The sequence below is a fragment of the Aethina tumida genome, chromosome 6, assembly GCF_024364675.1.
Source record: "Aethina tumida isolate Nest 87 chromosome 6, icAetTumi1.1, whole genome shotgun sequence".
NCBI classification, from domain to species: Eukaryota; Metazoa; Arthropoda; class Insecta; order Coleoptera; family Nitidulidae; genus Aethina; species Aethina tumida.
In genome coordinates, this window is record NC_065440.1 from 1 (window position 1) to 288,358 (window position 288,358).

Below are 288,358 nucleotides of genomic sequence, written 5' to 3' on the forward strand. Positions count from 1 at the left end.
CAATAAATTTTCGTCGGTACGTGTGTATCCTCGATTACCTGTTTGCTCAATGAAGCATTCATGCGTAAAAATCTACCTGAAACTGTAACTGCTCACCTATAAATAACGTTCATTACTGCCGTTGATCAGTATATTAGGTATCGTTCAACCATGCCGTTCGTTACGTCGCTATTCCATTACTGCAAAACCATTTTCTTTTTCTATCCGACCGTCTGTGACGATAATGTCGATAACGTCGATAGGAAATCAACTAAACGCACCAGAGAGAATTATAGAGACGACGACGATGTCAATTTTACAAACAGCGGTGTGGTTAAAAAATTAAAATTAACACGAGACATGGGCACATCGACCGAATCGATGTCACCGAACGCTAAAGTAACGACCGTACCTGCTTCAGACGCACCCACTCCGACCTCTGTCTGTTTCCCCGGAACCAGTCATCGCTATAAAATTACAATATCTGAAACATCAACAACAACAACAACAACAACAACAAACACGAGCAACGAAATCGCAATATTCCCTTCGGATTTGACTCCTATTCAGCCGGTTTCTAGCTAAAGGGAAAACAGGCGGTGGAGACGGTAAGAAAAGAGGAAGTACATATTAAAAAGAATGTCGTCGTCTCGATTCTTATCGTCCGACACCTAGAAGAAGAATTTTGAAACCAAGCAGACGCATCGTTAGGAAACTATTCGACGATGTATCCGCCGATCTACCGGTGCCGGTTGAAAAAACAACAACAACAACAACAACAACAACAGTTTCCGTTCCGTTGATAGTGGAACCGACAAAAAGATATTCGTTGGCAGGACGGTATTAAATTTACGGTATTACAGGACTAATATGTACACAAATTTTCAAAGAAAATAAAATAAATAGATTACAGTTACACGTAATAGTTTTAATTTAATTTAAATTAATTTAATTTAATTTAATTTAATTTAATTTAATTTAATTTAATTTAATTTAATTTAATTTAATTTAATTTAATTTAATTTAATTTAATTTAATTTAATTTAATTTAATTTAATTTAATTTAATTTAATTTAATTTAATTTAATTTAATTTAATTTAATTTAATTTAATAATATTAATGAATAATAAATTTTCATATGTAGGTGTCGAATGTGAGCACAGACGGGCGTAAAAGCAAACGCAAACGTACAGGGACAAAATGGGAGATAGTTTATATTTAATAAGAGTCTCTAGCAGTCGACGCTGGGCGGCGGCCGTATGTGGACGTGCGGACGCGCGAGAGATCTGTCTGTCCGTCTACCTACTAACTGAAATCGATATTCGTCGATTTGCAACGGGATGCTTTCGCTTGAAACCCGTTCGGAAACTGACAAAATTAATAATCGATAATTGACAATTGACTGTAATTATAAATAAATAATCTCAAAATGTTGAAATTGAATTAAGAAACGGTCATCCGAGTTCACCCATTCTCTCACTCACTCGCTCACTCACACACTCATTCATTCATACATTCATTCATCCATCCATTCATTCATTGACATACTCACACAAACCATTTGTGTTGTTGTTGTTTAGGTATAAAAACGTGATGGAGACGAATGTAAATGTTATTTAGACGAATTTTTCGACAAAAAATGGAAGTATGACGCGCATCCACCATTTATCGACTTTTTATATTTTTTTTGTTAATAAAATATTTCTAAAAATTACATCAATTAAGAAAAATACAAGGAGAAATCAGCAAAAAGGCAACAGCACGCGGTATTCCCAAGCGGTCACCCATCCAAGTACTAACCGCGCCCGACGTTGCTTGACTTCAGTGATCGGACGAGAACTGGTATTTTCAACGTGGTATGGCCGTTGCCGACAGTTTTTCATTCTCAAATTGTTCAAGAGCAACGCATATTATCGGTTGGACGTCAATTTTAAGGTTATCAGGATGATTTCAGAGGACCATAAAGTGTGCAGGGTTTTAGTCAGTTTGTCGTAAGTATAATAATTAAAATAAATTATTGTTTTCATTATTATTCATATTGTTGTTATTTTTATTGTTCTTCTTCTTTTTACTATTATTATTATTATTTAATTACTATTATTATTATTTAATTATTATAATTATTATTATTTAATTATTATAATTATTATTATTATTATTATTTAATTATTATTATTTCATTATTATTATTATTATTATTATTATTATTATTATTATTATTATTATTATTATTTAATTATTCTTATTACTATTGTTGTTGTTATTATTGTTATTGACATTATTATTAATGACATTAATATTTTCATTATTGTTTTTATTGTTGTTAGTTTCAATAAATTTTCGTCGGTACGTGTGTATCCTCGATTACCTGTTTGCTCAATGAAGCATTCATGCGTAAAAATCTACCTGAAACTGTAACTGCTCACCTATAAATAACGTTCATTACTGCCGTTGATCAGTATATTAGGTATCGTTCAACCATGCCGTTCGTTACGTCGCTATTCCATTACTGCAAAACCATTTTCTTTTTCTATCCGACCGTCTGTGACGATAATGTCGATAACGTCGATAGGAAATCAACTAAACGCACCAGAGAGAATTATAGAGACGACGACGATGTCAATTTTACAAACAGCGGTGTGGTTAAAAAATTAAAATTAACACGAGACATGGGCACATCGACCGAATCGATGTCACCGAACGCTAAAGTAACGACCGTACCTGCTTCAGACGCACCCACTCCGACTCTGTCTGTTTCCCCGGAACCAGTCATCGCTAATAAAATTACAATATCTGAAACATCAACAACAACAACAACAACAACAACAAACACGAGCAACGAAATCGCAATATTCCCTTCGGATTTGACTCCTATTCAGCCGGTTTCTAGCCTAAAGGGAAAACAGGCGGTGGAGACGGTAAGAAAAGAGGAAGTACATATTAAAAAGAATGTCGTCGTTCTCGATTCTTATCGTCCGACACCTAGAAGAAGAATTTTGAAACCAAGCAGACGCATCGTTAGGAAACTATTCGACGATGTATCCGCCGATCTACCGGTGCCGGTTGAAAAAACAACAACAACAACAACAACAACAACAACAACAGTTTCCGTTCCGTTGATAGTGGAACCGACAAAAAGATATTCGTTGGCAGGACCGGTATTAAATTTACGGTATTACAGGACTAATATGTACACAAATTTTCAAAGAAAATAAAATAAATAGATTACAGTTACACGTAATAGTTTTAATTTAATTTAAATTAATTTAATTTAATTTAATTTAATTTAATTTAATTTAATTTAATTTAATTTAATTTAATTTAATTTAATTTAATTTAATTTAATTTAATTTAATTTAATTTAATTTAATTTAATTTAATTTAATTTAATTTAATTTAATTTAATTTAATTTAATTTAATTTAATTTAATTTAATAATATTAATGAATAATAAATTTTCATATGTAGGTGTCGAATGTGAGCACAGACGGGCGTAAAAGCAAACGCAAGCGTACACGGACAAAATGGGAGATAGTTTATATTTAATAAGAGTCTCTAGCAGTCGACGCTGGGCGGCGGCCGTATGTGGACGTGCGGACGCGCGAGAGATCTGTCTGTCCGTCTACCTACTAACTGAAATCGATATTCGTCGATTTGCAACGGGATGCTTTCGCTTGAAACCCGTTCGGAAACTGACAAAATTAATAATCGATAATTGACAATTGACTGTAATTATAAATAAATAATCTCAAAATGTTGAAATTGAATTAAGAAACGGTCATCCGAGTTCACCCATTCTCTCACTCACTCGCTCACTCACACACTCATTCATTCATACATTCATTCATCCATCCATTCATTCATTGACATACTCACACAAACCATTTGTGTTGTTGTTGTTTAGGTATAAAAACGTGATGGAGACGAATGTAAATGTTATTTAGACGAATTTTTCGACAAAAAATGGAAGTATGACGCGCATCCACCATTTATCGACTTTTTATATTTTTTTTGTTAATAAAATATTTCTAAAAATTACATCAATTAAGAAAAATACAAGGAGAAATCAGCAAAAAGGCAACAGCACGCGGTATTCCCAAGCGGTCACCCATCCAAGTACTAACCGCGCCCGACGTTGCTTGACTTCAGTGATCGGACGAGAACTGGTATTTTCAACGTGGTATGGCCGTTGCCGACAGTTTTTCATTCTCAAATTGTTCAAGAGCAACGCATATTATCGGTTGGACGTCAATTTTAAGGTTATCAGGATGATTTCAGAGGACCATAAAGTGTGCAGGGTTTTAGTCAGTTTGTCGTAAGTATAATAATTAAAATAAATTATTGTTTTCATTATTATTCATATTGTTGTTATTTTTATTGTTCTTCTTCTTTTTACTATTATTATTATTATTTAATTACTATTATTATTATTTAATTATTATAATTATTATTATTTAATTATTATAATTATTATTATTATTATTATTTAATTATTATTATTTCATTATTATTATTATTATTATTATTATTATTATTATTATTATTATTATTTAATTATTCTTATTACTATTGTTGTTGTTATTATTGTTATTGACATTATTATTAATGACATTAATATTTTCATTATTGTTTTTATTGTTGTTAGTTTCAATAAATTTTCGTCGGTACGTGTGTATCCTCGATTACCTGTTTGCTCAATGAAGCATTCATGCGTAAAAATCTACCTGAAACTGTAACTGCTCACCTATAAATAACGTTCATTACTGCCGTTGATCAGTATATTAGGTATCGTTCAACCATGCCGTTCGTTACGTCGCTATTCCATTACTGCAAAACCATTTTCTTTTTCTATCCGACCGTCTGTGACGATAATGTCGATAACGTCGATAGGAAATCAACTAAACGCACCAGAGAGAATTATAGAGACGACGACGATGTCAATTTTACAAACAGCGGTGTGGTTAAAAAATTAAAATTAACACGAGACATGGGCACATCGACCGAATCGATGTCACCGAACGCTAAAGTAACGACCGTACCTGCTTCAGACGCACCCACTCCGACTCTGTCTGTTTCCCCGGAACCAGTCATCGCTAATAAAATTACAATATCTGAAACATCAACAACAACAACAACAACAACAACAAACACGAGCAACGAAATCGCAATATTCCCTTCGGATTTGACTCCTATTCAGCCGGTTTCTAGCCTAAAGGGAAAACAGGCGGTGGAGACGGTAAGAAAAGAGGAAGTACATATTAAAAAGAATGTCGTCGTTCTCGATTCTTATCGTCCGACACCTAGAAGAAGAATTTTGAAACCAAGCAGACGCATCGTTAGGAAACTATTCGACGATGTATCCGCCGATCTACCGGTGCCGGTTGAAAAAACAACAACAACAACAACAACAACAACAACAACAACAACAGTTTCCGTTCCGTTGATAGTGGAACCGACAAAAAGATATTCGTTGGCAGGACCGGTATTAAATTTACGGTATTACAGGACTAATATGTACACAAATTTTCAAAGAAAATAAAATAAATAGATTACAGTTACACGTAATAGTTTTAATTTAATTTAAATTAATTTAATTTAATTTAATTTAATTTAATTTAATTTAATTTAATTTAATTTAATTTAATTTAATTTAATTTAATTTAATTTAATTTAATTTAATTTAATTTAATTTAATTTAATTTAATTTAATTTAATTTAATTTAATTTAATTTAATTTAATTTAATTTAATTTAATTTAATTTAATTTAATTTAATTTAATTTAATTTAATTTAATTTAATTTAATTTAATTTAATTTAATTTAATTTAATTTAATTTAATTTAATTTAATTTAATTTAATTTAATTTAATTTAATTTAATTTAATTTAATTTAATTTAATTTAATTTAATTTAATTTAATTTAATTTAATTTAATTTAATAATAATAATATTAATGAATAATAAATTTTCATATGTAGGTGTCGGTCGAATGTGAGCACAGACGGGCGTAAAAGCAAACGCAAACGTACACGGACAAAATGGGAGATAGTTTATATTTAATAAGAGTCTCTAGCAGTCGACGCTGGGCGGCGGCCGTATGTGGACGTGCGGACGCGCGAGAGATCTGTCTGTCCGTCTACCTACTAACTGAAATCGATATTCGTCGATTTGCAACGGGATGCTTTCGCTTGAAACCCGTTCGGAAACTGACAAAATTAATAATCGATAATTGACAATTGACTGTAATTATAAATAAATAATCTCAAAATGTTGAAATTGAATTAAGAAACGGTCATCCGAGTTCACCCATTCTCTCACTCACTCGCTCACTCACACACTCATTCATTCATACATTCATTCATCCATCCATTCATTCATTGACATACTCACACAAACCATTTGTGTTGTTGTTGTTTAGGTATAAAAACGTGATGGAGACGAATGTAAATGTTATTTAGACGAATTTTTCGACAAAAAATGGAAGTATGACGCGCATCCACCATTTATCGACTTTTTATATTTTTTTTGTTAATAAAATATTTCTAAAAATTACATCAATTAAGAAAAATACAAGGAGAAATCAGCAAAAAGGCAACAGCACGCGGTATTCCCAAGCGGTCACCCATCCAAGTACTAACCGCGCCCGACGTTGCTTGACTTCAGTGATCGGACGAGAACTGGTATTTTCAACGTGGTATGGCCGTTGCCGACAGTTTTTCATTCTCAAATTGTTCAAGAGCAACGCATATTATCGGTTGGACGTCAATTTTAAGGTTATCAGGATGATTTCAGAGGACCATAAAGTGTGCAGGGTTTTAGTCAGTTTGTCGTAAGTATAATAATTAAAATAAATTATTGTTTTCATTATTATTCATATTGTTGTTATTTTTATTGTTCTTCTTCTTTTTACTATTATTATTATTATTTAATTACTATTATTATTATTTAATTATTATAATTATTATTATTTAATTATTATAATTATTATTATTATTATTATTTAATTATTATTATTTCATTATTATTATTATTATTATTATTATTATTATTATTATTATTATTATTTAATTATTCTTATTACTATTGTTGTTGTTATTATTGTTATTGACATTATTATTAATGACATTAATATTTTCATTATTGTTTTTATTGTTGTTAGTTTCAATAAATTTTCGTCGGTACGTGTGTATCCTCGATTACCTGTTTGCTCAATGAAGCATTCATGCGTAAAAATCTACCTGAAACTGTAACTGCTCACCTATAAATAACGTTCATTACTGCCGTTGATCAGTATATTAGGTATCGTTCAACCATGCCGTTCGTTACGTCGCTATTCCATTACTGCAAAACCATTTTCTTTTTCTATCCGACCGTCTGTGACGATAATGTCGATAACGTCGATAGGAAATCAACTAAACGCACCAGAGAGAATTATAGAGACGACGACGATGTCAATTTTACAAACAGCGGTGTGGTTAAAAAATTAAAATTAACACGAGACATGGGCACATCGACCGAATCGATGTCACCGAACGCTAAAGTAACGACCGTACCTGCTTCAGACGCACCCACTCCGACTCTGTCTGTTTCCCCGGAACCAGTCATCGCTAATAAAATTACAATATCTGAAACATCAACAACAACAACAACAACAACAACAAACACGAGCAACGAAATCGCAATATTCCCTTCGGATTTGACTCCTATTCAGCCGGTTTCTAGCCTAAAGGGAAAACAGGCGGTGGAGACGGTAAGAAAAGAGGAAGTACATATTAAAAAGAATGTCGTCGTTCTCGATTCTTATCGTCCGACACCTAGAAGAAGAATTTTGAAACCAAGCAGACGCATCGTTAGGAAACTATTCGACGATGTATCCGCCGATCTACCGGTGCCGGTTGAAAAAACAACAACAACAACAACAACAACAACAGTTTCCGTTCCGTTGATAGTGGAACCGACAAAAAGATATTCGTTGGCAGGACCGGTATTAAATTTACGGTATTACAGGACTAATATGTACACAAATTTTCAAAGAAAATAAAATAAATAGATTACAGTTACACGTAATAGTTTTAATTTAATTTAAATTAATTTAATTTAATTTAATTTAATTTAATTTAATTTAATTTAATTTAATTTAATTTAATTTAATTTAATTTAATTTAATTTAATTTAATTTAATTTAATTTAATTTAATTTAATTTAATTTAATTTAATTTAATTTAATTTAATTTAATTTAATTTAATTTAATTTAATTTAATTTAATTTAATTTAATTTAATTTAATTTAATTTAATTTAATTTAATTTAATTTAATTTAATTTAATTTAATTTAATTTAATTTAATTTAATTTAATTTAATTTAATTTAATTTAATTTAATTTAATAATATTAATGAATAATAAATTTTCATATGTAGGTGTCGAATGTGAGCACAGACGGGCGTAAAAGCAAACGCAAACGTACAGGGACAAAATGGGAGATAGTTTATATTTAATAAGAGTCTCTAGCAGTCGACGCTGGGCGGCGGCCGTATGTGGACGTGCGGACGCGCGAGAGATCTGTCTGTCCGTCTACCTACTAACTGAAATCGATATTCGTCGATTTGCAACGGGATGCTTTCGCTTGAAACCCGTTCGGAAACTGACAAAATTAATAATCGATAATTGACAATTGACTGTAATTATAAATAAATAATCTCAAAATGTTGAAATTGAATTAAGAAACGGTCATCCGAGTTCACCCATTCTCTCACTCACTCGCTCACTCACACACTCATTCATTCATACATTCATTCATCCATCCATTCATTCATTGACATACTCACACAAACCATTTGTGTTGTTGTTGTTTAGGTATAAAAACGTGATGGAGACGAATGTAAATGTTATTTAGACGAATTTTTCGACAAAAAATGGAAGTATGACGCGCATCCACCATTTATCGACTTTTTATATTTTTTTTGTTAATAAAATATTTCTAAAAATTACATCAATTAAGAAAAATACAAGGAGAAATCAGCAAAAAGGCAACAGCACGCGGTATTCCCAAGCGGTCACCCATCCAAGTACTAACCGCGCCCGACGTTGCTTGACTTCAGTGATCGGACGAGAACTGGTATTTTCAACGTGGTATGGCCGTTGCCGACAGTTTTTCATTCTCAAATTGTTCAAGAGCAACGCATATTATCGGTTGGACGTCAATTTTAAGGTTATCAGGATGATTTCAGAGGACCATAAAGTGTGCAGGGTTTTAGTCAGTTTGTCGTAAGTATAATAATTAAAATAAATTATTGTTTTCATTATTATTCATATTGTTGTTATTTTTATTGTTCTTCTTCTTTTTACTATTATTATTATTATTTAATTACTATTATTATTATTTAATTATTATAATTATTATTATTTAATTATTATAATTATTATTATTATTATTATTTAATTATTATTATTTCATTATTATTATTATTATTATTATTATTATTATTATTATTATTATTATTATTTAATTATTCTTATTACTATTGTTGTTGTTATTATTGTTATTGACATTATTATTAATGACATTAATATTTTCATTATTGTTTTTATTGTTGTTAGTTTCAATAAATTTTCGTCGGTACGTGTGTATCCTCGATTACCTGTTTGCTCAATGAAGCATTCATGCGTAAAAATCTACCTGAAACTGTAACTGCTCACCTATAAATAACGTTCATTACTGCCGTTGATCAGTATATTAGGTATCGTTCAACCATGCCGTTCGTTACGTCGCTATTCCATTACTGCAAAACCATTTTCTTTTTCTATCCGACCGTCTGTGACGATAATGTCGATAACGTCGATAGGAAATCAACTAAACGCACCAGAGAGAATTATAGAGACGACGACGATGTCAATTTTACAAACAGCGGTGTGGTTAAAAAATTAAAATTAACACGAGACATGGGCACATCGACCGAATCGATGTCACCGAACGCTAAAGTAACGACCGTACCTGCTTCAGACGCACCCACTCCGACTCTGTCTGTTTCCCCGGAACCAGTCATCGCTAATAAAATTACAATATCTGAAACATCAACAACAACAACAACAACAACAACAAACACGAGCAACGAAATCGCAATATTCCCTTCGGATTTGACTCCTATTCAGCCGGTTTCTAGCCTAAAGGGAAAACAGGCGGTGGAGACGGTAAGAAAAGAGGAAGTACATATTAAAAAGAATGTCGTCGTTCTCGATTCTTATCGTCCGACACCTAGAAGAAGAATTTTGAAACCAAGCAGACGCATCGTTAGGAAACTATTCGACGATGTATCCGCCGATCTACCGGTGCCGGTTGAAAAAACAACAACAACAACAACAACAACAACAACAACAGTTTCCGTTCCGTTGATAGTGGAACCGACAAAAAGATATTCGTTGGCAGGACCGGTATTAAATTTACGGTATTACAGGACTAATATGTACACAAATTTTCAAAGAAAATAAAATAAATAGATTACAGTTACACGTAATAGTTTTAATTTAATTTAAATTAATTTAATTTAATTTAATTTAATTTAATTTAATTTAATTTAATTTAATTTAATTTAATTTAATTTAATTTAATTTAATTTAATTTAATTTAATTTAATTTAATTTAATTTAATTTAATTTAATTTAATTTAATTTAATTTAATTTAATTTAATTTAATAATAATAATATTAATGAATAATAAATTTTCATATGTAGGTGTCGGTCGAATGTGAGCACAGACGGGCGTAAAAGCAAACGCAAACGTACACGGACAAAATGGGAGATAGTTTATATTTAATAAGAGTCTCTAGCAGTCGACGCTGGGCGGCGGCCGTATGTGGACGTGCGGACGCGCGAGAGATCTGTCTGTCCGTCTACCTACTAACTGAAATCGATATTCGTCGATTTGCAACGGGATGCTTTCGCTTGAAACCCGTTCGGAAACTGACAAAATTAATAATCGATAATTGACAATTGACTGTAATTATAAATAAATAATCTCAAAATGTTGAAATTGAATTAAGAAACGGTCATCCGAGTTCACCCATTCTCTCACTCACTCGCTCACTCACACACTCATTCATTCATACATTCATTCATCCATCCATTCATTCATTGACATACTCACACAAACCATTTGTGTTGTTGTTGTTTAGGTATAAAAACGTGATGGAGACGAATGTAAATGTTATTTAGACGAATTTTTCGACAAAAAATGGAAGTATGACGCGCATCCACCATTTATCGACTTTTTATATTTTTTTTGTTAATAAAATATTTCTAAAAATTACATCAATTAAGAAAAATACAAGGAGAAATCAGCAAAAAGGCAACAGCACGCGGTATTCCCAAGCGGTCACCCATCCAAGTACTAACCGCGCCCGACGTTGCTTGACTTCAGTGATCGGACGAGAACTGGTATTTTCAACGTGGTATGGCCGTTGCCGACAGTTTTTCATTCTCAAATTGTTCAAGAGCAACGCATATTATCGGTTGGACGTCAATTTTAAGGTTATCAGGATGATTTCAGAGGACCATAAAGTGTGCAGGGTTTTAGTCAGTTTGTCGTAAGTATAATAATTAAAATAAATTATTGTTTTCATTATTATTCATATTGTTGTTATTTTTATTGTTCTTCTTCTTTTTACTATTATTATTATTATTTAATTACTATTATTATTATTTAATTATTATAATTATTATTATTTAATTATTATAATTATTATTATTATTATTATTTAATTATTATTATTTCATTATTATTATTATTATTATTATTATTATTATTATTATTATTATTATTTAATTATTCTTATTACTATTGTTGTTGTTATTATTGTTATTGACATTATTATTAATGACATTAATATTTTCATTATTGTTTTTATTGTTGTTAGTTTCAATAAATTTTCGTCGGTACGTGTGTATCCTCGATTACCTGTTTGCTCAATGAAGCATTCATGCGTAAAAATCTACCTGAAACTGTAACTGCTCACCTATAAATAACGTTCATTACTGCCGTTGATCAGTATATTAGGTATCGTTCAACCATGCCGTTCGTTACGTCGCTATTCCATTACTGCAAAACCATTTTCTTTTTCTATCCGACCGTCTGTGACGATAATGTCGATAACGTCGATAGGAAATCAACTAAACGCACCAGAGAGAATTATAGAGACGACGACGATGTCAATTTTACAAACAGCGGTGTGGTTAAAAAATTAAAATTAACACGAGACATGGGCACATCGACCGAATCGATGTCACCGAACGCTAAAGTAACGACCGTACCTGCTTCAGACGCACCCACTCCGACTCTGTCTGTTTCCCCGGAACCAGTCATCGCTAATAAAATTACAATATCTGAAACATCAACAACAACAACAACAACAACAACAAACACGAGCAACGAAATCGCAATATTCCCTTCGGATTTGACTCCTATTCAGCCGGTTTCTAGCCTAAAGGGAAAACAGGCGGTGGAGACGGTAAGAAAAGAGGAAGTACATATTAAAAAGAATGTCGTCGTTCTCGATTCTTATCGTCCGACACCTAGAAGAAGAATTTTGAAACCAAGCAGACGCATCGTTAGGAAACTATTCGACGATGTATCCGCCGATCTACCGGTGCCGGTTGAAAAAACAACAACAACAACAACAACAACAACAACAGTTTCCGTTCCGTTGATAGTGGAACCGACAAAAAGATATTCGTTGGCAGGACCGGTATTAAATTTACGGTATTACAGGACTAATATGTACACAAATTTTCAAAGAAAATAAAATAAATAGATTACAGTTACACGTAATAGTTTTAATTTAATTTAAATTAATTTAATTTAATTTAATTTAATTTAATTTAATTTAATTTAATTTAATTTAATTTAATTTAATTTAATTTAATTTAATTTAATTTAATTTAATTTAATTTAATTTAATTTAATTTAATTTAATTTAATTTAATTTAATTTAATTTAATTTAATTTAATTTAATTTAATTTAATTTAATTTAATTTAATTTAATTTAATTTAATTTAATTTAATTTAATTTAATTTAATTTAATTTAATTTAATTTAATTTAATTTAATTTAATTTAATTTAATTTAATTTAATTTAATTTAATTTAATTTAATTTAATTTAATTTAATTTAATTTAATTTAATAATAATAATATTAATGAATAATAAATTTTCATATGTAGGTGTCGGTCGAATGTGAGCACAGACGGGCGTAAAAGCAAACGCAAACGTACACGGACAAAATGGGAGATAGTTTATATTTAATAAGAGTCTCTAGCAGTCGACGCTGGGCGGCGGCCGTATGTGGACGTGCGGACGCGCGAGAGATCTGTCTGTCCGTCTACCTACTAACTGAAATCGATATTCGTCGATTTGCAACGGGATGCTTTCGCTTGAAACCCGTTCGGAAACTGACAAAATTAATAATCGATAATTGACAATTGACTGTAATTATAAATAAATAATCTCAAAATGTTGAAATTGAATTAAGAAACGGTCATCCGAGTTCACCCATTCTCTCACTCACTCGCTCACTCACACACTCATTCATTCATACATTCATTCATCCATCCATTCATTCATTGACATACTCACACAAACCATTTGTGTTGTTGTTGTTTAGGTATAAAAACGTGATGGAGACGAATGTAAATGTTATTTAGACGAATTTTTCGACAAAAAATGGAAGTATGACGCGCATCCACCATTTATCGACTTTTTATATTTTTTTTGTTAATAAAATATTTCTAAAAATTACATCAATTAAGAAAAATACAAGGAGAAATCAGCAAAAAGGCAACAGCACGCGGTATTCCCAAGCGGTCACCCATCCAAGTACTAACCGCGCCCGACGTTGCTTGACTTCAGTGATCGGACGAGAACTGGTATTTTCAACGTGGTATGGCCGTTGCCGACAGTTTTTCATTCTCAAATTGTTCAAGAGCAACGCATATTATCGGTTGGACGTCAATTTTAAGGTTATCAGGATGATTTCAGAGGACCATAAAGTGTGCAGGGTTTTAGTCAGTTTGTCGTAAGTATAATAATTAAAATAAATTATTGTTTTCATTATTATTCATATTGTTGTTATTTTTATTGTTCTTCTTCTTTTTACTATTATTATTATTATTTAATTACTATTATTATTATTTAATTATTATAATTATTATTATTTAATTATTATAATTATTATTATTATTATTATTTAATTATTATTATTTCATTATTATTATTATTATTATTATTATTATTATTATTATTATTATTATTATTATTATTTAATTATTCTTATTACTATTGTTGTTGTTATTATTGTTATTGACATTATTATTAATGACATTAATATTTTCATTATTGTTTTTATTGTTGTTAGTTTCAATAAATTTTCGTCGGTACGTGTGTATCCTCGATTACCTGTTTGCTCAATGAAGCATTCATGCGTAAAAATCTACCTGAAACTGTAACTGCTCACCTATAAATAACGTTCATTACTGCCGTTGATCAGTATATTAGGTATCGTTCAACCATGCCGTTCGTTACGTCGCTATTCCATTACTGCAAAACCATTTTCTTTTTCTATCCGACCGTCTGTGACGATAATGTCGATAACGTCGATAGGAAATCAACTAAACGCACCAGAGAGAATTATAGAGACGACGACGATGTCAATTTTACAAACAGCGGTGTGGTTAAAAAATTAAAATTAACACGAGACATGGGCACATCGACCGAATCGATGTCACCGAACGCTAAAGTAACGACCGTACCTGCTTCAGACGCACCCACTCCGACTCTGTCTGTTTCCCCGGAACCAGTCATCGCTAATAAAATTACAATATCTGAAACATCAACAACAACAACAACAACAACAACAAACACGAGCAACGAAATCGCAATATTCCCTTCGGATTTGACTCCTATTCAGCCGGTTTCTAGCCTAAAGGGAAAACAGGCGGTGGAGACGGTAAGAAAAGAGGAAGTACATATTAAAAAGAATGTCGTCGTTCTCGATTCTTATCGTCCGACACCTAGAAGAAGAATTTTGAAACCAAGCAGACGCATCGTTAGGAAACTATTCGACGATGTATCCGCCGATCTACCGGTGCCGGTTGAAAAAACAACAACAACAACAACAACAACAACAGTTTCCGTTCCGTTGATAGTGGAACCGACAAAAAGATATTCGTTGGCAGGACCGGTATTAAATTTACGGTATTACAGGACTAATATGTACACAAATTTTCAAAGAAAATAAAATAAATAGATTACAGTTACACGTAATAGTTTTAATTTAATTTAAATTAATTTAATTTAATTTAATTTAATTTAATTTAATTTAATTTAATTTAATTTAATTTAATTTAATTTAATTTAATTTAATTTAATTTAATTTAATTTAATTTAATTTAATTTAATTTAATTTAATTTAATTTAATTTAATTTAATTTAATTTAATTTAATTTAATTTAATTTAATTTAATTTAATTTAATTTAATTTAATTTAATTTAATTTAATTTAATTTAATTTAATTTAATTTAATTTAATTTAATTTAATTTAATTTAATAATATTAATGAATAATAAATTTTCATATGTAGGTGTCGAATGTGAGCACAGACGGGCGTAAAAGCAAACGCAAACGTACAGGGACAAAATGGGAGATAGTTTATATTTAATAAGAGTCTCTAGCAGTCGACGCTGGGCGGCGGCCGTATGTGGACGTGCGGACGCGCGAGAGATCTGTCTGTCCGTCTACCTACTAACTGAAATCGATATTCGTCGATTTGCAACGGGATGCTTTCGCTTGAAACCCGTTCGGAAACTGACAAAATTAATAATCGATAATTGACAATTGACTGTAATTATAAATAAATAATCTCAAAATGTTGAAATTGAATTAAGAAACGGTCATCCGAGTTCACCCATTCTCTCACTCACTCGCTCACTCACACACTCATTCATTCATACATTCATTCATCCATCCATTCATTCATTGACATACTCACACAAACCATTTGTGTTGTTGTTGTTTAGGTATAAAAACGTGATGGAGACGAATGTAAATGTTATTTAGACGAATTTTTCGACAAAAAATGGAAGTATGACGCGCATCCACCATTTATCGACTTTTTATATTTTTTTTGTTAATAAAATATTTCTAAAAATTACATCAATTAAGAAAAATACAAGGAGAAATCAGCAAAAAGGCAACAGCACGCGGTATTCCCAAGCGGTCACCCATCCAAGTACTAACCGCGCCCGACGTTGCTTGACTTCAGTGATCGGACGAGAACTGGTATTTTCAACGTGGTATGGCCGTTGCCGACAGTTTTTCATTCTCAAATTGTTCAAGAGCAACGCATATTATCGGTTGGACGTCAATTTTAAGGTTATCAGGATGATTTCAGAGGACCATAAAGTGTGCAGGGTTTTAGTCAGTTTGTCGTAAGTATAATAATTAAAATAAATTATTGTTTTCATTATTATTCATATTGTTGTTATTTTTATTGTTCTTCTTCTTTTTACTATTATTATTATTATTTAATTACTATTATTATTATTTAATTATTATAATTATTATTATTTAATTATTATAATTATTATTATTATTATTATTATTTAATTATTATTATTTCATTATTATTATTATTATTATTATTATTATTATTATTATTATTTAATTATTCTTATTACTATTGTTGTTGTTATTATTGTTATTGACATTATTATTAATGACATTAATATTTTCATTATTGTTTTTATTGTTGTTAGTTTCAATAAATTTTCGTCGGTACGTGTGTATCCTCGATTACCTGTTTGCTCAATGAAGCATTCATGCGTAAAAATCTACCTGAAACTGTAACTGCTCACCTATAAATAACGTTCATTACTGCCGTTGATCAGTATATTAGGTATCGTTCAACCATGCCGTTCGTTACGTCGCTATTCCATTACTGCAAAACCATTTTCTTTTTCTATCCGACCGTCTGTGACGATAATGTCGATAACGTCGATAGGAAATCAACTAAACGCACCAGAGAGAATTATAGAGACGACGACGATGTCAATTTTACAAACAGCGGTGTGGTTAAAAAATTAAAATTAACACGAGACATGGGCACATCGACCGAATCGATGTCACCGAACGCTAAAGTAACGACCGTACCTGCTTCAGACGCACCCACTCCGACTCTGTCTGTTTCCCCGGAACCAGTCATCGCTAATAAAATTACAATATCTGAAACATCAACAACAACAACAACAACAACAACAAACACGAGCAACGAAATCGCAATATTCCCTTCGGATTTGACTCCTATTCAGCCGGTTTCTAGCCTAAAGGGAAAACAGGCGGTGGAGACGGTAAGAAAAGAGGAAGTACATATTAAAAAGAATGTCGTCGTTCTCGATTCTTATCGTCCGACACCTAGAAGAAGAATTTTGAAACCAAGCAGACGCATCGTTAGGAAACTATTCGACGATGTATCCGCCGATCTACCGGTGCCGGTTGAAAAAACAACAACAACAACAACAACAGTTTCCGTTCCGTTGATAGTGGAACCGACAAAAAGATATTCGTTGGCAGGACCGGTATTAAATTTACGGTATTACAGGACTAATATGTACACAAATTTTCAAAGAAAATAAAATAAATAGATTACAGTTACACGTAATAGTTTTAATTTAATTTAAATTAATTTAATTTAATTTAATTTAATTTAATTTAATTTAATTTAATTTAATTTAATTTAATTTAATTTAATTTAATTTAATTTAATTTAATTTAATTTAATTTAATTTAATTTAATTTAATTTAATTTAATTTAATTTAATTTAATTTAATTTAATTTAATTTAATTTAATTTAATTTAATTTAATTTAATTTAATTTAATTTAATTTAATTTAATTTAATTTAATTTAATTTAATTTAATTTAATTTAATTTAATTTAATTTAATTTAATAATATTAATGAATAATAAATTTTCATATGTAGGTGTCGAATGTGAGCACAGACGGGCGTAAAAGCAAACGCAAACGTACAGGGACAAAATGGGAGATAGTTTATATTTAATAAGAGTCTCTAGCAGTCGACGCTGGGCGGCGGCCGTATGTGGACGTGCGGACGCGCGAGAGATCTGTCTGTCCGTCTACCTACTAACTGAAATCGATATTCGTCGATTTGCAACGGGATGCTTTCGCTTGAAACCCGTTCGGAAACTGACAAAATTAATAATCGATAATTGACAATTGACTGTAATTATAAATAAATAATCTCAAAATGTTGAAATTGAATTAAGAAACGGTCATCCGAGTTCACCCATTCTCTCACTCACTCGCTCACTCACACACTCATTCATTCATACATTCATTCATCCATCCATTCATTCATTGACATACTCACACAAACCATTTGTGTTGTTGTTGTTTAGGTATAAAAACGTGATGGAGACGAATGTAAATGTTATTTAGACGAATTTTTCGACAAAAAATGGAAGTATGACGCGCATCCACCATTTATCGACTTTTTATATTTTTTTTGTTAATAAAATATTTCTAAAAATTACATCAATTAAGAAAAATACAAGGAGAAATCAGCAAAAAGGCAACAGCACGCGGTATTCCCAAGCGGTCACCCATCCAAGTACTAACCGCGCCCGACGTTGCTTGACTTCAGTGATCGGACGAGAACTGGTATTTTCAACGTGGTATGGCCGTTGCCGACAGTTTTTCATTCTCAAATTGTTCAAGAGCAACGCATATTATCGGTTGGACGTCAATTTTAAGGTTATCAGGATGATTTCAGAGGACCATAAAGTGTGCAGGGTTTTAGTCAGTTTGTCGTAAGTATAATAATTAAAATAAATTATTGTTTTCATTATTATTCATATTGTTGTTATTTTTATTGTTCTTCTTCTTTTTACTATTATTATTATTATTTAATTACTATTATTATTATTTAATTATTATAATTATTATTATTTAATTATTATAATTATTATTATTATTATTATTTAATTATTATTATTTCATTATTATTATTATTATTATTATTATTATTATTATTATTATTATTATTTAATTATTCTTATTACTATTGTTGTTGTTATTATTGTTATTGACATTATTATTAATGACATTAATATTTTCATTATTGTTTTTATTGTTGTTAGTTTCAATAAATTTTCGTCGGTACGTGTGTATCCTCGATTACCTGTTTGCTCAATGAAGCATTCATGCGTAAAAATCTACCTGAAACTGTAACTGCTCACCTATAAATAACGTTCATTACTGCCGTTGATCAGTATATTAGGTATCGTTCAACCATGCCGTTCGTTACGTCGCTATTCCATTACTGCAAAACCATTTTCTTTTTCTATCCGACCGTCTGTGACGATAATGTCGATAACGTCGATAGGAAATCAACTAAACGCACCAGAGAGAATTATAGAGACGACGACGATGTCAATTTTACAAACAGCGGTGTGGTTAAAAAATTAAAATTAACACGAGACATGGGCACATCGACCGAATCGATGTCACCGAACGCTAAAGTAACGACCGTACCTGCTTCAGACGCACCCACTCCGACTCTGTCTGTTTCCCCGGAACCAGTCATCGCTAATAAAATTACAATATCTGAAACATCAACAACAACAACAACAACAACAACAAACACGAGCAACGAAATCGCAATATTCCCTTCGGATTTGACTCCTATTCAGCCGGTTTCTAGCCTAAAGGGAAAACAGGCGGTGGAGACGGTAAGAAAAGAGGAAGTACATATTAAAAAGAATGTCGTCGTTCTCGATTCTTATCGTCCGACACCTAGAAGAAGAATTTTGAAACCAAGCAGACGCATCGTTAGGAAACTATTCGACGATGTATCCGCCGATCTACCGGTGCCGGTTGAAAAAACAACAACAACAACAACAACAACAACAACAACAGTTTCCGTTCCGTTGATAGTGGAACCGACAAAAAGATATTCGTTGGCAGGACCGGTATTAAATTTACGGTATTACAGGACTAATATGTACACAAATTTTCAAAGAAAATAAAATAAATAGATTACAGTTACACGTAATAGTTTTAATTTAATTTAAATTAATTTAATTTAATTTAATTTAATTTAATTTAATTTAATTTAATTTAATTTAATTTAATTTAATTTAATTTAATTTAATTTAATTTAATTTAATTTAATTTAATTTAATTTAATTTAATTTAATTTAATTTAATTTAATTTAATAATATTAATGAATAATAAATTTTCATATGTAGGTGTCGAATGTGAGCACAGACGGGCGTAAAAGCAAACGCAAGCGTACACGGACAAAATGGGAGATAGTTTATATTTAATAAGAGTCTCTAGCAGTCGACGCTGGGCGGCGGCCGTATGTGGACGTGCGGACGCGCGAGAGATCTGTCTGTCCGTCTACCTACTAACTGAAATCGATATTCGTCGATTTGCAACGGGATGCTTTCGCTTGAAACCCGTTCGGAAACTGACAAAATTAATAATCGATAATTGACAATTGACTGTAATTATAAATAAATAATCTCAAAATGTTGAAATTGAATTAAGAAACGGTCATCCGAGTTCACCCATTCTCTCACTCACTCGCTCACTCACACACTCATTCATTCATACATTCATTCATCCATCCATTCATTCATTGACATACTCACACAAACCATTTGTGTTGTTGTTGTTTAGGTATAAAAACGTGATGGAGACGAATGTAAATGTTATTTAGACGAATTTTTCGACAAAAAATGGAAGTATGACGCGCATCCACCATTTATCGACTTTTTATATTTTTTTTGTTAATAAAATATTTCTAAAAATTACATCAATTAAGAAAAATACAAGGAGAAATCAGCAAAAAGGCAACAGCACGCGGTATTCCCAAGCGGTCACCCATCCAAGTACTAACCGCGCCCGACGTTGCTTGACTTCAGTGATCGGACGAGAACTGGTATTTTCAACGTGGTATGGCCGTTGCCGACAGTTTTTCATTCTCAAATTGTTCAAGAGCAACGCATATTATCGGTTGGACGTCAATTTTAAGGTTATCAGGATGATTTCAGAGGACCATAAAGTGTGCAGGGTTTTAGTCAGTTTGTCGTAAGTATAATAATTAAAATAAATTATTGTTTTCATTATTATTCATATTGTTGTTATTTTTATTGTTCTTCTTCTTTTTACTATTATTATTATTATTTAATTACTATTATTATTATTTAATTATTATAATTATTATTATTTAATTATTATAATTATTATTATTATTATTATTTAATTATTATTATTTCATTATTATTATTATTATTATTATTATTATTATTATTATTATTATTATTTAATTATTCTTATTACTATTGTTGTTGTTATTATTGTTATTGACATTATTATTAATGACATTAATATTTTCATTATTGTTTTTATTGTTGTTAGTTTCAATAAATTTTCGTCGGTACGTGTGTATCCTCGATTACCTGTTTGCTCAATGAAGCATTCATGCGTAAAAATCTACCTGAAACTGTAACTGCTCACCTATAAATAACGTTCATTACTGCCGTTGATCAGTATATTAGGTATCGTTCAACCATGCCGTTCGTTACGTCGCTATTCCATTACTGCAAAACCATTTTCTTTTTCTATCCGACCGTCTGTGACGATAATGTCGATAACGTCGATAGGAAATCAACTAAACGCACCAGAGAGAATTATAGAGACGACGACGATGTCAATTTTACAAACAGCGGTGTGGTTAAAAAATTAAAATTAACACGAGACATGGGCACATCGACCGAATCGATGTCACCGAACGCTAAAGTAACGACCGTACCTGCTTCAGACGCACCCACTCCGACTCTGTCTGTTTCCCCGGAACCAGTCATCGCTAATAAAATTACAATATCTGAAACATCAACAACAACAACAACAACAACAACAAACACGAGCAACGAAATCGCAATATTCCCTTCGGATTTGACTCCTATTCAGCCGGTTTCTAGCCTAAAGGGAAAACAGGCGGTGGAGACGGTAAGAAAAGAGGAAGTACATATTAAAAAGAATGTCGTCGTTCTCGATTCTTATCGTCCGACACCTAGAAGAAGAATTTTGAAACCAAGCAGACGCATCGTTAGGAAACTATTCGACGATGTATCCGCCGATCTACCGGTGCCGGTTGAAAAAACAACAACAACAACAACAACAACAACAACAACAACAACAGTTTCCGTTCCGTTGATAGTGGAACCGACAAAAAGATATTCGTTGGCAGGACCGGTATTAAATTTACGGTATTACAGGACTAATATGTACACAAATTTTCAAAGAAAATAAAATAAATAGATTACAGTTACACGTAATAGTTTTAATTTAATTTAAATTAATTTAATTTAATTTAATTTAATTTAATTTAATTTAATTTAATTTAATTTAATTTAATTTAATTTAATTTAATTTAATTTAATTTAATTTAATTTAATTTAATTTAATTTAATTTAATTTAATTTAATTTAATTTAATTTAATTTAATTTAATTTAATTTAATTTAATTTAATTTAATTTAATTTAATTTAATTTAATTTAATTTAATTTAATTTAATTTAATTTAATTTAATTTAATTTAATTTAATTTAATTTAATTTAATTTAATTTAATTTAATTTAATTTAATTTAATTTAATTTAATTTAATTTAATTTAATTTAATTTAATTTAATTTAATTTAATTTAATTTAATTTAATTTAATTTAATTTAATTTAATTTAATTTAATTTAATTTAATTTAATTTAATTTAATTTAATTTAATAATAATAATATTAATGAATAATAAATTTTCATATGTAGGTGTCGGTCGAATGTGAGCACAGACGGGCGTAAAAGCAAACGCAAACGTACACGGACAAAATGGGAGATAGTTTATATTTAATAAGAGTCTCTAGCAGTCGACGCTGGGCGGCGGCCGTATGTGGACGTGCGGACGCGCGAGAGATCTGTCTGTCCGTCTACCTACTAACTGAAATCGATATTCGTCGATTTGCAACGGGATGCTTTCGCTTGAAACCCGTTCGGAAACTGACAAAATTAATAATCGATAATTGACAATTGACTGTAATTATAAATAAATAATCTCAAAATGTTGAAATTGAATTAAGAAACGGTCATCCGAGTTCACCCATTCTCTCACTCACTCGCTCACTCACACACTCATTCATTCATACATTCATTCATCCATCCATTCATTCATTGACATACTCACACAAACCATTTGTGTTGTTGTTGTTTAGGTATAAAAACGTGATGGAGACGAATGTAAATGTTATTTAGACGAATTTTTCGACAAAAAATGGAAGTATGACGCGCATCCACCATTTATCGACTTTTTATATTTTTTTTGTTAATAAAATATTTCTAAAAATTACATCAATTAAGAAAAATACAAGGAGAAATCAGCAAAAAGGCAACAGCACGCGGTATTCCCAAGCGGTCACCCATCCAAGTACTAACCGCGCCCGACGTTGCTTGACTTCAGTGATCGGACGAGAACTGGTATTTTCAACGTGGTATGGCCGTTGCCGACAGTTTTTCATTCTCAAATTGTTCAAGAGCAACGCATATTATCGGTTGGACGTCAATTTTAAGGTTATCAGGATGATTTCAGAGGACCATAAAGTGTGCAGGGTTTTAGTCAGTTTGTCGTAAGTATAATAATTAAAATAAATTATTGTTTTCATTATTATTCATATTGTTGTTATTTTTATTGTTCTTCTTCTTTTTACTATTATTATTATTATTTAATTACTATTATTATTATTTAATTATTATAATTATTATTATTTAATTATTATAATTATTATTATTATTATTATTTAATTATTATTATTTCATTATTATTATTATTATTATTATTATTATTATTATTATTATTATTATTTAATTATTCTTATTACTATTGTTGTTGTTATTATTGTTATTGACATTATTATTAATGACATTAATATTTTCATTATTGTTTTTATTGTTGTTAGTTTCAATAAATTTTCGTCGGTACGTGTGTATCCTCGATTACCTGTTTGCTCAATGAAGCATTCATGCGTAAAAATCTACCTGAAACTGTAACTGCTCACCTATAAATAACGTTCATTACTGCCGTTGATCAGTATATTAGGTATCGTTCAACCATGCCGTTCGTTACGTCGCTATTCCATTACTGCAAAACCATTTTCTTTTTCTATCCGACCGTCTGTGACGATAATGTCGATAACGTCGATAGGAAATCAACTAAACGCACCAGAGAGAATTATAGAGACGACGACGATGTCAATTTTACAAACAGCGGTGTGGTTAAAAAATTAAAATTAACACGAGACATGGGCACATCGACCGAATCGATGTCACCGAACGCTAAAGTAACGACCGTACCTGCTTCAGACGCACCCACTCCGACTCTGTCTGTTTCCCCGGAACCAGTCATCGCTAATAAAATTACAATATCTGAAACATCAACAACAACAACAACAACAACAACAAACACGAGCAACGAAATCGCAATATTCCCTTCGGATTTGACTCCTATTCAGCCGGTTTCTAGCCTAAAGGGAAAACAGGCGGTGGAGACGGTAAGAAAAGAGGAAGTACATATTAAAAAGAATGTCGTCGTTCTCGATTCTTATCGTCCGACACCTAGAAGAAGAATTTTGAAACCAAGCAGACGCATCGTTAGGAAACTATTCGACGATGTATCCGCCGATCTACCGGTGCCGGTTGAAAAAACAACAACAACAACAACAACAACAACAACAACAGTTTCCGTTCCGTTGATAGTGGAACCGACAAAAAGATATTCGTTGGCAGGACCGGTATTAAATTTACGGTATTACAGGACTAATATGTACACAAATTTTCAAAGAAAATAAAATAAATAGATTACAGTTACACGTAATAGTTTTAATTTAATTTAAATTAATTTAATTTAATTTAATTTAATTTAATTTAATTTAATTTAATTTAATTTAATTTAATTTAATTTAATTTAATTTAATTTAATTTAATTTAATTTAATTTAATTTAATTTAATTTAATTTAATTTAATTTAATTTAATTTAATTTAATTTAATTTAATTTAATTTAATTTAATTTAATTTAATTTAATTTAATTTAATTTAATTTAATTTAATTTAATTTAATTTAATTTAATTTAATTTAATTTAATTTAATAATATTAATGAATAATAAATTTTCATATGTAGGTGTCGAATGTGAGCACAGACGGGCGTAAAAGCAAACGCAAACGTACAGGGACAAAATGGGAGATAGTTTATATTTAATAAGAGTCTCTAGCAGTCGACGCTGGGCGGCGGCCGTATGTGGACGTGCGGACGCGCGAGAGATCTGTCTGTCCGTCTACCTACTAACTGAAATCGATATTCGTCGATTTGCAACGGGATGCTTTCGCTTGAAACCCGTTCGGAAACTGACAAAATTAATAATCGATAATTGACAATTGACTGTAATTATAAATAAATAATCTCAAAATGTTGAAATTGAATTAAGAAACGGTCATCCGAGTTCACCCATTCTCTCACTCACTCGCTCACTCACACACTCATTCATTCATACATTCATTCATCCATCCATTCATTCATTGACATACTCACACAAACCATTTGTGTTGTTGTTGTTTAGGTATAAAAACGTGATGGAGACGAATGTAAATGTTATTTAGACGAATTTTTCGACAAAAAATGGAAGTATGACGCGCATCCACCATTTATCGACTTTTTATATTTTTTTTGTTAATAAAATATTTCTAAAAATTACATCAATTAAGAAAAATACAAGGAGAAATCAGCAAAAAGGCAACAGCACGCGGTATTCCCAAGCGGTCACCCATCCAAGTACTAACCGCGCCCGACGTTGCTTGACTTCACTTCAGTGATCGGACGAGAACTGGTATTTTCAACGTGGTATGGCCGTTGCCGACAGTTTTTCATTCTCAAATTGTTCAAGAGCAACGCATATTATCGGTTGGACGTCAATTTTAAGGTTATCAGGATGATTTCAGAGGACCATAAAGTGTGCAGGGTTTTAGTCAGTTTGTCGTAAGTATAATAATTAAAATAAATTATTGTTTTCATTATTATTCATATTGTTGTTATTTTTATTGTTCTTCTTCTTTTTACTATTATTATTATTATTTAATTACTATTATTATTATTTAATTATTATAATTATTATTATTTAATTATTATAATTATTATTATTATTATTATTTAATTATTATTATTTCATTATTATTATTATTATTATTATTATTATTATTATTATTATTATTATTTAATTATTCTTATTACTATTGTTGTTGTTATTATTGTTATTGACATTATTATTAATGACATTAATATTTTCATTATTGTTTTTATTGTTGTTAGTTTCAATAAATTTTCGTCGGTACGTGTGTATCCTCGATTACCTGTTTGCTCAATGAAGCATTCATGCGTAAAAATCTACCTGAAACTGTAACTGCTCACCTATAAATAACGTTCATTACTGCCGTTGATCAGTATATTAGGTATCGTTCAACCATGCCGTTCGTTACGTCGCTATTCCATTACTGCAAAACCATTTTCTTTTTCTATCCGACCGTCTGTGACGATAATGTCGATAACGTCGATAGGAAATCAACTAAACGCACCAGAGAGAATTATAGAGACGACGACGATGTCAATTTTACAAACAGCGGTGTGGTTAAAAAATTAAAATTAACACGAGACATGGGCACATCGACCGAATCGATGTCACCGAACGCTAAAGTAACGACCGTACCTGCTTCAGACGCACCCACTCCGACTCTGTCTGTTTCCCCGGAACCAGTCATCGCTAATAAAATTACAATATCTGAAACATCAACAACAACAACAACAACAACAACAAACACGAGCAACGAAATCGCAATATTCCCTTCGGATTTGACTCCTATTCAGCCGGTTTCTAGCCTAAAGGGAAAACAGGCGGTGGAGACGGTAAGAAAAGAGGAAGTACATATTAAAAAGAATGTCGTCGTTCTCGATTCTTATCGTCCGACACCTAGAAGAAGAATTTTGAAACCAAGCAGACGCATCGTTAGGAAACTATTCGACGATGTATCCGCCGATCTACCGGTGCCGGTTGAAAAAACAACAACAACAACAACAACAACAACAACAGTTTCCGTTCCGTTGATAGTGGAACCGACAAAAAGATATTCGTTGGCAGGACCGGTATTAAATTTACGGTATTACAGGACTAATATGTACACAAATTTTCAAAGAAAATAAAATAAATAGATTACAGTTACACGTAATAGTTTTAATTTAATTTAAATTAATTTAATTTAATTTAATTTAATTTAATTTAATTTAATTTAATTTAATTTAATTTAATTTAATTTAATTTAATTTAATTTAATTTAATTTAATTTAATTTAATTTAATTTAATTTAATTTAATTTAATTTAATAATATTAATGAATAATAAATTTTCATATGTAGGTGTCGAATGTGAGCACAGACGGGCGTAAAAGCAAACGCAAGCGTACACGGACAAAATGGGAGATAGTTTATATTTAATAAGAGTCTCTAGCAGTCGACGCTGGGCGGCGGCCGTATGTGGACGTGCGGACGCGCGAGAGATCTGTCTGTCCGTCTACCTACTAACTGAAATCGATATTCGTCGATTTGCAACGGGATGCTTTCGCTTGAAACCCGTTCGGAAACTGACAAAATTAATAATCGATAATTGACAATTGACTGTAATTATAAATAAATAATCTCAAAATGTTGAAATTGAATTAAGAAACGGTCATCCGAGTTCACCCATTCTCTCACTCACTCGCTCACTCACACACTCATTCATTCATACATTCATTCATCCATCCATTCATTCATTGACATACTCACACAAACCATTTGTGTTGTTGTTGTTTAGGTATAAAAACGTGATGGAGACGAATGTAAATGTTATTTAGACGAATTTTTCGACAAAAAATGGAAGTATGACGCGCATCCACCATTTATCGACTTTTTATATTTTTTTTGTTAATAAAATATTTCTAAAAATTACATCAATTAAGAAAAATACAAGGAGAAATCAGCAAAAAGGCAACAGCACGCGGTATTCCCAAGCGGTCACCCATCCAAGTACTAACCGCGCCCGACGTTGCTTGACTTCAGTGATCGGACGAGAACTGGTATTTTCAACGTGGTATGGCCGTTGCCGACAGTTTTTCATTCTCAAATTGTTCAAGAGCAACGCATATTATCGGTTGGACGTCAATTTTAAGGTTATCAGGATGATTTCAGAGGACCATAAAGTGTGCAGGGTTTTAGTCAGTTTGTCGTAAGTATAATAATTAAAATAAATTATTGTTTTCATTATTATTCATATTGTTGTTATTTTTATTGTTCTTCTTCTTTTTACTATTATTATTATTATTATTTAATTACTATTATTATTATTTAATTATTATAATTATTATTATTTAATTATTATAATTATTATTATTATTATTATTTAATTATTATTATTTCATTATTATTATTATTATTATTATTATTATTATTATTATTATTATTATTTAATTATTCTTATTACTATTGTTGTTGTTATTATTGTTATTGACATTATTATTAATGACATTAATATTTTCATTATTGTTTTTATTGTTGTTAGTTTCAATAAATTTTCGTCGGTACGTGTGTATCCTCGATTACCTGTTTGCTCAATGAAGCATTCATGCGTAAAAATCTACCTGAAACTGTAACTGCTCACCTATAAATAACGTTCATTACTGCCGTTGATCAGTATATTAGGTATCGTTCAACCATGCCGTTCGTTACGTCGCTATTCCATTACTGCAAAACCATTTTCTTTTTCTATCCGACCGTCTGTGACGATAATGTCGATAACGTCGATAGGAAATCAACTAAACGCACCAGAGAGAATTATAGAGACGACGACGATGTCAATTTTACAAACAGCGGTGTGGTTAAAAAATTAAAATTAACACGAGACATGGGCACATCGACCGAATCGATGTCACCGAACGCTAAAGTAACGACCGTACCTGCTTCAGACGCACCCACTCCGACTCTGTCTGTTTCCCCGGAACCAGTCATCGCTAATAAAATTACAATATCTGAAACATCAACAACAACAACAACAACAACAACAAACACGAGCAACGAAATCGCAATATTCCCTTCGGATTTGACTCCTATTCAGCCGGTTTCTAGCCTAAAGGGAAAACAGGCGGTGGAGACGGTAAGAAAAGAGGAAGTACATATTAAAAAGAATGTCGTCGTTCTCGATTCTTATCGTCCGACACCTAGAAGAAGAATTTTGAAACCAAGCAGACGCATCGTTAGGAAACTATTCGACGATGTATCCGCCGATCTACCGGTGCCGGTTGAAAAAACAACAACAACAACAACAACAACAACAACAACAACAACAACAGTTTCCGTTCCGTTGATAGTGGAACCGACAAAAAGATATTCGTTGGCAGGACCGGTATTAAATTTACGGTATTACAGGACTAATATGTACACAAATTTTCAAAGAAAATAAAATAAATAGATTACAGTTACACGTAATAGTTTTAATTTAATTTAAATTAATTTAATTTAATTTAATTTAATTTAATTTAATTTAATTTAATTTAATTTAATTTAATTTAATTTAATTTAATTTAATTTAATTTAATTTAATTTAATTTAATTTAATTTAATTTAATTTAATTTAATTTAATTTAATTTAATTTAATTTAATTTAATTTAATTTAATTTAATTTAATTTAATTTAATTTAATTTAATTTAATTTAATTTAATTTAATTTAATTTAATTTAATTTAATTTAATTTAATTTAATTTAATTTAATTTAATTTAATTTAATTTAATTTAATTTAATTTAATTTAATTTAATTTAATTTAATTTAATTTAATTTAATTTAATTTAATTTAATTTAATTTAATTTAATTTAATTTAATTTAATAATAATAATATTAATGAATAATAAATTTTCATATGTAGGTGTCGGTCGAATGTGAGCACAGACGGGCGTAAAAGCAAACGCAAACGTACACGGACAAAATGGGAGATAGTTTATATTTAATAAGAGTCTCTAGCAGTCGACGCTGGGCGGCGGCCGTATGTGGACGTGCGGACGCGCGAGAGATCTGTCTGTCCGTCTACCTACTAACTGAAATCGATATTCGTCGATTTGCAACGGGATGCTTTCGCTTGAAACCCGTTCGGAAACTGACAAAATTAATAATCGATAATTGACAATTGACTGTAATTATAAATAAATAATCTCAAAATGTTGAAATTGAATTAAGAAACGGTCATCCGAGTTCACCCATTCTCTCACTCACTCGCTCACTCACACACTCATTCATTCATACATTCATTCATCCATCCATTCATTCATTGACATACTCACACAAACCATTTGTGTTGTTGTTGTTTAGGTATAAAAACGTGATGGAGACGAATGTAAATGTTATTTAGACGAATTTTTCGACAAAAAATGGAAGTATGACGCGCATCCACCATTTATCGACTTTTTATATTTTTTTTGTTAATATTTCTAAAAATTACATCAATTAAGAAAAATACAAGGAGAAATCAGCAAAAAGGCAACAGCACGCGGTATTCCCAAGCGGTCACCCATCCAAGTACTAACCGCGCCCGACGTTGCTTGACTTCAGTGATCGGACGAGAACCGGTATTTTCAACGTGGTATGGCCGTTGCCGACAGTTTTTCATTCTCAAATTGTTCAAGAGCAACGCATATTATCGGTTGGACGTCAATTTTAAGGTTATCAGGATGATTTCAGAGGACCATAAAGTGTGCAGGGTTTTAGTCAGTTTGTCGTAAGTATAATAATTAAAATAAATTATTGTTTTCATTATTATTCATATTGTTGTTATTTTTATTGTTCTTCTTCTTTTTACTATTATTATTATTATTTAATTACTATTATTATTATTTAATTATTATAATTATTATTATTTAATTATTATAATTATTATTATTATTATTATTTAATTATTATTATTTCATTATTATTATTATTATTATTATTATTATTATTATTATTATTATTATTTAATTATTCTTATTACTATTGTTGTTGTTATTATTGTTATTGACATTATTATTAATGACATTAATATTTTCATTATTGTTTTTATTGTTGTTAGTTTCAATAAATTTTCGTCGGTACGTGTGTATCCTCGATTACCTGTTTGCTCAATGAAGCATTCATGCGTAAAAATCTACCTGAAACTGTAACTGCTCACCTATAAATAACGTTCATTACTGCCGTTGATCAGTATATTAGGTATCGTTCAACCATGCCGTTCGTTACGTCGCTATTCCATTACTGCAAAACCATTTTCTTTTTCTATCCGACCGTCTGTGACGATAATGTCGATAACGTCGATAGGAAATCAACTAAACGCACCAGAGAGAATTATAGAGACGACGACGATGTCAATTTTACAAACAGCGGTGTGGTTAAAAAATTAAAATTAACACGAGACATGGGCACATCGACCGAATCGATGTCACCGAACGCTAAAGTAACGACCGTACCTGCTTCAGACGCACCCACTCCGACTCTGTCTGTTTCCCCGGAACCAGTCATCGCTAATAAAATTACAATATCTGAAACATCAACAACAACAACAACAACAACAACAAACACGAGCAACGAAATCGCAATATTCCCTTCGGATTTGACTCCTATTCAGCCGGTTTCTAGCCTAAAGGGAAAACAGGCGGTGGAGACGGTAAGAAAAGAGGAAGTACATATTAAAAAGAATGTCGTCGTTCTCGATTCTTATCGTCCGACACCTAGAAGAAGAATTTTGAAACCAAGCAGACGCATCGTTAGGAAACTATTCGACGATGTATCCGCCGATCTACCGGTGCCGGTTGAAAAAACAACAACAACAACAACAACAACAACAGTTTCCGTTCCGTTGATAGTGGAACCGACAAAAAGATATTCGTTGGCAGGACCGGTATTAAATTTACGGTATTACAGGACTAATATGTACACAAATTTTCAAAGAAAATAAAATAAATAGATTACAGTTACACGTAATAGTTTTAATTTAATTTAAATTAATTTAATTTAATTTAATTTAATTTAATTTAATTTAATTTAATTTAATTTAATTTAATTTAATTTAATTTAATTTAATTTAATTTAATTTAATTTAATTTAATTTAATTTAATTTAATTTAATTTAATTTAATTTAATTTAATTTAATTTAATTTAATTTAATTTAATTTAATTTAATTTAATTTAATTTAATTTAATTTAATTTAATTTAATTTAATTTAATTTAATTTAATTTAATTTAATTTAATTTAATTTAATTTAATTTAATTTAATTTAATTTAATTTAATAATATTAATGAATAATAAATTTTCATATGTAGGTGTCGAATGTGAGCACAGACGGGCGTAAAAGCAAACGCAAACGTACAGGGACAAAATGGGAGATAGTTTATATTTAATAAGAGTCTCTAGCAGTCGACGCTGGGCGGCGGCCGTATGTGGACGTGCGGACGCGCGAGAGATCTGTCTGTCCGTCTACCTACTAACTGAAATCGATATTCGTCGATTTGCAACGGGATGCTTTCGCTTGAAACCCGTTCGGAAACTGACAAAATTAATAATCGATAATTGACAATTGACTGTAATTATAAATAAATAATCTCAAAATGTTGAAATTGAATTAAGAAACGGTCATCCGAGTTCACCCATTCTCTCACTCACTCGCTCACTCACACACTCATTCATTCATACATTCATTCATCCATCCATTCATTCATTGACATACTCACACAAACCATTTGTGTTGTTGTTGTTTAGGTATAAAAACGTGATGGAGACGAATGTAAATGTTATTTAGACGAATTTTTCGACAAAAAATGGAAGTATGACGCGCATCCACCATTTATCGACTTTTTATATTTTTTTTGTTAATAAAATATTTCTAAAAATTACATCAATTAAGAAAAATACAAGGAGAAATCAGCAAAAAGGCAACAGCACGCGGTATTCCCAAGCGGTCACCCATCCAAGTACTAACCGCGCCCGACGTTGCTTGACTTCAGTGATCGGACGAGAACTGGTATTTTCAACGTGGTATGGCCGTTGCCGACAGTTTTTCATTCTCAAATTGTTCAAGAGCAACGCATATTATCGGTTGGACGTCAATTTTAAGGTTATCAGGATGATTTCAGAGGACCATAAAGTGTGCAGGGTTTTAGTCAGTTTGTCGTAAGTATAATAATTAAAATAAATTATTGTTTTCATTATTATTCATATTGTTGTTATTTTTATTGTTCTTCTTCTTTTTACTATTATTATTATTATTTAATTACTATTATTATTATTTAATTATTATAATTATTATTATTTAATTATTATAATTATTATTATTATTATTATTATTTAATTATTATTATTTCATTATTATTATTATTATTATTATTATTATTATTATTATTATTATTATTTAATTATTCTTATTACTATTGTTGTTGTTATTATTGTTATTGACATTATTATTAATGACATTAATATTTTCATTATTGTTTTTATTGTTGTTAGTTTCAATAAATTTTCGTCGGTACGTGTGTATCCTCGATTACCTGTTTGCTCAATGAAGCATTCATGCGTAAAAATCTACCTGAAACTGTAACTGCTCACCTATAAATAACGTTCATTACTGCCGTTGATCAGTATATTAGGTATCGTTCAACCATGCCGTTCGTTACGTCGCTATTCCATTACTGCAAAACCATTTTCTTTTTCTATCCGACCGTCTGTGACGATAATGTCGATAACGTCGATAGGAAATCAACTAAACGCACCAGAGAGAATTATAGAGACGACGACGATGTCAATTTTACAAACAGCGGTGTGGTTAAAAAATTAAAATTAACACGAGACATGGGCACATCGACCGAATCGATGTCACCGAACGCTAAAGTAACGACCGTACCTGCTTCAGACGCACCCACTCCGACTCTGTCTGTTTCCCCGGAACCAGTCATCGCTAATAAAATTACAATATCTGAAACATCAACAACAACAACAACAACAACAACAAACACGAGCAACGAAATCGCAATATTCCCTTCGGATTTGACTCCTATTCAGCCGGTTTCTAGCCTAAAGGGAAAACAGGCGGTGGAGACGGTAAGAAAAGAGGAAGTACATATTAAAAAGAATGTCGTCGTTCTCGATTCTTATCGTCCGACACCTAGAAGAAGAATTTTGAAACCAAGCAGACGCATCGTTAGGAAACTATTCGACGATGTATCCGCCGATCTACCGGTGCCGGTTGAAAAAACAACAACAACAACAACAACAACAACAACAACAGTTTCCGTTCCGTTGATAGTGGAACCGACAAAAAGATATTCGTTGGCAGGACCGGTATTAAATTTACGGTATTACAGGACTAATATGTACACAAATTTTCAAAGAAAATAAAATAAATAGATTACAGTTACACGTAATAGTTTTAATTTAATTTAAATTAATTTAATTTAATTTAATTTAATTTAATTTAATTTAATTTAATTTAATTTAATTTAATTTAATTTAATTTAATTTAATTTAATTTAATTTAATTTAATTTAATTTAATTTAATTTAATTTAATTTAATTTAATTTAATTTAATTTAATTTAATTTAATTTAATTTAATTTAATTTAATTTAATTTAATTTAATAATATTAATGAATAATAAATTTTCATATGTAGGTGTCGAATGTGAGCACAGACGGGCGTAAAAGCAAACGCAAGCGTACACGGACAAAATGGGAGATAGTTTATATTTAATAAGAGTCTCTAGCAGTCGACGCTGGGCGGCGGCCGTATGTGGACGTGCGGACGCGCGAGAGATCTGTCTGTCCGTCTACCTACTAACTGAAATCGATATTCGTCGATTTGCAACGGGATGCTTTCGCTTGAAACCCGTTCGGAAACTGACAAAATTAATAATCGATAATTGACAATTGACTGTAATTATAAATAAATAATCTCAAAATGTTGAAATTGAATTAAGAAACGGTCATCCGAGTTCACCCATTCTCTCACTCACTCGCTCACTCACACACTCATTCATTCATACATTCATTCATCCATCCATTCATTCATTGACATACTCACACAAACCATTTGTGTTGTTGTTGTTTAGGTATAAAAACGTGATGGAGACGAATGTAAATGTTATTTAGACGAATTTTTCGACAAAAAATGGAAGTATGACGCGCATCCACCATTTATCGACTTTTTATATTTTTTTTGTTAATAAAATATTTCTAAAAATTACATCAATTAAGAAAAATACAAGGAGAAATCAGCAAAAAGGCAACAGCACGCGGTATTCCCAAGCGGTCACCCATCCAAGTACTAACCGCGCCCGACGTTGCTTGACTTCAGTGATCGGACGAGAACTGGTATTTTCAACGTGGTATGGCCGTTGCCGACAGTTTTTCATTCTCAAATTGTTCAAGAGCAACGCATATTATCGGTTGGACGTCAATTTTAAGGTTATCAGGATGATTTCAGAGGACCATAAAGTGTGCAGGGTTTTAGTCAGTTTGTCGTAAGTATAATAATTAAAATAAATTATTGTTTTCATTATTATTCATATTGTTGTTATTTTTATTGTTCTTCTTCTTTTTACTATTATTATTATTATTTAATTACTATTATTATTATTTAATTATTATAATTATTATTATTTAATTATTATAATTATTATTATTATTATTATTTAATTATTATTATTTCATTATTATTATTATTATTATTATTATTATTATTATTATTATTATTATTATTATTTAATTATTCTTATTACTATTGTTGTTGTTATTATTGTTATTGACATTATTATTAATGACATTAATATTTTCATTATTGTTTTTATTGTTGTTAGTTTCAATAAATTTTCGTCGGTACGTGTGTATCCTCGATTACCTGTTTGCTCAATGAAGCATTCATGCGTAAAAATCTACCTGAAACTGTAACTGCTCACCTATAAATAACGTTCATTACTGCCGTTGATCAGTATATTAGGTATCGTTCAACCATGCCGTTCGTTACGTCGCTATTCCATTACTGCAAAACCATTTTCTTTTTCTATCCGACCGTCTGTGACGATAATGTCGATAACGTCGATAGGAAATCAACTAAACGCACCAGAGAGAATTATAGAGACGACGACGATGTCAATTTTACAAACAGCGGTGTGGTTAAAAAATTAAAATTAACACGAGACATGGGCACATCGACCGAATCGATGTCACCGAACGCTAAAGTAACGACCGTACCTGCTTCAGACGCACCCACTCCGACTCTGTCTGTTTCCCCGGAACCAGTCATCGCTAATAAAATTACAATATCTGAAACATCAACAACAACAACAACAACAACAACAAACACGAGCAACGAAATCGCAATATTCCCTTCGGATTTGACTCCTATTCAGCCGGTTTCTAGCCTAAAGGGAAAACAGGCGGTGGAGACGGTAAGAAAAGAGGAAGTACATATTAAAAAGAATGTCGTCGTTCTCGATTCTTATCGTCCGACACCTAGAAGAAGAATTTTGAAACCAAGCAGACGCATCGTTAGGAAACTATTCGACGATGTATCCGCCGATCTACCGGTGCCGGTTGAAAAAACAACAACAACAACAACAACAACAACAACAACAACAACAACAGTTTCCGTTCCGTTGATAGTGGAACCGACAAAAAGATATTCGTTGGCAGGACCGGTATTAAATTTACGGTATTACAGGACTAATATGTACACAAATTTTCAAAGAAAATAAAATAAATAGATTACAGTTACACGTAATAGTTTTAATTTAATTTAAATTAATTTAATTTAATTTAATTTAATTTAATTTAATTTAATTTAATTTAATTTAATTTAATTTAATTTAATTTAATTTAATTTAATTTAATTTAATTTAATTTAATTTAATTTAATTTAATTTAATTTAATTTAATTTAATTTAATTTAATTTAATTTAATTTAATTTAATTTAATTTAATTTAATTTAATTTAATTTAATTTAATTTAATTTAATTTAATTTAATTTAATTTAATTTAATTTAATTTAATTTAATTTAATTTAATTTAATTTAATTTAATTTAATTTAATTTAATTTAATTTAATTTAATTTAATTTAATTTAATTTAATTTAATTTAATTTAATTTAATTTAATTTAATTTAATTTAATTTAATAATAATAATATTAATGAATAATAAATTTTCATATGTAGGTGTCGGTCGAATGTGAGCACAGACGGGCGTAAAAGCAAACGCAAACGTACACGGACAAAATGGGAGATAGTTTATATTTAATAAGAGTCTCTAGCAGTCGACGCTGGGCGGCGGCCGTATGTGGACGTGCGGACGCGCGAGAGATCTGTCTGTCCGTCTACCTACTAACTGAAATCGATATTCGTCGATTTGCAACGGGATGCTTTCGCTTGAAACCCGTTCGGAAACTGACAAAATTAATAATCGATAATTGACAATTGACTGTAATTATAAATAAATAATCTCAAAATGTTGAAATTGAATTAAGAAACGGTCATCCGAGTTCACCCATTCTCTCACTCACTCGCTCACTCACACACTCATTCATTCATACATTCATTCATCCATCCATTCATTCATTGACATACTCACACAAACCATTTGTGTTGTTGTTGTTTAGGTATAAAAACGTGATGGAGACGAATGTAAATGTTATTTAGACGAATTTTTCGACAAAAAATGGAAGTATGACGCGCATCCACCATTTATCGACTTTTTATATTTTTTTTGTTAATAAAATATTTCTAAAAATTACATCAATTAAGAAAAATACAAGGAGAAATCAGCAAAAAGGCAACAGCACGCGGTATTCCCAAGCGGTCACCCATCCAAGTACTAACCGCGCCCGACGTTGCTTGACTTCAGTGATCGGACGAGAACTGGTATTTTCAACGTGGTATGGCCGTTGCCGACAGTTTTTCATTCTCAAATTGTTCAAGAGCAACGCATATTATCGGTTGGACGTCAATTTTAAGGTTATCAGGATGATTTCAGAGGACCATAAAGTGTGCAGGGTTTTAGTCAGTTTGTCGTAAGTATAATAATTAAAATAAATTATTGTTTTCATTATTATTCATATTGTTGTTATTTTTATTGTTCTTCTTCTTTTTACTATTATTATTATTATTTAATTACTATTATTATTATTTAATTATTATAATTATTATTATTTAATTATTATAATTATTATTATTATTATTATTTAATTATTATTATTTCATTATTATTATTATTATTATTATTATTATTATTATTATTATTATTATTTAATTATTCTTATTACTATTGTTGTTGTTATTATTGTTATTGACATTATTATTAATGACATTAATATTTTCATTATTGTTTTTATTGTTGTTAGTTTCAATAAATTTTCGTCGGTACGTGTGTATCCTCGATTACCTGTTTGCTCAATGAAGCATTCATGCGTAAAAATCTACCTGAAACTGTAACTGCTCACCTATAAATAACGTTCATTACTGCCGTTGATCAGTATATTAGGTATCGTTCAACCATGCCGTTCGTTACGTCGCTATTCCATTACTGCAAAACCATTTTCTTTTTCTATCCGACCGTCTGTGACGATAATGTCGATAACGTCGATAGGAAATCAACTAAACGCACCAGAGAGAATTATAGAGACGACGACGATGTCAATTTTACAAACAGCGGTGTGGTTAAAAAATTAAAATTAACACGAGACATGGGCACATCGACCGAATCGATGTCACCGAACGCTAAAGTAACGACCGTACCTGCTTCAGACGCACCCACTCCGACTCTGTCTGTTTCCCCGGAACCAGTCATCGCTAATAAAATTACAATATCTGAAACATCAACAACAACAACAACAACAACAACAAACACGAGCAACGAAATCGCAATATTCCCTTCGGATTTGACTCCTATTCAGCCGGTTTCTAGCCTAAAGGGAAAACAGGCGGTGGAGACGGTAAGAAAAGAGGAAGTACATATTAAAAAGAATGTCGTCGTTCTCGATTCTTATCGTCCGACACCTAGAAGAAGAATTTTGAAACCAAGCAGACGCATCGTTAGGAAACTATTCGACGATGTATCCGCCGATCTACCGGTGCCGGTTGAAAAAACAACAACAACAACAACAACAACAACAGTTTCCGTTCCGTTGATAGTGGAACCGACAAAAAGATATTCGTTGGCAGGACCGGTATTAAATTTACGGTATTACAGGACTAATATGTACACAAATTTTCAAAGAAAATAAAATAAATAGATTACAGTTACACGTAATAGTTTTAATTTAATTTAAATTAATTTAATTTAATTTAATTTAATTTAATTTAATTTAATTTAATTTAATTTAATTTAATTTAATTTAATTTAATTTAATTTAATTTAATTTAATTTAATTTAATTTAATTTAATTTAATTTAATTTAATTTAATTTAATTTAATTTAATTTAATTTAATTTAATTTAATTTAATTTAATTTAATTTAATTTAATTTAATTTAATTTAATTTAATTTAATTTAATTTAATTTAATTTAATTTAATTTAATTTAATTTAATTTAATTTAATTTAATTTAATTTAATTTAATTTAATTTAATTTAATTTAATTTAATTTAATTTAATTTAATTTAATAATATTAATGAATAATAAATTTTCATATGTAGGTGTCGAATGTGAGCACAGACGGGCGTAAAAGCAAACGCAAACGTACAGGGACAAAATGGGAGATAGTTTATATTTAATAAGAGTCTCTAGCAGTCGACGCTGGGCGGCGGCCGTATGTGGACGTGCGGACGCGCGAGAGATCTGTCTGTCCGTCTACCTACTAACTGAAATCGATATTCGTCGATTTGCAACGGGATGCTTTCGCTTGAAACCCGTTCGGAAACTGACAAAATTAATAATCGATAATTGACAATTGACTGTAATTATAAATAAATAATCTCAAAATGTTGAAATTGAATTAAGAAACGGTCATCCGAGTTCACCCATTCTCTCACTCACTCGCTCACTCACACACTCATTCATTCATACATTCATTCATCCATCCATTCATTCATTGACATACTCACACAAACCATTTGTGTTGTTGTTGTTTAGGTATAAAAACGTGATGGAGACGAATGTAAATGTTATTTAGACGAATTTTTCGACAAAAAATGGAAGTATGACGCGCATCCACCATTTATCGACTTTTTATATTTTTTTTGTTAATAAAATATTTCTAAAAATTACATCAATTAAGAAAAATACAAGGAGAAATCAGCAAAAAGGCAACAGCACGCGGTATTCCCAAGCGGTCACCCATCCAAGTACTAACCGCGCCCGACGTTGCTTGACTTCAGTGATCGGACGAGAACTGGTATTTTCAACGTGGTATGGCCGTTGCCGACAGTTTTTCATTCTCAAATTGTTCAAGAGCAACGCATATTATCGGTTGGACGTCAATTTTAAGGTTATCAGGATGATTTCAGAGGACCATAAAGTGTGCAGGGTTTTAGTCAGTTTGTCGTAAGTATAATAATTAAAATAAATTATTGTTTTCATTATTATTCATATTGTTGTTATTTTTATTGTTCTTCTTCTTTTTACTATTATTATTATTATTTAATTACTATTATTATTATTTAATTATTATAATTATTATTATTTAATTATTATAATTATTATTATTATTATTATTTAATTATTATTATTTCATTATTATTATTATTATTATTATTATTATTATTATTATTATTATTATTTAATTATTCTTATTACTATTGTTGTTGTTATTATTGTTATTGACATTATTATTAATGACATTAATATTTTCATTATTGTTTTTATTGTTGTTAGTTTCAATAAATTTTCGTCGGTACGTGTGTATCCTCGATTACCTGTTTGCTCAATGAAGCATTCATGCGTAAAAATCTACCTGAAACTGTAACTGCTCACCTATAAATAACGTTCATTACTGCCGTTGATCAGTATATTAGGTATCGTTCAACCATGCCGTTCGTTACGTCGCTATTCCATTACTGCAAAACCATTTTCTTTTTCTATCCGACCGTCTGTGACGATAATGTCGATAACGTCGATAGGAAATCAACTAAACGCACCAGAGAGAATTATAGAGACGACGACGATGTCAATTTTACAAACAGCGGTGTGGTTAAAAAATTAAAATTAACACGAGACATGGGCACATCGACCGAATCGATGTCACCGAACGCTAAAGTAACGACCGTACCTGCTTCAGACGCACCCACTCCGACTCTGTCTGTTTCCCCGGAACCAGTCATCGCTAATAAAATTACAATATCTGAAACATCAACAACAACAACAACAACAACAACAAACACGAGCAACGAAATCGCAATATTCCCTTCGGATTTGACTCCTATTCAGCCGGTTTCTAGCCTAAAGGGAAAACAGGCGGTGGAGACGGTAAGAAAAGAGGAAGTACATATTAAAAAGAATGTCGTCGTTCTCGATTCTTATCGTCCGACACCTAGAAGAAGAATTTTGAAACCAAGCAGACGCATCGTTAGGAAACTATTCGACGATGTATCCGCCGATCTACCGGTGCCGGTTGAAAAAACAACAACAACAACAACAACAACAACAACAACAGTTTCCGTTCCGTTGATAGTGGAACCGACAAAAAGATATTCGTTGGCAGGACCGGTATTAAATTTACGGTATTACAGGACTAATATGTACACAAATTTTCAAAGAAAATAAAATAAATAGATTACAGTTACACGTAATAGTTTTAATTTAATTTAATTAATTAATTTAATTTAATTTAATTTAATTTAATTTAATTTAATTTAATTTAATTTAATTTAATTTAATTTAATTTAATTTAATTTAATTTAATTTAATTTAATTTAATTTAATTTAATTTAATTTAATTTAATTTAATTTAATTTAATTTAATTTAATTTAATTTAATTTAATTTAATTTAATTTAATAATATTAATGAATAATAAATTTTCATATGTAGGTGTCGAATGTGAGCACAGACGGGCGTAAAAGCAAACGCAAGCGTACACGGACAAAATGGGAGATAGTTTATATTTAATAAGAGTCTCTAGCAGTCGACGCTGGGCGGCGGCCGTATGTGGACGTGCGGACGCGCGAGAGATCTGTCTGTCCGTCTACCTACTAACTGAAATCGATATTCGTCGATTTGCAACGGGATGCTTTCGCTTGAAACCCGTTCGGAAACTGACAAAATTAATAATCGATAATTGACAATTGACTGTAATTATAAATAAATAATCTCAAAATGTTGAAATATTGAATTAAGAAACGGTCATCCGAGTTCACCCATTCTCTCACTCACTCGCTCACTCACACACTCATTCATTCATACATTCATTCATCCATCCATTCATTCATTGACATACTCACACAAACCATTTGTGTTGTTGTTGTTTAGGTATAAAAACGTGATGGAGACGAATGTAAATGTTATTTAGACGAATTTTTCGACAAAAAATGGAAGTATGACGCGCATCCACCATTTATCGACTTTTTATATTTTTTTTGTTAATAAAATATTTCTAAAAATTACATCAATTAAGAAAAATACAAGGAGAAATCAGCAAAAAGGCAACAGCACGCGGTATTCCCAAGCGGTCACCCATCCAAGTACTAACCGCGCCCGACGTTGCTTGACTTCAGTGATCGGACGAGAACTGGTATTTTCAACGTGGTATGGCCGTTGCCGACAGTTTTTCATTCTCAAATTGTTCAAGAGCAACGCATATTATCGGTTGGACGTCAATTTTAAGGTTATCAGGATGATTTCAGAGGACCATAAAGTGTGCAGGGTTTTAGTCAGTTTGTCGTAAGTATAATAATTAAAATAAATTATTGTTTTCATTATTATTCATATTGTTGTTATTTTTATTGTTCTTCTTCTTTTTACTATTATTATTATTATTTAATTACTATTATTATTATTTAATTATTATAATTATTATTATTTAATTATTATAATTATTATTATTATTATTATTTAATTATTATTATTTCATTATTATTATTATTATTATTATTATTATTATTATTATTATTATTATTATTATTTAATTATTCTTATTACTATTGTTGTTGTTATTATTGTTATTGACATTATTATTAATGACATTAATATTTTCATTATTGTTTTTATTGTTGTTAGTTTCAATAAATTTTCGTCGGTACGTGTGTATCCTCGATTACCTGTTTGCTCAATGAAGCATTCATGCGTAAAAATCTACCTGAAACTGTAACTGCTCACCTATAAATAACGTTCATTACTGCCGTTGATCAGTATATTAGGTATCGTTCAACCATGCCGTTCGTTACGTCGCTATTCCATTACTGCAAAACCATTTTCTTTTTCTATCCGACCGTCTGTGACGATAATGTCGATAACGTCGATAGGAAATCAACTAAACGCACCAGAGAGAATTATAGAGACGACGACGATGTCAATTTTACAAACAGCGGTGTGGTTAAAAAATTGAAATTAACACGAGACATGGGCACATCGACCGAATCGATGTCACCGAACGCTAAAGTAACGACCGTACCTGCTTCAGACGCACCCACTCCGACTCTGTCTGTTTCCCCGGAACCAGTCATCGCTAATAAAATTACAATATCTGAAACATCAACAACAACAACAACAACAACAACAAACACGAGCAACGAAATCGCAATATTCCCTTCGGATTTGACTCCTATTCAGCCGGTTTCTAGCCTAAAGGGAAAACAGGCGGTGGAGACGGTAAGAAAAGAGGAAGTACATATTAAAAAGAATGTCGTCGTTCTCGATTCTTATCGTCCGACACCTAGAAGAAGAATTTTGAAACCAAGCAGACGCATCGTTAGAAAACTATTCGACGATGTATCCGCCGATCTACCGGTGCCGGTTGAAAAAACAACAACAACAACAACAACAACAACAACAGTTTCCGTTCCGTTGATAGTGGAACCGACAAAAAGATATTCGTTGGCAGGACCGGTATTAAATTTACGGTATTACAGGACTAATATGTACACAAATTTTCAAAGAAAATAAAATAAATAGATTACAGTTACACGTAATAGTTTTAATTTAATTTAAATTAATTTAATTTAATTTAATTTAATTTAATTTAATTTAATTTAATTTAATTTAATTTAATTTAATTTAATTTAATTTAATTTAATTTAATTTAATTTAATTTAATTTAATTTAATTTAATTTAATTTAATTTAATTTAATTTAATTTAATTTAATTTAATTTAATTTAATTAATTTAATTTAATTTAATTTAATTTAATTTAATTTAATTTAATTTAATTTAATTTAATTTAATTTAATTTAATTTAATTTAATTTAATTTAATTTAATTTAATTTAATTTAATTTAATTTAATTTAATTTAATTTAATTTAATTTAATTTAATTTAATTTAATTTAATTTAATTTAATTTAATTTAATTTAATTTAATTTAATTTAATTTAATTTAATTTAATAATAATAATATTAATGAATAATAAATTTTCATATGTAGGTGTCGGTCGAATGTGAGCACAGACGGGCGTAAAAGCAAACGCAAACGTACACGGACAAAATGGGAGATAGTTTATATTTAATAAGAGTCTCTAGCAGTCGACGCTGGGCGGCGGCCGTATGTGGACGTGCGGACGCGCGAGAGATCTGTCTGTCCGTCTACCTACTAACTGAAATCGATATTCGTCGATTTGCAACGGGATGCTTTCGCTTGAAACCCGTTCGGAAACTGACAAAATTAATAATCGATAATTGACAATTGACTGTAATTATAAATAAATAATCTCAAAATGTTGAAATTGAATTAAGAAACGGTCATCCGAGTTCACCCATTCTCTCACTCACTCGCTCACTCACACACTCATTCATTCATACATTCATTCATCCATCCATTCATTCATTGACATACTCACACAAACCATTTGTGTTGTTGTTGTTTAGGTATAAAAACGTGATGGAGACGAATGTAAATGTTATTTAGACGAATTTTTCGACAAAAAATGGAAGTATGACGCGCATCCACCATTTATCGACTTTTTATATTTTTTTTGTTAATAAAATATTTCTAAAAATTACATCAATTAAGAAAAATACAAGGAGAAATCAGCAAAAAGGCAACAGCACGCGGTATTCCCAAGCGGTCACCCATCCAAGTACTAACCGCGCCCGACGTTGCTTGACTTCAGTGATCGGACGAGAACTGGTATTTTCAACGTGGTATGGCCGTTGCCGACAGTTTTTCATTCTCAAATTGTTCAAGAGCAACGCATATTATCGGTTGGACGTCAATTTTAAGGTTATCAGGATGATTTCAGAGGACCATAAAGTGTGCAGGGTTTTAGTCAGTTTGTCGTAAGTATAATAATTAAAATAAATTATTGTTTTCATTATTATTCATATTGTTGTTATTTTTATTGTTCTTCTTCTTTTTACTATTATTATTATTATTTAATTACTATTATTATTATTTAATTATTATAATTATTATTATTTAATTATTATAATTATTATTATTATTATTATTTAATTATTATTATTTCATTATTATTATTATTATTATTATTATTATTATTATTATTATTATTATTATTATTTAATTATTCTTATTACTATTGTTGTTGTTATTATTGTTATTGACATTATTATTAATGACATTAATATTTTCATTATTGTTTTTATTGTTGTTAGTTTCAATAAATTTTCGTCGGTACGTGTGTATCCTCGATTACCTGTTTGCTCAATGAAGCATTCATGCGTAAAAATCTACCTGAAACTGTAACTGCTCACCTATAAATAACGTTCATTACTGCCGTTGATCAGTATATTAGGTATCGTTCAACCATGCCGTTCGTTACGTCGCTATTCCATTACTGCAAAACCATTTTCTTTTTCTATCCGACCGTCTGTGACGATAATGTCGATAACGTCGATAGGAAATCAACTAAACGCACCAGAGAGAATTATAGAGACGACGACGATGTCAATTTTACAAACAGCGGTGTGGTTAAAAAATTAAAATTAACACGAGACATGGGCACATCGACCGAATCGATGTCACCGAACGCTAAAGTAACGACCGTACCTGCTTCAGACGCACCCACTCCGACTCTGTCTGTTTCCCCGGAACCAGTCATCGCTAATAAAATTACAATATCTGAAACATCAACAACAACAACAACAACAACAACAAACACGAGCAACGAAATCGCAATATTCCCTTCGGATTTGACTCCTATTCAGCCGGTTTCTAGCCTAAAGGGAAAACAGGCGGTGGAGACGGTAAGAAAAGAGGAAGTACATATTAAAAAGAATGTCGTCGTTCTCGATTCTTATCGTCCGACACCTAGAAGAAGAATTTTGAAACCAAGCAGACGCATCGTTAGGAAACTATTCGACGATGTATCCGCCGATCTACCGGTGCCGGTTGAAAAAACAACAACAACAACAACAACAACAACAGTTTCCGTTCCGTTGATAGTGGAACCGACAAAAAGATATTCGTTGGCAGGACCGGTATTAAATTTACGGTATTACAGGACTAATATGTACACAAATTTTCAAAGAAAATAAAATAAATAGATTACAGTTACACGTAATAGTTTTAATTTAATTTAAATTAATTTAATTTAATTTAATTTAATTTAATTTAATTTAATTTAATTTAATTTAATTTAATTTAATTTAATTTAATTTAATTTAATTTAATTTAATTTAATTTAATTTAATTTAATTTAATTTAATTTAATTTAATTTAATTTAATTTAATTTAATTTAATTTAATTTAATTTAATTTAATTTAATTTAATTTAATTTAATTTAATAATATTAATGAATAATAAATTTTCATATGTAGGTGTCGAATGTGAGCACAGACGGGCGTAAAAGCAAACGCAAACGTACAGGGACAAAATGGGAGATAGTTTATATTTAATAAGAGTCTCTAGCAGTCGACGCTGGGCGGCGGCCGTATGTGGACGTGCGGACGCGCGAGAGATCTGTCTGTCCGTCTACCTACTAACTGAAATCGATATTCGTCGATTTGCAACGGGATGCTTTCGCTTGAAACCCGTTCGGAAACTGACAAAATTAATAATCGATAATTGACAATTGACTGTAATTATAAATAAATAATCTCAAAATGTTGAAATTGAATTAAGAAACGGTCATCCGAGTTCACCCATTCTCTCACTCACTCGCTCACTCACACACTCATTCATTCATACATTCATTCATCCATCCATTCATTCATTGACATACTCACACAAACCATTTGTGTTGTTGTTGTTTAGGTATAAAAACGTGATGGAGACGAATGTAAATGTTATTTAGACGAATTTTTCGACAAAAAATGGAAGTATGACGCGCATCCACCATTTATCGACTTTTTATATTTTTTTTGTTAATAAAATATTTCTAAAAATTACATCAATTAAGAAAAATACAAGGAGAAATCAGCAAAAAGGCAACAGCACGCGGTATTCCCAAGCGGTCACCCATCCAAGTACTAACCGCGCCCGACGTTGCTTGACTTCAGTGATCGGACGAGAACTGGTATTTTCAACGTGGTATGGCCGTTGCCGACAGTTTTTCATTCTCAAATTGTTCAAGAGCAACGCATATTATCGGTTGGACGTCAATTTTAAGGTTATCAGGATGATTTCAGAGGACCATAAAGTGTGCAGGGTTTTAGTCAGTTTGTCGTAAGTATAATAATTAAAATAAATTATTGTTTTCATTATTATTCATATTGTTGTTATTTTTATTGTTCTTCTTCTTTTTACTATTATTATTATTATTTAATTACTATTATTATTATTTAATTATTATAATTATTATTATTTAATTATTATAATTATTATTATTATTATTATTATTTAATTATTATTATTTCATTATTATTATTATTATTATTATTATTATTATTATTATTATTTAATTATTCTTATTACTATTGTTGTTGTTATTATTGTTATTGACATTATTATTAATGACATTAATATTTTCATTATTGTTTTTATTGTTGTTAGTTTCAATAAATTTTCGTCGGTACGTGTGTATCCTCGATTACCTGTTTGCTCAATGAAGCATTCATGCGTAAAAATCTACCTGAAACTGTAACTGCTCACCTATAAATAACGTTCATTACTGCCGTTGATCAGTATATTAGGTATCGTTCAACCATGCCGTTCGTTACGTCGCTATTCCATTACTGAAAAACCATTTTCTTTTTCTATCCGACCGTCTGTGACGATAATGTCGATAACGTCGATAGGAAATCAACTAAACGCACCAGAGAGAATTATAGAGACGACGACGATGTCAATTTTACAAACAGCGGTGTGGTTAAAAAATTAAAATTAACACGAGACATGGGCACATCGACCGAATCGATGTCACCGAACGCTAAAGTAACGACCGTACCTGCTTCAGACGCACCCACTCCGACTCTGTCTGTTTCCCCGGAACCAGTCATCGCTAATAAAATTACAATATCTGAAACATCAACAACAACAACAACAACAACAACAAACACGAGCAACGAAATCGCAATATTCCCTTCGGATTTGACTCCTATTCAGCCGGTTTCTAGCCTAAAGGGAAAACAGGCGGTGGAGACGGTAAGAAAAGAGGAAGTACATATTAAAAAGAATGTCGTCGTTCTCGATTCTTATCGTCCGACACCTAGAAGAAGAATTTTGAAACCAAGCAGACGCATCGTTAGGAAACTATTCGACGATGTATCCGCCGATCTACCGGTGCCGGTTGAAAAAACAACAACAACAACAACAACAACAACAACAACAGTTTCCGTTCCGTTGATAGTGGAACCGACAAAAAGATATTCGTTGGCAGGACCGGTATTAAATTTACGGTATTACAGGACTAATATGTACACAAATTTTCAAAGAAAATAAAATAAATAGATTACAGTTACACGTAATAGTTTTAATTTAATTTAAATTAATTTAATTTAATTTAATTTAATTTAATTTAATTTAATTTAATTTAATTTAATTTAATTTAATTTAATTTAATTTAATTTAATTTAATTTAATTTAATTTAATTTAATTTAATTTAATTTAATTTAATTTAATTTAATTTAATTTAATTTAATTTAATTTAATTTAATTTAATTTAATTTAATTTAATTTAATTTAATTTAATTTAATTTAATAATATTAATGAATAATAAATTTTCATATGTAGGTGTCGAATGTGAGCACAGACGGGCGTAAAAGCAAACGCAAACGTACACGGACAAAATGGGAGATAGTTTATATTTAATAAGAGTCTCTAGCAGTCGACGCTGGGCGGCGGCCGTATGTGGACGTGCGGACGCGCGAGAGATCTGTCTGTCCGTCTACCTACTAACTGAAATCGATATTCGTCGATTTGCAACGGGATGCTTTCGCTTGAAACCCGTTCGGAAACTGACAAAATTAATAATCGATAATTGACAATTGACTGTAATTATAAATAAATAATCTCAAAATGTTGAAATTGAATTAAGAAACGGTCATCCGAGTTCACCCATTCTCTCACTCACTCGCTCACTCACACACTCATTCATTCATACATTCATTCATCCATCCATTCATTCATTGACATACTCACACAAACCATTTGTGTTGTTGTTGTTTAGGTATAAAAACGTGATGGAGACGAATGTAAATGTTATTTAGACGAATTTTTCGACAAAAAATGGAAGTATGACGCGCATCCACCATTTATCGACTTTTTATATTTTTTTTGTTAATAAAATATTTCTAAAAATTACATCAATTAAGAAAAATACAAGGAGAAATCAGCAAAAAGGCAACAGCACGCGGTATTCCCAAGCGGTCACCCATCCAAGTACTAACCGCGCCCGACGTTGCTTGACTTCAGTGATCGGACGAGAACTGGTATTTTCAACGTGGTATGGCCGTTGCCGACAGTTTTTCATTCTCAAATTGTTCAAGAGCAACGCATATTATCGGTTGGACGTCAATTTTAAGGTTATCAGGATGATTTCAGAGGACCATAAAGTGTGCAGGGTTTTAGTCAGTTTGTCGTAAGTATAATAATTAAAATAAATTATTGTTTTCATTATTATTCATATTGTTGTTATTTTTATTGTTCTTCTTCTTTTTACTATTATTATTATTATTTAATTACTATTATTATTATTTAATTATTATAATTATTATTATTTAATTATTATAATTATTATTATTATTATTATTTAATTATTATTATTTCATTATTATTATTATTATTATTATTATTATTATTATTATTATTATTATTTAATTATTCTTATTACTATTGTTGTTGTTATTATTGTTATTGACATTATTATTAATGACATTAATATTTTCATTATTGTTTTTATTGTTGTTAGTTTCAATAAATTTTCGTCGGTACGTGTGTATCCTCGATTACCTGTTTGCTCAATGAAGCATTCATGCGTAAAAATCTACCTGAAACTGTAACTGCTCACCTATAAATAACGTTCATTACTGCCGTTGATCAGTATATTAGGTATCGTTCAACCATGCCGTTCGTTACGTCGCTATTCCATTACTGCAAAACCATTTTCTTTTTCTATCCGACCGTCTGTGACGATAATGTCGATAACGTCGATAGGAAATCAACTAAACGCACCAGAGAGAATTATAGAGACGACGACGATGTCAATTTTACAAACAGCGGTGTGGTTAAAAAATTAAAATTAACACGAGACATGGGCACATCGACCGAATCGATGTCACCGAACGCTAAAGTAACGACCGTACCTGCTTCAGACGCACCCACTCCGACTCTGTCTGTTTCCCCGGAACCAGTCATCGCTAATAAAATTACAATATCTGAAACATCAACAACAACAACAACAACAACAACAAACACGAGCAACGAAATCGCAATATTCCCTTCGGATTTGACTCCTATTCAGCCGGTTTCTAGCCTAAAGGGAAAACAGGCGGTGGAGACGGTAAGAAAAGAGGAAGTACATATTAAAAAGAATGTCGTCGTTCTCGATTCTTATCGTCCGACACCTAGAAGAAGAATTTTGAAACCAAGCAGACGCATCGTTAGGAAACTATTCGACGATGTATCCGCCGATCTACCGGTGCCGGTTGAAAAAACAACAACAACAACAACAACAACAACAGTTTCCGTTCCGTTGATAGTGGAACCGACAAAAAGATATTCGTTGGCAGGACCGGTATTAAATTTACGGTATTACAGGACTAATATGTACACAAATTTTCAAAGAAAATAAAATAAATAGATTACAGTTACACGTAATAGTTTTAATTTAATTTAAATTAATTTAATTTAATTTAATTTAATTTAATTTAATTTAATTTAATTTAATTTAATTTAATTTAATTTAATTTAATTTAATTTAATTTAATTTAATTTAATTTAATTTAATTTAATTTAATTTAATTTAATTTAATTTAATTTAATAATATTAATGAATAATAAATTTTCATATGTAGGTGTCGAATGTGAGCACAGACGGGCGTAAAAGCAAACGCAAACGTACAGGGACAAAATGGGAGATAGTTTATATTTAATAAGAGTCTCTAGCAGTCGACGCTGGGCGGCGGCCGTATGTGGACGTGCGGACGCGCGAGAGATCTGTCTGTCCGTCTACCTACTAACTGAAATCGATATTCGTCGATTTGCAACGGGATGCTTTCGCTTGAAACCCGTTCGGAAACTGACAAAATTAATAATCGATAATTGACAATTGACTGTAATTATAAATAAATAATCTCAAAATGTTGAAATTGAATTAAGAAACGGTCATCCGAGTTCACCCATTCTCTCACTCACTCGCTCACTCACACACTCATTCATTCATACATTCATTCATCCATCCATTCATTCATTGACATACTCACACAAACCATTTGTGTTGTTGTTGTTTAGGTATAAAAACGTGATGGAGACGAATGTAAATGTTATTTAGACGAATTTTTCGACAAAAAATGGAAGTATGACGCGCATCCACCATTTATCGACTTTTTATATTTTTTTTGTTAATAAAATATTTCTAAAAATTACATCAATTAAGAAAAATACAAGGAGAAATCAGCAAAAAGGCAACAGCACGCGGTATTCCCAAGCGGTCACCCATCCAAGTACTAACCGCGCCCGACGTTGCTTGACTTCAGTGATCGGACGAGAACTGGTATTTTCAACGTGGTATGGCCGTTGCCGACAGTTTTTCATTCTCAAATTGTTCAAGAGCAACGCATATTATCGGTTGGACGTCAATTTTAAGGTTATCAGGATGATTTCAGAGGACCATAAAGTGTGCAGGGTTTTAGTCAGTTTGTCGTAAGTATAATAATTAAAATAAATTATTGTTTTCATTATTATTCATATTGTTGTTATTTTTATTGTTCTTCTTCTTTTTACTATTATTATTATTATTTAATTACTATTATTATTATTTAATTATTATAATTATTATTATTTAATTATTATAATTATTATTATTATTATTATTTAATTATTATTATTTCATTATTATTATTATTATTATTATTATTATTATTATTATTATTATTATTATTATTATTATTATTTAATTATTCTTATTACTATTGTTGTTGTTATTATTGTTATTGACATTATTATTAATGACATTAATATTTTCATTATTGTTTTTATTGTTGTTAGTTTCAATAAATTTTCGTCGGTACGTGTGTATCCTCGATTACCTGTTTGCTCAATGAAGCATTCATGCGTAAAAATCTACCTGAAACTGTAACTGCTCACCTATAAATAACGTTCATTACTGCCGTTGATCAGTATATTAGGTATCGTTCAACCATGCCGTTCGTTACGTCGCTATTCCATTACTGCAAAACCATTTTCTTTTTCTATCCGACCGTCTGTGACGATAATGTCGATAACGTCGATAGGAAATCAACTAAACGCACCAGAGAGAATTATAGAGACGACGACGATGTCAATTTTACAAACAGCGGTGTGGTTAAAAAATTAAAATTAACACGAGACATGGGCACATCGACCGAATCGATGTCACCGAACGCTAAAGTAACGACCGTACCTGCTTCAGACGCACCCACTCCGACTCTGTCTGTTTCCCCGGAACCAGTCATCGCTAATAAAATTACAATATCTGAAACATCAACAACAACAACAACAACAACAACAAACACGAGCAACGAAATCGCAATATTCCCTTCGGATTTGACTCCTATTCAGCCGGTTTCTAGCCTAAAGGGAAAACAGGCGGTGGAGACGGTAAGAAAAGAGGAAGTACATATTAAAAAGAATGTCGTCGTTCTCGATTCTTATCGTCCGACACCTAGAAGAAGAATTTTGAAACCAAGCAGACGCATCGTTAGGAAACTATTCGACGATGTATCCGCCGATCTACCGGTGCCGGTTGAAAAAACAACAACAACAACAACAACAACAACAACAGTTTCCGTTCCGTTGATAGTGGAACCGACAAAAAGATATTCGTTGGCAGGACCGGTATTAAATTTACGGTATTACAGGACTAATATGTACACAAATTTTCAAAGAAAATAAAATAAATAGATTACAGTTACACGTAATAGTTTTAATTTAATTTAAATTAATTTAATTTAATTTAATTTAATTTAATTTAATTTAATTTAATTTAATTTAATTTAATTTAATTTAATTTAATTTAATTTAATTTAATTTAATTTAATTTAATTTAATTTAATTTAATTTAATTTAATTTAATTTAATTTAATTTAATTTAATTTAATTTAATTTAATTTAATTTAATTTAATTTAATTTAATAATATTAATGAATAATAAATTTTCATATGTAGGTGTCGAATGTGAGCACAGACGGGCGTAAAAGCAAACGCAAGCGTACACGGACAAAATGGGAGATAGTTTATATTTAATAAGAGTCTCTAGCAGTCGACGCTGGGCGGCGGCCGTATGTGGACGTGCGGACGCGCGAGAGATCTGTCTGTCCGTCTACCTACTAACTGAAATCGATATTCGTCGATTTGCAACGGGATGCTTTCGCTTGAAACCCGTTCGGAAACTGACAAAATTAATAATCGATAATTGACAATTGACTGTAATTATAAATAAATAATCTCAAAATGTTGAAATTGAATTAAGAAACGGTCATCCGAGTTCACCCATTCTCTCACTCACTCGCTCACTCACACACTCATTCATTCATACATTCATTCATCCATCCATTCATTCATTGACATACTCACACAAACCATTTGTGTTGTTGTTGTTTAGGTATAAAAACGTGATGGAGACGAATGTAAATGTTATTTAGACGAATTTTTCGACAAAAAATGGAAGTATGACGCGCATCCACCATTTATCGACTTTTTATATTTTTTTTGTTAATAAAATATTTCTAAAAATTACATCAATTAAGAAAAATACAAGGAGAAATCAGCAAAAAGGCAACAGCACGCGGTATTCCCAAGCGGTCACCCATCCAAGTACTAACCGCGCCCGACGTTGCTTGACTTCAGTGATCGGACGAGAACTGGTATTTTCAACGTGGTATGGCCGTTGCCGACAGTTTTTCATTCTCAAATTGTTCAAGAGCAACGCATATTATCGGTTGGACGTCAATTTTAAGGTTATCAGGATGATTTCAGAGGACCATAAAGTGTGCAGGGTTTTAGTCAGTTTGTCGTAAGTATAATAATTAAAATAAATTATTGTTTTCATTATTATTCATATTGTTGTTATTTTTATTGTTCTTCTTCTTTTTACTATTATTATTATTATTTAATTACTATTATTATTATTTAATTATTATAATTATTATTATTTAATTATTATAATTATTATTATTATTATTATTTAATTATTATTATTTCATTATTATTATTATTATTATTATTATTATTATTATTATTATTATTTAATTATTCTTATTACTATTGTTGTTGTTATTATTGTTATTGACATTATTATTAATGACATTAATATTTTCATTATTGTTTTTATTGTTGTTAGTTTCAATAAATTTTCGTCGGTACGTGTGTATCCTCGATTACCTGTTTGCTCAATGAAGCATTCATGCGTAAAAATCTACCTGAAACTGTAACTGCTCACCTATAAATAACGTTCATTACTGCCGTTGATCAGTATATTAGGTATCGTTCAACCATGCCGTTCGTTACGTCGCTATTCCATTACTGCAAAACCATTTTCTTTTTCTATCCGACCGTCTGTGACGATAATGTCGATAACGTCGATAGGAAATCAACTAAACGCACCAGAGAGAATTATAGAGACGACGACGATGTCAATTTTACAAACAGCGGTGTGGTTAAAAAATTAAAATTAACACGAGACATGGGCACATCGACCGAATCGATGTCACCGAACGCTAAAGTAACGACCGTACCTGCTTCAGACGCACCCACTCCGACTCTGTCTGTTTCCCCGGAACCAGTCATCGCTAATAAAATTACAATATCTGAAACATCAACAACAACAACAACAACAACAACAAACACGAGCAACGAAATCGCAATATTCCCTTCGGATTTGACTCCTATTCAGCCGGTTTCTAGCCTAAAGGGAAAACAGGCGGTGGAGACGGTAAGAAAAGAGGAAGTACATATTAAAAAGAATGTCGTCGTTCTCGATTCTTATCGTCCGACACCTAGAAGAAGAATTTTGAAACCAAGCAGACGCATCGTTAGGAAACTATTCGACGATGTATCCGCCGATCTACCGGTGCCGGTTGAAAAAACAACAACAACAACAACAACAACAACAGTTTCCGTTCCGTTGATAGTGGAACCGACAAAAAGATATTCGTTGGCAGGACCGGTATTAAATTTACGGTATTACAGGACTAATATGTACACAAATTTTCAAAGAAAATAAAATAAATAGATTACAGTTACACGTAATAGTTTTAATTTAATTTAAATTAATTTAATTTAATTTAATTTAATTTAATTTAATTTAATTTAATTTAATTTAATTTAATTTAATTTAATTTAATTTAATTTAATTTAATTTAATTTAATTTAATTTAATTTAATTTAATTTAATTTAATTTAATTTAATTTAATTTAATAATATTAATGAATAATAAATTTTCATATGTAGGTGTCGAATGTGAGCACAGACGGGCGTAAAAGCAAACGCAAACGTACAGGGACAAAATGGGAGATAGTTTATATTTAATAAGAGTCTCTAGCAGTCGACGCTGGGCGGCGGCCGTATGTGGACGTGCGGACGCGCGAGAGATCTGTCTGTCCGTCTACCTACTAACTGAAATCGATATTCGTCGATTTGCAACGGGATGCTTTCGCTTGAAACCCGTTCGGAAACTGACAAAATTAATAATCGATAATTGACAATTGACTGTAATTATAAATAAATAATCTCAAAATGTTGAAATTGAATTAAGAAACGGTCATCCGAGTTCACCCATTCTCTCACTCACTCGCTCACTCACACACTCATTCATTCATACATTCATTCATCCATCCATTCATTCATTGACATACTCACACAAACCATTTGTGTTGTTGTTGTTTAGGTATAAAAACGTGATGGAGACGAATGTAAATGTTATTTAGACGAATTTTTCGACAAAAAATGGAAGTATGACGCGCATCCACCATTTATCGACTTTTTATATTTTTTTTGTTAATAAAATATTTCTAAAAATTACATCAATTAAGAAAAATACAAGGAGAAATCAGCAAAAAGGCAACAGCACGCGGTATTCCCAAGCGGTCACCCATCCAAGTACTAACCGCGCCCGACGTTGCTTGACTTCAGTGATCGGACGAGAACTGGTATTTTCAACGTGGTATGGCCGTTGCCGACAGTTTTTCATTCTCAAATTGTTCAAGAGCAACGCATATTATCGGTTGGACGTCAATTTTAAGGTTATCAGGATGATTTCAGAGGACCATAAAGTGTGCAGGGTTTTAGTCAGTTTGTCGTAAGTATAATAATTAAAATAAATTATTGTTTTCATTATTATTCATATTGTTGTTATTTTTATTGTTCTTCTTCTTTTTACTATTATTATTATTATTTAATTACTATTATTATTATTTAATTATTATAATTATTATTATTTAATTATTATAATTATTATTATTATTATTATTTAATTATTATTATTTCATTATTATTATTATTATTATTATTATTATTATTATTATTATTATTATTATTATTATTATTATTATTTAATTATTCTTATTACTATTGTTGTTGTTATTATTGTTATTGACATTATTATTAATGACATTAATATTTTCATTATTGTTTTTATTGTTGTTAGTTTCAATAAATTTTCGTCGGTACGTGTGTATCCTCGATTACCTGTTTGCTCAATGAAGCATTCATGCGTAAAAATCTACCTGAAACTGTAACTGCTCACCTATAAATAACGTTCATTACTGCCGTTGATCAGTATATTAGGTATCGTTCAACCATGCCGTTCGTTACGTCGCTATTCCATTACTGCAAAACCATTTTCTTTTTCTATCCGACCGTCTGTGACGATAATGTCGATAACGTCGATAGGAAATCAACTAAACGCACCAGAGAGAATTATAGAGACGACGACGATGTCAATTTTACAAACAGCGGTGTGGTTAAAAAATTAAAATTAACACGAGACATGGGCACATCGACCGAATCGATGTCACCGAACGCTAAAGTAACGACCGTACCTGCTTCAGACGCACCCACTCCGACTCTGTCTGTTTCCCCGGAACCAGTCATCGCTAATAAAATTACAATATCTGAAACATCAACAACAACAACAACAACAACAACAAACACGAGCAACGAAATCGCAATATTCCCTTCGGATTTGACTCCTATTCAGCCGGTTTCTAGCCTAAAGGGAAAACAGGCGGTGGAGACGGTAAGAAAAGAGGAAGTACATATTAAAAAGAATGTCGTCGTTCTCGATTCTTATCGTCCGACACCTAGAAGAAGAATTTTGAAACCAAGCAGACGCATCGTTAGGAAACTATTCGACGATGTATCCGCCGATCTACCGGTGCCGGTTGAAAAAACAACAACAACAACAACAACAACAACAACAGTTTCCGTTCCGTTGATAGTGGAACCGACAAAAAGATATTCGTTGGCAGGACCGGTATTAAATTTACGGTATTACAGGACTAATATGTACACAAATTTTCAAAGAAAATAAAATAAATAGATTACAGTTACACGTAATAGTTTTAATTTAATTTAAATTAATTTAATTTAATTTAATTTAATTTAATTTAATTTAATTTAATTTAATTTAATTTAATTTAATTTAATTTAATTTAATTTAATTTAATTTAATTTAATTTAATTTAATTTAATTTAATTTAATTTAATTTAATTTAATTTAATTTAATTTAATTTAATTTAATTTAATTTAATTTAATTTAATTTAATTTAATAATATTAATGAATAATAAATTTTCATATGTAGGTGTCGAATGTGAGCACAGACGGGCGTAAAAGCAAACGCAAGCGTACACGGACAAAATGGGAGATAGTTTATATTTAATAAGAGTCTCTAGCAGTCGACGCTGGGCGGCGGCCGTATGTGGACGTGCGGACGCGCGAGAGATCTGTCTGTCCGTCTACCTACTAACTGAAATCGATATTCGTCGATTTGCAACGGGATGCTTTCGCTTGAAACCCGTTCGGAAACTGACAAAATTAATAATCGATAATTGACAATTGACTGTAATTATAAATAAATAATCTCAAAATGTTGAAATTGAATTAAGAAACGGTCATCCGAGTTCACCCATTCTCTCACTCACTCGCTCACTCACACACTCATTCATTCATACATTCATTCATCCATCCATTCATTCATTGACATACTCACACAAACCATTTGTGTTGTTGTTGTTTAGGTATAAAAACGTGATGGAGACGAATGTAAATGTTATTTAGACGAATTTTTCGACAAAAAATGGAAGTATGACGCGCATCCACCATTTATCGACTTTTTATATTTTTTTTGTTAATAAAATATTTCTAAAAATTACATCAATTAAGAAAAATACAAGGAGAAATCAGCAAAAAGGCAACAGCACGCGGTATTCCCAAGCGGTCACCCATCCAAGTACTAACCGCGCCCGACGTTGCTTGACTTCAGTGATCGGACGAGAACTGGTATTTTCAACGTGGTATGGCCGTTGCCGACAGTTTTTCATTCTCAAATTGTTCAAGAGCAACGCATATTATCGGTTGGACGTCAATTTTAAGGTTATCAGGATGATTTCAGAGGACCATAAAGTGTGCAGGGTTTTAGTCAGTTTGTCGTAAGTATAATAATTAAAATAAATTATTGTTTTCATTATTATTCATATTGTTGTTATTTTTATTGTTCTTCTTCTTTTTACTATTATTATTATTATTTAATTACTATTATTATTATTTAATTATTATAATTATTATTATTTAATTATTATAATTATTATTATTATTATTATTTAATTATTATTATTTCATTATTATTATTATTATTATTATTATTATTATTATTATTATTATTATTTAATTATTCTTATTACTATTGTTGTTGTTATTATTGTTATTGACATTATTATTAATGACATTAATATTTTCATTATTGTTTTTATTGTTGTTAGTTTCAATAAATTTTCGTCGGTACGTGTGTATCCTCGATTACCTGTTTGCTCAATGAAGCATTCATGCGTAAAAATCTACCTGAAACTGTAACTGCTCACCTATAAATAACGTTCATTACTGCCGTTGATCAGTATATTAGGTATCGTTCAACCATGCCGTTCGTTACGTCGCTATTCCATTACTGCAAAACCATTTTCTTTTTCTATCCGACCGTCTGTGACGATAATGTCGATAACGTCGATAGGAAATCAACTAAACGCACCAGAGAGAATTATAGAGACGACGACGATGTCAATTTTACAAACAGCGGTGTGGTTAAAAAATTAAAATTAACACGAGACATGGGCACATCGACCGAATCGATGTCACCGAACGCTAAAGTAACGACCGTACCTGCTTCAGACGCACCCACTCCGACTCTGTCTGTTTCCCCGGAACCAGTCATCGCTAATAAAATTACAATATCTGAAACATCAACAACAACAACAACAACAACAACAAACACGAGCAACGAAATCGCAATATTCCCTTCGGATTTGACTCCTATTCAGCCGGTTTCTAGCCTAAAGGGAAAACAGGCGGTGGAGACGGTAAGAAAAGAGGAAGTACATATTAAAAAGAATGTCGTCGTTCTCGATTCTTATCGTCCGACACCTAGAAGAAGAATTTTGAAACCAAGCAGACGCATCGTTAGGAAACTATTCGACGATGTATCCGCCGATCTACCGGTGCCGGTTGAAAAAACAACAACAACAACAACAACAACAACAGTTTCCGTTCCGTTGATAGTGGAACCGACAAAAAGATATTCGTTGGCAGGACCGGTATTAAATTTACGGTATTACAGGACTAATATGTACACAAATTTTCAAAGAAAATAAAATAAATAGATTACAGTTACACGTAATAGTTTTAATTTAATTTAAATTAATTTAATTTAATTTAATTTAATTTAATTTAATTTAATTTAATTTAATTTAATTTAATTTAATTTAATTTAATTTAATTTAATTTAATTTAATTTAATTTAATTTAATTTAATTTAATTTAATTTAATTTAATTTAATTTAATTTAATAATATTAATGAATAATAAATTTTCATATGTAGGTGTCGAATGTGAGCACAGACGGGCGTAAAAGCAAACGCAAGCGTACACGGACAAAATGGGAGATAGTTTATATTTAATAAGAGTCTCTAGCAGTCGACGCTGGGCGGCGGCCGTATGTGGACGTGCGGACGCGCGAGAGATCTGTCTGTCCGTCTACCTACTAACTGAAATCGATATTCGTCGATTTGCAACGGGATGCTTTCGCTTGAAACCCGTTCGGAAACTGACAAAATTAATAATCGATAATTGACAATTGACTGTAATTATAAATAAATAATCTCAAAATGTTGAAATTGAATTAAGAAACGGTCATCCGAGTTCACCCATTCTCTCACTCACTCGCTCACTCACACACTCATTCATTCATACATTCATTCATCCATCCATTCATTCATTGACATACTCACACAAACCATTTGTGTTGTTGTTGTTTAGGTATAAAAACGTGATGGAGACGAATGTAAATGTTATTTAGACGAATTTTTCGACAAAAAATGGAAGTATGACGCGCATCCACCATTTATCGACTTTTTATATTTTTTTTGTTAATAAAATATTTCTAAAAATTACATCAATTAAGAAAAATACAAGGAGAAATCAGCAAAAAGGCAACAGCACGCGGTATTCCCAAGCGGTCACCCATCCAAGTACTAACCGCGCCCGACGTTGCTTGACTTCAGTGATCGGACGAGAACTAACTAAACTAAAACTAAAATATATTTTATTTGTCTTTTTGTTAAAATACACATCATTGGCTCGTACAGCTCGAGACTCCTGTGGGCACTATATATAGTAGGCTCCGTTCTTGTGGGGGTGGGTTACCGAATGGAGTCCGGGGTTGTCCACCTTCTTGGAGATTGGCACGGCCAATTGCCGGTGTCGTGGCATCTCCGAGCGTCAGCAACGATGTTGAAAGCAAAATGGGTCCAAGGCCCCCCTCACATGGTCGTTGCATTTCTGGGGGCATTTTGTCTCAATATGATTTAGATAATGGAACCTGTAGATGAAATTAGCGGAAACTGTTGCTGGATGGCCAGCTTTGCAATTTAGTGCGCTCGGGAAAAACTTAGTCAAAAAACCCGTTGAAGCATTTTTGGGGGAGGTTTCGCGTTGTTCGGATAATGTTTTATGGTTTAGTGGGCGTCTTTACGTTTTGCGTTTTAAGTGGAAAGTTTTGAGTGCGCGGCAGACATTATGGTGGGAGTTTGTGAAAAATTGGAAGTTTATGGTAGAGGGGTTTGTGTCTGTGATTAGGGTCAATGTTGTGGATTCTGACGTCAGCCATGTGTTTTGTGAGTATCGAGTGGTGTATTTGTTTTTCGTAGAATTTATTAGCCTCTTGGATGATGTAATCCTGTACATATGGCACTCCAGTTGTGTCGTGTATGTGTCGGGTTCTGCTTCTCTGGGGTGCGCTGATTGCCATTCTCAGTATTTTGTTTTGCAGTCGTTGTAGTATGTTAATGGCGGTTATTGAGGCTCCACACCAGATGGGGCATGCGTATGTCATGATGGGTCGGAGGATTGTGGTGTATAAGTTAATTTTGTTATCTCTACTCATGGGGCTGTTTGCAGAGATTAGGGGATATAGTGGCTTGATTGCACCAAATATCTTTGGTCTAATTTTGTCTATATGAGGTCTAAAGGTCAGCCGATTGTCCAGATAGGTGCCTAAGTATTTCACGACTTTTTTGCATGGAATGATGGTTCCGTCTATAGTGGGTGGAGATACTATCCTTGTGTTAGTGTATTTTTTTGTAAAGTTGATCAATTCTGTTTTTTCAGGATTTATTTTAATTTTCCATCTCTCAAAAAACGCAGTGAGCATGCCCAGATGGATTTTAATCTGTTGGGTGGCGACCTGTGAGCTAAAGGACGAGCTGTAGATGGCAGTGTCATCAGCGTATAGTGCCAAGTTAGTGTGGGAAAACTTAGGGATGTCGGAGGTATAGAAGTTGTAGAGTTTTGGTGCGAGCACCGTTCCCTGTGGTACTCCTGCCGAAGTGTTTCGTGTTTCGGATAATTCCCCGCTGATTTTTACCTGGAAGGTCCTTCCTCGCAGATACGAGTCGATTAGTTTGACCAGACATTTAGGCAGTTTTAGCTGGTCCAGTTTATACACTAGTCCATCCAACCATACGGTATCGAAGGCTTTCTGCATATCTAAAAAGAGTGCAACTGTGTTTCTCCCGAAGTTCCAGTGCTTCTTAGTGTGTTCAGCAATTCGCGCCACCTGCAGGACTGTGCCATGTTTGGGGCGGAATCCGAACTGCTCGTGTGGTGTTATGTGTAGGTGTGAGTCGGCTGTTTCCAGGCGTCGCAGTATAACTCTTTCGGCTACCTTGGAAATAGAGCTTAGTAGCGATATTGGCCTGTATGAGTTGGGGTTATGTGGCGGTTTACCGGGCTTTAGTACGGGGATAACCACAGCGTGTTTCCATTGTTCTGGGAAGTATTGCAGCCTAATAATACCATTGATAATATAGGTTAGATGGACCAGTGTCTTCCTTGGTATGTTTTTTAAAAGGATGTATTGGATACCGTCTGGTCCTGGAGCTTTGTTATTTGGCAGCTTTCGCAGAATTTGCTGCACTTCACTCGGCCTTGTGAGTAGTTTAGCAAGTTCATTGTTTTGAATTACCTCTGGTTGAGCTTTGTGTATATTCTGAGCCATTTGCTGTATGTAGTTTTGTTCCGGTGTGAGGTTTGTCGTATCAGTTTTATGAATTTCTGCAAAGTGTGTGGAGATGGCTGTAGCTTTAGATTTGTTGGACATGTGCTCGATGTTGTTGTAGAGGATGGTCGGGTATATAGGACGTTCCCCTTTTAGTTTCTTTACGTATCTCCATAAGGAGCAATCCGTGGCTTGGAGCCTGCCCAGAAGGTCCCGCCACACGTTATTTCTGTGTTGCCCGATTTTATATGTAATTTCGTTTTTGAGCCGGTTCATTATTTGTTTGTCATTGTCGAGTTTGTATTTGTGCCAACGTTTTTTGTGGTAGTTTTTTGTTTTGATAGCTTCTGTTATATCATCTGGAAGATCATCTGCTGGTGGTTTGGTTTTTGTTACCTTAGTAGTTTTGTTCCTGGCTATTTTTAGATTGAGTGTGAATGAATCCACTTCTCTCTTTAGTGATTCCAAATCCGTGATGTGACCTCTTAGGACCGTCAGAGTGTTTAGCTCGTGCCTGTACATGTCCCAGTTCGTTTCTCGGAAACAGAATTTGGTTTGTTGGAGGACATTTGTTCTTTTTTGTTGGATATTAATTAGCACTGGGGCATGGTCGGAGTCTAGTTCATGGAGTACAGTTGGTTCAGTCACTCTGCGTACTCCATTGCTTATGACTAGGTCTATTGTTGATGGAGTGCCCCCGTTATTGGGATAGTGCGTGGCTTCTTCAGGGAAAAGGAGGTCAACGTCCGAGTTGAGTATATAATTGTACAGGGTGGCTCCGTTGGTATTATTTCTGTGGCAGTTCCAGGCTGTGTGGCGAGAGTTAAGGTCCCCTAAGATTATGGTTTTGTTATACTTTTTGCAGAGTTGGTCTATTTGTGGTGTAGAAAAATTGTTGGATGGAGGGTTGTATGCGCACATTATTACGGTTCCGTCGGCTAGTTTGATTGATATATTCTCTATATGACTAGGTATACTATCTATTTTGGAGTGTGGGATGGAGTTTTTAACAAGGATTGCAACTCCTCCGTGTGTGTGGCGGGTGTGACCCGGGTTGTATTGCCTGTCTTCTCTGTAAGTTAGATAGTTTTTAATTTTGAAATTATGTCTGCTGGACAGTTTTGTTTCTGTTATGCACATTATGTCTATTTTGTGTGTGTGCAGAAAATTAATTAAACATGGTATTTTGTTATTAACACTGTTAGCGTTCCAAGTGCAGATCTTCAGCCTAGATGTCATAGTTGTTTACGTCAAAGATGCAGAATTGTAGGAAAGCCTGGAATCTTTCCTGCTTGGTGCCAGCGTTGGACATTCTTGCGGTTAGGTCGCGGAGAGCTTGCACCATCTCCTTCATGTTAACTGCGTTTTGCAAGTCCCTGGCCACCGAGAACAGAGCTCCCATGTCCTCAGGGCCATCAGTGTCATCCTGTTGGTGCCCAGTTGCTCGTTGGGCGTTGTGTGCGGAGCTGGTAGCTATACTTTTTTGGGCCCTCTGTATCCAAATGTTGCTAGCTGGTGCTGATAGCTTCGGTTTTGGGTTGTTTACTTCGATTGTTGTCCGTTCCAGGGGTGGGTATTCTTGTAGGTTGGTTGGGTTAATTACTCCATTGGTTCCCCTGTTATCGCGTCTGGGCAGGTCAGTTAATGTTTTTGGGCCGGTTAATCGTTGAGCTTTTGGGTTGAATTTGTTGTGTTTACGGCGCTCCTCTAATTGTTGTAGTTTGTATATATATACAGGGCATTTGACACTGTTTGCGGTATGTGCCTCCTGGCAGTTAGCGCATTTGGGGGGTTCTTCCCTCGGCTTGGCACAGGTCTTCGTCTCATGTTGGTTGCCGCACTTCAGACACTTAGGATCCCTATTGCAGTTACTAGTGGCATGGCCCCACAGTTGGCATCGATGACACTGTATAATTTGCTTTTCATTTTTCCTTCTCTCCCAGAAAACTCTGGTGTGAAGGATATATCTGCAAGTTGTGTTCAGCCAATCGCAGGTAACTGTAGAATCTGTGACGACCATGAAGAGTGGTCTTTTCGTGGACCTGAGACGATATACCTGGTGTACTATGATGTCGTGGTTTGTTTTTATGTCATTTACTATGGTGTCTGTGTCTGGCTCACCATCCAGCCCCCTTACTACGAACGCGTGTGTTTTTTCGTTGGTATGGGTGTAAGTGTGGAATGCGACTTTCTCTTTTTGTATTTCGTGTAAGTATAATTTGTATTCGAGGTAGTCGTTGATGTATATGTGGGTATTGTTTTTGGTATATTTGATATTATATCCCTTCTTAATAAAGTCATTCAGTTGTGTTTGTAGTGCTTCGTGTTTTGAGGGTTTCCCATCAAGAACTATTGGCGGCGGGGTGGACTTCTTAGATGATTTTCTTGTGTTTGTCTTAGTTTTGTGGGTTTGCGGGTTGTTCTCAGTTGCACTGTCTTCTGTGTCAGTATAATCGGAGTTTCTATTTTTGTGTTTTTTGGTTATGTCGTGCAAAAGTGGAGACAGTCTTTTTCTTTTGTTGAGTAGTACTCCCGTTTCATTTTCGGGTTTGTTCAGTGATTCTAGTTTCTCAAAACGATTATTCAGCATCAGTTTCTCTTCTATGGCGATGCGCTTTGTCATAATCGTTTTTAATGACGTTGTTTTTCTCGGTTTGAGGAATTTATCATTGATGGTGTTTTCTCTAATTTCAGTTTGCGACGGTTCTAGTGGCTTTGTTTGGGTGGTTTCTACTGTTTCAATTGTATCGTAGTCCATAGTAACAGGTGTTTTACTTTTTTGTTCCCCATCGTATTTTGATTTTTGCTTTGGTGGAATTGTTGTGTTGTCATTTATTACTTGTATTTTGTTATTGTTTACATTGTTGATGCGGGATTCCCTAGTTTCTAGTGATCCGTAATTGTTGTGTGTGTTGTTATCGGGGCTGGGACTCGACCTGGTTGCAGGGCGGTGTACCAGAGCCTCAACCTGCATTAGGCACTGGGGTGTGGGTGGTGACATTTGTTTGCTGTTGGAATCCAGACTTGGTTGTACAGATGTGTCAACAGCCTCGGTAGTCACAGATACTGACTCTGAGGAGTTATTCCCCAGGCTTGGGAGGAGGAAGCTTTCTGGTTTGTTGTGTAGGGGCCCTTCAGGGAAAATTTTACTTTTTACCACATTGATAAGGTATTCTCTTTTTGCCACTTGATCCCTCTCATAGTCTGACATATATAGGTCAGACTGGGAAATATTTAATTTTGGGGTTTGTTTGTTTATGTTTGAGCTATCATTCATTTTGCATGGGGACGTGGCGGATGATAAAGATACATTGGTGGACGAAAGTTGGGGGTCGTCTGGTGTTACGCTTTCAGTACAATTGTCTTCCTTACTAAGGGGTGTACTTACGGATTTTGTTTTATTTTTTGAGTAGTATCGTTTTGCTACACCTGTACCTAGGTTTGCGTCATTCCTTCTGCCGCGCCCGGCAATTGTTCGTTTTATTTTGGGCGGCACTATGCAGTCCAACAAAAACACTGAGTGTTCACAGGGGATGAGTCAAGTTTCTCACATCATTAGAACTAAAACTAATTATAACGGCACACACTAAACTAAAGTAACAATTAACTGAGTCTATTTCTCTATATGTACGTTGAATCTCATTTGGTAGAATTCGACGGTTTTATGCACTTAAAAATCGGTAATTTACAGAGGTCGTCGTTAATGATGTCAACGCTATCGTGGCACGAGACTTACCTACGAGACGAGAACTGGTATTTTCAACGTGGTATGGCCGTTGCCGACAGTTTTTCATTCTCAAATTGTTCAAGAGCAACGCATATTATCGGTTGGACGTCAATTTTAAGGTTATCAGGATGATTTCAGAGGACCATAAAGTGTGCAGGGTTTTAGTCAGTTTGTCGTAAGTATAATAATTAAAATAAATTATTGTTTTCATTATTATTCATATTGTTGTTATTTTTATTGTTCTTCTTCTTTTTACTATTATTATTATTATTTAATTACTATTATTATTATTTAATTATTATAATTATTATTATTTAATTATTATAATTATTATTATTATTATTTAATTATTATTATTTCATTATTATTATTATTATTATTATTATTATTATTATTATTATTATTATTATTATTATTATTATTATTATTTAATTATTCTTATTACTATTGTTGTTGTTATTATTGTTATTGACATTATTATTAATGACATTAATATTTTCATTATTGTTTTTATTGTTGTTAGTTTCAATAAATTTTCGTCGGTACGTGTGTATCCTCGATTACCTGTTTGCTCAATGAAGCATTCATGCGTAAAAATCTACCTGAAACTGTAACTGCTCACCTATAAATAACGTTCATTACTGCCGTTGATCAGTATATTAGGTATCGTTCAACCATGCCGTTCGTTACGTCGCTATTCCATTACTGCAAAACCATTTTCTTTTTCTATCCGACCGTCTGTGACGATAATGTCGATAACGTCGATAGGAAATCAACTAAACGCACCAGAGAGAATTATAGAGACGACGACGATGTCAATTTTACAAACAGCGGTGTGGTTAAAAAATTAAAATTAACACGAGACATGGGCACATCGACCGAATCGATGTCACCGAACGCTAAAGTAACGACCGTACCTGCTTCAGACGCACCCACTCCGACTCTGTCTGTTTCCCCGGAACCAGTCATCGCTAATAAAATTACAATATCTGAAACATCAACAACAACAACAACAACAACAACAAACACGAGCAACGAAATCGCAATATTCCCTTCGGATTTGACTCCTATTCAGCCGGTTTCTAGCCTAAAGGGAAAACAGGCGGTGGAGACGGTAAGAAAAGAGGAAGTACATATTAAAAAGAATGTCGTCGTTCTCGATTCTTATCGTCCGACACCTAGAAGAAGAATTTTGAAACCAAGCAGACGCATCGTTAGGAAACTATTCGACGATGTATCCGCCGATCTACCGGTGCCGGTTGAAAAAACAACAACAACAACAACAACAACAACAACAGTTTCCGTTCCGTTGATAGTGGAACCGACAAAAAGATATTCGTTGGCAGGACCGGTATTAAATTTACGGTATTACAGGACTAATATGTACACAAATTTTCAAAGAAAATAAAATAAATAGATTACAGTTACACGTAATAGTTTTAATTTAATTTAAATTAATTTAATTTAATTTAATTTAATTTAATTTAATTTAATTTAATTTAATTTAATTTAATTTAATTTAATTTAATTTAATTTAATTTAATTTAATTTAATTTAATTTAATTTAATTTAATTTAATTTAATTTAATAATAATATTAATGAATAATAAATTTTCATATGTAGGTGTCGAATGTGAGCACAGACGGGCGTAAAAGCAAACGCAAGCGTACACGGACAAAATGGGAGATAGTTTATATTTAATAAGAGTCTCTAGCAGTCGACGCTGGGCGGCGGCCGTATGTGGACGTGCGGACGCGCGAGAGATCTGTCTGTCCGTCTACCTACTAACTGAAATCGATATTCGTCGATTTGCAACGGGATGCTTTCGCTTGAAACCCGTTCGGAAACTGACAAAATTAATAATCGATAATTGACAATTGACTGTAATTATAAATAAATAATCTCAAAATGTTGAAATTGAATTAAGAAACGGTCATCCGAGTTCACCCATTCTCTCACTCACTCGCTCACTCACACACTCATTCATTCATACATTCATTCATCCATCCATTCATTCATTGACATACTCACACAAACCATTTGTGTTGTTGTTGTTTAGGTATAAAAACGTGATGGAGACGAATGTAAATGTTATTTAGACGAATTTTTCGACAAAAAATGGAAGTATGACGCGCATCCACCATTTATCGACTTTTTATATTTTTTTTGTTAATAAAATATTTCTAAAAATTACATCAATTAAGAAAAATACAAGGAGAAATCAGCAAAAAGGCAACAGCACGCGGTATTCCCAAGCGGTCACCCATCCAAGTACTAACCGCGCCCGACGTTGCTTGACTTCAGTGATCGGACGAGAACTGGTATTTTCAACGTGGTATGGCCGTTGCCGACAGTTTTTCATTCTCAAATTGTTCAAGAGCAACGCATATTATCGGTTGGACGTCAATTTTAAGGTTATCAGGATGATTTCAGAGGACCATAAAGTGTGCAGGGTTTTAGTCAGTTTGTCGTAAGTATAATAATTAAAATAAATTATTGTTTTCATTATTATTCATATTGTTGTTATTTTTATTGTTCTTCTTCTTTTTACTATTATTATTATTATTTAATTACTATTATTATTATTTAATTATTATAATTATTATTATTTAATTATTATAATTATTATTATTATTATTTAATTATTATTATTTCATTATTATTATTATTATTATTATTATTATTATTATTATTATTATTATTATTATTATTATTATTATTATTTAATTATTCTTATTACTATTGTTGTTGTTATTATTGTTATTGACATTATTATTAATGACATTAATATTTTCATTATTGTTTTTATTGTTGTTAGTTTCAATAAATTTTCGTCGGTACGTGTGTATCCTCGATTACCTGTTTGCTCAATGAAGCATTCATGCGTAAAAATCTACCTGAAACTGTAACTGCTCACCTATAAATAACGTTCATTACTGCCGTTGATCAGTATATTAGGTATCGTTCAACCATGCCGTTCGTTACGTCGCTATTCCATTACTGCAAAACCATTTTCTTTTTCTATCCGACCGTCTGTGACGATAATGTCGATAACGTCGATAGGAAATCAACTAAACGCACCAGAGAGAATTATAGAGACGACGACGATGTCAATTTTACAAACAGCGGTGTGGTTAAAAAATTAAAATTAACACGAGACATGGGCACATCGACCGAATCGATGTCACCGAACGCTAAAGTAACGACCGTACCTGCTTCAGACGCACCCACTCCGACTCTGTCTGTTTCCCCGGAACCAGTCATCGCTAATAAAATTACAATATCTGAAACATCAACAACAACAACAACAACAACAACAAACACGAGCAACGAAATCGCAATATTCCCTTCGGATTTGACTCCTATTCAGCCGGTTTCTAGCCTAAAGGGAAAACAGGCGGTGGAGACGGTAAGAAAAGAGGAAGTACATATTAAAAAGAATGTCGTCGTTCTCGATTCTTATCGTCCGACACCTAGAAGAAGAATTTTGAAACCAAGCAGACGCATCGTTAGGAAACTATTCGACGATGTATCCGCCGATCTACCGGTGCCGGTTGAAAAAACAACAACAACAACAACAACAACAACAACAACAGTTTCCGTTCCGTTGATAGTGGAACCGACAAAAAGATATTCGTTGGCAGGACCGGTATTAAATTTACGGTATTACAGGACTAATATGTACACAAATTTTCAAAGAAAATAAAATAAATAGATTACAGTTACACGTAATAGTTTTAATTTAATTTAAATTAATTTAATTTAATTTAATTTAATTTAATTTAATTTAATTTAATTTAATTTAATTTAATTTAATTTAATTTAATTTAATTTAATTTAATTTAATTTAATTTAATTTAATTTAATTTAATTTAATTTAATTTAATTTAATTTAATTTAATTTAATTTAATAATATTAATGAATAATAAATTTTCATATGTAGGTGTCGAATGTGAGCACAGACGGGCGTAAAAGCAAACGCAAGCGTACACGGACAAAATGGGAGATAGTTTATATTTAATAAGAGTCTCTAGCAGTCGACGCTGGGCGGCGGCCGTATGTGGACGTGCGGACGCGCGAGAGATCTGTCTGTCCGTCTACCTACTAACTGAAATCGATATTCGTCGATTTGCAACGGGATGCTTTCGCTTGAAACCCGTTCGGAAACTGACAAAATTAATAATCGATAATTGACAATTGACTGTAATTATAAATAAATAATCTCAAAATGTTGAAATTGAATTAAGAAACGGTCATCCGAGTTCACCCATTCTCTCACTCACTCGCTCACTCACACACTCATTCATTCATACATTCATTCATCCATCCATTCATTCATTGACATACTCACACAAACCATTTGTGTTGTTGTTGTTTAGGTATAAAAACGTGATGGAGACGAATGTAAATGTTATTTAGACGAATTTTTCGACAAAAAATGGAAGTATGACGCGCATCCACCATTTATCGACTTTTTATATTTTTTTTGTTAATAAAATATTTCTAAAAATTACATCAATTAAGAAAAATACAAGGAGAAATCAGCAAAAAGGCAACAGCACGCGGTATTCCCAAGCGGTCACCCATCCAAGTACTAACCGCGCCCGACGTTGCTTGACTTCAGTGATCGGACGAGAACTGGTATTTTCAACGTGGTATGGCCGTTGCCGACAGTTTTTCATTCTCAAATTGTTCAAGAGCAACGCATATTATCGGTTGGACGTCAATTTTAAGGTTATCAGGATGATTTCAGAGGACCATAAAGTGTGCAGGGTTTTAGTCAGTTTGTCGTAAGTATAATAATTAAAATAAATTATTGTTTTCATTATTATTCATATTGTTGTTATTTTTATTGTTCTTCTTCTTTTTACTATTATTATTATTATTTAATTACTATTATTATTATTTAATTATTATAATTATTATTATTTAATTATTATAATTATTATTATTATTATTATTTAATTATTATTATTTCATTATTATTATTATTATTATTATTATTATTATTATTATTATTATTATTATTATTTAATTATTCTTATTACTATTGTTGTTGTTATTATTGTTATTGACATTATTATTAATGACATTAATATTTTCATTATTGTTTTTATTGTTGTTAGTTTCAATAAATTTTCGTCGGTACGTGTGTATCCTCGATTACCTGTTTGCTCAATGAAGCATTCATGCGTAAAAATCTACCTGAAACTGTAACTGCTCACCTATAAATAACGTTCATTACTGCCGTTGATCAGTATATTAGGTATCGTTCAACCATGCCGTTCGTTACGTCGCTATTCCATTACTGCAAAACCATTTTCTTTTTCTATCCGACCGTCTGTGACGATAATGTCGATAACGTCGATAGGAAATCAACTAAACGCACCAGAGAGAATTATAGAGACGACGACGATGTCAATTTTACAAACAGCGGTGTGGTTAAAAAATTAAAATTAACACGAGACATGGGCACATCGACCGAATCGATGTCACCGAACGCTAAAGTAACGACCGTACCTGCTTCAGACGCACCCACTCCGACTCTGTCTGTTTCCCCGGAACCAGTCATCGCTAATAAAATTACAATATCTGAAACATCAACAACAACAACAACAACAACAACAAACACGAGCAACGAAATCGCAATATTCCCTTCGGATTTGACTCCTATTCAGCCGGTTTCTAGCCTAAAGGGAAAACAGGCGGTGGAGACGGTAAGAAAAGAGGAAGTACATATTAAAAAGAATGTCGTCGTTCTCGATTCTTATCGTCCGACACCTAGAAGAAGAATTTTGAAACCAAGCAGACGCATCGTTAGGAAACTATTCGACGATGTATCCGCCGATCTACCGGTGCCGGTTGAAAAAACAACAACAACAACAACAACAACAACAACAACAGTTTCCGTTCCGTTGATAGTGGAACCGACAAAAAGATATTCGTTGGCAGGACCGGTATTAAATTTACGGTATTACAGGACTAATATGTACACAAATTTTCAAAGAAAATAAAATAAATAGATTACAGTTACACGTAATAGTTTTAATTTAATTTAATTTAATTTAATTTAATTTAATTTAATTTAATTTAATTTAATTTAATTTAATTTAATTTAATTTAATTTAATTTAATTTAATTTAATTTAATTTAATTTAATTTAATTTAATTTAATTTAATTTAATTTAATTTAATAATATTAATGAATAATAAATTTTCATATGTAGGTGTCGAATGTGAGCACAGACGGGCGTAAAAGCAAACGCAAACGTACACGGACAAAATGGGAGATAGTTTATATTTAATAAGAGTCTCTAGCAGTCGACGCTGGGCGGCGGCCGTATGTGGACGTGCGGACGCGCGAGAGATCTGTCTGTCCGTCTACCTACTAACTGAAATCGATATTCGTCGATTTGCAACGGGATGCTTTCGCTTGAAACCCGTTCGGAAACTGACAAAATTAATAATCGATAATTGACAATTGACTGTAATTATAAATAAATAATCTCAAAATGTTGAAATTGAATTAAGAAACGGTCATCCGAGTTCACCCATTCTCTCACTCACTCGCTCACTCACACACTCATTCATTCATACATTCATTCATCCATCCATTCATTCATTGACATACTCACACAAACCATTTGTGTTGTTGTTGTTTAGGTATAAAAACGTGATGGAGACGAATGTAAATGTTATTTAGACGAATTTTTCGACAAAAAATGGAAGTATGACGCGCATCCACCATTTATCGACTTTTTATATTTTTTTTGTTAATAAAATATTTCTAAAAATTACATCAATTAAGAAAAATACAAGGAGAAATCAGCAAAAAGGCAACAGCACGCGGTATTCCCAAGCGGTCACCCATCCAAGTACTAACCGCGCCCGACGTTGCTTGACTTCAGTGATCGGACGAGAACTGGTATTTTCAACGTGGTATGGCCGTTGCCGACAGTTTTTCATTCTCAAATTGTTCAAGAGCAACGCATATTATCGGTTGGACGTCAATTTTAAGGTTATCAGGATGATTTCAGAGGACCATAAAGTGTGCAGGGTTTTAGTCAGTTTGTCGTAAGTATAATAATTAAAATAAATTATTGTTTTCATTATTATTCATATTGTTGTTATTTTTATTGTTCTTCTTCTTTTTACTATTATTATTATTATTTAATTACTATTATTATTATTTAATTATTATAATTATTATTATTTAATTATTATAATTATTATTATTATTATTATTTAATTATTATTATTTCATTATTATTATTATTATTATTATTATTATTATTATTATTATTATTATTATTTAATTATTCTTATTACTATTGTTGTTGTTATTATTGTTATTGACATTATTATTAATGACATTAATATTTTCATTATTGTTTTTATTGTTGTTAGTTTCAATAAATTTTCGTCGGTACGTGTGTATCCTCGATTACCTGTTTGCTCAATGAAGCATTCATGCGTAAAAATCTACCTGAAACTGTAACTGCTCACCTATAAATAACGTTCATTACTGCCGTTGATCAGTATATTAGGTATCGTTCAACCATGCCGTTCGTTACGTCGCTATTCCATTACTGCAAAACCATTTTCTTTTTCTATCCGACCGTCTGTGACGATAATGTCGATAACGTCGATAGGAAATCAACTAAACGCACCAGAGAGAATTATAGAGACGACGACGATGTCAATTTTACAAACAGCGGTGTGGTTAAAAAATTAAAATTAACACGAGACATGGGCACATCGACCGAATCGATGTCACCGAACGCTAAAGTAACGACCGTACCTGCTTCAGACGCACCCACTCCGACTCTGTCTGTTTCCCCGGAACCAGTCATCGCTAATAAAATTACAATATCTGAAACATCAACAACAACAACAACAACAACAACAAACACGAGCAACGAAATCGCAATATTCCCTTCGGATTTGACTCCTATTCAGCCGGTTTCTAGCCTAAAGGGAAAACAGGCGGTGGAGACGGTAAGAAAAGAGGAAGTACATATTAAAAAGAATGTCGTCGTTCTCGATTCTTATCGTCCGACACCTAGAAGAAGAATTTTGAAACCAAGCAGACGCATCGTTAGGAAACTATTCGACGATGTATCCGCCGATCTACCGGTGCCGGTTGAAAAAACAACAACAACAACAACAACAACAACAACAACAGTTTCCGTTCCGTTGATAGTGGAACCGACAAAAAGATATTCGTTGGCAGGACCGGTATTAAATTTACGGTATTACAGGACTAATATGTACACAAATTTTCAAAGAAAATAAAATAAATAGATTACAGTTACACGTAATAGTTTTAATTTAATTTAAATTAATTTAATTTAATTTAATTTAATTTAATTTAATTTAATTTAATTTAATTTAATTTAATTTAATTTAATTTAATTTAATTTAATTTAATTTAATTTAATTTAATTTAATTTAATTTAATTTAATTTAATTTAATTTAATTTAATTTAATTTAATAATAATAATATTAATGAATAATAAATTTTCATATGTAGGTGTCGGTCGAATGTGAGCACAGACGGGCGTAAAAGCAAACGCAAACGTACAGGGACAAAATGGGAGATAGTTTATATTTAATAAGAGTCTCTAGCAGTCGACGCTGGGCGGCGGCCGTATGTGGACGTGCGGACGCGCGAGAGATCTGTCTGTCCGTCTACCTACTAACTGAAATCGATATTCGTCGATTTGCAACGGGATGCTTTCGCTTGAAACCCGTTCGGAAACTGACAAAATTAATAATCGATAATTGACAATTGACTGTAATTATAAATAAATAATCTCAAAATGTTGAAATTGAATTAAGAAACGGTCATCCGAGTTCACCCATTCTCTCACTCACTCGCTCACTCACACACTCATTCATTCATACATTCATTCATCCATCCATTCATTCATTGACATACTCACACAAACCATTTGTGTTGTTGTTGTTTAGGTATAAAAACGTGATGGAGACGAATGTAAATGTTATTTAGACGAATTTTTCGACAAAAAATGGAAGTATGACGCGCATCCACCATTTATCGACTTTTTATATTTTTTTTGTTAATAAAATATTTCTAAAAATTACATCAATTAAGAAAAATACAAGGAGAAATCAGCAAAAAGGCAACAGCACGCGGTATTCCCAAGCGGTCACCCATCCAAGTACTAACCGCGCCCGACGTTGCTTGACTTCAGTGATCGGACGAGAACTGGTATTTTCAACGTGGTATGGCCGTTGCCGACAGTTTTTCATTCTCAAATTGTTCAAGAGCAACGCATATTATCGGTTGGACGTCAATTTTAAGGTTATCAGGATGATTTCAGAGGACCATAAAGTGTGCAGGGTTTTAGTCAGTTTGTCGTAAGTATAATAATTAAAATAAATTATTGTTTTCATTATTATTCATATTGTTGTTATTTTTATTGTTCTTCTTCTTTTTACTATTATTATTATTATTATTTAATTACTATTATTATTATTTAATTATTATAATTATTATTATTTAATTATTATAATTATTATTATTATTATTATTTAATTATTATTATTTCATTATTATTATTATTATTATTATTATTATTATTATTATTATTATTATTATTTAATTATTCTTATTACTATTGTTGTTGTTATTATTGTTATTGACATTATTATTAATGACATTAATATTTTCATTATTGTTTTTATTGTTGTTAGTTTCAATAAATTTTCGTCGGTACGTGTGTATCCTCGATTACCTGTTTGCTCAATGAAGCATTCATGCGTAAAAATCTACCTGAAACTGTAACTGCTCACCTATAAATAACGTTCATTACTGCCGTTGATCAGTATATTAGGTATCGTTCAACCATGCCGTTCGTTACGTCGCTATTCCATTACTGCAAAACCATTTTCTTTTTCTATCCGACCGTCTGTGACGATAATGTCGATAACGTCGATAGGAAATCAACTAAACGCACCAGAGAGAATTATAGAGACGACGACGATGTCAATTTTACAAACAGCGGTGTGGTTAAAAAATTAAAATTAACACGAGACATGGGCACATCGACCGAATCGATGTCACCGAACGCTAAAGTAACGACCGTACCTGCTTCAGACGCACCCACTCCGACTCTGTCTGTTTCCCCGGAACCAGTCATCGCTAATAAAATTACAATATCTGAAACATCAACAACAACAACAACAACAACAACAAACACGAGCAACGAAATCGCAATATTCCCTTCGGATTTGACTCCTATTCAGCCGGTTTCTAGCCTAAAGGGAAAACAGGCGGTGGAGACGGTAAGAAAAGAGGAAGTACATATTAAAAAGAATGTTGTCGTTCTCGATTCTTATCGTCCGACACCTAGAAGAAGAATTTTGAAACCAAGCAGACGCATCGTTAGGAAACTATTCGACGATGTATCCGCCGATCTACCGGTGCCGGTTGAAAAAACAACAACAACAACAACAACAACAACAACAGTTTCCGTTCCGTTGATAGTGGAACCGACAAAAAGATATTCGTTGGCAGGACCGGTATTAAATTTACGGTATTACAGGACTAATATGTACACAAATTTTCAAAGAAAATAAAATAAATAGATTACAGTTACACGTAATAGTTTTAATTTAATTTAAATTAATTTAATTTAATTTAATTTAATTTAATTTAATTTAATTTAATTTAATTTAATTTAATTTAATTTAATTTAATTTAATTTAATTTAATTTAATTTAATTTAATTTAATTTAATTTAATTTAATTTAATTTAATTTAATTTAATTTAATTTAATTTAATTTAATTTAATTTAATTTAATTTAATTTAATTTAATTTAATTTAATTTAATTTAATTTAATTTAATTTAATTTAATTTAATTTAATTTAATTTAATTTAATTTAATTTAATTTAATTTAATAATAATAATATTAATGAATAATAAATTTTCATATGTAGGTGTCGGTCGAATGTGAGCACAGACGGGCGTAAAAGCAAACGCAAACGTACAGGGACAAAATGGGAGATAGTTTATATTTAATAAGAGTCTCTAGCAGTCGACGCTGGGCGGCGGCCGTATGTGGACGTGCGGACGCGCGAGAGATCTGTCTGTCCGTCTACCTACTAACTGAAATCGATATTCGTCGATTTGCAACGGGATGCTTTCGCTTGAAACCCGTTCGGAAACTGACAAAATTAATAATCGATAATTGACAATTGACTGTAATTATAAATAAATAATCTCAAAATGTTGAAATTGAATTAAGAAACGGTCATCCGAGTTCACCCATTCTCTCACTCACTCGCTCACTCACACACTCATTCATTCATACATTCATTCATCCATCCATTCATTCATTGACATACTCACACAAACCATTTGTGTTGTTGTTGTTTAGGTATAAAAACGTGATGGAGACGAATGTAAATGTTATTTAGACGAATTTTTCGACAAAAAATGGAAGTATGACGCGCATCCACCATTTATCGACTTTTTATATTTTTTTTGTTAATAAAATATTTCTAAAAATTACATCAATTAAGAAAAATACAAGGAGAAATCAGCAAAAAGGCAACAGCACGCGGTATTCCCAAGCGGTCACCCATCCAAGTACTAACCGCGCCCGACGTTGCTTGACTTCAGTGATCGGACGAGAACTGGTATTTTCAACGTGGTATGGCCGTTGCCGACAGTTTTTCATTCTCAAATTGTTCAAGAGCAACGCATATTATCGGTTGGACGTCAATTTTAAGGTTATCAGGATGATTTCAGAGGACCATAAAGTGTGCAGGGTTTTAGTCAGTTTGTCGTAAGTATAATAATTAAAATAAATTATTGTTTTCATTATTATTCATATTGTTGTTATTTTTATTGTTCTTCTTCTTTTTACTATTATTATTATTATTATTTAATTACTATTATTATTATTTAATTATTATAATTATTATTATTTAATTATTATAATTATTATTATTATTATTATTTAATTATTATTATTTCATTATTATTATTATTATTATTATTATTATTATTATTATTATTATTATTTAATTATTCTTATTACTATTGTTGTTGTTATTATTGTTATTGACATTATTATTAATGACATTAATATTTTCATTATTGTTTTTATTGTTGTTAGTTTCAATAAATTTTCGTCGGTACGTGTGTATCCTCGATTACCTGTTTGCTCAATGAAGCATTCATGCGTAAAAATCTACCTGAAACTGTAACTGCTCACCTATAAATAACGTTCATTACTGCCGTTGATCAGTATATTAGGTATCGTTCAACCATGCCGTTCGTTACGTCGCTATTCCATTACTGCAAAACCATTTTCTTTTTCTATCCGACCGTCTGTGACGATAATGTCGATAACGTCGATAGGAAATCAACTAAACGCACCAGAGAGAATTATAGAGACGACGACGATGTCAATTTTACAAACAGCGGTGTGGTTAAAAAATTAAAATTAACACGAGACATGGGCACATCGACCGAATCGATGTCACCGAACGCTAAAGTAACGACCGTACCTGCTTCAGACGCACCCACTCCGACTCTGTCTGTTTCCCCGGAACCAGTCATCGCTAATAAAATTACAATATCTGAAACATCAACAACAACAACAACAACAACAACAAACACGAGCAACGAAATCGCAATATTCCCTTCGGATTTGACTCCTATTCAGCCGGTTTCTAGCCTAAAGGGAAAACAGGCGGTGGAGACGGTAAGAAAAGAGGAAGTACATATTAAAAAGAATGTCGTCGTTCTCGATTCTTATCGTCCGACACCTAGAAGAAGAATTTTGAAACCAAGCAGACGCATCGTTAGGAAACTATTCGACGATGTATCCGCCGATCTACCGGTGCCGGTTGAAAAAACAACAACAACAACAACAACAACAACAACAGTTTCCGTTCCGTTGATAGTGGAACCGACAAAAAGATATTCGTTGGCAGGACCGGTATTAAATTTACGGTATTACAGGACTAATATGTACACAAATTTTCAAAGAAAATAAAATAAATAGATTACAGTTACACGTAATAGTTTTAATTTAAATTAATTTAATTTAATTTAATTTAATTTAATTTAATTTAATTTAATTTAATTTAATTTAATTTAATTTAATTTAATTTAATTTAATTTAATTTAATTTAATTTAATTTAATTTAATTTAATTTAATTTAATTTAATTTAATTTAATTTAATTTAATTTAATTTAATTTAATAATATTAATGAATAATAAATTTTCATATGTAGGTGTCGAATGTGAGCACAGACGGGCGTAAAAGCAAACGCAAGCGTACACGGACAAAATGGGAGATAGTTTATATTTAATAAGAGTCTCTAGCAGTCGACGCTGGGCGGCGGCCGTATGTGGACGTGCGGACGCGCGAGAGATCTGTCTGTCCGTCTACCTACTAACTGAAATCGATATTCGTCGATTTGCAACGGGATGCTTTCGCTTGAAACCCGTTCGGAAACTGACAAAATTAATAATCGATAATTGACAATTGACTGTAATTATAAATAAATAATCTCAAAATGTTGAAATTGAATTAAGAAACGGTCATCCGAGTTCACCCATTCTCTCACTCACTCGCTCACTCACACACTCATTCATTCATACATTCATTCATCCATCCATTCATTCATTGACATACTCACACAAACCATTTGTGTTGTTGTTGTTTAGGTATAAAAACGTGATGGAGACGAATGTAAATGTTATTTAGACGAATTTTTCGACAAAAAATGGAAGTATGACGCGCATCCACCATTTATCGACTTTTTATATTTTTTTTGTTAATAAAATATTTCTAAAAATTACATCAATTAAGAAAAATACAAGGAGAAATCAGCAAAAAGGCAACAGCACGCGGTATTCCCAAGCGGTCACCCATCCAAGTACTAACCGCGCCCGACGTTGCTTGACTTCAGTGATCGGACGAGAACTGGTATTTTCAACGTGGTATGGCCGTTGCCGACAGTTTTTCATTCTCAAATTGTTCAAGAGCAACGCATATTATCGGTTGGACGTCAATTTTAAGGTTATCAGGATGATTTCAGAGGACCATAAAGTGTGCAGGGTTTTAGTCAGTTTGTCGTAAGTATAATAATTAAAATAAATTATTGTTTTCATTATTATTCATATTGTTGTTATTTTTATTGTTCTTCTTCTTTTTACTATTATTATTATTATTTAATTACTATTATTATTATTTAATTATTATAATTATTATTATTTAATTATTATAATTATTATTATTATTATTTAATTATTATTATTTCATTATTATTATTATTATTATTATTATTATTATTATTATTATTATTATTATTATTATTATTATTATTATTTAATTATTCTTATTACTATTGTTGTTGTTATTATTGTTATTGACATTATTATTAATGACATTAATATTTTCATTATTGTTTTTATTGTTGTTAGTTTCAATAAATTTTCGTCGGTACGTGTGTATCCTCGATTACCTGTTTGCTCAATGAAGCATTCATGCGTAAAAATCTACCTGAAACTGTAACTGCTCACCTATAAATAACGTTCATTACTGCCGTTGATCAGTATATTAGGTATCGTTCAACCATGCCGTTCGTTACGTCGCTATTCCATTACTGCAAAACCATTTTCTTTTTCTATCCGACCGTCTGTGACGATAATGTCGATAACGTCGATAGGAAATCAACTAAACGCACCAGAGAGAATTATAGAGACGACGACGATGTCAATTTTACAAACAGCGGTGTGGTTAAAAAATTAAAATTAACACGAGACATGGGCACATCGACCGAATCGATGTCACCGAACGCTAAAGTAACGACCGTACCTGCTTCAGACGCACCCACTCCGACTCTGTCTGTTTCCCCGGAACCAGTCATCGCTAATAAAATTACAATATCTGAAACATCAACAACAACAACAACAACAACAACAAACACGAGCAACGAAATCGCAATATTCCCTTCGGATTTGACTCCTATTCAGCCGGTTTCTAGCCTAAAGGGAAAACAGGCGGTGGAGACGGTAAGAAAAGAGGAAGTACATATTAAAAAGAATGTCGTCGTTCTCGATTCTTATCGTCCGACACCTAGAAGAAGAATTTTGAAACCAAGCAGACGCATCGTTAGGAAACTATTCGACGATGTATCCGCCGATCTACCGGTGCCGGTTGAAAAAACAACAACAACAACAACAACAACAACAACAGTTTCCGTTCCGTTGATAGTGGAACCGACAAAAAGATATTCGTTGGCAGGACCGGTATTAAATTTACGGTATTACAGGACTAATATGTACACAAATTTTCAAAGAAAATAAAATAAATAGATTACAGTTACACGTAATAGTTTTAATTTAATTTAAATTAATTTAATTTAATTTAATTTAATTTAATTTAATTTAATTTAATTTAATTTAATTTAATTTAATTTAATTTAATTTAATTTAATTTAATTTAATTTAATTTAATTTAATTTAATTTAATTTAATTTAATTTAATTTAATTTAATTTAATTTAATTTAATAATAATATTAATGAATAATAAATTTTCATATGTAGGTGTCGAATGTGAGCACAGACGGGCGTAAAAGCAAACGCAAGCGTACACGGACAAAATGGGAGATAGTTTATATTTAATAAGAGTCTCTAGCAGTCGACGCTGGGCGGCGGCCGTATGTGGACGTGCGGACGCGCGAGAGATCTGTCTGTCCGTCTACCTACTAACTGAAATCGATATTCGTCGATTTGCAACGGGATGCTTTCGCTTGAAACCCGTTCGGAAACTGACAAAATTAATAATCGATAATTGACAATTGACTGTAATTATAAATAAATAATCTCAAAATGTTGAAATTGAATTAAGAAACGGTCATCCGAGTTCACCCATTCTCTCACTCACTCGCTCACTCACACACTCATTCATTCATACATTCATTCATCCATCCATTCATTCATTGACATACTCACACAAACCATTTGTGTTGTTGTTGTTTAGGTATAAAAACGTGATGGAGACGAATGTAAATGTTATTTAGACGAATTTTTCGACAAAAAATGGAAGTATGACGCGCATCCACCATTTATCGACTTTTTATATTTTTTTTGTTAATAAAATATTTCTAAAAATTACATCAATTAAGAAAAATACAAGGAGAAATCAGCAAAAAGGCAACAGCACGCGGTATTCCCAAGCGGTCACCCATCCAAGTACTAACCGCGCCCGACGTTGCTTGACTTCAGTGATCGGACGAGAACTGGTATTTTCAACGTGGTATGGCCGTTGCCGACAGTTTTTCATTCTCAAATTGTTCAAGAGCAACGCATATTATCGGTTGGACGTCAATTTTAAGGTTATCAGGATGATTTCAGAGGACCATAAAGTGTGCAGGGTTTTAGTCAGTTTGTCGTAAGTATAATAATTAAAATAAATTATTGTTTTCATTATTATTCATATTGTTGTTATTTTTATTGTTCTTCTTCTTTTTACTATTATTATTATTATTTAATTACTATTATTATTATTTAATTATTATAATTATTATTATTTAATTATTATAATTATTATTATTATTATTATTTAATTATTATTATTTCATTATTATTATTATTATTATTATTATTATTATTATTATTATTATTATTATTATTATTATTATTATTATTATTATTATTTAATTATTCTTATTACTATTGTTGTTGTTATTATTGTTATTGACATTATTATTAATGACATTAATATTTTCATTATTGTTTTTATTGTTGTTAGTTTCAATAAATTTTCGTCGGTACGTGTGTATCCTCGATTACCTGTTTGCTCAATGAAGCATTCATGCGTAAAAATCTACCTGAAACTGTAACTGCTCACCTATAAATAACGTTCATTACTGCCGTTGATCAGTATATTAGGTATCGTTCAACCATGCCGTTCGTTACGTCGCTATTCCATTACTGCAAAACCATTTTCTTTTTCTATCCGACCGTCTGTGACGATAATGTCGATAACGTCGATAGGAAATCAACTAAACGCACCAGAGAGAATTATAGAGACGACGACGATGTCAATTTTACAAACAGCGGTGTGGTTAAAAAATTAAAATTAACACGAGACATGGGCACATCGACCGAATCGATGTCACCGAACGCTAAAGTAACGACCGTACCTGCTTCAGACGCACCCACTCCGACTCTGTCTGTTTCCCCGGAACCAGTCATCGCTAATAAAATTACAATATCTGAAACATCAACAACAACAACAACAACAACAACAAACACGAGCAACGAAATCGCAATATTCCCTTCGGATTTGACTCCTATTCAGCCGGTTTCTAGCCTAAAGGGAAAACAGGCGGTGGAGACGGTAAGAAAAGAGGAAGTACATATTAAAAAGAATGTCGTCGTTCTCGATTCTTATCGTCCGACACCTAGAAGAAGAATTTTGAAACCAAGCAGACGCATCGTTAGGAAACTATTCGACGATGTATCCGCCGATCTACCGGTGCCGGTTGAAAAAACAACAACAACAACAACAACAACAACAACAGTTTCCGTTCCGTTGATAGTGGAACCGACAAAAAGATATTCGTTGGCAGGACCGGTATTAAATTTACGGTATTACAGGACTAATATGTACACAAATTTTCAAAGAAAATAAAATAAATAGATTACAGTTACACGTAATAGTTTTAATTTAATTTAAATTAATTTAATTTAATTTAATTTAATTTAATTTAATTTAATTTAATTTAATTTAATTTAATTTAATTTAATTTAATTTAATTTAATTTAATTTAATTTAATTTAATTTAATTTAATTTAATTTAATTTAATTTAATTTAATTTAATTTAATTTAATTTAATTTAATTTAATTTAATTTAATTTAATTTAATTTAATAATATTAATGAATAATAAATTTTCATATGTAGGTGTCGAATGTGAGCACAGACGGGCGTAAAAGCAAACGCAAGCGTACACGGACAAAATGGGAGATAGTTTATATTTAATAAGAGTCTCTAGCAGTCGACGCTGGGCGGCGGCCGTATGTGGACGTGCGGACGCGCGAGAGATCTGTCTGTCCGTCTACCTACTAACTGAAATCGATATTCGTCGATTTGCAACGGGATGCTTTCGCTTGAAACCCGTTCGGAAACTGACAAAATTAATAATCGATAATTGACAATTGACTGTAATTATAAATAAATAATCTCAAAATGTTGAAATTGAATTAAGAAACGGTCATCCGAGTTCACCCATTCTCTCACTCACTCGCTCACTCACACACTCATTCATTCATACATTCATTCATCCATCCATTCATTCATTGACATACTCACACAAACCATTTGTGTTGTTGTTGTTTAGGTATAAAAACGTGATGGAGACGAATGTAAATGTTATTTAGACGAATTTTTCGACAAAAAATGGAAGTATGACGCGCATCCACCATTTATCGACTTTTTATATTTTTTTTGTTAATAAAATATTTCTAAAAATTACATCAATTAAGAAAAATACAAGGAGAAATCAGCAAAAAGGCAACAGCACGCGGTATTCCCAAGCGGTCACCCATCCAAGTACTAACCGCGCCCGACGTTGCTTGACTTCAGTGATCGGACGAGAACTGGTATTTTCAACGTGGTATGGCCGTTGCCGACAGTTTTTCATTCTCAAATTGTTCAAGAGCAACGCATATTATCGGTTGGACGTCAATTTTAAGGTTATCAGGATGATTTCAGAGGACCATAAAGTGTGCAGGGTTTTAGTCAGTTTGTCGTAAGTATAATAATTAAAATAAATTATTGTTTTCATTATTATTCATATTGTTGTTATTTTTATTGTTCTTCTTCTTTTTACTATTATTATTATTATTTAATTACTATTATTATTATTTAATTATTATAATTATTATTATTTAATTATTATAATTATTATTATTATTATTTAATTATTATTATTTCATTATTATTATTATTATTATTATTATTATTATTATTATTATTATTATTATTATTTAATTATTCTTATTACTATTGTTGTTGTTATTATTGTTATTGACATTATTATTAATGACATTAATATTTTCATTATTGTTTTTATTGTTGTTAGTTTCAATAAATTTTCGTCGGTACGTGTGTATCCTCGATTACCTGTTTGCTCAATGAAGCATTCATGCGTAAAAATCTACCTGAAACTGTAACTGCTCACCTATAAATAACGTTCATTACTGCCGTTGATCAGTATATTAGGTATCGTTCAACCATGCCGTTCGTTACGTCGCTATTCCATTACTGCAAAACCATTTTCTTTTTCTATCCGACCGTCTGTGACGATAATGTCGATAACGTCGATAGGAAATCAACTAAACGCACCAGAGAGAATTATAGAGACGACGACGATGTCAATTTTACAAACAGCGGTGTGGTTAAAAAATTAAAATTAACACGAGACATGGGCACATCGACCGAATCGATGTCACCGAACGCTAAAGTAACGACCGTACCTGCTTCAGACGCACCCACTCCGACTCTGTCTGTTTCCCCGGAACCAGTCATCGCTAATAAAATTACAATATCTGAAACATCAACAACAACAACAACAACAACAACAAACACGAGCAACGAAATCGCAATATTCCCTTCGGATTTGACTCCTATTCAGCCGGTTTCTAGCCTAAAGGGAAAACAGGCGGTGGAGACGGTAAGAAAAGAGGAAGTACATATTAAAAAGAATGTCGTCGTTCTCGATTCTTATCGTCCGACACCTAGAAGAAGAATTTTGAAACCAAGCAGACGCATCGTTAGGAAACTATTCGACGATGTATCCGCCGATCTACCGGTGCCGGTTGAAAAAACAACAACAACAACAACAACAACAACAACAGTTTCCGTTCCGTTGATAGTGGAACCGACAAAAAGATATTCGTTGGCAGGACCGGTATTAAATTTACGGTATTACAGGACTAATATGTACACAAATTTTCAAAGAAAATAAAATAAATAGATTACAGTTACACGTAATAGTTTTAATTTAATTTAAATTAATTTAATTTAATTTAATTTAATTTAATTTAATTTAATTTAATTTAATTTAATTTAATTTAATTTAATTTAATTTAATTTAATTTAATTTAATTTAATTTAATTTAATTTAATTTAATTTAATTTAATTTAATTTAATTTAATTTAATTTAATTTAATTTAATTTAATTTAATTTAATTTAATTTAATTTAATTTAATTTAATTTAATTTAATAATAATATTAATGAATAATAAATTTTCATATGTAGGTGTCGAATGTGAGCACAGACGGGCGTAAAAGCAAACGCAAGCGTACACGGACAAAATGGGAGATAGTTTATATTTAATAAGAGTCTCTAGCAGTCGACGCTGGGCGGCGGCCGTATGTGGACGTGCGGACGCGCGAGAGATCTGTCTGTCCGTCTACCTACTAACTGAAATCGATATTCGTCGATTTGCAACGGGATGCTTTCGCTTGAAACCCGTTCGGAAACTGACAAAATTAATAATCGATAATTGACAATTGACTGTAATTATAAATAAATAATCTCAAAATGTTGAAATTGAATTAAGAAACGGTCATCCGAGTTCACCCATTCTCTCACTCACTCGCTCACTCACACACTCATTCATTCATACATTCATTCATCCATCCATTCATTCATTGACATACTCACACAAACCATTTGTGTTGTTGTTGTTTAGGTATAAAAACGTGATGGAGACGAATGTAAATGTTATTTAGACGAATTTTTCGACAAAAAATGGAAGTATGACGCGCATCCACCATTTATCGACTTTTTATATTTTTTTTGTTAATAAAATATTTCTAAAAATTACATCAATTAAGAAAAATACAAGGAGAAATCAGCAAAAAGGCAACAGCACGCGGTATTCCCAAGCGGTCACCCATCCAAGTACTAACCGCGCCTGACGTTGCTTGACTTCAGTGATTGGACGAGAACTGGTATTTTCAACGTGGTATGGCCGTTGCCGACAGTTTTTCATTCTCAAATTGTTCAAGAGCAACGCATATTATCGGTTGGACGTCAATTTTAAGGTTATCAGGATGATTTCAGAGGACCATAAAGTGTGCAGGGTTTTAGTCAGTTTGTCGTAAGTATAATAATTAAAATAAATTATTGTTTTCATTATTATTCATATTGTTGTTATTTTTATTGTTCTTCTTCTTTTTACTATTATTATTATTATTTAATTACTATTATTATTATTTAATTATTATAATTATTATTATTATTATTATTTAATTATTATTATTTCATTATTATTATTATTATTATTATTATTATTATTATTATTATTATTATTATTATTATTATTATTATTATTATTATTATTATTATTATTATTATTATTATTATTATTATTATTATTTAATTATTCTTATTACTATTGTTGTTGTTATTATTGTTATTGACATTATTATTAATGACATTAATATTTTCATTATTGTTTTTATTGTTGTTAGTTTCAATAAATTTTCGTCGGTACGTGTGTATCCTCGATTACCTGTTTGCTCAATGAAGCATTCATGCGTAAAAATCTACCTGAAACTGTAACTGCTCACCTATAAATAACGTTCATTACTGCCGTTGATCAGTATATTAGGTATCGTTCAACCATGCCGTTCGTTACGTCGCTATTCCATTACTGCAAAACCATTTTCTTTTTCTATCCGACCGTCTGTGACGATAATGTCGATAACGTCGATAGGAAATCAACTAAACGCACCAGAGAGAATTATAGAGACGACGACGATGTCAATTTTACAAACAGCGGTGTGGTTAAAAAATTAAAATTAACACGAGACATGGGCACATCGACCGAATCGATGTCACCGAACGCTAAAGTAACGACCGTACCTGCTTCAGACGCACCCACTCCGACTCTGTCTGTTTCCCCGGAACCAGTCATCGCTAATAAAATTACGATATCTGAAACAACAACAACAACAACAACAACAACAACAACAAACACGAGCAACGAAATCGCAATATTCCCTTCGGATTTGACTCCTATTCAGCCGGTTTCTAGCCTAAAGGGAAAACAGGCGGTGGAGACGGTAAGAAAAGAGGAAGTACATATTAAAAAGATTGTCGTCGTTCTCGATTCTTATCGTCCGACACCTAGAAGAAGAATTTTGAAACCAAGCAGACGCATCGTTAGGAAACTATTCGACGATGTATCCGCCGATCTACCGGTGCCGGTTGAAAAAACAACAACAACAACAACAACAACAACAACAACAGTTTCCGTTCCGTTGATAGTGGAACCGACAAAAAGATATTCGTTGGCAGGACCGGTATTAAATTTACGGTATTACAGGACTAATATGTACACAAATTTTCAAAGAAAATAAAATAAATAGATTACAGTTACACGTAATAGTTTTAATTTAATTTAATTTAATTTAATTTAATTTAATTTAATTTAATTTAATTTAATTTAATTTAATTTAATAATAATAATATTAATGAATAATAAATTTTCATATGTAGGTGTCGGTCGAATGTGAGCACAGACGGGCGTAAAAGCAAACGCAAACGTACAGGGACAAAATGGGAGATAGTTTATATTTAATAAGAGTCTCTAGCAGTCGACGCTGGGCGGCGGCCGTATGTGGACGTGCGGACGCGCGAGAGATCTGTCTGTCCGTCTACCTACTAACTGAAATCGATATTCGTCGATTTGCAACGGGATGCTTTCGCTTGAAACCCGTTCGGAAACTGACAAAATTAATAATCGATAATTGACAATTGACTGTAATTATAAATAAATAATCTCAAAATGTTGAAATTGAATTAAGAAACGGTCATCCGAGTTCACCCATTCTCTCACTCACTCGCTCACTCACACACTCATTCATTCATACATTCATTCATCCATCCATTCATTCATTGACATACTCACACAAACCATTTGTGTTGTTGTTGTTTAGGTATAAAAACGTGATGGAGACGAATGTAAATGTTATTTAGACGAATTTTTCGACAAAAAATGGAAGTATGACGCGCATCCACCATTTATCGACTTTTTATATTTTTTTTGTTAATAAAATATTTCTAAAAATTACATCAATTAAGAAAAATACAAGGAGAAATCAGCAAAAAGGCAACAGCACGCGGTATTCCCAAGCGGTCACCCATCCAAGTACTAACCGCGCCCGACGTTGCTTGACTTCAGTGATCGGACGAGAACTGGTATTTTCAACGTGGTATGGCCGTTGCCGACAGTTTTTCATTCTCAAATTGTTCAAGAGCAACGCATATTATCGGTTGGACGTCAATTTTAAGGTTATCAGGATGATTTCAGAGGACCATAAAGTGTGCAGGGTTTTAGTCAGTTTGTCGTAAGTATAATAATTAAAATAAATTATTGTTTTCATTATTATTCATATTGTTGTTATTTTTATTGTTCTTCTTCTTTTTACTATTATTATTATTATTTAATTACTATTATTATTATTTAATTATTATAATTATTATTATTTAATTATTATAATTATTATTATTATTATTTAATTATTATTATTTCATTATTATTATTATTATTATTATTATTATTATTATTATTATTATTATTATTATTTAATTATTCTTATTACTATTGTTGTTGTTATTATTGTTATTGACATTATTATTAATGACATTAATATTTTCATTATTGTTTTTATTGTTGTTAGTTTCAATAAATTTTCGTCGGTACGTGTGTATCCTCGATTACCTGTTTGCTCAATGAAGCATTCATGCGTAAAAATCTACCTGAAACTGTAACTGCTCACCTATAAATAACGTTCATTACTGCCGTTGATCAGTATATTAGGTATCGTTCAACCATGCCGTTCGTTACGTCGCTATTCCATTACTGCAAAACCATTTTCTTTTTCTATCCGACCGTCTGTGACGATAATGTCGATAACGTCGATAGGAAATCAACTAAACGCACCAGAGAGAATTATAGAGACGACGACGATGTCAATTTTACAAACAGCGGTGTGGTTAAAAAATTAAAATTAACACGAGACATGGGCACATCGACCGAATCGATGTCACCGAACGCTAAAGTAACGACCGTACCTGCTTCAGACGCACCCACTCCGACTCTGTCTGTTTCCCCGGAACCAGTCATCGCTAATAAAATTACAATATCTGAAACATCAACAACAACAACAACAACAACAACAAACACGAGCAACGAAATCGCAATATTCCCTTCGGATTTGACTCCTATTCAGCCGGTTTCTAGCCTAAAGGGAAAACAGGCGGTGGAGACGGTAAGAAAAGAGGAAGTACATATTAAAAAGAATGTCGTCGTTCTCGATTCTTATCGTCCGACACCTAGAAGAAGAATTTTGAAACCAAGCAGACGCATCGTTAGGAAACTATTCGACGATGTATCCGCCGATCTACCGGTGCCGGTTGAAAAAACAACAACAACAACAACAACAACAACAACAGTTTCCGTTCCGTTGATAGTGGAACCGACAAAAAGATATTCGTTGGCAGGACCGGTATTAAATTTACGGTATTACAGGACTAATATGTACACAAATTTTCAAAGAAAATAAAATAAATAGATTACAGTTACACGTAATAGTTTTAATTTAATTTAAATTAATTTAATTTAATTTAATTTAATTTAATTTAATTTAATTTAATTTAATTTAATTTAATTTAATTTAATTTAATTTAATTTAATTTAATTTAATTTAATTTAATTTAATTTAATTTAATTTAATTTAATTTAATTTAATTTAATTTAATTTAATTTAATTTAATTTAATTTAATTTAATTTAATTTAATTTAATTTAATTTAATTTAATAATAATATTAATGAATAATAAATTTTCATATGTAGGTGTCGAATGTGAGCACAGACGGGCGTAAAAGCAAACGCAAGCGTACACGGACAAAATGGGAGATAGTTTATATTTAATAAGAGTCTCTAGCAGTCGACGCTGGGCGGCGGCCGTATGTGGACGTGCGGACGCGCGAGAGATCTGTCTGTCCGTCTACCTACTAACTGAAATCGATATTCGTCGATTTGCAACGGGATGCTTTCGCTTGAAACCCGTTCGGAAACTGACAAAATTAATAATCGATAATTGACAATTGACTGTAATTATAAATAAATAATCTCAAAATGTTGAAATTGAATTAAGAAACGGTCATCCGAGTTCACCCATTCTCTCACTCACTCGCTCACTCACACACTCATTCATTCATACATTCATTCATCCATCCATTCATTCATTGACATACTCACACAAACCATTTGTGTTGTTGTTGTTTAGGTATAAAAACGTGATGGAGACGAATGTAAATGTTATTTAGACGAATTTTTCGACAAAAAATGGAAGTATGACGCGCATCCACCATTTATCGACTTTTTATATTTTTTTTGTTAATAAAATATTTCTAAAAATTACATCAATTAAGAAAAATACAAGGAGAAATCAGCAAAAAGGCAACAGCACGCGGTATTCCCAAGCGGTCACCCATCCAAGTACTAACCGCGCCTGACGTTGCTTGACTTCAGTGATTGGACGAGAACTGGTATTTTCAACGTGGTATGGCCGTTGCCGACAGTTTTTCATTCTCAAATTGTTCAAGAGCAACGCATATTATCGGTTGGACGTCAATTTTAAGGTTATCAGGATGATTTCAGAGGACCATAAAGTGTGCAGGGTTTTAGTCAGTTTGTCGTAAGTATAATAATTAAAATAAATTATTGTTTTCATTATTATTCATATTGTTGTTATTTTTATTGTTCTTCTTCTTTTTACTATTATTATTATTATTTAATTACTATTATTATTATTTAATTATTATAATTATTATTATTATTATTATTTAATTATTATTATTTCATTATTATTATTATTATTATTATTATTATTATTATTATTATTATTATTATTATTATTATTATTATTATTATTATTATTATTATTATTATTATTATTATTATTATTATTTAATTATTCTTATTACTATTGTTGTTGTTATTATTGTTATTGACATTATTATTAATGACATTAATATTTTCATTATTGTTTTTATTGTTGTTAGTTTCAATAAATTTTCGTCGGTACGTGTGTATCCTCGATTACCTGTTTGCTCAATGAAGCATTCATGCGTAAAAATCTACCTGAAACTGTAACTGCTCACCTATAAATAACGTTCATTACTGCCGTTGATCAGTATATTAGGTATCGTTCAACCATGCCGTTCGTTACGTCGCTATTCCATTACTGCAAAACCATTTTCTTTTTCTATCCGACCGTCTGTGACGATAATGTCGATAACGTCGATAGGAAATCAACTAAACGCACCAGAGAGAATTATAGAGACGACGACGATGTCAATTTTACAAACAGCGGTGTGGTTAAAAAATTAAAATTAACACGAGACATGGGCACATCGACCGAATCGATGTCACCGAACGCTAAAGTAACGACCGTACCTGCTTCAGACGCACCCACTCCGACTCTGTCTGTTTCCCCGGAACCAGTCATCGCTAATAAAATTACGATATCTGAAACAACAACAACAACAACAACAACAACAACAACAAACACGAGCAACGAAATCGCAATATTCCCTTCGGATTTGACTCCTATTCAGCCGGTTTCTAGCCTAAAGGGAAAACAGGCGGTGGAGACGGTAAGAAAAGAGGAAGTACATATTAAAAAGATTGTCGTCGTTCTCGATTCTTATCGTCCGACACCTAGAAGAAGAATTTTGAAACCAAGCAGACGCATCGTTAGGAAACTATTCGACGATGTATCCGCCGATCTACCGGTGCCGGTTGAAAAAACAACAACAACAACAACAACAACAACAACAACAGTTTCCGTTCCGTTGATAGTGGAACCGACAAAAAGATATTCGTTGGCAGGACCGGTATTAAATTTACGGTATTACAGGACTAATATGTACACAAATTTTCAAAGAAAATAAAATAAATAGATTACAGTTACACGTAATAGTTTTAATTTAATTTAATTTAATTTAATTTAATTTAATTTAATTTAATTTAATTTAATTTAATTTAATTTAATAATAATAATATTAATGAATAATAAATTTTCATATGTAGGTGTCGGTCGAATGTGAGCACAGACGGGCGTAAAAGCAAACGCAAACGTACAGGGACAAAATGGGAGATAGTTTATATTTAATAAGAGTCTCTAGCAGTCGACGCTGGGCGGCGGCCGTATGTGGACGTGCGGACGCGCGAGAGATCTGTCTGTCCGTCTACCTACTAACTGAAATCGATATTCGTCGATTTGCAACGGGATGCTTTCGCTTGAAACCCGTTCGGAAACTGACAAAATTAATAATCGATAATTGACAATTGACTGTAATTATAAATAAATAATCTCAAAATGTTGAAATTGAATTAAGAAACGGTCATCCGAGTTCACCCATTCTCTCACTCACTCGCTCACTCACACACTCATTCATTCATACATTCATTCATCCATCCATTCATTCATTGACATACTCACACAAACCATTTGTGTTGTTGTTGTTTAGGTATAAAAACGTGATGGAGACGAATGTAAATGTTATTTAGACGAATTTTTCGACAAAAAATGGAAGTATGACGCGCATCCACCATTTATCGACTTTTTATATTTTTTTTGTTAATAAAATATTTCTAAAAATTACATCAATTAAGAAAAATACAAGGAGAAATCAGCAAAAAGGCAACAGCACGCGGTATTCCCAAGCGGTCACCCATCCAAGTACTAACCGCGCCCGACGTTGCTTGACTTCAGTGATCGGACGAGAACTGGTATTTTCAACGTGGTATGGCCGTTGCCGACAGTTTTTCATTCTCAAATTGTTCAAGAGCAACGCATATTATCGGTTGGACGTCAATTTTAAGGTTATCAGGATGATTTCAGAGGACCATAAAGTGTGCAGGGTTTTAGTCAGTTTGTCGTAAGTATAATAATTAAAATAAATTATTGTTTTCATTATTATTCATATTGTTGTTATTTTTATTGTTCTTCTTCTTTTTACTATTATTATTATTATTTAATTACTATTATTATTATTTAATTATTATAATTATTATTATTTAATTATTATAATTATTATTATTATTATTATTTAATTATTATTATTTCATTATTATTATTATTATTATTATTATTATTATTATTATTATTATTATTATTATTATTATTATTATTTAATTATTCTTATTACTATTGTTGTTGTTATTATTGTTATTGACATTATTATTAATGACATTAATATTTTCATTATTGTTTTTATTGTTGTTAGTTTCAATAAATTTTCGTCGGTACGTGTGTATCCTCGATTACCTGTTTGCTCAATGAAGCATTCATGCGTAAAAATCTACCTGAAACTGTAACTGCTCACCTATAAATAACGTTCATTACTGCCGTTGATCAGTATATTAGGTATCGTTCAACCATGCCGTTCGTTACGTCGCTATTCCATTACTGCAAAACCATTTTCTTTTTCTATCCGACCGTCTGTGACGATAATGTCGATAACGTCGATAGGAAATCAACTAAACGCACCAGAGAGAATTATAGAGACGACGACGATGTCAATTTTACAAACAGCGGTGTGGTTAAAAAATTAAAATTAACACGAGACATGGGCACATCGACCGAATCGATGTCACCGAACGCTAAAGTAACGACCGTACCTGCTTCAGACGCACCCACTCCGACTCTGTCTGTTTCCCCGGAACCAGTCATCGCTAATAAAATTACAATATCTGAAACATCAACAACAACAACAACAACAACAACAAACACGAGCAACGAAATCGCAATATTCCCTTCGGATTTGACTCCTATTCAGCCGGTTTCTAGCCTAAAGGGAAAACAGGCGGTGGAGACGGTAAGAAAAGAGGAAGTACATATTAAAAAGAATGTCGTCGTTCTCGATTCTTATCGTCCGACACCTAGAAGAAGAATTTTGAAACCAAGCAGACGCATCGTTAGGAAACTATTCGACGATGTATCCGCCGATCTACCGGTGCCGGTTGAAAAAACAACAACAACAACAACAACAACAACAACAGTTTCCGTTCCGTTGATAGTGGAACCGACAAAAAGATATTCGTTGGCAGGACCGGTATTAAATTTACGGTATTACAGGACTAATATGTACACAAATTTTCAAAGAAAATAAAATAAATAGATTACAGTTACACGTAATAGTTTTAATTTAATTTAAATTAATTTAATTTAATTTAATTTAATTTAATTTAATTTAATTTAATTTAATTTAATTTAATTTAATTTAATTTAATTTAATTTAATTTAATTTAATTTAATTTAATTTAATTTAATTTAATTTAATTTAATTTAATTTAATTTAATTTAATTTAATTTAATTTAATTTAATTTAATTTAATTTAATTTAATAATATTAATGAATAATAAATTTTCATATGTAGGTGTCGAATGTGAGCACAGACGGGCGTAAAAGCAAACGCAAGCGTACACGGACAAAATGGGAGATAGTTTATATTTAATAAGAGTCTCTAGCAGTCGACGCTGGGCGGCGGCCGTATGTGGACGTGCGGACGCGCGAGAGATCTGTCTGTCCGTCTACCTACTAACTGAAATCGATATTCGTCGATTTGCAACGGGATGCTTTCGCTTGAAACCCGTTCGGAAACTGACAAAATTAATAATCGATAATTGACAATTGACTGTAATTATAAATAAATAATCTCAAAATGTTGAAATTGAATTAAGAAACGGTCATCCGAGTTCACCCATTCTCTCACTCACTCGCTCACTCACACACTCATTCATTCATACATTCATTCATCCATCCATTCATTCATTGACATACTCACACAAACCATTTGTGTTGTTGTTGTTTAGGTATAAAAACGTGATGGAGACGAATGTAAATGTTATTTAGACGAATTTTTCGACAAAAAATGGAAGTATGACGCGCATCCACCATTTATCGACTTTTTATATTTTTTTTGTTAATAAAATATTTCTAAAAATTACATCAATTAAGAAAAATACAAGGAGAAATCAGCAAAAAGGCAACAGCACGCGGTATTCCCAAGCGGTCACCCATCCAAGTACTAACCGCGCCCGACGTTGCTTGACTTCAGTGATCGGACGAGAACTGGTATTTTCAACGTGGTATGGCCGTTGCCGACAGTTTTTCATTCTCAAATTGTTCAAGAGCAACGCATATTATCGGTTGGACGTCAATTTTAAGGTTATCAGGATGATTTCAGAGGACCATAAAGTGTGCAGGGTTTTAGTCAGTTTGTCGTAAGTATAATAATTAAAATAAATTATTGTTTTCATTATTATTCATATTGTTGTTATTTTTATTGTTCTTCTTCTTTTTACTATTATTATTATTATTTAATTACTATTATTATTATTTAATTATTATAATTATTATTATTATTATTTAATTATTATTATTTCATTATTATTATTATTATTATTATTATTATTATTATTATTATTATTATTATTATTTAATTATTCTTATTACTATTGTTGTTGTTATTATTGTTATTGACATTATTATTAATGACATTAATATTTTCATTATTGTTTTTATTGTTGTTAGTTTCAATAAATTTTCGTCGGTACGTGTGTATCCTCGATTACCTGTTTGCTCAATGAAGCATTCATGCGTAAAAATCTACCTGAAACTGTAACTGCTCACCTATAAATAACGTTCATTACTGCCGTTGATCAGTATATTAGGTATCGTTCAACCATGCCGTTCGTTACGTCGCTATTCCATTACTGCAAAACCATTTTCTTTTTCTATCCGACCGTCTGTGACGATAATGTCGATAACGTCGATAGGAAATCAACTAAACGCACCAGAGAGAATTATAGAGACGACGACGATGTCAATTTTACAAACAGCGGTGTGGTTAAAAAATTAAAATTAACACGAGACATGGGCACATCGACCGAATCGATGTCACCGAACGCTAAAGTAACGACCGTACCTGCTTCAGACGCACCCACTCCGACTCTGTCTGTTTCCCCGGAACCAGTCATCGCTAATAAAATTACAATATCTGAAACATCAACAACAACAACAACAACAACAACAAACACGAGCAACGAAATCGCAATATTCCCTTCGGATTTGACTCCTATTCAGCCGGTTTCTAGCCTAAAGGGAAAACAGGCGGTGGAGACGGTAAGAAAAGAGGAAGTACATATTAAAAAGAATGTCGTCGTTCTCGATTCTTATCGTCCGACACCTAGAAGAAGAATTTTGAAACCAAGCAGACGCATCGTTAGGAAACTATTCGACGATGTATCCGCCGATCTACCGGTGCCGGTTGAAAAAACAACAACAACAACAACAACAACAACAACAGTTTCCGTTCCGTTGATAGTGGAACCGACAAAAAGATATTCGTTGGCAGGACCGGTATTAAATTTACGGTATTACAGGACTAATATGTACACAAATTTTCAAAGAAAATAAAATAAATAGATTACAGTTACACGTAATAGTTTTAATTTAATTTAAATTAATTTAATTTAATTTAATTTAATTTAATTTAATTTAATTTAATTTAATTTAATTTAATTTAATTTAATTTAATTTAATTTAATTTAATTTAATTTAATTTAATTTAATTTAATTTAATTTAATTTAATTTAATTTAATTTAATTTAATTTAATTTAATTTAATTTAATTTAATTTAATTTAATTTAATTTAATTTAATAATAATATTAATGAATAATAAATTTTCATATGTAGGTGTCGAATGTGAGCACAGACGGGCGTAAAAGCAAACGCAAGCGTACACGGACAAAATGGGAGATAGTTTATATTTAATAAGAGTCTCTAGCAGTCGACGCTGGGCGGCGGCCGTATGTGGACGTGCGGACGCGCGAGAGATCTGTCTGTCCGTCTACCTACTAACTGAAATCGATATTCGTCGATTTGCAACGGGATGCTTTCGCTTGAAACCCGTTCGGAAACTGACAAAATTAATAATCGATAATTGACAATTGACTGTAATTATAAATAAATAATCTCAAAATGTTGAAATTGAATTAAGAAACGGTCATCCGAGTTCACCCATTCTCTCACTCACTCGCTCACTCACACACTCATTCATTCATACATTCATTCATCCATCCATTCATTCATTGACATACTCACACAAACCATTAACACGAGACATGGGCACATCGACCGAATCGATGTCACCGAACGCTAAAGTAACGACCGTACCTGCTTCAGACGCACCCACTCCGACTCTGTCTGTTTCCCCGGAACCAGTCATCGCTAATAAAATTACGATATCTGAAACAACAACAACAACAACAACAACAACAACAACAAACACGAGCAACGAAATCGCAATATTCCCTTCGGATTTGACTCCTATTCAGCCGGTTTCTAGCCTAAAGGGAAAACAGGCGGTGGAGACGGTAAGAAAAGAGGAAGTACATATTAAAAAGATTGTCGTCGTTCTCGATTCTTATCGTTATAACTATTCGACGATGTATCCGCCGATCTACCGGTGCCGGTTGAAAAAACAACAACAACAACAACAACAACAACAACAACAGTTTCCGTTCCGTTGATAGTGGAACCGACAAAAAGATATTCGTTGGCAGGACCGGTATTAAATTTACGGTATTACAGGACTAATATGTACACAAATTTTCAAAGAAAATAAAATAAATAGATTACAGTTACACGTAATAGTTTTAATTTAATTTAATTTAATTTAATTTAATTTAATTTAATTTAATTTAATTTAATTTAATTTAATTTAATAATAATAATATTAATGAATAATAAATTTTCATATGTAGGTGTCGGTCGAATGTGAGCACAGACGGGCGTAAAAGCAAACGCAAACGTACAGGGACAAAATGGGAGATAGTTTATATTTAATAAGAGTCTCTAGCAGTCGACGCTGGGCGGCGGCCGTATGTGGACGTGCGGACGCGCGAGAGATCTGTCTGTCCGTCTACCTACTAACTGAAATCGATATTCGTCGATTTGCAACGGGATGCTTTCGCTTGAAACCCGTTCGGAAACTGACAAAATTAATAATCGATAATTGACAATTGACTGTAATTATAAATAAATAATCTCAAAATGTTGAAATTGAATTAAGAAACGGTCATCCGAGTTCACCCATTCTCTCACTCACTCGCTCACTCACACACTCATTCATTCATACATTCATTCATCCATCCATTCATTCATTGACATACTCACACAAACCATTTGTGTTGTTGTTGTTTAGGTATAAAAACGTGATGGAGACGAATGTAAATGTTATTTAGACGAATTTTTCGACAAAAAATGGAAGTATGACGCGCATCCACCATTTATCGACTTTTTATATTTTTTTTGTTAATAAAATATTTCTAAAAATTACATCAATTAAGAAAAATACAAGGAGAAATCAGCAAAAAGGCAACAGCACGCGGTATTCCCAAGCGGTCACCCATCCAAGTACTAACCGCGCCCGACGTTGCTTGACTTCAGTGATCGGACGAGAACTGGTATTTTCAACGTGGTATGACCGTTGCCGACAGTTTTTCATTCTCAAATTGTTCAAGAGCAACGCATATTATCGGTTGGACGTCAATTTTAAGGTTATCAGGATGATTTCAGAGGACCATAAAGTGTGCAGGGTTTTAGTCAGTTTGTCGTAAGTATAATAATTAAAATAAATTATTGTTTTCATTATTATTCATATTGTTGTTATTTTTATTGTTCTTCTTCTTTTTACTATTATTATTATTATTTAATTACTATTATTATTATTTAATTATTATAATTATTATTATTATTATTATTTAATTATTATTATTTCATTATTATTATTATTATTATTATTATTATTATTATTATTATTATTATTATTATTATTATTATTATTATTATTATTATTATTATTATTATTATTTAATTATTCTTATTACTATTGTTGTTGTTATTATTGTTATTGACATTATTATTAATGACATTAATATTTTCATTATTGTTTTTATTGTTGTTAGTTTCAATAAATTTTCGTCGGTACGTGTGTATCCTCGATTACCTGTTTGCTCAATGAAGCATTCATGCGTAAAAATCTACCTGAAACTGTAACTGCTCACCTATAAATAACGTTCATTACTGCCGTTGATCAGTATATTAGGTATCGTTCAACCATGCCGTTCGTTACGTCGCTATTCCATTACTGCAAAACCATTTTCTTTTTCTATCCGACCGTCTGTGACGATAATGTCGATAACGTCGATAGGAAATCAACTAAACGCACCAGAGAGAATTATAGAGACGACGACGATGTCAATTTTACAAACAGCGGTGTGGTTAAAAAATTAAAATTAACACGAGACATGGGCACATCGACCGAATCGATGTCACCGAACGCTAAAGTAACGACCGTACCTGCTTCAGACGCACCCACTCCGACTCTGTCTGTTTCCCCGGAACCAGTCATCGCTAATAAAATTACGATATCTGAAACAACAACAACAACAACAACAACAACAACAACAAACACGAGCAACGAAATCGCAATATTCCCTTCGGATTTGACTCCTATTCAGCCGGTTTCTAGCCTAAAGGGAAAACAGGCGGTGGAGACGGTAAGAAAAGAGGAAGTACATATTAAAAAGATTGTCGTCGTTCTCGATTCTTATCGTCCGACACCTAGAAGAAGAATTTTGAAACCAAGCAGACGCATCGTTAGGAAACTATTCGACGATGTATCCGCCGATCTACCGGTGCCGGTTGAAAAAACAACAACAACAACAACAACAACAACAACAACAGTTTCCGTTCCGTTGATAGTGGAACCGACAAAAAGATATTCGTTGGCAGGACCGGTATTAAATTTACGGTATTACAGGACTAATATGTACACAAATTTTCAAAGAAAATAAAATAAATAGATTACAGTTACACGTAATAGTTTTAATTTAATTTAATTTAATTTAATTTAATTTAATTTAATTTAATTTAATTTAATTTAATTTAATTTAATTTAATTTAATTTAATTTAATTTAATTTAATTTAATTTAATTTAATAATAATAATATTAATGAATAATAAATTTTCATATGTAGGTGTCGGTCGAATGTGAGCACAGACGGGCGTAAAAGCAAACGCAAACGTACAGGGACAAAATGGGAGATAGTTTATATTTAATAAGAGTCTCTAGCAGTCGACGCTGGGCGGCGGCCGTATGTGGACGTGCGGACGCGCGAGAGATCTGTCTGTCCGTCTACCTACTAACTGAAATCGATATTCGTCGATTTGCAACGGGATGCTTTCGCTTGAAACCCGTTCGGAAACTGACAAAATTAATAATCGATAATTGACAATTGACTGTAATTATAAATAAATAATCTCAAAATGTTGAAATTGAATTAAGAAACGGTCATCCGAGTTCACCCATTCTCTCACTCACTCGCTCACTCACACACTCATTCATTCATACATTCATTCATCCATCCATTCATTCATTGACATACTCACACAAACCATTTGTGTTGTTGTTGTTTAGGTATAAAAACGTGATGGAGACGAATGTAAATGTTATTTAGACGAATTTTTCGACAAAAAATGGAAGTATGACGCGCATCCACCATTTATCGACTTTTTATATTTTTTTTGTTAATAAAATATTTCTAAAAATTACATCAATTAAGAAAAATACAAGGAGAAATCAGCAAAAAGGCAACAGCACGCGGTATTCCCAAGCGGTCACCCATCCAAGTACTAACCGCGCCCGACGTTGCTTGACTTCAGTGATCGGACGAGAACTGGTATTTTCAACGTGGTATGACCGTTGCCGACAGTTTTTCATTCTCAAATTGTTCAAGAGCAACGCATATTATCGGTTGGACGTCAATTTTAAGGTTATCAGGATGATTTCAGAGGACCATAAAGTGTGCAGGGTTTTAGTCAGTTTGTCGTAAGTATAATAATTAAAATAAATTATTGTTTTCATTATTATTCATATTGTTGTTATTTTTATTGTTCTTCTTCTTTTTACTATTATTATTATTATTTAATTACTATTATTATTATTTAATTATTATAATTATTATTATTATTATTATTTAATTATTATTATTTCATTATTATTATTATTATTATTATTATTATTATTATTATTATTATTTAATTATTCTTATTACTATTGTTGTTGTTATTATTGTTATTGACATTATTATTAATGACATTAATATTTTCATTATTGTTTTTATTGTTGTTAGTTTCAATAAATTTTCGTCGGTACGTGTGTATCCTCGATTACCTGTTTGCTCAATGAAGCATTCATGCGTAAAAATCTACCTGAAACTGTAACTGCTCACCTATAAATAACGTTCATTACTGCCGTTGATCAGTATATTAGGTATCGTTCAACCATGCCGTTCGTTACGTCGCTATTCCATTACTGCAAAACCATTTTCTTTTTCTATCCGACCGTCTGTGACGATAATGTCGATAACGTCGATAGGAAATCAACTAAACGCACCAGAGAGAATTATAGAGATGACGACGATGTCAATTTTACAAACAGCGGTGTGGTTAAAAAATTAAAATTAACACGAGACATGGGCACATCGACCGAATCGATGTCACCGAACGCTAAAGTAACGACCGTACCTGCTTCAGACGCACCCACTCCGACTCTGTCTGTTTCCCCGGAACCAGTCATCGCTAATAAAATTACAATATCTGAAACATCAACAACAACAACAACAACAACAACAAACACGAGCAACGAAATCGCAATATTCCCTTCGGATTTGACTCCTATTCAGCCGGTTTCTAGCCTAAAGGGAAAACAGGCGGTGGAGACGGTAAGAAAAGAGGAAGTACATATTAAAAAGAATGTCGTCGTTCTCGATTCTTATCGTCCGACACCTAGAAGAAGAATTTTGAAACCAAGCAGACGCATCGTTAGGAAACTATTCGACGATGTATCCGCCGATCTACCGGTGCCGGTTGAAAAAACAACAACAACAACAACAACAACAACAACAGTTTCCGTTCCGTTGATAGTGGAACCGACAAAAAGATATTCGTTGGCAGGACCGGTATTAAATTTACGGTATTACAGGACTAATATGTACACAAATTTTCAAAGAAAATAAAATAAATAGATTACAGTTACACGTAATAGTTTTAATTTAATTTAAATTAATTTAATTTAATTTAATTTAATTTAATTTAATTTAATTTAATTTAATTTAATTTAATTTAATTTAATTTAATTTAATTTAATTTAATTTAATTTAATTTAATTTAATTTAATTTAATTTAATTTAATTTAATTTAATTTAATTTAATTTAATTTAATTTAATTTAATAATAATAATATTAATGAATAATAAATTTTCATATGTAGGTGTCGGTCGAATGTGAGCACAGACGGGCGTAAAAGCAAACGCAAACGTACAGGGACAAAATGGGAGATAGTTTATATTTAATAAGAGTCTCTAGCAGTCGACGCTGGGCGGCGGCCGTATGTGGACGTGCGGACGCGCGAGAGATCTGTCTGTCCGTCTACCTACTAACTGAAATCGATATTCGTCGATTTGCAACGGGATGCTTTCGCTTGAAACCCGTTCGGAAACTGACAAAATTAATAATCGATAATTGACAATTGACTGTAATTATAAATAAATAATCTCAAAATGTTGAAATTGAATTAAGAAACGGTCATCCGAGTTCACCCATTCTCTCACTCACTCGCTCACTCACACACTCATTCATTCATACATTCATTCATCCATCCATTCATTCATTGACATACTCACACAAACCATTTGTGTTGTTGTTGTTTAGGTATAAAAACGTGATGGAGACGAATGTAAATGTTATTTAGACGAATTTTTCGACAAAAAATGGAAGTATGACGCGCATCCACCATTTATCGACTTTTTATATTTTTTTTGTTAATAAAATATTTCTAAAAATTACATCAATTAAGAAAAATACAAGGAGAAATCAGCAAAAAGGCAACAGCACGCGGTATTCCCAAGCGGTCACCCATCCAAGTACTAACCGCGCCCGACGTTGCTTGACTTCAGTGATTGGACGAGAACTGGTATTTTCAACGTGGTATGGCCGTTGCCGACAGTTTTTCATTCTCAAATTGTTCAAGAGCAACGCATATTATCGGTTGGACGTCAATTTTAAGGTTATCAGGATGATTTCAGAGGACCATAAAGTGTGCAGGGTTTTAGTCAGTTTGTCGTAAGTATAATAATTAAAATAAATTATTGTTTTCATTATTATTCATATTGTTGTTATTTTTATTGTTCTTCTTCTTTTTACTATTATTATTATTATTTAATTACTATTATTATTATTTAATTATTATAATTATTATTATTTAATTATTATTATTTCATTATTATTATTATTATTATTATTATTATTATTATTATTATTATTATTATTATTATTATTATTATTATTATTATTATTATTATTATTATTATTATTATTATTATTATTATTTAATTATTCTTATTACTATTGTTGTTGTTATTATTGTTATTGACATTATTATTAATGACATTAATATTTTCATTATTGTTTTTATTGTTGTTAGTTTCAATAAATTTTCGTCGGTACGTGTGTATCCTCGATTACCTGTTTGCTCAATGAAGCATTCATGCGTAAAAATCTACCTGAAACTGTAACTGCTCACCTATAAATAACGTTCATTACTGCCGTTGATCAGTATATTAGGTATCGTTCAACCATGCCGTTCGTTACGTCGCTATTCCATTACTGCAAAACCATTTTCTTTTTCTATCCGACCGTCTGTGACGATAATGTCGATAACGTCGATAGGAAATCAACTAAACGCACCAGAGAGAATTATAGAGACGACGACGATGTCAATTTTACAAACAGCGGTGTGGTTAAAAAATTAAAATTAACACGAGACATGGGCACATCGACCGAATCGATGTCACCGAACGCTAAAGTAACGACCGTACCTGCTTCAGACGCACCCACTCCGACTCTGTCTGTTTCCCCGGAACCAGTCATCGCTAATAAAATTACGATATCTGAAACAACAACAACAACAACAACAACAACAACAACAAACACGAGCAACGAAATCGCAATATTCCCTTCGGATTTGACTCCTATTCAGCCGGTTTCTAGCCTAAAGGGAAAACAGGCGGTGGAGACGGTAAGAAAAGAGGAAGTACATATTAAAAAGATTGTCGTCGTTCTCGATTCTTATCGTCCGACACCTAGAAGAAGAATTTTGAAACCAAGCAGACGCATCGTTAGGAAACTATTCGACGATGTATCCGCCGATCTACCGGTGCCGGTTGAAAAAACAACAACAACAACAACAACAACAACAACAACAGTTTCCGTTCCGTTGATAGTGGAACCGACAAAAAGATATTCGTTGGCAGGACCGGTATTAAATTTACGGTATTACAGGACTAATATGTACACAAATTTTCAAAGAAAATAAAATAAATAGATTACAGTTACACGTAATAGTTTTAATTTAATTTAATTTAATTTAATTTAATTTAATTTAATTTAATTTAATTTAATTTAATTTAATTTAATTTAATAATAATAATATTAATGAATAATAAATTTTCATATGTAGGTGTCGGTCGAATGTGAGCACAGACGGGCGTAAAAGCAAACGCAAACGTACAGGGACAAAATGGGAGATAGTTTATATTTAATAAGAGTCTCTAGCAGTCGACGCTGGGCGGCGGCCGTATGTGGACGTGCGGACGCGCGAGAGATCTGTCTGTCCGTCTACCTACTAACTGAAATCGATATTCGTCGATTTGCAACGGGATGCTTTCGCTTGAAACCCGTTCGGAAACTGACAAAATTAATAATCGATAATTGACAATTGACTGTAATTATAAATAAATAATCTCAAAATGTTGAAATTGAATTAAGAAACGGTCATCCGAGTTCACCCATTCTCTCACTCACTCGCTCACTCACACACTCATTCATTCATACATTCATTCATCCATCCATTCATTCATTGACATACTCACACAAACCATTTGTGTTGTTGTTGTTTAGGTATAAAAACGTGATGGAGACGAATGTAAATGTTATTTAGACGAATTTTTCGACAAAAAATGGAAGTATGACGCGCATCCACCATTTATCGACTTTTTATATTTTTTTTGTTAATAAAATATTTCTAAAAATTACATCAATTAAGAAAAATACAAGGAGAAATCAGCAAAAAGGCAACAGCACGCGGTATTCCCAAGCGGTCACCCATCCAAGTACTAACCGCGCCCGACGTTGCTTGACTTCAGTGATTGGACGAGAACTGGTATTTTCAACGTGGTATGGCCGTTGCCGACAGTTTTTCATTCTCAAATTGTTCAAGAGCAACGCATATTATCGGTTGGACGTCAATTTTAAGGTTATCAGGATGATTTCAGAGGACCATAAAGTGTGCAGGGTTTTAGTCAGTTTGTCGTAAGTATAATAATTAAAATAAATTATTGTTTTCATTATTATTCATATTGTTGTTATTTTTATTGTTCTTCTTCTTTTTACTATTATTATTATTATTTAATTACTATTATTATTATTTAATTATTATAATTATTATTATTTAATTATTATTATTTCATTATTATTATTATTATTATTATTATTATTATTATTATTATTATTATTATTATTATTATTATTATTATTATTATTATTATTATTATTATTATTATTTAATTATTCTTATTACTATTGTTGTTGTTATTATTGTTATTGACATTATTATTAATGACATTAATATTTTCATTATTGTTTTTATTGTTGTTAGTTTCAATAAATTTTCGTCGGTACGTGTGTATCCTCGATTACCTGTTTGCTCAATGAAGCATTCATGCGTAAAAATCTACCTGAAACTGTAACTGCTCACCTATAAATAACGTTCATTACTGCCGTTGATCAGTATATTAGGTATCGTTCAACCATGCCGTTCGTTACGTCGCTATTCCATTACTGCAAAACCATTTTCTTTTTCTATCCGACCGTCTGTGACGATAATGTCGATAACGTCGATAGGAAATCAACTAAACGCACCAGAGAGAATTATAGAGACGACGACGATGTCAATTTTACAAACAGCGGTGTGGTTAAAAAATTAAAATTAACACGAGACATGGGCACATCGACCGAATCGATGTCACCGAACGCTAAAGTAACGACCGTACCTGCTTCAGACGCACCCACTCCGACTCTGTCTGTTTCCCCGGAACCAGTCATCGCTAATAAAATTACGATATCTGAAACAACAACAACAACAACAACAACAACAACAACAAACACGAGCAACGAAATCGCAATATTCCCTTCGGATTTGACTCCTATTCAGCCGGTTTCTAGCCTAAAGGGAAAACAGGCGGTGGAGACGGTAAGAAAAGAGGAAGTACATATTAAAAAGATTGTCGTCGTTCTCGATTCTTATCGTCCGACACCTAGAAGAAGAATTTTGAAACCAAGCAGACGCATCGTTAGGAAACTATTCGACGATGTATCCGCCGATCTACCGGTGCCGGTTGAAAAAACAACAACAACAACAACAACAACAACAACAACAGTTTCCGTTCCGTTGATAGTGGAACCGACAAAAAGATATTCGTTGGCAGGACCGGTATTAAATTTACGGTATTACAGGACTAATATGTACACAAATTTTCAAAGAAAATAAAATAAATAGATTACAGTTACACGTAATAGTTTTAATTTAATTTAATTTAATTTAATTTAATTTAATTTAATTTAATTTAATTTAATTTAATTTAATTTAATTTAATAATAATAATATTAATGAATAATAAATTTTCATATGTAGGTGTCGGTCGAATGTGAGCACAGACGGGCGTAAAAGCAAACGCAAACGTACAGGGACAAAATGGGAGATAGTTTATATTTAATAAGAGTCTCTAGCAGTCGACGCTGGGCGGCGGCCGTATGTGGACGTGCGGACGCGCGAGAGATCTGTCTGTCCGTCTACCTACTAACTGAAATCGATATTCGTCGATTTGCAACGGGATGCTTTCGCTTGAAACCCGTTCGGAAACTGACAAAATTAATAATCGATAATTGACAATTGACTGTAATTATAAATAAATAATCTCAAAATGTTGAAATTGAATTAAGAAACGGTCATCCGAGTTCACCCATTCTCTCACTCACTCGCTCACTCACACACTCATTCATTCATACATTCATTCATCCATCCATTCATTCATTGACATACTCACACAAACCATTTGTGTTGTTGTTGTTTAGGTATAAAAACGTGATGGAGACGAATGTAAATGTTATTTAGACGAATTTTTCGACAAAAAATGGAAGTATGACGCGCATCCACCATTTATCGACTTTTTATATTTTTTTTGTTAATAAAATATTTCTAAAAATTACATCAATTAAGAAAAATACAAGGAGAAATCAGCAAAAAGGCAACAGCACGCGGTATTCCCAAGCGGTCACCCATCCAAGTACTAACCGCGCCCGACGTTGCTTGACTTCAGTGATCGGACGAGAACTGGTATTTTCAACGTGGTATGACCGTTGCCGACAGTTTTTCATTCTCAAATTGTTCAAGAGCAACGCATATTATCGGTTGGACGTCAATTTTAAGGTTATCAGGATGATTTCAGAGGACCATAAAGTGTGCAGGGTTTTAGTCAGTTTGTCGTAAGTATAATAATTAAAATAAATTATTGTTTTCATTATTATTCATATTGTTGTTATTTTTATTGTTCTTCTTCTTTTTACTATTATTATTATTATTTAATTACTATTATTATTATTTAATTATTATAATTATTATTATTATTATTATTTAATTATTATTATTTCATTATTATTATTATTATTATTATTATTATTATTATTATTATTATTATTATTATTATTATTATTATTATTATTATTATTATTATTATTATTTAATTATTCTTATTACTATTGTTGTTGTTATTATTGTTATTGACATTATTATTAATGACATTAATATTTTCATTATTGTTTTTATTGTTGTTAGTTTCAATAAATTTTCGTCGGTACGTGTGTATCCTCGATTACCTGTTTGCTCAATGAAGCATTCATGCGTAAAAATCTACCTGAAACTGTAACTGCTCACCTATAAATAACGTTCATTACTGCCGTTGATCAGTATATTAGGTATCGTTCAACCATGCCGTTCGTTACGTCGCTATTCCATTACTGCAAAACCATTTTCTTTTTCTATCCGACCGTCTGTGACGATAATGTCGATAACGTCGATAGGAAATCAACTAAACGCACCAGAGAGAATTATAGAGACGACGACGATGTCAATTTTACAAACAGCGGTGTGGTTAAAAAATTAAAATTAACACGAGACATGGGCACATCGACCGAATCGATGTCACCGAACGCTAAAGTAACGACCGTACCTGCTTCAGACGCACCCACTCCGACTCTGTCTGTTTCCCCGGAACCAGTCATCGCTAATAAAATTACGATATCTGAAACAACAACAACAACAACAACAACAACAACAACAAACACGAGCAACGAAATCGCAATATTCCCTTCGGATTTGACTCCTATTCAGCCGGTTTCTAGCCTAAAGGGAAAACAGGCGGTGGAGACGGTAAGAAAAGAGGAAGTACATATTAAAAAGATTGTCGTCGTTCTCGATTCTTATCGTCCGACACCTAGAAGAAGAATTTTGAAACCAAGCAGACGCATCGTTAGGAAACTATTCGACGATGTATCCGCCGATCTACCGGTGCCGGTTGAAAAAACAACAACAACAACAACAACAACAACAACAACAGTTTCCGTTCCGTTGATAGTGGAACCGACAAAAAGATATTCGTTGGCAGGACCGGTATTAAATTTACGGTATTACAGGACTAATATGTACACAAATTTTCAAAGAAAATAAAATAAATAGATTACAGTTACACGTAATAGTTTTAATTTAATTTAATTTAATTTAATTTAATTTAATTTAATTTAATTTAATTTAATTTAATTTAATTTAATTTAATTTAATTTAATTTAATTTAATTTAATAATAATAATATTAATGAATAATAAATTTTCATATGTAGGTGTCGGTCGAATGTGAGCACAGACGGGCGTAAAAGCAAACGCAAACGTACAGGGACAAAATGGGAGATAGTTTATATTTAATAAGAGTCTCTAGCAGTCGACGCTGGGCGGCGGCCGTATGTGGACGTGCGGACGCGCGAGAGATCTGTCTGTCCGTCTACCTACTAACTGAAATCGATATTCGTCGATTTGCAACGGGATGCTTTCGCTTGAAACCCGTTCGGAAACTGACAAAATTAATAATCGATAATTGACAATTGACTGTAATTATAAATAAATAATCTCAAAATGTTGAAATTGAATTAAGAAACGGTCATCCGAGTTCACCCATTCTCTCACTCACTCGCTCACTCACACACTCATTCATTCATACATTCATTCATCCATCCATTCATTCATTGACATACTCACACAAACCATTTGTGTTGTTGTTGTTTAGGTATAAAAACGTGATGGAGACGAATGTAAATGTTATTTAGACGAATTTTTCGACAAAAAATGGAAGTATGACGCGCATCCACCATTTATCGACTTTTTATATTTTTTTTGTTAATAAAATATTTCTAAAAATTACATCAATTAAGAAAAATACAAGGAGAAATCAGCAAAAAGGCAACAGCACGCGGTATTCCCAAGCGGTCACCCATCCAAGTACTAACCGCGCCCGACGTTGCTTGACTTCAGTGATCGGACGAGAACTGGTATTTTCAACGTGGTATGACCGTTGCCGACAGTTTTTCATTCTCAAATTGTTCAAGAGCAACGCATATTATCGGTTGGACGTCAATTTTAAGGTTATCAGGATGATTTCAGAGGACCATAAAGTGTGCAGGGTTTTAGTCAGTTTGTCGTAAGTATAATAATTAAAATAAATTATTGTTTTCATTATTATTCATATTGTTGTTATTTTTATTGTTCTTCTTCTTTTTACTATTATTATTATTATTTAATTACTATTATTATTATTTAATTATTATAATTATTATTATTATTATTATTTAATTATTATTATTTCATTATTATTATTATTATTATTATTATTATTATTATTATTATTATTATTATTTAATTATTCTTATTACTATTGTTGTTGTTATTATTGTTATTGACATTATTATTAATGACATTAATATTTTCATTATTGTTTTTATTGTTGTTAGTTTCAATAAATTTTCGTCGGTACGTGTGTATCCTCGATTACCTGTTTGCTCAATGAAGCATTCATGCGTAAAAATCTACCTGAAACTGTAACTGCTCACCTATAAATAACGTTCATTACTGCCGTTGATCAGTATATTAGGTATCGTTCAACCATGCCGTTCGTTACGTCGCTATTCCATTACTGCAAAACCATTTTCTTTTTCTATCCGACCGTCTGTGACGATAATGTCGATAACGTCGATAGGAAATCAACTAAACGCACCAGAGAGAATTATAGAGATGACGACGATGTCAATTTTACAAACAGCGGTGTGGTTAAAAAATTAAAATTAACACGAGACATGGGCACATCGACCGAATCGATGTCACCGAACGCTAAAGTAACGACCGTACCTGCTTCAGACGCACCCACTCCGACTCTGTCTGTTTCCCCGGAACCAGTCATCGCTAATAAAATTACAATATCTGAAACATCAACAACAACAACAACAACAACAACAAACACGAGCAACGAAATCGCAATATTCCCTTCGGATTTGACTCCTATTCAGCCGGTTTCTAGCCTAAAGGGAAAACAGGCGGTGGAGACGGTAAGAAAAGAGGAAGTACATATTAAAAAGAATGTCGTCGTTCTCGATTCTTATCGTCCGACACCTAGAAGAAGAATTTTGAAACCAAGCAGACGCATCGTTAGGAAACTATTCGACGATGTATCCGCCGATCTACCGGTGCCGGTTGAAAAAACAACAACAACAACAACAACAACAACAACAGTTTCCGTTCCGTTGATAGTGGAACCGACAAAAAGATATTCGTTGGCAGGACCGGTATTAAATTTACGGTATTACAGGACTAATATGTACACAAATTTTCAAAGAAAATAAAATAAATAGATTACAGTTACACGTAATAGTTTTAATTTAATTTAAATTAATTTAATTTAATTTAATTTAATTTAATTTAATTTAATTTAATTTAATTTAATTTAATTTAATTTAATTTAATTTAATTTAATTTAATTTAATTTAATTTAATTTAATTTAATTTAATTTAATTTAATTTAATTTAATTTAATTTAATTTAATTTAATAATAATAATATTAATGAATAATAAATTTTCATATGTAGGTGTCGGTCGAATGTGAGCACAGACGGGCGTAAAAGCAAACGCAAACGTACAGGGACAAAATGGGAGATAGTTTATATTTAATAAGAGTCTCTAGCAGTCGACGCTGGGCGGCGGCCGTATGTGGACGTGCGGACGCGCGAGAGATCTGTCTGTCCGTCTACCTACTAACTGAAATCGATATTCGTCGATTTGCAACGGGATGCTTTCGCTTGAAACCCGTTCGGAAACTGACAAAATTAATAATCGATAATTGACAATTGACTGTAATTATAAATAAATAATCTCAAAATGTTGAAATTGAATTAAGAAACGGTCATCCGAGTTCACCCATTCTCTCACTCACTCGCTCACTCACACACTCATTCATTCATACATTCATTCATCCATCCATTCATTCATTGACATACTCACACAAACCATTTGTGTTGTTGTTGTTTAGGTATAAAAACGTGATGGAGACGAATGTAAATGTTATTTAGACGAATTTTTCGACAAAAAATGGAAGTATGACGCGCATCCACCATTTATCGACTTTTTATATTTTTTTTGTTAATAAAATATTTCTAAAAATTACATCAATTAAGAAAAATACAAGGAGAAATCAGCAAAAAGGCAACAGCACGCGGTATTCCCAAGCGGTCACCCATCCAAGTACTAACCGCGCCCGACGTTGCTTGACTTCAGTGATCGGACGAGAACTGGTATTTTCAACGTGGTATGACCGTTGCCGACAGTTTTTCATTCTCAAATTGTTCAAGAGCAACGCATATTATCGGTTGGACGTCAATTTTAAGGTTATCAGGATGATTTCAGAGGACCATAAAGTGTGCAGGGTTTTAGTCAGTTTGTCGTAAGTATAATAATTAAAATAAATTATTGTTTTCATTATTATTCATATTGTTGTTATTTTTATTGTTCTTCTTCTTTTTACTATTATTATTATTATTTAATTACTATTATTATTATTTAATTATTATAATTATTATTATTATTATTATTTAATTATTATTATTTCATTATTATTATTATTATTATTATTATTATTATTATTATTATTTAATTATTCTTATTACTATTGTTGTTGTTATTATTGTTATTGACATTATTATTAATGACATTAATATTTTCATTATTGTTTTTATTGTTGTTAGTTTCAATAAATGTTCGTCGGTACGTGTGTATCCTCGATTACCTGTTTGCTCAATGAAGCATTCATGCGTAAAAATCTACCTGAAACTGTAACTGCTCACCTATAAATAACGTTCATTACTGCCGTTGATCAGTATATTAGGTATCGTTCAACCATGCCGTTCGTTACGTCGCTATTCCATTACTGCAAAACCATTTTCTTTTTCTATCCGACCGTCTGTGACGATAATGTCGATAACGTCGATAGGAAATCAACTAAACGCACCAGAGAGAATTATAGAGACGACGACGATGTCAATTTTACAAACAGCGGTGTGGTTAAAAAATTAAAATTAACACGAGACATGGGCACATCGACCGAATCGATGTCACCGAACGCTAAAGTAACGACCGTACCTGCTTCAGACGCACCCACTCCGACTCTGTCTGTTTCCCCGGAACCAGTCATCGCTAATAAAATTACAATATCTGAAACATCAACAACAACAACAACAACAACAACAAACACGAGCAACGAAATCGCAATATTCCCTTCGGATTTGACTCCTATTCAGCCGGTTTCTAGCCTAAAGGGAAAACAGGCGGTGGAGACGGTAAGAAAAGAGGAAGTACATATTAAAAAGATTGTCGTCGTTCTCGATTCTTATCGTCCGACACCTAGAAGAAGAATTTTGAAACCAAGCAGACGCATCGTTAGGAAACTATTCGACGATGTATCCGCCGATCTACCGGTGCCGGTTGAAAAAACAACAACAACAACAACAACAACAACAACAGTTTCCGTTCCGTTGATAGTGGAACCGACAAAAAGATATTCGTTGGCAGGACCGGTATTAAATTTACGGTATTACAGGACTAATATGTACACAAATTTTCAAAGAAAATAAAATAAATAGATTACAGTTACACGTAATAGTTTTAATTTAATTTAATTTAATTTAATTTAATTTAATTTAATTTAATTTAATTTAATTTAATTTAATTTAATTTAATAATAATATTAATGAATAATAAATTTTCATATGTAGGTGTCGGTCGAATGTGAGCACAGACGGGCGTAAAAGCAAACGCAAACGTACACGGACAAAATGGGAGATAGTTTATATTTAATAAGAGTCTCTAGCAGTCGACGCTGGGCGGCGGCCGTATGTGGACGTGCGGACGCGCGAGAGATCTGTCTGTCCGTCTACCTACTAACTGAAATCGATATTCGTCGATTTGCAACGGGATGCTTTCGCTTGAAACCCGTTCGGAAACTGACAAAATTAATAATCGATAATTGACAATTGACTGTAATTATAAATAAATAATCTCAAAATGTTGAAATTGAATTAAGAAACGGTCATCCGAGTTCACCCATTCTCTCACTCACTCGCTCACTCACACACTCATTCATTCATACATTCATTCATCCATCCATTCATTCATTGACATACTCACACAAACCATTTGTGTTGTTGTTGTTTAGGTATAAAAACGTGATGGAGACGAATGTAAATGTTATTTAGACGAATTTTTCGACAAAAAATGGAAGTATGACGCGCATCCACCATTTATCGACTTTTTATATTTTTTTTGTTAATAAAATATTTCTAAAAATTACATCAATTAAGAAAAATACAAGGAGAAATCAGCAAAAAGGCAACAGCACGCGGTATTCCCAAGCGGTCACCCATCCAAGTACTAACCGCGCCCGACGTTGCTTGACTTCAGTGATTGGACGAGAACTGGTATTTTCAACGTGGTATGGCCGTTGCCGACAGTTTTTCATTCTCAAATTGTTCAAGAGCAACGCATATTATCGGTTGGACGTCAATTTTAAGGTTATCAGGATGATTTCAGAGGACCATAAAGTGTGCAGGGTTTTAGTCAGTTTGTCGTAAGTATAATAATTAAAATAAATTATTGTTTTCATTATTATTCATATTGTTGTTATTTTTATTGTTCTTCTTCTTTTTACTATTATTATTATTATTTAATTACTATTATTATTATTTAATTATTATAATTATTATTATTTAATTATTATTATTTCATTATTATTATTATTATTATTATTATTATTATTATTATTATTATTATTATTATTATTATTATTATTATTATTATTATTATTATTATTATTATTATTATTATTTAATTATTCTTATTACTATTGTTGTTGTTATTATTGTTATTGACATTATTATTAATGACATTAATATTTTCATTATTGTTTTTATTGTTGTTAGTTTCAATAAATTTTCGTCGGTACGTGTGTATCCTCGATTACCTGTTTGCTCAATGAAGCATTCATGCGTAAAAATCTACCTGAAACTGTAACTGCTCACCTATAAATAACGTTCATTACTGCCGTTGATCAGTATATTAGGTATCGTTCAACCATGCCGTTCGTTACGTCGCTATTCCATTACTGCAAAACCATTTTCTTTTTCTATCCGACCGTCTGTGACGATAATGTCGATAACGTCGATAGGAAATCAACTAAACGCACCAGAGAGAATTATAGAGACGACGACGATGTCAATTTTACAAACAGCGGTGTGGTTAAAAAATTAAAATTAACACGAGACATGGGCACATCGACCGAATCGATGTCACCGAACGCTAAAGTAACGACCGTACCTGCTTCAGACGCACCCACTCCGACTCTGTCTGTTTCCCCGGAACCAGTCATCGCTAATAAAATTACGATATCTGAAACAACAACAACAACAACAACAACAACAACAACAAACACGAGCAACGAAATCGCAATATTCCCTTCGGATTTGACTCCTATTCAGCCGGTTTCTAGCCTAAAGGGAAAACAGGCGGTGGAGACGGTAAGAAAAGAGGAAGTACATATTAAAAAGATTGTCGTCGTTCTCGATTCTTATCGTCCGACACCTAGAAGAAGAATTTTGAAACCAAGCAGACGCATCGTTAGGAAACTATTCGACGATGTATCCGCCGATCTACCGGTGCCGGTTGAAAAAACAACAACAACAACAACAACAACAACAACAACAGTTTCCGTTCCGTTGATAGTGGAACCGACAAAAAGATATTCGTTGGCAGGACCGGTATTAAATTTACGGTATTACAGGACTAATATGTACACAAATTTTCAAAGAAAATAAAATAAATAGATTACAGTTACACGTAATAGTTTTAATTTAATTTAATTTAATTTAATTTAATTTAATTTAATTTAATTTAATTTAATTTAATTTAATTTAATTTAATAATAATAATATTAATGAATAATAAATTTTCATATGTAGGTGTCGGTCGAATGTGAGCACAGACGGGCGTAAAAGCAAACGCAAACGTACAGGGACAAAATGGGAGATAGTTTATATTTAATAAGAGTCTCTAGCAGTCGACGCTGGGCGGCGGCCGTATGTGGACGTGCGGACGCGCGAGAGATCTGTCTGTCCGTCTACCTACTAACTGAAATCGATATTCGTCGATTTGCAACGGGATGCTTTCGCTTGAAACCCGTTCGGAAACTGACAAAATTAATAATCGATAATTGACAATTGACTGTAATTATAAATAAATAATCTCAAAATGTTGAAATTGAATTAAGAAACGGTCATCCGAGTTCACCCATTCTCTCACTCACTCGCTCACTCACACACTCATTCATTCATACATTCATTCATCCATCCATTCATTCATTGACATACTCACACAAACCATTTGTGTTGTTGTTGTTTAGGTATAAAAACGTGATGGAGACGAATGTAAATGTTATTTAGACGAATTTTTCGACAAAAAATGGAAGTATGACGCGCATCCACCATTTATCGACTTTTTATATTTTTTTTGTTAATAAAATATTTCTAAAAATTACATCAATTAAGAAAAATACAAGGAGAAATCAGCAAAAAGGCAACAGCACGCGGTATTCCCAAGCGGTCACCCATCCAAGTACTAACCGCGCCCGACGTTGCTTGACTTCAGTGATCGGACGAGAACTGGTATTTTCAACGTGGTATGACCGTTGCCGACAGTTTTTCATTCTCAAATTGTTCAAGAGCAACGCATATTATCGGTTGGACGTCAATTTTAAGGTTATCAGGATGATTTCAGAGGACCATAAAGTGTGCAGGGTTTTAGTCAGTTTGTCGTAAGTATAATAATTAAAATAAATTATTGTTTTCATTATTATTCATATTGTTGTTATTTTTATTGTTCTTCTTCTTTTTACTATTATTATTATTATTTAATTACTATTATTATTATTTAATTATTATAATTATTATTATTATTATTATTTAATTATTATTATTTCATTATTATTATTATTATTATTATTATTATTATTATTATTATTATTATTATTATTTAATTATTCTTATTACTATTGTTGTTGTTATTATTGTTATTGCCATTATTATTAATGACATTAATATTTTCATTATTGTTTTTATTGTTGTTAGTTTCAATAAATTTTCGTCGGTACGTGTGTATCCTCGATTACCTGTTTGCTCAATGAAGCATTCATGCGTAAAAATCTACCTGAAACTGTAACTGCTCACCTATAAATAACGTTCATTACTGCCGTTGATCAGTATATTAGGTATCGTTCAACCATGCCGTTCGTTACGTCGCTATTCCATTACTGCAAAACCATTTTCTTTTTCTATCCGACCGTCTGTGACGATAATGTCGATAACGTCGATAGGAAATCAACTAAACGCACCAGAGAGAATTATAGAGATGACGACGATGTCAATTTTACAAACAGCGGTGTGGTTAAAAAATTAAAATTAACACGAGACATGGGCACATCGACCGAATCGATGTCACCGAACGCTAAAGTAACGACCGTACCTGCTTCAGACGCACCCACTCCGACTCTGTCTGTTTCCCCGGAACCAGTCATCGCTAATAAAATTACAATATCTGAAACATCAACAACAACAACAACAACAACAACAAACACGAGCAACGAAATCGCAATATTCCCTTCGGATTTGACTCCTATTCAGCCGGTTTCTAGCCTAAAGGGAAAGCAGGCGGTGGAGACGGTAAGAAAAGAGGAAGTACATATTAAAAAGAATGTCGTCGTTCTCGATTCTTATCGTCCGACACCTAGAAGAAGAATTTTGAAACCAAGCAGACGCATCGTTAGGAAACTATTCGACGATGTATCCGCCGATCTACCGGTGCCGGTTGAAAAAACAACAACAACAACAACAACAACAACAACAGTTTCCGTTCCGTTGATAGTGGAACCGACAAAAAGATATTCGTTGGCAGGACCGGTATTAAATTTACGGTATTACAGGACTAATATGTACACAAATTTTCAAAGAAAATAAAATAAATAGATTACAGTTACACGTAATAGTTTTAATTTAATTTAAATTAATTTAATTTAATTTAATTTAATTTAATTTAATTTAATTTAATTTAATTTAATTTAATTTAATTTAATTTAATTTAATTTAATTTAATTTAATTTAATTTAATTTAATTTAATTTAATTTAATTTAATTTAATTTAATTTAATTTAATTTAATTTAATTTAATTTAATAATAATAATATTAATGAATAATAAATTTTCATATGTAGGTGTCGGTCGAATGTGAGCACAGACGGGCGTAAAAGCAAACGCAAACGTACAGGGACAAAATGGGAGATAGTTTATATTTAATAAGAGTCTCTAGCAGTCGACGCTGGGCGGCGGCCGTATGTGGACGTGCGGACGCGCGAGAGATCTGTCTGTCCGTCTACCTACTAACTGAAATCGATATTCGTCGATTTGCAACGGGATGCTTTCGCTTGAAACCCGTTCGGAAACTGACAAAATTAATAATCGATAATTGACAATTGACTGTAATTATAAATAAATAATCTCAAAATGTTGAAATTGAATTAAGAAACGGTCATCCGAGTTCACCCATTCTCTCACTCACTCGCTCACTCACACACTCATTCATTCATACATTCATTCATCCATCCATTCATTCATTGACATACTCACACAAACCATTTGTGTTGTTGTTGTTTAGGTATAAAAACGTGATGGAGACGAATGTAAATGTTATTTAGACGAATTTTTCGACAAAAAATGGAAGTATGACGCGCATCCACCATTTATCGACTTTTTATATTTTTTTTGTTAATAAAATATTTCTAAAAATTACATCAATTAAGAAAAATACAAGGAGAAATCAGCAAAAAGGCAACAGCACGCGGTATTCCCAAGCGGTCACCCATCCAAGTACTAACCGCGCCCGACGTTGCTTGACTTCAGTGATTGGACGAGAACTGGTATTTTCAACGTGGTATGGCCGTTGCCGACAGTTTTTCATTCTCAAATTGTTCAAGAGCAACGCATATTATCGGTTGGACGTCAATTTTAAGGTTATCAGGATGATTTCAGAGGACCATAAAGTGTGCAGGGTTTTAGTCAGTTTGTCGTAAGTATAATAATTAAAATAAATTATTGTTTTCATTATTATTCATATTGTTGTTATTTTTATTGTTCTTCTTCTTTTTACTATTATTATTATTATTTAATTACTATTATTATTATTTAATTATTATAATTATTATTATTATTATTATTTAATTATTATTATTTCATTATTATTATTATTATTATTATTATTATTATTATTATTATTATTATTATTATTATTATTATTATTATTATTATTATTATTATTTAATTATTCTTATTACTATTGTTGTTGTTATTATTGTTATTGACATTATTATTAATGACATTAATATTTTCATTATTGTTTTTATTGTTGTTAGTTTCAATAAATTTTCGTCGGTACGTGTGTATCCTCGATTACCTGTTTGCTCAATGAAGCATTCATGCGTAAAAATCTACCTGAAACTGTAACTGCTCACCTATAAATAACGTTCATTACTGCCGTTGATCAGTATATTAGGTATCGTTCAACCATGCCGTTCGTTACGTCGCTATTCCATTACTGCAAAACCATTTTCTTTTTCTATCCGACCGTCTGTGACGATAATGTCGATAACGTCGATAGGAAATCAACTAAACGCACCAGAGAGAATTATAGAGACGACGACGATGTCAATTTTACAAACAGCGGTGTGGTTAAAAAATTAAAATTAACACGAGACATGGGCACATCGACCGAATCGATGTCACCGAACGCTAAAGTAACGACCGTACCTGCTTCAGACGCACCCACTCCGACTCTGTCTGTTTCCCCGGAACCAGTCATCGCTAATAAAATTACGATATCTGAAACAACAACAACAACAACAACAACAACAACAAACACGAGCAACGAAATCGCAATATTCCCTTCGGATTTGACTCCTATTCAGCCGGTTTCTAGCCTAAAGGGAAAACAGGCGGTGGAGACGGTAAGAAAAGAGGAAGTACATATTAAAAAGATTGTCGTCGTTCTCGATTCTTATCGTCCGACACCTAGAAGAAGAATTTTGAAACCAAGCAGACGCATCGTTAGGAAACTATTCGACGATGTATCCGCCGATCTACCGGTGCCGGTTGAAAAAACAACAACAACAACAACAACAACAACAACAACAGTTTCCGTTCCGTTGATAGTGGAACCGACAAAAAGATATTCGTTGGCAGGACCGGTATTAAATTTACGGTATTACAGGACTAATATGTACACAAATTTTCAAAGAAAATAAAATAAATAGATTACAGTTACACGTAATAGTTTTAATTTAATTTAATTTAATTTAATTTAATTTAATTTAATTTAATTTAATTTAATTTAATTTAATTTAATTTAATAATAATAATATTAATGAATAATAAATTTTCATATGTAGGTGTCGGTCGAATGTGAGCACAGACGGGCGTAAAAGCAAACGCAAACGTACAGGGACAAAATGGGAGATAGTTTATATTTAATAAGAGTCTCTAGCAGTCGACGCTGGGCGGCGGCCGTATGTGGACGTGCGGACGCGCGAGAGATCTGTCTGTCCGTCTACCTACTAACTGAAATCGATATTCGTCGATTTGCAACGGGATGCTTTCGCTTGAAACCCGTTCGGAAACTGACAAAATTAATAATCGATAATTGACAATTGACTGTAATTATAAATAAATAATCTCAAAATGTTGAAATTGAATTAAGAAACGGTCATCCGAGTTCACCCATTCTCTCACTCACTCGCTCACTCACACACTCATTCATTCATACATTCATTCATCCATCCATTCATTCATTGACATACTCACACAAACCATTTGTGTTGTTGTTGTTTAGGTATAAAAACGTGATGGAGACGAATGTAAATGTTATTTAGACGAATTTTTCGACAAAAAATGGAAGTATGACGCGCATCCACCATTTATCGACTTTTTATATTTTTTTTGTTAATAAAATATTTCTAAAAATTACATCAATTAAGAAAAATACAAGGAGAAATCAGCAAAAAGGCAACAGCACGCGGTATTCCCAAGCGGTCACCCATCCAAGTACTAACCGCGCCCGACGTTGCTTGACTTCAGTGATCGGACGAGAACTGGTATTTTCAACGTGGTATGACCGTTGCCGACAGTTTTTCATTCTCAAATTGTTCAAGAGCAACGCATATTATCGGTTGGACGTCAATTTTAAGGTTATCAGGATGATTTCAGAGGACCATAAAGTGTGCAGGGTTTTAGTCAGTTTGTCGTAAGTATAATAATTAAAATAAATTATTGTTTTCATTATTATTCATATTGTTGTTATTTTTATTGTTCTTCTTCTTTTTACTATTATTATTATTATTTAATTACTATTATTATTATTTAATTATTATAATTATTATTATTATTATTATTTAATTATTATTATTTCATTATTATTATTATTATTATTATTATTATTATTATTATTATTATTATTATTATTATTATTTAATTATTCTTATTACTATTGTTGTTGTTATTATTGTTATTGACATTATTATTAATGACATTAATATTTTCATTATTGTTTTTATTGTTGTTAGTTTCAATAAATTTTCGTCGGTACGTGTGTATCCTCGATTACCTGTTTGCTCAATGAAGCATTCATGCGTAAAAATCTACCTGAAACTGTAACTGCTCACCTATAAATAACGTTCATTACTGCCGTTGATCAGTATATTAGGTATCGTTCAACCATGCCGTTCGTTACGTCGCTATTCCATTACTGCAAAACCATTTTCTTTTTCTATCCGACCGTCTGTGACGATAATGTCGATAACGTCGATAGGAAATCAACTAAACGCACCAGAGAGAATTATAGAGACGACGACGATGTCAATTTTACAAACAGCGGTGTGGTTAAAAAATTAAAATTAACACGAGACATGGGCACATCGACCGAATCGATGTCACCGAACGCTAAAGTAACGACCGTACCTGCTTCAGACGCACCCACTCCGACTCTGTCTGTTTCCCCGGAACCAGTCATCGCTAATAAAATTACGATATCTGAAACAACAACAACAACAACAACAACAACAACAACAAACACGAGCAACGAAATCGCAATATTCCCTTCGGATTTGACTCCTATTCAGCCGGTTTCTAGCCTAAAGGGAAAACAGGCGGTGGAGACGGTAAGAAAAGAGGAAGTACATATTAAAAAGATTGTCGTCGTTCTCGATTCTTATCGTCCGACACCTAGAAGAAGAATTTTGAAACCAAGCAGACGCATCGTTAGGAAACTATTCGACGATGTATCCGCCGATCTACCGGTGCCGGTTGAAAAAACAACAACAACAACAACAACAACAACAACAACAGTTTCCGTTCCGTTGATAGTGGAACCGACAAAAAGATATTCGTTGGCAGGACCGGTATTAAATTTACGGTATTACAGGACTAATATGTACACAAATTTTCAAAGAAAATAAAATAAATAGATTACAGTTACACGTAATAGTTTTAATTTAATTTAATTTAATTTAATTTAATTTAATTTAATTTAATTTAATTTAATTTAATTTAATTTAATTTAATTTAATAATAATAATATTAATGAATAATAAATTTTCATATGTAGGTGTCGGTCGAATGTGAGCACAGACGGGCGTAAAAGCAAACGCAAACGTACAGGGACAAAATGGGAGATAGTTTATATTTAATAAGAGTCTCTAGCAGTCGACGCTGGGCGGCGGCCGTATGTGGACGTGCGGACGCGCGAGAGATCTGTCTGTCCGTCTACCTACTAACTGAAATCGATATTCGTCGATTTGCAACGGGATGCTTTCGCTTGAAACCCGTTCGGAAACTGACAAAATTAATAATCGATAATTGACAATTGACTGTAATTATAAATAAATAATCTCAAAATGTTGAAATTGAATTAAGAAACGGTCATCCGAGTTCACCCATTCTCTCACTCACTCGCTCACTCACACACTCATTCATTCATACATTCATTCATCCATCCATTCATTCATTGACATACTCACACAAACCATTTGTGTTGTTGTTGTTTAGGTATAAAAACGTGATGGAGACGAATGTAAATGTTATTTAGACGAATTTTTCGACAAAAAATGGAAGTATGACGCGCATCCACCATTTATCGACTTTTTATATTTTTTTTGTTAATAAAATATTTCTAAAAATTACATCAATTAAGAAAAATACAAGGAGAAATCAGCAAAAAGGCAACAGCACGCGGTATTCCCAAGCGGTCACCCATCCAAGTACTAACCGCGCCCGACGTTGCTTGACTTCAGTGATCGGACGAGAACTGGTATTTTCAACGTGGTATGACCGTTGCCGACAGTTTTTCATTCTCAAATTGTTCAAGAGCAACGCATATTATCGGTTGGACGTCAATTTTAAGGTTATCAGGATGATTTCAGAGGACCATAAAGTGTGCAGGGTTTTAGTCAGTTTGTCGTAAGTATAATAATTAAAATAAATTATTGTTTTCATTATTATTCATATTGTTGTTATTTTTATTGTTCTTCTTCTTTTTACTATTATTATTATTATTTAATTACTATTATTATTATTTAATTATTATAATTATTATTATTATTATTATTTAATTATTATTATTTCATTATTATTATTATTATTATTATTATTATTATTATTATTATTATTATTATTTAATTATTCTTATTACTATTGTTGTTGTTATTATTGTTATTGACATTATTATTAATGACATTAATATTTTCATTATTGTTTTTATTGTTGTTAGTTTCAATAAATTTTCGTCGGTACGTGTGTATCCTCGATTACCTGTTTGCTCAATGAAGCATTCATGCGTAAAAATCTACCTGAAACTGTAACTGCTCACCTATAAATAACGTTCATTACTGCCGTTGATCAGTATATTAGGTATCGTTCAACCATGCCGTTCGTTACGTCGCTATTCCATTACTGCAAAACCATTTTCTTTTTCTATCCGACCGTCTGTGACGATAATGTCGATAACGTCGATAGGAAATCAACTAAACGCACCAGAGAGAATTATAGAGATGACGACGATGTCAATTTTACAAACAGCGGTGTGGTTAAAAAATTAAAATTAACACGAGACATGGGCACATCGACCGAATCGATGTCACCGAACGCTAAAGTAACGACCGTACCTGCTTCAGACGCACCCACTCCGACTCTGTCTGTTTCCCCGGAACCAGTCATCGCTAATAAAATTACAATATCTGAAACATCAACAACAACAACAACAACAACAACAAACACGAGCAACGAAATCGCAATATTCCCTTCGGATTTGACTCCTATTCAGCCGGTTTCTAGCCTAAAGGGAAAACAGGCGGTGGAGACGGTAAGAAAAGAGGAAGTACATATTAAAAAGAATGTCGTCGTTCTCGATTCTTATCGTCCGACACCTAGAAGAAGAATTTTGAAACCAAGCAGACGCATCGTTAGGAAACTATTCGACGATGTATCCGCCGATCTACCGGTGCCGGTTGAAAAAACAACAACAACAACAACAACAACAACAACAGTTTCCGTTCCGTTGATAGTGCAACCGACAAAAAGATATTCGTTGGCAGGACCGGTATTAAATTTACGGTATTACAGGACTAATATGTACACAAATTTTCAAAGAAAATAAAATAAATAGATTACAGTTACACGTAATAGTTTTAATTTAATTTAAATTAATTTAATTTAATTTAATTTAATTTAATTTAATTTAATTTAATTTAATTTAATTTAATTTAATTTAATTTAATTTAATTTAATTTAATTTAATTTAATTTAATTTAATTTAATTTAATTTAATTTAATTTAATTTAATTTAATTTAATTTAATTTAATTTAATAATATTAATGAATAATAAATTTTCATATGTAGGTGTCGAATGTGAGCACAGACGGGCGTAAAAGCAAACGCAAGCGTACACGGACAAAATGGGAGATAGTTTATATTTAATAAGAGTCTCTAGCAGTCGACGCTGGGCGGCGGCCGTATGTGGACGTGCGGACGCGCGAGAGATCTGTCTGTCCGTCTACCTACTAACTGAAATCGATATTCGTCGATTTGCAACGGGATGCTTTCGCTTGAAACCCGTTCGGAAACTGACAAAATTAATAATCGATAATTGACAATTGACTGTAATTATAAATAAATAATCTCAAAATGTTGAAATTGAATTAAGAAACGGTCATCCGAGTTCACCCATTCTCTCACTCACTCGCTCACTCACACACTCATTCATTCATACATTCATTCATCCATCCATTCATTCATTGACATACTCACACAAACCATTTGTGTTGTTGTTGTTTAGGTATAAAAACGTGATGGAGACGAATGTAAATGTTATTTAGACGAATTTTTCGACAAAAAATGGAAGTATGACGCGCATCCACCATTTATCGACTTTTTATATTTTTTTTGTTAATAAAATATTTCTAAAAATTACATCAATTAAGAAAAATACAAGGAGAAATCAGCAAAAAGGCAACAGCACGCGGTATTCCCAAGCGGTCACCCATCCAAGTACTAACCGCGCCCGACGTTGCTTGACTTCAGTGATTGGACGAGAACTGGTATTTTCAACGTGGTATGGCCGTTGCCGACAGTTTTTCATTCTCAAATTGTTCAAGAGCAACGCATATTATCGGTTGGACGTCAATTTTAAGGTTATCAGGATGATTTCAGAGGACCATAAAGTGTGCAGGGTTTTAGTCAGTTTGTCGTAAGTATAATAATTAAAATAAATTATTGTTTTCATTATTATTCATATTGTTGTTATTTTTATTGTTCTTCTTCTTTTTACTATTATTATTATTATTTAATTACTATTATTATTATTTAATTATTATAATTATTATTATTATTATTATTTAATTATTATTATTTCATTATTATTATTATTATTATTATTATTATTATTATTATTATTATTATTATTATTATTATTATTATTATTATTATTATTATTATTATTATTATTATTATTATTATTATTATTATTTAATTATTCTTATTACTATTGTTGTTGTTATTATTGTTATTGACATTATTATTAATGACATTAATATTTTCATTATTGTTTTTATTGTTGTTAGTTTCAATAAATTTTCGTCGGTACGTGTGTATCCTCGATTACCTGTTTGCTCAATGAAGCATTCATGCGTAAAAATCTACCTGAAACTGTAACTGCTCACCTATAAATAACGTTCATTACTGCCGTTGATCAGTATATTAGGTATCGTTCAACCATGCCGTTCGTTACGTCGCTATTCCATTACTGCAAAACCATTTTCTTTTTCTATCCGACCGTCTGTGACGATAATGTCGATAACGTCGATAGGAAATCAACTAAACGCACCAGAGAGAATTATAGAGACGACGACGATGTCAATTTTACAAACAGCGGTGTGGTTAAAAAATTAAAATTAACACGAGACATGGGCACATCGACCGAATCGATGTCACCGAACGCTAAAGTAACGACCGTACCTGCTTCAGACGCACCCACTCCGACTCTGTCTGTTTCCCCGGAACCAGTCATCGCTAATAAAATTACGATATCTGAAACAACAACAACAACAACAACAACAACAACAACAAACACGAGCAACGAAATCGCAATATTCCCTTCGGATTTGACTCCTATTCAGCCGGTTTCTAGCCTAAAGGGAAAACAGGCGGTGGAGACGGTAAGAAAAGAGGAAGTACATATTAAAAAGATTGTCGTCGTTCTCGATTCTTATCGTCCGACACCTAGAAGAAGAATTTTGAAACCAAGCAGACGCATCGTTAGGAAACTATTCGACGATGTATCCGCCGATCTACCGGTGCCGGTTGAAAAAACAACAACAACAACAACAACAACAACAACAACAGTTTCCGTTCCGTTGATAGTGGAACCGACAAAAAGATATTCGTTGGCAGGACCGGTATTAAATTTACGGTATTACAGGACTAATATGTACACAAATTTTCAAAGAAAATAAAATAAATAGATTACAGTTACACGTAATAGTTTTAATTTAATTTAATTTAATTTAATTTAATTTAATTTAATTTAATTTAATTTAATTTAATTTAATTTAATAATAATAATATTAATGAATAATAAATTTTCATATGTAGGTGTCGGTCGAATGTGAGCACAGACGGGCGTAAAAGCAAACGCAAACGTACAGGGACAAAATGGGAGATAGTTTATATTTAATAAGAGTCTCTAGCAGTCGACGCTGGGCGGCGGCCGTATGTGGACGTGCGGACGCGCGAGAGATCTGTCTGTCCGTCTACCTACTAACTGAAATCGATATTCGTCGATTTGCAACGGGATGCTTTCGCTTGAAACCCGTTCGGAAACTGACAAAATTAATAATCGATAATTGACAATTGACTGTAATTATAAATAAATAATCTCAAAATGTTGAAATTGAATTAAGAAACGGTCATCCGAGTTCACCCATTCTCTCACTCACTCGCTCACTCACACACTCATTCATTCATCCATCCATTCATTCATTGACATACTCACACAAACCATTTGTGTTGTTGTTGTTTAGGTATAAAAACGTGATGGAGACGAATGTAAATGTTATTTAGACGAATTTTTCGACAAAAAATGGAAGTATGACGCGCATCCACCATTTATCGACTTTTTATATTTTTTTTGTTAATAAAATATTTCTAAAAATTACATCAATTAAGAAAAATACAAGGAGAAATCAGCAAAAAGGCAACAGCACGCGGTATTCCCAAGCGGTCACCCATCCAAGTACTAACCGCGCCCGACGTTGCTTGACTTCAGTGATCGGACGAGAACTGGTATTTTCAACGTGGTATGACCGTTGCCGACAGTTTTTCATTCTCAAATTGTTCAAGAGCAACGCATATTATCGGTTGGACGTCAATTTTAAGGTTATCAGGATGATTTCAGAGGACCATAAAGTGTGCAGGGTTTTAGTCAGTTTGTCGTAAGTATAATAATTAAAATAAATTATTGTTTTCATTATTATTCATATTGTTGTTATTTTTATTGTTCTTCTTCTTTTTACTATTATTATTATTATTTAATTACTATTATTATTATTTAATTATTATAATTATTATTATTATTATTATTTAATTATTATTATTTCATTATTATTATTATTATTATTATTATTATTATTATTATTATTATTATTATTATTATTATTATTATTATTATTATTATTATTATTATTATTATTATTATTATTATTTAATTATTCTTATTACTATTGTTGTTGTTATTATTGTTATTGACATTATTATTAATGACATTAATATTTTCATTATTGTTTTTATTGTTGTTAGTTTCAATAAATTTTCGTCGGTACGTGTGTATCCTCGATTACCTGTTTGCTCAATGAAGCATTCATGCGTAAAAATCTACCTGAAACTGTAACTGCTCACCTATAAATAACGTTCATTACTGCCGTTGATCAGTATATTAGGTATCGTTCAACCATGCCGTTCGTTACGTCGCTATTCCATTACTGCAAAACCATTTTCTTTTTCTATCCGACCGTCTGTGACGATAATGTCGATAACGTCGATAGGAAATCAACTAAACGCACCAGAGAGAATTATAGAGACGACGACGATGTCAATTTTACAAACAGCGGTGTGGTTAAAAAATTAAAATTAACACGAGACATGGGCACATCGACCGAATCGATGTCACCGAACGCTAAAGTAACGACCGTACCTGCTTCAGACGCACCCACTCCGACTCTGTCTGTTTCCCCGGAACCAGTCATCGCTAATAAAATTACGATATCTGAAACAACAACAACAACAACAACAACAACAACAACAAACACGAGCAACGAAATCGCAATATTCCCTTCGGATTTGACTCCTATTCAGCCGGTTTCTAGCCTAAAGGGAAAACAGGCGGTGGAGACGGTAAGAAAAGAGGAAGTACATATTAAAAAGATTGTCGTCGTTCTCGATTCTTATCGTCCGACACCTAGAAGAAGAATTTTGAAACCAAGCAGACGCATCGTTAGGAAACTATTCGACGATGTATCCGCCGATCTACCGGTGCCGGTTGAAAAAACAACAACAACAACAACAACAACAACAACAACAGTTTCCGTTCCGTTGATAGTGGAACCGACAAAAAGATATTCGTTGGCAGGACCGGTATTAAATTTACGGTATTACAGGACTAATATGTACACAAATTTTCAAAGAAAATAAAATAAATAGATTACAGTTACACGTAATAGTTTTAATTTAATTTAATTTAATTTAATTTAATTTAATTTAATTTAATTTAATTTAATTTAATTTAATAATAATAATATTAATGAATAATAAATTTTCATATGTAGGTGTCGGTCGAATGTGAGCACAGACGGGCGTAAAAGCAAACGCAAACGTACAGGGACAAAATGGGAGATAGTTTATATTTAATAAGAGTCTCTAGCAGTCGACGCTGGGCGGCGGCCGTATGTGGACGTGCGGACGCGCGAGAGATCTGTCTGTCCGTCTACCTACTAACTGAAATCGATATTCGTCGATTTGCAACGGGATGCTTTCGCTTGAAACCCGTTCGGAAACTGACAAAATTAATAATCGATAATTGACAATTGACTGTAATTATAAATAAATAATCTCAAAATGTTGAAATTGAATTAAGAAACGGTCATCCGAGTTCACCCATTCTCTCACTCACTCGCTCACTCACACACTCATTCATTCATACATTCATTCATCCATCCATTCATTCATTGACATACTCACACAAACCATTTGTGTTGTTGTTGTTTAGGTATAAAAACGTGATGGAGACGAATGTAAATGTTATTTAGACGAATTTTTCGACAAAAAATGGAAGTATGACGCGCATCCACCATTTATCGACTTTTTATATTTTTTTTGTTAATAAAATATTTCTAAAAATTACATCAATTAAGAAAAATACAAGGAGAAATCAGCAAAAAGGCAACAGCACGCGGTATTCCCAAGCGGTCACCCATCCAAGTACTAACCGCGCCCGACGTTGCTTGACTTCAGTGATCGGACGAGAACTGGTATTTTCAACGTGGTATGACCGTTGCCGACAGTTTTTCATTCTCAAATTGTTCAAGAGCAACGCATATTATCGGTTGGACGTCAATTTTAAGGTTATCAGGATGATTTCAGAGGACCATAAAGTGTGCAGGGTTTTAGTCAGTTTGTCGTAAGTATAATAATTAAAATAAATTATTGTTTTCATTATTATTCATATTGTTGTTATTTTTATTGTTCTTCTTCTTTTTACTATTATTATTATTATTTAATTACTATTATTATTATTTAATTATTATAATTATTATTATTATTATTATTTAATTATTATTATTTCATTATTATTATTATTATTATTATTATTATTATTATTATTATTATTATTATTATTATTATTATTATTATTATTATTATTATTATTATTTAATTATTCTTATTACTATTGTTGTTGTTATTATTGTTATTGACATTATTATTAATGACATTAATATTTTCATTATTGTTTTTATTGTTGTTAGTTTCAATAAATTTTCGTCGGTACGTGTGTATCCTCGATTACCTGTTTGCTCAATGAAGCATTCATGCGTAAAAATCTACCTGAAACTGTAACTGCTCACCTATAAATAACGTTCATTACTGCCGTTGATCAGTATATTAGGTATCGTTCAACCATGCCGTTCGTTACGTCGCTATTCCATTACTGCAAAACCATTTTCTTTTTCTATCCGACCGTCTGTGACGATAATGTCGATAACGTCGATAGGAAATCAACTAAACGCACCAGAGAGAATTATAGAGACGACGACGATGTCAATTTTACAAACAGCGGTGTGGTTAAAAAATTAAAATTAACACGAGACATGGGCACATCGACCGAATCGATGTCACCGAACGCTAAAGTAACGACCGTACCTGCTTCAGACGCACCCACTCCGACTCTGTCTGTTTCCCCGGAACCAGTCATCGCTAATAAAATTACGATATCTGAAACAACAACAACAACAACAACAACAACAACAACAAACACGAGCAACGAAATCGCAATATTCCCTTCGGATTTGACTCCTATTCAGCCGGTTTCTAGCCTAAAGGGAAAACAGGCGGTGGAGACGGTAAGAAAAGAGGAAGTACATATTAAAAAGATTGTCGTCGTTCTCGATTCTTATCGTCCGACACCTAGAAGAAGAATTTTGAAACCAAGCAGACGCATCGTTAGGAAACTATTCGACGATGTATCCGCCGATCTACCGGTGCCGGTTGAAAAAACAACAACAACAACAACAACAACAACAACAACAGTTTCCGTTCCGTTGATAGTGGAACCGACAAAAAGATATTCGTTGGCAGGACCGGTATTAAATTTACGGTATTACAGGACTAATATGTACACAAATTTTCAAAGAAAATAAAATAAATAGATTACAGTTACACGTAATAGTTTTAATTTAATTTAATTTAATTTAATTTAATTTAATTTAATTTAATTTAATAATAATAATATTAATGAATAATAAATTTTCATATGTAGGTGTCGGTCGAATGTGAGCACAGACGGGCGTAAAAGCAAACGCAAACGTACAGGGACAAAATGGGAGATAGTTTATATTTAATAAGAGTCTCTAGCAGTCGACGCTGGGCGGCGGCCGTATGTGGACGTGCGGACGCGCGAGAGATCTGTCTGTCCGTCTACCTACTAACTGAAATCGATATTCGTCGATTTGCAACGGGATGCTTTCGCTTGAAACCCGTTCGGAAACTGACAAAATTAATAATCGATAATTGACAATTGACTGTAATTATAAATAAATAATCTCAAAATGTTGAAATTGAATTAAGAAACGGTCATCCGAGTTCACCCATTCTCTCACTCACTCGCTCACTCACACACTCATTCATTCATACATTCATTCATCCATCCATTCATTCATTGACATACTCACACAAACCATTTGTGTTGTTGTTGTTTAGGTATAAAAACGTGATGGAGACGAATGTAAATGTTATTTAGACGAATTTTTCGACAAAAAATGGAAGTATGACGCGCATCCACCATTTATCGACTTTTTATATTTTTTTTGTTAATAAAATATTTCTAAAAATTACATCAATTAAGAAAAATACAAGGAGAAATCAGCAAAAAGGCAACAGCACGCGGTATTCCCAAGCGGTCACCCATCCAAGTACTAACCGCGCCCGACGTTGCTTGACTTCAGTGATCGGACGAGAACTGGTATTTTCAACGTGGTATGACCGTTGCCGACAGTTTTTCATTCTCAAATTGTTCAAGAGCAACGCATATTATCGGTTGGACGTCAATTTTAAGGTTATCAGGATGATTTCAGAGGACCATAAAGTGTGCAGGGTTTTAGTCAGTTTGTCGTAAGTATAATAATTAAAATAAATTATTGTTTTCATTATTATTCATATTGTTGTTATTTTTATTGTTCTTCTTCTTTTTACTATTATTATTATTATTTAATTACTATTATTATTATTTAATTATTATAATTATTATTATTATTATTATTTAATTATTATTATTTCATTATTATTATTATTATTATTATTATTATTATTATTATTATTATTATTATTATTATTATTATTTAATTATTCTTATTACTATTGTTGTTGTTATTATTGTTATTGACATTATTATTAATGACATTAATATTTTCATTATTGTTTTTATTGTTGTTAGTTTCAATAAATTTTCGTCGGTACGTGTGTATCCTCGATTACCTGTTTGCTCAATGAAGCATTCATGCGTAAAAATCTACCTGAAACTGTAACTGCTCACCTATAAATAACGTTCATTACTGCCGTTGATCAGTATATTAGGTATCGTTCAACCATGCCGTTCGTTACGTCGCTATTCCATTACTGCAAAACCATTTTCTTTTTCTATCCGACCGTCTGTGACGATAATGTCGATAACGTCGATAGGAAATCAACTAAACGCACCAGAGAGAATTATAGAGATGACGACGATGTCAATTTTACAAACAGCGGTGTGGTTAAAAAATTAAAATTAACACGAGACATGGGCACATCGACCGAATCGATGTCACCGAACGCTAAAGTAACGACCGTACCTGCTTCAGACGCACCCACTCCGACTCTGTCTGTTTCCCCGGAACCAGTCATCGCTAATAAAATTACAATATCTGAAACATCAACAACAACAACAACAACAACAACAAACACGAGCAACGAAATCGCAATATTCCCTTCGGATTTGACTCCTATTCAGCCGGTTTCTAGCCTAAAGGGAAAACAGGCGGTGGAGACGGTAAGAAAAGAGGAAGTACATATTAAAAAGAATGTCGTCGTTCTCGATTCTTATCGTCCGACACCTAGAAGAAGAATTTTGAAACCAAGCAGACGCATCGTTAGGAAACTATTCGACGATGTATCCGCCGATCTACCGGTGCCGGTTGAAAAAACAACAACAACAACAACAACAACAACAACAACAACAGTTTCCGTTCCGTTGATAGTGGAACCGACAAAAAGATATTCGTTGGCAGGACCGGTATTAAATTTACGGTATTACAGGACTAATATGTACACAAATTTTCAAAGAAAATAAAATAAATAGATTACAGTTACACGTAATAGTTTTAATTTAATTTAAATTAATTTAATTTAATTTAATTTAATTTAATTTAATTTAATTTAATTTAATTTAATTTAATTTAATTTAATTTAATTTAATTTAATTTAATTTAATAATAATAATATTAATGAATAATAAATTTTCATATGTAGGTGTCGGTCGAATGTGAGCACAGACGGGCGTAAAAGCAAACGCAAACGTACAGGGACAAAATGGGAGATGGTTTATATTTAATAAGAGTCTCTAGCAGTCGACGCTGGGCGGCGGCCGTATGTGGACGTGCGGACGCGCGAGAGATCTGTCTGTCCGTCTACCTACTAACTGAAATCGATATTCGTCGATTTGCAACGGGATGCTTTCGCTTGAAACCCGTTCGGAAACTGACAAAATTAATAATCGATAATTGACAATTGACTGTAATTATAAATAAATAATCTCAAAATGTTGAAATTGAATTAAGAAACGGTCATCCGAGTTCACCCATTCTCTCACTCACTCGCTCACTCACACACTCATTCATTCATACATTCATTCATCCATCCATTCATTCATTGACATACTCACACAAACCATTTGTGTTGTTGTTGTTTAGGTATAAAAACGTGATGGAGACGAATGTAAATGTTATTTAGACGAATTTTTCGACAAAAAATGGAAGTATGACGCGCATCCACCATTTATCGACTTTTTATATTTTTTTTGTTAATAAAATATTTCTAAAAATTACATCAATTAAGAAAAATACAAGGAGAAATCAGCAAAAAGGCAACAGCACGCGGTATTCCCAAGCGGTCACCCATCCAAGTACTAACCGCGCCCGACGTTGCTTGACTTCAGTGATTGGACGAGAACTGGTATTTTCAACGTGGTATGGCCGTTGCCGACAGTTTTTCATTCTCAAATTGTTCAAGAGCAACGCATATTATCGGTTGGACGTCAATTTTAAGGTTATCAGGATGATTTCAGAGGACCATAAAGTGTGCAGGGTTTTAGTCAGTTTGTCGTAAGTATAATAATTAAAATAAATTATTGTTTTCATTATTATTCATATTGTTGTTATTTTTATTGTTCTTCTTCTTTTTACTATTATTATTATTATTTAATTACTATTATTATTATTTAATTATTATAATTATTATTATTATTATTATTTAATTATTATTATTTCATTATTATTATTATTATTATTATTATTATTATTATTATTATTATTATTATTATTATTATTATTATTATTATTATTATTATTATTATTATTATTATTATTATTATTATTTAATTATTCTTATTACTATTGTTGTTGTTATTATTGTTATTGACATTATTATTAATGACATTAATATTTTCATTATTGTTTTTATTGTTGTTAGTTTCAATAAATTTTCGTCGGTACGTGTGTATCCTCGATTACCTGTTTGCTCAATGAAGCATTCATGCGTAAAAATCTACCTGAAACTGTAACTGCTCACCTATAAATAACGTTCATTACTGCCGTTGATCAGTATATTAGGTATCGTTCAACCATGCCGTTCGTTACGTCGCTATTCCATTACTGCAAAACCATTTTCTTTTTCTATCCGACCGTCTGTGACGATAATGTCGATAACGTCGATAGGAAATCAACTAAACGCACCAGAGAGAATTATAGAGACGACGACGATGTCAATTTTACAAACAGCGGTGTGGTTAAAAAATTAAAATTAACACGAGACATGGGCACATCGACCGAATCGATGTCACCGAACGCTAAAGTAACGACCGTACCTGCTTCAGACGCACCCACTCCGACTCTGTCTGTTTCCCCGGAACCAGTCATCGCTAATAAAATTACGATATCTGAAACAACAACAACAACAACAACAACAACAACAAACACGAGCAACGAAATCGCAATATTCCCTTCGGATTTGACTCCTATTCAGCCGGTTTCTAGCCTAAAGGGAAAACAGGCGGTGGAGACGGTAAGAAAAGAGGAAGTACATATTAAAAAGATTGTCGTCGTTCTCGATTCTTATCGTCCGACACCTAGAAGAAGAATTTTGAAACCAAGCAGACGCATCGTTAGGAAACTATTCGACGATGTATCCGCCGATCTACCGGTGCCGGTTGAAAAAACAACAACAACAACAACAACAACAACAACAACAACAGTTTCCGTTCCGTTGATAGTGGAACCGACAAAAAGATATTCGTTGGCAGGACCGGTATTAAATTTACGGTATTACAGGACTAATATGTACACAAATTTTCAAAGAAAATAAAATAAATAGATTACAGTTACACGTAATAGTTTTAATTTAATTTAATTTAATTTAATTTAATTTAATTTAATTTAATTTAATTTAATTTAATTTAATTTAATTTAATTTAATTTAATTTAATAATAATAATATTAATGAATAATAAATTTTCATATGTAGGTGTCGGTCGAATGTGAGCACAGACGGGCGTAAAAGCAAACGCAAACGTACAGGGACAAAATGGGAGATAGTTTATATTTAATAAGAGTCTCTAGCAGTCGACGCTGGGCGGCGGCCGTATGTGGACGTGCGGACGCGCGAGAGATCTGTCTGTCCGTCTACCTACTAACTGAAATCGATATTCGTCGATTTGCAACGGGATGCTTTCGCTTGAAACCCGTTCGGAAACTGACAAAATTAATAATCGATAATTGACAATTGACTGTAATTATAAATAAATAATCTCAAAATGTTGAAATTGAATTAAGAAACGGTCATCCGAGTTCACCCATTCTCTCACTCACTCGCTCACTCACACACTCATTCATTCATACATTCATTCATCCATCCATTCATTCATTGACATACTCACACAAACCATTTGTGTTGTTGTTGTTTAGGTATAAAAACGTGATGGAGACGAATGTAAATGTTATTTAGACGAATTTTTCGACAAAAAATGGAAGTATGACGCGCATCCACCATTTATCGACTTTTTATATTTTTTTTGTTAATAAAATATTTCTAAAAATTACATCAATTAAGAAAAATACAAGGAGAAATCAGCAAAAAGGCAACAGCACGCGGTATTCCCAAGCGGTCACCCATCCAAGTACTAACCGCGCCCGACGTTGCTTGACTTCAGTGATTGGACGAGAACTGGTATTTTCAACGTGGTATGGCCGTTGCCGACAGTTTTTCATTCTCAAATTGTTCAAGAGCAACGCATATTATCGGTTGGACGTCAATTTTAAGGTTATCAGGATGATTTCAGAGGACCATAAAGTGTGCAGGGTTTTAGTCAGTTTGTCGTAAGTATAATAATTAAAATAAATTATTGTTTTCATTATTATTCATATTGTTGTTATTTTTATTGTTCTTCTTCTTTTTACTATTATTATTATTATTTAATTACTATTATTATTATTTAATTATTATAATTATTATTATTATTATTATTTAATTATTATTATTTCATTATTATTATTATTATTATTATTATTATTATTATTATTATTATTATTATTATTATTATTATTATTATTATTATTATTATTATTATTATTATTTAATTATTCTTATTACTATTGTTGTTGTTATTATTGTTATTGACATTATTATTAATGACATTAATATTTTCATTATTGTTTTTATTGTTGTTAGTTTCAATAAATTTTCGTCGGTACGTGTGTATCCTCGATTACCTGTTTGCTCAATGAAGCATTCATGCGTAAAAATCTACCTGAAACTGTAACTGCTCACCTATAAATAACGTTCATTACTGCCGTTGATCAGTATATTAGGTATCGTTCAACCATGCCGTTCGTTACGTCGCTATTCCATTACTGCAAAACCATTTTCTTTTTCTATCCGACCGTCTGTGACGATAATGTCGATAACGTCGATAGGAAATCAACTAAACGCACCAGAGAGAATTATAGAGACGACGACGATGTCAATTTTACAAACAGCGGTGTGGTTAAAAAATTAAAATTAACACGAGACATGGGCACATCGACCGAATCGATGTCACCGAACGCTAAAGTAACGACCGTACCTGCTTCAGACGCACCCACTCCGACTCTGTCTGTTTCCCCGGAACCAGTCATCGCTAATAAAATTACGATATCTGAAACAACAACAACAACAACAACAACAACAACAAACACGAGCAACGAAATCGCAATATTCCCTTCGGATTTGTCTCCTATTCAGCCGGTTTCTAGCCTAAAGGGAAAACAGGCGGTGGAGACGGTAAGAAAAGAGGAAGTACATATTAAAAAGATTGTCGTCGTTCTCGATTCTTATCGTCCGACACCTAGAAGAAGAATTTTGAAACCAAGCAGACGCATCGTTAGGAAACTATTCGACGATGTATCCGCCGATCTACCGGTGCCGGTTGAAAAAACAACAACAACAACAACAACAACAACAACAACAGTTTCCGTTCCGTTGATAGTGGAACCGACAAAAAGATATTCGTTGGCAGGACCGGTATTAAATTTACGGTATTACAGGACTAATATGTACACAAATTTTCAAAGAAAATAAAATAAATAGATTACAGTTACACGTAATAGTTTTAATTTAATTTAATTTAATTTAATTTAATTTAATTTAATTTAATTTAATTTAATAATAATAATATTAATGAATAATAAATTTTCATATGTAGGTGTCGGTCGAATGTGAGCACAGACGGGCGTAAAAGCAAACGCAAACGTACAGGGACAAAATGGGAGATAGTTTATATTTAATAAGAGTCTCTAGCAGTCGACGCTGGGCGGCGGCCGTATGTGGACGTGCGGACGCGCGAGAGATCTGTCTGTCCGTCTACCTACTAACTGAAATCGATATTCGTCGATTTGCAACGGGATGCTTTCGCTTGAAACCCGTTCGGAAACTGACAAAATTAATAATCGATAATTGACAATTGACTGTAATTATAAATAAATAATCTCAAAATGTTGAAATTGAATTAAGAAACGGTCATCCGAGTTCACCCATTCTCTCACTCACTCGCTCACTCACACACTCATTCATTCATACATTCATTCATCCATCCATTCATTCATTGACATACTCACACAAACCATTTGTGTTGTTGTTGTTTAGGTATAAAAACGTGATGGAGACGAATGTAAATGTTATTTAGACGAATTTTTCGACAAAAAATGGAAGTATGACGCGCATCCACCATTTATCGACTTTTTATATTTTTTTTGTTAATAAAATATTTCTAAAAATTACATCAATTAAGAAAAATACAAGGAGAAATCAGCAAAAAGGCAACAGCACGCGGTATTCCCAAGCGGTCACCCATCCAAGTACTAACCGCGCCCGACGTTGCTTGACTTCAGTGATCGGACGAGAACTGGTATTTTCAACGTGGTATGGCCGTTGCCGACAGTTTTTCATTCTCAAATTGTTCAAGAGCAACGCATATTATCGGTTGGACGTCAATTTTAAGGTTATCAGGATGATTTCAGAGGACCATAAAGTGTGCAGGGTTTTAGTCAGTTTGTCGTAAGTATAATAATTAAAATAAATTATTGTTTTCATTATTATTCATATTGTTGTTATTTTTATTGTTCTTCTTCTTTTTACTATTATTATTATTTAATTATTTTAATTATTATTATTATTATTATTTAATTATTATTATTTCATTATTATTATTATTATTATTATTATTATTATTATTATTATTATTATTATTATTATTATTATTATTATTATTATTATTTAATTATTCTTATTACTATTGTTGTTGTTATTATTGTTATTGACATTATTATTAATGACATTAATATTTTCATTATTGTTTTTATTGTTGTTAGTTTCAATAAATTTTCGTCGGTACGTGTGTATCCTCGATTACCTGTTTGCTCAATGAAGCATTCATGCGTAAAAATCTACCTGAAACTGTAACTGCTCACCTATAAATAACGTTCATTACTGCCGTTGATCAGTATATTAGGTATCGTTCAACCATGCCGTTCGTTACGTCGCTATTCCATTACTGCAAAACCATTTTCTTTTTCTATCCGACCGTCTGTGACGATAATGTCGATAACGTCGATAGGAAATCAACTAAACGCACCAGAGAGAATTATAGAGACGACGACGATGTCAATTTTACAAACAGCGGTGTGGTTAAAAAATTAAAATTAACACGAGACATGGGCACATCGACCGAATCGATGTCACCGAACGCTAAAGTAACGACCGTACCTGCTTCAGACGCACCCACTCCGACTCTGTCTGTTTCCCCGGAACCAGTCATCGCTAATAAAATTACGATATCTGAAACAACAACAACAACAACAACAACAACAACAACAAACACGAGCAACGAAATCGCAATATTCCCTTCGGATTTGACTCCTATTCAGCCGGTTTCTAGCCTAAAGGGAAAACAGGCGGTGGAGACGGTAAGAAAAGAGGAAGTACATATTAAAAAGATTGTCGTCGTTCTCGATTCTTATCGTCCGACACCTAGAAGAAGAATTTTGAAACCAAGCAGACGCATCGTTAGGAAACTATTCGACGATGTATCCGCCGATCTACCGGTGCCGGTTGAAAAAACAACAACAACAACAACAACAACAACAACAACAACAACAACAACAACAACAGTTTCCGTTCCGTTGATAGTGGAACCGACAAAAAGATATTCGTTGGCAGGACCGGTATTAAATTTACGGTATTACAGGACTAATATGTACACAAATTTTCAAAGAAAATAAAATAAATAGATTACAGTTACACGTAATAGTTTTAATTTAATTTAAATTAATTTAATTTAATTTAATTTAATTTAATTTAATTTAATTTAATTTAATTTAATTTAATTTAATTTAATTTAATTTAATTTAATTTAATTTAATTTAATTTAATTTAATTTAATTTAATTTAATTTAATTTAATTTAATTTAATTTAATTTAATTTAATTTAATTTAATTTAATTTAATTTAATTTAATTTAATTTAATTTAATTTAATTTAATTTAATTTAATAATAATAATATTAATGAATAATAAATTTTCATATGTAGGTGTCGGTCGAATGTGAGCACAGACGGGCGTAAAAGCAAACGCAAACGTACAGGGACAAAATGGGAGATAGTTTATATTTAATAAGAGTCTCTAGCAGTCGACGCTGGGCGGCGGCCGTATGTGGACGTGCGGACGCGCGAGAGATCTGTCTGTCCGTCTACCTACTAACTGAAATCGATATTCGTCGATTTGCAACGGGATGCTTTCGCTTGAAACCCGTTCGGAAACTGACAAAATTAATAATCGATAATTGACAATTGACTGTAATTATAAATAAATAATCTCAAAATGTTGAAATTGAATTAAGAAACGGTCATCCGAGTTCACCCATTCTCTCACTCACTCGCTCACTCACACACTCATTCATTCATACATTCATTCATCCATCCATTCATTCATTGACATACTCACACAAACCATTTGTGTTGTTGTTGTTTAGGTATAAAAACGTGATGGAGACGAATGTAAATGTTATTTAGACGAATTTTTCGACAAAAAATGGAAGTATGACGCGCATCCACCATTTATCGACTTTTTATATTTTTTTTGTTAATAAAATATTTCTAAAAATTACATCAATTAAGAAAAATACAAGGAGAAATCAGCAAAAAGGCAACAGCACGCGGTATTCCCAAGCGGTCACCCATCCAAGTACTAACCGCGCCCGACGTTGCTTGACTTCAGTGATTGGACGAGAACTGGTATTTTCAACGTGGTATGGCCGTTGCCGACAGTTTTTCATTCTCAAATTGTTCAAGAGCAACGCATATTATCGGTTGGACGTCAATTTTAAGGTTATCAGGATGATTTCAGAGGACCATAAAGTGTGCAGGGTTTTAGTCAGTTTGTCGTAAGTATAATAATTAAAATAAATTATTGTTTTCATTATTATTCATATTGTTGTTATTTTTATTGTTCTTCTTCTTTTTACTATTATTATTATTATTTAATTACTATTATTATTATTTAATTATTATAATTATTATTATTATTATTATTTAATTATTATTATTTCATTATTATTATTATTATTATTATTATTATTATTATTATTATTATTATTATTATTATTATTATTATTATTATTATTATTATTATTTAATTATTCTTATTACTATTGTTGTTGTTATTATTGTTATTGACATTATTATTAATGACATTAATATTTTCATTATTGTTTTTATTGTTGTTAGTTTCAATAAATTTTCGTCGGTACGTGTGTATCCTCGATTACCTGTTTGCTCAATGAAGCATTCATGCGTAAAAATCTACCTGAAACTGTAACTGCTCACCTATAAATAACGTTCATTACTGCCGTTGATCAGTATATTAGGTATCGTTCAACCATGCCGTTCGTTACGTCGCTATTCCATTACTGCAAAACCATTTTCTTTTTCTATCCGACCGTCTGTGACGATAATGTCGATAACGTCGATAGGAAATCAACTAAACGCACCAGAGAGAATTATAGAGACGACGACGATGTCAATTTTACAAACAGCGGTGTGGTTAAAAAATTAAAATTAACACGAGACATGGGCACATCGACCGAATCGATGTCACCGAACGCTAAAGTAACGACCGTACCTGCTTCAGACGCACCCACTCCGACTCTGTCTGTTTCCCCGGAACCAGTCATCGCTAATAAAATTACGATATCTGAAACAACAACAACAACAACAACAACAACAACAACAAACACGAGCAACGAAATCGCAATATTCCCTTCGGATTTGACTCCTATTCAGCCGGTTTCTAGCCTAAAGGGAAAACAGGCGGTGGAGACGGTAAGAAAAGAGGAAGTACATATTAAAAAGATTGTCGTCGTTCTCGATTCTTATCGTCCGACACCTAGAAGAAGAATTTTGAAACCAAGCAGACGCATCGTTAGGAAACTATTCGACGATGTATCCGCCGATCTACCGGTGCCGGTTGAAAAAACAACAACAACAACAACAACAACAACAACAACAGTTTCCGTTCCGTTGATAGTGGAACCGACAAAAAGATATTCGTTGGCAGGACCGGTATTAAATTTACGGTATTACAGGACTAATATGTACACAAATTTTCAAAGAAAATAAAATAAATAGATTACAGTTACACGTAATAGTTTTAATTTAATTTAATTTAATTTAATTTAATTTAATTTAATTTAATTTAATTTAATAATAATAATATTAATGAATAATAAATTTTCATATGTAGGTGTCGGTCGAATGTGAGCACAGACGGGCGTAAAAGCAAACGCAAACGTACAGGGACAAAATGGGAGATAGTTTATATTTAATAAGAGTCTCTAGCAGTCGACGCTGGGCGGCGGCCGTATGTGGACGTGCGGACGCGCGAGAGATCTGTCTGTCCGTCTACCTACTAACTGAAATCGATATTCGTCGATTTGCAACGGGATGCTTTCGCTTGAAACCCGTTCGGAAACTGACAAAATTAATAATCGATAATTGACAATTGACTGTAATTATAAATAAATAATCTCAAAATGTTGAAATTGAATTAAGAAACGGTCATCCGAGTTCACCCATTCTCTCACTCACTCGCTCACTCACACACTCATTCATTCATACATTCATTCATCCATCCATTCATTCATTGACATACTCACACAAACCATTTGTGTTGTTGTTGTTTAGGTATAAAAACGTGATGGAGACGAATGTAAATGTTATTTAGACGAATTTTTCGACAAAAAATGGAAGTATGACGCGCATCCACCATTTATCGACTTTTTATATTTTTTTTGTTAATAAAATATTTCTAAAAATTACATCAATTAAGAAAAATACAAGGAGAAATCAGCAAAAAGGCAACAGCACGCGGTATTCCCAAGCGGTCACCCATCCAAGTACTAACCGCGCCCGACGTTGCTTGACTTCAGTGATCGGACGAGAACTGGTATTTTCAACGTGGTATGGCCGTTGCCGACAGTTTTTCATTCTCAAATTGTTCAAGAGCAACGCATATTATCGGTTGGACGTCAATTTTAAGGTTATCAGGATGATTTCAGAGGACCATAAAGTGTGCAGGGTTTTAGTCAGTTTGTCGTAAGTATAATAATTAAAATAAATTATTGTTTTCATTATTATTCATATTGTTGTTATTTTTATTGTTCTTCTTCTTTTTACTATTATTATTATTATTTAATTACTATTATTATTATTTAATTATTATAATTATTATTATTATTATTATTTAATTATTATTATTTCATTATTATTATTATTATTATTATTATTATTATTATTATTATTATTATTATTATTTAATTATTCTTATTACTATTGTTGTTGTTATTATTGTTATTGACATTATTATTAATGACATTAATATTTTCATTATTGTTTTTATTGTTGTTAGTTTCAATAAATTTTCGTCGGTACGTGTGTATCCTCGATTACCTGTTTGCTCAATGAAGCATTCATGCGTAAAAATCTACCTGAAACTGTAACTGCTCACCTATAAATAACGTTCATTACTGCCGTTGATCAGTATATTAGGTATCGTTCAACCATGCCGTTCGTTACGTCGCTATTCCATTACTGCAAAACCATTTTCTTTTTCTATCCGACCGTCTGTGACGATAATGTCGATAACGTCGATAGGAAATCAACTAAACGCACCAGAGAGAATTATAGAGACGACGACGATGTCAATTTTACAAACAGCGGTGTGGTTAAAAAATTAAAATTAACACGAGACATGGGCACATCGACCGAATCGATGTCACCGAACGCTAAAGTAACGACCGCACCTGCTTCAGACGCACCCACTCCGACTCTGTCTGTTTCCCCGGAACCAGTCATCGCTAATAAAATTACAATATCTGAAACATCAACAACAACAACAACAACAACAACAAACACGAGCAACGAAATCGCAATATTCCCTTCGGATTTGACTCCTATTCAGCCGGTTTCTAGCCTAAAGGGAAAACAGGCGGTGGAGACGGTAAGAAAAGAGGAAGTACATATTAAAAAGAATGTTGTCGTTCTCGATTCTTATCGTCCGACACCTAGAAGAAGAATTTTGAAACCAAGCAGACGCATCGTTAGGAAACTATTCGACGATGTATCCGCCGATCTACCGGTGCCGGTTGAAAAAACAACAACAACAACAACAACAACAACAACAGTTTCCGTTCCGTTGATAGTGGAACCGACAAAAAGATATTCGTTGGCAGGACCGGTATTAAATTTACGGTATTACAGGACTAATATGTACACAAATTTTCAAAGAAAATAAAATAAATAGATTACAGTTACACGTAATAGTTTTAATTTAATTTAAATTAATTTAATTTAATTTAATTTAATTTAATTTAATTTAATTTAATTTAATTTAATTTAATTTAATTTAATTTAATTTAATTTAATTTAATTTAATTTAATTTAATTTAATTTAATTTAATTTAATTTAATTTAATTTAATTTAATTTAATTTAATTTAATTTAATTTAATTTAATTTAATTTAATTTAATTTAATTTAATTTAATTTAATTTAATTTAATTTAATTTAATTTAATTTAATTTAATTTAATTTAATTTAATTTAATTTAATTTAATTTAATTTAATTTAATTTAATTTAATTTAATTTAATTTAATTTAATTTAATTTAATTTAATTTAATTTAATTTAATTTAATTTAATTTAATTTAATTTAATAATAATAATATTAATGAATAATAAATTTTCATATGTAGGTGTCGGTCGAATGTGAGCACAGACGGGCGTAAAAGCAAACGCAAACGTACACGGACAAAATGGGAGATAGTTTATATTTAATAAGAGTCTCTAGCAGTCGACGCTGGGCGGCGGCCGTATGTGGACGTGCGGACGCGCGAGAGATCTGTCTGTCCGTCTACCTACTAACTGAAATCGATATTCGTCGATTTGCAACGGGATGCTTTCGCTTGAAACCCGTTCGGAAACTGACAAAATTAATAATCGATAATTGACAATTGACTGTAATTATAAATAAATAATCTCAAAATGTTGAAATTGAATTAAGAAACGGTCATCCGAGTTCACCCATTCTCTCACTCACTCGCTCACTCACACACTCATTCATTCATACATTCATTCATCCATCCATTCATTCATTGACATACTCACACAAACCATTTGTGTTGTTGTTGTTTAGGTATAAAAACGTGACGGAGACGAATGTAAATGTTATTTAGACGAATTTTTCGACAAAAAATGGAAGTATGACGCGCATCCACCATTTATCGACTTTTTATATTTTTTTTGTTAATAAAATATTTCTAAAAATTACATCAACTAAGAAAAATACAAGGAGAAATCAGCAAAAAGGCAACAGCACGCGGTATTCCCAAGCGGTCACCCATCCAAGTACTAACCGCGCCCGACGTTGCTTGACTTCAGTGATCGGACGAGAACTGGTATTTTCAACGTGGTATGGCCGTTGCCGACAGTTTTTCGTTCTCAAATTGTTCAAGAGCAACGCATATTATCGGTTGGACGTCAATTTTAAGGTTATCAGGATGATTTCAGAGGACCATAAAGTGTGCAGGATTTTAGTCAGTTTGTCGTAAGTATAATAATTAAAATAAATTATTGTTTTCATTATTATTCATATTGTTGTTATTTTTATTGTTCTTCTTCTTTTTACTATTATTATTATTATTTAATTACTATTATTATTATTTAATTATTATTATTTCATTATTATTATTATTATTATTATTATTATTATTATTTAATTATTCTTATTACTATTGTTGTTGTTATTATTGTTATTGACATTATTATTAATGACATTAATATTTTCATTATTGTTTTTATTGTTGTTAGTTTCAATAAATGTTCGTCGGTACGTGTGTATCCTCGATTACCTGTTTGCTCAATGAAGCATTCATGCGTAAAAATCTACCTGAAACTGTAACTGCTCACCTATAAATAACGTTCATTACTGCCGTTGATCAGTATATTAGGTATCGTTCAACCATGCCGTTCGTTACGTCGCTATTCCATTACTGCAAAACCATTTTCTTTTTCTATCCGACCGTCTGTGACGATAATGTCGATAACGTCGATAGGAAATCAACTAAACGCACCAGAGAGAATTATAGAGACGACGACGATGTCAATTTTACAAACAGCGGTGTGGTTAAAAAATTAAAATTAACACGAGACATGGGCACATCGACCGAATCGATGTCACCGAACGCTAAAGTAACGACCGTACCTGCTTCAGACGCACCCACTCCGACTCTGTCTGTTTCCCCGGAACCAGTCATCGCTAATAAAATTACAATATCTGAAACATCAACAACAACAACAACAACAACAACAAACACGAGCAACGAAATCGCAATATTCCCTTCGGATTTGACTCCTATTCAGCCGGTTTCTAGCCTAAAGGGAAAACAGGCGGTGGAGACGGTAAGAAAAGAGGAAGTACATATTAAAAAGATTGTCGTCGTTCTCGATTCTTATCGTCCGACACCTAGAAGAAGAATTTTGAAACCAAGCAGACGCATCGTTAGGAAACTATTCGACGATGTATCCGCCGATCTACCGGTGCCGGTTGAAAAAACAACAACAACAACAACAACAACAACAACAGTTTCCGTTCCGTTGATAGTGGAACCGACAAAAAGATATTCGTTGGCAGGACCGGTATTAAATTTACGGTATTACAGGACTAATATGTACACAAATTTTCAAAGAAAATAAAATAAATAGATTACAGTTACACGTAATAGTTTTAATTTAATTTAATTTAATTTAATTTAATTTAATTTAATTTAATTTAATTTAATTTAATTTAATTTAATTTAATTTAATAATAATAATATTAATGAATAATAAATTTTCATATGTAGGTGTCGGTCGAATGTGAGCACAGACGGGCGTAAAAGCAAACGCAAACGTACAGGGACAAAATGGGAGATAGTTTATATTTAATAAGAGTCTCTAGCAGTCGACGCTGGGCGGCGGCCGTATGTGGACGTGCGGACGCGCGAGAGATCTGTCTGTCCGTCTACCTACTAACTGAAATCGATATTCGTCGATTTGCAACGGGATGCTTTCGCTTGAAACCCGTTCGGAAACTGACAAAATTAATAATCGATAATTGACAATTGACTGTAATTATAAATAAATAATCTCAAAATGTTGAAATTGAATTAAGAAACGGTCATCCGAGTTCACCCATTCTCTCACTCACTCGCTCACTCACACACTCATTCATTCATACATTCATTCATCCATCCATTCATTCATTGACATACTCACACAAACCATTTGTGTTGTTGTTGTTTAGGTATAAAAACGTGATGGAGACGAATGTAAATGTTATTTAGACGAATTTTTCGACAAAAAATGGAAGTATGACGCGCATCCACCATTTATCGACTTTTTATATTTTTTTTGTTAATAAAATATTTCTAAAAATTACATCAATTAAGAAAAATACAAGGAGAAATCAGCAAAAAGGCAACAGCACGCGGTATTCCCAAGCGGTCACCCATCCAAGTACTAACCGCGCCCGACGTTGCTTGACTTCAGTGATTGGACGAGAACTGGTATTTTCAACGTGGTATGGCCGTTGCCGACAGTTTTTCATTCTCAAATTGTTCAAGAGCAACGCATATTATCGGTTGGACGTCAATTTTAAGGTTATCAGGATGATTTCAGAGGACCATAAAGTGTGCAGGGTTTTAGTCAGTTTGTCGTAAGTATAATAATTAAAATAAATTATTGTTTTCATTATTATTCATATTGTTGTTATTTTTATTGTTCTTCTTCTTTTTACTATTATTATTATTATTTAATTACTATTATTATTATTTAATTATTATAATTATTATTATTATTATTATTTAATTATTATTATTTCATTATTATTATTATTATTATTATTATTATTATTATTATTATTATTATTATTATTATTATTATTATTATTATTATTATTATTATTTAATTATTCTTATTACTATTGTTGTTGTTATTATTGTTATTGACATTATTATTAATGACATTAATATTTTCATTATTGTTTTTATTGTTGTTAGTTTCAATAAATTTTCGTCGGTACGTGTGTATCCTCGATTACCTGTTTGCTCAATGAAGCATTCATGCGTAAAAATCTACCTGAAACTGTAACTGCTCACCTATAAATAACGTTCATTACTGCCGTTGATCAGTATATTAGGTATCGTTCAACCATGCCGTTCGTTACGTCGCTATTCCATTACTGCAAAACCATTTTCTTTTTCTATCCGACCGTCTGTGACGATAATGTCGATAACGTCGATAGGAAATCAACTAAACGCACCAGAGAGAATTATAGAGACGACGACGATGTCAATTTTACAAACAGCGGTGTGGTTAAAAAATTAAAATTAACACGAGACATGGGCACATCGACCGAATCGATGTCACCGAACGCTAAAGTAACGACCGTACCTGCTTCAGACGCACCCACTCCGACTCTGTCTGTTTCCCCGGAACCAGTCATCGCTAATAAAATTACGATATCTGAAACAACAACAACAACAACAACAACAACAACAAACACGAGCAACGAAATCGCAATATTCCCTTCGGATTTGACTCCTATTCAGCCGGTTTCTAGCCTAAAGGGAAAACAGGCGGTGGAGACGGTAAGAAAAGAGGAAGTACATATTAAAAAGATTGTCGTCGTTCTCGATTCTTATCGTCCGACACCTAGAAGAAGAATTTTGAAACCAAGCAGACGCATCGTTAGGAAACTATTCGACGATGTATCCGCCGATCTACCGGTGCCGGTTGAAAAAACAACAACAACAACAACAACAACAACAACAACAGTTTCCGTTCCGTTGATAGTGGAACCGACAAAAAGATATTCGTTGGCAGGACCGGTATTAAATTTACGGTATTACAGGACTAATATGTACACAAATTTTCAAAGAAAATAAAATAAATAGATTACAGTTACACGTAATAGTTTTAATTTAATTTAATTTAATTTAATTTAATTTAATTTAATTTAATTTAATTTAATAATAATAATATTAATGAATAATAAATTTTCATATGTAGGTGTCGGTCGAATGTGAGCACAGACGGGCGTAAAAGCAAACGCAAACGTACAGGGACAAAATGGGAGATAGTTTATATTTAATAAGAGTCTCTAGCAGTCGACGCTGGGCGGCGGCCGTATGTGGACGTGCGGACGCGCGAGAGATCTGTCTGTCCGTCTACCTACTAACTGAAATCGATATTCGTCGATTTGCAACGGGATGCTTTCGCTTGAAACCCGTTCGGAAACTGACAAAATTAATAATCGATAATTGACAATTGACTGTAATTATAAATAAATAATCTCAAAATGTTGAAATTGAATTAAGAAACGGTCATCCGAGTTCACCCATTCTCTCACTCACTCGCTCACTCACACACTCATTCATTCATACATTCATTCATCCATCCATTCATTCATTGACATACTCACACAAACCATTTGTGTTGTTGTTGTTTAGGTATAAAAACGTGATGGAGACGAATGTAAATGTTATTTAGACGAATTTTTCGACAAAAAATGGAAGTATGACGCGCATCCACCATTTATCGACTTTTTATATTTTTTTTGTTAATAAAATATTTCTAAAAATTACATCAATTAAGAAAAATACAAGGAGAAATCAGCAAAAAGGCAACAGCACGCGGTATTCCCAAGCGGTCACCCATCCAAGTACTAACCGCGCCCGACGTTGCTTGACTTCAGTGATCGGACGAGAACTGGTATTTTCAACGTGGTATGGCCGTTGCCGACAGTTTTTCATTCTCAAATTGTTCAAGAGCAACGCATATTATCGGTTGGACGTCAATTTTAAGGTTATCAGGATGATTTCAGAGGACCATAAAGTGTGCAGGGTTTTAGTCAGTTTGTCGTAAGTATAATAATTAAAATAAATTATTGTTTTCATTATTATTCATATTGTTGTTATTTTTATTGTTCTTCTTCTTTTTACTATTATTATTATTTAATTATTATAATTATTATTATTATTATTATTTAATTATTATTATTTCATTATTATTATTATTATTATTATTATTATTATTATTATTATTATTATTATTATTATTATTATTATTATTATTATTATTATTTAATTATTCTTATTACTATTGTTGTTGTTATTATTGTTATTGACATTATTATTAATGACATTAATATTTTCATTATTGTTTTTATTGTTGTTAGTTTCAATAAATTTTCGTCGGTACGTGTGTATCCTCGATTACCTGTTTGCTCAATGAAGCATTCATGCGTAAAAATCTACCTGAAACTGTAACTGCTCACCTATAAATAACGTTCATTACTGCCGTTGATCAGTATATTAGGTATCGTTCAACCATGCCGTTCGTTACGTCGCTATTCCATTACTGCAAAACCATTTTCTTTTTCTATCCGACCGTCTGTGACGATAATGTCGATAACGTCGATAGGAAATCAACTAAACGCACCAGAGAGAATTATAGAGACGACGACGATGTCAATTTTACAAACAGCGGTGTGGTTAAAAAATTAAAATTAACACGAGACATGGGCACATCGACCGAATCGATGTCACCGAACGCTAAAGTAACGACCGTACCTGCTTCAGACGCACCCACTCCGACTCTGTCTGTTTCCCCGGAACCAGTCATCGCTAATAAAATTACAATATCTGAAACATCAACAACAACAACAACAACAACAACAAACACGAGCAACGAAATCGCAATATTCCCTTCGGATTTGACTCCTATTCAGCCGGTTTCTAGCCTAAAGGGAAAACAGGCGGTGGAGACGGTAAGAAAAGAGGAAGTACATATTAAAAAGAATGTCGTCGTTCTCGATTCTTATCGTCCGACACCTAGAAGAAGAATTTTGAAACCAAGCAGACGCATCGTTAGGAAACTATTCGACGATGTATCCGCCGATCTACCGGTGCCGGTTGAAAAAACAACAACAACAACAACAACAACAACAACAACAACAACAACAACAACAACAGTTTCCGTTCCGTTGATAGTGGAACCGACAAAAAGATATTCGTTGGCAGGACCGGTATTAAATTTACGGTATTACAGGACTAATATGTACACAAATTTTCAAAGAAAATAAAATAAATAGATTACAGTTACACGTAATAGTTTTAATTTAATTTAAATTAATTTAATTTAATTTAATTTAATTTAATTTAATTTAATTTAATTTAATTTAATTTAATTTAATTTAATTTAATTTAATTTAATTTAATTTAATTTAATTTAATTTAATTTAATTTAATTTAATTTAATTTAATTTAATTTAATTTAATTTAATTTAATTTAATTTAATTTAATTTAATTTAATTTAATTTAATTTAATTTAATTTAATTTAATAATAATAATATTAATGAATAATAAATTTTCATATGTAGGTGTCGGTCGAATGTGAGCACAGACGGGCGTAAAAGCAAACGCAAACGTACAGGGACAAAATGGGAGATAGTTTATATTTAATAAGAGTCTCTAGCAGTCGACGCTGGGCGGCGGCCGTATGTGGACGTGCGGACGCGCGAGAGATCTGTCTGTCCGTCTACCTACTAACTGAAATCGATATTCGTCGATTTGCAACGGGATGCTTTCGCTTGAAACCCGTTCGGAAACTGACAAAATTAATAATCGATAATTGACAATTGACTGTAATTATAAATAAATAATCTCAAAATGTTGAAATTGAATTAAGAAACGGTCATCCGAGTTCACCCATTCTCTCACTCACTCGCTCACTCACACACTCATTCATTCATACATTCATTCATCCATCCATTCATTCATTGACATACTCACACAAACCATTTGTGTTGTTGTTGTTTAGGTATAAAAACGTGATGGAGACGAATGTAAATGTTATTTAGACGAATTTTTCGACAAAAAATGGAAGTATGACGCGCATCCACCATTTATCGACTTTTTATATTTTTTTTGTTAATAAAATATTTCTAAAAATTACATCAATTAAGAAAAATACAAGGAGAAATCAGCAAAAAGGCAACAGCACGCGGTATTCCCAAGCGGTCACCCATCCAAGTACTAACCGCGCCCGACGTTGCTTGACTTCAGTGATTGGACGAGAACTGGTATTTTCAACGTGGTATGGCCGTTGCCGACAGTTTTTCATTCTCAAATTGTTCAAGAGCAACGCATATTATCGGTTGGACGTCAATTTTAAGGTTATCAGGATGATTTCAGAGGACCATAAAGTGTGCAGGGTTTTAGTCAGTTTGTCGTAAGTATAATAATTAAAATAAATTATTGTTTTCATTATTATTCATATTGTTGTTATTTTTATTGTTCTTCTTCTTTTTACTATTATTATTATTATTTAATTACTATTATTATTATTTAATTATTATAATTATTATTATTATTATTATTTAATTATTATTATTTCATTATTATTATTATTATTATTATTATTATTATTATTATTATTATTATTATTATTATTATTATTATTATTATTATTATTATTATTATTTAATTATTCTTATTACTATTGTTGTTGTTATTATTGTTATTGACATTATTATTAATGACATTAATATTTTCATTATTGTTTTTATTGTTGTTAGTTTCAATAAATTTTCGTCGGTACGTGTGTATCCTCGATTACCTGTTTGCTCAATGAAGCATTCATGCGTAAAAATCTACCTGAAACTGTAACTGCTCACCTATAAATAACGTTCATTACTGCCGTTGATCAGTATATTAGGTATCGTTCAACCATGCCGTTCGTTACGTCGCTATTCCATTACTGCAAAACCATTTTCTTTTTCTATCCGACCGTCTGTGACGATAATGTCGATAACGTCGATAGGAAATCAACTAAACGCACCAGAGAGAATTATAGAGACGACGACGATGTCAATTTTACAAACAGCGGTGTGGTTAAAAAATTAAAATTAACACGAGACATGGGCACATCGACCGAATCGATGTCACCGAACGCTAAAGTAACGACCGTACCTGCTTCAGACGCACCCACTCCGACTCTGTCTGTTTCCCCGGAACCAGTCATCGCTAATAAAATTACGATATCTGAAACAACAACAACAACAACAACAACAACAACAACAAACACGAGCAACGAAATCGCAATATTCCCTTCGGATTTGACTCCTATTCAGCCGGTTTCTAGCCTAAAGGGAAAACAGGCGGTGGAGACGGTAAGAAAAGAGGAAGTACATATTAAAAAGATTGTCGTCGTTCTCGATTCTTATCGTCCGACACCTAGAAGAAGAATTTTGAAACCAAGCAGACGCATCGTTAGGAAACTATTCGACGATGTATCCGCCGATCTACCGGTGCCGGTTGAAAAAACAACAACAACAACAACAACAACAACAACAACAGTTTCCGTTCCGTTGATAGTGGAACCGACAAAAAGATATTCGTTGGCAGGACCGGTATTAAATTTACGGTATTACAGGACTAATATGTACACAAATTTTCAAAGAAAATAAAATAAATAGATTACAGTTACACGTAATAGTTTTAATTTAATTTAATTTAATTTAATTTAATTTAATTTAATTTAATTTAATTTAATTTAATTTAATTTAATAATAATAATATTAATGAATAATAAATTTTCATATGTAGGTGTCGGTCGAATGTGAGCACAGACGGGCGTAAAAGCAAACGCAAACGTACAGGGACAAAATGGGAGATAGTTTATATTTAATAAGAGTCTCTAGCAGTCGACGCTGGGCGGCGGCCGTATGTGGACGTGCGGACGCGCGAGAGATCTGTCTGTCCGTCTACCTACTAACTGAAATCGATATTCGTCGATTTGCAACGGGATGCTTTCGCTTGAAACCCGTTCGGAAACTGACAAAATTAATAATCGATAATTGACAATTGACTGTAATTATAAATAAATAATCTCAAAATGTTGAAATTGAATTAAGAAACGGTCATCCGAGTTCACCCATTCTCTCACTCACTCGCTCACTCACACACTCATTCATTCATACATTCATTCATCCATCCATTCATTCATTGACATACTCACACAAACCATTTGTGTTGTTGTTGTTTAGGTATAAAAACGTGATGGAGACGAATGTAAATGTTATTTAGACGAATTTTTCGACAAAAAATGGAAGTATGACGCGCATCCACCATTTATCGACTTTTTATATTTTTTTTGTTAATAAAATATTTCTAAAAATTACATCAATTAAGAAAAATACAAGGAGAAATCAGCAAAAAGGCAACAGCACGCGGTATTCCCAAGCGGTCACCCATCCAAGTACTAACCGCGCCCGACGTTGCTTGACTTCAGTGATCGGACGAGAACTGGTATTTTCAACGTGGTATGGCCGTTGCCGACAGTTTTTCATTCTCAAATTGTTCAAGAGCAACGCATATTATCGGTTGGACGTCAATTTTAAGGTTATCAGGATGATTTCAGAGGACCATAAAGTGTGCAGGGTTTTAGTCAGTTTGTCGTAAGTATAATAATTAAAATAAATTATTGTTTTCATTATTATTCATATTGTTGTTATTTTTATTGTTCTTCTTCTTTTTACTATTATTATTATTATTTAATTACTATTATTATTATTTAATTATTATAATTATTATTATTATTATTATTTAATTATTATTATTTCATTATTATTATTATTATTATTATTATTATTATTATTATTATTATTATTATTATTATTATTTAATTATTCTTATTACTATTGTTGTTGTTATTATTGTTATTGACATTATTATTAATGACATTAATATTTTCATTATTGTTTTTATTGTTGTTAGTTTCAATAAATTTTCGTCGGTACGTGTGTATCCTCGATTACCTGTTTGCTCAATGAAGCATTCATGCGTAAAAATCTACCTGAAACTGTAACTGCTCACCTATAAATAACGTTCATTACTGCCGTTGATCAGTATATTAGGTATCGTTCAACCATGCCGTTCGTTACGTCGCTATTCCATTACTGCAAAACCATTTTCTTTTTCTATCCGACCGTCTGTGACGATAATGTCGATAACGTCGATAGGAAATCAACTAAACGCACCAGAGAGAATTATAGAGACGACGACGATGTCAATTTTACAAACAGCGGTGTGGTTAAAAAATTAAAATTAACACGAGACATGGGCACATCGACCGAATCGATGTCACCGAACGCTAAAGTAACGACCGCACCTGCTTCAGACGCACCCACTCCGACTCTGTCTGTTTCCCCGGAACCAGTCATCGCTAATAAAATTACAATATCTGAAACATCAACAACAACAACAACAACAACAACAAACACGAGCAACGAAATCGCAATATTCCCTTCGGATTTGACTCCTATTCAGCCGGTTTCTAGCCTAAAGGGAAAACAGGCGGTGGAGACGGTAAGAAAAGAGGAAGTACATATTAAAAAGAATGTTGTCGTTCTCGATTCTTATCGTCCGACACCTAGAAGAAGAATTTTGAAACCAAGCAGACGCATCGTTAGGAAACTATTCGACGATGTATCCGCCGATCTACCGGTGCCGGTTGAAAAAACAACAACAACAACAACAACAACAACAACAGTTTCCGTTCCGTTGATAGTGGAACCGACAAAAAGATATTCGTTGGCAGGACCGGTATTAAATTTACGGTATTACAGGACTAATATGTACACAAATTTTCAAAGAAAATAAAATAAATAGATTACAGTTACACGTAATAGTTTTAATTTAATTTAAATTAATTTAATTTAATTTAATTTAATTTAATTTAATTTAATTTAATTTAATTTAATTTAATTTAATTTAATTTAATTTAATTTAATTTAATTTAATTTAATTTAATTTAATTTAATTTAATTTAATTTAATTTAATTTAATTTAATTTAATTTAATTTAATTTAATTTAATTTAATTTAATTTAATTTAATTTAATTTAATTTAATTTAATTTAATTTAATTTAATTTAATTTAATTTAATTTAATTTAATTTAATTTAATTTAATTTAATTTAATTTAATTTAATTTAATTTAATTTAATTTAATTTAATTTAATTTAATTTAATTTAATTTAATTTAATTTAATTTAATTTAATAATAATAATATTAATGAATAATAAATTTTCATATGTAGGTGTCGGTCGAATGTGAGCACAGACGGGCGTAAAAGCAAACGCAAACGTACACGGACAAAATGGGAGATAGTTTATATTTAATAAGAGTCTCTAGCAGTCGACGCTGGGCGGCGGCCGTATGTGGACGTGCGGACGCGCGAGAGATCTGTCTGTCCGTCTACCTACTAACTGAAATCGATATTCGTCGATTTGCAACGGGATGCTTTCGCTTGAAACCCGTTCGGAAACTGACAAAATTAATAATCGATAATTGACAATTGACTGTAATTATAAATAAATAATCTCAAAATGTTGAAATTGAATTAAGAAACGGTCATCCGAGTTCACCCATTCTCTCACTCACTCGCTCACTCACACACTCATTCATTCATACATTCATTCATCCATCCATTCATTCATTGACATACTCACACAAACCATTTGTGTTGTTGTTGTTTAGGTATAAAAACGTGACGGAGACGAATGTAAATGTTATTTAGACGAATTTTTCGACAAAAAATGGAAGTATGACGCGCATCCACCATTTATCGACTTTTTATATTTTTTTTGTTAATAAAATATTTCTAAAAATTACATCAACTAAGAAAAATACAAGGAGAAATCAGCAAAAAGGCAACAGCACGCGGTATTCCCAAGCGGTCACCCATCCAAGTACTAACCGCGCCCGACGTTGCTTGACTTCAGTGATCGGACGAGAACTGGTATTTTCAACGTGGTATGGCCGTTGCCGACAGTTTTTCGTTCTCAAATTGTTCAAGAGCAACGCATATTATCGGTTGGACGTCAATTTTAAGGTTATCAGGATGATTTCAGAGGACCATAAAGTGTGCAGGATTTTAGTCAGTTTGTCGTAAGTATAATAATTAAAATAAATTATTGTTTTCATTATTATTCATATTGTTGTTATTTTTATTGTTCTTCTTCTTTTTACTATTATTATTATTATTTAATTACTATTATTATTATTTAATTATTATTATTTCATTATTATTATTATTATTATTATTATTATTATTATTTAATTATTCTTATTACTATTGTTGTTGTTATTATTGTTATTGACATTATTATTAATGACATTAATATTTTCATTATTGTTTTTATTGTTGTTAGTTTCAATAAATGTTCGTCGGTACGTGTGTATCCTCGATTACCTGTTTGCTCAATGAAGCATTCATGCGTAAAAATCTACCTGAAACTGTAACTGCTCACCTATAAATAACGTTCATTACTGCCGTTGATCAGTATATTAGGTATCGTTCAACCATGCCGTTCGTTACGTCGCTATTCCATTACTGCAAAACCATTTTCTTTTTCTATCCGACCGTCTGTGACGATAATGTCGATAACGTCGATAGGAAATCAACTAAACGCACCAGAGAGAATTATAGAGACGACGACGATGTCAATTTTACAAACAGCGGTGTGGTTAAAAAATTAAAATTAACACGAGACATGGGCACATCGACCGAATCGATGTCACCGAACGCTAAAGTAACGACCGTACCTGCTTCAGACGCACCCACTCCGACTCTGTCTGTTTCCCCGGAACCAGTCATCGCTAATAAAATTACAATATCTGAAACATCAACAACAACAACAACAACAACAACAAACACGAGCAACGAAATCGCAATATTCCCTTCGGATTTGACTCCTATTCAGCCGGTTTCTAGCCTAAAGGGAAAACAGGCGGTGGAGACGGTAAGAAAAGAGGAAGTACATATTAAAAAGATTGTCGTCGTTCTCGATTCTTATCGTCCGACACCTAGAAGAAGAATTTTGAAACCAAGCAGACGCATCGTTAGGAAACTATTCGACGATGTATCCGCCGATCTACCGGTGCCGGTTGAAAAAACAACAACAACAACAACAACAACAACAACAGTTTCCGTTCCGTTGATAGTGGAACCGACAAAAAGATATTCGTTGGCAGGACCGGTATTAAATTTACGGTATTACAGGACTAATATGTACACAAATTTTCAAAGAAAATAAAATAAATAGATTACAGTTACACGTAATAGTTTTAATTTAATTTAATTTAATTTAATTTAATTTAATTTAATTTAATTTAATTTAATTTAATTTAATTTAATTTAATAATAATATTAATGAATAATAAATTTTCATATGTAGGTGTCGGTCGAATGTGAGCACAGACGGGCGTAAAAGCAAACGCAAACGTACACGGACAAAATGGGAGATAGTTTATATTTAATAAGAGTCTCTAGCAGTCGACGCTGGGCGGCGGCCGTATGTGGACGTGCGGACGCGCGAGAGATCTGTCTGTCCGTCTACCTACTAACTGAAATCGATATTCGTCGATTTGCAACGGGATGCTTTCGCTTGAAACCCGTTCGGAAACTGACAAAATTAATAATCGATAATTGACAATTGACTGTAATTATAAATAAATAATCTCAAAATGTTGAAATTGAATTAAGAAACGGTCATCCGAGTTCACCCATTCTCTCACTCACTCGCTCACTCACACACTCATTCATTCATACATTCATTCATCCATCCATTCATTCATTGACATACTCACACAAACCATTTGTGTTGTTGTTGTTTAGGTATAAAAACGTGATGGAGACGAATGTAAATGTTATTTAGACGAATTTTTCGACAAAAAATGGAAGTATGACGCGCATCCACCATTTATCGACTTTTTATATTTTTTTTGTTAATAAAATATTTCTAAAAATTACATCAATTAAGAAAAATACAAGGAGAAATCAGCAAAAAGGCAACAGCACGCGGTATTCCCAAGCGGTCACCCATCCAAGTACTAACCGCGCCCGACGTTGCTTGACTTCAGTGATCGGACGAGAACTGGTATTTTCAACGTGGTATGGCCGTTGCCGACAGTTTTTCATTCTCAAATTGTTCAAGAGCAACGCATATTATCGGTTGGACGTCAATTTTAAGGTTATCAGGATGATTTCAGAGGACCATAAAGTGTGCAGGGTTTTAGTCAGTTTGTCGTAAGTATAATAATTAAAATAAATTATTGTTTTCATTATTATTCATATTGTTGTTATTTTTATTGTTCTTCTTCTTTTTACTATTATTATTATTATTTAATTACTATTATTATTATTTAATTATTATAATTATTATTATTATTATTATTTAATTATTATTATTTCATTATTATTATTATTATTATTATTATTATTATTATTATTATTATTATTATTATTATTATTATTTAATTATTCTTATTACTATTGTTGTTGTTATTATTGTTATTGACATTATTATTAATGACATTAATATTTTCATTATTGTTTTTATTGTTGTTAGTTTCAATAAATTTTCGTCGGTACGTGTGTATCCTCGATTACCTGTTTGCTCAATGAAGCATTCATGCGTAAAAATCTACCTGAAACTGTAACTGCTCACCTATAAATAACGTTCATTACTGCCGTTGATCAGTATATTAGGTATCGTTCAACCATGCCGTTCGTTACGTCGCTATTCCATTACTGCAAAACCATTTTCTTTTTCTATCCGACCGTCTGTGACGATAATGTCGATAACGTCGATAGGAAATCAACTAAACGCACCAGAGAGAATTATAGAGACGACGACGATGTCAATTTTACAAACAGCGGTGTGGTTAAAAAATTAAAATTAACACGAGACATGGGCACATCGACCGAATCGATGTCACCGAACGCTAAAGTAACGACCGTACCTGCTTCAGACGCACCCACTCCGACTCTGTCTGTTTCCCCGGAACCAGTCATCGCTAATAAAATTACGATATCTGAAACAACAACAACAACAACAACAACAACAACAAACACGAGCAACGAAATCGCAATATTCCCTTCGGATTTGACTCCTATTCAGCCGGTTTCTAGCCTAAAGGGAAAACAGGCGGTGGAGACGGTAAGAAAAGAGGAAGTACATATTAAAAAGATTGTCGTCGTTCTCGATTCTTATCGTCCGACACCTAGAAGAAGAATTTTGAAACCAAGCAGACGCATCGTTAGGAAACTATTCGACGATGTATCCGCCGATCTACCGGTGCCGGTTGAAAAAACAACAACAACAACAACAACAACAACAACAGTTTCCGTTCCGTTGATAGTGGAACCGACAAAAAGATATTCGTTGGCAGGACCGGTATTAAATTTACGGTATTACAGGACTAATATGTACACAAATTTTCAAAGAAAATAAAATAAATAGATTACAGTTACACGTAATAGTTTTAATTTAATTTAATTTAATTTAATTTAATTTAATTTAATTTAATTTAATTTAATTTAATTTAATTTAATTTAATAATAATAATATTAATGAATAATAAATTTTCATATGTAGGTGTCGGTCGAATGTGAGCACAGACGGGCGTAAAAGCAAACGCAAACGTACACGGACAAAATGGGAGATAGTTTATATTTAATAAGAGTCTCTAGCAGTCGACGCTGGGCGGCGGCCGTATGTGGACGTGCGGACGCGCGAGAGATCTGTCTGTCCGTCTACCTACTAACTGAAATCGATATTCGTCGATTTGCAACGGGATGCTTTCGCTTGAAACCCGTTCGGAAACTGACAAAATTAATAATCGATAATTGACAATTGACTGTAATTATAAATAAATAATCTCAAAATGTTGAAATTGAATTAAGAAACGGTCATCCGAGTTCACCCATTCTCTCACTCACTCGCTCACTCACACACTCATTCATTCATACATTCATTCATCCATCCATTCATTCATTGACATACTCACACAAACCATTTGTGTTGTTGTTGTTTAGGTATAAAAACGTGACGGAGACGAATGTAAATGTTATTTAGACGAATTTTTCGACAAAAAATGGAAGTATGACGCGCATCCACCATTTATCGACTTTTTATATTTTTTTTGTTAATAAAATATTTCTAAAAATTACATCAACTAAGAAAAATACAAGGAGAAATCAGCAAAAAGGCAACAGCACGCGGTATTCCCAAGCGGTCACCCATCCAAGTACTAACCGCGCCCGACGTTGCTTGACTTCAGTGATCGGACGAGAACTGGTATTTTCAACGTGGTATGGCCGTTGCCGACAGTTTTTCGTTCTCAAATTGTTCAAGAGCAACGCATATTATCGGTTGGACGTCAATTTTAAGGTTATCAGGATGATTTCAGAGGACCATAAAGTGTGCAGGATTTTAGTCAGTTTGTCGTAAGTATAATAATTAAAATAAATTATTGTTTTCATTATTATTCATATTGTTGTTATTTTTATTGTTCTTCTTCTTTTTACTATTATTATTATTATTTAATTACTATTATTATTATTTAATTATTATTATTTCATTATTATTATTATTATTATTATTATTATTATTATTATTTAATTATTCTTATTACTATTGTTGTTGTTATTATTGTTATTGACATTATTATTAATGACATTAATATTTTCATTATTGTTTTTATTGTTGTTAGTTTCAATAAATTTTCGTCGGTACGTGTGTATCCTCGATTACCTGTTTGCTCAATGAAGCATTCATGCGTAAAAATCTACCTGAAACTGTAACTGCTCACCTATAAATAACGTTCATTACTGCCGTTGATCAGTATATTAGGTATCGTTCAACCATGCCGTTCGTTACGTCGCTATTCCATTACTGCAAAACCATTTTCTTTTTCTATCCGACCGTCTGTGACGATAATGTCGATAACGTCGATAGGAAATCAACTAAACGCACCAGAGAGAATTATAGAGACGACGACGATGTCAATTTTACAAACAGCGGTGTGGTTAAAAAATTAAAATTAACACGAGACATGGGCACATCGACCGAATCGATGTCACCGAACGCTAAAGTAACGACCGTACCTGCTTCAGACGCACCCACTCCGACTCTGTCTGTTTCCCCGGAACCAGTCATCGCTAATAAAATTACGATATCTGAAACAACAACAACAACAACAACAACAACAACAAACACGAGCAACGAAATCGCAATATTCCCTTCGGATTTGACTCCTATTCAGCCGGTTTCTAGCCTAAAGGGAAAACAGGCGGTGGAGACGGTAAGAAAAGAGGAAGTACATATTAAAAAGATTGTCGTCGTTCTCGATTCTTATCGTCCGACACCTAGAAGAAGAATTTTGAAACCAAGCAGACGCATCGTTAGGAAACTATTCGACGATGTATCCGCCGATCTACCGGTGCCGGTTGAAAAAACAACAACAACAACAACAACAACAACAACAACAGTTTCCGTTCCGTTGATAGTGGAACCGACAAAAAGATATTCGTTGGCAGGACCGGTATTAAATTTACGGTATTACAGGACTAATATGTACACAAATTTTCAAAGAAAATAAAATAAATAGATTACAGTTACACGTAATAGTTTTAATTTAATTTAATTTAATTTAATTTAATTTAATTTAATTTAATTTAATTTAATTTAATTTAATTTAATTTAATTTAATTTAATTTAATTTAATTTAATTTAATTTAATTTAATAATAATAATATTAATGAATAATAAATTTTCATATGTAGGTGTCGGTCGAATGTGAGCACAGACGGGCGTAAAAGCAAACGCAAACGTACAGGGACAAAATGGGAGATAGTTTATATTTAATAAGAGTCTCTAGCAGTCGACGCTGGGCGGCGGCCGTATGTGGACGTGCGGACGCGCGAGAGATCTGTCTGTCCGTCTACCTACTAACTGAAATCGATATTCGTCGATTTGCAACGGGATGCTTTCGCTTGAAACCCGTTCGGAAACTGACAAAATTAATAATCGATAATTGACAATTGACTGTAATTATAAATAAATAATCTCAAAATGTTGAAATTGAATTAAGAAACGGTCATCCGAGTTCACCCATTCTCTCACTCACTCGCTCACTCACACACTCATTCATTCATACATTCATTCATCCATCCATTCATTCATTGACATACTCACACAAACCATTTGTGTTGTTGTTGTTTAGGTATAAAAACGTGATGGAGACGAATGTAAATGTTATTTAGACGAATTTTTCGACAAAAAATGGAAGTATGACGCGCATCCACCATTTATCGACTTTTTATATTTTTTTTGTTAATAAAATATTTCTAAAAATTACATCAATTAAGAAAAATACAAGGAGAAATCAGCAAAAAGGCAACAGCACGCGGTATTCCCAAGCGGTCACCCATCCAAGTACTAACCGCGCCCGACGTTGCTTGACTTCAGTGATCGGACGAGAACTGGTATTTTCAACGTGGTATGGCCGTTGCCGACAGTTTTTCATTCTCAAATTGTTCAAGAGCAACGCATATTATCGGTTGGACGTCAATTTTAAGGTTATCAGGATGATTTCAGAGGACCATAAAGTGTGCAGGGTTTTAGTCAGTTTGTCGTAAGTATAATAATTAAAATAAATTATTGTTTTCATTATTATTCATATTGTTGTTATTTTTATTGTTCTTCTTCTTTTTACTATTATTATTATTATTTAATTACTATTATTATTATTTAATTATTATAATTATTATTATTATTATTATTTAATTATTATTATTTCATTATTATTATTATTATTATTATTATTATTATTATTATTATTATTATTTAATTATTCTTATTACTATTGTTGTTGTTATTATTGTTATTGACATTATTATTAATGACATTAATATTTTCATTATTGTTTTTATTGTTGTTAGTTTCAATAAATTTTCGTCGGTACGTGTGTATCCTCGATTACCTGTTTGCTCAATGAAGCATTCATGCGTAAAAATCTACCTGAAACTGTAACTGCTCACCTATAAATAACGTTCATTACTGCCGTTGATCAGTATATTAGGTATCGTTCAACCATGCCGTTCGTTACGTCGCTATTCCATTACTGCAAAACCATTTTCTTTTTCTATCCGACCGTCTGTGACGATAATGTCGATAACGTCGATAGGAAATCAACTAAACGCACCAGAGAGAATTATAGAGACGACGACGATGTCAATTTTACAAACAGCGGTGTGGTTAAAAAATTAAAATTAACACGAGACATGGGCACATCGACCGAATCGATGTCACCGAACGCTAAAGTAACGACCGTACCTGCTTCAGACGCACCCACTCCGACTCTGTCTGTTTCCCCGGAACCAGTCATCGCTAATAAAATTACGATATCTGAAACAACAACAACAACAACAACAACAACAACAACAAACACGAGCAACGAAATCGCAATATTCCCTTCGGATTTGACTCCTATTCAGCCGGTTTCTAGCCTAAAGGGAAAACAGGCGGTGGAGACGGTAAGAAAAGAGGAAGTACATATTAAAAAGATTGTCGTCGTTCTCGATTCTTATCGTCCGACACCTAGAAGAAGAATTTTGAAACCAAGCAGACGCATCGTTAGGAAACTATTCGACGATGTATCCGCCGATCTACCGGTGCCGGTTGAAAAAACAACAACAACAACAACAACAACAACAACAACAGTTTCCGTTCCGTTGATAGTGGAACCGACAAAAAGATATTCGTTGGCAGGACCGGTATTAAATTTACGGTATTACAGGACTAATATGTACACAAATTTTCAAAGAAAATAAAATAAATAGATTACAGTTACACGTAATAGTTTTAATTTAATTTAATTTAATTTAATTTAATTTAATTTAATTTAATTTAATTTAATTTAATTTAATTTAATTTAATTTAATTTAATTTAATCTAATTTAATTTAATTTAATTTAATTTAATTTAATAATAATATTAATGAATAATAAATTTTCATATGTAGGTGTCGGTCGAATGTGAGCACAGACGGGCGTAAAAGCAAACGCAAACGTACAGGGACAAAATGGGAGATAGTTTATATTTAATAAGAGTCTCTAGCAGTCGACGCTGGGCGGCGGCCGTATGTGGACGTGCGGACGCGCGAGAGATCTGTCTGTCCGTCTACCTACTAACTGAAATCGATATTCGTCGATTTGCAACGGGATGCTTTCGCTTGAAACCCGTTCGGAAACTGACAAAATTAATAATCGATAATTGACAATTGACTGTAATTATAAATAAATAATCTCAAAATGTTGAAATTGAATTAAGAAACGGTCATCCGAGTTCACCCATTCTCTCACTCACTCGCTCACTCACACACTCATTCATTCATACATTCATTCATCCATCCATTCATTCATTGACATACTCACACAAACCATTTGTGTTGTTGTTGTTTAGGTATAAAAACGTGATGGAGACGAATGTAAATGTTATTTAGACGAATTTTTCGACAAAAAATGGAAGTATGACGCGCATCCACCATTTATCGACTTTTTATATTTTTTTTGTTAATAAAATATTTCTAAAAATTACATCAATTAAGAAAAATACAAGGAGAAATCAGCAAAAAGGCAACAGCACGCGGTATTCCCAAGCGGTCACCCATCCAAGTACTAACCGCGCCCGACGTTGCTTGACTTCAGTGATTGGACGAGAACTGGTATTTTCAACGTGGTATGGCCGTTGCCGACAGTTTTTCATTCTCAAATTGTTCAAGAGCAACGCATATTATCGGTTGGACGTCAATTTTAAGGTTATCAGGATGATTTCAGAGGACCATAAAGTGTGCAGGGTTTTAGTCAGTTTGTCGTAAGTATAATAATTAAAATAAATTATTGTTTTCATTATTATTCATATTGTTGTTATTTTTATTGTTCTTCTTCTTTTTACTATTATTATTATTATTTAATTACTATTATTATTATTTAATTATTATAATTATTATTATTATTATTATTTAATTATTATTATTTCATTATTATTATTATTATTATTATTATTATTATTATTATTATTATTATTATTATTATTATTATTATTATTATTATTATTATTATTATTATTATTATTATTTAATTATTCTTATTACTATTGTTGTTGTTATTATTGTTATTGACATTATTATTAATGACATTAATATTTTCATTATTGTTTTTATTGTTGTTAGTTTCAATAAATTTTCGTCGGTACGTGTGTATCCTCGATTACCTGTTTGCTCAATGAAGCATTCATGCGTAAAAATCTACCTGAAACTGTAACTGCTCACCTATAAATAACGTTCATTACTGCCGTTGATCAGTATATTAGGTATCGTTCAACCATGCCGTTCGTTACGTCGCTATTCCATTACTGCAAAACCATTTTCTTTTTCTATCCGACCGTCTGTGACGATAATGTCGATAACGTCGATAGGAAATCAACTAAACGCACCAGAGAGAATTATAGAGACGACGACGATGTCAATTTTACAAACAGCGGTGTGGTTAAAAAATTAAAATTAACACGAGACATGGGCACATCGACCGAATCGATGTCACCGAACGCTAAAGTAACGACCGTACCTGCTTCAGACGCACCCACTCCGACTCTGTCTGTTTCCCCGGAACCAGTCATCGCTAATAAAATTACGATATCTGAAACAACAACAACAACAACAACAACAACAACAACAAACACGAGCAACGAAATCGCAATATTCCCTTCGGATTTGACTCCTATTCAGCCGGTTTCTAGCCTAAAGGGAAAACAGGCGGTGGAGACGGTAAGAAAAGAGGAAGTACATATTAAAAAGATTGTCGTCGTTCTCGATTCTTATCGTCCGACATCTAGAAGAAGAATTTTGAAACCAAGCAGACGCATCGTTAGGAAACTATTCGACGATGTATCCGCCGATCTACCGGTGCCGGTTGAAAAAACAACAACAACAACAACAACAACAACAACAACAGTTTCCGTTCCGTTGATAGTGGAACCGACAAAAAGATATTCGTTGGCAGGACCGGTATTAAATTTACGGTATTACAGGACTAATATGTACACAAATTTTCAAAGAAAATAAAATAAATAGATTACAGTTACACGTAATAGTTTTAATTTAATTTAATTTAATTTAATTTAATTTAATTTAATTTAATTTAATTTAATTTAATAATAATAATATTAATGAATAATAAATTTTCATATGTAGGTGTCGGTCGAATGTGAGCACAGACGGGCGTAAAAGCAAACGCAAACGTACAGGGACAAAATGGGAGATAGTTTATATTTAATAAGAGTCTCTAGCAGTCGACGCTGGGCGGCGGCCGTATGTGGACGTGCGGACGCGCGAGAGATCTGTCTGTCCGTCTACCTACTAACTGAAATCGATATTCGTCGATTTGCAACGGGATGCTTTCGCTTGAAACCCGTTCGGAAACTGACAAAATTAATAATCGATAATTGACAATTGACTGTAATTATAAATAAATAATCTCAAAATGTTGAAATTGAATTAAGAAACGGTCATCCGAGTTCACCCATTCTCTCACTCACTCGCTCACTCACACACTCATTCATTCATACATTCATTCATCCATCCATTCATTCATTGACATACTCACACAAACCATTTGTGTTGTTGTTGTTTAGGTATAAAAACGTGACGGAGACGAATGTAAATGTTATTTAGACGAATTTTTCGACAAAAAATGGAAGTATGACGCGCATCCACCATTTATCGACTTTTTATATTTTTTTTGTTAATAAAATATTTCTAAAAATTACATCAACTAAGAAAAATACAAGGAGAAATCAGCAACAGCACGCGGTATTCCCAAGCGGTCACCCATCCAAGTACTAACCGCGCCCGACGTTGCTTGACTTCAGTGATCGGACGAGAACTGGTATTTTCAACGTGGTATGGCCGTTGCCGACAGTTTTTCATTCTCAAATTGTTCAAGAGCAACGCATATTATCGGTTGGACGTCAATTTTAAGGTTATCAGGATGATTTCAGAGGACCATAAAGTGTGCAGGGTTTTAGTCAGTTTGTCGTAAGTATAATAATTAAAATAAATTATTGTTTTCATTATTATTCATATTGTTGTTATTTTTATTGTTCTTCTTCTTTTTACTATTATTATTATTATTTAATTACTATTATTATTATTTAATTATTATAATTATTATTATTATTATTATTTAATTATTATTATTTCATTATTATTATTATTATTATTATTATTATTATTATTATTATTATTATTATTATTTAATTATTCTTATTACTATTGTTGTTGTTATTATTGTTATTGCCATTATTATTAATGACATTAATATTTTCATTATTGTTTTTATTGTTGTTAGTTTCAATAAATTTTCGTCGGTACGTGTGTATCCTCGATTACCTGTTTGCTCAATGAAGCATTCATGCGTAAAAATCTACCTGAAACTGTAACTGCTCACCTATAAATAACGTTCATTACTGCCGTTGATCAGTATATTAGGTATCGTTCAACCATGCCGTTCGTTACGTCGCTATTCCATTACTGCAAAACCATTTTCTTTTTCTATCCGACCGTCTGTGACGATAATGTCGATAACGTCGATAGGAAATCAACTAAACGCACCAGAGAGAATTATAGAGACGACGACGATGTCAATTTTACAAACAGCGGTGTGGTTAAAAAATTAAAATTAACACGAGACATGGGCACATCGACCGAATCGATGTCACCGAACGCTAAAGTAACGACCGTACCTGCTTCAGACGCACCCACTCCGACTCTGTCTGTTTCCCCGGAACCAGTCATCGCTAATAAAATTACAATATCTGAAACATCAACAACAACAACAACAACAACAACAAACACGAGCAACGAAATCGCAATATTCCCTTCGGATTTGACTCCTATTCAGCCGGTTTCTAGCCTAAAGGGAAAACAGGCGGTGGAGACGGTAAGAAAAGAGGAAGTACATATTAAAAAGATTGTCGTCGTTCTCGATTCTTATCGTCCGACACCTAGAAGAAGAATTTTGAAACCAAGCAGACGCATCGTTAGGAAACTATTCGACGATGTATCCGCCGATCTACCGGTGCCGGTTGAAAAAACAACAACAACAACAACAACAACAACAACAACAGTTTCCGTTCCGTTGATAGTGGAACCGACAAAAAGATATTCGTTGGCAGGACCGGTATTAAATTTACGGTATTACAGGACTAATATGTACACAAATTTTCAAAGAAAATAAAATAAATAGATTACAGTTACACGTAATAGTTTTAATTTAATTTAATTTAATTTAATTTAATTTAATTTAATTTAATAATAATAATATTAATGAATAATAAATTTTCATATGTAGGTGTCGGTCGAATGTGAGCACAGACGGGCGTAAAAGCAAACGCAAACGTACACGGACAAAATGGGAGATAGTTTATATTTAATAAGAGTCTCTAGCAGTCGACGCTGGGCGGCGGCCGTATGTGGACGTGCGGACGCGCGAGAGATCTGTCTGTCCGTCTACCTACTAACTGAAATCGATATTCGTCGATTTGCAACGGGATGCTTTCGCTTGAAACCCGTTCGGAAACTGACAAAATTAATAATCGATAATTGACAATTGACTGTAATTATAAATAAATAATCTCAAAATGTTGAAATTGAATTAAGAAACGGTCATCCGAGTTCACCCATTCTCTCACTCACTCGCTCACTCACACACTCATTCATTCATACATTCATTCATCCATCCATTCATTCATTGACATACTCACACAAACCATTTGTGTTGTTGTTGTTTAGGTATAAAAACGTGACGGAGACGAATGTAAATGTTATTTAGACGAATTTTTCGACAAAAAATGGAAGTATGACGCGCATCCACCATTTATCGACTTTTTATATTTTTTTTGTTAATAAAATATTTCTAAAAATTACATCAACTAAGAAAAATACAAGGAGAAATCAGCAAAAAGGCAACAGCACGCGGTATTCCCAAGCGGTCACCCATCCAAGTACTAACCGCGCCCGACGTTGCTTGACTTCAGTGATCGGACGAGAACTGGTATTTTCAACGTGGTATGGCCGTTGCCGACAGTTTTTCGTTCTCAAATTGTTCAAGAGCAACGCATATTATCGGTTGGACGTCAATTTTAAGGTTATCAGGATGATTTCAGAGGACCATAAAGTGTGCAGGATTTTAGTCAGTTTGTCGTAAGAATAATAATTAAAATAAATTATTGTTTTCATTATTATTCATATTGTTGTTATTTTTATTGTTCTTCTTCTTTTTACTATTATTATTATTATTTAATTACTATTATTATTATTTAATTATTATTATTTCATTATTATTATTATTATTATTATTATTATTATTATTATTATTTAATTATTCTTATTACTATTGTTGTTGTTATTATTGTTATTGACATTATTATTAATGACATTAATATTTTCATTATTGTTTTTATTGTTGTTAGTTTCAATAAATTTTCGTCGGTACGTGTGTATCCTCGATTACCTGTTTGCTCAATGAAGCATTCATGCGTAAAAATCTACCTGAAACTGTAACTGCTCACCTATAAATAACGTTCATTACTGCCGTTGATCAGTATATTAGGTATCGTTCAACCATGCCGTTCGTTACGTCGCTATTCCATTACTGCAAAACCATTTTCTTTTTCTATCCGACCGTCTGTGACGATAATGTCGATAACGTCGATAGGAAATCAACTAAACGCACCAGAGAGAATTATAGAGACGACGACGATGTCAATTTTACAAACAGCGGTGTGGTTAAAAAATTAAAATTAACACGAGACATGGGCACATCGACCGAATCGATGTCACCGAACGCTAAAGTAACGACCGTACCTGCTTCAGACGCACCCACTCCGACTCTGTCTGTTTCCCCGGAACCAGTCATCGCTAATAAAATTACGATATCTGAAACAACAACAACAACAACAACAACAACAACAAACACGAGCAACGAAATCGCAATATTCCCTTCGGATTTGACTCCTATTCAGCCGGTTTCTAGCCTAAAGGGAAAACAGGCGGTGGAGACGGTAAGAAAAGAGGAAGTACATATTAAAAAGATTGTCGTCGTTCTCGATTCTTATCGTCCGACACCTAGAAGAAGAATTTTGAAACCAAGCAGACGCATCGTTAGGAAACTATTCGACGATGTATCCGCCGATCTACCGGTGCCGGTTGAAAAAACAACAACAACAACAACAACAACAACAGTTTCCGTTCCGTTGATAGTGGAACCGACAAAAAGATATTCGTTGGCAGGACCGGTATTAAATTTACGGTATTACAGGACTAATATGTACACAAATTTTCAAAGAAAATAAAATAAATAGATTACAGTTACACGTAATAGTTTTAATTTAATTTAATTTAATTTAATTTAATTTAATTTAATTTAATTTAATTTAATTTAATTTAATTTAATTTAATTTAATTTAATAATAATAATATTAATGAATAATAAATTTTCATATGTAGGTGTCGGTCGAATGTGAGCACAGACGGGCGTAAAAGCAAACGCAAACGTACAGGGACAAAATGGGAGATAGTTTATATTTAATAAGAGTCTCTAGCAGTCGACGCTGGGCGGCGGCCGTATGTGGACGTGCGGACGCGCGAGAGATCTGTCTGTCCGTCTACCTACTAACTGAAATCGATATTCGTCGATTTGCAACGGGATGCTTTCGCTTGAAACCCGTTCGGAAACTGACAAAATTAATAATCGATAATTGACAATTGACTGTAATTATAAATAAATAATCTCAAAATGTTGAAATTGAATTAAGAAACGGTCATCCGAGTTCACCCATTCTCTCACTCACTCGCTCACTCACACACTCATTCATTCATACATTCATTCATCCATCCATTCATTCATTGACATACTCACACAAACCATTTGTGTTGTTGTTGTTTAGGTATAAAAACGTGATGGAGACGAATGTAAATGTTATTTAGACGAATTTTTCGACAAAAAATGGAAGTATGACGCGCATCCACCATTTATCGACTTTTTATATTTTTTTTGTTAATAAAATATTTCTAAAAATTACATCAATTAAGAAAAATACAAGGAGAAATCAGCAAAAAGGCAACAGCACGCGGTATTCCCAAGCGGTCACCCATCCAAGTACTAACCGCGCCCGACGTTGCTTGACTTCAGTGATCGGACGAGAACTGGTATTTTCAACGTGGTATGGCCGTTGCCGACAGTTTTTCATTCTCAAATTGTTCAAGAGCAACGCATATTATCGGTTGGACGTCAATTTTAAGGTTATCAGGATGATTTCAGAGGACCATAAAGTGTGCAGGGTTTTAGTCAGTTTGTCGTAAGTATAATAATTAAAATAAATTATTGTTTTCATTATTATTCATATTGTTGTTATTTTTATTGTTCTTCTTCTTTTTACTATTATTATTATTATTTAATTACTATTATTATTATTTAATTATTATAATTATTATTATTATTATTATTTAATTATTATTATTTCATTATTATTATTATTATTATTATTATTATTATTATTATTATTATTATTATTATTATTATTATTTAATTATTCTTATTACTATTGTTGTTGTTATTATTGTTATTGACATTATTATTAATGACATTAATATTTTCATTATTGTTTTTATTGTTGTTAGTTTCAATAAATTTTCGTCGGTACGTGTGTATCCTCGATTACCTGTTTGCTCAATGAAGCATTCATGCGTAAAAATCTACCTGAAACTGTAACTGCTCACCTATAAATAACGTTCATTACTGCCGTTGATCAGTATATTAGGTATCGTTCAACCATGACGTTCGTTACGTCGCTATTCCATTACTGCAAAACCATTTTCTTTTTCTATCCGACCGTCTGTGACGATAATGTCGATAACGTCGATAGGAAATCAACTAAACGCACCAGAGAGAATTATAGAGACGACGACGATGTCAATTTTACAAACAGCGGTGTGGTTAAAAAATTAAAATTAACACGAGACATGGGCACATCGACCGAATCGATGTCACCGAACGCTAAAGTAACGACCGCACCTGCTTCAGACGCACCCACTCCGACTCTGTCTGTTTCCCCGGAACCAGTCATCGCTAATAAAATTACAATATCTGAAACATCAACAACAACAACAACAACAACAACAAACACGAGCAACGAAATCGCAATATTCCCTTCGGATTTGACTCCTATTCAGCCGGTTTCTAGCCTAAAGGGAAAACAGGCGGTGGAGACGGTAAGAAAAGAGGAAGTACATATTAAAAAGAATGTTGTCGTTCTCGATTCTTATCGTCCGACACCTAGAAGAAGAATTTTGAAACCAAGCAGACGCATCGTTAGGAAACTATTCGACGATGTATCCGCCGATCTACCGGTGCCGGTTGAAAAAACAACAACAACAACAACAACAACAACAACAGTTTCCGTTCCGTTGATAGTGGAACCGACAAAAAGATATTCGTTGGCAGGACCGGTATTAAATTTACGGTATTACAGGACTAATATGTACACAAATTTTCAAAGAAAATAAAATAAATAGATTACAGTTACACGTAATAGTTTTAATTTAATTTAAATTAATTTAATTTAATTTAATTTAATTTAATTTAATTTAATTTAATTTAATTTAATTTAATTTAATTTAATTTAATTTAATTTAATTTAATTTAATTTAATTTAATTTAATTTAATTTAATTTAATTTAATTTAATTTAATTTAATTTAATTTAATTTAATTTAATTTAATTTAATTTAATTTAATTTAATTTAATTTAATTTAATTTAATTTAATTTAATTTAATTTAATTTAATTTAATTTAATTTAATTTAATTTAATTTAATTTAATTTAATTTAATTTAATTTAATTTAATTTAATTTAATTTAATTTAATTTAATTTAATTTAATTTAATTTAATTTAATTTAATTTAATAATAATAATATTAATGAATAATAAATTTTCATATGTAGGTGTCGGTCGAATGTGAGCACAGACGGGCGTAAAAGCAAACGCAAACGTACACGGACAAAATGGGAGATAGTTTATATTTAATAAGAGTCTCTAGCAGTCGACGCTGGGCGGCGGCCGTATGTGGACGTGCGGACGCGCGAGAGATCTGTCTGTCCGTCTACCTACTAACTGAAATCGATATTCGTCGATTTGCAACGGGATGCTTTCGCTTGAAACCCGTTCGGAAACTGACAAAATTAATAATCGATAATTGACAATTGACTGTAATTATAAATAAATAATCTCAAAATGTTGAAATTGAATTAAGAAACGGTCATCCGAGTTCACCCATTCTCTCACTCACTCGCTCACTCACACACTCATTCATTCATACATTCATTCATCCATCCATTCATTCATTGACATACTCACACAAACCATTTGTGTTGTTGTTGTTTAGGTATAAAAACGTGATGGAGACGAATGTAAATGTTATTTAGACGAATTTTTCGACAAAAAATGGAAGTATGACGCGCATCCACCATTTATCGACTTTTTATATTTTTTTTGTTAATAAAATATTTCTAAAAATTACATCAATTAAGAAAAATACAAGGAGAAATCAGCAAAAAGGCAACAGCACGCGGTATTCCCAAGCGGTCACCCATCCAAGTACTAACCGCGCCCGACGTTGCTTGACTTCAGTGATCGGACGAGAACTGGTATTTTCAACGTGGTATGGCCGTTGCCGACAGTTTTTCATTCTCAAATTGTTCAAGAGCAACGCATATTATCGGTTGGACGTCAATTTTAAGGTTATCAGGATGATTTCAGAGGACCATAAAGTGTGCAGGGTTTTAGTCAGTTTGTCGTAAGTATAATAATTAAAATAAATTATTGTTTTCATTATTATTCATATTGTTGTTATTTTTATTGTTCTTCTTCTTTTTACTATTATTATTATTATTTAATTACTATTATTATTATTTAATTATTATAATTATTATTATTTAATTATTATAATTATTATTATTATTATTATTTAATTATTATTATTTCATTATTATTATTATTATTATTATTATTATTATTATTATTATTATTATTATTTAATTATTCTTATTACTATTGTTGTTGTTATTATTGTTATTGACATTATTATTAATGACATTAATATTTTCATTATTGTTTTTATTGTTGTTAGTTTCAATAAATTTTCGTCGGTACGTGTGTATCCTCGATTACCTGTTTGCTCAATGAAGCATTCATGCGTAAAAATCTACCTGAAACTGTAACTGCTCACCTATAAATAACGTTCATTACTGCCGTTGATCAGTATATTAGGTATCGTTCAACCATGCCGTTCGTTACGTCGCTATTCCATTACTGCAAAACCATTTTCTTTTTCTATCCGACCGTCTGTGACGATAATGTCGATAACGTCGATAGGAAATCAACTAAACGCACCAGAGAGAATTATAGAGACGACGACGATGTCAATTTTACAAACAGCGGTGTGGTTAAAAAATTAAAATTAACACGAGACATGGGCACATCGACCGAATCGATGTCACCGAACGCTAAAGTAACGACCGTACCTGCTTCAGACGCACCCACTCCGACTCTGTCTGTTTCCCCGGAACCAGTCATCGCTAATAAAATTACGATATCTGAAACAACAACAACAACAACAACAACAACAACAAACACGAGCAACGAAATCGCAATATTCCCTTCGGATTTGACTCCTATTCAGCCGGTTTCTAGCCTAAAGGGAAAACAGGCGGTGGAGACGGTAAGAAAAGAGGAAGTACATATTAAAAAGATTGTCGTCGTTCTCGATTCTTATCGTCCGACACCTAGAAGAAGAATTTTGAAACCAAGCAGACGCATCGTTAGGAAACTATTCGACGATGTATCCGCCGATCTACCGGTGCCGGTTGAAAAAACAACAACAACAACAACAACAACAACAACAACAGTTTCCGTTCCGTTGATAGTGGAACCGACAAAAAGATATTCGTTGGCAGGACCGGTATTAAATTTACGGTATTACAGGACTAATATGTACACAAATTTTCAAAGAAAATAAAATAAATAGATTACAGTTACACGTAATAGTTTTAATTTAATTTAATTTAATTTAATTTAATTTAATTTAATTTAATTTAATTTAATTTAATTTAATTTAATTTAATAATAATAATATTAATGAATAATAAATTTTCATATGTAGGTGTCGGTCGAATGTGAGCACAGACGGGCGTAAAAGCAAACGCAAACGTACAGGGACAAAATGGGAGATAGTTTATATTTAATAAGAGTCTCTAGCAGTCGACGCTGGGCGGCGGCCGTATGTGGACGTGCGGACGCGCGAGAGATCTGTCTGTCCGTCTACCTACTAACTGAAATCGATATTCGTCGATTTGCAACGGGATGCTTTCGCTTGAAACCCGTTCGGAAACTGACAAAATTAATAATCGATAATTGACAATTGACTGTAATTATAAATAAATAATCTCAAAATGTTGAAATTGAATTAAGAAACGGTCATCCGAGTTCACCCATTCTCTCACTCACTCGCTCACTCACACACTCATTCATTCATACATTCATTCATCCATCCATTCATTCATTGACATACTCACACAAACCATTTGTGTTGTTGTTGTTTAGGTATAAAAACGTGACGGAGACGAATGTAAATGTTATTTAGACGAATTTTTCGACAAAAAATGGAAGTATGACGCGCATCCACCATTTATCGACTTTTTATATTTTTTTTGTTAATAAAATATTTCTAAAAATTACATCAACTAAGAAAAATACAAGGAGAAATCAGCAAAAAGGCAACAGCACGCGGTATTCCCAAGCGGTCACCCATCCAAGTACTAACCGCGCCCGACGTTGCTTGACTTCAGTGATCGGACGAGAACTGGTATTTTCAACGTGGTATGGCCGTTGCCGACAGTTTTTCGTTCTCAAATTGTTCAAGAGCAACGCATATTATCGGTTGGACGTCAATTTTAAGGTTATCAGGATGATTTCAGAGGACCATAAAGTGTGCAGGATTTTAGTCAGTTTGTCGTAAGTATAATAATTAAAATAAATTATTGTTTTCATTATTATTCATATTGTTGTTATTTTTATTGTTCTTCTTCTTTTTACTATTATTATTATTATTTAATTACTATTATTATTATTTAATTATTATAATTATTATTATTATTATTATTTAATTATTATTATTTCATTATTATTATTATTATTATTATTATTATTATTATTATTATTATTATTATTATTATTATTATTATTATTATTATTATTATTATTATTATTATTATTATTATTATTATTATTATTATTTAATTATTCTTATTACTATTGTTGTTGTTATTATTGTTATTGACATTATTATTAATGACATTAATATTTTCATTATTGTTTTTATTGTTGTTAGTTTCAATAAATTTTCGTCGGTACGTGTGTATCCTCGATTACCTGTTTGCTCAATGAAGCATTCATGCGTAAAAATCTACCTGAAACTGTAACTGCTCACCTATAAATAACGTTCATTACTGCCGTTGATCAGTATATTAGGTATCGTTCAACCATGCCGTTCGTTACGTCGCTATTCCATTACTGCAAAACCATTTTCTTTTTCTATCCGACCGTCTGTGACGATAATGTCGATAACGTCGATAGGAAATCAACTAAACGCACCAGAGAGAATTATAGAGACGACGACGATGTCAATTTTACAAACAGCGGTGTGGTTAAAAAATTAAAATTAACACGAGACATGGGCACATCGACCGAATCGATGTCACCGAACGCTAAAGTAACGACCGTACCTGCTTCAGACGCACCCACTCCGACTCTGTCTGTTTCCCCGGAACCAGTCATCGCTAATAAAATTACGATATCTGAAACAACAACAACAACAACAACAACAACAACAAACACGAGCAACGAAATCGCAATATTCCCTTCGGATTTGACTCCTATTCAGCCGGTTTCTAGCCTAAAGGGAAAACAGGCGGTGGAGACGGTAAGAAAAGAGGAAGTACATATTAAAAAGATTGTCGTCGTTCTCGATTCTTATCGTCCGACACCTAGAAGAAGAATTTTGAAACCAAGCAGACGCATCGTTAGGAAACTATTCGACGATGTATCCGCCGATCTACCGGTGCCGGTTGAAAAAACAACAACAACAACAACAACAACAACAACAACAACAGTTTCCGTTCCGTTGATAGTGGAACCGACAAAAAGATATTCGTTGGCAGGACCGGTATTAAATTTACGGTATTACAGGACTAATATGTACACAAATTTTCAAAGAAAATAAAATAAATAGATTACAGTTACACGTAATAGTTTTAATTTAATTTAATTTAATTTAATTTAATTTAATTTAATTTAATTTAATTTAATTTAATTTAATAATAATAATATTAATGAATAATAAATTTTCATATGTAGGTGTCGGTCGAATGTGAGCACAGACGGGCGTAAAAGCAAACGCAAACGTACAGGGACAAAATGGGAGATAGTTTATATTTAATAAGAGTCTCTAGCAGTCGACGCTGGGCGGCGGCCGTATGTGGACGTGCGGACGCGCGAGAGATCTGTCTGTCCGTCTACCTACTAACTGAAATCGATATTCGTCGATTTGCAACGGGATGCTTTCGCTTGAAACCCGTTCGGAAACTGACAAAATTAATAATCGATAATTGACAATTGACTGTAATTATAAATAAATAATCTCAAAATGTTGAAATTGAATTAAGAAACGGTCATCCGAGTTCACCCATTCTCTCACTCACTCGCTCACTCACACACTCATTCATTCATACATTCATTCATCCATCCATTCATTCATTGACATACTCACACAAACCATTTGTGTTGTTGTTGTTTAGGTATAAAAACGTGACGGAGACGAATGTAAATGTTATTTAGACGAATTTTTCGACAAAAAATGGAAGTATGACGCGCATCCACCATTTATCGACTTTTTATATTTTTTTTGTTAATAAAATATTTCTAAAAATTACATCAACTAAGAAAAATACAAGGAGAAATCAGCAAAAAGGCAACAGCACGCGGTATTCCCAAGCGGTCACCCATCCAAGTACTAACCGCGCCCGACGTTGCTTGACTTCAGTGATCGGACGAGAACTGGTATTTTCAACGTGGTATGGCCGTTGCCGACAGTTTTTCGTTCTCAAATTGTTCAAGAGCAACGCATATTATCGGTTGGACGTCAATTTTAAGGTTATCAGGATGATTTCAGAGGACCATAAAGTGTGCAGGGTTTTAGTCAGTTTGTCGTAAGTATAATAATTAAAATAAATTATTGTTTTCATTATTATTCATATTGTTGTTATTTTTATTGTTCTTCTTCTTTTTACTATTATTATTATTATTTAATTACTATTATTATTATTTAATTATTATTATTTCATTATTATTATTATTATTATTATTATTATTATTATTATTATTATTTAATTATTCTTATTACTATTGTTGTTGTTATTATTGTTATTGACATTATTATTAATGACATTAATATTTTCATTATTGTTTTTATTGTTGTTAGTTTCAATAAATTTTCGTCGGTACGTGTGTATCCTCGATTACCTGTTTGCTCAATGAAGCATTCATGCGTAAAAATCTACCTGAAACTGTAACTGCTCACCTATAAATAACGTTCATTACTGCCGTTGATCAGTATATTAGGTATCGTTCAACCATGCCGTTCGTTACGTCGCTATTCCATTACTGCAAAACCATTTTCTTTTTCTATCCGACCGTCTGTGACGATAATGTCGATAACGTCGATAGGAAATCAACTAAACGCACCAGAGAGAATTATAGAGACGACGACGATGTCAATTTTACAAACAGCGGTGTGGTTAAAAAATTAAAATTAACACGAGACATGGGCACATCGACCGAATCGATGTCACCGAACGCTAAAGTAACGACCGTACCTGCTTCAGACGCACCCACTCCGACTCTGTCTGTTTCCCCGGAACCAGTCATCGCTAATAAAATTACGATATCTGAAACAACAACAACAACAACAACAACAACAAACACGAGCAACGAAATCGCAATATTCCCTTCGGATTTGACTCCTATTCAGCCGGTTTCTAGCCTAAAGGGAAAACAGGCGGTGGAGACGGTAAGAAAAGAGGAAGTACATATTAAAAAGAATGTCGTCGTTCTCGTTTCTTATCGTCCGACACCTAGAAGAAGAATTTTGAAACCAAGCAGACGCATCGTTAGGAAACTATTCGACGATGTATCCGCCGATCTACCGGTGCCGGTTGAAAAAACAACAACAACAACAACAACAACAACAACAGTTTCCGTTCCGTTGATAGTGGAACCGACAAAAAGATATTCGTTGGCAGGACCGGTATTAAATTTACGGTATTACAGGACTAATATGTACACAAATTTTCAAAGAAAATAAAATAAATAGATTACAGTTACACGTAATAGTTTTAATTTAATTTAATTTAATTTAATTTAATTTAATTTAATTTAATGTAATAATAATTTTCATATGTAGGTGTCGGTCGAATGTGAGCACAGACGGGCGTAAAAGCAAACGCAAACGTACACGGACAAAATGGGAGATAGTTTATATTTAATAAGAGTCTCTAGCAGTCGACGCTGGGCGGCGGCCGTATGTGGACGTGCGGACGCGCGAGAGATCTGTCTGTCCGTCTACCTACTAACTGAAATCGATATTCGTCGATTTGCAACGGGATGCTTTCGCTTGAAACCCGTTCGGAAACTGACAAAATTAATAATCGATAATTGACAATTGACTGTAATTATAAATAAATAATCTCAAAATGTTGAAATTGAATTAAGAAACGGTCATCCGAGTTCACCCATTCTCTCACTCACTCGCTCACTCACATACTCATTCATTCATACATTCATTCATCCATCCATTCATTCATTGACATACTCACACAAACCATTTGTGTTGTTGTTGTTTAGGTATAAAAACGTGACGGAGACGAATGTAAATGTTATTTAGACGAATTTTTCGACAAAAAATGGAAGTATGACGCGCATCCACCATTTATCGACTTTTTATATTTTTTTTGTTAATAAAATATTTCTAAAAATTACATCAACTAAGAAAAATACAAGGAGAAATCAGCAAAAAGGCAACAGCACGCGGTATTCCCAAGCGGTCACCCATCCAAGTACTAACCGCGCCCGACGTTGCTTGACTTCAGTGATCGGACGAGAACTGGTATTTTCAACGTGGTATGGCCGTTGCCGACAGTTTTTCGTTCTCAAATTGTTCAAGAGCAACGCATATTATCGGTTGGACGTCAATTTTAAGGTTATCAGGATGATTTCAGAGGACCATAAAGTGTGCAGGATTTTAGTCAGTTTGTCGTAAGTATAATAATTAAAATAAATTATTGTTTTCATTATTATTCATATTGTTGTTATTTTTATTGTTCTTCTTCTTTTTACTATTATTATTATTATTTAATTACTATTATTATTATTTAATTATTATTATTTCATTATTATTATTATTATTATTATTATTATTATTATTATTATTTAATTATTCTTATTACTATTGTTGTTGTTATTATTGTTATTGACATTATTATTAATGACATTAATATTTTCATTATTGTTTTTATTGTTGTTAGTTTCAATAAATTTTCGTCGGTACGTGTGTATCCTCGATTACCTGTTTGCTCAATGAAGCATTCATGCGTAAAAATCTACCTGAAACTGTAACTGCTCACCTATAAATAACGTTCATTACTGCCGTTGATCAGTATATTAGGTATCGTTCAACCATGCCGTTCGTTACGTCGCTATTCCATTACTGCAAAACCATTTTCTTTTTCTATCCGACCGTCTGTGACGATAATGTCGATAACGTCGATAGGAAATCAACTAAACGCACCAGAGAGAATTATAGAGACGACGACGATGTCAATTTTACAAACAGCGGTGTGGTTAAAAAATTAAAATTAACACGAGACATGGGCACATCGACCGAATCGATGTCACCGAACGCTAAAGTAACGACCGTACCTGCTTCAGACGCACCCACTCCGACTCTGTCTGTTTCCCCGGAACCAGTCATCGCTAATAAAATTACGATATCTGAAACAACAACAACAACAACAACAACAACAAACACGAGCAACGAAATCGCAATATTCCCTTCGGATTTGACTCCTATTCAGCCGGTTTCTAGCCTAAAGGGAAAACAGGCGGTGGAGACGGTAAGAAAAGAGGAAGTACATATTAAAAAGAATGTCGTCGTTCTCGATTCTTATCGTCCGACACCTAGAAGAAGAATTTTGAAACCAAGCAGACGCATCGTTAGGAAACTATTCGACGATGTATCCGCCGATCTACCGGTGCCGGTTGAAAAAACAACAACAACAACAACAACAGTTTCCGTTCCGTTGATAGTGGAACCGACAAAAAGATATTCGTTGGCAGGACCGGTATTAAATTTACGGTATTACAGGACTAATATGTACACAAATTTTCAAAGAAAATAAAATAAATAGATTACAGTTACACGTAATAGTTTTAATTTAATTTAATTTAATTTAATTTAATTTAATTTAATTTAATAATAATAATATTAATGAATAATAAATTTTCATATGTAGGTGTCGGTCGAATGTGAGCACAGACGGGCGTAAAAGCAAACGCAAACGTACACGGACAAAATGGGAGATAGTTTATATTTAATAAGAGTCTCTAGCAGTCGACGCTGGGCGGCGGCCGTATGTGGACGTGCGGACGCGCGAGAGATCTGTCTGTCCGTCTACCTACTAACTGAAATCGATATTCGTCGATTTGCAACGGGATGCTTTCGCTTGAAACCCGTTCGGAAACTGACAAAATTAATAATCGATAATTGACAATTGACTGTAATTATAAATAAATAATCTCAAAATGTTGAAATTGAATTAAGAAACGGTCATCCGAGTTCACCCATTCTCTCACTCACTCGCTCACTCACACACTCATTCATTCATACATTCATTCATCCATCCATTCATTCATTGACATACTCACACAAACCATTTGTGTTGTTGTTGTTTAGGTATAAAAACGTGACGGAGACGAATGTAAATGTTATTTAGACGAATTTTTCGACAAAAAATGGAAGTATGACGCGCATCCACCATTTATCGACTTTTTATATTTTTTTTGTTAATAAAATATTTCTAAAAATTACATCAACTAAGAAAAATACAAGGAGAAATCAGCAAAAAGGCAACAGCACGCGGTATTCCCAAGCGGTCACCCATCCAAGTACTAACCGCGCCCGACGTTGCTTGACTTCAGTGATCGGACGAGAACTGGTATTTTCAACGTGGTATGGCCGTTGCCGACAGTTTTTCGTTCTCAAATTGTTCAAGAGCAACGCATATTATCGGTTGGACGTCAATTTTAAGGTTATCAGGATGATTTCAGAGGACCATAAAGTGTGCAGGATTTTAGTCAGTTTGTCGTAAGTATAATAATTAAAATAAATTATTGTTTTCATTATTATTCATATTGTTGTTATTTTTATTGTTCTTCTTCTTTTTACTATTATTATTATTATTTAATTACTATTATTATTATTTAATTATTATTATTTCATTATTATTATTATTATTATTATTATTATTATTATTTAATTATTCTTATTACTATTGTTGTTGTTATTATTGTTATTGACATTATTATTAATGACATTAATATTTTCATTATTGTTTTTATTGTTGTTAGTTTCAATAAATTTTCGTCGGTACGTGTGTATCCTCGATTACCTGTTTGCTCAATGAAGCATTCATGCGTAAAAATCTACCTGAAACTGTAACTGCTCACCTATAAATAACGTTCATTACTGCCGTTGATCAGTATATTAGGTATCGTTCAACCATGCCGTTCGTTACGTCGCTATTCCATTACTGCAAAACCATTTTCTTTTTCTATCCGACCGTCTGTGACGATAATGTCGATAACGTCGATAGGAAATCAACTAAACGCACCAGAGAGAATTATAGAGACGACGACGATGTCAATTTTACAAACAGCGGTGTGGTTAAAAAATTAAAATTAACACGAGACATGGGCACATCGACCGAATCGATGTCACCGAACGCTAAAGTAACGACCGTACCTGCTTCAGACGCACCCACTCCGACTCTGTCTGTTTCCCCGGAACCAGTCATCGCTAATAAAATTACGATATCTGAAACAACAACAACAACAACAACAACAACAAACACGAGCAACGAAATCGCAATATTCCCTTCGGATTTGACTCCTATTCAGCCGGTTTCTAGCCTAAAGGGAAAACAGGCGGTGGAGACGGTAAGAAAAGAGGAAGTACATATTAAAAAGAATGTCGTCGTTCTCGATTCTTATCGTCCGACACCTAGAAGAAGAATTTTGAAACCAAGCAGACGCATCGTTAGGAAACTATTCGACGATGTATCCGCCGATCTACCGGTGCCGGTTGAAAAAACAACAACAACAACAACAACAACAACAACAACAACAACAACAGTTTCCGTTCCGTTGATAGTGGAACCGACAAAAAGATATTCGTTGGCAGGACCGGTATTAAATTTACGGTATTACAGGACTAATATGTACACAAATTTTCAAAGAAAATAAAATAAATAGATTACAGTTACACGTAATAGTTTTAATTTAATTTAATTTAATTTAATTTAATTTAATTTAATTTAATTTAATTTAATTTAATTTAATTTAATTTAATAATAATAATATTAATGAATAATAAATTTTCATATGTAGGTGTCGGTCGAATGTGAGCACAGACGGGCGTAAAAGCAAACGCAAACGTACACGGACAAAATGGGAGATAGTTTATATTTAATAAGAGTCTCTAGCAGTCGACGCTGGGCGGCGGCCGTATGTGGACGTGCGGACGCGCGAGAGATCTGTCTGTCCGTCTACCTACTAACTGAAATCGATATTCGTCGATTTGCAACGGGATGCTTTCGCTTGAAACCCGTTCGGAAACTGACAAAATTAATAATCGATAATTGACAATTGACTGTAATTATAAATAAATAATCTCAAAATGTTGAAATTGAATTAAGAAACGGTCATCCGAGTTCACCCATTCTCTCACTCACTCGCTCACTCACACACTCATTCATTCATACATTCATTCATCCATCCATTCATTCATTGACATACTCACACAAACCATTTGTGTTGTTGTTGTTTAGGTATAAAAACGTGACGGAGACGAATGTAAATGTTATTTAGACGAATTTTTCGACAAAAAATGGAAGTATGACGCGCATCCACCATTTATCGACTTTTTATATTTTTTTTGTTAATAAAATATTTCTAAAAATTACATCAACTAAGAAAAATACAAGGAGAAATCAGCAAAAAGGCAACAGCACGCGGTATTCCCAAGCGGTCACCCATCCAAGTACTAACCGCGCCCGACGTTGCTTGACTTCAGTGATCGGACGAGAACTTAAATTAAATTAAATTAAATTCGAGATGTTTATTGTCATAATCTTTAAAATCTTACAACACATTCAGTATAACAAATTTTCAGATTTAAGAAGTGGGTCCTCCAAGTGCCGTTTTGGTTGCAGCCATCGGGGACGGGGATCCAGAGCTTCGCCTTAGCCAACTCTGCTGTCGATCTTATGACATTTGTCCTACGGTGTATTGTGTATCCTGATCAAAGCTCGGCCATCGTCGCGCTGGGCGCATTCTCGAAGGTCTTCCGGTTGTCCGTGCGAAACTCGCATTCCTGTCTGTCCGTGGATCTTCTGGGTCTACTTTGCAGGGCAACTATGGCATCAGTCGACAGGGGAAAACAATCTGTAAAAAACCCCCTTTCAGTAGTTGGACTGGTGTGATCTGGGTTGCGTTTTTGTTTGGTGGGTGTGGGTTTATTATTGTTTGGTCAGGTCATTGACCCGAGGCCTGTATACAGTCTGTTAATTTTGCCAAATGTCGTTGTCTACGTTAATTAGTCATGGGGGCTCCCAGAAAATGGGTAGGGCTTCATGGATAAGTTGGTGGCGGTGGGTTGGGTTTTTGTTGAGGTGATGTGTGTCTAGTAGTTGTCTTGTCAAGGGGTTGTTTTTGACTCGGGAATGGAAGTATTTATTTGCGATCTCGCTTATTTGTGTGTCTATTTTTGTGATGCCGGTGTTTTCGTGGAGGGTGTCGATGTTAGTGGTGTTGGGTAGGTTTTTGGCGTGTCTTAGCATTTTGTTTTGTATGCGTTGAAGTGCCAGCATGTTCGTCTTTGTTATTGTCGACCAGACAGGGCAGCCGTAAGTTATGATGGGTCGGATCAGGGTTTTGTATAGGAGAATCTTGCTCTGCACGCCGAGTGGGCTCTTTCGGTTGATGAGCGGGTAAACGGTCTTAAGTGCGCCAAATATCTTACGCCTCGTTTGGTTGGTGTGTTCCTGGAAAAATAATCGTTTGTCTAAATGTATTCCTAGATACTTGACGCACTTTTTCTCCCGGATGCTGACCCCACCCACGACAGGTGGTCGGGTAATTCTGGTGTTGGTGAATTTTTTGGTGAAGTTGATCAACTCCGTTTTTGACGGGTTGATTTTGATTTTCCACCTGTCGTAGTATGTGGTCAGCATGTTCAGATGGAGTTTAATTTGTTCCACTGCTACCTGAGAGTGGAAACTGTGGGCATAGATTGCAGTGTCGTCGGCGTACAAGGCAAGGTTTGTTTTGGGAAAGGTAGGGATGTCTGAGGTGTAGAGGGTGTACAGCTTGGGAGCTAGGACAGTGCCTTGCGGAACGCCGGCGGAGATGTGGTGCAGGTTAGACATATCGTTGCCGATTCTGACTTTGAAGGTTCTTTCTCTGAGGTACGAGTTTATGAGTTTCACCCAGTATGCGGGGAAACCGAGCAGTGTTAATTTATGCAGGACACCGTCCGTCCAGACCGTGTCGAAAGCCTTCTCCATGTCGAGAAGAAGCATGACCGTCGAGTGTCCACGGTTAAATGCCTCCCTGACAGATCCGACTATACGCACTGCCTGGAGAACGGTGTCGTGTTTCGGGCGAAAGCCGAATTGTTCCGGTGGGGTCAGGTTGAGCTGTTTGTCGACTCGGTTTATCCTAGAGAGAATTACCCTCTCTGTCAGTTTCGACAGGGAGTCGAGAAGGCTTATGGGTCGGTAGGAGTTTGGAGAGTGGGTGTTTTTGCCTGGTTTGTGGATCGGGATGACTATGGAGGATTTCCATTTGGTGGGGAAGTATTGGTGGCGTAATATAGCGTTGATTATGTAATGAAGTTGAACTATTGTTTTATTGGGAAGGTTTTTTAGTAAGATGTTGTCTATGGTATCGGGGCCTGGGGATTTGTTGGTTGGAAGGGTTTTTATTTGTCGCTTGATTTCGGTTGGGTTAGTGAGGACTTTGTGCAGGATGTTTCGCGGTATGGGTGAGGGACTGTTACGGTTTATTTGCTGCCCTGTCTTTACCGTGGTGTGTTGGTCTTGTGTCATGTTTGTCGTGTCTGTTTCGTGTACTGATGCAAAATGTGCTGCGAATACCTCAGCTTTTTCTTTGTTTGTTACGTGTTCGGTGCCGTTGTGCAAAAGTGTGGGGTAATCTGTGCTTTTGTTTTTTAGTTTTCTTAAGAAATTCCAGATGGAGTTGTCTCTTGCATTTAACTTGGTTAGTTTGTTTGTCCATGTCTGTTGTCTGTAGGTGGCAATCTCGTGCTTAATTTCTTGTCTGAGTTTGTTGTATTCGTTTTTGTCTTGCTCGCTTCTGAGTTTATTCCACCTCTTTTTGTGTCTGTTTTTGGTATTAATCTTATCGCGCACAGACTGGGGAATATCGTCCGACGGTGTGCTAATTTTTATAATTTTCGTTGTTCTGTTCCTTGCTTTGATTATGTTGTTAACGAGGACCTTTATTTGTTCATCTATCGTATGCTCCGAGCGAATGTCACTCTCTATTTGCGTGAGGTCGTTGAGTATCTGCCTGAATTTGCCCCAGTCTGTGTGTTTGTAGTTATACGTTGTTCTGACTGGTTGTGTGTGGTTTCTGCTGGCAATTTCAACGCATACTGGAGGACGAGAACTGGTATTTTCAACGTGGTATGGCCGTTGCCGACAGTTTTTCGTTCTCAAATTGTTCAAGAGCAACGCATATTATCGGTTGGACGTCAATTTTAAGGTTATCAGGATGATTTCAGAGGACCATAAAGTGTGCAGGATTTTAGTCAGTTTGTCGTAAGTATAATAATTAAAATAAATTATTGTTTTCATTATTATTCATATTGTTGTTATTTTTATTGTTCTTCTTCTTTTTACTATTATTATTATTATTTAATTACTATTATTATTATTTAATTATTATTATTTCATTATTATTATTATTATTATTATTATTATTATTATTTAATTATTCTTATTACTATTGTTGTTGTTATTATTGTTATTGACATTATTATTAATGACATTAATATTTTCATTATTGTTTTTATTGTTGTTAGTTTCAATAAATTTTCGTCGGTACGTGTGTATCCTCGATTACCTGTTTGCTCAATGAAGCATTCATGCGTAAAAATCTACCTGAAACTGTAACTGCTCACCTATAAATAACGTTCATTACTGCCGTTGATCAGTATATTAGGTATCGTTCAACCATGCCGTTCGTTACGTCGCTATTCCATTACTGCAAAACCATTTTCTTTTTCTATCCGACCGTCTGTGACGATAATGTCGATAACGTCGATAGGAAATCAACTAAACGCACCAGAGAGAATTATAGAGACGACGACGATGTCAATTTTACAAACAGCGGTGTGGTTAAAAAATTAAAATTAACACGAGACATGGGCACATCGACCGAATCGATGTCACCGAACGCTAAAGTAACGACCGTACCTACTTCAGACGCACCCACTCCGACTCTGTCTGTTTCCCCGGAACCAGTCATCGCTAATAAAATTACGATATCTGAAACAACAACAACAACAACAACAACAACAACAAACACGAGCAACGAAATCGCAATATTCCCTTCGGATTTGACTCCTATTCAGCCGGTTTCTAGCCTAAAGGGAAAACAGGCGGTGGAGACGGTAAGAAAAGAGGAAGTACATATTAAAAAGAATGTCGTCGTTCTCGATTCTTATCGTCCGACACCTAGAAGAAGAATTTTGAAACCAAGCAGACGCATCGTTAGGAAACTATTCGACGATGTATCCGCCGATCTACCGGTGCCGGTTGAAAAAACAACAACAACAACAACAACAACAACAACAACAACAACAGTTTCCGTTCCGTTGATAGTGGAACCGACAAAAAGATATTCGTTGGCAGGACCGGTATTAAATTTACGGTATTACAGGACTAATATGTACACAAATTTTCAAAGAAAATAAAATAAATAGATTACAGTTACACGTAATAGTTTTAATTTAATTTAATTTAATTTAATTTAATTTAATTTAATTTAATTTAATTTAATTTAATTTAATTTAATTTAATTTAATTTAATTTAATAATAATAATATTAATGAATAATAAATTTTCATATGTAGGTGTCGGTCGAATGTGAGCACAGACGGGCGTAAAAGCAAACGCAAACGTACACGGACAAAATGGGAGATAGTTTATATTTAATAAGAGTCTCTAGCAGTCGACGCTGGGCGGCGGCCGTATGTGGACGTGCGGACGCGCGAGAGATCTGTCTGTCCGTCTACCTACTAACTGAAATCGATATTCGTCGATTTGCAACGGGATGCTTTCGCTTGAAACCCGTTCGGAAACTGACAAAATTAATAATCGATAATTGACAATTGACTGTAATTATAAATAAATAATCTCAAAATGTTGAAATTGAATTAAGAAACGGTCATCCGAGTTCACCCATTCTCTCACTCACTCGCTCACTCACACACTCATTCATTCATACATTCATTCATCCATCCATTCATTCATTGACATACTCACACAAACCATTTGTGTTGTTGTTGTTTAGGTATAAAAACGTGACGGAGACGAATGTAAATGTTATTTAGACGAATTTTTCGACAAAAAATGGAAGTATGACGCGCATCCACCATTTATCGACTTTTTATATTTTTTTTGTTAATAAAATATTTCTAAAAATTACATCAACTAAGAAAAATACAAGGAGAAATCAGCAAAAAGGCAACAGCACGCGGTATTCCCAAGCGGTCACCCATCCAAGTACTAACCGCGCCCGACGTTGCTTGACTTCAGTGATCGGACGAGAACTTAAATTAAATTAAATTAAATTCGAGATGTTTATTGTCATAATCTTTAAAATCTTACAACACATTCAGTATAACAAATTTTCAGATTTAAGAAGTGGGTCCTCCAAGTGCCGTTTTGGTTGCAGCCATCGGGGACGGGGATCCAGAGCTTCGCCTTAGCCAACTCTGCTGTCGATCTTATGACATTTGTCCTACGGTGTATTGTGTATCCTGATCAAAGCTCGGCCATCGTCGCGCTGGGCGCATTCTCGAAGGTCTTCCGGTTGTCCGTGCGAAACTCGCATTCCTGTCTGTCCGTGGATCTTCTGGGTCTACTTTGCAGGGCAACTATGGCATCAGTCGACAGGGGAAAACAATCTGTAAAAAACCCCCTTTCAGTAGTTGGACTGGTGTGATCTGGGTTGCGTTTTTGTTTGGTGGGTGTGGGTTTATTATTGTTTGGTCAGGTCATTGACCCGAGGCCTGTATACAGTCTGTTAATTTTGCCAAATGTCGTTGTCTACGTTAATTAGTCATGGGGGCTCCCAGAAAATGGGTAGGGCTTCATGGATAAGTTGGTGGCGGTGGGTTGGGTTTTTGTTGAGGTGATGTGTGTCTAGTAGTTGTCTTGTCAAGGGGTTGTTTTTGACTCGGGAATGGAAGTATTTATTTGCGATCTCGCTTATTTGTGTGTCTATTTTTGTGATGCCGGTGTTTTCGTGGAGGGTGTCGATGTTAGTGGTGTTGGGTAGGTTTTTGGCGTGTCTTAGCATTTTGTTTTGTATGCGTTGAAGTGCCAGCATGTTCGTCTTTGTTATTGTCGACCAGACAGGGCAGCCGTAAGTTATGATGGGTCGGATCAGGGTTTTGTATAGGAGAATCTTGCTCTGCACGCCGAGTGGGCTCTTTCGGTTGATGAGCGGGTAAACGGTCTTAAGTGCGCCAAATATCTTACGCCTCGTTTGGTTGGTGTGTTCCTGGAAAAATAATCGTTTGTCTAAATGTATTCCTAGATACTTGACGCACTTTTTCTCCCGGATGCTGACCCCACCCACGACAGGTGGTCGGGTAATTCTGGTGTTGGTGAATTTTTTGGTGAAGTTGATCAACTCCGTTTTTGACGGGTTGATTTTGATTTTCCACCTGTCGTAGTATGTGGTCAGCATGTTCAGATGGAGTTTAATTTGTTCCACTGCTACCTGAGAGTGGAAACTGTGGGCATAGATTGCAGTGTCGTCGGCGTACAAGGCAAGGTTTGTTTTGGGAAAGGTAGGGATGTCTGAGGTGTAGAGGGTGTACAGCTTGGGAGCTAGGACAGTGCCTTGCGGAACGCCGGCGGAGATGTGGTGCAGGTTAGACATATCGTTGCCGATTCTGACTTTGAAGGTTCTTTCTCTGAGGTACGAGTTTATGAGTTTCACCCAGTATGCGGGGAAACCGAGCAGTGTTAATTTATGCAGGACACCGTCCGTCCAGACCGTGTCGAAAGCCTTCTCCATGTCGAGAAGAAGCATGACCGTCGAGTGTCCACGGTTAAATGCCTCCCTGACAGATCCGACTATACGCACTGCCTGGAGAACGGTGTCGTGTTTCGGGCGAAAGCCGAATTGTTCCGGTGGGGTCAGGTTGAGCTGTTTGTCGACTCGGTTTATCCTAGAGAGAATTACCCTCTCTGTCAGTTTCGACAGGGAGTCGAGAAGGCTTATGGGTCGGTAGGAGTTTGGAGAGTGGGTGTTTTTGCCTGGTTTGTGGATCGGGATGACTATGGAGGATTTCCATTTGGTGGGGAAGTATTGGTGGCGTAATATAGCGTTGATTATGTAATGAAGTTGAACTATTGTTTTATTGGGAAGGTTTTTTAGTAAGATGTTGTCTATGGTATCGGGGCCTGGGGATTTGTTGGTTGGAAGGGTTTTTATTTGTCGCTTGATTTCGGTTGGGTTAGTGAGGACTTTGTGCAGGATGTTTCGCGGTATGGGTGAGGGACTGTTACGGTTTATTTGCTGCCCTGTCTTTACCGTGGTGTGTTGGTCTTGTGTCATGTTTGTCGTGTCTGTTTCGTGTACTGATGCAAAATGTGCTGCGAATACCTCAGCTTTTTCTTTGTTTGTTACGTGTTCGGTGCCGTTGTGCAAAAGTGTGGGGTAATCTGTGCTTTTGTTTTTTAGTTTTCTTAAGAAATTCCAGATGGAGTTGTCTCTTGCATTTAACTTGGTTAGTTTGTTTGTCCATGTCTGTTGTCTGTAGGTGGCAATCTCGTGCTTAATTTCTTGTCTGAGTTTGTTGTATTCGTTTTTGTCTTGCTCGCTTCTGAGTTTATTCCACCTCTTTTTGTGTCTGTTTTTGGTATTAATCTTATCGCGCACAGACTGGGGAATATCGTCCGACGGTGTGCTAATTTTTATAATTTTCGTTGTTCTGTTCCTTGCTTTGATTATGTTGTTAACGAGGACCTTTATTTGTTCATCTATCGTATGCTCCGAGCGAATGTCACTCTCTATTTGCGTGAGGTCGTTGAGTATCTGCCTGAATTTGCCCCAGTCTGTGTGTTTGTAGTTATACGTTGTTCTGACTGGTTGTGTGTGGTTTCTGCTGGCAATTTCAACGCATACTGGAGGACGAGAACTGGTATTTTCAACGTGGTATGGCCGTTGCCGACAGTTTTTCGTTCTCAAATTGTTCAAGAGCAACGCATATTATCGGTTGGACGTCAATTTTAAGGTTATCAGGATGATTTCAGAGGACCATAAAGTGTGCAGGATTTTAGTCAGTTTGTCGTAAGTATAATAATTAAAATAAATTATTGTTTTCATTATTATTCATATTGTTGTTATTTTTATTGTTCTTCTTCTTTTTACTATTATTATTATTATTTAATTACTATTATTATTATTTAATTATTATTATTTCATTATTATTATTATTATTATTATTATTATTATTTAATTATTCTTATTACTATTGTTGTTGTTATTATTGTTATTGACATTATTATTAATGACATTAATATTTTCATTATTGTTTTTATTGTTGTTAGTTTCAATAAATTTTCGTCGGTACGTGTGTATCCTCGATTACCTGTTTGCTCAATGAAGCATTCATGCGTAAAAATCTACCTGAAACTGTAACTGCTCACCTATAAATAACGTTCATTACTGCCGTTGATCAGTATATTAGGTATCGTTCAACCATGCCGTTCGTTACGTCGCTATTCCATTACTGCAAAACCATTTTCTTTTTCTATCCGACCGTCTGTGACGATAATGTCGATAACGTCGATAGGAAATCAACTAAACGCACCAGAGAGAATTATAGAGACGACGACGATGTCAATTTTACAAACAGCGGTGTGGTTAAAAAATTAAAATTAACACGAGACATGGGCACATCGACCGAATCGATGTCACCGAACGCTAAAGTAACGACCGTACCTACTTCAGACGCACCCACTCCGACTCTGTCTGTTTCCCCGGAACCAGTCATCGCTAATAAAATTACGATATCTGAAACAACAACAACAACAACAACAACAACAACAACAAACACGAGCAACGAAATCGCAATATTCCCTTCGGATTTGACTCCTATTCAGCCGGTTTCTAGCCTAAAGGGAAAACAGGCGGTGGAGACGGTAAGAAAAGAGGAAGTACATATTAAAAAGAATGTCGTCGTTCTCGATTCTTATCGTCCGACACCTAGAAGAAGAATTTTGAAACCAAGCAGACGCATCGTTAGGAAACTATTCGACGATGTATCCGCCGATCTACCGGTGCCGGTTGAAAAAACAACAACAACAACAACAACAACAACAACAACAACAACAACAGTTTCCGTTCCGTTGATAGTGGAACCGACAAAAAGATATTCGTTGGCAGGACCGGTATTAAATTTACGGTATTACAGGACTAATATGTACACAAATTTTCAAAGAAAATAAAATAAATAGATTACAGTTACACGTAATAGTTTTAATTTAATTTAATTTAATTTAATTTAATTTAATTTAATTTAATTTAATTTAATTTAATTTAATTTAATTTAATAATAATAATATTAATGAATAATAAATTTTCATATGTAGGTGTCGGTCGAATGTGAGCACAGACGGGCGTAAAAGCAAACGCAAACGTACACGGACAAAATGGGAGATAGTTTATATTTAATAAGAGTCTCTAGCAGTCGACGCTGGGCGGCGGCCGTATGTGGACGTGCGGACGCGCGAGAGATCTGTCTGTCCGTCTACCTACTAACTGAAATCGATATTCGTCGATTTGCAACGGGATGCTTTCGCTTGAAACCCGTTCGGAAACTGACAAAATTAATAATCGATAATTGACAATTGACTGTAATTATAAATAAATAATCTCAAAATGTTGAAATTGAATTAAGAAACGGTCATCCGAGTTCACCCATTCTCTCACTCACTCGCTCACTCACACACTCATTCATTCATACATTCATTCATCCATCCATTCATTCATTGACATACTCACACAAACCATTTGTGTTGTTGTTGTTTAGGTATAAAAACGTGACGGAGACGAATGTAAATGTTATTTAGACGAATTTTTCGACAAAAAATGGAAGTATGACGCGCATCCACCATTTATCGACTTTTTATATTTTTTTTGTTAATAAAATATTTCTAAAAATTACATCAACTAAGAAAAATACAAGGAGAAATCAGCAAAAAGGCAACAGCACGCGGTATTCCCAAGCGGTCACCCATCCAAGTACTAACCGCGCCCGACGTTGCTTGACTTCAGTGATCGGACGAGAACTTAAATTAAATTAAATTAAATTCGAGATGTTTATTGTCATAATCTTTAAAATCTTACAACACATTCAGTATAACAAATTTTCAGATTTAAGAAGTGGGTCCCCCAAGTGCCGTTTTGGTTGCAGCCATCGGGGACGGGGATCCAGAGCTTCGCCTTAGCCAACTCTGCTGTCGATCTTATGACATTTGTCCTACGGTGTATTGTGTATCCTGATCAAAGCTCGGCCATCGTCGCGCTGGGCGCATTCTCGAAGGTCTTCCGGTTGTCCGTGCGAAACTCGCATTCCTGTCTGTCCGTGGATCTTCTGGGTCTACTTTGCAGGGCAACTATGGCATCAGTCGACAGGGGAAAACAATCTGTAAAAAACCCCCTTTCAGTAGTTGGACTGGTGTGATCTGGGTTGCGTTTTTGTTTGGTGGGTGTGGGTTTATTATTGTTTGGTCAGGTCATTGACCCGAGGCCTGTATACAGTCTGTTAATTTTGCCAAATGTCGTTGTCTACGTTAATTAGTCATGGGGGCTCCCAGAAAATGGGTAGGGCTTCATGGATAAGTTGGTGGCGGTGGGTTGGGTTTTTGTTGAGGTGATGTGTGTCTAGTAGTTGTCTTGTCAAGGGGTTGTTTTTGACTCGGGAATGGAAGTATTTATTTGCGATCTCGCTTATTTGTGTGTCTATTTTTGTGATGCCGGTGTTTTCGTGGAGGGTGTCGATGTTAGTGGTGTTGGGTAGGTTTTTGGCGTGTCTTAGCATTTTGTTTTGTATGCGTTGAAGTGCCAGCATGTTCGTCTTTGTTATTGTCGACCAGACAGGGCAGCCGTAAGTTATGATGGGTCGGATCAGGGTTTTGTATAGGAGAATCTTGCTCTGCACGCCGAGTGGGCTCTTTCGGTTGATGAGCGGGTAAACGGTCTTAAGTGCGCCAAATATCTTACGCCTCGTTTGGTTGGTGTGTTCCTGGAAAAATAATCGTTTGTCTAAATGTATTCCTAGATACTTGACGCACTTTTTCTCCCGGATGCTGACCCCACCCACGACAGGTGGTCGGGTAATTCTGGTGTTGGTGAATTTTTTGGTGAAGTTGATCAACTCCGTTTTTGACGGGTTGATTTTGATTTTCCACCTGTCGTAGTATGTGGTCAGCATGTTCAGATGGAGTTTAATTTGTTCCACTGCTACCTGAGAGTGGAAACTGTGGGCATAGATTGCAGTGTCGTCGGCGTACAAGGCAAGGTTTGTTTTGGGAAAGGTAGGGATGTCTGAGGTGTAGAGGGTGTACAGCTTGGGAGCTAGGACAGTGCCTTGCGGAACGCCGGCGGAGATGTGGTGCAGGTTAGACATATCGTTGCCGATTCTGACTTTGAAGGTTCTTTCTCTGAGGTACGAGTTTATGAGTTTCACCCAGTATGCGGGGAAACCGAGCAGTGTTAATTTATGCAGGACACCGTCCGTCCAGACCGTGTCGAAAGCCTTCTCCATGTCGAGAAGAAGCATGACCGTCGAGTGTCCACGGTTAAATGCCTCCCTGACAGATCCGACTATACGCACTGCCTGGAGAACGGTGTCGTGTTTCGGGCGAAAGCCGAATTGTTCCGGTGGGGTCAGGTTGAGCTGTTTGTCGACTCGGTTTATCCTAGAGAGAATTACCCTCTCTGTCAGTTTCGACAGGGAGTCGAGAAGGCTTATGGGTCGGTAGGAGTTTGGAGAGTGGGTGTTTTTGCCTGGTTTGTGGATCGGGATGACTATGGAGGATTTCCATTTGGTGGGGAAGTATTGGTGGCGTAATATAGCGTTGATTATGTAATGAAGTTGAACTATTGTTTTATTGGGAAGGTTTTTTAGTAAGATGTTGTCTATGGTATCGGGGCCTGGGGATTTGTTGGTTGGAAGGGTTTTTATTTGTCGCTTGATTTCGGTTGGGTTAGTGAGGACTTTGTGCAGGATGTTTCGCGGTATGGGTGAGGGACTGTTACGGTTTATTTGCTGCCCTGTCTTTACCGTGGTGTGTTGGTCTTGTGTCATGTTTGTCGTGTCTGTTTCGTGTACTGATGCAAAATGTGCTGCGAATACCTCAGCTTTTTCTTTGTTTGTTACGTGTTCGGTGCCGTTGTGCAAAAGTGTGGGGTAATCTGTGCTTTTGTTTTTTAGTTTTCTTAAGAAATTCCAGATGGAGTTGTCTCTTGCATTTAACTTGGTTAGTTTGTTTGTCCATGTCTGTTGTCTGTAGGTGGCAATCTCGTGCTTAATTTCTTGTCTGAGTTTGTTGTATTCGTTTTTGTCTTGCTCGCTTCTGAGTTTATTCCACCTCTTTTTGTGTCTGTTTTTGGTATTAATCTTATCGCGCACAGACTGGGGAATATCGTCCGACGGTGTGCTAATTTTTATAATTTTCGTTGTTCTGTTCCTTGCTTTGATTATGTTGTTAACGAGGACCTTTATTTGTTCATCTATCGTATGCTCCGAGCGAATGTCACTCTCTATTTGCGTGAGGTCGTTGAGTATCTGCCTGAATTTGCCCCAGTCTGTGTGTTTGTAGTTATACGTTGTTCTGACTGGTTGTGTGTGGTTTCTGCTGGCAATTTCAACGCATACTGGAGGACGAGAACTGGTATTTTCAACGTGGTATGGCCGTTGCCGACAGTTTTTCGTTCTCAAATTGTTCAAGAGCAACGCATATTATCGGTTGGACGTCAATTTTAAGGTTATCAGGATGATTTCAGAGGACCATAAAGTGTGCAGGATTTTAGTCAGTTTGTCGTAAGTATAATAATTAAAATAAATTATTGTTTTCATTATTATTCATATTGTTGTTATTTTTATTGTTCTTCTTCTTTTTACTATTATTATTATTATTTAATTACTATTATTATTATTTAATTATTATTATTTCATTATTATTATTATTATTATTATTATTATTATTATTATTATTTAATTATTCTTATTACTATTGTTGTTGTTATTATTGTTATTGACATTATTATTAATGACATTAATATTTTCATTATTGTTTTTATTGTTGTTAGTTTCAATAAATTTTCGTCGGTACGTGTGTATCCTCGATTACCTGTTTGCTCAATGAAGCATTCATGCGTAAAAATCTACCTGAAACTGTAACTGCTCACCTATAAATAACGTTCATTACTGCCGTTGATCAGTATATTAGGTATCGTTCAACCATGCCGTTCGTTACGTCGCTATTCCATTACTGCAAAACCATTTTCTTTTTCTATCCGACCGTCTGTGACGATAATGTCGATAACGTCGATAGGAAATCAACTAAACGCACCAGAGAGAATTATAGAGACGACGACGATGTCAATTTTACAAACAGCGGTGTGGTTAAAAAATTAAAATTAACACGAGACATGGGCACATCGACCGAATCGATGTCACCGAACGCTAAAGTAACGACCGTACCTACTTCAGACGCACCCACTCCGACTCTGTCTGTTTCCCCGGAACCAGTCATCGCTAATAAAATTACGATATCTGAAACAACAACAACAACAACAACAACAACAACAAACACGAGCAACGAAATCGCAATATTCCCTTCGGATTTGACTCCTATTCAGCCGGTTTCTAGCCTAAAGGGAAAACAGGCGGTGGAGACGGTAAGAAAAGAGGAAGTACATATTAAAAAGAATGTCGTCGTTCTCGATTCTTATCGTCCGACACCTAGAAGAAGAATTTTGAAACCAAGCAGACGCATCGTTAGGAAACTATTCGACGATGTATCCGCCGATCTACCGGTGCCGGTTGAAAAAACAACAACAACAACAACAACAACAACAACAACAACAACAACAGTTTCCGTTCCGTTGATAGTGGAACCGACAAAAAGATATTCGTTGGCAGGACCGGTATTAAATTTACGGTATTACAGGACTAATATGTACACAAATTTTCAAAGAAAATAAAATAAATAGATTACAGTTACACGTAATAGTTTTAATTTAATTTAATTTAATTTAATTTAATTTAATTTAATTTAATTTAATTTAATTTAATTTAATTTAATTTAATTTAATTTAATTTAATAATAATAATATTAATGAATAATAAATTTTCATATGTAGGTGTCGGTCGAATGTGAGCACAGACGGGCGTAAAAGCAAACGCAAACGTACACGGACAAAATGGGAGATAGTTTATATTTAATAAGAGTCTCTAGCAGTCGACGCTGGGCGGCGGCCGTATGTGGACGTGCGGACGCGCGAGAGATCTGTCTGTCCGTCTACCTACTAACTGAAATCGATATTCGTCGATTTGCAACGGGATGCTTTCGCTTGAAACCCGTTCGGAAACTGACAAAATTAATAATCGATAATTGACAATTGACTGTAATTATAAATAAATAATCTCAAAATGTTGAAATTGAATTAAGAAACGGTCATCCGAGTTCACCCATTCTCTCACTCACTCGCTCACTCACACACTCATTCATTCATACATTCATTCATCCATCCATTCATTCATTGACATACTCACACAAACCATTTGTGTTGTTGTTGTTTAGGTATAAAAACGTGACGGAGACGAATGTAAATGTTATTTAGACGAATTTTTCGACAAAAAATGGAAGTATGACGCGCATCCACCATTTATCGACTTTTTATATTTTTTTTGTTAATAAAATATTTCTAAAAATTACATCAACTAAGAAAAATACAAGGAGAAATCAGCAAAAAGGCAACAGCACGCGGTATTCCCAAGCGGTCACCCATCCAAGTACTAACCGCGCCCGACGTTGCTTGACTTCAGTGATCGGACGAGAACTTAAATTAAATTAAATTAAATTCGAGATGTTTATTGTCATAATCTTTAAAATCTTACAACACATTCAGTATAACAAATTTTCAGATTTAAGAAGTGGGTCCTCCAAGTGCCGTTTTGGTTGCAGCCATCGGGGACGGGGATCCAGAGCTTCGCCTTAGCCAACTCTGCTGTCGATCTTATGACATTTGTCCTACGGTGTATTGTGTATCCTGATCAAAGCTCGGCCATCGTCGCGCTGGGCGCATTCTCGAAGGTCTTCCGGTTGTCCGTGCGAAACTCGCATTCCTGTCTGTCCGTGGATCTTCTGGGTCTACTTTGCAGGGCAACTATGGCATCAGTCGACAGGGGAAAACAATCTGTAAAAAACCCCCTTTCAGTAGTTGGACTGGTGTGATCTGGGTTGCGTTTTTGTTTGGTGGGTGTGGGTTTATTATTGTTTGGTCAGGTCATTGACCCGAGGCCTGTATACAGTCTGTTAATTTTGCCAAATGTCGTTGTCTACGTTAATTAGTCATGGGGGCTCCCAGAAAATGGGTAGGGCTTCATGGATAAGTTGGTGGCGGTGGGTTGGGTTTTTGTTGAGGTGATGTGTGTCTAGTAGTTGTCTTGTCAAGGGGTTGTTTTTGACTCGGGAATGGAAGTATTTATTTGCGATCTCGCTTATTTGTGTGTCTATTTTTGTGATGCCGGTGTTTTCGTGGAGGGTGTCGATGTTAGTGGTGTTGGGTAGGTTTTTGGCGTGTCTTAGCATTTTGTTTTGTATGCGTTGAAGTGCCAGCATGTTCGTCTTTGTTATTGTCGACCAGACAGGGCAGCCGTAAGTTATGATGGGTCGGATCAGGGTTTTGTATAGGAGAATCTTGCTCTGCACGCCGAGTGGGCTCTTTCGGTTGATGAGCGGGTAAACGGTCTTAAGTGCGCCAAATATCTTACGCCTCGTTTGGTTGGTGTGTTCCTGGAAAAATAATCGTTTGTCTAAATGTATTCCTAGATACTTGACGCACTTTTTCTCCCGGATGCTGACCCCACCCACGACAGGTGGTCGGGTAATTCTGGTGTTGGTGAATTTTTTGGTGAAGTTGATCAACTCCGTTTTTGACGGGTTGATTTTGATTTTCCACCTGTCGTAGTATGTGGTCAGCATGTTCAGATGGAGTTTAATTTGTTCCACTGCTACCTGAGAGTGGAAACTGTGGGCATAGATTGCAGTGTCGTCGGCGTACAAGGCAAGGTTTGTTTTGGGAAAGGTAGGGATGTCTGAGGTGTAGAGGGTGTACAGCTTGGGAGCTAGGACAGTGCCTTGCGGAACGCCGGCGGAGATGTGGTGCAGGTTAGACATATCGTTGCCGATTCTGACTTTGAAGGTTCTTTCTCTGAGGTACGAGTTTATGAGTTTCACCCAGTATGCGGGGAAACCGAGCAGTGTTAATTTATGCAGGACACCGTCCGTCCAGACCGTGTCGAAAGCCTTCTCCATGTCGAGAAGAAGCATGACCGTCGAGTGTCCACGGTTAAATGCCTCCCTGACAGATCCGACTATACGCACTGCCTGGAGAACGGTGTCGTGTTTCGGGCGAAAGCCGAATTGTTCCGGTGGGGTCAGGTTGAGCTGTTTGTCGACTCGGTTTATCCTAGAGAGAATTACCCTCTCTGTCAGTTTCGACAGGGAGTCGAGAAGGCTTATGGGTCGGTAGGAGTTTGGAGAGTGGGTGTTTTTGCCTGGTTTGTGGATCGGGATGACTATGGAGGATTTCCATTTGGTGGGGAAGTATTGGTGGCGTAATATAGCGTTGATTATGTAATGAAGTTGAACTATTGTTTTATTGGGAAGGTTTTTTAGTAAGATGTTGTCTATGGTATCGGGGCCTGGGGATTTGTTGGTTGGAAGGGTTTTTATTTGTCGCTTGATTTCGGTTGGGTTAGTGAGGACTTTGTGCAGGATGTTTCGCGGTATGGGTGAGGGACTGTTACGGTTTATTTGCTGCCCTGTCTTTACCGTGGTGTGTTGGTCTTGTGTCATGTTTGTCGTGTCTGTTTCGTGTACTGATGCAAAATGTGCTGCGAATACCTCAGCTTTTTCTTTGTTTGTTACGTGTTCGGTGCCGTTGTGCAAAAGTGTGGGGTAATCTGTGCTTTTGTTTTTTAGTTTTCTTAAGAAATTCCAGATGGAGTTGTCTCTTGCATTTAACTTGGTTAGTTTGTTTGTCCATGTCTGTTGTCTGTAGGTGGCAATCTCGTGCTTAATTTCTTGTCTGAGTTTGTTGTATTCGTTTTTGTCTTGCTCGCTTCTGAGTTTATTCCACCTCTTTTTGTGTCTGTTTTTGGTATTAATCTTATCGCGCACAGACTGGGGAATATCGTCCGACGGTGTGCTAATTTTTATAATTTTCGTTGTTCTGTTCCTTGCTTTGATTATGTTGTTAACGAGGACCTTTATTTGTTCATCTATCGTATGCTCCGAGCGAATGTCACTCTCTATTTGCGTGAGGTCGTTGAGTATCTGCCTGAATTTGCCCCAGTCTGTGTGTTTGTAGTTATACGTTGTTCTGACTGGTTGTGTGTGGTTTCTGCTGGCAATTTCAACGCATACTGGAGGACGAGAACTGGTATTTTCAACGTGGTATGGCCGTTGCCGACAGTTTTTCGTTCTCAAATTGTTCAAGAGCAACGCATATTATCGGTTGGACGTCAATTTTAAGGTTATCAGGATGATTTCAGAGGACCATAAAGTGTGCAGGATTTTAGTCAGTTTGTCGTAAGTATAATAATTAAAATAAATTATTGTTTTCATTATTATTCATATTGTTGTTATTTTTATTGTTCTTCTTCTTTTTACTATTATTATTATTATTTAATTACTATTATTATTATTTAATTATTATTATTTCATTATTATTATTATTATTATTATTATTATTATTTAATTATTCTTATTACTATTGTTGTTGTTATTATTGTTATTGACATTATTATTAATGACATTAATATTTTCATTATTGTTTTTATTGTTGTTAGTTTCAATAAATTTTCGTCGGTACGTGTGTATCCTCGATTACCTGTTTGCTCAATGAAGCATTCATGCGTAAAAATCTACCTGAAACTGTAACTGCTCACCTATAAATAACGTTCATTACTGCCGTTGATCAGTATATTAGGTATCGTTCAACCATGCCGTTCGTTACGTCGCTATTCCATTACTGCAAAACCATTTTCTTTTTCTATCCGACCGTCTGTGACGATAATGTCGATAACGTCGATAGGAAATCAACTAAACGCACCAGAGAGAATTATAGAGACGACGACGATGTCAATTTTACAAACAGCGGTGTGGTTAAAAAATTAAAATTAACACGAGACATGGGCACATCGACCGAATCGATGTCACCGAACGCTAAAGTAACGACCGTACCTACTTCAGACGCACCCACTCCGACTCTGTCTGTTTCCCCGGAACCAGTCATCGCTAATAAAATTACGATATCTGAAACAACAACAACAACAACAACAACAACAACAACAAACACGAGCAACGAAATCGCAATATTCCCTTCGGATTTGACTCCTATTCAGCCGGTTTCTAGCCTAAAGGGAAAACAGGCGGTGGAGACGGTAAGAAAAGAGGAAGTACATATTAAAAAGAATGTCGTCGTTCTCGATTCTTATCGTCCGACACCTAGAAGAAGAATTTTGAAACCAAGCAGACGCATCGTTAGGAAACTATTCGACGATGTATCCGCCGATCTACCGGTGCCGGTTGAAAAAACAACAACAACAACAACAACAACAACAACAACAACAACAACAGTTTCCGTTCCGTTGATAGTGGAACCGACAAAAAGATATTCGTTGGCAGGACCGGTATTAAATTTACGGTATTACAGGACTAATATGTACACAAATTTTCAAAGAAAATAAAATAAATAGATTACAGTTACACGTAATAGTTTTAATTTAATTTAATTTAATTTAATTTAATTTAATTTAATTTAATTTAATTTAATTTAATTTAATTTAATTTAATAATAATAATATTAATGAATAATAAATTTTCATATGTAGGTGTCGGTCGAATGTGAGCACAGACGGGCGTAAAAGCAAACGCAAACGTACACGGACAAAATGGGAGATAGTTTATATTTAATAAGAGTCTCTAGCAGTCGACGCTGGGCGGCGGCCGTATGTGGACGTGCGGACGCGCGAGAGATCTGTCTGTCCGTCTACCTACTAACTGAAATCGATATTCGTCGATTTGCAACGGGATGCTTTCGCTTGAAACCCGTTCGGAAACTGACAAAATTAATAATCGATAATTGACAATTGACTGTAATTATAAATAAATAATCTCAAAATGTTGAAATTGAATTAAGAAACGGTCATCCGAGTTCACCCATTCTCTCACTCACTCGCTCACTCACACACTCATTCATTCATACATTCATTCATCCATCCATTCATTCATTGACATACTCACACAAACCATTTGTGTTGTTGTTGTTTAGGTATAAAAACGTGACGGAGACGAATGTAAATGTTATTTAGACGAATTTTTCGACAAAAAATGGAAGTATGACGCGCATCCACCATTTATCGACTTTTTATATTTTTTTTGTTAATAAAATATTTCTAAAAATTACATCAACTAAGAAAAATACAAGGAGAAATCAGCAAAAAGGCAACAGCACGCGGTATTCCCAAGCGGTCACCCATCCAAGTACTAACCGCGCCCGACGTTGCTTGACTTCAGTGATCGGACGAGAACTTAAATTAAATTAAATTAAATTCGAGATGTTTATTGTCATAATCTTTAAAATCTTACAACACATTCAGTATAACAAATTTTCAGATTTAAGAAGTGGGTCCCCCAAGTGCCGTTTTGGTTGCAGCCATCGGGGACGGGGATCCAGAGCTTCGCCTTAGCCAACTCTGCTGTCGATCTTATGACATTTGTCCTACGGTGTATTGTGTATCCTGATCAAAGCTCGGCCATCGTCGCGCTGGGCGCATTCTCGAAGGTCTTCCGGTTGTCCGTGCGAAACTCGCATTCCTGTCTGTCCGTGGATCTTCTGGGTCTACTTTGCAGGGCAACTATGGCATCAGTCGACAGGGGAAAACAATCTGTAAAAAACCCCCTTTCAGTAGTTGGACTGGTGTGATCTGGGTTGCGTTTTTGTTTGGTGGGTGTGGGTTTATTATTGTTTGGTCAGGTCATTGACCCGAGGCCTGTATACAGTCTGTTAATTTTGCCAAATGTCGTTGTCTACGTTAATTAGTCATGGGGGCTCCCAGAAAATGGGTAGGGCTTCATGGATAAGTTGGTGGCGGTGGGTTGGGTTTTTGTTGAGGTGATGTGTGTCTAGTAGTTGTCTTGTCAAGGGGTTGTTTTTGACTCGGGAATGGAAGTATTTATTTGCGATCTCGCTTATTTGTGTGTCTATTTTTGTGATGCCGGTGTTTTCGTGGAGGGTGTCGATGTTAGTGGTGTTGGGTAGGTTTTTGGCGTGTCTTAGCATTTTGTTTTGTATGCGTTGAAGTGCCAGCATGTTCGTCTTTGTTATTGTCGACCAGACAGGGCAGCCGTAAGTTATGATGGGTCGGATCAGGGTTTTGTATAGGAGAATCTTGCTCTGCACGCCGAGTGGGCTCTTTCGGTTGATGAGCGGGTAAACGGTCTTAAGTGCGCCAAATATCTTACGCCTCGTTTGGTTGGTGTGTTCCTGGAAAAATAATCGTTTGTCTAAATGTATTCCTAGATACTTGACGCACTTTTTCTCCCGGATGCTGACCCCACCCACGACAGGTGGTCGGGTAATTCTGGTGTTGGTGAATTTTTTGGTGAAGTTGATCAACTCCGTTTTTGACGGGTTGATTTTGATTTTCCACCTGTCGTAGTATGTGGTCAGCATGTTCAGATGGAGTTTAATTTGTTCCACTGCTACCTGAGAGTGGAAACTGTGGGCATAGATTGCAGTGTCGTCGGCGTACAAGGCAAGGTTTGTTTTGGGAAAGGTAGGGATGTCTGAGGTGTAGAGGGTGTACAGCTTGGGAGCTAGGACAGTGCCTTGCGGAACGCCGGCGGAGATGTGGTGCAGGTTAGACATATCGTTGCCGATTCTGACTTTGAAGGTTCTTTCTCTGAGGTACGAGTTTATGAGTTTCACCCAGTATGCGGGGAAACCGAGCAGTGTTAATTTATGCAGGACACCGTCCGTCCAGACCGTGTCGAAAGCCTTCTCCATGTCGAGAAGAAGCATGACCGTCGAGTGTCCACGGTTAAATGCCTCCCTGACAGATCCGACTATACGCACTGCCTGGAGAACGGTGTCGTGTTTCGGGCGAAAGCCGAATTGTTCCGGTGGGGTCAGGTTGAGCTGTTTGTCGACTCGGTTTATCCTAGAGAGAATTACCCTCTCTGTCAGTTTCGACAGGGAGTCGAGAAGGCTTATGGGTCGGTAGGAGTTTGGAGAGTGGGTGTTTTTGCCTGGTTTGTGGATCGGGATGACTATGGAGGATTTCCATTTGGTGGGGAAGTATTGGTGGCGTAATATAGCGTTGATTATGTAATGAAGTTGAACTATTGTTTTATTGGGAAGGTTTTTTAGTAAGATGTTGTCTATGGTATCGGGGCCTGGGGATTTGTTGGTTGGAAGGGTTTTTATTTGTCGCTTGATTTCGGTTGGGTTAGTGAGGACTTTGTGCAGGATGTTTCGCGGTATGGGTGAGGGACTGTTACGGTTTATTTGCTGCCCTGTCTTTACCGTGGTGTGTTGGTCTTGTGTCATGTTTGTCGTGTCTGTTTCGTGTACTGATGCAAAATGTGCTGCGAATACCTCAGCTTTTTCTTTGTTTGTTACGTGTTCGGTGCCGTTGTGCAAAAGTGTGGGGTAATCTGTGCTTTTGTTTTTTAGTTTTCTTAAGAAATTCCAGATGGAGTTGTCTCTTGCATTTAACTTGGTTAGTTTGTTTGTCCATGTCTGTTGTCTGTAGGTGGCAATCTCGTGCTTAATTTCTTGTCTGAGTTTGTTGTATTCGTTTTTGTCTTGCTCGCTTCTGAGTTTATTCCACCTCTTTTTGTGTCTGTTTTTGGTATTAATCTTATCGCGCACAGACTGGGGAATATCGTCCGACGGTGTGCTAATTTTTATAATTTTCGTTGTTCTGTTCCTTGCTTTGATTATGTTGTTAACGAGGACCTTTATTTGTTCATCTATCGTATGCTCCGAGCGAATGTCACTCTCTATTTGCGTGAGGTCGTTGAGTATCTGCCTGAATTTGCCCCAGTCTGTGTGTTTGTAGTTATACGTTGTTCTGACTGGTTGTGTGTGGTTTCTGCTGGCAATTTCAACGCATACTGGAGGACGAGAACTGGTATTTTCAACGTGGTATGGCCGTTGCCGACAGTTTTTCGTTCTCAAATTGTTCAAGAGCAACGCATATTATCGGTTGGACGTCAATTTTAAGGTTATCAGGATGATTTCAGAGGACCATAAAGTGTGCAGGATTTTAGTCAGTTTGTCGTAAGTATAATAATTAAAATAAATTATTGTTTTCATTATTATTCATATTGTTGTTATTTTTATTGTTCTTCTTCTTTTTACTATTATTATTATTATTTAATTACTATTATTATTATTTAATTATTATTATTTCATTATTATTATTATTATTATTATTATTATTTAATTATTCTTATTACTATTGTTGTTGTTATTATTGTTATTGACATTATTATTAATGACATTAATATTTTCATTATTGTTTTTATTGTTGTTAGTTTCAATAAATTTTCGTCGGTACGTGTGTATCCTCGATTACCTGTTTGCTCAATGAAGCATTCATGCGTAAAAATCTACCTGAAACTGTAACTGCTCACCTATAAATAACGTTCATTACTGCCGTTGATCAGTATATTAGGTATCGTTCAACCATGCCGTTCGTTACGTCGCTATTCCATTACTGCAAAACCATTTTCTTTTTCTATCCGACCGTCTGTGACGATAATGTCGATAACGTCGATAGGAAATCAACTAAACGCACCAGAGAGAATTATAGAGACGACGACGATGTCAATTTTACAAACAGCGGTGTGGTTAAAAAATTAAAATTAACACGAGACATGGGCACATCGACCGAATCGATGTCACCGAACGCTAAAGTAACGACCGTACCTACTTCAGACGCACCCACTCCGACTCTGTCTGTTTCCCCGGAACCAGTCATCGCTAATAAAATTACGATATCTGAAACAACAACAACAACAACAACAACAACAACAAACACGAGCAACGAAATCGCAATATTCCCTTCGGATTTGACTCCTATTCAGCCGGTTTCTAGCCTAAAGGGAAAACAGGCGGTGGAGACGGTAAGAAAAGAGGAAGTACATATTAAAAAGAATGTCGTCGTTCTCGATTCTTATCGTCCGACACCTAGAAGAAGAATTTTGAAACCAAGCAGACGCATCGTTAGGAAACTATTCGACGATGTATCCGCCGATCTACCGGTGCCGGTTGAAAAAACAACAACAACAACAACAACAACAACAACAACAACAACAGTTTCCGTTCCGTTGATAGTGGAACCGACAAAAAGATATTCGTTGGCAGGACCGGTATTAAATTTACGGTATTACAGGACTAATATGTACACAAATTTTCAAAGAAAATAAAATAAATAGATTACAGTTACACGTAATAGTTTTAATTTAATTTAATTTAATTTAATTTAATTTAATTTAATTTAATTTAATTTAATTTAATTTAATTTAATTTAATAATAATAATATTAATGAATAATAAATTTTCATATGTAGGTGTCGGTCGAATGTGAGCACAGACGGGCGTAAAAGCAAACGCAAACGTACACGGACAAAATGGGAGATAGTTTATATTTAATAAGAGTCTCTAGCAGTCGACGCTGGGCGGCGGCCGTATGTGGACGTGCGGACGCGCGAGAGATCTGTCTGTCCGTCTACCTACTAACTGAAATCGATATTCGTCGATTTGCAACGGGATGCTTTCGCTTGAAACCCGTTCGGAAACTGACAAAATTAATAATCGATAATTGACAATTGACTGTAATTATAAATAAATAATCTCAAAATGTTGAAATTGAATTAAGAAACGGTCATCCGAGTTCACCCATTCTCTCACTCACTCGCTCACTCACACACTCATTCATTCATACATTCATTCATCCATCCATTCATTCATTGACATACTCACACAAACCATTTGTGTTGTTGTTGTTTAGGTATAAAAACGTGACGGAGACGAATGTAAATGTTATTTAGACGAATTTTTCGACAAAAAATGGAAGTATGACGCGCATCCACCATTTATCGACTTTTTATATTTTTTTTGTTAATAAAATATTTCTAAAAATTACATCAACTAAGAAAAATACAAGGAGAAATCAGCAAAAAGGCAACAGCACGCGGTATTCCCAAGCGGTCACCCATCCAAGTACTAACCGCGCCCGACGTTGCTTGACTTCAGTGATCGGACGAGAACTTAAATTAAATTAAATTAAATTCGAGATGTTTATTGTCATAATCTTTAAAATCTTACAACACATTCAGTATAACAAATTTTCAGATTTAAGAAGTGGGTCCCCCAAGTGCCGTTTTGGTTGCAGCCATCGGGGACGGGGATCCAGAGCTTCGCCTTAGCCAACTCTGCTGTCGATCTTATGACATTTGTCCTACGGTGTATTGTGTATCCTGATCAAAGCTCGGCCATCGTCGCGCTGGGCGCATTCTCGAAGGTCTTCCGGTTGTCCGTGCGAAACTCGCATTCCTGTCTGTCCGTGGATCTTCTGGGTCTACTTTGCAGGGCAACTATGGCATCAGTCGACAGGGGAAAACAATCTGTAAAAAACCCCCTTTCAGTAGTTGGACTGGTGTGATCTGGGTTGCGTTTTTGTTTGGTGGGTGTGGGTTTATTATTGTTTGGTCAGGTCATTGACCCGAGGCCTGTATACAGTCTGTTAATTTTGCCAAATGTCGTTGTCTACGTTAATTAGTCATGGGGGCTCCCAGAAAATGGGTAGGGCTTCATGGATAAGTTGGTGGCGGTGGGTTGGGTTTTTGTTGAGGTGATGTGTGTCTAGTAGTTGTCTTGTCAAGGGGTTGTTTTTGACTCGGGAATGGAAGTATTTATTTGCGATCTCGCTTATTTGTGTGTCTATTTTTGTGATGCCGGTGTTTTCGTGGAGGGTGTCGATGTTAGTGGTGTTGGGTAGGTTTTTGGCGTGTCTTAGCATTTTGTTTTGTATGCGTTGAAGTGCCAGCATGTTCGTCTTTGTTATTGTCGACCAGACAGGGCAGCCGTAAGTTATGATGGGTCGGATCAGGGTTTTGTATAGGAGAATCTTGCTCTGCACGCCGAGTGGGCTCTTTCGGTTGATGAGCGGGTAAACGGTCTTAAGTGCGCCAAATATCTTACGCCTCGTTTGGTTGGTGTGTTCCTGGAAAAATAATCGTTTGTCTAAATGTATTCCTAGATACTTGACGCACTTTTTCTCCCGGATGCTGACCCCACCCACGACAGGTGGTCGGGTAATTCTGGTGTTGGTGAATTTTTTGGTGAAGTTGATCAACTCCGTTTTTGACGGGTTGATTTTGATTTTCCACCTGTCGTAGTATGTGGTCAGCATGTTCAGATGGAGTTTAATTTGTTCCACTGCTACCTGAGAGTGGAAACTGTGGGCATAGATTGCAGTGTCGTCGGCGTACAAGGCAAGGTTTGTTTTGGGAAAGGTAGGGATGTCTGAGGTGTAGAGGGTGTACAGCTTGGGAGCTAGGACAGTGCCTTGCGGAACGCCGGCGGAGATGTGGTGCAGGTTAGACATATCGTTGCCGATTCTGACTTTGAAGGTTCTTTCTCTGAGGTACGAGTTTATGAGTTTCACCCAGTATGCGGGGAAACCGAGCAGTGTTAATTTATGCAGGACACCGTCCGTCCAGACCGTGTCGAAAGCCTTCTCCATGTCGAGAAGAAGCATGACCGTCGAGTGTCCACGGTTAAATGCCTCCCTGACAGATCCGACTATACGCACTGCCTGGAGAACGGTGTCGTGTTTCGGGCGAAAGCCGAATTGTTCCGGTGGGGTCAGGTTGAGCTGTTTGTCGACTCGGTTTATCCTAGAGAGAATTACCCTCTCTGTCAGTTTCGACAGGGAGTCGAGAAGGCTTATGGGTCGGTAGGAGTTTGGAGAGTGGGTGTTTTTGCCTGGTTTGTGGATCGGGATGACTATGGAGGATTTCCATTTGGTGGGGAAGTATTGGTGGCGTAATATAGCGTTGATTATGTAATGAAGTTGAACTATTGTTTTATTGGGAAGGTTTTTTAGTAAGATGTTGTCTATGGTATCGGGGCCTGGGGATTTGTTGGTTGGAAGGGTTTTTATTTGTCGCTTGATTTCGGTTGGGTTAGTGAGGACTTTGTGCAGGATGTTTCGCGGTATGGGTGAGGGACTGTTACGGTTTATTTGCTGCCCTGTCTTTACCGTGGTGTGTTGGTCTTGTGTCATGTTTGTCGTGTCTGTTTCGTGTACTGATGCAAAATGTGCTGCGAATACCTCAGCTTTTTCTTTGTTTGTTACGTGTTCGGTGCCGTTGTGCAAAAGTGTGGGGTAATCTGTGCTTTTGTTTTTTAGTTTTCTTAAGAAATTCCAGATGGAGTTGTCTCTTGCATTTAACTTGGTTAGTTTGTTTGTCCATGTCTGTTGTCTGTAGGTGGCAATCTCGTGCTTAATTTCTTGTCTGAGTTTGTTGTATTCGTTTTTGTCTTGCTCGCTTCTGAGTTTATTCCACCTCTTTTTGTGTCTGTTTTTGGTATTAATCTTATCGCGCACAGACTGGGGAATATCGTCCGACGGTGTGCTAATTTTTATAATTTTCGTTGTTCTGTTCCTTGCTTTGATTATGTTGTTAACGAGGACCTTTATTTGTTCATCTATCGTATGCTCCGAGCGAATGTCACTCTCTATTTGCGTGAGGTCGTTGAGTATCTGCCTGAATTTGCCCCAGTCTGTGTGTTTGTAGTTATACGTTGTTCTGACTGGTTGTGTGTGGTTTCTGCTGGCAATTTCAACGCATACTGGAGGACGAGAACTGGTATTTTCAACGTGGTATGGCCGTTGCCGACAGTTTTTCGTTCTCAAATTGTTCAAGAGCAACGCATATTATCGGTTGGACGTCAATTTTAAGGTTATCAGGATGATTTCAGAGGACCATAAAGTGTGCAGGATTTTAGTCAGTTTGTCGTAAGTATAATAATTAAAATAAATTATTGTTTTCATTATTATTCATATTGTTGTTATTTTTATTGTTCTTCTTCTTTTTACTATTATTATTATTATTTAATTACTATTATTATTATTTAATTATTATTATTTCATTATTATTATTATTATTATTATTATTATTTAATTATTCTTATTACTATTGTTGTTGTTATTATTGTTATTGACATTATTATTAATGACATTAATATTTTCATTATTGTTTTTATTGTTGTTAGTTTCAATAAATTTTCGTCGGTACGTGTGTATCCTCGATTACCTGTTTGCTCAATGAAGCATTCATGCGTAAAAATCTACCTGAAACTGTAACTGCTCACCTATAAATAACGTTCATTACTGCCGTTGATCAGTATATTAGGTATCGTTCAACCATGCCGTTCGTTACGTCGCTATTCCATTACTGCAAAACCATTTTCTTTTTCTATCCGACCGTCTGTGACGATAATGTCGATAACGTCGATAGGAAATCAACTAAACGCACCAGAGAGAATTATAGAGACGACGACGATGTCAATTTTACAAACAGCGGTGTGGTTAAAAAATTAAAATTAACACGAGACATGGGCACATCGACCGAATCGATGTCACCGAACGCTAAAGTAACGACCGTACCTACTTCAGACGCACCCACTCCGACTCTGTCTGTTTCCCCGGAACCAGTCATCGCTAATAAAATTACGATATCTGAAACAACAACAACAACAACAACAACAACAACAAACACGAGCAACGAAATCGCAATATTCCCTTCGGATTTGACTCCTATTCAGCCGGTTTCTAGCCTAAAGGGAAAACAGGCGGTGGAGACGGTAAGAAAAGAGGAAGTACATATTAAAAAGAATGTCGTCGTTCTCGATTCTTATCGTCCGACACCTAGAAGAAGAATTTTGAAACCAAGCAGACGCATCGTTAGGAAACTATTCGACGATGTATCCGCCGATCTACCGGTGCCGGTTGAAAAAACAACAACAACAACAACAACAACAACAACAACAACAACAGTTTCCGTTCCGTTGATAGTGGAACCGACAAAAAGATATTCGTTGGCAGGACCGGTATTAAATTTACGGTATTACAGGACTAATATGTACACAAATTTTCAAAGAAAATAAAATAAATAGATTACAGTTACACGTAATAGTTTTAATTTAATTTAATTTAATTTAATTTAATTTAATTTAATTTAATTTAATTTAATTTAATTTAATTTAATTTAATTTAATTTAATTTAATTTAATAATAATAATATTAATGAATAATAAATTTTCATATGTAGGTGTCGGTCGAATGTGAGCACAGACGGGCGTAAAAGCAAACGCAAACGTACACGGACAAAATGGGAGATAGTTTATATTTAATAAGAGTCTCTAGCAGTCGACGCTGGGCGGCGGCCGTATGTGGACGTGCGGACGCGCGAGAGATCTGTCTGTCCGTCTACCTACTAACTGAAATCGATATTCGTCGATTTGCAACGGGATGCTTTCGCTTGAAACCCGTTCGGAAACTGACAAAATTAATAATCGATAATTGACAATTGACTGTAATTATAAATAAATAATCTCAAAATGTTGAAATTGAATTAAGAAACGGTCATCCGAGTTCACCCATTCTCTCACTCACTCGCTCACTCACACACTCATTCATTCATACATTCATTCATCCATCCATTCATTCATTGACATACTCACACAAACCATTTGTGTTGTTGTTGTTTAGGTATAAAAACGTGACGGAGACGAATGTAAATGTTATTTAGACGAATTTTTCGACAAAAAATGGAAGTATGACGCGCATCCACCATTTATCGACTTTTTATATTTTTTTTGTTAATAAAATATTTCTAAAAATTACATCAACTAAGAAAAATACAAGGAGAAATCAGCAAAAAGGCAACAGCACGCGGTATTCCCAAGCGGTCACCCATCCAAGTACTAACCGCGCCCGACGTTGCTTGACTTCAGTGATCGGACGAGAACTTAAATTAAATTAAATTAAATTCGAGATGTTTATTGTCATAATCTTTAAAATCTTACAACACATTCAGTATAACAAATTTTCAGATTTAAGAAGTGGGTCCTCCAAGTGCCGTTTTGGTTGCAGCCATCGGGGACGGGGATCCAGAGCTTCGCCTTAGCCAACTCTGCTGTCGATCTTATGACATTTGTCCTACGGTGTATTGTGTATCCTGATCAAAGCTCGGCCATCGTCGCGCTGGGCGCATTCTCGAAGGTCTTCCGGTTGTCCGTGCGAAACTCGCATTCCTGTCTGTCCGTGGATCTTCTGGGTCTACTTTGCAGGGCAACTATGGCATCAGTCGACAGGGGAAAACAATCTGTAAAAAACCCCCTTTCAGTAGTTGGACTGGTGTGATCTGGGTTGCGTTTTTGTTTGGTGGGTGTGGGTTTATTATTGTTTGGTCAGGTCATTGACCCGAGGCCTGTATACAGTCTGTTAATTTTGCCAAATGTCGTTGTCTACGTTAATTAGTCATGGGGGCTCCCAGAAAATGGGTAGGGCTTCATGGATAAGTTGGTGGCGGTGGGTTGGGTTTTTGTTGAGGTGATGTGTGTCTAGTAGTTGTCTTGTCAAGGGGTTGTTTTTGACTCGGGAATGGAAGTATTTATTTGCGATCTCGCTTATTTGTGTGTCTATTTTTGTGATGCCGGTGTTTTCGTGGAGGGTGTCGATGTTAGTGGTGTTGGGTAGGTTTTTGGCGTGTCTTAGCATTTTGTTTTGTATGCGTTGAAGTGCCAGCATGTTCGTCTTTGTTATTGTCGACCAGACAGGGCAGCCGTAAGTTATGATGGGTCGGATCAGGGTTTTGTATAGGAGAATCTTGCTCTGCACGCCGAGTGGGCTCTTTCGGTTGATGAGCGGGTAAACGGTCTTAAGTGCGCCAAATATCTTACGCCTCGTTTGGTTGGTGTGTTCCTGGAAAAATAATCGTTTGTCTAAATGTATTCCTAGATACTTGACGCACTTTTTCTCCCGGATGCTGACCCCACCCACGACAGGTGGTCGGGTAATTCTGGTGTTGGTGAATTTTTTGGTGAAGTTGATCAACTCCGTTTTTGACGGGTTGATTTTGATTTTCCACCTGTCGTAGTATGTGGTCAGCATGTTCAGATGGAGTTTAATTTGTTCCACTGCTAGAGTGGAAACTGTGGGCATAGATTGCAGTGTCGTCGGCGTACAAGGCAAGGTTTGTTTTGGGAAAGGTAGGGATGTCTGAGGTGTAGAGGGTGTACAGCTTGGGAGCTAGGACAGTGCCTTGCGGAACGCCGGCGGAGATGTGGTGCAGGTTAGACATATCGTTGCCGATTCTGACTTTGAAGGTTCTTTCTCTGAGGTACGAGTTTATGAGTTTCACCCAGTATGCGGGGAAACCGAGCAGTGTTAATTTATGCAGGACACCGTCCGTCCAGACCGTGTCGAAAGCCTTCTCCATGTCGAGAAGAAGCATGACCGTCGAGTGTCCACGGTTAAATGCCTCCCTGACAGATCCGACTATACGCACTGCCTGGAGAACGGTGTCGTGTTTCGGGCGAAAGCCGAATTGTTCCGGTGGGGTCAGGTTGAGCTGTTTGTCGACTCGGTTTATCCTAGAGAGAATTACCCTCTCTGTCAGTTTCGACAGGGAGTCGAGAAGGCTTATGGGTCGGTAGGAGTTTGGAGAGTGGGTGTTTTTGCCTGGTTTGTGGATCGGGATGACTATGGAGGATTTCCATTTGGTGGGGAAGTATTGGTGGCGTAATATAGCGTTGATTATGTAATGAAGTTGAACTATTGTTTTATTGGGAAGGTTTTTTAGTAAGATGTTGTCTATGGTATCGGGGCCTGGGGATTTGTTGGTTGGAAGGGTTTTTATTTGTCGCTTGATTTCGGTTGGGTTAGTGAGGACTTTGTGCAGGATGTTTCGCGGTATGGGTGAGGGACTGTTACGGTTTATTTGCTGCCCTGTCTTTACCGTGGTGTGTTGGTCTTGTGTCATGTTTGTCGTGTCTGTTTCGTGTACTGATGCAAAATGTGCTGCGAATACCTCAGCTTTTTCTTTGTTTGTTACGTGTTCGGTGCCGTTGTGCAAAAGTGTGGGGTAATCTGTGCTTTTGTTTTTTAGTTTTCTTAAGAAATTCCAGATGGAGTTGTCTCTTGCATTTAACTTGGTTAGTTTGTTTGTCCATGTCTGTTGTCTGTAGGTGGCAATCTCGTGCTTAATTTCTTGTCTGAGTTTGTTGTATTCGTTTTTGTCTTGCTCGCTTCTGAGTTTATTCCACCTCTTTTTGTGTCTGTTTTTGGTATTAATCTTATCGCGCACAGACTGGGGAATATCGTCCGACGGTGTGCTAATTTTTATAATTTTCGTTGTTCTGTTCCTTGCTTTGATTATGTTGTTAACGAGGACCTTTATTTGTTCATCTATCGTATGCTCCGAGCGAATGTCACTCTCTATTTGCGTGAGGTCGTTGAGTATCTGCCTGAATTTGCCCCAGTCTGTGTGTTTGTAGTTATACGTTGTTCTGACTGGTTGTGTGTGGTTTCTGCTGGCAATTTCAACGCATACTGGAGGACGAGAACTGGTATTTTCAACGTGGTATGGCCGTTGCCGACAGTTTTTCGTTCTCAAATTGTTCAAGAGCAACGCATATTATCGGTTGGACGTCAATTTTAAGGTTATCAGGATGATTTCAGAGGACCATAAAGTGTGCAGGATTTTAGTCAGTTTGTCGTAAGTATAATAATTAAAATAAATTATTGTTTTCATTATTATTCATATTGTTGTTATTTTTATTGTTCTTCTTCTTTTTACTATTATTATTATTATTTAATTACTATTATTATTATTTAATTATTATTATTTCATTATTATTATTATTATTATTATTATTATTATTTAATTATTCTTATTACTATTGTTGTTGTTATTATTGTTATTGACATTATTATTAATGACATTAATATTTTCATTATTGTTTTTATTGTTGTTAGTTTCAATAAATTTTCGTCGGTACGTGTGTATCCTCGATTACCTGTTTGCTCAATGAAGCATTCATGCGTAAAAATCTACCTGAAACTGTAACTGCTCACCTATAAATAACGTTCATTACTGCCGTTGATCAGTATATTAGGTATCGTTCAACCATGCCGTTCGTTACGTCGCTATTCCATTACTGCAAAACCATTTTCTTTTTCTATCCGACCGTCTGTGACGATAATGTCGATAACGTCGATAGGAAATCAACTAAACGCACCAGAGAGAATTATAGAGACGACGACGATGTCAATTTTACAAACAGCGGTGTGGTTAAAAAATTAAAATTAACACGAGACATGGGCACATCGACCGAATCGATGTCACCGAACGCTAAAGTAACGACCGTACCTACTTCAGACGCACCCACTCCGACTCTGTCTGTTTCCCCGGAACCAGTCATCGCTAATAAAATTACGATATCTGAAACAACAACAACAACAACAACAACAACAACAACAAACACGAGCAACGAAATCGCAATATTCCCTTCGGATTTGACTCCTATTCAGCCGGTTTCTAGCCTAAAGGGAAAACAGGCGGTGGAGACGGTAAGAAAAGAGGAAGTACATATTAAAAAGAATGTCGTCGTTCTCGATTCTTATCGTCCGACACCTAGAAGAAGAATTTTGAAACCAAGCAGACGCATCGTTAGGAAACTATTCGACGATGTATCCGCCGATCTACCGGTGCCGGTTGAAAAAACAACAACAACAACAACAACAACAACAACAACAACAACAACAGTTTCCGTTCCGTTGATAGTGGAACCGACAAAAAGATATTCGTTGGCAGGACCGGTATTAAATTTACGGTATTACAGGACTAATATGTACACAAATTTTCAAAGAAAATAAAATAAATAGATTACAGTTACACGTAATAGTTTTAATTTAATTTAATTTAATTTAATTTAATTTAATTTAATTTAATTTAATTTAATTTAATTTAATTTAATTTAATAATAATAATATTAATGAATAATAAATTTTCATATGTAGGTGTCGGTCGAATGTGAGCACAGACGGGCGTAAAAGCAAACGCAAACGTACACGGACAAAATGGGAGATAGTTTATATTTAATAAGAGTCTCTAGCAGTCGACGCTGGGCGGCGGCCGTATGTGGACGTGCGGACGCGCGAGAGATCTGTCTGTCCGTCTACCTACTAACTGAAATCGATATTCGTCGATTTGCAACGGGATGCTTTCGCTTGAAACCCGTTCGGAAACTGACAAAATTAATAATCGATAATTGACAATTGACTGTAATTATAAATAAATAATCTCAAAATGTTGAAATTGAATTAAGAAACGGTCATCCGAGTTCACCCATTCTCTCACTCACTCGCTCACTCACACACTCATTCATTCATACATTCATTCATCCATCCATTCATTCATTGACATACTCACACAAACCATTTGTGTTGTTGTTGTTTAGGTATAAAAACGTGACGGAGACGAATGTAAATGTTATTTAGACGAATTTTTCGACAAAAAATGGAAGTATGACGCGCATCCACCATTTATCGACTTTTTATATTTTTTTTGTTAATAAAATATTTCTAAAAATTACATCAACTAAGAAAAATACAAGGAGAAATCAGCAAAAAGGCAACAGCACGCGGTATTCCCAAGCGGTCACCCATCCAAGTACTAACCGCGCCCGACGTTGCTTGACTTCAGTGATCGGACGAGAACTTAAATTAAATTAAATTAAATTCGAGATGTTTATTGTCATAATCTTTAAAATCTTACAACACATTCAGTATAACAAATTTTCAGATTTAAGAAGTGGGTCCCCCAAGTGCCGTTTTGGTTGCAGCCATCGGGGACGGGGATCCAGAGCTTCGCCTTAGCCAACTCTGCTGTCGATCTTATGACATTTGTCCTACGGTGTATTGTGTATCCTGATCAAAGCTCGGCCATCGTCGCGCTGGGCGCATTCTCGAAGGTCTTCCGGTTGTCCGTGCGAAACTCGCATTCCTGTCTGTCCGTGGATCTTCTGGGTCTACTTTGCAGGGCAACTATGGCATCAGTCGACAGGGGAAAACAATCTGTAAAAAACCCCCTTTCAGTAGTTGGACTGGTGTGATCTGGGTTGCGTTTTTGTTTGGTGGGTGTGGGTTTATTATTGTTTGGTCAGGTCATTGACCCGAGGCCTGTATACAGTCTGTTAATTTTGCCAAATGTCGTTGTCTACGTTAATTAGTCATGGGGGCTCCCAGAAAATGGGTAGGGCTTCATGGATAAGTTGGTGGCGGTGGGTTGGGTTTTTGTTGAGGTGATGTGTGTCTAGTAGTTGTCTTGTCAAGGGGTTGTTTTTGACTCGGGAATGGAAGTATTTATTTGCGATCTCGCTTATTTGTGTGTCTATTTTTGTGATGCCGGTGTTTTCGTGGAGGGTGTCGATGTTAGTGGTGTTGGGTAGGTTTTTGGCGTGTCTTAGCATTTTGTTTTGTATGCGTTGAAGTGCCAGCATGTTCGTCTTTGTTATTGTCGACCAGACAGGGCAGCCGTAAGTTATGATGGGTCGGATCAGGGTTTTGTATAGGAGAATCTTGCTCTGCACGCCGAGTGGGCTCTTTCGGTTGATGAGCGGGTAAACGGTCTTAAGTGCGCCAAATATCTTACGCCTCGTTTGGTTGGTGTGTTCCTGGAAAAATAATCGTTTGTCTAAATGTATTCCTAGATACTTGACGCACTTTTTCTCCCGGATGCTGACCCCACCCACGACAGGTGGTCGGGTAATTCTGGTGTTGGTGAATTTTTTGGTGAAGTTGATCAACTCCGTTTTTGACGGGTTGATTTTGATTTTCCACCTGTCGTAGTATGTGGTCAGCATGTTCAGATGGAGTTTAATTTGTTCCACTGCTACCTGAGAGTGGAAACTGTGGGCATAGATTGCAGTGTCGTCGGCGTACAAGGCAAGGTTTGTTTTGGGAAAGGTAGGGATGTCTGAGGTGTAGAGGGTGTACAGCTTGGGAGCTAGGACAGTGCCTTGCGGAACGCCGGCGGAGATGTGGTGCAGGTTAGACATATCGTTGCCGATTCTGACTTTGAAGGTTCTTTCTCTGAGGTACGAGTTTATGAGTTTCACCCAGTATGCGGGGAAACCGAGCAGTGTTAATTTATGCAGGACACCGTCCGTCCAGACCGTGTCGAAAGCCTTCTCCATGTCGAGAAGAAGCATGACCGTCGAGTGTCCACGGTTAAATGCCTCCCTGACAGATCCGACTATACGCACTGCCTGGAGAACGGTGTCGTGTTTCGGGCGAAAGCCGAATTGTTCCGGTGGGGTCAGGTTGAGCTGTTTGTCGACTCGGTTTATCCTAGAGAGAATTACCCTCTCTGTCAGTTTCGACAGGGAGTCGAGAAGGCTTATGGGTCGGTAGGAGTTTGGAGAGTGGGTGTTTTTGCCTGGTTTGTGGATCGGGATGACTATGGAGGATTTCCATTTGGTGGGGAAGTATTGGTGGCGTAATATAGCGTTGATTATGTAATGAAGTTGAACTATTGTTTTATTGGGAAGGTTTTTTAGTAAGATGTTGTCTATGGTATCGGGGCCTGGGGATTTGTTGGTTGGAAGGGTTTTTATTTGTCGCTTGATTTCGGTTGGGTTAGTGAGGACTTTGTGCAGGATGTTTCGCGGTATGGGTGAGGGACTGTTACGGTTTATTTGCTGCCCTGTCTTTACCGTGGTGTGTTGGTCTTGTGTCATGTTTGTCGTGTCTGTTTCGTGTACTGATGCAAAATGTGCTGCGAATACCTCAGCTTTTTCTTTGTTTGTTACGTGTTCGGTGCCGTTGTGCAAAAGTGTGGGGTAATCTGTGCTTTTGTTTTTTAGTTTTCTTAAGAAATTCCAGATGGAGTTGTCTCTTGCATTTAACTTGGTTAGTTTGTTTGTCCATGTCTGTTGTCTGTAGGTGGCAATCTCGTGCTTAATTTCTTGTCTGAGTTTGTTGTATTCGTTTTTGTCTTGCTCGCTTCTGAGTTTATTCCACCTCTTTTTGTGTCTGTTTTTGGTATTAATCTTATCGCGCACAGACTGGGGAATATCGTCCGACGGTGTGCTAATTTTTATAATTTTCGTTGTTCTGTTCCTTGCTTTGATTATGTTGTTAACGAGGACCTTTATTTGTTCATCTATCGTATGCTCCGAGCGAATGTCACTCTCTATTTGCGTGAGGTCGTTGAGTATCTGCCTGAATTTGCCCCAGTCTGTGTGTTTGTAGTTATACGTTGTTCTGACTGGTTGTGTGTGGTTTCTGCTGGCAATTTCAACGCATACTGGAGGACGAGAACTGGTATTTTCAACGTGGTATGGCCGTTGCCGACAGTTTTTCGTTCTCAAATTGTTCAAGAGCAACGCATATTATCGGTTGGACGTCAATTTTAAGGTTATCAGGATGATTTCAGAGGACCATAAAGTGTGCAGGATTTTAGTCAGTTTGTCGTAAGTATAATAATTAAAATAAATTATTGTTTTCATTATTATTCATATTGTTGTTATTTTTATTGTTCTTCTTCTTTTTACTATTATTATTATTATTTAATTACTATTATTATTATTTAATTATTATTATTTCATTATTATTATTATTATTATTATTATTATTATTATTATTATTTAATTATTCTTATTACTATTGTTGTTGTTATTATTGTTATTGACATTATTATTAATGACATTAATATTTTCATTATTGTTTTTATTGTTGTTAGTTTCAATAAATTTTCGTCGGTACGTGTGTATCCTCGATTACCTGTTTGCTCAATGAAGCATTCATGCGTAAAAATCTACCTGAAACTGTAACTGCTCACCTATAAATAACGTTCATTACTGCCGTTGATCAGTATATTAGGTATCGTTCAACCATGCCGTTCGTTACGTCGCTATTCCATTACTGCAAAACCATTTTCTTTTTCTATCCGACCGTCTGTGACGATAATGTCGATAACGTCGATAGGAAATCAACTAAACGCACCAGAGAGAATTATAGAGACGACGACGATGTCAATTTTACAAACAGCGGTGTGGTTAAAAAATTAAAATTAACACGAGACATGGGCACATCGACCGAATCGATGTCACCGAACGCTAAAGTAACGACCGTACCTACTTCAGACGCACCCACTCCGACTCTGTCTGTTTCCCCGGAACCAGTCATCGCTAATAAAATTACGATATCTGAAACAACAACAACAACAACAACAACAACAACAAACACGAGCAACGAAATCGCAATATTCCCTTCGGATTTGACTCCTATTCAGCCGGTTTCTAGCCTAAAGGGAAAACAGGCGGTGGAGACGGTAAGAAAAGAGGAAGTACATATTAAAAAGAATGTCGTCGTTCTCGATTCTTATCGTCCGACACCTAGAAGAAGAATTTTGAAACCAAGCAGACGCATCGTTAGGAAACTATTCGACGATGTATCCGCCGATCTACCGGTGCCGGTTGAAAAAACAACAACAACAACAACAACAACAACAACAACAACAACAACAGTTTCCGTTCCGTTGATAGTGGAACCGACAAAAAGATATTCGTTGGCAGGACCGGTATTAAATTTACGGTATTACAGGACTAATATGTACACAAATTTTCAAAGAAAATAAAATAAATAGATTACAGTTACACGTAATAGTTTTAATTTAATTTAATTTAATTTAATTTAATTTAATTTAATTTAATTTAATTTAATTTAATTTAATTTAATTTAATTTAATTTAATTTAATAATAATAATATTAATGAATAATAAATTTTCATATGTAGGTGTCGGTCGAATGTGAGCACAGACGGGCGTAAAAGCAAACGCAAACGTACACGGACAAAATGGGAGATAGTTTATATTTAATAAGAGTCTCTAGCAGTCGACGCTGGGCGGCGGCCGTATGTGGACGTGCGGACGCGCGAGAGATCTGTCTGTCCGTCTACCTACTAACTGAAATCGATATTCGTCGATTTGCAACGGGATGCTTTCGCTTGAAACCCGTTCGGAAACTGACAAAATTAATAATCGATAATTGACAATTGACTGTAATTATAAATAAATAATCTCAAAATGTTGAAATTGAATTAAGAAACGGTCATCCGAGTTCACCCATTCTCTCACTCACTCGCTCACTCACACACTCATTCATTCATACATTCATTCATCCATCCATTCATTCATTGACATACTCACACAAACCATTTGTGTTGTTGTTGTTTAGGTATAAAAACGTGACGGAGACGAATGTAAATGTTATTTAGACGAATTTTTCGACAAAAAATGGAAGTATGACGCGCATCCACCATTTATCGACTTTTTATATTTTTTTTGTTAATAAAATATTTCTAAAAATTACATCAACTAAGAAAAATACAAGGAGAAATCAGCAAAAAGGCAACAGCACGCGGTATTCCCAAGCGGTCACCCATCCAAGTACTAACCGCGCCCGACGTTGCTTGACTTCAGTGATCGGACGAGAACTTAAATTAAATTAAATTAAATTCGAGATGTTTATTGTCATAATCTTTAAAATCTTACAACACATTCAGTATAACAAATTTTCAGATTTAAGAAGTGGGTCCTCCAAGTGCCGTTTTGGTTGCAGCCATCGGGGACGGGGATCCAGAGCTTCGCCTTAGCCAACTCTGCTGTCGATCTTATGACATTTGTCCTACGGTGTATTGTGTATCCTGATCAAAGCTCGGCCATCGTCGCGCTGGGCGCATTCTCGAAGGTCTTCCGGTTGTCCGTGCGAAACTCGCATTCCTGTCTGTCCGTGGATCTTCTGGGTCTACTTTGCAGGGCAACTATGGCATCAGTCGACAGGGGAAAACAATCTGTAAAAAACCCCCTTTCAGTAGTTGGACTGGTGTGATCTGGGTTGCGTTTTTGTTTGGTGGGTGTGGGTTTATTATTGTTTGGTCAGGTCATTGACCCGAGGCCTGTATACAGTCTGTTAATTTTGCCAAATGTCGTTGTCTACGTTAATTAGTCATGGGGGCTCCCAGAAAATGGGTAGGGCTTCATGGATAAGTTGGTGGCGGTGGGTTGGGTTTTTGTTGAGGTGATGTGTGTCTAGTAGTTGTCTTGTCAAGGGGTTGTTTTTGACTCGGGAATGGAAGTATTTATTTGCGATCTCGCTTATTTGTGTGTCTATTTTTGTGATGCCGGTGTTTTCGTGGAGGGTGTCGATGTTAGTGGTGTTGGGTAGGTTTTTGGCGTGTCTTAGCATTTTGTTTTGTATGCGTTGAAGTGCCAGCATGTTCGTCTTTGTTATTGTCGACCAGACAGGGCAGCCGTAAGTTATGATGGGTCGGATCAGGGTTTTGTATAGGAGAATCTTGCTCTGCACGCCGAGTGGGCTCTTTCGGTTGATGAGCGGGTAAACGGTCTTAAGTGCGCCAAATATCTTACGCCTCGTTTGGTTGGTGTGTTCCTGGAAAAATAATCGTTTGTCTAAATGTATTCCTAGATACTTGACGCACTTTTTCTCCCGGATGCTGACCCCACCCACGACAGGTGGTCGGGTAATTCTGGTGTTGGTGAATTTTTTGGTGAAGTTGATCAACTCCGTTTTTGACGGGTTGATTTTGATTTTCCACCTGTCGTAGTATGTGGTCAGCATGTTCAGATGGAGTTTAATTTGTTCCACTGCTACCTGAGAGTGGAAACTGTGGGCATAGATTGCAGTGTCGTCGGCGTACAAGGCAAGGTTTGTTTTGGGAAAGGTAGGGATGTCTGAGGTGTAGAGGGTGTACAGCTTGGGAGCTAGGACAGTGCCTTGCGGAACGCCGGCGGAGATGTGGTGCAGGTTAGACATATCGTTGCCGATTCTGACTTTGAAGGTTCTTTCTCTGAGGTACGAGTTTATGAGTTTCACCCAGTATGCGGGGAAACCGAGCAGTGTTAATTTATGCAGGACACCGTCCGTCCAGACCGTGTCGAAAGCCTTCTCCATGTCGAGAAGAAGCATGACCGTCGAGTGTCCACGGTTAAATGCCTCCCTGACAGATCCGACTATACGCACTGCCTGGAGAACGGTGTCGTGTTTCGGGCGAAAGCCGAATTGTTCCGGTGGGGTCAGGTTGAGCTGTTTGTCGACTCGGTTTATCCTAGAGAGAATTACCCTCTCTGTCAGTTTCGACAGGGAGTCGAGAAGGCTTATGGGTCGGTAGGAGTTTGGAGAGTGGGTGTTTTTGCCTGGTTTGTGGATCGGGATGACTATGGAGGATTTCCATTTGGTGGGGAAGTATTGGTGGCGTAATATAGCGTTGATTATGTAATGAAGTTGAACTATTGTTTTATTGGGAAGGTTTTTTAGTAAGATGTTGTCTATGGTATCGGGGCCTGGGGATTTGTTGGTTGGAAGGGTTTTTATTTGTCGCTTGATTTCGGTTGGGTTAGTGAGGACTTTGTGCAGGATGTTTCGCGGTATGGGTGAGGGACTGTTACGGTTTATTTGCTGCCCTGTCTTTACCGTGGTGTGTTGGTCTTGTGTCATGTTTGTCGTGTCTGTTTCGTGTACTGATGCAAAATGTGCTGCGAATACCTCAGCTTTTTCTTTGTTTGTTACGTGTTCGGTGCCGTTGTGCAAAAGTGTGGGGTAATCTGTGCTTTTGTTTTTTAGTTTTCTTAAGAAATTCCAGATGGAGTTGTCTCTTGCATTTAACTTGGTTAGTTTGTTTGTCCATGTCTGTTGTCTGTAGGTGGCAATCTCGTGCTTAATTTCTTGTCTGAGTTTGTTGTATTCGTTTTTGTCTTGCTCGCTTCTGAGTTTATTCCACCTCTTTTTGTGTCTGTTTTTGGTATTAATCTTATCGCGCACAGACTGGGGAATATCGTCCGACGGTGTGCTAATTTTTATAATTTTCGTTGTTCTGTTCCTTGCTTTGATTATGTTGTTAACGAGGACCTTTATTTGTTCATCTATCGTATGCTCCGAGCGAATGTCACTCTCTATTTGCGTGAGGTCGTTGAGTATCTGCCTGAATTTGCCCCAGTCTGTGTGTTTGTAGTTATACGTTGTTCTGACTGGTTGTGTGTGGTTTCTGCTGGCAATTTCAACGCATACTGGAGGACGAGAACTGGTATTTTCAACGTGGTATGGCCGTTGCCGACAGTTTTTCGTTCTCAAATTGTTCAAGAGCAACGCATATTATCGGTTGGACGTCAATTTTAAGGTTATCAGGATGATTTCAGAGGACCATAAAGTGTGCAGGATTTTAGTCAGTTTGTCGTAAGTATAATAATTAAAATAAATTATTGTTTTCATTATTATTCATATTGTTGTTATTTTTATTGTTCTTCTTCTTTTTACTATTATTATTATTATTTAATTACTATTATTATTATTTAATTATTATTATTTCATTATTATTATTATTATTATTATTATTATTATTTAATTATTCTTATTACTATTGTTGTTGTTATTATTGTTATTGACATTATTATTAATGACATTAATATTTTCATTATTGTTTTTATTGTTGTTAGTTTCAATAAATTTTCGTCGGTACGTGTGTATCCTCGATTACCTGTTTGCTCAATGAAGCATTCATGCGTAAAAATCTACCTGAAACTGTAACTGCTCACCTATAAATAACGTTCATTACTGCCGTTGATCAGTATATTAGGTATCGTTCAACCATGCCGTTCGTTACGTCGCTATTCCATTACTGCAAAACCATTTTCTTTTTCTATCCGACCGTCTGTGACGATAATGTCGATAACGTCGATAGGAAATCAACTAAACGCACCAGAGAGAATTATAGAGACGACGACGATGTCAATTTTACAAACAGCGGTGTGGTTAAAAAATTAAAATTAACACGAGACATGGGCACATCGACCGAATCGATGTCACCGAACGCTAAAGTAACGACCGTACCTACTTCAGACGCACCCACTCCGACTCTGTCTGTTTCCCCGGAACCAGTCATCGCTAATAAAATTACGATATCTGAAACAACAACAACAACAACAACAACAACAACAACAAACACGAGCAACGAAATCGCAATATTCCCTTCGGATTTGACTCCTATTCAGCCGGTTTCTAGCCTAAAGGGAAAACAGGCGGTGGAGACGGTAAGAAAAGAGGAAGTACATATTAAAAAGAATGTCGTCGTTCTCGATTCTTATCGTCCGACACCTAGAAGAAGAATTTTGAAACCAAGCAGACGCATCGTTAGGAAACTATTCGACGATGTATCCGCCGATCTACCGGTGCCGGTTGAAAAAACAACAACAACAACAACAACAACAACAACAACAACAACAACAGTTTCCGTTCCGTTGATAGTGGAACCGACAAAAAGATATTCGTTGGCAGGACCGGTATTAAATTTACGGTATTACAGGACTAATATGTACACAAATTTTCAAAGAAAATAAAATAAATAGATTACAGTTACACGTAATAGTTTTAATTTAATTTAATTTAATTTAATTTAATTTAATTTAATTTAATTTAATTTAATTTAATTTAATTTAATTTAATAATAATAATATTAATGAATAATAAATTTTCATATGTAGGTGTCGGTCGAATGTGAGCACAGACGGGCGTAAAAGCAAACGCAAACGTACACGGACAAAATGGGAGATAGTTTATATTTAATAAGAGTCTCTAGCAGTCGACGCTGGGCGGCGGCCGTATGTGGACGTGCGGACGCGCGAGAGATCTGTCTGTCCGTCTACCTACTAACTGAAATCGATATTGCGCGAGAGATCTGTCTGTCCGTCTACCTACTAACTGAAATCGATATTCGTCGATTTGCAACGGGATGCTTTCGCTTGAAACCCGTTCGGAAACTGACAAAATTAATAATCGATAATTGACAATTGACTGTAATTATAAATAAATAATCTCAAAATGTTGAAATTGAATTAAGAAACGGTCATCCGAGTTCACCCATTCTCTCACTCACTCGCTCACTCACACACTCATTCATTCATACATTCATTCATCCATCCATTCATTCATTGACATACTCACACAAACCATTTGTGTTGTTGTTGTTTAGGTATAAAAACGTGATGGAGACGAATGTAAATGTTATTTAGACGAATTTTTCGACAAAAAATGGAAGTATGACGCGCATCCACCATTTATCGACTTTTTATATTTTTTTTGTTAATAAAATATTTCTAAAAATTACATCAATTAAGAAAAATACAAGGAGAAATCAGCAAAAAGGCAACAGCACGCGGTATTCCCAAGCGGTCACCCATCCAAGTACTAACCGCGCCCGACGTTGCTTGACTTCAGTGATCGGACGAGAACTGGTATTTTCAACGTGGTATGGCCGTTGCCGACAGTTTTTCATTCTCAAATTGTTCAAGAGCAACGCATATTATCGGTTGGACGTCAATTTTAAGGTTATCAGGATGATTTCAGAGGACCATAAAGTGTGCAGGGTTTTAGTCAGTTTGTCGTAAGTATAATAATTAAAATAAATTATTGTTTTCATTATTATTCATATTGTTGTTATTTTTATTGTTCTTCTTCTTTTTACTATTATTATTATTATTTAATTACTATTATTATTATTTAATTATTATAATTATTATTATTTAATTATTATAATTATTATTATTATTATTATTTAATTATTATTATTTCATTATTATTATTATTATTATTATTATTATTATTATTATTATTATTATTATTATTATTTAATTATTCTTATTACTATTGTTGTTGTTATTATTGTTATTGACATTATTATTAATGACATTAATATTTTCATTATTGTTTTTATTGTTGTTAGTTTCAATAAATTTTCGTCGGTACGTGTGTATCCTCGATTACCTGTTTGCTCAATGAAGCATTCATGCGTAAAAATCTACCTGAAACTGTAACTGCTCACCTATAAATAACGTTCATTACTGCCGTTGATCAGTATATTAGGTATCGTTCAACCATGCCGTTCGTTACGTCGCTATTCCATTACTGCAAAACCATTTTCTTTTTCTATCCGACCGTCTGTGACGATAATGTCGATAACGTCGATAGGAAATCAACTAAACGCACCAGAGAGAATTATAGAGACGACGACGATGTCAATTTTACAAACAGCGGTGTGGTTAAAAAATTAAAATTAACACGAGACATGGGCACATCGACCGAATCGATGTCACCGAACGCTAAAGTAACGACCGTACCTGCTTCAGACGCACCCACTCCGACTCTGTCTGTTTCCCCGGAACCAGTCATCGCTAATAAAATTACAATATCTGAAACATCAACAACAACAACAACAACAACAACAAACACGAGCAACGAAATCGCAATATTCCCTTCGGATTTGACTCCTATTCAGCCGGTTTCTAGCCTAAAGGGAAAACAGGCGGTGGAGACGGTAAGAAAAGAGGAAGTACATATTAAAAAGAATGTCGTCGTTCTCGATTCTTATCGTCCGACACCTAGAAGAAGAATTTTGAAACCAAGCAGACGCATCGTTAGGAAACTATTCGACGATGTATCCGCCGATCTACCGGTGCCGGTTGAAAAAACAACAACAACAACAACAACAACAACAACAGTTTCCGTTCCGTTGATAGTGGAACCGACAAAAAGATATTCGTTGGCAGGACCGGTATTAAATTTACGGTATTACAGGACTAATATGTACACAAATTTTCAAAGAAAATAAAATAAATAGATTACAGTTACACGTAATAGTTTTAATTTAATTTAAATTAATTTAATTTAATTTAATTTAATTTAATTTAATTTAATTTAATTTAATTTAATTTAATTTAATTTAATTTAATTTAATTTAATTTAATTTAATTTAATTTAATTTAATTTAATTTAATAATATTAATGAATAATAAATTTTCATATGTAGGTGTCGAATGTGAGCACAGACGGGCGTAAAAGCAAACGCAAACGTACACGGACAAAATGGGAGATAGTTTATATTTAATAAGAGTCTCTAGCAGTCGACGCTGGGCGGCGGCCGTATGTGGACGTGCGGACGCGCGAGAGATCTGTCTGTCCGTCTACCTACTAACTGAAATCGATATTCGTCGATTTGCAACGGGATGCTTTCGCTTGAAACCCGTTCGGAAACTGACAAAATTAATAATCGATAATTGACAATTGACTGTAATTATAAATAAATAATCTCAAAATGTTGAAATTGAATTAAGAAACGGTCATCCGAGTTCACCCATTCTCTCACTCACTCGCTCACTCACACACTCATTCATTCATACATTCATTCATCCATCCATTCATTCATTGACATACTCACACAAACCATTTGTGTTGTTGTTGTTTAGGTATAAAAACGTGATGGAGACGAATGTAAATGTTATTTAGACGAATTTTTCGACAAAAAATGGAAGTATGACGCGCATCCACCATTTATCGACTTTTTATATTTTTTTTGTTAATAAAATATTTCTAAAAATTACATCAATTAAGAAAAATACAAGGAGAAATCAGCAAAAAGGCAACAGCACGCGGTATTCCCAAGCGGTCACCCATCCAAGTACTAACCGCGCCCGACGTTGCTTGACTTCAGTGATCGGACGAGAACTGGTATTTTCAACGTGGTATGGCCGTTGCCGACAGTTTTTCATTCTCAAATTGTTCAAGAGCAACGCATATTATCGGTTGGACGTCAATTTTAAGGTTATCAGGATGATTTCAGAGGACCATAAAGTGTGCAGGGTTTTAGTCAGTTTGTCGTAAGTATAATAATTAAAATAAATTATTGTTTTCATTATTATTCATATTGTTGTTATTTTTATTGTTCTTCTTCTTTTTACTATTATTATTATTATTTAATTACTATTATTATTATTTAATTATTATAATTATTATTATTTAATTATTATAATTATTATTATTATTATTATTTAATTATTATTATTTCATTATTATTATTATTATTATTATTATTATTATTATTATTATTATTATTATTTAATTATTCTTATTACTATTGTTGTTGTTATTATTGTTATTGACATTATTATTAATGACATTAATATTTTCATTATTGTTTTTATTGTTGTTAGTTTCAATAAATTTTCGTCGGTACGTGTGTATCCTCGATTACCTGTTTGCTCAATGAAGCATTCATGCGTAAAAATCTACCTGAAACTGTAACTGCTCACCTATAAATAACGTTCATTACTGCCGTTGATCAGTATATTAGGTATCGTTCAACCATGCCGTTCGTTACGTCGCTATTCCATTACTGCAAAACCATTTTCTTTTTCTATCCGACCGTCTGTGACGATAATGTCGATAACGTCGATAGGAAATCAACTAAACGCACCAGAGAGAATTATAGAGACGACGACGATGTCAATTTTACAAACAGCGGTGTGGTTAAAAAATTAAAATTAACACGAGACATGGGCACATCGACCGAATCGATGTCACCGAACGCTAAAGTAACGACCGTACCTGCTTCAGACGCACCCACTCCGACTCTGTCTGTTTCCCCGGAACCAGTCATCGCTAATAAAATTACAATATCTGAAACATCAACAACAACAACAACAACAACAACAAACACGAGCAACGAAATCGCAATATTCCCTTCGGATTTGACTCCTATTCAGCCGGTTTCTAGCCTAAAGGGAAAACAGGCGGTGGAGACGGTAAGAAAAGAGGAAGTACATATTAAAAAGAATGTCGTCGTTCTCGATTCTTATCGTCCGACACCTAGAAGAAGAATTTTGAAACCAAGCAGACGCATCGTTAGGAAACTATTCGACGATGTATCCGCCGATCTACCGGTGCCGGTTGAAAAAACAACAACAACAACAACAACAACAACAGTTTCCGTTCCGTTGATAGTGGAACCGACAAAAAGATATTCGTTGGCAGGACCGGTATTAAATTTACGGTATTACAGGACTAATATGTACACAAATTTTCAAAGAAAATAAAATAAATAGATTACAGTTACACGTAATAGTTTTAATTTAATTTAAATTAATTTAATTTAATTTAATTTAATTTAATTTAATTTAATTTAATTTAATTTAATTTAATTTAATTTAATTTAATTTAATTTAATTTAATTTAATTTAATTTAATTTAATTTAATTTAATTTAATTTAATTTAATTTAATTTAATTTAATTTAATTTAATTTAATTTAATTTAATAATATTAATGAATAATAAATTTTCATATGTAGGTGTCGAATGTGAGCACAGACGGGCGTAAAAGCAAACGCAAGCGTACACGGACAAAATGGGAGATAGTTTATATTTAATAAGAGTCTCTAGCAGTCGACGCTGGGCGGCGGCCGTATGTGGACGTGCGGACGCGCGAGAGATCTGTCTGTCCGTCTACCTACTAACTGAAATCGATATTCGTCGATTTGCAACGGGATGCTTTCGCTTGAAACCCGTTCGGAAACTGACAAAATTAATAATCGATAATTGACAATTGACTGTAATTATAAATAAATAATCTCAAAATGTTGAAATTGAATTAAGAAACGGTCATCCGAGTTCACCCATTCTCTCACTCACTCGCTCACTCACACACTCATTCATTCATACATTCATTCATCCATCCATTCATTCATTGACATACTCACACAAACCATTTGTGTTGTTGTTGTTTAGGTATAAAAACGTGATGGAGACGAATGTAAATGTTATTTAGACGAATTTTTCGACAAAAAATGGAAGTATGACGCGCATCCACCATTTATCGACTTTTTATATTTTTTTTGTTAATAAAATATTTCTAAAAATTACATCAATTAAGAAAAATACAAGGAGAAATCAGCAAAAAGGCAACAGCACGCGGTATTCCCAAGCGGTCACCCATCCAAGTACTAACCGCGCCCGACGTTGCTTGACTTCAGTGATCGGACGAGAACTAACTAAACTAAAACTAAAATATATTTTATTTGTCTTTTTGTTAAAATACACATCATTGGCTCGTACAGCTCGAGACTCCTGTGGGCACTATATATAGTAGGCTCCGTTCTTGTGGGGGTGGGTTACCGAATGGAGTCCGGGGTTGTCCACCTTCTTGGAGATTGGCACGGCCAATTGCCGGTGTCGTGGCATCTCCGAGCGTCAGCAACGATGTTGAAAGCAAAATGGGTCCAAGGCCCCCCTCACATGGTCGTTGCATTTCTGGGGGCATTTTGTCTCAATATGATTTAGATAATGGAACCTGTAGATGAAATTAGCGGAAACTGTTGCTGGATGGCCAGCTTTGCAATTTAGTGCGCTCGGGAAAAACTTAGTCAAAAAACCCGTTGAAGCATTTTTGGGGGAGGTTTCGCGTTGTTCGGATAATGTTTTATGGTTTAGTGGGCGTCTTTACGTTTTGCGTTTTAAGTGGAAAGTTTTGAGTGCGCGGCAGACATTATGGTGGGAGTTTGTGAAAAATTGGAAGTTTATGGTAGAGGGGTTTGTGTCTGTGATTAGGGTCAATGTTGTGGATTCTGACGTCAGCCATGTGTTTTGTGAGTATCGAGTGGTGTATTTGTTTTTCGTAGAATTTATTAGCCTCTTGGATGATGTAATCCTGTACATATGGCACTCCAGTTGTGTCGTGTATGTGTCGGGTTCTGCTTCTCTGGGGTGCGCTGATTGCCATTCTCAGTATTTTGTTTTGCAGTCGTTGTAGTATGTTAATGGCGGTTATTGAGGCTCCACACCAGATGGGGCATGCGTATGTCATGATGGGTCGGAGGATTGTGGTGTATAAGTTAATTTTGTTATCTCTACTCATGGGGCTGTTTGCAGAGATTAGGGGATATAGTGGCTTGATTGCACCAAATATCTTTGGTCTAATTTTGTCTATATGAGGTCTAAAGGTCAGCCGATTGTCCAGATAGGTGCCTAAGTATTTCACGACTTTTTTGCATGGAATGATGGTTCCGTCTATAGTGGGTGGAGATACTATCCTTGTGTTAGTGTATTTTTTTGTAAAGTTGATCAATTCTGTTTTTTCAGGATTTATTTTAATTTTCCATCTCTCAAAAAACGCAGTGAGCATGCCCAGATGGATTTTAATCTGTTGGGTGGCGACCTGTGAGCTAAAGGACGAGCTGTAGATGGCAGTGTCATCAGCGTATAGTGCCAAGTTAGTGTGGGAAAACTTAGGGATGTCGGAGGTATAGAAGTTGTAGAGTTTTGGTGCGAGCACCGTTCCCTGTGGTACTCCTGCCGAAGTGTTTCGTGTTTCGGATAATTCCCCGCTGATTTTTACCTGGAAGGTCCTTCCTCGCAGATACGAGTCGATTAGTTTGACCAGACATTTAGGCAGTTTTAGCTGGTCCAGTTTATACACTAGTCCATCCAACCATACGGTATCGAAGGCTTTCTGCATATCTAAAAAGAGTGCAACTGTGTTTCTCCCGAAGTTCCAGTGCTTCTTAGTGTGTTCAGCAATTCGCGCCACCTGCAGGACTGTGCCATGTTTGGGGCGGAATCCGAACTGCTCGTGTGGTGTTATGTGTAGGTGTGAGTCGGCTGTTTCCAGGCGTCGCAGTATAACTCTTTCGGCTACCTTGGAAATAGAGCTTAGTAGCGATATTGGCCTGTATGAGTTGGGGTTATGTGGCGGTTTACCGGGCTTTAGTACGGGGATAACCACAGCGTGTTTCCATTGTTCTGGGAAGTATTGCAGCCTAATAATACCATTGATAATATAGGTTAGATGGACCAGTGTCTTCCTTGGTATGTTTTTTAAAAGGATGTATTGGATACCGTCTGGTCCTGGAGCTTTGTTATTTGGCAGCTTTCGCAGAATTTGCTGCACTTCACTCGGCCTTGTGAGTAGTTTAGCAAGTTCATTGTTTTGAATTACCTCTGGTTGAGCTTTGTGTATATTCTGAGCCATTTGCTGTATGTAGTTTTGTTCCGGTGTGAGGTTTGTCGTATCAGTTTTATGAATTTCTGCAAAGTGTGTGGAGATGGCTGTAGCTTTAGATTTGTTGGACATGTGCTCGATGTTGTTGTAGAGGATGGTCGGGTATATAGGACGTTCCCCTTTTAGTTTCTTTACGTATCTCCATAAGGAGCAATCCGTGGCTTGGAGCCTGCCCAGAAGGTCCCGCCACACGTTATTTCTGTGTTGCCCGATTTTATATGTAATTTCGTTTTTGAGCCGGTTCATTATTTGTTTGTCATTGTCGAGTTTGTATTTGTGCCAACGTTTTTTGTGGTAGTTTTTTGTTTTGATAGCTTCTGTTATATCATCTGGAAGATCATCTGCTGGTGGTTTGGTTTTTGTTACCTTAGTAGTTTTGTTCCTGGCTATTTTTAGATTGAGTGTGAATGAATCCACTTCTCTCTTTAGTGATTCCAAATCCGTGATGTGACCTCTTAGGACCGTCAGAGTGTTTAGCTCGTGCCTGTACATGTCCCAGTTCGTTTCTCGGAAACAGAATTTGGTTTGTTGGAGGACATTTGTTCTTTTTTGTTGGATATTAATTAGCACTGGGGCATGGTCGGAGTCTAGTTCATGGAGTACAGTTGGTTCAGTCACTCTGCGTACTCCATTGCTTATGACTAGGTCTATTGTTGATGGAGTGCCCCCGTTATTGGGATAGTGCGTGGCTTCTTCAGGGAAAAGGAGGTCAACGTCCGAGTTGAGTATATAATTGTACAGGGTGGCTCCGTTGGTATTATTTCTGTGGCAGTTCCAGGCTGTGTGGCGAGAGTTAAGGTCCCCTAAGATTATGGTTTTGTTATACTTTTTGCAGAGTTGGTCTATTTGTGGTGTAGAAAAATTGTTGGATGGAGGGTTGTATGCGCACATTATTACGGTTCCGTCGGCTAGTTTGATTGATATATTCTCTATATGACTAGGTATACTATCTATTTTGGAGTGTGGGATGGAGTTTTTAACAAGGATTGCAACTCCTCCGTGTGTGTGGCGGGTGTGACCCGGGTTGTATTGCCTGTCTTCTCTGTAAGTTAGATAGTTTTTAATTTTGAAATTATGTCTGCTGGACAGTTTTGTTTCTGTTATGCACATTATGTCTATTTTGTGTGTGTGCAGAAAATTAATTAAACATGGTATTTTGTTATTAACACTGTTAGCGTTCCAAGTGCAGATCTTCAGCCTAGATGTCATAGTTGTTTACGTCAAAGATGCAGAATTGTAGGAAAGCCTGGAATCTTTCCTGCTTGGTGCCAGCGTTGGACATTCTTGCGGTTAGGTCGCGGAGAGCTTGCACCATCTCCTTCATGTTAACTGCGTTCTGCAAGTCCCTGGCCACCGAGAACAGAGCTCCCATGTCCTCAGCGCCATCAGTGTCATCCTGTTGGTGCCCAGTTGCTCGTTGGGCGTTGTGTGCGGAGCTGGTAGCTATACTTTTTTGGGCCCTCTGTATCCAAATGTTGCTAGCTGGTGCTGATAGCTTCGGTTTTGGGTTGTTTACTTCGATTGTTGTCCGTTCCAGGGGTGGGTATTCTTGTAGGTTGGTTGGGTTAATTACTCCATTGGTTCCCCTGTTATCGCGTCTGGGCAGGTCAGTTAATGTTTTTGGGCCGGTTAATCGTTGAGCTTTTGGGTTGAATTTGTTGTGTTTACGGCGCTCCTCTAATTGTTGTAGTTTGTATATATATACAGGGCATTTGACACTGTTTGCGGTATGTGCCTCCTGGCAGTTAGCGCATTTGGGGGGTTCTTCCCTCGGCTTGGCACAGGTCTTCGTCTCATGTTGGTTGCCGCACTTCAGACACTTAGGATCCCTATTGCAGTTACTAGTGGCATGGCCCCACAGTTGGCATCGATGACACTGTATAATTTGCTTTTCATTTTTCCTTCTCTCCCAGAAAACTCTGGTGTGAAGGATATATCTGCAAGTTGTGTTCAGCCAATCGCAGGTAACTGTAGAATCTGTGACGACCATGAAAAGTGGTCTTTTCGTGGACCTGAGACGATATACCTGGTGTACTATGATGTCGTGGTTTGTTTTTATGTCATTTACTATGGTGTCTGTGTCTGGCTCACCATCCAGCCCCCTTACTACGAACGCGTGTGTTTTTTCGTTGGTATGGGTGTAAGTGTGGAATGCGACTTTCTCTTTTTGTATTTCGTGTAAGTATAATTTGTATTCGAGGTAGTCGTTGATGTATATGTGGGTATTGTTTTTGGTATATTTGATATTATATCCCTTCTTAATAAAGTCATTCAGTTGTGTTTGTAGTGCTTCGTGTTTTGAGGGTTTCCCATCAAGAACTATTGGCGGCGGGGTGGACTTCTTAGATGATTTTCTTGTGTTTGTCTTAGTTTTGTGGGTTTGCGGGTTGTTCTCAGTTGCACTGTCTTCTGTGTCAGTATAATCGGAGTTTCTATTTTTGTGTTTTTTGGTTATGTCGTGCAAAAGTGGAGACAGTCTTTTTCTTTTGTTGAGTAGTACTCCCGTTTCATTTTCGGGTTTGTTCAGTGATTCTAGTTTCTCAAAACGATTATTCAGCATCAGTTTCTCTTCTATGGCGATGCGCTTTGTCATAATCGTTTTTAATGACGTTGTTTTTCTCGGTTTGAGGAATTTATCATTGATGGTGTTTTCTCTAATTTCAGTTTGCGACGGTTCTAGTGGCTTTGTTTGGGTGGTTTCTACTGTTTCAATTGTATCGTAGTCCATAGTAACAGGTGTTTTACTTTTTTGTTCCCCATCGTATTTTGATTTTTGCTTTGGTGGAATTGTTGTGTTGTCATTTATTACTTGTATTTTGTTATTGTTTACATTGTTGATGCGGGATTCCCTAGTTTCTAGTGATCCGTAATTGTTGTGTGTGTTGTTATCGGGGCTGGGACTCGACCTGGTTGCAGGGCGGTGTACCAGAGCCTCAACCTGCATTAAGCACTGGGGTGTGGGTGGTGACATTTGTTTGCTGTTGGAATCCAGACTTGGTTGTACAGATGTGTCAACAGCCTCGGTAGTCACAGATACTGACTCTGAGGAGTTATTCCCCAGGCTTGGGAGGAGGAAGCTTTCTGGTTTGTTGTGTAGGGGCCCTTCAGGGAAAATTTTACTTTTTACCACATTGATAAGGTATTCTCTTTTTGCCACTTGATCCCTCTCATAGTCTGACATATATAGGTCAGACTGGGAAATATTTAATTTTGGGGTTTGTTTGTTTATGTTTGAGCTATCATTCATTTTGCATGGGGACGTGGCGGATGATAAAGATACATTGGTGGACGAAAGTTGGGGGTCGTCTGGTGTTACGCTTTCAGTACAATTGTCTTCCTTACTAAGGGGTGTACTTACGGATTTTGTTTTATTTTTTGAGTAGTATCGTTTTGCTACACCTGTACCTAGGTTTGCGTCATTCCTTCTGCCGCGCCCGGCAATTGTTCGTTTTATTTTGGGCGGCACTATGCAGTCCAACAAAAACACTGAGTGTTCACAGGGGATGAGTCAAGTTTCTCACATCATTAGAACTAAAACTAATTTTAACGGCACACACTAAACTAAAGTAACAATTAACTGAGTCTATTTCTCTATATGTACGTTGAATCTCATTTGGTAGAATTCGACGGTTTTATGCACTTAAAAATCGGTAATTTACAGAGGTCGTCGTTAATGATGTCAACGCTATCGTGGCACGAGACTTACGGACGAGAACTGGTATTTTCAACGTGGTATGGCCGTTGCCGACAGTTTTTCGTTCTCAAATTGTTCAAGAGCAACGCATATTATCGGTTGGACGTCAATTTTAAGGTTATCAGGATGATTTCAGAGGACCATAAAGTGTGCAGGATTTTAGTCAGTTTGTCGTAAGTATAATAATTAAAATAAATTATTGTTTTCATTATTATTCATATTGTTGTTATTTTTATTGTTCTTCTTCTTTTTACTATTATTATTATTATTTAATTACTATTATTATTATTTAATTATTATTATTTCATTATTATTATTATTATTATTATTATTATTATTATTATTATTATTATTATTATTATTATTTAATTATTCTTATTACTATTGTTGTTGTTATTATTGTTATTGACATTATTATTAATGACATTAATATTTTCATTATTGTTTTTATTGTTGTTAGTTTCAATAAATTTTCGTCGGTACGTGTGTATCCTCGATTACCTGTTTGCTCAATGAAGCATTCATGCGTAAAAATCTACCTGAAACTGTAACTGCTCACCTATAAATAACGTTCATTACTGCCGTTGATCAGTATATTAGGTATCGTTCAACCATGCCGTTCGTTACGTCGCTATTCCATTACTGCAAAACCATTTTCTTTTTCTATCCGACCGTCTGTGACGATAATGTCGATAACGTCGATAGGAAATCAACTAAACGCACCAGAGAGAATTATAGAGACGACGACGATGTCAATTTTACAAACAGCGGTGTGGTTAAAAAATTAAAATTAACACGAGACATGGGCACATCGACCGAATCGATGTCACCGAACGCTAAAGTAACGACCGTACCTACTTCAGACGCACCCACTCCGACTCTGTCTGTTTCCCCGGAACCAGTCATCGCTAATAAAATTACGATATCTGAAACAACAACAACAACAACAACAACAACAACAAACACGAGCAACGAAATCGCAATATTCCCTTCGGATTTGACTCCTATTCAGCCGGTTTCTAGCCTAAAGGGAAAACAGGCGGTGGAGACGGTAAGAAAAGAGGAAGTACATATTAAAAAGAATGTCGTCGTTCTCGATTCTTATCGTCCGACACCTAGAAGAAGAATTTTGAAACCAAGCAGACGCATCGTTAGGAAACTATTCGACGATGTATCCGCCGATCTACCGGTGCCGGTTGAAAAAACAACAACAACAACAACAACAACAACAACAACAGTTTCCGTTCCGTTGATAGTGGAACCGACAAAAAGATATTCGTTGGCAGGACCGGTATTAAATTTACGGTATTACAGGACTAATATGTACACAAATTTTCAAAGAAAATAAAATAAATAGATTACAGTTACACGTAATAGTTTTAATTTAATTTAATTTAATTTAATTTAATTTAATTTAATTTAATTTAATTTAATTTAATTTAATTTAATTTAATTTAATTTAATTTAATTTAATTTAATTTAATAATAATAATATTAATGAATAATAAATTTTCATATGTAGGTGTCGGTCGAATGTGAGCACAGACGGGCGTAAAAGCAAACGCAAACGTACAGGGACAAAATGGGAGATAGTTTATATTTAATAAGAGTCTCTAGCAGTCGACGCTGGGCGGCGGCCGTATGTGGACGTGCGGACGCGCGAGAGATCTGTCTGTCCGTCTACCTACTAACTGAAATCGATATTCGTCGATTTGCAACGGGATGCTTTCGCTTGAAACCCGTTCGGAAACTGACAAAATCAATAATCGATAATTGACAATTGACTGTAATTATAAATAAATAATCTCAAAATGTTGAAATTGAATTAAGAAACGGTCATCCGAGTTCACCCATTCTCTCACTCACTCGCTCACTCACACACTCATTCATTCATACATTCATTCATCCATCCATTCATTCATTGACATACTCACACAAACCATTTGTGTTGTTGTTGTTTAGGTATAAAAACGTGACGGAGACGAATGTAAATGTTATTTAGACGAATTTTTCGACAAAAAATGGAAGTATGACGCGCATCCACCATTTATCGACTTTTTATATTTTTTTTGTTAATAAAATATTTCTAAAAATTACATCAACTAAGAAAAATACAAGGAGAAATCAGCAAAAAGGCAACAGCACGCGGTATTCCCAAGCGGTCACCCATCCAAGTACTAACCGCGCCCGACGTTGCTTGACTTCAGTGATCGGACGAGAACTGGTATTTTCAACGTGGTATGGCCGTTGCCGACAGTTTTTCGTTCTCAAATTGTTCAAGAGCAACGCATATTATCGGTTGGACGTCAATTTTAAGGTTATCAGGATGATTTCAGAGGACCATAAAGTGTGCAGGATTTTAGTCAGTTTGTCGTAAGTATAATAATTAAAATAAATTATTGTTTTCATTATTATTCATATTGTTGTTATTTTTATTGTTCTTCTTCTTTTTACTATTATTATTATTATTTAATTACTATTATTATTATTTAATTATTATTATTTCATTATTATTATTATTATTATTATTATTATTATTATTATTATTATTTAATTATTCTTATTACTATTGTTGTTGTTATTATTGTTATTGACATTATTATTAATGACATTAATATTTTCATTATTGTTTTTATTGTTGTTAGTTTCAATAAATTTTCGTCGGTACGTGTGTATCCTCGATTACCTGTTTGCTCAATGAAGCATTCATGCGTAAAAATCTACCTGAAACTGTAACTGCTCACCTATAAATAACGTTCATTACTGCCGTTGATCAGTATATTAGGTATCGTTCAACCATGCCGTTCGTTACGTCGCTATTCCATTACTGCAAAACCATTTTCTTTTTCTATCCGACCGTCTGTGACGATAATGTCGATAACGTCGATAGGAAATCAACTAAACGCACCAGAGAGAATTATAGAGACGACGACGATGTCAATTTTACAAACAGCGGTGTGGTTAAAAAATTAAAATTAACACGAGACATGGGCACATCGACCGAATCGATGTCACCGAACGCTAAAGTAACGACCGTACCTACTTCAGACGCACCCACTCCGACTCTGTCTGTTTCCCCGGAACCAGTCATCGCTAATAAAATTACGATATCTGAAACAACAACAACAACAACAACAACAACAACAAACACGAGCAACGAAATCGCAATATTCCCTTCGGATTTGACTCCTATTCAGCCGGTTTCTAGCCTAAAGGGAAAACAGGCGGTGGAGACGGTAAGAAAAGAGGAAGTACATATTAAAAAGAATGTCGTCGTTCTCGATTCTTATCGTCCGACACCTAGAAGAAGAATTTTGAAACCAAGCAGACGCATCGTTAGGAAACTATTCGACGATGTATCCGCCGATCTACCGGTGCCGGTTGAAAAAACAACAACAACAACAACAACAACAACAACAACAACAACAGTTTCCGTTCCGTTGATAGTGGAACCGACAAAAAGATATTCGTTGGCAGGACCGGTATTAAATTTACGGTATTACAGGACTAATATGTACACAAATTTTCAAAGAAAATAAAATAAATAGATTACAGTTACACGTAATAGTTTTAATTTAATTTAATTTAATTTAATTTAATTTAATTTAATTTAATTTAATTTAATTTAATTTAATTTAATTTAATTTAATAATAATAATATTAATGAATAATAAATTTTCATATGTAGGTGTCGGTCGAATGTGAGCACAGACGGGCGTAAAAGCAAACGCAAACGTACAGGGACAAAATGGGAGATAGTTTATATTTAATAAGAGTCTCTAGCAGTCGACGCTGGGCGGCGGCCGTATGTGGACGTGCGGACGCGCGAGAGATCTGTCTGTCCGTCTACCTACTAACTGAAATCGATATTCGTCGATTTGCAACGGGATGCTTTCGCTTGAAACCCGTTCGGAAACTGACAAAATTAATAATCGATAATTGACAATTGACTGTAATTATAAATAAATAATCTCAAAATGTTGAAATTGAATTAAGAAACGGTCATCCGAGTTCACCCATTCTCTCACTCACTCGCTCACTCACACACTCATTCATTCATACATTCATTCATCCATCCATTCATTCATTGACATACTCACACAAACCATTTGTGTTGTTGTTGTTTAGGTATAAAAACGTGACGGAGACGAATGTAAATGTTATTTAGACGAATTTTTCGACAAAAAATGGAAGTATGACGCGCATCCACCATTTATCGACTTTTTATATTTTTTTTGTTAATAAAATATTTCTAAAAATTACATCAACTAAGAAAAATACAAGGAGAAATCAGCAAAAAGGCAACAGCACGCGGTATTCCCAAGCGGTCACCCATCCAAGTACTAACCGCGCCCGACGTTGCTTGACTTCAGTGATCGGACGAGAACTGGTATTTTCAACGTGGTATGGCCGTTGCCGACAGTTTTTCGTTCTCAAATTGTTCAAGAGCAACGCATATTATCGGTTGGACGTCAATTTTAAGGTTATCAGGATGATTTCAGAGGACCATAAAGTGTGCAGGATTATAGTCAGTTTGTCGTAAGTATAATAATTAAAATAAATTATTGTTTTCATTATTATTCATATTGTTGTTATTTTTATTGTTCTTCTTCTTTTTACTATTATTATTATTATTTAATTACTATTATTATTATTTAATTATTATTATTTCATTATTATTATGATTATTATTATTATTATTATTATTATTATTATTATTATTATTATTATTATTATTATTATTTAATTATTCTTATTACTATTGTTGTTGTTATTATTGTTATTGACATTATTATTAATGACATTAATATTTTCATTATTGTTTTTATTGTTGTTAGTTTCAATAAATTTTCGTCGGTACGTGTGTATCCTCGATTACCTGTTTGCTCAATGAAGCATTCATGCGTAAAAATCTACCTGAAACTGTAACTGCTCACCTATAAATAACGTTCATTACTGCCGTTGATCAGTATATTAGGTATCGTTCAACCATGCCGTTCGTTACGTCGCTATTCCATTACTGCAAAACCATTTTCTTTTTCTATCCGACCGTCTGTGACGATAATGTCGATAACGTCGATAGGAAATCAACTAAACGCACCAGAGAGAATTATAGAGACGACGACGATGTCAATTTTACAAACAGCGGTGTGGTTAAAAAATTAAAATTAACACGAGACATGGGCACATCGACCGAATCGATGTCACCGAACGCTAAAGTAACGACCGTACCTACTTCAGACGCACCCACTCCGACTCTGTCTGTTTCCCCGGAACCAGTCATCGCTAATAAAATTACGATATCTGAAACAACAACAACAACAACAACAACAACAACAAACACGAGCAACGAAATCGCAATATTCCCTTCGGATTTGACTCCTATTCAGCCGGTTTCTAGCCTAAAGGGAAAACAGGCGGTGGAGACGGTAAGAAAAGAGGAAGTACATATTAAAAAGAATGTCGTCGTTCTCGATTCTTATCGTCCGACACCTAGAAGAAGAATTTTGAAACCAAGCAGACGCATCGTTAGGAAACTATTCGACGATGTATCCGCCGATCTACCGGTGCCGGTTGAAAAAACAACAACAACAACAACAACAACAACAACAACAACAACAGTTTCCGTTCCGTTGATAGTGGAACCGACAAAAAGATATTCGTTGGCAGGACCGGTATTAAATTTACGGTATTACAGGACTAATATGTACACAAATTTTCAAAGAAAATAAAATAAATAGATTACAGTTACACGTAATAGTTTTAATTTAATTTAATTTAATTTAATTTAATTTAATTTAATTTAATTTAATTTAATTTAATTTAATAATAATAATATTAATGAATAATAAATTTTCATATGTAGGTGTCGGTCGAATGTGAGCACAGACGGGCGTAAAAGCAAACGCAAACGTACAGGGACAAAATGGGAGATAGTTTATATTTAATAAGAGTCTCTAGCAGTCGACGCTGGGCGGCGGCCGTATGTGGACGTGCGGACGCGCGAGAGATCTGTCTGTCCGTCTACCTACTAACTGAAATCGATATTCGTCGATTTGCAACGGGATGCTTTCGCTTGAAACCCGTTCGGAAACTGACAAAATTAATAATCGATAATTGACAATTGACTGTAATTATAAATAAATAATCTCAAAATGTTGAAATTGAATTAAGAAACGGTCATCCGAGTTCACCCATTCTCTCACTCACTCGCTCACTCACACACTCATTCATTCATACATTCATTCATCCATCCATTCATTCATTGACATACTCACACAAACCATTTGTGTTGTTGTTGTTTAGGTATAAAAACGTGACGGAGACGAATGTAAATGTTATTTAGACGAATTTTTCGACAAAAAATGGAAGTATGACGCGCATCCACCATTTATCGACTTTTTATATTTTTTTTGTTAATAAAATATTTCTAAAAATTACATCAACTAAGAAAAATACAAGGAGAAATCAGCAAAAAGGCAACAGCACGCGGTATTCCCAAGCGGTCACCCATCCAAGTACTAACCGCGCCCGACGTTGCTTGACTTCAGTGATCGGACGAGAACTGGTATTTTCAACGTGGTATGGCCGTTGCCGACAGTTTTTCGTTCTCAAATTGTTCAAGAGCAACGCATATTATCGGTTGGACGTCAATTTTAAGGTTATCAGGATGATTTCAGAGGACCATAAAGTGTGCAGGATTTTAGTCAGTTTGTCGTAAGTATAATAATTAAAATAAATTATTGTTTTCATTATTATTCATATTGTTGTTATTTTTATTGTTCTTCTTCTTTTTACTATTATTATTATTATTTAATTACTATTATTATTATTTAATTATTATTATTTCATTATTATTATTATTATTATTATTATTATTATTATTATTATTATTATTATTATTATTTAATTATTCTTATTACTATTGTTGTTGTTATTATTGTTATTGACATTATTATTAATGACATTAATATTTTCATTATTGTTTTTATTGTTGTTAGTTTCAATAAATTTTCGTCGGTACGTGTGTATCCTCGATTACCTGTTTGCTCAATGAAGCATTCATGCGTAAAAATCTACCTGAAACTGTAACTGCTCACCTATAAATAACGTTCATTACTGCCGTTGATCAGTATATTAGGTATCGTTCAACCATGCCGTTCGTTACGTCGCTATCCCATTACTGCAAAACCATTTTCTTTTTCTATCCGACCGTCTGTGACGATAATGTCGATAACGTCGATAGGAAATCAACTAAACGCACCAGAGAGAATTATAGAGACGACGACGATGTCAATTTTACAAACAGCGGTGTGGTTAAAAAATTAAAATTAACACGAGACATGGGCACATCGACCGAATCGATGTCACCGAACGCTAAAGTAACGACCGTACCTACTTCAGACGCACCCACTCCGACTCTGTCTGTTTCCCCGGAACCAGTCATCGCTAATAAAATTACGATATCTGAAACAACAACAACAACAACAACAACAACAACAAACACGAGCAACGAAATCGCAATATTCCCTTCGGATTTGACTCCTATTCAGCCGGTTTCTAGCCTAAAGGGAAAACAGGCGGTGGAGACGGTAAGAAAAGAGGAAGTACATATTAAAAAGAATGTCGTCGTTCTCGATTCTTATCGTCCGACACCTAGAAGAAGAATTTTGAAACCAAGCAGACGCATCGTTAGGAAACTATTCGACGATGTATCCGCCGATCTACCGGTGCCGGTTGAAAAAACAACAACAACAACAACAACAACAACAACAGTTTCCGTTCCGTTGATAGTGGAACCGACAAAAAGATATTCGTTGGCAGGACCGGTATTAAATTTACGGTATTACAGGACTAATATGTACACAAATTTTCAAAGAAAATAAAATAAATAGATTACAGTTACACGTAATAGTTTTAATTTAATTTAATTTAATTTAATTTAATTTAATTTAATTTAATTTAATTTAATTTAATTTAATTTAATTTAATTTAATTTAATTTAATTTAATTTAATTTAATTTAATTTAATTTAATTTAATTTAATTTAATTTAATTTAATTTAATTTAATTTAATTTAATAATAATAATATTAATGAATAATAAATTTTCATATGTAGGTGTCGGTCGAATGTGAGCACAGACGGGCGTAAAAGCAAACGCAAACGTACACGGACAAAATGGGAGATAGTTTATATTTAATAAGAGTCTCTAGCAGTCGACGCTGGGCGGCGGCCGTATGTGGACGTGCGGACGCGCGAGAGATCTGTCTGTCCGTCTACCTACTAACTGAAATCGATATTCGTCGATTTGCAACGGGATGCTTTCGCTTGAAACCCGTTCGGAAACTGACAAAATTAATAATCGATAATTGACAATTGACTGTAATTATAAATAAATAATCTCAAAATGTTGAAATTGAATTAAGAAACGGTCATCCGAGTTCACCCATTCTCTCACTCACTCGCTCACTCACACACTCATTCATTCATACATTCATTCATCCATCCATTCATTCATTGACATACTCACACAAACCATTTGTGTTGTTGTTGTTTAGGTATAAAAACGTGACGGAGACGAATGTAAATGTTAATTAGACGAATTTTTCGACAAAAAATGGAAGTATGACGCGCATCCACCATTTATCGACTTTTTATATTTTTTTTGTTAATAAAATATTTCTAAAAATTACATCAACTAAGAAAAATACAAGGAGAAATCAGCAAAAAGGCAACAGCACGCGGTATTCCCAAGCGGTCACCCATCCAAGTACTAACCGCCCCCGACGTTGCTTGACTTCAGTGATCGGACGAGAACTGGTATTTTCAACGTGGTATGGCCGTTGCCGACAGTTTTTCGTTCTCAAATTGTTCAAGAGCAACGCATATTATCGGTTGGACGTCAATTTTAAGGTTATCAGGATGATTTCAGAGGACCATAAAGTGTGCAGGATTTTAGTCAGTTTGTCGTAAGTATAATAATTAAAATAAATTATTGTTTTCATTATTATTCATATTGTTGTTATTTTTATTGTTCTTCTTCTTTTTACTATTATTATTATTATTTAATTACTATTATTATTATTTAATTATTATTATTTCATTATTATTATTATTATTATTATTATTATTATTTAATTATTCTTATTACTATTGTTGTTGTTATTATTGTTATTGACATTATTATTAATGACATTAATATTTTCATTATTGTTTTTATTGTTGTTAGTTTCAATAAATTTTCGTCGGTACGTGTGTATCCTCGATTACCTGTTTGCTCAATGAAGCATTCATGCGTAAAAATCTACCTGAAACTGTAACTGCTCACCTATAAATAACGTTCATTACTGCCGTTGATCAGTATATTAGGTATCGTTCAACCATGCCGTTCGTTACGTCGCTATTCCATTACTGCAAAACCATTTTCTTTTTCTATCCGACCGTCTGTGACGATAATGTCGATAACGTCGATAGGAAATCAACTAAACGCACCAGAGAGAATTATAGAGACGACGACGATGTCAATTTTACAAACAGCGGTGTGGTTAAAAAATTAAAATTAACACGAGACATGGGCACATCGACCGAATCGATGTCACCGAACGCTAAAGTAACGACCGTACCTACTTCAGACGCACCCACTCCGACTCTGTCTGTTTCCCCGGAACCAGTCATCGCTAATAAAATTACGATATCTGAAACAACAACAACAACAACAACAACAACAACAAACACGAGCAACGAAATCGCAATATTCCCTTCGGATTTGACTCCTATTCAGCCGGTTTCTAGCCTAAAGGGAAAACAGGCGGTGGAGACGGTAAGAAAAGAGGAAGTACATATTAAAAAGAATGTCGTCGTTCTCGATTCTTATCGTCCGACACCTAGAAGAAGAATTTTGAAACCAAGCAGACGCATCGTTAGGAAACTATTCGACGATGTATCCGCCGATCTACCGGTGCCGGTTGAAAAAACAACAACAACAACAACAACAACAACAACAACAACAACAGTTTCCGTTCCGTTGATAGTGGAACCGACAAAAAGATATTCGTTGGCAGGACCGGTATTAAATTTACGGTATTACAGGACTAATATGTACACAAATTTTCAAAGAAAATAAAATAAATAGATTACAGTTACACGTAATAGTTTTAATTTAATTTAATTTAATTTAATTTAATTTAATTTAATTTAATTTAATAATAATAATATTAATGAATAATAAATTTTCATATGTAGGTGTCGGTCGAATGTGAGCACAGACGGGCGTAAAAGCAAACGCAAACGTACAGGGACAAAATGGGAGATAGTTTATATTTAATAAGAGTCTCTAGCAGTCGACGCTGGGCGGCGGCCGTATGTGGACGTGCGGACGCGCGAGAGATCTGTCTGTCCGTCTACCTACTAACTGAAATCGATATTCGTCGATTTGCAACGGGATGCTTTCGCTTGAAACCCGTTCGGAAACTGACAAAATTAATAATCGATAATTGACAATTGACTGTAATTATAAATAAATAATCTCAAAATGTTGAAATTGAATTAAGAAACGGTCATCCGAGTTCACCCATTCTCTCACTCACTCGCTCACTCACACACTCATTCATTCATACATTCATTCATCCATCCATTCATTCATTGACATACTCACACAAACCATTTGTGTTGTTGTTGTTTAGGTATAAAAACGTGACGGAGACGAATGTAAATGTTATTTAGACGAATTTTTCGACAAAAAATGGAAGTATGACGAGCGTTCACCATTTATCGACTTTTTATATTTTTTTTGTTAATAAAATATTTCTAAAAATTACATCAACTAAGAAAAATACAAGGAGAAATCAGCAAAAAGGCAACAGCACGCGGTATTCCCAAGCGGTCACCCATCCAAGTACTAACCGCGCCCGACGTTGCTTGACTTCAGTGATCGGACGAGAACTGGTATTTTCAACGTGGTATGGCCGTTGCCGACAGTTTTTCGTTCTCAAATTGTTCAAGAGCAACGCATATTATCGGTTGGACGTCAATTTTAAGGTTATCAGGATGATTTCAGAGGACCATAAAGTGTGCAGGATTTTAGTCAGTTTGTCGTAAGTATAATAATTAAAATAAATTATTGTTTTCATTATTATTCATATTGTTGTTATTTTTATTGTTCTTCTTCTTTTTACTATTATTATTATTATTTAATTACTATTATTATTATTTAATTATTATTATTTCATTATTATTATTATTATTATTATTATTATTATTATTATTATTATTATTATTATTATTATTTAATTATTCTTATTACTATTGTTGTTGTTATTATTGTTATTGACATTATTATTAATGACATTAATATTTTCATTATTGTTTTTATTGTTGTTAGTTTCAATAAATTTTCGTCGGTACGTGTGTATCCTCGATTACCTGTTTGCTCAATGAAGCATTCATGCGTAAAAATCTACCTGAAACTGTAACTGCTCACCTATAAATAACGTTCATTACTGCCGTTGATCAGTATATTAGGTATCGTTCAACCATGCCGTTCGTTACGTCGCTATTCCATTACTGCAAAACCATTTTCTTTTTCTATCCGACCGTCTGTGACGATAATGTCGATAACGTCGATAGGAAATCAACTAAACGCACCAGAGAGAATTATAGAGACGACGACGATGTCAATTTTACAAACAGCGGTGTGGTTAAAAAATTAAAATTAACACGAGACATGGGCACATCGACCGAATCGATGTCACCGAACGCTAAAGTAACGACCGTACCTACTTCAGACGCACCCACTCCGACTCTGTCTGTTTCCCCGGAACCAGTCATCGCTAATAAAATTACGATATCTGAAACAACAACAACAACAACAACAACAACAACAAACACGAGCAACGAAATCGCAATATTCCCTTCGGATTTGACTCCTATTCAGCCGGTTTCTAGCCTAAAGGGAAAACAGGCGGTGGAGACGGTAAGAAAAGAGGAAGTACATATTAAAAAGAATGTCGTCGTTCTCGATTCTTATCGTCCGACACCTAGAAGAAGAATTTTGAAACCAAGCAGACGCATCGTTAGGAAACTATTCGACGATGTATCCGCCGATCTACCGGTGCCGGTTGAAAAAACAACAACAACAACAACAACAACAACAACAACAACAACAGTTTCCGTTCCGTTGATAGTGGAACCGACAAAAAGATATTCGTTGGCAGGACCGGTATTAAATTTACGGTATTACAGGACTAATATGTACACAAATTTTCAAAGAAAATAAAATAAATAGATTACAGTTACACGTAATAGTTTTAATTTAATTTAATTTAATTTAATTTAATTTAATTTAATTTAATTTAATTTAATTTAATAATAATAATATTAATGAATAATAAATTTTCATATGTAGGTGTCGGTCGAATGTGAGCACAGACGGGCGTAAAAGCAAACGCAAACGTACAGGGACAAAATGGGAGATAGTTTATATTTAATAAGAGTCTCTAGCAGTCGACGCTGGGCGGCGGCCGTATGTGGACGTGCGGACGCGCGAGAGATCTGTCTGTCCGTCTACCTACTAACTGAAATCGATATTCGTCGATTTGCAACGGGATGCTTTCGCTTGAAACCCGTTCGGAAACTGACAAAATTAATAATCGATAATTGACAATTGACTGTAATTATAAATAAATAATCTCAAAATGTTGAAATTGAATTAAGAAACGGTCATCCGAGTTCACCCATTCTCTCACTCACTCGCTCACTCACACACTCATTCATTCATACATTCATTCATCCATCCATTCATTCATTGACATACTCACACAAACCATTTGTGTTGTTGTTGTTTAGGTATAAAAACGTGACGGAGACGAATGTAAATGTTATTTAGACGAATTTTTCGACAAAAAATGGAAGTATGACGAGCGTTCACCATTTATCGACTTTTTATATTTTTTTTGTTAATAAAATATTTCTAAAAATTACATCAACTAAGAAAAATACAAGGAGAAATCAGCAAAAAGGCAACAGCACGCGGTATTCCCAAGCGGTCACCCATCCAAGTACTAACCGCGCCCGACGTTGCTTGACTTCAGTGATCGGACGAGAACTGGTATTTTCAACGTGGTATGGCCGTTGCCGACAGTTTTTCGTTCTCAAATTGTTCAAGAGCAACGCATATTATCGGTTGGACGTCAATTTTAAGGTTATCAGGATGATTTCAGAGGACCATAAAGTGTGCAGGATTTTAGTCAGTTTGTCGTAAGTATAATAATTAAAATAAATTATTGTTTTCATTATTATTCATATTGTTGTTATTTTTATTGTTCTTCTTCTTTTTACTATTATTATTATTATTTAATTACTATTATTATTATTTAATTATTATTATTTCATTATTATTATTATTATTATTATTATTATTATTATTATTATTTAATTATTCTTATTACTATTGTTGTTGTTATTATTGTTATTGACATTATTATTAATGACATTAATATTTTCATTATTGTTTTTATTGTTGTTAGTTTCAATAAATTTTCGTCGGTACGTGTGTATCCTCGATTACCTGTTTGCTCAATGAAGCATTCATGCGTAAAAATCTACCTGAAACTGTAACTGCTCACCTATAAATAACGTTCATTACTGCCGTTGATCAGTATATTAGGTATCGTTCAACCATGCCGTTCGTTACGTCGCTATTCCATTACTGCAAAACCATTTTCTTTTTCTATCCGACCGTCTGTGACGATAATGTCGATAACGTCGATAGGAAATCAACTAAACGCACCAGAGAGAATTATAGAGACGACGACGATGTCAATTTTACAAACAGCGGTGTGGTTAAAAAATTAAAATTAACACGAGACATGGGCACATCGACCGAATCGATGTCACCGAACGCTAAAGTAACGACCGTACCTACTTCAGACGCACCCACTCCGACTCTGTCTGTTTCCCCGGAACCAGTCATCGCTAATAAAATTACGATATCTGAAACAACAACAACAACAACAACAACAACAACAAACACGAGCAACGAAATCGCAATATTCCCTTCGGATTTGACTCCTATTCAGCCGGTTTCTAGCCTAAAGGGAAAACAGGCGGTGGAGACGGTAAGAAAAGAGGAAGTACATATTAAAAAGAATGTCGTCGTTCTCGATTCTTATCGTCCGACACCTAGAAGAAGAATTTTGAAACCAAGCAGACGCATCGTTAGGAAACTATTCGACGATGTATCCGCCGATCTACCGGTGCCGGTTGAAAAAACAACAACAACAACAACAACAACAACAACAACAACAACAGTTTCCGTTCCGTTGATAGTGGAACCGACAAAAAGATATTCGTTGGCAGGACCGGTATTAAATTTACGGTATTACAGGACTAATATGTACACAAATTTTCAAAGAAAATAAAATAAATAGATTACAGTTACACGTAATAGTTTTAATTTAATTTAATTTAATTTAATTTAATTTAATTTAATTTAATTTAATTTAATTTAATTTAATTTAATTTAATTTAATTTAATTTAATTTAATTTAATTTAATTTAATTTAATTTAATTTAATTTAATTTAATTTAATTTAATTTAATTTAATTTAATTTAATTTAATTTAATTTAATAATAATAATAATATTAATGAATAATAAATTTTCATATGTAGGTGTCGGTCGAATGTGAGCACAGACGGGCGTAAAAGCAAACGCAAACGTACAGGGACAAAATGGGAGATAGTTTATATTTAATAAGAGTCTCTAGCAGTCGACGCTGGGCGGCGGCCGTATGTGGACGTGCGGACGCGCGAGAGATCTGTCTGTCCGTCTACCTACTAACTGAAATCGATATTCGTCGATTTGCAACGGGATGCTTTCGCTTGAAACCCGTTCGGAAACTGACAAAATTAATAATCGATAATTGACAATTGACTGTAATTATAAATAAATAATCTCAAAATGTTGAAATTGAATTAAGAAACGGTCATCCGAGTTCACCCATTCTCTCACTCACTCGCTCACTCACACACTCATTCATTCATACATTCATTCATCCATCCATTCATTCATTGACATACTCACACAAACCATTTGTGTTGTTGTTGTTTAGGTATAAAAACGTGACGGAGACGAATGTAAATGTTATTTAGACGAATTTTTCGACAAAAAATGGAAGTATGACGCGCATCCACCATTTATCGACTTTTTATATTTTTTTTGTTAATAAAATATTTCTAAAAATTACATCAACTAAGAAAAATACAAGGAGAAATCAGCAAAAAGGAAACAGCACGCGGTATTCCCAAGCGGTCACCCATCCAAGTACTAACCGCGCCCGACGTTGCTTGACTTCAGTGATCGGACGAGAACTGGTATTTTCAACGTGGTATGGCCGTTGCCGACAGTTTTTCGTTCTCAAATTGTTCAAGAGCAACGCATATTATCGGTTGGACGTCAATTTTAAGGTTATCAGGATGATTTCAGAGGACCATAAAGTGTGCAGGATTTTAGTCAGTTTGTCGTAAGTATAATAATTAAAATAAATTATTGTTTTCATTATTATTCATATTGTTGTTATTTTTATTGTTCTTCTTCTTTTTACTATTATTATTATTATTTAATTACTATTATTATTATTTAATTATTATTATTTCATTATTATTATTATTATTATTATTATTATTATTATTATTATTATTATTATTATTTAATTATTCTTATTACTATTGTTGTTGTTATTATTGTTATTGACATTATTATTAATGACATTAATATTTTCATTATTGTTTTTATTGTTGTTAGTTTCAATAAATTTTCGTCGGTACGTGTGTATCCTCGATTACCTGTTTGCTCAATGAAGCATTCATGCGTAAAAATCTACCTGAAACTGTAACTGCTCACCTATAAATAACGTTCATTACTGCCGTTGATCAGTATATTAGGTATCGTTCAACCATGCCGTTCGTTACGTCGCTATTCCATTACTGCAAAACCATTTTCTTTTTCTATCCGACCGTCTGTGACGATAATGTCGATAACGTCGATAGGAAATCAACTAAACGCACCAGAGAGAATTATAGAGACGACGACGATGTCAATTTTACAAACAGCGGTGTGGTTAAAAAATTAAAATTAACACGAGACATGGGCACATCGACCGAATCGATGTCACCGAACGCTAAAGTAACGACCGTACCTACTTCAGACGCACCCACTCCGACTCTGTCTGTTTCCCCGGAACCAGTCATCGCTAATAAAATTACGATATCTGAAACAACAACAACAACAACAACAACAACAACAAACACGAGCAACGAAATCGCAATATTCCCTTCGGATTTGACTCCTATTCAGCCGGTTTCTAGCCTAAAGGGAAAACAGGCGGTGGAGACGGTAAGAAAAGAGGAAGTACATATTAAAAAGATTGTCGTCGTTCTCGATTCTTATCGTCCGACACCTAGAAGAAGAATTTTGAAACCAAGCAGACGCATCGTTAGGAAACTATTCGACGATGTATCCGCCGATCTACCGGTGCCGGTTGAAAAAACAACAACAACAACAACAACAACAACAACAACAGTTTCCGTTCCGTTGATAGTGGAACCGACAAAAAGATATTCGTTGGCAGGACCGGTATTAAATTTACGGTATTACAGGACTAATATGTACACAAATTTTCAAAGAAAATAAAATAAATAGATTACAGTTACACGTAATAGTTTTAATTTAATTTAATTTAATTTAATTTAATTTAATTTAATTTAATTTAATTTAATTTAATTTAATAATAATAATATTAATGAATAATAAATTTTCATATGTAGGTGTCGGTCGAATGTGAGCACAGACGGGCGTAAAAGCAAACGCAAACGTACAGGGACAAAATGGGAGATAGTTTATATTTAATAAGAGTCTCTAGCAGTCGACGCTGGGCGGCGGCCGTATGTGGACGTGCGGACGCGCGAGAGATCTGTCTGTCCGTCTACCTACTAACTGAAATCGATATTCGTCGATTTGCAACGGGATGCTTTCGCTTGAAACCCGTTCGGAAACTGACAAAATTAATAATCGATAATTGACAATTGACTGTAATTATAAATAAATAATCTCAAAATGTTGAAATTGAATTAAGAAACGGTCATCCGAGTTCACCCATTCTCTCACTCACTCGCTCACTCACACACTCATTCATTCATACATTCATTCATCCATCCATTCATTCATTGACATACTCACACAAACCATTTGTGTTGTTGTTGTTTAGGTATAAAAACGTGACGGAGACGAATGTAAATGTTATTTAGACGAATTTTTCGACAAAAAATGGAAGTATGACGCGCATCCACCATTTAACGACTTTTTATATTTTTTTTGTTAATAAAATATTTCTAAAAATTACATCAACTAAGAAAAATACAAGGAGAAATCAGCAAAAAGGCAACAGCACGCGGTATTCCCAAGCGGTCACCCATCCAAGTACTAACCGCGCCCGACGTTGCTTGACTTCAGTGATCGGACGAGAACTAATAATAATAATAATAATAATAATAATAAAGTTTATTGTCATAATCTTTAAAATCTTACAACACATTCAGTATAACAAATTTTCAGATTTAAGAAGTGGGTCCTCCAAGTGCCGTTTTGGTTGCAGCCATCGGGGACGGGGATCCAGAGCTTCGCCTTAGCCAACTCTGCTGTCGATCTTATGACATTTGTCCTACGGTGTATTGTGTATCCTGATCAAAGCTCGGCCATCGTCGCGCTGGGCGCATCCTCGAAGGTCTTCCGGTTGTCCGTGCGAAACTCGCATTCCTGTCTGTCCGTGGATCTTCTGGGTCTACTTTGCAGGGCAACTATGGCATCAGTCGACAGGGGAAAACAATCTGTAAAAAACCCCCTTTCAGTAGTTGGACTGGTGTGATCTGGGTTGCGTTTTTGTTTTTGTTTGGTGGGTGTGGATTTATTATTGTTTGGTCAGGTCATTGACCCGAGGCCTGTATACAGTCTGTTAATTTTGCCAAATGTCGTTGTCTATGTTAGTTAGTCATGGGGGCTCCCAGAAAATGGGTAGGGCTTCATGGATAAGTTGGTGGCGGTGGGTTGGGTTTTTGTTGAGGTGATGTGTGTCTAGTAGTTTTCTTGTCAAGGGGTTGTTTTTGACTCGGGAATGGAAGTATTTATTTGCGATCTCGCTTATTTGTGTGTCTATTTTTGTGATGCCGGTGTTTTCGTGGAGGGTGTCGATGTTAGTGGTGTTGGGTAGGTTTTTGGCGTGTCTTAGCATTTTGTTTTGTATGCGTTGAAGTGCCAGCATGTTCGTCTTTGTTATTGTCGACCAGACAGGGCAGCCGTAGGTTATGATGGGTCGGATCAGGGTTTTGTAAAGGAGAATCTTGCTCTGCACGCCGAGTGGGCTCTTTCGGTTGATGAGCGGATAAACGGTCTTAAGTGCGCCAAATATCTTACGCCTCGTTTGGTTGGTGTGTTCCTGAAAAAATAATCGTTTGTCTAAATGTATTCCTAGATACTTGACGCACTTTTTCTCCCGGATGCTGACCCCACCCACGACAGGTGGTCGGGTAATTCTGGTGTTGGTGAATTTTTTGGTGAAGTTGATCAACTCCGTTTTTGACGGGTTGATTTTGATTTTCCACCTGTCGTAGTATGTGGTCAGCATGTTCAGATGGAGTTTAATTTGTTCCACTGCTACCTGAGAGTGGAAACTGTGGGCATAGATTGCAGTGTCGTCGGCGTACAAGGCAAGGTTTGTTTTGGGAAAGGTAGGGATGTCTGAGGTGTAGAGGGTGTACAGCTTGGGAGCTAGGACAGTGCCTTGCGGAACGCCGGCGGAGATGTGGTGCAGGTTAGACATATCGTTGCCGATTCTGACTTTGAAGGTTCTCCCTCTGAGGTACGAGTTTATGAGTTTCACCCAGTATGCGGGGAAACCGAGCAGTGTTAATTTATGCAGGACACCGTCCGTCCAGACCGTGTCGAAAGCCTTCTCCATGTCGAGAAGAAGCATGACCGTCGACTGTCCACGGTTAAATGCCTCCCTGACAGATCCGACTATACGCACTGCCTGGAGAACGGTGTCGTGTTTCGGGCGAAAGCCGAATTGTTCCGGTGGGGTCAGGTTGAGCTGTTTGTCGACTCGGTTTATCCTAGAGAGAATTACCCTCTCTGTCAGTTTCGACAGGGAGTCGAGAAGGCTTATGGGTCGGTAGGAGTTTGGAGAGTGGGTGTTTTTGCCTGGTTTGTGGATCGGGATGACTATGGAGGATTTCCATTTGGTGGGGAAGTATTGGTGGCGTAATATAGCGTTGATTATGTAATGAAGTTGAACTATTGTTTTATTGGGAAGGTTTTTTAGTAAGATGTTGTCTATGGTATCGGGGCCTGGGGATTTGTTGGTTGGAAGGGTTTTTATTTGTCGCTTGATTTCGGTTGGGTTAGTGAGGACTTTGTGCAGGATGTTTCGCGGTATGGGTGAGGGACTGTTACGGTTTATTTGCTGCCCTGTCTTTACCGTGGTGTGTTGGTCTTGTGTCATGTTTGTCGTGTCTGTTTCGTGTACTGATGCAAAATGTGCTGCGAATACCTCAGCTTTTTCTTTGTTTGTTACGTGTTCGGTGCCGTTGTGCAAAAGTGTGGGGTAATCTGTGCTTTTGTTTTTTAGTTTTCTTAAGAAATTCCAGATGGAGTTGTCTCTTGCATTTAACTTGGTTAGTTTGTTTGTCCATGTCTGTTGTCTGTAGGTGGCAATCTCGTGCTTAATTTCTTGTCTGAGTTTGTTGTATTCGTTTTTGTCTTGCTCGCTTCTGAGTTTATTCCACCTCTTTTTGTGTCTGTTTTTGGTATTAATCTTATCGCGCACAGACTGGGGAATATCGTCCGACGGTGTGCTAATTTTTATAATTTTCGTTGTTCTGTTCCTTGCTTTGATTATGTTGTTAACGAGGACCTTTATTTGTTCATCTATCGTATGCTCCGAGCGAATGTCACTCTCTATTTGCGTGAGGTCGTTGAGTATCTGCCTGAATTTACCCCAGTCTGTGTGTTTGTAGTTATACGTTGTTCTGACTGGTTGTGTGTGGTTTCTGCTGGCAATTTCAACGCATACTGGGACGTGGTCTGAGTCTAGTTCGTGTATGACGTAGGGTTGTGATAGTCTGGTTACATTACGACATAACACGAAGTCAATTGTCGTCGGTGTGGTGCCGTTGTCGGGGTAGTGGGTGCTTTCTTCGGGGTAAAGCATCAATGTGTTTGTGCTCAGGACGTGGTTATAGACTGTGGTGCCATTGGCGTTGTTCCTATGGCAGTTCCACGCTGTATGCCTGGCGTTGTAGTCACCGATCATTATTGTCTTGTGCGCGATGTTAACAAGGTTGCCTAACTGTGTCTCTGTCATTTGGTTTGTGGGTGGGTTGTAGATGGATGTGATGTGGATGTCGTTGTACAGTTTTATTGTTATGTTGTGGATGGGGCTGGGAGTGTTGTCGATTTTCGTGTGAGGGATGCATTTCTTTATGAGAATTGCAACCCCCCCGATTCTCTGTCTTTGAGTGGTTACCGCGTCCTGCCTGTGGACGCGGTAACCTCTTACAGTTAATTTGTCATTGGGTGTCAGTTTCGTCTCTTGTATGAGCATAATATCAATGTCGTGTGTCTTTAGGAAATGGATGAGGGAGGGAATTTTGTTTCTGAGGGAGCAGGCGTTCCAACTAATGATTTTTGTATTCCCCTGCCGACTAGATGTCATATCTGCCCAGCTCCGTGTTGCAGAAGTCCATGAAGACCATAAACTTCTCCGCGGATGACTGGTCCTTGCGGAGACGAAGGTTGAGTTCACGGACCGCCTCCAGAAGACCCCCGAGGTTGACCTTCCCGCTCAGCTGGCCGAACTCTGAAAAGATATTAATGAGATTATTTTGGACGACAGCAGGTTGGGCGATTGGCTTAGCCGGTTCGTTGGTTCTGTTCTCCCCTCCCCTCGACGGTAGTGGTGGGAAGTTATCTGGTGTGAGGAAGTTATCTGGTGTGAGGTTCTGGGCTGTAGTCTTGGAGGCCATCCTCTTCTGCCAGTAATTCTCTGTTGGCTGTGATTGGACTCCTGTGGCTCCGGTCGGGCGTTGTTGCTGAGTCCGCCTCTCTAACTGGGCCACCCTCATTTTGTACACGTCACACTCCGTGCTGTTGGCCGGATGACTTCCTTGGCAGTTAGCACACCTAGCCGGCAGGTCCCTCGACTTGGTGCAAGTGTGCGTCGGGTGTGGTTCTGCACATTTCAGGCACCTGTACTGCCTGTTACAGTTCGATGTGGCGTGGCCCCATGCCTGGCACCGGTGGCATTGGATGACGCCCCGTTCTGATCTTCTCCTTTCCCAGAAGATCCTGGTGTTGAGGACGTGTTTGACGTTTTGGTTAATCCACTTGAGAGTGATGCCGGGGTCAGTGATGACCATGTAGAGGGGTCGGAACTGGGTTCGCATTTTGTAAATGTTGTGAATTTTGATGTTATGCTCTTCTGCCAGTCCTTCCCCTATATCGCTTGGTTCCAGCTCGGCGTCGAATCCCCTCATCACGAACGCGTGTGTTCGGTTGATCGGCGTTGTGTAAATGTGGAACGCCGTGTCGCTTGCCTTGAGCGCGTCCACATAAGTTGTGTACTCCGAGAGGTCCTTCGCGTGGACGTGGGTGTTGTTCTTAGTGTATTTGATTGTGAACCCCTTCGTGAAGTGCCTCCTCAATTCCGTCACCCCCCGGTCGTGGTCACTGAACACTCCCTGGAGGATAATGGGAGGGATTTTCGTGTTTTTCCTCGGCGCGCTCGTCCCCTTGCTTCCCTTGTCGGCTGAACGCTGCTCAGCCTTGCCTTTGTCCTCATCCTCGCCGATGTTCTCCTTATTGGTTTCCGTTATAATATGATCCACCTTCAGTGGATCGTATTTGTTGTGGGTTTTCACAACGTTGTTTTTTAAAATTTCGGCCCTTTGCCTAAGGAGGCTGCCGATATTTGTTGTTTTCCTTGGTTTTATGAATTTGCTTGACGCGGCTATATCTTTTAGCTGGGCATCGTTGGCCGAGGGCGGGATGGCTGGTCGGCTCACCTGCGAGTCGGCGGTGTGGTGAATTTGGGCCACGGTGGCCACGGAGTCGATGTCCGTTTCGGACTCGCTCGCTGTTGAGACCGACCTTGTTCTTTTTGCCCCTTGGTGTTTGTCGATATCGTCTGTTTCCATGTTTTCCACTGGCTTGCCCACCAGTGTGTTGTTTGATTCGCTCGGGACCTCGAAAGTTTTCATTCGGACATATCTGTGGATGTCCTCCCTTTGTTTGTTTATGTTTTTGTCCGCCATTTTGGTTGGCGGACTCGACTCGGGGAGCGGACTACAGTTGCCTGCAGTTCTCTGGTTGGGCTCCGCTCCGGCAGGTGTCGCCACCTGGCCGTTGCAGGTCTCTGGCGTCTCTGCGGACGACGACTCCCCTTCCCGCGAGGTGTCGCTGATGTATTCCACCTCACTACCTGTTGGCCTCGGTTTTTTCAAGCGACCACGTTGCAGCTTTCGGTGATTGTCCACTTGGTCCTTAGGCCCTAGTTGCACTTTGAGGTCACGTTTGTAGGATTTCATGAATTCCTCTTTGTAGAATCTCTTAGGTGGATCCCCCCTACGGTCGTCACATTTTTCTTTGGCGATTCGAATTGTCAATTATTGTCCCGACACACACAGATTACACTATTCCCACTAAAATATCCCAAACTACACAATTTAACAATCCCCACGAATAAGACTATGAAAAACCCAACTATTACTAACTAAACTAACTAAAACTAATAACTAAATTGTCTTTGAACTAATTTTGATCAAGATCGGCTTGGCAGCGTACGTGTGCGTCTTCTGTCAAGGTCGGACGAGAACTGGGACGAGAACTGGTATTTTCAACGTGGTATGGCCGTTGCCGACAGTTTTTCATTCTCAAATTGTTCAAGAGCAACGTATATTATCGGTTGGACGTCAATTTTAAGGTTATCAGGATGATTTCAGAGGACCATAAAGTGTGCAGGATTTTAGTCAGTTTGTCGTAAGTATAATAATTAAAATAAATTATTGTTTTCATTATTATTCATATTGTTGTTATTTTTATTGTTCTTCTTCTTTTTACTATTATTATTATTATTTAATTACTATTATTATTATTTAATTATTATTATTCCATTATTATTATTATTATTATTATTATTATTATTATTATTATTTAATTATTCTTATTACTATTGTTGTTGTTATTATTGTTATTGACATTATTATTAATGACATTAATATTTTCATTATTGTTTTTATTGTTGTTAGTTTCAATAAATTTTCGTCGGTACGTGTGTATCCTCGATTACCTGTTTGCTCAATGAAGCATTCATGCGTAAAAATCTACCTGAAACTGTAACTGCTCACCTATAAATAACGTTCATTACTGCCGTTGATCAGTATATTAGGTATCGTTCAACCATGCCGTTCGTTACGTCGCTATTCCATTACTGCAAAACCATTTTCTTTTTCTATCCGACCGTCTGTGACGATAATGTCGATAACGTCGATAGGAAATCAACTAAACGCACCAGAGAGAATTATAGAGACGACGACGATGTCAATTTTACAAACAGCGGTGTGGTTAAAAAATTAAAATTAACACGAGACATGGGCACATCGACCGAATCGATGTCACCGAACGCTAAAGTAACGACCGTACCTACTTCAGACGCACCCACTCCGACTCTGTCTGTTTCCCCGGAACCAGTCATCGCTAATAAAATTACGATATCTGAAACAACAACAACAACAACAACAACAACAACAAACACGAGCAACGAAATCGCAATATTCCCTTCGGATTTGACTCCTATTCAGCCGGTTTCTAGCCTAAAGGGAAAACAGGCGGTGGAGACGGTAAGAAAAGAGGAAGTACATATTAAAAAGAATGTCGTCGTTCTCGATTCTTATCGTCCGACACCTAGAAGAAGAATTTTGAAACCAAGCAGACGCATCGTTAGGAAACTATTCGACGATGTATCCGCCGATCTACCGGTGCCGGTTGAAAAAACAACAACAACAACAACAACAACAACAACAACAACAACAACAGTTTCCGTTCCGTTGATAGTGGAACCGACAAAAAGATATTCGTTGGCAGGACCGGTATTAAATTTACGGTATTACAGGACTAATATGTACACAAATTTTCAAAGAAAATAAAATAAATAGATTACAGTTACACGTAATAGTTTTAATTTAATTTAATTTAATTTAATTTAATTTAATTTAATTTAATTTAATTTAATTTAATTTAATTTAATAATAATAATATTAATGAATAATAAATTTTCATATGTAGGTGTCGGTCGAATGTGAGCACAGACGGGCGTAAAAGCAAACGCAAACGTACACGGACAAAATGGGAGATAGTTTATATTTAATAAGAGTCTCTAGCAGTCGACGCTGGGCGGCGGCCGTATGTGGACGTGCGGACGCGCGAGAGATCTGTCTGTCCGTCTACCTACTAACTGAAATCGATATTCGTCGATTTGCAACGGGATGCTTTCGCTTGAAACCCGTTCGGAAACTGACAAAATTAATAATCGATAATTGACAATTGACTGTAATTATAAATAAATAATCTCAAAATGTTGAAATTGAATTAAGAAACGGTCATCCGAGTTCACCCATTCTCTCACTCACTCGCTCACTCACACACTCATTCATTCATACATTCATTCATCCATCCATTCATTCATTGACATACTCACACAAACCATTTGTGTTGTTGTTGTTTAGGTATAAAAACGTGACGGAGACGAATGTAAATGTTATTTAGACGAATTTTTCGACAAAAAATGGAAGTATGACGCGCATCCACCATTTATCGACTTTTTATATTTTTTTTGTTAATAAAATATTTCTAAAAATTACATCAACTAAGAAAAATACAAGGAGAAATCAGCAAAAAGGCAACAGCACGCGGTATTCCCAAGCGGTCACCCATCCAAGTACTAACCGCGCCCGACGTTGCTTGACTTCAGTGATCGGACGAGAACTTAAATTAAATTAAATTAAATTCGAGATGTTTATTGTCATAATCTTTAAAATCTTACAACACATTCAGTATAACAAATTTTCAGATTTAAGAAGTGGGTCCTCCAAGTGCCGTTTTGGTTGCAGCCATCGGGGACGGGGATCCAGAGCTTCGCCTTAGCCAACTCTGCTGTCGATCTTATGACATTTGTCCTACGGTGTATTGTGTATCCTGATCAAAGCTCGGCCATCGTCGCGCTGGGCGCATTCTCGAAGGTCTTCCGGTTGTCCGTGCGAAACTCGCATTCCTGTCTGTCCGTGGATCTTCTGGGTCTACTTTGCAGGGCAACTATGGCATCAGTCGACAGGGGAAAACAATCTGTAAAAAACCCCCTTTCAGTAGTTGGACTGGTGTGATCTGGGTTGCGTTTTTGTTTGGTGGGTGTGGGTTTATTATTGTTTGGTCAGGTCATTGACCCGAGGCCTGTATACAGTCTGTTAATTTTGCCAAATGTCGTTGTCTACGTTAATTAGTCATGGGGGCTCCCAGAAAATGGGTAGGGCTTCATGGATAAGTTGGTGGCGGTGGGTTGGGTTTTTGTTGAGGTGATGTGTGTCTAGTAGTTGTCTTGTCAAGGGGTTGTTTTTGACTCGGGAATGGAAGTATTTATTTGCGATCTCGCTTATTTGTGTGTCTATTTTTGTGATGCCGGTGTTTTCGTGGAGGGTGTCGATGTTAGTGGTGTTGGGTAGGTTTTTGGCGTGTCTTAGCATTTTGTTTTGTATGCGTTGAAGTGCCAGCATGTTCGTCTTTGTTATTGTCGACCAGACAGGGCAGCCGTAAGTTATGATGGGTCGGATCAGGGTTTTGTATAGGAGAATCTTGCTCTGCACGCCGAGTGGGCTCTTTCGGTTGATGAGCGGGTAAACGGTCTTAAGTGCGCCAAATATCTTACGCCTCGTTTGGTTGGTGTGTTCCTGGAAAAATAATCGTTTGTCTAAATGTATTCCTAGATACTTGACGCACTTTTTCTCCCGGATGCTGACCCCACCCACGACAGGTGGTCGGGTAATTCTGGTGTTGGTGAATTTTTTGGTGAAGTTGATCAACTCCGTTTTTGACGGGTTGATTTTGATTTTCCACCTGTCGTAGTATGTGGTCAGCATGTTCAGATGGAGTTTAATTTGTTCCACTGCTACCTGAGAGTGGAAACTGTGGGCATAGATTGCAGTGTCGTCGGCGTACAAGGCAAGGTTTGTTTTGGGAAAGGTAGGGATGTCTGAGGTGTAGAGGGTGTACAGCTTGGGAGCTAGGACAGTGCCTTGCGGAACGCCGGCGGAGATGTGGTGCAGGTTAGACATATCGTTGCCGATTCTGACTTTGAAGGTTCTTTCTCTGAGGTACGAGTTTATGAGTTTCACCCAGTATGCGGGGAAACCGAGCAGTGTTAATTTATGCAGGACACCGTCCGTCCAGACCGTGTCGAAAGCCTTCTCCATGTCGAGAAGAAGCATGACCGTCGAGTGTCCACGGTTAAATGCCTCCCTGACAGATCCGACTATACGCACTGCCTGGAGAACGGTGTCGTGTTTCGGGCGAAAGCCGAATTGTTCCGGTGGGGTCAGGTTGAGCTGTTTGTCGACTCGGTTTATCCTAGAGAGAATTACCCTCTCTGTCAGTTTCGACAGGGAGTCGAGAAGGCTTATGGGTCGGTAGGAGTTTGGAGAGTGGGTGTTTTTGCCTGGTTTGTGGATCGGGATGACTATGGAGGATTTCCATTTGGTGGGGAAGTATTGGTGGCGTAATATAGCGTTGATTATGTAATGAAGTTGAACTATTGTTTTATTGGGAAGGTTTTTTAGTAAGATGTTGTCTATGGTATCGGGGCCTGGGGATTTGTTGGTTGGAAGGGTTTTTATTTGTCGCTTGATTTCGGTTGGGTTAGTGAGGACTTTGTGCAGGATGTTTCGCGGTATGGGTGAGGGACTGTTACGGTTTATTTGCTGCCCTGTCTTTACCGTGGTGTGTTGGTCTTGTGTCATGTTTGTCGTGTCTGTTTCGTGTACTGATGCAAAATGTGCTGCGAATACCTCAGCTTTTTCTTTGTTTGTTACGTGTTCGGTGCCGTTGTGCAAAAGTGTGGGGTAATCTGTGCTTTTGTTTTTTAGTTTTCTTAAGAAATTCCAGATGGAGTTGTCTCTTGCATTTAACTTGGTTAGTTTGTTTGTCCATGTCTGTTGTCTGTAGGTGGCAATCTCGTGCTTAATTTCTTGTCTGAGTTTGTTGTATTCGTTTTTGTCTTGCTCGCTTCTGAGTTTATTCCACCTCTTTTTGTGTCTGTTTTTGGTATTAATCTTATCGCGCACAGACTGGGGAATATCGTCCGACGGTGTGCTAATTTTTATAATTTTCGTTGTTCTGTTCCTTGCTTTGATTATGTTGTTAACGAGGACCTTTATTTGTTCATCTATCGTATGCTCCGAGCGAATGTCACTCTCTATTTGCGTGAGGTCGTTGAGTATCTGCCTGAATTTGCCCCAGTCTGTGTGTTTGTAGTTATACGTTGTTCTGACTGGTTGTGTGTGGTTTCTGCTGGCAATTTCAACGCATACTGGGACGTGGTCTGAGTCTAGTTCGTGTATGACGTAGGGTTGTGATAGTCTGGTTACATTACGACATAACACGAAGTCAATTGTCGTCGGTGTGGTGCCGTTGTCGGGGTAGTGGGTGCTTTCTTCGGGGTAAAGCATCAATGTGTTTGTGCTCAGGACGTGGTTATAGACTGTGGTGCCATTGGCGTTGTTCCTATGGCAGTTCCACGCTGTATGCCTGGCGTTGTAGTCACCGATCATTATTGTCTTGTGCGCGATGTTAACAAGGTTGCCTAACTGTGTCTCTGTCATTTGGTTTGTGGGTGGGTTGTAGATGGATGTGATGTGGATGTCGTTGTACAGTTTTATTGTTATGTTGTGGATGGGGCTGGGAGTGTTGTCGATTTTCGTGTGAGGGATGCATTTCTTTATGAGAATTGCAACCCCCCCGATTCTCTGTCTTTGAGTGGTTACCGCGTCCTGCCTGTGGACGCGGTAACCTCTAACAGTCAATTTGTCGTTGGGTGTCAGTTTCGTCTCTTGTATGAGCATAATATCAATGTCGTGTGTCTTTAGGAAATGGATGAGGGAGGGAATTTTGTTTCTGAGGGAGCAGGCGTTCCAACTAATGATTTTTGTACTCCCCTGCCGACTAGATGTCATATCTGCCCAGCTCCGTGTTGCAGAAGTCCATGAAGACCATAAACTTCTCCGCGGATGACTGGTCCTTGCGGAGACGAAGGTTGAGTTCACGGACCGCCTCCAGAAGACCCCCGAGGTTGACCTTCCCGCTCAGCTGGCCGAACTCTGAAAAGATATTAATGAGATTATTTTGAACGACAGCAGGCTGGGCGATTGGCTTAGCCGGTTCGTTGGTCCTGTACTCCCCTCCCCTCGACGGTAGTGGTGGGAAGTTATCTGGTGTGAGGAAGTTATCTGGTGTGAGGTTCTGGGCTGTAGTCTTGGAGGCCATCCTCTTCTGCCAGTAATTCTCTGTTGGCTGTGATTGGATTCCTGTGGCTCCGGTCGGGCGTTGTTGCTGAGTCCGCCCCTCCATCCGGGCCACCCTCATTTTGTACACTTCACACTCCGTGCTGTTGGCCGGATGACTTCCTTGGCAGTTAGCACACCTAGCCGGCAGGTCCCTCGACTTGGTGCAAGTGTGCGTCGGGTGTGGTTCTGCACATTTCAGGCACCTGTACTGCCTGTTACAGTTCGATGTGGCGTGGCCCCATGCCTGGCACCGGTGGCACTGGATGACGCCCCGTTCTGATCTTCTCCTTTCCCAGAAGATCCTGGTGTTGAGGACGTGTTTGACGTTTTGGTTAATCCACTTGAGAGTGATGCCGGGGTCAGTGATGACCATGTAGAGGGGTCGGAACTGGGTTCGCATTTTATAAATGTTGTGAATTTTGATGTTATGCTCTTCTGCCAGTCCTTCCCCTATTTCGCTTGGTTCCAGCTCGGCGTCGAATCCCCTCATCACGAACGCGTGTGTTCGGTTGTTCGGCGTTGTGTAAGTGTGGAACGCCGTGTCGCTTTCCTTCAGCGCGTCCACATAAGTTGTGTACTCTGTGAGGTCCTTCGCGTGAACGTGGGTGTTATTCTTAGTGTATTTGATGGTGAATCCCTTCGCGAAGTGCCTCCTCAATTCCGTTACCCCTCGGTCGTGGTCTCTGAACACTCCCTGGAGGATAATGGGAGGGATTTTCGTGTTTTTCCTCGGCGCGCTCGTCCCCTTGCTTCCCTTGTCGGCTGAACGCTGCTCAGCCTTGCCTTTGTCCTCATCCTCGCCGATGTTCTCCTTATTGGTTTCCGTCATAATATGATCAACCTTCAATGGATCGTATTTGTTGTGGGTTTTCACAACGTTGTTTTTTAAAATTTCGGCCCTTTGCCTAAGGAGGCTACCGATATTTGTTGTTTTCCTTGGTTTTACGAATTTGCTTGACGCGGCTATATCCTTTAGCTGGGCATCGTTGGCCGAGGGCGGGATGGCTGGGCGGCTCACCTGCGAGTCGGCGGTGTGGTGAATTTGGGCCACGGTGGCCACGGAGTCGATGTCCGTTTCGGACTCGCTCGCTGTTGAGACCGACCTTGTTCTTTTTGCCCCTTGGTGTTTGTCGATATCGTCTGTTTCCATGTTTTCCACTGGCTTGCCCGCCAGTGTGTTGTTTGATTCGCTCGGGACCTCGAAAGTTTTCATTCGGACATATCTGTGAATGTCCTCCCTTTGTTTGTTTTTGTTTTTGTCCGCCATTTTGGTTGGCGGACTCGACTCGGGGAGCGGACTACAGTTGCCTGCAGTTCTCTGGTTGGGCTCTGCTCCGGCAGGTGTCGCCACCTGGCCGTTGCAGGTCTCTGGCGTCTCTGCGGACGACGACTCCCCTTCCCGCGAGGTGTCGCTGATGTATTCCACCTCACTACCTGTTGGCCTCGGTTTTTTCAAGCGACCACGTTGCAGCTTTCGGTGATTGTCCACTTGGTCCTTAGGCCCTAGTTGCACTTTGAGGTCACGTTTGTAGGATTTCATGAATTCCTCTTTGTAGAATCTCTTAGGTGGATCCCCCCTACGGTCGTCACATTTTTCTTTGGCGACGAGAACTGGTATTTTCAACGTGGTATGGCCGTTGCCGACAGTTTTTCATTCTCAAATTGTTCAAGAGCAACGCATATTATCGGTTGGACGTCAATTTTAAGGTTATCAGGATGATTTCAGAGGACCATAAAGTGTGCAGGATTTTAGTCAGTTTGTCGTAAGTATAATAATTAAAATAAATTATTGTTTTCATTATTATTCATATTGTTGTTATTTTTATTGTTCTTCTTCTTTTTACTATTATTATTATTATTTAATTACTATTATTATTATTTAATTATTATTATTATTTCATTATTATTATTATTATTATTATTATTATTTAATTATTCTTATTACTATTGTTGTTGTTATTATTGTTATTGACATTATTATTAATGACATTAATATTTTCATTATTGTTTTTATTGTTGTTAGTTTCAATAAATTTTCGTCGGTACGTGTGTATCCTCGATTACCTGTTTGCTCAATGAAGCATTCATGCGTAAAAATCTACCTGAAACTGTAACTGCTCACCTATAAATAACGTTCATTACTGCTGTTGATCAGTATATTAGGTATCGTTCAACCATGCCGTTCGTTACGTCGCTATTCCATTACTGCAAAACCATTTTCTTTTTCTATCCGACCGTCTGTGACGATAATGTCGATAACGTCGATAGGAAATCAACTAAACGCACCAGAGAGAATTATAGAGACGACGACGATGTCAATTTTACAAACAGCGGTGTGGTTAAAAAATTAAAATTAACACGAGACATGGGCACATCGACCGAATCGATGTCACCGAACGCTAAAGTAACGACCGTACCTGCTTCAGACGCACCCACTCCGACTCTGTCTGTTTCCCCGGAACCAGTCATCGCTAATAAAATTACGATATCTGAAACAACAACAACAACAACAACAACAACAACAAACACGAGCAACGAAATCGCAATATTCCCTTCGGATTTGACTCCTATTCAGCCGGTTTCTAGCCTAAAGGGAAAACAGGCGGTGGAGACGGTAAGAAAAGAGGAAGTACATATTAAAAAGAATGTCGTCGTTCTCGATTCTTATCGTCCGACACCTAGAAGAAGAATTTTGAAACCAAGCAGACGCATCGTTAGGAAACTATTCGACGATGTATCCGCCGATCTACCGGTGCCGGTTGAAAAAACAACAACAACAACAACAACAACAACAACAACAGTTTCCGTTCCGTTGATAGTGGAACCGACAAAAAGATATTCGTTGGCAGGACCGGTATTAAATTTACGGTATTACAGGACTAATATGTACACAAATTTTCAAAGAAAATAAAATAAATAGATTACAGTTACACGTAATAGTTTTAATTTAATTTAATTTAATTTAATTTAATAATAATAATATTAATGAATAATAAATTTTCATATGTAGGTGTCGGTCGAATGTGAGCACAGACGGGCGTAAAAGCAAACGCAAACGTACACGGACAAAATGGGAGATAGTTTATATTTAATAAGAGTCTCTAGCAGTCGACGCTGGGCGGCGGCCGTATGTGGACGTGCGGACGCGCGAGAGGTCTGTCTGTCCGTCTACCTACTAACTGAAATCGATATTCGTCGATTTGCAACGGGATGCTTTCGCTTTTTTTTTTTTTTTTTTTTTTGTTTTGGGACGAGAGAATGGAAAATCTTGCTAGACGCCTCCTGAAACTGGGTCGGCGGAGGCAAGTGTCCGATTCACACGGACTAAAAACCACTCTCCGGGCACCGATCCGAAGATCATAACCATGCGGAATGAGCGAACCGAAGTCGCGGTGAACAAAGGGGGGTATACTTCGGTACTGTTAGCGGACTGACCGCTAATTTGGGGAAGATGTCGCAATGGACGCTTAGAAATCGGGATCGATAGCCAAAAGGCATGACCTTTTGTACCTATCGGTTCCTCGGGGGAGTATGTCGCGCAGACTGGAGATCTCCGGGTTGGGGTGTTCGGGAAGCGAATTCCGGAGATTTACGGCGTATCTATGTCTGATTTCCGTAAAGGTTGGAATATTATATTCGAGGCGGACTTGTGCGTTTCGAATATAGTAAGGAATGCCCAGGGCAGATCTCACCAAGCGCATGTAAGTTCCTTGCAAGGAACGAACATGGCACGGCTTAATCGTGCCCCAGATCGGCAAAGCATATGTAAATATGCTGTGCACCACCGCGTTGAAGACGCGAAGTTTGGTGCTTTGGGAGACTTTCTTCGCATGAAAGAAAGGTTTGAGAGATACAAACGCTGCCAAGGCTTTTTCCCTGGACAGCTTCTTTTGGGGGAGGAACGACAGCTTTCTATCCAGGATTACTCCCAGATATTTAGCCGACGGACTCCATTCTATTTGATGGTCATAGATATGGAGTTTGGGGGGTTTTCTGAGACGATTCGAAAAGAAAACGGCCTCAGATTTCGCGGGGTTAATGTTCAATCTCCACTGAGTGCACCAGGAGAGAAGTTCAGGGAGAAAGTTCCTTATCTGCACCGCAGACGAACGAATCGTTTTGTTGGAACTGATGAGGGCAACGTCGTCAGCGTATAGTGCCTTTACGACGCTAGGGCGGGTGGGCATGTCACAACAATATAGATTGAATAAGACGGGAGAGAGACGGGAACCCTGCGGGACGCCAGCCGTGATGGGTTTGGGGGTGGAGAGTTCCTTACCGATCCGCGTTCGAAACGAACGACCGGACAGGAAAGAACGGATCGTACCTACCAGATATGGAGGAAATTCAATGTCAGTAAGTTTATGGATCAGGCCATCGTGCCAGACACGGTCGAAGGCTTGTTGGACGTCAAGGAGGAGCATGGATACATGTTTACCTTGGTTGCGAAAGCCGGCGATGGTCTCGGTCACCCGCAGAAGCTGGTGACCGGTGCCGTGTGCAAGCCTGAATCCGAACTGATCGTTCGGGATCAGGTTGCGTGCAGCCACATGATCGTCGATCCGAGAGCGTATGACGCTCTCGGCGACTTTGCTCAGGGTGGAGAGGAGACTGATGGGTCGGTAGCTGGAAGTAAGGTTGGCAGGTTTGCCAGCCTTGGGGATGGAGATCACGGTGGCTTGTTTCCAAGCCGCCGGGAAGTGTTGGAGGCGGAGGATGGCGTTGACTATGTTAGTCAACATCGTGATGTGGAGGGGTGGGAGGAGTTTCAGGGCATGATTCGGTATCGAATCAGGTCCTGGACTCTTGCGGTTTTTTAGGAGACGAACGAAGTCGGAGATTTCGTTCGGGGAAGTGTGACGGATGTTCGGATTGGGTACGGGATGGACCATGGCATCGATGGCCTCGGAGATGTTGCGGTGTTTCCCCACGAATTGGGGGTCACTGGGATTGGGGGAGCACTGGGCTTCCAGAGACTCAGCGAATGCTTCAGCTTTGTCGGCGTCAAGGGTGAGTTGGGTTCCGTTATGTGAAATGGGAGGGTATCTCGTGCGGGCACCACGAATGGACTTCACGACTTTCCACACTCGTCTAGGGTTAGTTTCGGCCTCGGCTACGAAATCGTGAAACGAAGCGCTTCTGATTTCACGCAGCCGAGCTTGAAGTTGGCGGTTTAAGGCGTTATATTCCGCTTTAAGTTCTGGGTCCCTGGAACGCTGCCATCGTTTACGAAAACGATTTTTCCTTTTGACAAGGATCACAGCGTCCAGTGGAAGTCTGGACAGGGCACGGCGGGCGGGTACGAGTGTGGTCGCGCGGTCGATTGCTGCAATGATGTCGCCGGCAAGTTTGGAAACTTCTGCATCAATGTCAGCGGGGGTGTTCAGAACGTTGCATCGAACGTCTGACTTCTCCAGAAGAAACTGGTAGTGAAGCCAGTTTGTTTTCTTCCGGAGGGGGTCGGATTGGTCAAAATCGGACCGGGTTTCCATCATGACCGGATTGTGGTCAGAGGAGAGGGCAGCATGGTTGACGATGTCAACCGTGAAGGGGATGTTTTTGCATAGAAAGACAGTTAGGATGTCTGGTGTTAGATCCTCACTGTCCGGAAAATGGTTGGGAGTTTCGGTTGTTTCGATGACGAAACCGTGAGCAAGGGCAGATCTGAGAAGCGATCGCCCGTTGGTGTTGGTGGAGGAACAGTTCCACGCTGTGTGTTTGGAGTTGAGATCACCTGCCACTATCGTCGGAAAATCGGACTGAAACAGGGAGGGCAAGTTAAGTTCGGAAACACTCTTACTTGGGGGAACGTATGCCGAAATAATTCGGACACGACCGTATTCTGAGCCAAGATCGATACCTATCGACTCGCCCAGAAAAGTAGAAGTATCGATTCTATTGTGCCGAATAGAATCTCGGATTAGAATGGCGACTCCACCGCCCGCCTGAACGACACGGTCGTTCCGGAGGACTTGGAAGTTGGGGATGTAGAAGTTGGTGTTGGGTCTCAGGAAGGTTTCCTGGATGCACGCAACATCTACATCGTGATACTGTATGAACCCGATCAGTTCAAGAGAGTGTTTTTTAACGCTTCTAGCGTTCCAAGAGAGAATCTTTAGTGACTTGGACATTACGAGTCACTTGGGCGGTGGGGGGGGGCGGCAAACGGCTGAAGTGCCGTTGCCAGTTGCGCCAGTAGTGGCTGAACGACCAGCACGAAGTGCTGGATCGAATCAAGGGACATATTGTTGGGGGTGAGTGGAGTGGTCGGGGGAGCGGGGGCGGCCGGTGGAGCCGGCACGACCTGAGGAGCAGGATGCGGAGTGGCGGTGGCCGCCTGGGCGTACGAAACTCCAGGTGTCACCGGTTTGGCTGCTCGGGGGGTTGGGGTGGCCTTTTTGGGGGCCGGGGAGTTCTTGGGTTTGGGTGCCTTCGGGCACCCGCGGTATGTGGCACGGTGTTCGCCGCCACAGTTAGCACATCGTGGCTTGGCGCCGTCCACAGATTTCTTGCGGCATTCCGCAGAAATGTGTCCGTGTGCGCAGAAGCTGCACACGAAGTCGGCGAAACAGTAGTTGTTTGTATGGCCGAACTTTAAGCATCGGCCACACTGTGGAACGACGGTGGACTTTCTCTTCGCTTCCACCGTTACGGAGAGGCCCGCAACGACGTGGACGTCGAAGATCAATTTGGCCACCTCGGTACGGTGCAGGTGCACCGACATTAGTGGCCAGATGTTTTCGCCACGGCGCATTCGATGCACCTTGACGACAGGGAGGCCCATATTGACCAGTTCGGATCGAACCTGGTCCTCAGACACGGCCTGATTAACGCCGCGAATGATAGCAACGAGTTGCTTATCTTCGGGCAATTGGTGGGTGTTGTAAGGGATGCTTCTTTTTTCGAGAAGTTTGGTAATGGCTCGGTGGTCCTGCACTCGTTCGGGGATGATCCGAACGCCCAGGGAGGTGTTCTTAGCTTGCCGGTAGCGGATGTCACCACCGGCGAGCTTCTTTTGGAGTGCGGGCCACACAGAGTGGTCGCGCACGTGGATAGGGACCGTCTTCTCAACGGGAGCCCCGTTCCGAGAGTTGTTGCTCTCGGAATCAGAGGATTCCGTCGAAGAGGCGGAGGATGCATGATTTTTGCGCTTACGCGCGGGAACGGGGGCGGGAGGGGCACGGGAGGCCGCAGGAGTAACGGGAACATCCACCGACATCTCGGAATCAGAGTCGGACCATGACAGTGGCTTGAGGACTTTCGCCTTCTTAGCCACCGGTTTGTCGTTCCTTGGAGGAACGGCTGGTTTCGATGGGTTGGCAGGTGCGCCGGGTTTGGGGGATGTGAGGGGTTGGTTGCTCGTGGATGGAGCGACGGGCTTAACAGAAACAGCTGGAATGTTGATTTTGGGGTTGGGGGGTGGTTGGTTGCCCTTGGGGGCGGTGGCGAGCTTGGGGGTGGCAGCGGGCTTGGCAACTACAGCCGGAGTGATGTTTTTCGGGTTCGGGGGCGGTTGGTTGCCCTTGGGGGCGGTGGCGGGCATGGGGATGGCAGCGGGCTTGGGTGCCACAGCTGGAGTGCTGTTTTTGGGATTGGGGGGCGGTTGGGTGCCCATGGGGGCGGTGGCGGGTATGGGGGCGGCAGCTGGGGGGTGGGCAGCCGCCAGGGTACCAGCAGATGGTTGGCCGGCGATGGAATCCTTCACCGAACGAAGTTCGGCGAATAGCGCCTGGATTTGTGCATTTTGGGCCACTATTTTGGCCTCAAGGGCCGCAATAGTGTCCCTTTGGGCACCTATAATTTCCTTTTTCTTGGGCATGTTGCCCAAGAACCAGGAGATTGGTTGGAGTTGCTGAAAGACTGCCCGTAAACAAGTTGTTTACGAACAGACGAAATAATAAATTGGATGACTAATCGATGATTAGTCATCCACTAATAAAAGTAAATAATGCCAAATTAGCCTAAAAGGCAGTAACCATGCAGAGAGTAACGGTAATGTTCCGAAAAAGCAAAGAAACTCGGCGTAAACAAGTTGTTTACGCCGGTGAATACCCTGATTACGGAAATCAGAGGTCGGGTGAATACCCTAGTTATGAATGTTTACAGAAATAAACAAGCAAAAAATGATTAAATATGTGTAAAATGAAAAAATACTTGATGTAAACAAGTTGTTTACACCGGTAAATACCCTTTGTGACTGGAAGGTCACCGGGTAATACCCTGAGTTTGAAATTAAAAATAATCCAGAAAAAACGGGAAAAACGTGCAAAATTAAAAATAAAATTGTACAGAGGGGTAGATAAGGGTGAAAACAATAGGGTGAAACGAAAATATAATGATTTGGATCAATATGTCCGCTGAAATCACTTTCTAAACAGGAGCAGCACGGAGGTGTTGTCGGCGTGGGGTCCGGTCGGAAAGTGGCTTTCGCTTGAAACCCGTTCGGAAACTGACAAAATTAATAATCGATAATTGACAATTGACTGTAATTATAAATAAATAATCTCAAAATGTTGAAATTGAATTAAGAAACGGTCATCCGAGTTCACCCATTCTCTCACTCACTCGCTCACTCACACACTCATTCATTCATACATTCATTCATCCATCCATTCAGTCATTGACATACTCACAGAAACGTTTTGTTGTTGTTTAGGTATAAAAACGTGATGGAGACGAATGTAAATGTAATTTAGACGAATTTTTCGACAAAAAATGGAAGTATGACGCGCATCCACCATTTATCGACTTTTTATATATTTTTTTTGTTAATAAAATATTTCTAAAAATTACATCAACTAAGAAAAATACAAGGAGAAATCAGCAAAAAGGCAACAGCACGCGGTATTCCCAAGCGGTCACCCATCCAAGTACGGTCGGCGTCAGATCTGCAGTTGCACCTTGAAGGCTATATTCGCTTGCGGCGAGTGTGTGCGAGTGGAGGGGATAGTAGTAAAAACTGTGCGAGTGTTCAATTGCGACACAGTAAATAAATGTTTTTAGATGTGTTATTGCGACAGATTCGCATCATTAATATTTGACAAATTAAGAATATTGCTTGTTCACGTTATATATTTTGAATCGAATAATAATGTATACAACTTTTTTATAGTTACAGTTCTTATTGCTTAATTCGTATAATAATTGTTGTTCTAATTCTAATATATTTATTCTAAAACGTATTTTACTCAATTATCATATAATATGTTGGTAATTAAGAATTATACTCTATCATACGAAAGTTTTTACCATATCGTATTCGTATTAAAAGTTAAATGTATAATTAAAGTAAACAAATAAATTCAAAAATAAAAATGTATTTAACAAAACTAAATATTAGTATTAAATGTCTATTTGAACAAAATATATTATGAATAAATTAATGTAATAAATAACTCAAATATCTACTATTGTTTAAAAGTTTAAACACCGCCTAAATATTCATGTTATAAATATTAATTTAAATCGCAAGGTAATGATTAGGGAAGCAATTGAAATCCATAAACACGGAAACAACTTCAACAGAAAAGAAGCATTGAAGCTGCATAAAATATGGGCACTAGTGCTCAAAAACACCAAAATCGCTAAGCAAATAAGTACGGCCAAGGAACATAACGAAATGTCTAGAACATCAATTCTCTAAGTTGTCACTTAGTTGTCAATCAGATCTCAAAGTGACATGAACCAAATCAGATCTTTGAAGATGCTAACCATTCCAACAAACGTCGACCAATAAACCCAAACAACTATAGATACGAAAATAGTAGTTATTAGTGTTAATTAGAATTTTAAATTTAATAAAATAACATGGTTTTAAGTTTATTTTTCCGAACAGGATACATTAATCTTTCACGAATTTTAAAAAGATTAATCAAAAATTTCATGATAATGAATCATCATTGTATTTTAAAATGTTTAAATATATTAAAAATATTTATAATTTTGAAAGATTGATGATCAATTAACATGTTTAACTGTTAGACAATTAGACAAAATGAACACATTTATAATGGATTTTAAAACAAGAGAGAAATTTTAATATTGGAAGTAAAAAAGTATCGAGTAAACAAGTAGTATAATCCTGAACTACATATAGTGGCACACTTCCTCCGCTACATAATAAGTTCACTAAGAAATAAAATAAACAAAATTAATAATTCATGCTTTTCCCCAACGTTTTCACAATTTTTCTTACAGATACATTGAGCTGACGACATATCTCTGTATTATTAATCCCTTGTTCGTGTAAAAATATAATTCGAATTCGCGTTTCATCAAAAATATTGCAAGACATCTTTTCCCTTCGGCAGTGCAATGTCGTCTAACTGTTTTTAATTAGTTATCAAAAACACGCGGAGTGAGCGGGGAGTATGTGGTGGGGGCCGGCCGACAATGCACCGCAAGCGATTTTGAATTCGAGGTGTAACTGCAGATCTGACGCTGACTGTACTAACCGCGCCCGACGTTGCTTGACTTCAGTGATCGGACGAGAACTTTTTTTTTAATAATAATAATGTTTATTGTCATAATCCTTAAAATTTAACAACACATTCAGTAATACAATTTTCCATTAAATGTGGGTCCTCCGAGTGCGGTTTTCGGGACAGCCATCGGGGAACAATGTGTTGTGTATCATGATCAAAGCTTGGCCATCGTCGCGCTGAGCGCATCCTCGAAGGTCTTCCGGCTGTCCGTGCGAACCTCCCATCCTTGTCTGTCCGTGGATCTTCTGGGTCTACTTTGCAGGGCAACTATGGCATCAGTCGACAGGGGAAAACAATCTGTAAAAAACCCCCTTTCAGTAGTTGGACTGGTTGTGTGATCTGGGTTGCGTTTTTCTTTGGTGGGTGTGGGTTTATTATTGTCTGGTCAGGTCATTGACCCGAGGCCTGTATACAGTCTGTTCTTGATTGAATTTCGGTGTTTAACTTTACCGAATGTCGTTGTCTGTGTTAATTAGTCATGGGGGCTCCCAAATGGATAAGTTGGTGGCGGTGGGATGGGTTTTTGTTGAGGTGATGTGCGTCCAGTAGTTGTCTTGCCAAGAGGTTGTTTTTGACTCGGGAATGGAAGTATTTGTTTTCGATCTCGCTTATCTGTGTGTCTATTTTTGTGATGCCGTTGTTTTCGTGGAGGGTGTCGGTGTTTGTGTTGTTAGGTAGGTTTTTCGCGTGTCTTAGCATTTTGTTTTGTATGCGTTGAAGTGCCAGCATGTTTGTCTTTGTTATTGTCGACCAGACAGGGTAGCCGTAAGTTATGATGGGTCGGATCAGGGTTTTGTAAAGGAGAATCTTGGTCTGCACGCCGAGTGGGCTTCTTCTTTGATGAGCGGATAAACGGTCTTAAGTGCGCCAAATATCTTACGCCTCGTTTGGTTGGTGTGTTCCTGGAAAAATAAGCGTTTGTATAAGTGTATTCCTAGATACTTGACGCACTTTTTCTCCCGGATGCTAACCCCACCCACGACAGGTGGTCGGGTAATTCTGGTGTTGGTGAATTTTTTGGTGAAGTTGATCAACTCCGTTTTTGACGGGTTGATTTTGATTTTCCACCTGTTGTAGTATGTGGTCAGCATGTTCAGGTGGAGTTTGATTTGTTCCACTGCTACCTGAGAGTGGAAACTATGGGCATAGATTGCAGTGTCGTCAGCGTACAAAGCAAGGTTTGTTTTGGGAAAGGTTGGGATGTCTAAGATGTAGAGGGTGTACAGCTTGGGAGCTAGGACAGTGCCTTGCGGAACGCCGGCAGAGATGTGGTGCAGGTTAGACATATCGTTGCCGATTCTGACTTTGAAGATTCTCTCTCTGAGGTACGAGTTTATGAGTTTCACCCAGTATGCGGGGAAACCGAGCTGTGTTAGTTTATGCAGGACACCGTCCGTCCAGACCGTGTCGAAAGCCTTCTCCATGTCGAGAAGAAGCATGACCGTCGACTGTCCACGGTTAAATGCCTCCCTGACAGATCCGACTATTCGGACTGCCTGGAGAACGGTGTCGTGTTCCGGTGGGGTCAGGTTGAGCTGTTTGTCGACTCGGTTTATCCTAGAGAGAATTACCCTCTCTGTCAGTTTCGACAGGGAGTCGAGAAGGCTTATGGGTCGGTAGGAGTTTGGAGAGTGGGTGCTTTTGCCTGATTTGTGAATCGGGATAACTATGGAGGATTTCCATTTGGTGGGGAAGTATTGATGGCGTAATATAGCGTTGATTATGCAATGAAGTTGAACTATTGTTTTATTGGCAAGGTTTTTTAGTAGGATGTTGTAATTTTATCGCGTACAGACTGGGGAATATCGTCCGTCGGTGTGCTGATTTTTTTCATTTTCGTTGTTCTGTTCCTTGGCTTGATTATGTTGTTAACAAGGACCTTTATTTGTTCTTCTATCGTCTGCTTGGAGCGAAGTTAACATGGTTGCCTAACTGTGTCTCAGTCATTTGGTTTCTGGGAGGGTTGTAGATGGATGTGATGTGTATGTCGTTGTACAGTTTTATTGTTATGTTGTGGATGGGGCTGGGAGTGTGGTCGATTTTCGTGTGGGGGATGCATTTCTTTATGAGAATTGCAACCCCCGCGATTCTCTGTCGTCGCCAGAGAGTATTTCAGAGATGACGATGATGTCGATTTTACAAGAGGCGTTGTTGTTAAAAATCTGAAATTGATACGAGGCATGGGCACATCGACAGAAACGATGTCAACAATTGTTAAAATAATGATCGTATCTGCTAATATTTCAAACGCACTTCCATTCGATCTGTTTCTCTTGAACCACCATCAAAAGTAGAACCAGTCAACACTAACAACAACAAAAATGTCCAACAAAAATGAGCAACGAAATCAACATCAGTAAGTTGATTGATTCAGTCTGGTCGGCCCACATACATATGTGTATGTCTTTCTTTATTGATATTCTTGCTGATGTTCTGTTTCAATTTGCGAGTAGCTAGATCTACACAATTGCCTCATGTCTCAGTAACTAGTTATTTCGTCGCTGAAAGTGTAACCAAACAGTTTCAAAAGGATAACGCTTCAAAATCGCAGTATTAAATTACCGACACATTTTCTGTAATGGCCCTTTTACAGTGGTAGACTGTAGACATTTAATCCCATTAGAATATAGGGCGTTAATTATTTGAGATGAAGGTGGACGGAATAAAGTAAGTCTCAGATTGTAAAGGAATTCCTGCAACAAGTTAATGAAATGCATCGATGACAATAATGACAATGAAAATACAAAAAGTGTAAATCGCAACGACAGCCAAACATCCAATTGCACAAATCAAATAATTGTCAAATTAAAAAATCCAGTATTTGTGGAGAAGCAGGTTATAAACCTTATTTTTGACAATAATATACTCAATAATACCTAAATTTTAATATAAATTTCATAATACAAACCGTAATTTTTTATTTTAATTTTTAAATTTTAATGAGTAATTTTCAATTTCTGTTACACAGATATTAACACTTCATTCACCTAAACGTTGGTGCAGTTGAAGTGTATTTGTGTGTGTGGTGCAGAAAAAGTTGGTGTTACAGTGATTCTTCACAACCGACAAAACAGATTGGTGTAATACTCATAGTTCGGAACCTAGCTAGCTTTTAACTTTTATGTTAAATGTGGTAGTAAATTAACTGGATCCAGTAGTCGAGCGTCCGAATTTAAAAGAGCTCAAGATCTGTATAATAAAAATAGATCTGTTCTGGCTGATATTATATTTGATGGAAAAAGCATATATGTCCCTCCGGATCTACCAAGTATAGACGATATTACCCTGTGATATGGTGGAATTTTTGAGAGACCTTCTTCACCAGACAACTATTCATTTATCGAGAAAAATACAGCTAACATAATTAAAACAATTTCTCTGAGGACAAAGTCACCATACTAACGTTATCATGGAAGAAATCAGCTCCAGGTTTAGATGGTCTTACAATACCAGATGTCAAAAGTTCCTGCTATCCATTGGGTTGTGGAGCTATTTATTATCTTGCACTGCAACGTTCATCCTCCATCTTGGGCAAATCTACGTACTGTTTTGTTGCCTAAGAGTGGAGACTGCCGACAAGCCACTAACTGGAGGCCAATAACAATTGGATTTGCTTCCCTACTACTACTACACATAGGATTTTGAATAAGAGGCTCAGAGGCGCACTTAACTTGCATTGTGAACAACGTGGCTTTTTAGAGGTTGATGGGCCAATACTGCTATCCTGGACAATTATATTACCTCTAGAGAGTCAAATGGAAAATTCTATAATGTCGTCTTTCTAGATGTTCGTAAAGTTTTCGACTCTGTGTCTCATCACTCCCATTGCGGGCACTACGTCGGATGAATGTTGACCTAGGGTCATCTAATTATATAATGAGATCTTTATCTAATGCCACAACAACTATTAAAGTAGGCAACTCATTTACACGCCCCATCGCCATCTGGCGTGGTGTCAAGCAAGGTGACCCTCTGAGTCCTCTTATATTTAATAAAATAGTTGATGAAGTAGTTGATGAGCGAAGAGAGCTCTGGTAAAGCTCTATCCGATGCTTTGCCGTCAAAGCAGGATGAATCCTGCTGTGAAGATTCAAATCATCCGGGCGGTTGCCCGTAGCCAGCTTTCCTACTGTTCGTCAGTGTGGGGCTACGCGGCAAAGACGCATATCAGTAAGCTGGCCAGAGTTGAGAGCGTGTGGTTGAGGATGTCCGTGGGTGCCCCCTGGTTTGTCCGTAACAGGCAAATTTTCAGGGACATCCACTGGACGGAATTCCAAGAGTACATCAAGAAGAAGGCTTCTAAGTTCTTCACCATCGCGGCGCAGGCTACGCTCCAATGTGGGCGCTGCCTGAAATACGGACACACATCGAATTACTGCAACGCCAAGTGGGCGTGCCCTTTCTGCGCGGGACACTCTAATCTGGAGATTGCATGCTTGCATGACATCCAACCCTGTGAATCTGTCAGATACAAGAGACCTGGTCTCTTGGCTGTCTAGACCTCTGCGTCTCTTTGGGACATCTTTTCTTTAGTATGTGGCGGTTAGGCCATGTGGCCATGATCTTCGAATCGGTGCCCGGAGAGGGGTTTTTAATCGGTTAGTCCGACACTGCCTTCGACTTCCACCAGAAGGCGTCTTGTAGATTTTCCCCTCTTTGACCCAATAAACCCTCGCATTTGGAGGTCGAGGGTAAATTCTGATTGAATCAAAATCTAGTCTTTGTATATTATCAGTTCATTTATCACCTGTAACTTAATTGCCCAAAGTATTAACATCGCCTTCCTCTCATATGAGATTTTACTCATAGAACAGTTTATTTAACTAAATTAACTAATGGTTGAAAAAATCTATTTCAATCATTCTGATTTACTTTGATTCTTTTAAGTATTGGTAATCATTGTAAAGCTTAACACCTTGGAGCCGGATTAGGCGAGCTGTGCAACTCCTGCACACCTTATAATTGTAAAAGCTGTATGTTTATACTTTATACTCTGTTATTTGTACCTATACAATTCTTGTACAAATTTTCTTGTTAAATTTTAATTGTTAATGTTGATAGAACTTGCAAATGGGCTGTCAACGGTACACTTGTATGTATGGTTATTTTGATATTTATTGTAAATCGACAACACCCATACAGGAGATGATTTTATACTCTGCGTCCTATTCGGCCAATGGCGGATTTGACCTAAACCCCAGATACAATCGTTTGATGAACTGGGGCAAAAAGATCACGTCCTGTCAGGTTGTGAGGGTGATAAATTGGTGAAGGTTGTAAGTAAGTTTGTGGATGATGGGTCGAGTAGTGAATCTGGTTAGTGCGAGGAGGAGTAAAAGGCGTGAGCAGAAGAGTGTGTGTGTGTGTGGAACAGAATGAAGATGGTCCGTTGAGTGCGATACAGAATATTGAAAGGAGACTGGTGGAGTATCTGTGTAAGGCAGAGACAAAGATATCCAAAGGTGCAATGACGTTTATCTTGGAGCAGTTCGGCGAGGTAAGGGCGCAAGCTGTAGCGGCCGTCGTAAAATGCGAGCGTACAGCAGTGAAATTATGCTGCTGCATCACAGATGTGGCACAGTAAGAATGTTGGTTATGGTGAATGTGCAAGGAGAGGTAGACAGATGGAAGAGTTTTTATTAGCAAGTGGCTTGAATCTGATGAATAAATGGCGTGTTTTACTCTTTTTGTACGGTTAATGGGCAAAGTGATATTGATATGACGGTATACTCGGCAGTGTGGCCGTATATTGTGATCACAATCCTTTTCGCATTGATATTGAGCTGGATCACTTTGTCCATGTGAATGAATGTGGCAGTATACAAAATGGATGGTGTGTGCGTGATGTTGATTGGGTTCTTTATGAGTATTGAGCTTGCTCGGGTTGGCATTGTTGCTTTCAGCTTTCAGACTCGTTCAATACGGTTAACGATAGAGTATGTAGAAGGAGGGGGTGGGTAGGCGTAGGGACGTGAGTTGGTGGAATGACCAGCTCACGGACCTGCGTAAACGTACTAGACGGTTGCGTAGATTGTGGCAGAAAGTCAAATCTAGGGGGGATAATGATGTTGGAGTTAGGGAGGTGGAATATCGTTCTATTGCTAGGCGGTATAAGGATGCTTTGCGTGTTGCAAAGGAGGGAGATTGGAGAAGGTTTGTATCAGAGGATGGTAACAATGATCCTCGGAATCAACCGGCTGTGCCGGCAGTTGCGGACACCTGGGATGAGTCGGTTAATCTGTTGTTGGACGAGTTCTTTCCTAACGACAACTGTAATTTCCTTTGTCCTGGATCTGTGAATCAGGTTAATCCTGTAAGCCAGGATGAAGTGGAATGTGCAGTTATTCGTCTTAATGATAAAAAGGCTCCTGGGTTGGACGGAATTACTGGGCGCATGGTGAAGTGTTTGTGGCTTGTTGCGCCGGAGTATATAGTAGCCCTGAATAATAAATGTGTTGTTGGTGGCATTTTTCCTAGCAGTTGGAAATCTAACATAGTAATTTTACTATTGATAAGGATAGGTCGTATGGGCCTATTTGTTTAGTAAGTTCGTTGGCGAAAGTATGTGAGAGAGTGCTTGTGAATAGAATGCTTGATATGTATGGTGGATTTAATCAGAGGCAGTTTGGATTTGTGCCTGATTCACCTTAAGTGTATCTGCAAGTAAGTATGTGTTGGGTGTATTTGTTGACTTTAAGGGCGCGTTTGATAATTTGATGGGTGTGTTGGAGAGACTGTTTGAAATTGGTGTGACTGAGATGAAGATGTGGATGAGTTATTTTTGTGAAAGGAAAGTATGTTTCGTTGGGTCCCATGTGGTCCTTTCATATGGAACTTAATGATGGATATGCTGCTTGTGACGTTGGAGAGATTGGAAGCCAAATTCGTCGCGTATGCGGACGATTTATTATTGTTGGTGGAAGGTGGGAGTCGACTGGAGATTGAGCAAAAGGGTACTGAGTATATGGAGGCTGTTTGTGATTGGGAAGCGTTGGTGGGTGTTGAGGTTTCGCAGACCAAAACTACTGCCATGCTCCTCAAAGGTCGTCCGCCGTGGATACGAATGGGTGATTGGCATATGAGGTATGTGCGAAAGGTAAAGTATTTGGGTGTGTTGATGAGTGAGCGTATGAATTTCTCTCCTCATGTTGTAAACTTGCGTCCTAAAGTTTTGGCGGTTATTGGAACTGTCTCCAGGGTAATGCGTCGGGAGTTTATTTGTGGCGTGTGCATTGTATGCGTGTAGTGTATGGTTTGGATGTTTGTCGAAAGTAAGGAATAAGGTTTGTTTGATGCGTTGC

At 35.2% G+C, this 288,358-nt stretch overlaps 1 protein-coding gene and 86 non-coding genes across 87 annotated transcripts; all 87 read right to left on the minus strand.

Annotated features, from left to right (window-relative positions):
• Positions 1 to 1,731: 1,731 nt before the first annotated feature.
• On the minus strand, positions 1,732 to 1,850 carry LOC126266064 (5S ribosomal RNA). Its single transcript, XR_007548539.1, has one exon. It is a non-coding gene; the product is annotated as a 5S ribosomal RNA (ribosomal RNA).
• A 2,205-nt stretch (positions 1,851 to 4,055) lies between these two features.
• LOC126266119 (5S ribosomal RNA) lies at positions 4,056 to 4,174 on the minus strand. Its single transcript, XR_007548594.1, has one exon. It is a non-coding gene; the product is annotated as a 5S ribosomal RNA (ribosomal RNA).
• Positions 4,175 to 6,569: 2,395 nt separating this feature from the next.
• LOC126266130 (5S ribosomal RNA) lies at positions 6,570 to 6,688 on the minus strand. Its single transcript, XR_007548605.1, has one exon. It is a non-coding gene; the product is annotated as a 5S ribosomal RNA (ribosomal RNA).
• Positions 6,689 to 9,006: 2,318 nt separating this feature from the next.
• LOC126266142 (5S ribosomal RNA) lies at positions 9,007 to 9,125 on the minus strand. The gene has a single exon (XR_007548616.1). It is a non-coding gene; the product is annotated as a 5S ribosomal RNA (ribosomal RNA).
• Positions 9,126 to 11,322: 2,197 nt separating this feature from the next.
• On the minus strand, positions 11,323 to 11,441 carry LOC126266153 (5S ribosomal RNA). Its single transcript, XR_007548627.1, has one exon. It is a non-coding gene; the product is annotated as a 5S ribosomal RNA (ribosomal RNA).
• Positions 11,442 to 13,807: 2,366 nt separating this feature from the next.
• Positions 13,808 to 13,926, minus strand: LOC126266070 (5S ribosomal RNA). Its single transcript, XR_007548545.1, has one exon. It is a non-coding gene; the product is annotated as a 5S ribosomal RNA (ribosomal RNA).
• Positions 13,927 to 16,218: 2,292 nt separating this feature from the next.
• Positions 16,219 to 16,337, minus strand: LOC126266081 (5S ribosomal RNA). The gene has a single exon (XR_007548556.1). It is a non-coding gene; the product is annotated as a 5S ribosomal RNA (ribosomal RNA).
• Positions 16,338 to 18,616: 2,279 nt separating this feature from the next.
• Positions 18,617 to 18,735, minus strand: LOC126266092 (5S ribosomal RNA). The gene has a single exon (XR_007548567.1). It is a non-coding gene; the product is annotated as a 5S ribosomal RNA (ribosomal RNA).
• A 2,169-nt stretch (positions 18,736 to 20,904) lies between these two features.
• Positions 20,905 to 21,023, minus strand: LOC126266103 (5S ribosomal RNA). The gene has a single exon (XR_007548578.1). It is a non-coding gene; the product is annotated as a 5S ribosomal RNA (ribosomal RNA).
• A 2,465-nt stretch (positions 21,024 to 23,488) lies between these two features.
• Positions 23,489 to 23,607, minus strand: LOC126266108 (5S ribosomal RNA). Its single transcript, XR_007548583.1, has one exon. It is a non-coding gene; the product is annotated as a 5S ribosomal RNA (ribosomal RNA).
• Positions 23,608 to 25,886: 2,279 nt separating this feature from the next.
• On the minus strand, positions 25,887 to 26,010 carry LOC126266105 (5S ribosomal RNA). The gene has a single exon (XR_007548580.1). It is a non-coding gene; the product is annotated as a 5S ribosomal RNA (ribosomal RNA).
• Positions 26,011 to 28,166: 2,156 nt separating this feature from the next.
• On the minus strand, positions 28,167 to 28,285 carry LOC126266110 (5S ribosomal RNA). Its single transcript, XR_007548585.1, has one exon. It is a non-coding gene; the product is annotated as a 5S ribosomal RNA (ribosomal RNA).
• A 2,421-nt stretch (positions 28,286 to 30,706) lies between these two features.
• On the minus strand, positions 30,707 to 30,825 carry LOC126266088 (5S ribosomal RNA). Its single transcript, XR_007548563.1, has one exon. It is a non-coding gene; the product is annotated as a 5S ribosomal RNA (ribosomal RNA).
• A 2,308-nt stretch (positions 30,826 to 33,133) lies between these two features.
• LOC126266115 (5S ribosomal RNA) lies at positions 33,134 to 33,252 on the minus strand. The gene has a single exon (XR_007548590.1). It is a non-coding gene; the product is annotated as a 5S ribosomal RNA (ribosomal RNA).
• Positions 33,253 to 35,474: 2,222 nt separating this feature from the next.
• LOC126266116 (5S ribosomal RNA) lies at positions 35,475 to 35,593 on the minus strand. Its single transcript, XR_007548591.1, has one exon. It is a non-coding gene; the product is annotated as a 5S ribosomal RNA (ribosomal RNA).
• Positions 35,594 to 38,017: 2,424 nt separating this feature from the next.
• LOC126266117 (5S ribosomal RNA) lies at positions 38,018 to 38,136 on the minus strand. Its single transcript, XR_007548592.1, has one exon. It is a non-coding gene; the product is annotated as a 5S ribosomal RNA (ribosomal RNA).
• Positions 38,137 to 40,489: 2,353 nt separating this feature from the next.
• Positions 40,490 to 40,608, minus strand: LOC126266118 (5S ribosomal RNA). Its single transcript, XR_007548593.1, has one exon. It is a non-coding gene; the product is annotated as a 5S ribosomal RNA (ribosomal RNA).
• A 2,214-nt stretch (positions 40,609 to 42,822) lies between these two features.
• On the minus strand, positions 42,823 to 42,941 carry LOC126266120 (5S ribosomal RNA). The gene has a single exon (XR_007548595.1). It is a non-coding gene; the product is annotated as a 5S ribosomal RNA (ribosomal RNA).
• A 2,431-nt stretch (positions 42,942 to 45,372) lies between these two features.
• Positions 45,373 to 45,491, minus strand: LOC126266121 (5S ribosomal RNA). The gene has a single exon (XR_007548596.1). It is a non-coding gene; the product is annotated as a 5S ribosomal RNA (ribosomal RNA).
• Positions 45,492 to 47,720: 2,229 nt separating this feature from the next.
• LOC126266122 (5S ribosomal RNA) lies at positions 47,721 to 47,839 on the minus strand. The gene has a single exon (XR_007548597.1). It is a non-coding gene; the product is annotated as a 5S ribosomal RNA (ribosomal RNA).
• Positions 47,840 to 50,075: 2,236 nt separating this feature from the next.
• LOC126266123 (5S ribosomal RNA) lies at positions 50,076 to 50,194 on the minus strand. The gene has a single exon (XR_007548598.1). It is a non-coding gene; the product is annotated as a 5S ribosomal RNA (ribosomal RNA).
• Positions 50,195 to 52,357: 2,163 nt separating this feature from the next.
• LOC126266124 (5S ribosomal RNA) lies at positions 52,358 to 52,476 on the minus strand. The gene has a single exon (XR_007548599.1). It is a non-coding gene; the product is annotated as a 5S ribosomal RNA (ribosomal RNA).
• Positions 52,477 to 54,707: 2,231 nt separating this feature from the next.
• LOC126266125 (5S ribosomal RNA) lies at positions 54,708 to 54,826 on the minus strand. The gene has a single exon (XR_007548600.1). It is a non-coding gene; the product is annotated as a 5S ribosomal RNA (ribosomal RNA).
• A 2,165-nt stretch (positions 54,827 to 56,991) lies between these two features.
• Positions 56,992 to 57,110, minus strand: LOC126266126 (5S ribosomal RNA). Its single transcript, XR_007548601.1, has one exon. It is a non-coding gene; the product is annotated as a 5S ribosomal RNA (ribosomal RNA).
• Positions 57,111 to 59,344: 2,234 nt separating this feature from the next.
• LOC126266127 (5S ribosomal RNA) lies at positions 59,345 to 59,463 on the minus strand. The gene has a single exon (XR_007548602.1). It is a non-coding gene; the product is annotated as a 5S ribosomal RNA (ribosomal RNA).
• A 10,194-nt stretch (positions 59,464 to 69,657) lies between these two features.
• On the minus strand, positions 69,658 to 69,776 carry LOC126266128 (5S ribosomal RNA). Its single transcript, XR_007548603.1, has one exon. It is a non-coding gene; the product is annotated as a 5S ribosomal RNA (ribosomal RNA).
• A 2,202-nt stretch (positions 69,777 to 71,978) lies between these two features.
• LOC126266129 (5S ribosomal RNA) lies at positions 71,979 to 72,097 on the minus strand. The gene has a single exon (XR_007548604.1). It is a non-coding gene; the product is annotated as a 5S ribosomal RNA (ribosomal RNA).
• Positions 72,098 to 74,262: 2,165 nt separating this feature from the next.
• On the minus strand, positions 74,263 to 74,381 carry LOC126266131 (5S ribosomal RNA). Its single transcript, XR_007548606.1, has one exon. It is a non-coding gene; the product is annotated as a 5S ribosomal RNA (ribosomal RNA).
• Positions 74,382 to 76,573: 2,192 nt separating this feature from the next.
• On the minus strand, positions 76,574 to 76,692 carry LOC126266132 (5S ribosomal RNA). Its single transcript, XR_007548607.1, has one exon. It is a non-coding gene; the product is annotated as a 5S ribosomal RNA (ribosomal RNA).
• A 2,317-nt stretch (positions 76,693 to 79,009) lies between these two features.
• On the minus strand, positions 79,010 to 79,128 carry LOC126266133 (5S ribosomal RNA). Its single transcript, XR_007548608.1, has one exon. It is a non-coding gene; the product is annotated as a 5S ribosomal RNA (ribosomal RNA).
• Positions 79,129 to 81,317: 2,189 nt separating this feature from the next.
• LOC126266134 (5S ribosomal RNA) lies at positions 81,318 to 81,436 on the minus strand. The gene has a single exon (XR_007548609.1). It is a non-coding gene; the product is annotated as a 5S ribosomal RNA (ribosomal RNA).
• A 2,202-nt stretch (positions 81,437 to 83,638) lies between these two features.
• Positions 83,639 to 83,757, minus strand: LOC126266135 (5S ribosomal RNA). The gene has a single exon (XR_007548610.1). It is a non-coding gene; the product is annotated as a 5S ribosomal RNA (ribosomal RNA).
• A 2,246-nt stretch (positions 83,758 to 86,003) lies between these two features.
• On the minus strand, positions 86,004 to 86,122 carry LOC126266136 (5S ribosomal RNA). Its single transcript, XR_007548611.1, has one exon. It is a non-coding gene; the product is annotated as a 5S ribosomal RNA (ribosomal RNA).
• Positions 86,123 to 88,364: 2,242 nt separating this feature from the next.
• On the minus strand, positions 88,365 to 88,483 carry LOC126266106 (5S ribosomal RNA). Its single transcript, XR_007548581.1, has one exon. It is a non-coding gene; the product is annotated as a 5S ribosomal RNA (ribosomal RNA).
• A 2,135-nt stretch (positions 88,484 to 90,618) lies between these two features.
• LOC126266137 (5S ribosomal RNA) lies at positions 90,619 to 90,737 on the minus strand. Its single transcript, XR_007548612.1, has one exon. It is a non-coding gene; the product is annotated as a 5S ribosomal RNA (ribosomal RNA).
• Positions 90,738 to 92,974: 2,237 nt separating this feature from the next.
• Positions 92,975 to 93,093, minus strand: LOC126266107 (5S ribosomal RNA). Its single transcript, XR_007548582.1, has one exon. It is a non-coding gene; the product is annotated as a 5S ribosomal RNA (ribosomal RNA).
• Positions 93,094 to 95,222: 2,129 nt separating this feature from the next.
• On the minus strand, positions 95,223 to 95,341 carry LOC126266138 (5S ribosomal RNA). Its single transcript, XR_007548613.1, has one exon. It is a non-coding gene; the product is annotated as a 5S ribosomal RNA (ribosomal RNA).
• Positions 95,342 to 97,570: 2,229 nt separating this feature from the next.
• LOC126266140 (5S ribosomal RNA) lies at positions 97,571 to 97,689 on the minus strand. Its single transcript, XR_007548614.1, has one exon. It is a non-coding gene; the product is annotated as a 5S ribosomal RNA (ribosomal RNA).
• Positions 97,690 to 100,967: 3,278 nt separating this feature from the next.
• LOC126266076 (5S ribosomal RNA) lies at positions 100,968 to 101,086 on the minus strand. The gene has a single exon (XR_007548551.1). It is a non-coding gene; the product is annotated as a 5S ribosomal RNA (ribosomal RNA).
• A 2,159-nt stretch (positions 101,087 to 103,245) lies between these two features.
• On the minus strand, positions 103,246 to 103,364 carry LOC126266077 (5S ribosomal RNA). Its single transcript, XR_007548552.1, has one exon. It is a non-coding gene; the product is annotated as a 5S ribosomal RNA (ribosomal RNA).
• A 2,175-nt stretch (positions 103,365 to 105,539) lies between these two features.
• On the minus strand, positions 105,540 to 105,658 carry LOC126266091 (5S ribosomal RNA). Its single transcript, XR_007548566.1, has one exon. It is a non-coding gene; the product is annotated as a 5S ribosomal RNA (ribosomal RNA).
• A 2,128-nt stretch (positions 105,659 to 107,786) lies between these two features.
• Positions 107,787 to 107,905, minus strand: LOC126266093 (5S ribosomal RNA). Its single transcript, XR_007548568.1, has one exon. It is a non-coding gene; the product is annotated as a 5S ribosomal RNA (ribosomal RNA).
• Positions 107,906 to 110,018: 2,113 nt separating this feature from the next.
• On the minus strand, positions 110,019 to 110,137 carry LOC126266078 (5S ribosomal RNA). Its single transcript, XR_007548553.1, has one exon. It is a non-coding gene; the product is annotated as a 5S ribosomal RNA (ribosomal RNA).
• A 2,141-nt stretch (positions 110,138 to 112,278) lies between these two features.
• Positions 112,279 to 112,397, minus strand: LOC126266079 (5S ribosomal RNA). Its single transcript, XR_007548554.1, has one exon. It is a non-coding gene; the product is annotated as a 5S ribosomal RNA (ribosomal RNA).
• A 2,171-nt stretch (positions 112,398 to 114,568) lies between these two features.
• LOC126266080 (5S ribosomal RNA) lies at positions 114,569 to 114,687 on the minus strand. The gene has a single exon (XR_007548555.1). It is a non-coding gene; the product is annotated as a 5S ribosomal RNA (ribosomal RNA).
• Positions 114,688 to 116,746: 2,059 nt separating this feature from the next.
• On the minus strand, positions 116,747 to 116,865 carry LOC126266094 (5S ribosomal RNA). The gene has a single exon (XR_007548569.1). It is a non-coding gene; the product is annotated as a 5S ribosomal RNA (ribosomal RNA).
• Positions 116,866 to 118,984: 2,119 nt separating this feature from the next.
• Positions 118,985 to 119,103, minus strand: LOC126266082 (5S ribosomal RNA). Its single transcript, XR_007548557.1, has one exon. It is a non-coding gene; the product is annotated as a 5S ribosomal RNA (ribosomal RNA).
• A 2,184-nt stretch (positions 119,104 to 121,287) lies between these two features.
• LOC126266095 (5S ribosomal RNA) lies at positions 121,288 to 121,406 on the minus strand. Its single transcript, XR_007548570.1, has one exon. It is a non-coding gene; the product is annotated as a 5S ribosomal RNA (ribosomal RNA).
• A 2,107-nt stretch (positions 121,407 to 123,513) lies between these two features.
• Positions 123,514 to 123,632, minus strand: LOC126266083 (5S ribosomal RNA). The gene has a single exon (XR_007548558.1). It is a non-coding gene; the product is annotated as a 5S ribosomal RNA (ribosomal RNA).
• Positions 123,633 to 125,723: 2,091 nt separating this feature from the next.
• On the minus strand, positions 125,724 to 125,842 carry LOC126266084 (5S ribosomal RNA). Its single transcript, XR_007548559.1, has one exon. It is a non-coding gene; the product is annotated as a 5S ribosomal RNA (ribosomal RNA).
• A 2,166-nt stretch (positions 125,843 to 128,008) lies between these two features.
• On the minus strand, positions 128,009 to 128,127 carry LOC126266096 (5S ribosomal RNA). The gene has a single exon (XR_007548571.1). It is a non-coding gene; the product is annotated as a 5S ribosomal RNA (ribosomal RNA).
• Positions 128,128 to 130,250: 2,123 nt separating this feature from the next.
• LOC126266085 (5S ribosomal RNA) lies at positions 130,251 to 130,369 on the minus strand. Its single transcript, XR_007548560.1, has one exon. It is a non-coding gene; the product is annotated as a 5S ribosomal RNA (ribosomal RNA).
• Positions 130,370 to 132,490: 2,121 nt separating this feature from the next.
• LOC126266086 (5S ribosomal RNA) lies at positions 132,491 to 132,609 on the minus strand. The gene has a single exon (XR_007548561.1). It is a non-coding gene; the product is annotated as a 5S ribosomal RNA (ribosomal RNA).
• A 2,088-nt stretch (positions 132,610 to 134,697) lies between these two features.
• On the minus strand, positions 134,698 to 134,816 carry LOC126266087 (5S ribosomal RNA). Its single transcript, XR_007548562.1, has one exon. It is a non-coding gene; the product is annotated as a 5S ribosomal RNA (ribosomal RNA).
• A 2,124-nt stretch (positions 134,817 to 136,940) lies between these two features.
• Positions 136,941 to 137,059, minus strand: LOC126266097 (5S ribosomal RNA). The gene has a single exon (XR_007548572.1). It is a non-coding gene; the product is annotated as a 5S ribosomal RNA (ribosomal RNA).
• Positions 137,060 to 139,208: 2,149 nt separating this feature from the next.
• Positions 139,209 to 139,327, minus strand: LOC126266098 (5S ribosomal RNA). Its single transcript, XR_007548573.1, has one exon. It is a non-coding gene; the product is annotated as a 5S ribosomal RNA (ribosomal RNA).
• Positions 139,328 to 141,423: 2,096 nt separating this feature from the next.
• Positions 141,424 to 141,542, minus strand: LOC126266141 (5S ribosomal RNA). Its single transcript, XR_007548615.1, has one exon. It is a non-coding gene; the product is annotated as a 5S ribosomal RNA (ribosomal RNA).
• A 2,264-nt stretch (positions 141,543 to 143,806) lies between these two features.
• LOC126266099 (5S ribosomal RNA) lies at positions 143,807 to 143,925 on the minus strand. The gene has a single exon (XR_007548574.1). It is a non-coding gene; the product is annotated as a 5S ribosomal RNA (ribosomal RNA).
• Positions 143,926 to 146,015: 2,090 nt separating this feature from the next.
• LOC126266143 (5S ribosomal RNA) lies at positions 146,016 to 146,134 on the minus strand. Its single transcript, XR_007548617.1, has one exon. It is a non-coding gene; the product is annotated as a 5S ribosomal RNA (ribosomal RNA).
• Positions 146,135 to 148,523: 2,389 nt separating this feature from the next.
• Positions 148,524 to 148,642, minus strand: LOC126266144 (5S ribosomal RNA). Its single transcript, XR_007548618.1, has one exon. It is a non-coding gene; the product is annotated as a 5S ribosomal RNA (ribosomal RNA).
• Positions 148,643 to 150,671: 2,029 nt separating this feature from the next.
• Positions 150,672 to 150,790, minus strand: LOC126266100 (5S ribosomal RNA). Its single transcript, XR_007548575.1, has one exon. It is a non-coding gene; the product is annotated as a 5S ribosomal RNA (ribosomal RNA).
• A 2,087-nt stretch (positions 150,791 to 152,877) lies between these two features.
• LOC126266145 (5S ribosomal RNA) lies at positions 152,878 to 152,996 on the minus strand. Its single transcript, XR_007548619.1, has one exon. It is a non-coding gene; the product is annotated as a 5S ribosomal RNA (ribosomal RNA).
• A 2,254-nt stretch (positions 152,997 to 155,250) lies between these two features.
• On the minus strand, positions 155,251 to 155,369 carry LOC126266101 (5S ribosomal RNA). The gene has a single exon (XR_007548576.1). It is a non-coding gene; the product is annotated as a 5S ribosomal RNA (ribosomal RNA).
• Positions 155,370 to 157,477: 2,108 nt separating this feature from the next.
• Positions 157,478 to 157,596, minus strand: LOC126266146 (5S ribosomal RNA). Its single transcript, XR_007548620.1, has one exon. It is a non-coding gene; the product is annotated as a 5S ribosomal RNA (ribosomal RNA).
• A 2,375-nt stretch (positions 157,597 to 159,971) lies between these two features.
• On the minus strand, positions 159,972 to 160,090 carry LOC126266147 (5S ribosomal RNA). Its single transcript, XR_007548621.1, has one exon. It is a non-coding gene; the product is annotated as a 5S ribosomal RNA (ribosomal RNA).
• Positions 160,091 to 162,111: 2,021 nt separating this feature from the next.
• LOC126266148 (5S ribosomal RNA) lies at positions 162,112 to 162,230 on the minus strand. Its single transcript, XR_007548622.1, has one exon. It is a non-coding gene; the product is annotated as a 5S ribosomal RNA (ribosomal RNA).
• A 2,083-nt stretch (positions 162,231 to 164,313) lies between these two features.
• LOC126266149 (5S ribosomal RNA) lies at positions 164,314 to 164,432 on the minus strand. Its single transcript, XR_007548623.1, has one exon. It is a non-coding gene; the product is annotated as a 5S ribosomal RNA (ribosomal RNA).
• Positions 164,433 to 166,502: 2,070 nt separating this feature from the next.
• LOC126266150 (5S ribosomal RNA) lies at positions 166,503 to 166,621 on the minus strand. The gene has a single exon (XR_007548624.1). It is a non-coding gene; the product is annotated as a 5S ribosomal RNA (ribosomal RNA).
• Positions 166,622 to 168,742: 2,121 nt separating this feature from the next.
• On the minus strand, positions 168,743 to 168,861 carry LOC126266102 (5S ribosomal RNA). Its single transcript, XR_007548577.1, has one exon. It is a non-coding gene; the product is annotated as a 5S ribosomal RNA (ribosomal RNA).
• Positions 168,862 to 170,963: 2,102 nt separating this feature from the next.
• LOC126266090 (5S ribosomal RNA) lies at positions 170,964 to 171,082 on the minus strand. The gene has a single exon (XR_007548565.1). It is a non-coding gene; the product is annotated as a 5S ribosomal RNA (ribosomal RNA).
• Positions 171,083 to 173,129: 2,047 nt separating this feature from the next.
• Positions 173,130 to 173,248, minus strand: LOC126266151 (5S ribosomal RNA). The gene has a single exon (XR_007548625.1). It is a non-coding gene; the product is annotated as a 5S ribosomal RNA (ribosomal RNA).
• A 2,037-nt stretch (positions 173,249 to 175,285) lies between these two features.
• Positions 175,286 to 175,404, minus strand: LOC126266152 (5S ribosomal RNA). Its single transcript, XR_007548626.1, has one exon. It is a non-coding gene; the product is annotated as a 5S ribosomal RNA (ribosomal RNA).
• Positions 175,405 to 177,782: 2,378 nt separating this feature from the next.
• Positions 177,783 to 177,901, minus strand: LOC126266154 (5S ribosomal RNA). The gene has a single exon (XR_007548628.1). It is a non-coding gene; the product is annotated as a 5S ribosomal RNA (ribosomal RNA).
• Positions 177,902 to 179,998: 2,097 nt separating this feature from the next.
• LOC126266155 (5S ribosomal RNA) lies at positions 179,999 to 180,117 on the minus strand. Its single transcript, XR_007548629.1, has one exon. It is a non-coding gene; the product is annotated as a 5S ribosomal RNA (ribosomal RNA).
• A 2,133-nt stretch (positions 180,118 to 182,250) lies between these two features.
• LOC126266156 (5S ribosomal RNA) lies at positions 182,251 to 182,369 on the minus strand. Its single transcript, XR_007548630.1, has one exon. It is a non-coding gene; the product is annotated as a 5S ribosomal RNA (ribosomal RNA).
• Positions 182,370 to 184,354: 1,985 nt separating this feature from the next.
• On the minus strand, positions 184,355 to 184,473 carry LOC126266157 (5S ribosomal RNA). The gene has a single exon (XR_007548631.1). It is a non-coding gene; the product is annotated as a 5S ribosomal RNA (ribosomal RNA).
• A 1,988-nt stretch (positions 184,474 to 186,461) lies between these two features.
• On the minus strand, positions 186,462 to 186,580 carry LOC126266158 (5S ribosomal RNA). Its single transcript, XR_007548632.1, has one exon. It is a non-coding gene; the product is annotated as a 5S ribosomal RNA (ribosomal RNA).
• Positions 186,581 to 231,543: 44,963 nt separating this feature from the next.
• Positions 231,544 to 231,662, minus strand: LOC126266065 (5S ribosomal RNA). The gene has a single exon (XR_007548540.1). It is a non-coding gene; the product is annotated as a 5S ribosomal RNA (ribosomal RNA).
• Positions 231,663 to 233,812: 2,150 nt separating this feature from the next.
• On the minus strand, positions 233,813 to 233,931 carry LOC126266066 (5S ribosomal RNA). The gene has a single exon (XR_007548541.1). It is a non-coding gene; the product is annotated as a 5S ribosomal RNA (ribosomal RNA).
• A 10,121-nt stretch (positions 233,932 to 244,052) lies between these two features.
• On the minus strand, positions 244,053 to 244,171 carry LOC126266067 (5S ribosomal RNA). The gene has a single exon (XR_007548542.1). It is a non-coding gene; the product is annotated as a 5S ribosomal RNA (ribosomal RNA).
• Positions 244,172 to 246,218: 2,047 nt separating this feature from the next.
• LOC126266068 (5S ribosomal RNA) lies at positions 246,219 to 246,337 on the minus strand. The gene has a single exon (XR_007548543.1). It is a non-coding gene; the product is annotated as a 5S ribosomal RNA (ribosomal RNA).
• A 2,059-nt stretch (positions 246,338 to 248,396) lies between these two features.
• On the minus strand, positions 248,397 to 248,515 carry LOC126266069 (5S ribosomal RNA). Its single transcript, XR_007548544.1, has one exon. It is a non-coding gene; the product is annotated as a 5S ribosomal RNA (ribosomal RNA).
• A 2,135-nt stretch (positions 248,516 to 250,650) lies between these two features.
• On the minus strand, positions 250,651 to 250,769 carry LOC126266104 (5S ribosomal RNA). The gene has a single exon (XR_007548579.1). It is a non-coding gene; the product is annotated as a 5S ribosomal RNA (ribosomal RNA).
• A 2,005-nt stretch (positions 250,770 to 252,774) lies between these two features.
• LOC126266071 (5S ribosomal RNA) lies at positions 252,775 to 252,893 on the minus strand. Its single transcript, XR_007548546.1, has one exon. It is a non-coding gene; the product is annotated as a 5S ribosomal RNA (ribosomal RNA).
• A 2,042-nt stretch (positions 252,894 to 254,935) lies between these two features.
• Positions 254,936 to 255,054, minus strand: LOC126266072 (5S ribosomal RNA). Its single transcript, XR_007548547.1, has one exon. It is a non-coding gene; the product is annotated as a 5S ribosomal RNA (ribosomal RNA).
• Positions 255,055 to 257,201: 2,147 nt separating this feature from the next.
• Positions 257,202 to 257,320, minus strand: LOC126266089 (5S ribosomal RNA). Its single transcript, XR_007548564.1, has one exon. It is a non-coding gene; the product is annotated as a 5S ribosomal RNA (ribosomal RNA).
• Positions 257,321 to 262,652: 5,332 nt separating this feature from the next.
• Positions 262,653 to 272,171, minus strand: LOC126266017 (uncharacterized). Its single transcript, XM_049969292.1, has 2 exons — positions 271,772 to 272,171; positions 262,653 to 264,213 (listed from the first exon to the last, which is right to left on the minus strand). Exons 1-2 carry the CDS (start codon positions 272,111 to 272,113, stop codon positions 262,675 to 262,677), a joined length of 1,881 nt encoding a protein of 626 aa, XP_049825249.1. The 5' UTR covers positions 272,114 to 272,171; the 3' UTR covers positions 262,653 to 262,674.
• Positions 272,172 to 288,358: the final 16,187 nt, after the last annotated feature.

What these genes read in the sequence shown, in the direction of transcription:
- LOC126266017 (XM_049969292.1), bottom strand. Translation starts at nt 272,113, where the DNA reads ATGAAATCCTACAAACGTGACCTCAAAGTGCAACTAGGGCCTAAGGAC. An exon ending in TCCGAATGAAAACTTTCGAG is followed by an intron (nt 264,214 to 271,771) that starts GTCCCGAGCGAA and finishes AAAACTTTCGAG; the next exon opens with GTCCCGAGCGAATCAAACAA.